Source organism: Camelus dromedarius, chromosome 13 (genome assembly GCF_036321535.1).
Source record: "Camelus dromedarius isolate mCamDro1 chromosome 13, mCamDro1.pat, whole genome shotgun sequence".
Taxonomy (NCBI): Eukaryota; Metazoa; Chordata; class Mammalia; order Artiodactyla; family Camelidae; genus Camelus; species Camelus dromedarius.
In genome coordinates this window covers 60,393,590-60,681,947 of record NC_087448.1, presented here as the reverse complement: position 1 = coordinate 60,681,947, position 288,358 = coordinate 60,393,590, and the positions used below count along the sequence as shown (strand labels likewise).

The 288,358-nt window shown below is 39.5% G+C and overlaps 6 protein-coding genes, 2 long non-coding RNA genes and 2 other non-coding genes across 28 annotated transcripts; 7 read left to right on the top strand and 3 right to left on the bottom strand.

Moving 5' to 3' along the window:
* Positions 1–29,435: 29,435 nt before the first annotated feature.
* On the top strand, positions 29,436–50,068 carry SERTM1 (serine rich and transmembrane domain containing 1). The gene is made up of 3 exons (XM_010993925.3): positions 29,436–29,761; positions 31,722–31,785; positions 49,116–50,068. Exon 3 carries the CDS (start codon positions 49,295–49,297, stop codon positions 49,616–49,618), a length of 324 nt encoding a protein of 107 aa, XP_010992227.1. The 5' UTR covers positions 29,436–29,761; positions 31,722–31,785; positions 49,116–49,294; the 3' UTR covers positions 49,619–50,068.
* Positions 50,069–109,668: 59,600 nt separating this feature from the next.
* Positions 109,669–118,656, top strand: RFXAP (regulatory factor X associated protein). Its single transcript, XM_010993906.3, has 4 exons — positions 109,669–109,740; positions 110,798–111,742; positions 115,211–115,318; positions 116,905–118,656. The coding sequence occupies exons 1-4, from the start codon at positions 109,669–109,671 to the stop codon at positions 117,013–117,015; spliced, it is 1,236 nt and encodes a 411-aa protein (XP_010992208.2). The 3' UTR covers positions 117,016–118,656.
* Positions 118,657–121,049: 2,393 nt separating this feature from the next.
* Positions 121,050–121,240, top strand: LOC116157286 (U2 spliceosomal RNA). The gene has a single exon (XR_004141320.1). It is a non-coding gene; the product is annotated as a U2 spliceosomal RNA (small nuclear RNA).
* Positions 121,241–121,498: 258 nt separating this feature from the next.
* Positions 121,499–174,081, bottom strand: SMAD9 (SMAD family member 9). Of its 3 annotated transcripts, none has more exons than XM_064493200.1 (6): positions 173,942–174,081; positions 139,966–140,602; positions 136,966–137,223; positions 133,926–134,147; positions 127,283–127,539; positions 121,499–125,024 (listed from the first exon to the last, which is right to left on the bottom strand). In XM_064493200.1, the coding sequence occupies exons 2-6, from the start codon at positions 140,375–140,377 to the stop codon at positions 124,881–124,883; spliced, it is 1,293 nt and encodes a 430-aa protein (XP_064349270.1). In that variant the 5' UTR covers positions 140,378–140,602; positions 173,942–174,081; the 3' UTR covers positions 121,499–124,880. The 3 variants fall into 3 exon arrangements, with proteins under 3 accessions (XP_064349270.1, XP_031321783.1, XP_064349271.1); XM_031465923.2 differs by lacking the exon at positions 173,942–174,081 and adding an exon at positions 173,837–173,882; XM_064493201.1 differs by lacking the exon at positions 173,942–174,081 and having other exon boundaries at positions 139,966–141,151.
* On the top strand, positions 138,209–138,314 carry LOC116157310 (U6 spliceosomal RNA). Its single transcript, XR_004141338.1, has one exon. It is a non-coding gene; the product is annotated as a U6 spliceosomal RNA (small nuclear RNA).
* Positions 174,082–174,268: 187 nt separating the features above from the next.
* On the top strand, positions 174,269–185,294 carry LOC105100788 (uncharacterized). Of its 2 annotated transcripts, none has more exons than XR_010383635.1 (5): positions 174,269–174,473; positions 174,562–174,647; positions 175,269–175,367; positions 180,870–180,986; positions 184,946–185,294. It is a non-coding gene; the product is annotated as an uncharacterized LOC105100788 (long non-coding RNA). The 2 variants fall into 2 exon arrangements; XR_838228.3 differs by lacking the exon at positions 184,946–185,294 and adding an exon at positions 183,080–183,219.
* Positions 181,765–217,949, bottom strand: ALG5 (ALG5 dolichyl-phosphate beta-glucosyltransferase). Its single transcript, XM_031465924.2, has 10 exons — positions 217,817–217,949; positions 214,268–214,439; positions 213,869–213,915; positions 212,651–212,719; positions 209,078–209,170; positions 206,445–206,558; positions 195,572–195,631; positions 190,773–190,924; positions 184,011–184,096; positions 181,765–181,981 (listed from the first exon to the last, which is right to left on the bottom strand). Exons 1-10 carry the CDS (start codon positions 217,880–217,882, stop codon positions 181,866–181,868), a joined length of 975 nt encoding a protein of 324 aa, XP_031321784.1. The 5' UTR covers positions 217,883–217,949; the 3' UTR covers positions 181,765–181,865.
* Positions 193,188–203,359, top strand: LOC135322783 (uncharacterized). Its single transcript, XR_010383636.1, has 3 exons — positions 193,188–193,546; positions 202,912–203,029; positions 203,128–203,359. It is a non-coding gene; the product is annotated as an uncharacterized LOC135322783 (long non-coding RNA).
* A 1,198-nt stretch (positions 217,950–219,147) lies between the features above and the next one.
* EXOSC8 (exosome component 8) lies at positions 219,148–225,754 on the top strand. Its single transcript, XM_010993882.3, has 11 exons — positions 219,148–219,226; positions 219,965–220,001; positions 220,223–220,286; positions 221,051–221,124; positions 222,333–222,378; positions 223,081–223,186; positions 223,271–223,316; positions 224,087–224,183; positions 224,468–224,588; positions 225,092–225,198; positions 225,538–225,754. Exons 1-11 carry the CDS (start codon positions 219,210–219,212, stop codon positions 225,651–225,653), a joined length of 831 nt encoding a protein of 276 aa, XP_010992184.1. The 5' UTR covers positions 219,148–219,209; the 3' UTR covers positions 225,654–225,754.
* SUPT20H (SPT20 homolog, SAGA complex component) lies at positions 225,666–258,991 on the bottom strand. Of its 16 annotated transcripts, none has more exons than XM_064493194.1 (26): positions 258,854–258,991; positions 256,572–256,667; positions 254,139–254,174; positions 253,446–253,504; positions 252,915–252,981; positions 250,273–250,402; positions 249,165–249,268; positions 246,608–246,724; positions 246,448–246,501; positions 244,108–244,247; positions 242,410–242,566; positions 242,254–242,310; positions 241,379–241,450; positions 240,488–240,645; positions 239,005–239,031; positions 238,402–238,434; positions 237,735–237,852; positions 237,102–237,204; positions 236,810–236,968; positions 234,799–235,105; positions 234,153–234,307; positions 232,160–232,215; positions 230,143–230,301; positions 228,430–228,535; positions 226,901–227,004; positions 225,666–226,161 (listed from the first exon to the last, which is right to left on the bottom strand). In XM_064493194.1, exons 2-26 carry the CDS (start codon positions 256,572–256,574, stop codon positions 226,024–226,026), a joined length of 2,619 nt encoding a protein of 872 aa, XP_064349264.1. In that variant the 5' UTR covers positions 256,575–256,667; positions 258,854–258,991; the 3' UTR covers positions 225,666–226,023. The 16 variants fall into 16 exon arrangements, with proteins under 16 accessions (XP_064349264.1, XP_031321768.2, XP_031321767.2 ...); XM_031465908.2 differs by lacking the exon at positions 258,854–258,991 and adding an exon at positions 258,626–258,746; XM_031465907.2 differs by lacking the exon at positions 258,854–258,991 and adding an exon at positions 258,573–258,740.
* Between the last annotated feature and the right edge of the window lie 29,367 nt (positions 258,992–288,358).

The window sequence follows — 288,358 nt, the reverse complement described above, 5'->3', positions numbered from 1 at the left end:
CTCCAAAGTATGGTGATGTTTTTTCTAGCAGTGTTTGATTTCCCCAAGGTAGGAAAGTAGAAGATTGTGGGAATGATGTGGGTGGTGTAACTCAGAAAAAAAAAGCAGTCAAGGATGTTGGTGAGGAGACGATTCAAGTCATCAATTACAACATCCGGTCTGAGTAGGAACATGAGTGGCCAGATGGGGCTGATAATCGGCTCCCACTGTCTATCAGGTGACCTTCCACAGGGAATTTAACCAAAAGCCAGGAGCAGTGCATTGATGATACTCAAATGTTACACCAATGATCACTCTCCCTAAATTGTTAAAGGCCAGCAGAAGTTCCCTCGAGATCAATCTTAATCGATCCTTGACTGTACATCAGAATTACACATGGAGCTTCTAAAAAGGACAATATGCAGATTCCAATGACAGAAATCTGGGATGAGGCCACGGTGAAGGTATTTTTAAAAACATCCGAATGATTTGAGTGTATAGCTAGAGTTTTGAGCCAATGATTTGGACAGCCAACCTCCAATTATCCATTTCAAGGGCAAGTTGGGAGAGAATTTCAGAGTCTAGAAAGAACACAGATAACTGATTTCTATAGACAACCTCAAATCTCATTTTCGCTAACAGCTTCAGCCTTCTTATTTTTTTTAAGTAGGTGGTAATTAGTACCAGAATTGACTCTTGATTTTCTTTCTTCATTTCTGTCACTTATGATAAGATAGAGGTGCTAACTGATAGTGAAATGGCCTGAAGGCAGCCAAAAGGCAAGAGAAAAAAGAGAAAGAAAAGTGTGTGGTCCCATAAATGGGATCTTTGTCCCTGTAATAGCAGGGTTAACATGCATATGGCACTTAACGATGAGCCAGGAGCCAGTCTTAGAATTCCAGAAAGAACTCACTTCTTCCACAATGACTCAATGAGTCACGTTCCTTTACTGTGCCCACTCTACAGCTGAGGAAACTGTCGCCCAAAGATGATATTGCAAAATCGTAAAACTTGCCAGTGGAGGGGATGACATTGTATCCGGTTATCTGATTCCACAGTCCTCTCTTAAGCATTACACATATGTATCCAGGAGGCTAATAAACTCATTATGAAAGAAAGGAGGGGGGAGGGTAGAGCTCAGTGGCAGAGTGTGTGTCTAGCATGCACGAGGTCCTGGGTTCAATCCCCAGTACCTCTAGTTAAATACATACATACATACATACATACATACATACATACCCAATGACCTCCCCCTCAACAATTTTTTTAAAGAAAGAAAAAGGAAAAAAGGAGACTATATTTAGGAGAGGGAAAGTGGAAGAACTCTGCAGTTCTTGCTCAGAAAGTCTAAGACAGATTCAAAACGGATCTTGAATGCTATTTTTTTTTTCTGGCCGTATGGCTGATTTATGATGAGGCAACAGTTCCTGAACTAATACTTTAAAGAAATTACTTTTTCAGATGCAAAGCTAGTTTTTTATCCAGTATTTTAGTACCTGAAAGGTAATACAATTTACCTGAAAACTAAATCCCTGGGTGAAGTGGTCGATAGATTATTGCCACCATCCTAAAAACATCTGCTTAAATGAATAAATTTTAAGTAAATTTTCCACTCTCTCCACTCGCAGTTTTCCTCAATAATGAGATTTCCATCTTGCCGACTTCATTTGTATGTATTGCGCCTATCAGGTAACAGAACCTTCATTCAATTAGGGTTTTATTAAACCTTCATCATGTAGTTAATTATACCTCTTTCAAAATGTGAGAGTCTACTGCCTCATGGCGGGCCGTGTATAGTCAGTTTATTAGTGACCTAGGTGTTCATGGTGTACTTTGCTTTCCATTGTGTTAATTAAATTACTTGTTGTATAAATTATTGCAGAATGTCCCAGATGATGGAGATCAGGCAAATGTCAGGGTGCTCATTAATATTTCCTTGACACTTGCAGGAGGGAAAGTATTGCTATTTGTCTCTGGTCCTCCCTCTCTCAAGTGGTTCTCAACCTCAGCTGCACAGCAGAATTGCCTGGAGATCTTTAAAAAATACGGATGCCGGGGTCCTAACCCCGGAGATCCTGATATCACTGATCTGGGGTTTGGCCTAGGCACAGGATTTTTAAGAGATTTCCAGGTGATTCTAGTGTGTAGCCTGGGTTAGGAATTCATTGCTCAGGAGCTAGGAAGACCGTGGGTAAAAGCAATAAATGAGAAAAGGTGTGATTCACAAGTCTCTGTGGCTATTACCCTCTCTCTGGTTTGTAGACATTTTTTTTTTTTGAAATAGGTAAGACCTTAGCATTTTATTTGAATTCAGTTTCTTTGGGGAATTGTACTGTGTGCTAATAAAATGTCTCAGCATTTCACTTGAGTCACTGAGACATCTTGTAAACCCATAATTCTTTAGGATCCACTTGTGTATGCTAGGAACACTGAAGCATTTTAATTGGGAGATTTTGCTTCCGGTCCAGTGGTTCAAAAGTCAGAAAAGCACATTTACAAGCAGGCAGGTAGCTGTCAGAGTTCCTGCGGTCCCTGAAGTTACATACCTGCATTTATTTAATAGCACATATCCATCTTACTTACTATAAAAATTGAATACCACTATCTACATTTATGTATCTACTCAAACCATCGGCAAAATAAAATTAGCTCTGCAGCTTAGAATATGACGTGGTGAAAAAAGTCACCTTAAAAAATTTTTTTTTTTTTACAACAACCCTGGAAGGTAGGCAGGGAAGATACTTTGAACTCTGTTTTTGTATGAAGAAACAGGGGCACAGTTCCACCCCTGAGTTACCCAAGGCCAGTCGTTACTTGGTGCCTGAGAAGCAGCAGTAGGGCTCAGGTCTCTTGATTTGCTGTCAAGACAGCCAGTGCTTCTACGAGTCTCCTCTGATAAATCCAGTTCCACAAACCACAATCCATGGTCTCCCTATCTTCTCCTTTTTACAGTTTTGAGTGTCCGCAAACTCCACATCTACATCTGTTATCTATCACATTGTTATTTTTTCAAATGAAAGCATCTCTCTAGCCATGACTGCATGATCAAAATAGTCATGAATGAACAGAACACAAGTTCATTACAATTAATTAGGATTTCGCGTTTACAGTTGAGAACTGGATGTAGAGAAATCTGACCCATCCTTGGAATACCGTGGAGGAAATCAATGAACAAAAATTCAGCAAACCAAAAGTAGTGTTAGAGCTCTGGGGCAAATTCTGAGAAAGAAGAAGGTGACTGTTGAAGACATTTAGTTGGCACTTTAAGGAGACGCGTTTTAAGTCGGGTCCCTCTCTAACAGGAACATCCTTTGGCTTTTGTTCCCTTCTGGGAAAACCTCCACCTCTATCAGCCTGCTCCAGGAAGTCTGTGGTATGTGAGAGCTGAATGCGAACCCTGGGGAAATCAACAGTTGGGGGAGATAAACATGGTCTGGGAAACTGACAAGGGTGAAGAAAATTCTGGGGTTAGGGCATAACAGGAAAACGATGTCCTCACTGCTTCCAAATGCTTCCCATACAATGCTGTTGTGGCATGCCAGCTTGTGCTGGCCATGTTCATACATAAAACAAACCACAGCAAACCATAAAATGCACTTCTGTGCCCAGAATTTTTATTGGCATTAAGTTCTCCATCTCCTAGATTTCTGCTAGTAACTTAGTGACTCACTGATTTACTTAAGGCGGAATAAGTTATCTATTTTTACAGCTTCAATATACTGTTAAGGTGGTGGTTTTCAACCTTCCCTGAACATTTGAATCCAGTGAGAAATTCAGACAATCCAATACCCAGGCTGCACCCCAGGCTAATTAAATCCAAGTTCTTGGGGTTTCGTTCTCCAGGCATTAGTAGTTTGTAAACTCCCTTGGTGATTCCAATGCACAGCCAGGGTCCAAAACCACTGCTCGAAAGTAGTATTTACTTTTCTTCCTCCCTCTCATGACAATTGCAAAAAAGAAACAAAAAAGGAATTTAATTTAGGAAGAAAGATTAGAAAAATTCACCCCATAAAGACTAAAACAGAACTGAGTAGTAATTACATTTCTTTCAGCCCTCACCAGACAAATGCCTGTGTTAAATCCTTTACCTCATTGTTTTATTTCCCTGAACCTGGCTAGAATTTAACGTAGAAAGAACAAAAGCAAAATTACAGAAATCTTTCTGTAAAATGAGTTTTCTAGCATAGAAGGAGGGGCACTGATTTTACACCTTTAGAAGAAAAGTAAGTGGACTTCAGTGTAGCTGGGAGGGTTTCCAACAGACACACACTCTCAGTTGGACTCAAAGTCTTTGTTCTAATCATCAGTCTTTAAAAAATTTTTTTTGTTTTGCCTTGTTTTTTTCAGTATGGTTGATTTACAACATTGTGTTAGTTTTAGGTGTACAGCATAGTGATTTAGTTATTGTTTTTTCTGATTATAATTCATTATAGGTTATTACAAGAGATTTATATATAATTCCCTGTGCTAGACAGTAAATCCTTGCTGTTTACCTATTGTATGTGTAGTAGTTTGTATCTGTTAATCTAATCTGTCTCCCCCCCAATTATTACCATTTGCAGCAACATGGATGGACCTAGAGAATATTATGCTTAGCAAAGTCAGATGAAGAAAGACAAATATTCTATATCACTTATATGTGGAATCTAAAAAAATACTAACCATCAGTCGTTTTTGACCATTCCTGAGAATACTGGTTTTTCCAGGTTAATCAGTGAGGGAGAAAGCGCATGACTAGTTTTACCATCTCTTCCACATCCTTCTGAAGAAAGACCAGCACTGTGTTTCAAAATCTAAGACAGATTATGCAGGATAAGCCTGGGGGATGGCGGGTGACACCACTGGCAGCAGGGAGATTTGAAGGAGACTCGAAGGAGACTCTGTGAGCTCCTTCTGCTCCCATGCTGGGAAAGGGAATTGGCTGTCGGATAGTGAGGGGTGGAGATTTAACAAGTCCCTCCACTCCCTGGTAGAGATGCTACCAGGGGGCAGGACTTCTAGTGGGTGGGTCAGGAATGCTGCGGATGGCACGCTGGCTGCTGAGGCCATGGAGATGTGGGTACAGACCCAGTGCACAACCTTGGCCCAGAGCAGCAGAGATGTCCACCCTCCAGGATGCTGTGGGCTTGGACACAGTCCAGTGAGGTGTGAGGGAGGCTCTTTCCTAGATGCTGAAACCCTCTGTCCACTCAGACATAAAGGAAAGAGTCTCCAAGACACCTGAGATGGAATTTTTCGGTACCCTGGTGGGATGTGGCCTTGAAGAAGCTTCATCTTGACTTAGGGTTTTAAAAGAATGTGAAATGTTTACACTCAAAGTCATAGAATAAAATTCACATGCCCTATCCTGGTATTTCACAGACTGACCTAGTCTCAGAGCTGAGGGCACGTGTAAATTCCAGCTCCAAGACTGAGTCACTCATGTAAACAGAATGGCCTTCCCTGTCTTTTGATTCAGCATGACGTAAACAGACAAGTTGGCCTTTATCTATGATGCATTTATTCATTATAGATTATCAATACTGTTATTTTTTTCAGAATTATACCTGATGCCATTACATTTTTTTTTTCATGTAAGTGAATAAAGACAAGGAAACAAAAAAAAAAAAGAGAGAAGAACCTTCTAAACAGCTAGTGCTGCCCACTTTCAGAGACATCGCCAGACTTTTTGGGATAGGCCTGAGACAAAGATTCATCACCAAAAGTCCAGGAGAACCATATGGGCTTGACAGACAGAGTTTCATTTTCACTTCTGGCAATTCTTTGGGAACTAGGATGCACAGCTAAACAGGGATTGTGGGCATAACTTGAGGTCTCCTCTCTGTAAGTGGCTTTCATTTATTCATCCAATAAACTCTTACTGAGTGTCTCCTGAAAGCCAGATGCTGGGGAATAAAACACTGAGGGCTACCCTGGCTAGAGCAATGGATGCATGCTCAGTGGAAAGGTCAAACATCAATCAGGATTCCAGGAACCAGTTCCTGGAGGAAGTGATACTGCACCGGGTTTTGAGGGATGAGTAGGAATTTGCCAGATTGAAAGGAGGCAAAGGCAATTTGAAGCAGAAATGTCAAGTGTGAAATCATGAAAACAGAGAAATAGCTGGGCATGTCTGGGGAGCTCTTCAAGGGTACGCACATGTGGAGGAACAGCAGGAGTTGCAACTATAGAGTGGCCAGCTCATTAAGACTGCATGGGTCAAGGTAAGGAATCTGCTCTGTATTCTGCTAGTCTTTAGAATCCATGGTTTCACAGAGCTCGGACAGTTTAGGAAAGGAAAATGAGAACAAATTCTCTCTCCCTGTTGGCTGTACAAGACACACATGAAGAGAAAGTTAAAAAAGGTACTCCCAGATATACGGGCAACAGAACCGATGACGGGCATAAGAAACCAAGGAAGAACACTATGGGGAGAAGATTGTGAGTCCCATTTTTGATCAAAACTGGCCGTGGTTAAGGGCAGGACCACAAAGAAAGCTTATCACTTTTATCACATCATGCAACGAACATGACTTTTACAGATCACAGCACAGAATCTCCTAACGAACTTTTCTCCCTTTCAGGGCAAGTGTCTGCCTGTGGCACGTGAACTCAGCCTTTCCATGATTAGAAAACAGAGTTAAACATATCAGTGTGTGCAGGGGGGTAATTGGGTCTGTTGCCTTTTGAAACAATTCTGGAGGTTTTCAGTAAAGAGAGCAGGTTGAGTGACTAAGACAGGTGGACATGATTTGGCCTTTGAGCCATCATCTGTTGGACACTTCTCTCTTAGGAAGTACAGGTAAAACTCACAGAAGTTTTAGGAAATTCTTCCCCTATCTCAGACAACTCTGTTCTTCTGTCTTTGCAGCAGCGGATTCAGCGACGCAAGTGAGAGGAGAAAATAAGAGAACTGAGAAGAAGAAGAAAAAGATCATAAGATCATCCATTATTTCTTGGCATCATCAGAGCAATCAGAAGCAAGCCACAAACACACAAGGAGTAGGATGGGTTGCTGTCACTAAGGCAGGACATGCAGCATCCTCTTCCCTGAAGTTAGACAGTGAATTACTTTCAAAGGGAAGCTAAAGAGGTACTTCAGGAACAAAAACGAGAAACCCTGTGTTCCAGACCTAGTTTAACGGGCATGTGGGATAACCCGGGGCACATGGTTCTTCCTTGCTCAGAAACCAGAGTTCTAAAATAAGGATTAATAATAATGCTGAGCCTGCTCATAGGGAGGTTGTTAGGATTAACTTAGAAATCATTATAAAATTACTTTGCAAATACTGTATTCGGTCAGAATACCTACCTCCAGGCAACACATCTTTGCAGTTGCAATAAAGTTTGAAATTTCTTAGACTGTTCATCCTTGCCATGAAAAGAGAACCGAATGCAAACAGACTAGCAAATATTAAAGCCACTAGGCCCCTACTGAGTTAATCTGTAACAAGGGGTTACACTGCTCAGGTAGCTTCACAAATCAACACAATTTCAGCTGAGTTATACGCCAAATCTAGACAATTTTTAGAAGACATTTGATGGTTTTCATCAAATAAATTAACAGCCAGTTTAGAAATTCAGGTATAAGAATATTGTACCAGTCCTAGCAGGAAATAGAATCTAAAGCAGGTGGTTCAAGGAACTTTGATAAAAATGTGGGCCAAGATAAGGAACTGACAGAAGATGCTGATGCCCCTAGAAATTAGCCACAGAAATGGTTACCACCCCTGGACCAAAAGTGACATGGGAAGTTAAGACATTTCAGGAACCCAGGGAGCTGAGGATCCAGATTTTGCCAGAACACTCTGACCAAAAGAGGGAGGGGACAGGGAAGACACAGCCCAACCCTCTCTCCCGCCCCTTGTCTTTTTCACACCTCATTCAATATTTTTATTTGATTATGAAACCTCTGCGGATTCAGATCGCTCAGTCCCAGTGTTGCTGCCTCTGCATGGCAGTCAGGAGATCACAGGCTTACAGAGCTGATGCAGAATTGGGCATCTGGGGAACTAAATCCAAGTGCAAGGTAACAGCATAATGGAGCTAATCTTGAGAAACAACTACTTTCGAATTAAACGTCAGTACTAAGTCCTAGCCGTTGGATTCAGGGACACAAAATAGCTACTCTAAAAAGGAAAATCCAGTTCTTGAGTTAGGAAATTACCTGTTACACCTCCCAACCTCCAGTCTCCCACTGGTGCTGACCACTGGTTGCACCCAAACAGAAGCCAAAGAGTCAGGAGCTGCAGTTCATAGCGTCAGCCTCCCCGGGCACTGAGTGGATCTAAGCGGCAGCAAATGGAGAGTAACCAGTAAGAATATAACCCCCAACACTTTTAACACATCCTACCAGCCCAGCTTTAAAAATAAGGCTTGTGTCTTCCTTTTAACTTATTCACGAGTCACTGAAATATCCTACTGAACATCATTTTTATGGTAATGCCAGTCAGCAACAAGTTCTATACAGGCCTGGGTTTTGATTAGGTATACACTTGACTGTATGTAGCAAAAAACCCCAGTGACTTAAAAAGTGGGATTCATTCATAAGAAGTTTGGAGGAAGTAGGCTGCTGGCATCGTCAGCACTCAGAGACATCAGAGCCAGAGTCAGCGTTCTGGGGGCTTTTACCTTGTGCATTTCACCTTAAGGTGGCAAGAAAGCTGCTGCTTCTCCAGACATCGTGCCTTCAAGGAAAGAGGAAGGCAGAAAGGAAAAGAGCAATGCCAGTCACATCTATTTCTATTGGGAGAGCAAACACTTACCTAGAAAGCTCTGCCAATCCCACCTTTGTTTCTTCGGCTACAACTGCAATACACTTCTAACTGCAAAAGAGGCTTTGTAAACACATATTTAAGCAATGTTCCTGTCCATAAAGAAATCTGGCTTCTGGCAGCAAACAAGAAGTGGGGAGATATTTAACAGGCAACTGAAAGTATCTGCCACAGTTAAATATCATTGATATAGTTTACAGTTTGTTACATGAGATGCTCAAAAGAAGCCCATTAATACTCATTGAACATTACATAAGAAAAAGCAATGTTCACGTACTCTTTCGCTTCTCTAGTGAATGAGCCAAAGAGGTAGTGAGCCTGTCATCTGAAAGGCATTATCCTGTCAACCACCATCAGCCCATTTCTTACAGCAGCAAGGAGAACTGATTTGAAAGAAATATCTCAACTCAAGAACATGACTCTTCTTCCGAGGATGATTACTTTGTGCTCCTGAATCCTAGTCATTACTAGGGCTTACATTTAGTACTAATACATTTGCTTCTCAAAATCAGAACAATTACGCTGTTAACAAATTTGTATCTAATTCCCCAATATACCTACTTCTGCATAGACTCTCTAAGACTGTGATCTACTGATTGCTACATGAAGAGAGCAGCACAAGGATTTAGAAATCAGAATCAGTCAAGGTTTTGCTATAATTAGGAATACTGAATAAGATGTCCCTGAATGTACCATTTTGATAAGTAACAAAAGAGAACACGCTGTAGACCAAGAGATATTACCCTCCAATTACTGCATTGTGTCCAGTGATCCTACTGCTTGTGTTAATGAGTAGCTGCCAAGTAATAGTCATTTAACAGAGAAGGGGAACACAGAAACCACATTTCAGATCTCGCTATGGCAGTAATCCATCCCACTTGTATATACCCAGGATGCTATGTGACCTTGAGCTGCTGTCATTTCAGTGGGTTTTTAATGTTTTAACCATGGTTTTAGTCTGCATTGCATTGCATCTATTATTCATGTGACTCCTAGAGCAAAGCTAATCTTCCTGCCACATCATCTTGTTTTTCTGTCATACAACTTTTCTGGCCACTTCTGCCCCAGAGCACTCTTGAGGGAAGCATTTGTTATACAACCAGCCCACAATGTAAACCTCACCCTGTAGGCTTACCTTGGCACTGGCTCACCAAGGGGAAGGAAAGTCATATTTTAGAGCGCAGAGTTTAAAATCTGAATAATTCAGGTACATCCAAAACACTGAGACAACGATGTTTCAAAGGCAGCCTGATACAAAACCCTAAATGGTATTTAATTTAGTCACACTGTTTTATGGTTTAGTTAATCAGTATTGTTGACACACAGCAGGAAAAGGTTACATGATCATAGTGAGCCCCAGTAGACTGTAGGCTATCACTCTTGTGATGCTTTAAAAATTAGAAGTTTGAAATGGGGTTAGATGATCATGAAAGTCAGTCCTTCCTATATTATGGTACCTCCTGAGATGCTTCCTTAAAAAACACTCACCATTTTCTCTTTTTTGTTTATCCCTTCCTCTATCCTGCTGCTGAGAACATAGCTGGAGCTCTTAGCACCACCTTGGATCATGAGGATGAAGGTCATACCTTAGGGATGGGGGGATAGTAAACCGGAAGGAGCCTGGGTCTCTGAGGACCACGAGGACCAACTCTGGGCTTTCTGCTCAGGGGTCTCTATGTGAAAGAGAAACAGGCTTCTCTCCTATTGTAGGTCTTTCCAACACCAGTGCTAACAGCTACAAGCTCAAGTAACAACAATAATGACAACTAACATCTATTGACCTCTGACTTTGTCAGACACTGTGCTAAGCACTTTATGTGCATTGTCATCATAACCTTCACAACAACCCTAGGAGGCAGGTGCTAGTATTTCACAGAGGAGAAAACTAACCAACCAAGGTGACGCAACCAGTAAGTGGTGGAAATGGGATTCAAGCCCAGGCCACCTGACTCCAATACCCACGCTTGGAACATAACCATGGCGGGAAGAAAATACCTTTGCAATTTTGATCCACTGTCCCGTCCTACAGTGCATCTATTTCATTTCAAGCCATATAGTCCCCTCATATTTTGGGCCTCCCCTACTTCCAAACATTCTCCCTGTTAAACAAATACTTACTTTAATAGTTACAATAGTCCGTGTTATCCAAGGTTAAGGAAGAGACATGAAATTTATTCTGATGGAGCAGAAACATAATTGGCTTGTGCTTTGCCGCCAAAGACATGATTTCATTTTCCTAACTGCTGTAAAATGGGGGAAAAAAGAAGTCAAAGATGTCTTCTTCAAGAGACAACCTCTTAAAGAATGATTCAGTAAGGAAAGACTGGTCAGAGAACAATCTGCAGTCAGTACAGTTCCAATGAAATCCTCTATAATGTCATATTTAAAGTACTTTATAGGCCAGCAGCTAGAGAAAGAAAGAAAAATAAGCTTAAAAATGCAGAAAGAACTTTGGTCAACTAATCTTTGACATAGGAGGCAAGAATATACAATGGAATAAAGACAGTCTCTTCAGCAAATGGTGTTGGGAAAACTGGACGGCAGCATATAAATCAATGAAGCTAGAACACTCCCTTACACCATACACAAAAATAAACTCAAAATGGATCAAAGACTTAAACATAAGACAAGATACAATAAACCTCCTAGAAGAAAATATAGGCAAAACATTATCTGACATACATCTCAAAAATGCTCTCCTAGGGCAGTCAACCCAAGCAATACAAATAAAAGCAAGAATAAACAAATGGGACCTAATGAAACTTACAAGCTTCTGCACAGCAAAGGAAACCATAAGTAAAACAAAAAGACAACCTATGGAATGGGAGAAAATTTTTGCAAATGAAACCAATAAAGGCTTGAGCTCCAGAATATATAAGCAGCTCATATGACTTAATAAGAAAAAAACAAACAACCCAATCCAAAAATGGGCAGAAGACCTAAACAAGCAACTCCCCAAGGAAGAAATGCAAATGATCAATAGGCACATGAAAAAATGCTCAATATCACTAATTATCAGAGAAATGCAAATCAAAACTACAATGAGGTGTCACCTGACACCAGTCAGAATGGCCATCATTCAAAACTCCAGAAATGACAAATGCTGGAGAGGCTGTGGAGAAAAGGGAACCCTCCTACACTGCTGGTGGGAATGCAGTTTGGTGCAGCCACTGTGGAAAACAGTATGGAGATTCCTCAAAAGACTAGGAATAGACTTACCATATGACCCAGGAATCCTGCTCCTGGGCATATATCCAGAAGGAACCCCACTTCAAAATGACACCTGCACTCCAATGTTCACAGCAGCATTATTTACAATAGCCAAGACATGGAAACAGTCTAAATGTCCACCAACAGATGACTGAATAAAGACAATATGGTAATTTATAATGGAATACTATTCAGCCTTAAAAACCGACAACATAATGCCATTTGCAGCAACATGGATGCTCCTGGAGAATGTCATTCTAAGTGAAGTAAGCCAGAAAGAGAAAGAAAAATACCATATGAGATCACTCATATGCGGAATCTAAAAACAACAACAACAACAACAAAAAAACCCATAAATACAAAACAGAAATAGACTCATAGACATAGAATACAAACTTATGGTTGCCAGGGGGATGGGGGTGGGAAGGGACAGACTGGGATTTCAAAATGCAGAATAGATAAACAAGATTGTACTGTGTAGCACAGGGAAATATATACAGGATCTTGTGGTGGCTCACAGTGAAAGAGAATGTGACAATGAATGTATGTACATTCATGTATAACTGAAAAATTGTGCTCTACACTGGAATTTGACACAACATTGTAAAATGAGTGTAACTCAATTAAAAAATGTTTTTAAAAAATGCAGAAAGAGGGGTGCCTTGCCAACGAAGTTAACCAGAATGAACTTTAGTGAACTAGACCAGGATACCATTATTTCTCCATTATAATTTATTCAAGGCAGTTTCTAGCTTGGGATAATTTTTTTTCAACCTCTTCCTGGATTTTTGACAGAAATCTAAAAGATTCATTTGCTTTCCACCAATGGTAAGTTTTTCCTTCATCCATTATTTTCAGTAAGTATTTATTGGGCCCCTATTTGGTGCCAGCCATTGTGTTAAGCTCAAAGATGGGTATGAAGATAAAGCAGACATTGTCCTTGCCCTACTATAATTGGGGAGACAGACAAGGAGAATGCAGTGTGGTTTGTGAGCCAAGAGAGGGGAGATGTGCAGAAAATGATGCAGGAGCAACCTGCAGAGGCTGGAACACGATGGGTTATTCTCACTGGCTGAGAGGTTGGGACATCATCCAATGGCATGAACAGACACCAAGAGATTTTAGGCAGAGGAGTAACATCAGCTTTGTTTTAGCCATTCAATTCCACCTGAAAGGAGCATGAAAGTCAGATTAAGTAAGATCAGAATGAAGGCAGATATTCTATTTAGGAAACTAAACTACAATAATCCAGGAGAAAGATGATGAAGGTCCAAACCAAGGCAGTAGACTAGGACAAAAGAGGGCCAAAGGCAGAGAGATCTCATAGAGAAAATCAACAGGCTTAATGTTTGAAGAGACAAGAGAGAGATTTGGAGAGGGAGAAGAAGGAACCTACAAAGATATTCAGAGTAACATCATACAGGGTTGGTTTTGCTATTTTCAAGGTAGCTGAGGTGGAAGAAAGAACACCAATAAGCTTAAGCTGTTAAGAAATGTTTTTTCTTGGCTCTACCTCTTAGCAGCAGTGGATAAGTCATGTTAATTTCTTAAAACCCAGTTTCTTCATCTATAATATGAAGATAATTTTTCTTAGGATTTTAAAATGAAAACTAAATAAGATAATGTAAGAAAGAGCAAACAAAATAGGACCTGAAACAAAATAGGACCCATGTCAGTCAAGGTTCCGTTCAGGAACAGAAACTGCACAAGGTATATCAAGCACAAGGTATTTAGTACAGGGAACTAGATGTCTGCAAAATAACGTAAAAGACCAGAGCAAGGATGTCAGGGCCACAGGCTTTTAGGTATACCTCTGCAACTATAATCAGGAAATCAGGAAGCTAGTGTTGCTGTGACCTAGAAGTCAGGAGATTTCAAGAAACAGCTGTCAATAAATATCACAGGTGCTGTGCAGCCCCGAAACTGGTGATTGGCAATGAAATGTGAAGCCCAGTCACCACAAAACTCATGTCTGCCAAGAGCCACATGTCGGCAACAACTGCTGCTGGGAAGAATGGCTCTCCTTCCCTTTTACCTCCTAAATGCATGCAAGTGCATTTCTTTGATAGAGTAGTGATTGCGTCCAGAGCTCTGTATGTAATTCCCAGGTTTCTGGCTCCTAAAATATAAGGCAAAGTATAGAAGACAGTGGAAATAAATGATTACCAATAAACAATACCTAGCTCAGGTCTTAATAAATATGACTTTAGATATAGAGCTCATCAAAATAGGAATAAAGATGGTTTGGAATTGGAAATGAGGAATTCAGCTTGGGACATTTTGACTTGGAAGTGCCTATGGGACTTCCAGGCAGCTGTATGTGGGAAGTTAATTTAGAAGGTAGGTCAGGGACATAGGCTAAGGTTTAGAATCATCATCTTAGTAGTGGTAGTTCAAATCATGGAGTGGCTCCCATTGATTCACACCTCCTCCCCCAGGGAGAGTCTACAATTGAGAAGAAGCAATACCAAGCATAGAGCCCTGGGCCTACCAACATTAAAGGGCCTGATGAAGGTGGAAGAGCTCACAGAGAAGACAGAGAATTTTGAGATGGAGGCTGTGGTCTGCAGGATGCTACCCAGAACTTTGTTGTTCAGCGATCAACTGTATATTGCAAAGCTCCAGTAATCAAAACAGTACGGTATTGGCAAAACAGTACAGTACAGACACATACACCAATGGAACATAAATGAGAGCCCAGAAATAACCCAAACATATGCATTCAATTAATATTTTTCAAGGGAGAAAAAAATACTCAACAGGGAAAGGATAGTCTCTTCAACAAACAGTGTTGAGGAAAATGGATATCCACATTCAAAATAAAGAAACTGTGTGGGAGAAATGGGTGATAGTGGTCACAAGATTAAAATTTCCAGTTATAAGATAAATTAGTTCTGAGGATATAATGTACAGGATGGTGACTATAGTTAACAATAATGTATTGTATATTTGAAAGTTGCTAAGAGAGTAAATCTTAAAAGTTCTCATCACAAGAAAAACAAAATTATAACTATGTGAGGGGATAGATGTTAACTAAAGTTACTGTGGTAATCATTTTGCAGTATATGCATGTATGAAATCGTAATATTTTATACCTTAAACTTACACAATGTTATATGTCAACTATAGCTCAGTAAAGCTGGGGGAAAAAAGCAATGTTAGCAAGAAGTCAAACAAAGCAAAGAACTAAAAAGTTTCCATTGGCTTTGTCAACCTGAATGTCATTGTTCACCTTGGCAGGTTCAGGTTCAATGACAGAGGCAAAGTGAAGTTTCAGTGTCACCAGGAGAGGAAGTCTTGGGTGTGGACTCCTTAAAGAAGCTTGGCCAAGGAGGGAAGAAATGAGACAGGGAGATAAAGCATGTTTAAAAAAACTTCATGAGAAGAACTACTAAAATGTTAATAAAATTCTCCTGCCTTACACAACTGCCTTTGGTAGCTGTATTTCTGTGTTATTATATATTCTAAAAATATATCCTTATGTCAGGGATGATCACCTAACATAATAATGGGTATTTTGGGTAGTATGATTTTTTCTTTTTTTCATAGCTTGAATTCTTTATAATGAGCTTAAATCCCTTTTTTTCCAAGCAATTGTCATTATCCCTAAAATGTAAAATACATTTACTCCATACTTGGGGTGGGTTGGTATTTAAGGTCATTTTATGCAAATGATGTTTTTGTTGATAAAATCTAGGACAAGATTTCTATGTAGTTACTTGACCCTTTTCTGGACTCAGAGTTTTTAAAGGTAATTGTAATATTGGAATATCCAAAGAGAAATCTAGGGTGAAGGAGATTGGAATTTAACCCTTAACCTTATTCCATACGGCTAGAACCTAACATCAAATGCTAGCTTCACAATTTAAGACTCAGAATTTTGAGACAGAAGAAAGTAAAGAGACCATAGTCAGGTGCCTTAAATCACAGAGGGAAACTGAGGCCCAGTAAGGAGCTGGCCAAGACTACACAGTAGGAAGAATGAGAAGTAGAAGTCAGAACCCGGAACCCCTAATTGAGGTTCCATCCACTAGGCCATGTGGCTCATGAGAGATCAGAGAGCTTGGAGCAAAAGGCTGAGGGCTGGAAGATAGGTGCAGAATGAAAGGTCAGAAGATTTGGGATTATTTCACTTGGAAAAGATGAGACTGAAGGGATGCTTTAATAATTTCCCAGTGCAAAAGAAAAATAATCTTTTTATTTCTCCTAATGAAATAGACAATAAAAGTTTTCTCCACACTTTGCCCACGCTGTTCTTTCCATTGAAAATGTTGCTTCCCTTTACTCCTCATCTACCCAAATCTAACTTCCTTTCAATTCATTAGACAATTCCCAGGTCTTTCTAGAACCTTCCCCCAATGAGTCCCCTCCACACTGAACTTTAATCTTCTCAGGTTTTCTCCTTTAGCGCTTACGGCTGGGACCACAAAGACTGACACATGCATTGTCATGATGACTAAGTGTTTCACCAGTGTGTGTCTTTTTCCTTTGGAGAAATCTATCTCAGTCCTTCAGTTTGCAATCCTCCTGTCATGTAATGCTCCATGTAACTTCTATCATGGTTAGGATTGACTTTAGGGTAGATAATAAATACTTGTAGAATGTAATTCCTGTTAAATATTAAAAACAGTCTTTCAATGATGAATGTCATTATTAGGTAGGATACAAAATATTTTGTAAACATCCTTAAAAACCCATATACTATTTACTTGGAAAATTTAAGGTCTAGAGGCACAAGGATGCATGGATGAACTACAATCCTTTTTCAAGTCTGACTGAGTCTTATGATTCTATCATTATCTACATTGAACTATAGATCTCAAATTTACTTCACTAGCTGAACAGAGAGGTTTCAGGTATCTCTAACACTGATTCAAATCATTGCAGAGTTAAACTGACAAATCACTCAGTTGATGAGATACTTGTAAGATTTTCCATGGCACATAGATAAAGAAACTGAATGGCTGATTCAATAATCTTATGATTAGAATGTTCTAGTTCTAGCCAAGTAAAGAGAATCATATGCCAAAAACCACATACATTGCTCTGATGTTACAAAAGGTGAGGAATTATAGGTGTGTTCACTCTTTATGAGTGGTTAACCTATCACCTCTAGTATTTATAAAATACACTTTTTCTGCAAATTTTTCTGTAGACCTTTTTTTTCAATTTTCTTACTTCTATTCATGCATTTACTGAAGTTAGTGATACACTGGAGAAGAGAGGATGTCACTAAATAACCTTGGCAGATGAAAAGAAGAAAATCACTTCTAAGATACCACCTTGCTGCATATTTTAAACACCATTCTTTCAGATTTCTACTACTGTTTTAACTAACATCACTCTAGCGTGCTTCCAAGGGTTTTATTTTCACCATGAAATATAGGCACTGGGACTTGCCCTTTTATTAGTATGTTAATCTATTAATATAATAAACATGATACTTGGGATAATAAACTGCCTGATCTCCAGTGGAGCTCATTAAAATGTTGCCTCTCAAATTGCCTTCCTCAGGGACAGACCTCTTTAAAAAATTAATAGGAGTCATGAATTGAGTTTGTGAAATTTGTAGCATCTCCTTTTAGCAAGAGCTAGAAGTTTCCTATAGATGAAGATGGTATTTGGCTCACTCTGGGAGGGTTCCTTATCTGATAATGTTAACTATAATACAACTTTAGAATAAGTAGGTCTTGTAAATGTCATTTTAAAATGACATTTTAAATGCTTAATGAAAGGCAAGCACACTTAAGTGTCTTTGTCACTTCAACATATTTCAGGCTTCTTGCTTTGCTCGATTTAGAGTCACCTGAAAAACAGCCATGCTTGACAGCAGGATTTGAAAGGTGGTGGTATCTGGAATAGACAGTTCTCCCTGTAACAAGATGGATCCACAGTGAAGTTAATGAAGCTGACCCTGCAGGGCCTGTCCCTGCACATAGCACAGAGCTATGAATGTCATAAGCTATGAGTGTCCTTGTGTCCAAGGAGGGGCCAGCAAGCCAGGGGTCATCAGGAAGCATTCCTGTGTATTCATTTCTGGCAAGTTGCCTAAAGAGGTCTCTGACTCTTCAGACCTCCCATAATTTGTTGTGACTTATTTTCTCATTTTAACTAAGATCCCTTTTATAACTTTGTATTTTTTTTTATGTTATGGGGATCCCCAAATCACATGAGTTTCTGGCCCTACAAAGCCTGGATCTGCCCCTGTCCAACAGCAAGAAGGATTTCATTGCAAAGGAAATGTGTTTCAAAGAATTTTGTTAATTGACATTTTCTAACTGAGTTTCATTAGCTTCACCAAGACCCCCAGTGTAATTTGTGTGCATGTAGCCAAACAGTCTGCATAAATCATCATTTGGACATCAGGTTTAGACAGTCTGCATAAATCATCATTTGGACACTGGGTTTAGCAACGTGAACACAAAGCCTCAGAGGCGAACGAGAGCCCTAATTTAGAGGTAGCACCATGGACTCTTATAACAATAGGTGGATCGGTACAACAAAATTGACCAAGCAGATGGTGACTCTCATCTTATTACCAGGTAGGAAATTCCTACAGGGTCTGCATGAGCTTCCGACACTTTGAGTGAAAGTCAAGAGGAAAGGCATAATCTACCCTGTGTCGAACGATAATCAGTATTAAGGCTGCAAAGAACAAAGAGTTTCATTAGCGGTCTTAAGAATTGCAATTTGGAAGACACAGATTTGGATAAAACTGTTAAGAGTGCTCCCAGAGAATGGAAGGAGTCAGGGGCTTATTCAGGCAAAAGCCACAAGGTTGTTCAAGAATCATGACTGACTCTTATGCAAGAAAGGAAATATTCATCCTTAAGGAACAGGCTGTCACAAGTTATTTTAGAGTAAGGGTCTGATAAGCATCTTGAGCTTCCGGGACATTGGGCAGATGTTTTGGATGCCTGCATTAAGACAAGAAGTGGTCCAATTCAGGTTTCATCTGTGCTGAGAGATGCTTAAGTCACACTTGCTTGATGGCTTCCCAGCTCCATTTCAGAGAGCTCTCCTAGCAACACCGACTCCATTCTGACTTTCCTTTTATACCTGAAACCTCTCAGTGAAAACTTAGTTCAGAGACACTGAGAAAATTCAGCAGCCAGTGTATTCCATGACAAATAACATAGCACAGAGATTCAAGCCAGCACAAGGGAAAAAAAAGATATCGAAGAATCACAGGGCCCTCTGAACACCATGTATCCTGCTGACTTTGTTTGGCTGAGCTAAGGCATCACAACTTGAACATAGATCCACTTCTGATTCACTGATACTTGTCAATTATCCGGCAAGTGGTGGGCAAAGAGCATAGAAGTGGTCAGCACCCAATTGGGGGAAAAACTTCTCTCACTTTAAATTTCATGACTTACTAACATGTCTTATACTGTAGAAAATTCACCAACATTAATAACAAAGATATGGCAGTCCTCCACTGAGGTTAAGATGGAGTAGGTTGTTTTTTTAAAATAAATTATCTTAAGGTGACTTCTATCATCTGAATGAGATAAATTTTCAATATTTAAAATAAGTCTTCTAAAATTCTCCACAAGATTAAAAAAGTCAGAAGATAGCCTCTCTCAAGAAAAATACAACTACTCAGCCTAATGGGTAAAGGCGTTGGTGGGGGAGGATGCAGGGGTATGAAGGGGAGGCAAAGGGTGGAGACAGGGAGATAAAAGATCAAGGTTAAAGCTTGTGAGTTTAATGACTTTCTCAGCTGCAGCTGGCTACTAGCCAACGCCGTAGGACAGCAGTTCTCCAAGTATGAGTGGTGGACCTCTGAGGGTCACTGAGCCACTTTAGAGTATTCAAAAACTCAAAACTATCTTCATAATAATACTAGGACATTATTTGCCTTTTTCATTGTGTCGTTTTGCATTGATGGTGCAAAAGCAATGATGGGTAAGACTTACCATATGATCCAGCAATCACACTTCTGGGTGTATATCCAGAGGAAACTCTAACTTGAAAAGACACATGCATCCCAATGTTCATAGCAGCACTATTTACAATAGCCAAGACATGGAAGCAATCTAAATGTCCATCGACAGATGACTGAGCAAAGAAGATGTGGTATATATACATATGTAATGGAATACTACTCAGCCATAAATAAAGAATGAAATAATGCCATTTGCAGCAATGTGGATGGACCTGGAGATTATCATACTATGTGAAGTAAGCCAGAAAGAGAAAAAAAATACCATAGATATAACTTATATGTGGAATCTAAAAAAATGTGACAATTGAATTTATTTACAAAACAGAAGCAAACTCATAGATATAGAAAACAAACTTTTGGTTACCCGGGGAAACTGGGGGGAGGGATATTGGGAGTTTGGGATTTTCAGATACAAACTACTATATATAAAATAGATAAACAACAAGGTCCTACTGTATAGCACAAGGAACTATATTCAAGATGTGGTAACCTAAATAAAAAAGAATATATGTATATGTATAATTGAATCACTATGCTATACAGCAGAGATTAACACAACATTGTACATCAACTATATTTCAATTAAAAAAATAGCAATGATAGGCAAAACCATTTGTGGCTGAGCACAAATCATGGCAGTGGCTCCAAACTGTACCAGTATAATGTACTAATTTAATGTTAAATCAATGTGCTACTATAATTTACATTGTACTTCACTGCCACTCACTGGCAGGAGGGAAAAAAAAGCCAGAGAAGAGTTTCAATTTAAAACATCTGTTATGAAGCAATACAAATTATTAATTTTATTGAATATCAGCCCTTAGTGTACATCATTTTTTATACTCTGATGAAATGGGAAGTATGCAAAAAGTACTTCTACTATATCCTGAAGTGTGATGGTTGTCTCAATAAAAGCACTTGTACAGTTGTTTGAGTTGTGAACTAAACTAGCCACTTTTTTCAGAGAATACCATTTTTACTTGAATCATTGAAGAACCATGTTTATTTAAACTTGGGTGTTTGGCAGACATTTTCTCAACAATGAACCAGTGAGACTAGACTATTGCTTCAAGGAAAACAACTGACAAGTTTATCATTGGCAACAGCCAATGACAAAATTCAAGCTTTGCAGTGAAAATTGGAATTTTAGAAAAATTGTATTTGCCAGCATAAGTTTGACAGGTTTCCAGTGTAAGACTTTTCTGATGATTAGTGATATTAACAAATATAATATTTTATATTGTATAATGAAATGTGCCAACAACTGAAAGAAATGCATAACTCAGTGAATCAATATTCCAAATAACCAACGCATCATGTTACAAAATATATGTATAATATATCCATTCAAAGTACAAGATAAACCAATAAATTTTAACGTAACAGGAATTTGAAAAGTTCCTGGATATGGTTTCAGATTCCACAATGCAGCTCACCTTTAAGAAACCACCATTTGGTGTCATATCTAAGAATAGCTACAAACTATCTGAGAAGGTAATTAAAATACTCCCTTTTCCAAATGTATAGCTGGGATTTCTTAGAACATATCAACCAAAGCAAGACATCACAACAGCTTCATAGTGGCTTTAAAATATGTCCACAGATTCTCTGACAATCCTCCCCTCAAAAGGTGTATTCTGAGGGTCAGACTTAATGACTCATTTCCAGTAAATAGAATGTGACAAAAGTGACAGTGTGTGACTGGCAACACTTCATAAAGGCATTGTGGTTTTCTCTTTGCTCTCTCTGAAAACCTGGGGTAAGCCAGCTGCTATGGTGTGAAGACACCAAAAGATTTGAGAACCTCAGCCTTCAGTGACAGGTCAAAGGATCAAGCCAATGGATCTTAATGTGAGGTGAGGATTTCCTTCAGGTAACTTCAAGATTCAACTATGGCCCAAAATAGCATCAGGCTTCCTGTGGGTCATGGATCATGTATTACATCAGAAATCAGCTAAATCCAGCCCACTATCTGATTTTATAAATAAAGATTTATTGGAATGCAGCCAGGCCTAAGAATGCTTAAGACCTAGTCTCAGCAAATTTCAAGTATACGTTATTATTAACAATAGTCACCATGCTGTACTTAGATCACCAGACTCTATTCATCTTCTAACTGAAAACTTACACACATTGACCAACATCTCCCAGTTTCCCCTATTCTCCAGTCCCTGGCAATCACCATCCTACCCTATGTTTCTATGAGTTTTCTTTTTTAGATTCCACATTAAGTGGAATTGTGTCTTTCTCTGTCTGACTTATTTCATGTACCACAACATCCTCCAGGTTCATCCATGTGGCTGCAAATGGCAAGATTTGTCTAATAGTAGGAGAGTTTAATACCCTGCTTTCAGCAATGGATAGATCATCCAGACAGAAAATCAGTAAGGAAACACTGGACTTGAACTGCATTTTTTTTTTATCGAAGTCTTCCTGTACCCCACAGGCACCTAGTTTGAAGACTACTGGAGTGAGGACCCAAGAAACCTCAGACAGGTAAGGAGTGAAGTGAGGACAAGAGAGGAAGGTCAACTGTGAAAAGCTGTTGGGCCACTGGTTCAGAGACTTTGATGAAGTTAGGTGGAAGGTCATGATGAAGTAGGAAAAGGAAAACCAACAGAACATGAACAAGAAAATGGAAAACAAAATTTATTTCAAGAAAAAAAGAGAGAAAATAAGAGAAAAACAATATGGGAGTGTTTGCACACTGTTGGGGTGGGAGTTGGGGGGTGGGAGAGCAACAGGACACAGCATATCCAGGAAGGTCTGTTTCCTCAGATGCCTTCATGATGACCAGTCTACTCCTGCTCAAGTCCATCTTGTTCACGACTGTGTACAAGTTCCTGGCACATGGGAAATGCTCAAAAAAGATGCATGACTAATAGAATGTACTTATGAAGTTTAGAATGCGAATGAAAAATATTGCCTGCCACATGAGTAAACAAAGGGTGCTGCGACCATCAAGTCATCAGCCACCAACACCACCCCACCACCCCACCACCCCCAACAATGAGAACTCAGGATGGAGACAAGCAGGCAGCCCAGCCTCTGCCAGCATCTCCAACAGTGCACCTGAGGGAACTCAGCCTGGGAAAGCACAGGACACTGGCCCTAGATAGCTAGGTGTATAGCAGAGGAATGATTTCAGTGAGCCCAGACTTTTGCACCTCCCCATATACAGAAAAGCACTAAGTTCCTTAGCCTGAGATATCTGGTTTTCTTTAATTAACAGTAATCTTTTGATATTCTAACTACCTGGTTTTTGTTGCAAAAATGCCTATATGTCCTGGCTCCTCCCCTGTCTCTTCGGAGCAGTCTCTCAGAGCCCTCTCAGAGGCTTTATCCCAGGCTTAAGTCCTCAGAAATGTCTACCAAATGAAACATAACTCTCAACTTTTAGATTGTGCATTTTGTTTTCAGTCCACAAGACTGCTAGGCACTATTCAGGGAAAACTTCCTCTGCCTATCTGCCTTGACTCTCAATGCCAGAAGTGAAAATACAATGACTGTATCTACAGTTTTTATAGTACCATTTCCTAATTTTCGTTACATCGACTTTGTATAGAAATATCTTGTTGAGGTTTTCTAAAAGACACTTTTAACGTATAAAAAATATACTCCACTCTGCAATAGTAGCTCTGTTGGCTCTGCTGCCCCTCCCTCCCCTTCCCCTGCAGGGTTTGTGGAAATCTCATGCTTTCCTACTCTGCACTCGTAATACTCTGCTCATATTTATTGTGCTGAAAGAATCAAGACCCAATTCTGTTCCCTTCTGGGCTTCAGGGCACATTTGCTCAAGAAGCATATTTTCCCAGGCTGCCGATTGTTGGTTCATCTTTACCTGGCTGGCTGGGGAGGTGGGGCCCCCACGCCAACTTTCCACTTGACAGTCAACGTCATTCACACACAACACTGCTGATGAGGATGTCTCCGTGTGAAGCCGCAAACTAAGGCAAAGAATATAGCGCTGTGTTTGGCTCAGAGCCATTTCAGTAACAGTGTTCTGTGTTTTTTTATAGATGATCAACTCCAGTATTGTTAAACTATTATACTTCTGGGGTTTTAACTGTTTTTCCACAAAAGCAAATACATTTTGGGCATCTGAAGGCTCATGCCTAAGTAGATTTTCCCAACAGTATTTGAGGGTTGAGCTGAGGAATAAAGAGCAAAGCTACGGCCAGACACTGGGAATTCCCAGGGCCAGACATTATGGGGTAGAATTCAGCCTAAATATTTCAAACCCCTTAGCTCCCTCCCCTCACTCTCTCTCCTAATCCTATCTCTTGCTAATTCTTTCAAAATTAGCTTTTCTCTCCTAACACCCCAAGTTGCCCTTTTGCTGTTATGAAATTGCAAATCACATCAAGGAAAACCTGTCTTTGAGAAGTACCTAAGAAGCACATGATGAACTGCAAAGCTCCCACGGAGCAATTTAAAATGATGAATATCCTTCTCAAACATCCTTTTCAAAATTGCACATGGACTTCAGCCAGTCACAAGTCGGAGATGTGGAGGATGCATTAAACTCCCCATCTGCTTTTCACATGGCTCATCACCGACTTCTAACCCACGGTAAGTCGCCTGGCCACACCAACAGAGCTGATGGCCACGGGCGGCTCCCAGCAGCCAAGGGGTGTAGCCGGAGGAAGGGAAGACGCGTCTGTGGCGTCGGTATGTTTCTCCTACCTGCACCCTGATGTGACTCACTGCTATTCCAGGAAGAGTTCTACTCACTGTTCTCAGAAGAAGAAACCCAACCCTGAGGTACATTTTAGAGTTTGAGAAAATAAATAAAGCTCTATAGGGATAACTTCAGACCTGCTTTCATTAAAGCAGCTTCAGTGCATCTCCTCTCCCTTTGATCACAGCAGCATGTGTAACTTGTTTCTCCCTGTGCTGGGTCTCAGTAACAGAACCACTTTTTTTTTTTTTTCCTAGATTGTGTATCATTCACTGATTAGATGAGACAAATAGATATTTCCTTTTTCACAGGCGATGAGAGGGCACTGTAGGTTGCAGGAGGTAAAATGAAGGCCACCGTAATGAATGCCAGTAACCCCAAGGCACAGTGAATGTAATTTCTGAGCAGGGTCTCAAAGTGGGCAGACAAGATGGCCACCTTCCTCTGCCATGCGAGCCCCGCCCCACCTCCACTAACTGCTGAAGGGTGATGGAAATTATGAAAGGTCATACTCGGAGCTGGCAGAAGACAGATTGTGAAGTAAGAATGTTTGGTGCCATTTTGGCCCCACTGCCCGCTGGGTCTCCTCACACTGGCTGCCCAGCAGGACTTGCCCTTTTGGGAATGTTCCAGAAGACAGTCCCTTGGAATGTCCCTGGGATCTCTCAGTGCCATTTTCTATTATCTATTCTCCACCCTCCCCTCTCTTATACCCATTTTTTTCTGCCCTGTGACCAGCTCATCCCCTAAGTATCAGACCTCTCAGAATTCAAATTTAAGAATGAACTCATATAATCTGCTCAGGTGCTAATGGCTAATGCAGAGTGAAACACTGTCTCCTCTTTCCCTCCAGGGAACAGAGCACATTTTAAACAGGGGCTTCTTATAAACTATTAATTTTTCAGCCCAGAGGAAGAGTTTCCCTGCTGGGAAATTTCAAGTAAGAAAGGAGAAGAAAAGACATCTTTGGAGAAGCATGTCAGTGATATAGATAGCATGTCAGTTCTGAGATATTCCACATGATAGTTGTTTCCTGGGTCCTGGTCATAACCTCACTGTAATCGTTGCGACCCTTTGGTCCTATAGAATAGTCTTATCCTGGTGACCTCGAATAAGAGGGGAGTTATTATAAGGATATACATTGAAATGAGAGCACCTGGAATATCAAGGGAACCCGTGAATAGCCATGGCTAATCAGTTTCATAGAAATGGAAATGTAGTTTGGAAAGTGGAAAATAATTCAGATTTAAGGAAAATCTACAGCTTGGAGAGCAGGGGTTCACCCACTCCCTCTCCATCATGGGGACTCAGTGCCTCTGGCTTCTGCATCCTCACAGCTGTCAGCCAACCACCTCTTCCTCGCCTCTGCGTGTGCTTTTATTTCTGCTAGCTCATAACTATTGCTTATTCATAACTTCTGCTTACTCACAACTTCAGCCTACACGTAGCCCCTGCTAGCTCATAGTCCCTGGCTATGTGCTTTTAGCTTCTGTTCTGGGTTCTAAATGACCCACTCAAATACTTCCAGTTTGAATGTCCTAGAAGAAGCTACCTGGATCAGTTGATTAGCATTCTTCTTGGTGAGGTAGAACCCCTGTGTACCAGACCTCAGCCAAACAGTTCTTAGTTGCTAAGAATCAACTTGGCTGGTTTAAGCAAAAAAAACAAACAAAAAAAACAAACAAAAAAAAACCCAAAAAATCAAAACAAAAAACAGAATTTATTGGAAGGATACTGGATCAGAGAGAGGCTCAGAATATTAACAAAGACAAAGGGACGCTGAGCAGCCAGAATCACAGCCAAATCCTATCTCCAAATTAGCCAGAAGCGGACACTACCCGCATCACTGAACAGGAGGAGCTGTAACTTGTAACTGACACGCGGGCACTGGAAACCAGATCATTACTGCTTGTCCCTCAGCCCCTGCTGGCCCTGGTAACAATGTCCACATTGTTGCAATTATTGCCAGAAAGAGCTCTCCTCATTTCAGTTCCCCTGTATGACCAAGTTCCAACTCCAGGTCTAAGGAAGGTATATTTGACTGGCCACATCTAGGTCACATGCTCTCACCCGAGCTGCATGGGAGTTGGGTGGAGATGGGGAGGGTGGGAAAGACGATATGGCCGTTCCAGCTTCCTCTATGGGAACTGGGCTCTGCCTCTCACCACGTCTCAAATGATGGAGAATTCCTCCAATATAGTAAGAGGGCTTGATGATGGGCAGCTAAGTAGAAACTGAGGGCATCCATTACACTTGAGGAAGAGCCAATGAGCTCTGCTCTCGGGAGCAGAACACTCACTCAGCAGCGGGCTATGGGCAGGGTGGGCATTTGACTGGCCAGTCCAAGGCAATCTCATAACCATTAAGGCAGAGGAAATTCTTTCATGGGCACTATTTGTTTGAAACCTCGCCAGGCACACTTATATTCAAAGTTAGTATTTATATGTCTGTCTGGGCGGCTGGACTGCAAGCATTTTAGGGCAGAAACGTCTTTATTTTTATCTCCCTAGTGCCCAGGGCACTGCCTGGCATATAGCAGATGCTCCAAAAATGTCTGTCAAATTTCACAGGACTCTGGCCCAGGAATTTTTCTATAGCATTAGATAACAAATTCTCTATGCTTTTGGGAAGACCATGATTTAAACAAGCAAATTAACAAAAAGGAATATTGACACATCCCAAAAGAGCAAAAGAAGTAAGAATTTCTGTGCCCTGCACTCTCCTCAGAGTTATTTCAGTTCCTTTACAGAGCCCAGATCTCTGAGACTGTGGCAGATGGAAGGTGAGAACTAGTGGAAAGAAGAGAGTTGGAGGCATGAGACAGTGGATGGGGTTTGAGAAGGAAACATCAAAAGGGGTCAGAGACGAAGGAATCAAGGACAGGGAGCAGAGGATGAGACCAGGGAGTATTAAAAACAGAATATAAGTTTCCTGATAACCTAGAAGGAAATTAGAGAATGGACAAAGGAATTCTGAATGCTGCTTAGGTGGAAGCAAGGAAGGAAAGATAGGGATAATATTTTTAAGCACTTATTACGTGCAGGATAATTGCTAGGAACTGTGTGTGTGTGTGTGTGTGTGTGTGTGTGTGTGTATTTAACCCTCACAACAACCTAATAAAGTGTTTCTGTTTTATAGATAAGAAAAATGAAACTCAGAGAGGTTAAGTGATTGGCTCAAGTCACACAAATAAGTGACAGCATCAGATGACTCTCCATGTGATTCCAAATTCCACAGTTTTTAAAACCAATCCATCTCTCTCTGAGTAAGATGCAAGAGGGCTGGGGGTAGGAGGGGAGGTGGGATGATGATGGTCACTAGAGACTGGAACTATGTCTCCAAACTGTGCCTGAAAACTTCCAGGCCCTTGAATGGTTCCTAACCTACTTTTGAAAACTTCTTATGGAAGCCAATTTGACACATTTTCTAGATCATTTGTATATGAAATTTTAAAAAATAAAGACAAGAGAAGCTTTGCCTCCCATATCAATTTTGAAACGGTTTGTGGTCATTTGTTATAGCAGCCCTAGGAAACCAAGTTCAGAAGATACCAAGGAAGCCCTTACAGATTATTTATTATTCACTTATTTTGCATTGAAATACAATTGGTATATAACAAACCAATGATCTCATGGATATTACTGCTATGATGAGGCTAAGTAAAAATCTAAGGTAAAATATTAAGTATCTAATAGAGCAAGTGGTAGATGGATGTAACAAAACTCATGAAAGTGGCATGTGAATGGGTAAAGTTTAAGATACAAATGCAAGTGTGCTGGGAGAGTGGCAGGTCTCTGAATCTGCCCTCTGGACAAGGCAGCTCATTCCAGCACCTTGCATTTTAGATCCTGTACAGAAAGATGCACATAGAAAAGATTAACATGAGGACAATTCCCCTGGAAAGGGAAGGGAAAGAATAGAGCCTTTGTTCACTTACCCGGGGGGCCTCCGAGTTAAGCCGGATGCCCTCATCCATCACTACCTGGAGAACCACTGAAAATGGGCACAACTACCACGATCCCAGGAGCTGGGCACTGGTAGGTGGCAGTATTTATGCAAATTTATATGGTCACTGAGACTCAAGCAGCATCTTTTATGTGGATTTGCATAATTTGCTTTCCTGGCCACAGGTGGATGGTGTTAGGGTGAATGCAGCAGGGCAGCGCGGAGCAGGGGCTGGAGGAAAATGTGGCTGTACCAACACTTCCCAGGGCCCAGCTCTTCGCAGGCCACAGAGGCCAGAGAGCCACCAGGACTGTTGAATGTCAGAGTGGAAGAGACCTCAGACATCAAATGAGCCAAATCTCTCATTTTCCAGTTGAAAACCAGGAATCCAGAGTCGCTGGGTGAAGGTCACGCGGCTGATTGGTAACCGAAGTTAGTCGTATCAGCAAAAGGCTCCCTTTTCTGAAATCTTTTACGATGTATGACTCTCTCTAAGCCAGTTACCCGATAGGGACTTTTATGATTGCCTGTCTCCTTGACAGTGATAGAAACTGCAATCCTATTCGACTCATCTGATGATTTGGCACAGGATTCAGAAAGGAAAGGAGAGAAATGCTAAAGGAGAGACGTCCGAGGCGAAGCTCGTCACAGGACGGGGCGATGCCCCCACGCGGCTCAGAGCTGGGCTTGCTTTGATGCATGGGGTCTCGTGGTTTGGAGTGGGGGCATCGCGGGACTCAAACGATGTAAGAGGGGAAGAAACTTGGAGGAAAGATGCTTTTGCCTGCAGGGAGAGGTCCCTGAGTCCCCAAAAGAAATTGGGTCCTCGAATCAACACAGACACAAAAGTTAAGGGCACCACAGCTGCCTTCCCCAGATGGGGCTCCCTGCGCAAACGCCTCCTCCTCCTCCAAGATTTTCCAACGCTGGCGAAGCTCCGCCCTCGCCAGAGCGGGGCTCTGGTCCTAGCCCTCAGCGCCCGCAGGAGCGGCGGCTGGGGGGCGGAGGGGAGTGGGCCCCGCCATTGGTTGTGCAGCCGGAGGGGCGGAGGGAAGGCTCCAGTTGAGCTCGCCGCTCGCCCGTGCGCCCGGCCGCGCGCCGCACCCGAGCGCCCCACATCCCCGCGGAAAGCTTCGCGGGCGCGGATCGCCAAGACCCGGGAGCCGGCGAGGAGCTCGGCGCAGCACCGTCCCACCCGAGCGCAGGAGCTGGCGGGGGAGATCCGCGCGTCCCGGCCCGCAGGTCAGTGAGGGGCTCCGGACGCCGCACGCAAGCGCAGGCAGGGGAGCGGGAAGCCGGGGACCCGCGGGGTGCCGAGCGCTGGAGGAGGGCTCGCCTTCTGCGAGGCGCGTCCTGACTCCTCGTCTGGGGCGGCTTCGGGTCCCGAGGCCCCGTTCTCAACTGACCCGCCTCGCAAACTCTCCCCGGCTCCCAGCGGTTTGGCTCCTTGCTCTGGACACCCCCGAATCTGGCTCCTTCATGCCAGTCACGTCCTTACGGCTGGCGAGTAGCCTGCGAAGCCTGGGTCTCCCTATTCCTGGGGTGGCTACATGGGGCTACAGTAGGACACAACGTCCTTGGTGCTGGGATGACCCGCTTCTGTCCCGAACACAGGGAGCCGCGGAGGTCTGCCCTCGTGTCTGCCGCTGCAAAGGCTGACCGATTCCTCAGTGCAAGTGCAGACAGGTCTACACTTTGCAGAGCGTGTTTCTAGGTGCATTATGGTTATTTCGCCTTTGTAGTGTGTGCGGTCATTCCTGTGTTTGGCGCCTACCTGGATTTCTAGGGTCATCCGTCCCTTCCCGGGGACTCGCCGCGCGCACACGGACTGCCCGCTTGGTACCTTACCTTGCTCGCATTGAGTCTTTCCCCCCGTCTTCGGCGGCTTCAAATCCAGGGAAGTTCTACCTGGCGCTGAATACGCTGGCGTTTCCCAGTGGTGGTTTCCCGAGTTCCCAGAAAACCTAGTAGGAAACCGCGCCAGCTACCTTTCCTTTTCTCTTTTCCCTGATCTGATGAGTCGCTGGAATCCTGTGTTTCCTTGCCGAGGTGCGTGGATCATGGGCAAATTGTTTGAGTTCTAACTGAGATGGGAAGTGTGATGTGCAGTCCTGCGGGGAGTCCTTCATTTACAGAAACATCTTGTTGAGTACCAGATCGGGTTAGCAGGCTGCACCTGCTCGCTTTCCACCGCCAGATGCCTGGGGCCCCGCTGGTCCTGGGTTTGTGTCAGACTCTAAAGACACGATCTGTTTCTTAATGTCCTTCATTTGCTCTGCCCGTTCAATTTCCTTCGGAAAATTTTCTGCTAAAATACTTGGGTGGTTCTTTGCGGGAGATAATGGTATCCGATGGCTCCAAGACGTCTCAAAGCCATCGCGTTTGGTTCAGTCCATACTACAGGTGCGAAGGGCGGGAAATGGGCAGCGATTACGTCCCGAGGGAACCACTCCCCAAGCTCTTTCTCCGCAGGTGCTTTTCACTTTAGATTTTCCATTGTCATACATTGCCTATCAATAGGAAAAGAGGCAAGATAAGCGACACTCTTAAGAGGTTTACTTCTTTTGAGGGTAGGGGGAGGTAATTAGGTTTATTTATTTACTTTAATGGAGGTACTGGGGATTGAACCTAGGACCTCCTGCATGCTAAGTATGCACTCTACCACTGAGCTATACCCTCCCCCAAGACCCCAAGAGGTTCACCTCTTAATGCAGTTTTGCACCTCTTAATGCAGTTTTGCAGCCCAATGCATCCTCAAAATAAAAAAAAAAATTAATTACCTTCTAGTCTGAGTGTTTTAGTTTCTTTGTGATCTAGCTCCTAGACATGCTTAAATTTATTTTGTGACTAAAATGCTTTATTTTGTTAAGTATAAAGGCATCTTGCCCCCACTCTCATCACCCTCCCCCCACATGTACACTCTTTATAATCAGGACGTAGTTGATCCCTAATATAAATGGCTTTTTGAAGTATGTGCGAGACTGGTAACTGAGTTGTACTGACACCACCCCCACAGGGCATGTCCCAGTCACCTTCAAATGCTGGGCATTGTGGCAATGGGGAACCATTTGCCAATCTCAGAAGTATTCTGGGAATAGTGAGTTCCAGAAAATGGGTGGGGCATTCCATTTTTGTGTTTTGGGTTTGAGGCTTATTATTTATTTGGCTTATTTATTTACTATTTTTGATTCCTCCACATAAGGCAAAGTGCTTTGAAGAGCTCACCACACACGTTCATGGTTCTCACTAAAGAAGCCTCTTGTAAGGTAAGATCTATTCTGTTCTCCCTGCTGTTGGTTAATTTAATTTAACAGATTTTACTGGATGTCTGTGATGTATAGAGAGAAGTAATGGTATGATGGTGTGTGGCAGCAAATCTATCAGAGGGTTTATTTACAGGTTTCCTGAGTTTTTCTTTTTCTTTTTTAATGAGGGTAGATGAAGGCTGGCAGAGCTGATTGATGAGAATGATTAATCATACTAATCATTAAGTAAACTTGGAGTCATACATTAGAATAAATGTATGAATGAAAGATTAACCCATCACAGGCAAAATTCTCTGATTTGGCCTCTATTCTAGATCAAGTCTCAGCCCGTTTGATAATATTCCTTCTTCCCTGGGCTTACTCTTCTCCCTGTGCTTGTATTTTAATATCCTTTTTGTTTTTTTTGTTTGTTTTCTGCTTTTTTAAAGAAAGTTTGTAGAATTTATATATTTCTATATTTAAACATATTTTTATATTTAATTAGTTATAAGAGAAAAGCAAAATTATGGCTGAATTTTTGTGTTTTACTCATTTGGGTTTTTTAAATAGTAATTTAAGAACCTGGAAAAAAAAGTCTTTGACATCAGGGGCCATTCAGTGAACTTCGTTAAATGAAACTAGAAGCCAAAAAGTAGTGAAACTAGAAGCCAAAAGGAGAATGCCATTTTCTTTAAATAGGTATGTATGGAGCACATTGCTTTTTTATATTACTACATTAACACAAAGCATCACAGACTTAACTTTTATAGACTATTTCATTACTGTTCAAAATGACAACTAAAAAATAATGCAGCCTTTAAGTTAGTTAAAGGAATTAGGGAACCCAACAGAAAGGAAGTTCAAATTAAGTGCCTGAGTGGCAGGATTCCTTTTCGCTAACAGATGTACCTAGAGAAATCCAACCAGGGGGTTAGATGCAGTAGTCCATGACACCACATGTGGACCTGCCTTTGATTCAGAACTGGGGACTCCATCTGTGCATCCACTGGCCTTTTCAGTTCCAGGGTAGCAGGCTACTGTGCCCCGTTCTGGGGCCTCACCACCTCTGACTCTGATTTGTGGCAGATATGTCCATGGGACAGAGTGTTCTGGGGTCTCAGTCTCACGACATACAACCCCTCCTGCAAGAGCTCCTTATGAACAGAATCCACACTCATGCTAACATTTGGAACCAAGAAATAGTCATTATTTAGCCTACACTAAGTTTTGATGATAACAACCACAAGAAAATGGAGATTCTGAGTAGTCAAGTAACCATATGCAATTTACCAGTATCTCTAAATGTGAAATGGCACAATCCAGCCAAAAGAGTGTCACTATTTCAAACCTCTGAATTTATATCAGGAACAGGATGGGCTGTCATTAATATTTCCTAAATTATCAACTATTAAGTTGTATTAGGATGGAAGATCAGTCAGTCCAGATCTACAATTTGTATTATCGGCTTGATCACTGTCGCTGATACTATTATAGACAATAGTGAACACGTCTGGAAATTGTAAGTCTATAATAGTTCTTTTTAAAAGGGTAGCTTAGGAAGGTAACAGGCCCAAATACAGTTTTTGATGGGAATCAAAAAGATAGGTGGCTGTTAAGAACCTGTTTCAAACTCAGAAAGACAGGAAGATGACTTAAACCATGGTTAAAACATGAGAGAAGTTCATCTGGGAAACTTTTAACCTATAGATTTGCTCCCCAGAGGTAGCCAAGACATTAGCTTTCCCGATTCATCTGCCACAGTAGTCCGGTACTGATCAGAAGTGCCTGGCAATCTATCAACTGTTGCCAATTAAGCTGGTTTAGTTCTTACTTGCTTTCAATTTTCTTGTGCCCAGGATTATAGCAGAGGGATTTACTCTTCTCATTTCTTAAATAGAACATTCAGAACGTGCTGTAAAATGCAACTGTAACAGAAAGCACAGTCAAGTCCTATTGGGCAGGTTGACTTATTGCCCTCAAGCCTGAGAGACTTAAACTTTGAAATGAAGGGTACATATGAACCATTTCAAAGGCTTGTGTTAAGTATATATGTTACAAAAAAAAAAAAAAAAAAAAAAAAGGAGGAGGAGGAGGAAGAGAAAGAGTTCTGGGCTTAAAAACCAGTTACATTTTCACTGCATAAGCTATAATTAAATTTTATTTCTATTTCTTAATGAAAATACCTGTATGTTTTTCTGATTAAAATTCAGTTCATGTTCTTTGAATCAAAACTCAGTACAGACATGCACAAAATAGAATATGAACATACCCAGAATATCACCCACTAACAAAAACATATGTTAACAGCATGGTGCATAACCTCCTATTTCCTTCAGTTTAGTGTAGTTTAATTTAGTTTGGCTTGGTTTGGTTTGGTTTTTGCATGCCTCTAAAATTGTGTATGCATGTGTAGTTTCAGTAGCCATACTAGTAGTTTTTATTTTTTTTTTTTTACAAAAATGGAATAATACTATGCACGGTTCTGCAGCTTACTTTTTGACTTTTCCATATATATCCAGCATCTTTCCATGTTAGAAAATATAACCCTCTTGATTACATCAGAATCCTCCATTTATTCAACCAATCCTTGACTCATGGACATCTTGGTAGCTCCAGTGTTTCACTACAGAGCATAACTTTGTGCATGTGCCTTTTACATTTGTCTTGATTTTTTTCCCCATAGGGTAAATTCTCAGAATTTCTTATTTATATTATTAGCCTATAATGCCAAACACTTTTGGATAAAAAAGGAAGCACTCAGTAATTTATCCAACAAGTAGTAAATATTCCCTACTGTGACCTGGGGTATCTTCTATATGCCTGACATATTTTTTGCACAAAAACCAATTTTTATTGTTCTTTAATATTCATAAAGTACACAAGTACATAATTTATGATTTGTGTGTTCAATTTGAACACACCTATGCAAATGGAACCCAGGTCAAAAAATAAAATATTTACCCAGTATCCTCCTTCGTGCCCCTCATATGCCTTGGCAACTAATTGATTAGTCCAAAGCTTCCTCATGAGAGAGTTCTTGGTGAGCTTGTTGACCTTGATTCTCATGAGTCAACTGCTAGATTATTGGCACTGTGCCTTTCAGACTGACAGTGGAATATTGATTGACGCTTCTCAGACCTTCAAAAAGACTCCTTGTCAACAAAGTTCACCTAGTTCAATGGAATTAATTTCCAAGATCTATCATTCTGTCCTGTTATCACTTTATCATCCCTATCAGTTTTGGCCTCAGATTTGTCCACTGGACCCTGCTTGGCACACACTTGGGTTCACATGATGAATTAATTTCTGGATAACAAAAGAAATCGGTTAACTTGTTTTTCATATGGTTTGCCCTTGTTGGCCACCCAGCTCAGCTGAGTAGAGAGTGGATTTAGAGCTGGAAAGGAGTTGTGGGCCCCCGGTTTGTGGTTTCTGTCACCAGCTGTCTCCTGCCAGCCCATCAAAATTTACTTAACTTTTGGAGACTGCAGTTTCTTGATTTTTGAGGACTTCCAGCTCCTTGATTCTATGAAAAACATTTTCCTTTAATGTCGCTGTTGTTGTTTGTTTGTTTGTTCGTTTTTATAGAGGAAAGTTAATACTGAGAGAGACCATACGGAAAGGAGGAATAAGATACATAAGTGTTTTAAGTCAGTTCCACAAAGAAAGAGAAGAAAAACATGTGCTTCTGCTGTGCTGCCGTGTTTTCATTCTTTTCATTATGCTTCTAAGAAGCTGAGGTCTGTATCCGTTTCTCAGCACAATACTGCTGAGGAGATCACTGTCCCATCACCGTGGCTATGATAGCAATGAAGTGCTACTCTCAAAGGCAGGTGCACGCACCAGTGCCAGCCCTTGAATTGTTAACTACTCATTCACCACGACAGATGGAACTTGAGCCAGAATATAAATCAAATAAGGCACTAAATACACGTTTTACTTTAGATGACTTTTTTTGCAGTAAGACTTTCTTGATGAAGGAAGCCATGTTTTGCAAGCTCCTCTTCTCACAAGGACTCATGACCCATGTAGTCATGAGGGAGCCAAGTGGCTACTTTGAGGAGCATAGATCTCTAACATGGGGCTTTGTAGTTAAACTGAGAAAGTTATAAAAATGTAAACATTTTCTGTGCTGATTTTCTATTGAAACTGGGTTTTTTTTTTTTTTTAATCCTTGAGACAGAGCACCATGGCATATGATGTTCTTGAGTGCAGTAAATGATCACACCCTTCCCTGCAATGATCCGAAAGTGGGTATTGTCCTTGACCCTTTTTATCTCCACAGACAAGCACAGGGACAAGCGCTGTGATTATAAGGGATTTGATAATTTTCAAAGGATGGGATTACCATAAAGTTTAACTTAATACTTTAAATTAAAACCATGCATCTTGTTTCCACATCCAGTCAGGTCCTCCCTGACTCACCAGGGTAAACTCTCTTTTGATTTTTATTGTGCTCTTCAGAATACATCTGTTACCACTGCTTGGCTATGTTCAGGGTGATGTATTTCAACATTAATGGCAGATTCCTCTGTCCTTTCCTCAACTATCCCAGTGGAAACACGACTAAATAAAACCTTTGTTGAATATTGTTGAGAGACACAATTGCTTGGTAAAAGTATGGTTGGAGTTTGCTCTGGAGCCTGAACCATTAACTTTATTGCCATAACGTTTTATATTGCCATAATATTTTATAAACATATTTATAAATTGAGAGAGTGCTCATTATTTTTCTTTCCTATTGAATAATTACCTTTTGACTAATCAGTATGATTCTTATACCAGATCATTGATTCATTCATTCAGTAAATATTATCAGGCATCTAAAAATAGAACAAGTAGGGACTACCTCTCCAAGAAGCTTCCAGTTTCTTCACTCCTTTATCCTTTCATTCCTGCAACCATCCAACAAATACTTCTTGAGTATCTTTATACCAGACATTGGGTTTATGGATAGAAAGATTAGTCCTCTATTCTAACAGTCCACAGTCCAGCAAAGCAGACTAACAGGTTAAAAAATATAATAAGTATAATAAAATGTGAGAAATTCTGGTGTAAAAAAGTATAGCAAGTACCCTGAGAATGCACTGGAAGGAGCCAGAAATTTGTATAGACAAACCAGGTGGGGATTTATATTATAAATGAATAACTCAATGAGACAGAGGAGGGAAGGTTTGAGTAGCATCTTGAAGAATGAACAAATTGGATTTAGGCTGGAGTTAGGGAGAAGACACGCAAATATAAGGATTAAACATAAGGATTTTTTTTTTAGACTCTGGGCAGTCTAAAACAGCTTGATATGCCTGGAACACCATTCTTAGAGACAATGAGAAAAACGAGATGGGAAAAGTAGCATGTGGCCATAGAGTAAGGGACATATAATATAAGACAGATAACATAAAAAAAGGTTCTTTTTAGATTTTTTTTCTCAAAATGGTCACTATAAAAATTACATGTGTATTTGACTCATGGACATAATATTTTCTCACCTTCCTGTACATTACTAGGTACAAGAATAGTTAACAAGTGGTTGTTGAGTGAATAATTGAATACATCAAAGAATACAATTTTTCTTAGCCAAAGGATATACCACTGTCCCATTAAGTGCATAATGAGTTGGTTTTGCCCACTGAGGATCCTGAGTTAGTCTTAATATCTTTATCATCTCTCCCCTGTTCTCTCTTGAAACCATTTGTGTGTGTTTAAGTGACAGCCGGTCAGGACTGTCCTTCTACAGTACCATCTCATCACGCTCCAGCTTGTCAGGGAATGTCTTCATGGCTATACCAGCAGCTAAGTCTCATCCCTTTAAACCTCACTCTTGTATGAAATTAAAGCGAACCAAAAACACTCTTTACAACCTCCTTTCTCACCAATGCCAAAAGAGAGTCTTAATGCCATACATAACAATTCATGCAGCTCTCAGTCATTGAGAATTTGACTCCTTCAAAGTCAGTTTCTTGAATACCCATCGTAACCTCTGCCATAATAGCATAGTGAGATCTTACTTCAGTCAGTAGAAGGTAGATTATGCTGCAATAAAAAATAAGGCAGTATTCTCAGTGGCTTAAAACAATAGAATTGATTTATTGTTCACACTAAGTGTTAATAGAGCCAGCAAGGGGTGAATGCGCTCACGGTGGTCACCCAGGAACCCAGACTAACGGAAGCTGGCCAGTACTCACAGTTATTGCAGAAGAAGGGAGGAGTGTAGTAAATCTCACACCGAATCTTACGTTTACTACCCCGAAGTGGCATATGTCACTTTTCTCAAATTTATTAGCTGAAACAAGTCACATGGCCACCCTAATTTCAGAGTGGGTGGAAACACGCAATCCTACCACGTGCCTGGACAGAGGGAAGAATGGCAGAAGCACATGAACATCACTAAGGACCACAGGTCTCAAATTTATTCCTCTTTTACCTTCATCCTCCCTGGAGAGAAGAAATGTAATGAACGTAACATTTGGAGACATAGGGATACAGATTTCAATTCCAGTCCTGCCTCTAAGTGGCTGGGTGACCTTAGGCAAGCTTTTAAATTCTCTGGTCCTTAATTTTCTCGTATGTTAAAGAAAGGTGGGGGAATAATATTAACTACAGTAAAGAGCTGTGGAGATTAAAGAAAACACACATGCACCGTGCACATGCGCCCACACACACAGCTAGTACATCCTTCTATTTAATAAATACTGGCTGCTATCGTTCATCTTGTTGTTGTTGTTTTCCAAACTAGTTTGCCTGGACATTGCTTCTCCTACACAAGCATCCCGGGTCTACCTTCCCCTGCCTAACACGTGCTGAAGACCTGTTCCCATTCCACGATGACTTGAGGATACTCCCACCATCCCCTCCCCTCACCCCCACCAGCTCTTCTGGCATGATGCTCCCTACATCCCAGTGCACACCGCTGAAATAAAAGAGAACTAAGACTAGATGTAAGAGCAGTGAGTGATGTATGAATGTGTGTCTCTGACCAAGGCTATTCCTACAACTAAACAAAAACACAGAACATACGGCCTTAAAGGGCAAGATGAAGAGCTCAGCCTCAATACAGGACAAAGCCAAAGTCAGTTCAATCTTGTATAAAAGATACTTATGATTTCCTTGCGTAAAACCATATTTATTTACATTTTTTAAAAGAATGTATGACTTTTTTATATAGATCATCAGTGCAGTTGTCTGTTTACTACAAATAATTCCCAATTACTTTTCAGATTTACCTCCTTGCATTTTAAAGTTGAAATACATTCTGGGCGAATTGAAGCCTACACTTGTTTATTGCTTCCATATTGTCTTTGACAGATTCTGGTCCTAAGTTGTTATTGCAAATGACAACAAGCTGCTGAGGATGTGATTTCCTCCCACATTGACAGCCCACCATATCATTTGTTCCATGTTACAAGGAACATGTAGACATTCTCTTTGTTAGACCAGACCTTTGAGTTCATTGTGCTGCCAGACACAGAGAGACGGTATAATGAATGAGAGAATATTAAGGCAAGCTCTGCTGCTCAATCCACACAAAGGATTAGCAGGACCACGAGAAGTCCCACATAGGGACAGGCTTTCCTGATGAAGATCACAGTGTCCTCTTTTCTGTCTCCTGCCCTCCCTGGTCAACCTGGAAATCCTGGTAGAAGAGTAATTTCAGAGCCGTGAAGGAGAACTTTGTCTCCTTGTTGGGCTGATGTTTTATGTAACCTCTGCCTAAAATCTGACTAGTCTGGTACTCATCAACTTAGGGTACCTACCCAGAGCCTCAGTCATGTGACTGGCGAAAAGCATTGTTAATATCAGTGCTCCCTATTTTTTTCATTTGCAGCTGCATTTTGCAATGACTGGATTCATTTTTAAATTGTTTATTGGCTCCTATTCCAAAAGATACTGACTCCAGACTGAAGAAGAGTTCATGTGGTTGGGTTTAGCCTCTTGCCACACTAGAGGACTCACCCAACCCAGGGTGATCAGGGAGGTGGTTGCTAGTTTAAGAGTTGTAAGGAGTATGAGTTCTTTGATCTGCTGAACATGGTGTTTGAAGACTGCTTGACGCCTGCTGCCTAAATCACTTGTGCTGAGTTTATCTGCTGCTTCTGTTTCCTGCAGTCCCTCTACGGAGCCTGGACCTCACTGGCTATTGGGGAGTTTCAGTGAGTGTTCCAAGAGTCCACCTACTCATTAGTCCTCATTAGAAAACTACTCTGTCTCGGACCTTGAGAGTGTTATGCTAAGTGAAATAAGTCAGACAAGAAAGACAAATACCACATGGTCTCACTCGTATGTGGAATCTAAAAACAAAAACAAAAACAAAAATCAAGCTCATAGATAGACTGGTGGAGGAGTGGGGGGTGGGAATGGGTGAAGTGGGTAAAAGTAGTCAAAAGGTACAACTTTCCAGTTATAAAATAAGTAAGTCATGGGGATATAATGTATAGTATGGTGACTAGAGTTATTAATACTGCACTGTATATTTGAAGTTGCTAAGAGAGTAGATCTTAAAAGTTCTCATCCTAAGGAAAAAAAACTGTCACTATGGATGGTAGCAGACGTTGACTCATTGTGGTGATCATTTTGCAATATACAAATATCAAATCACTACGTTGTACACCCCAAACTAATACACCATTAGATGTCCGTTATATCTCTACTTGTAAAAAAAAAAAAAAAAAAAAAAAGACAAAACTATTCTCTCTTGGCTCAAGATGCCTCCAAAGCCCCTCCCTTTGACTGGGTATTTAACCTGCAGGAAAGATACCCTTGGCTGCCTCTGAAGATGACTGATGATATATGATGAACAAAACTGGATTCCATGATCCTGGAGGCCCAGACTGAGACTGAGTGAATGGTTGGCAGAGTGAAGTCATGAATAAGGCTGGCTGGCCAGTCACCTTTCCCGGTCTTCAGGCAGCATCTCCCACCACCATGGATCCAATTCCCTTGGGCAAATTCAGCTTCCTCTAACTCATTCTCTGATGCTTCACCTCCAGTACCTGTGCATTTGTGGGCATCATGAGCTGCTGGTAACAGCAAATATTTGAACCTCTCCAATGCCCACTGAAGAATCAGCTTAATCATTGTATTTCTTGAGAAGCTTCTAACATTTTTGACTTACTGCATATTACGCCAAGCATATTTTCTTAATATCCTTGGGGATAAATCATTTTTCCCCAACTTGTATGTTGAAAAACTCTAATCCTACTGAAAAGTTGTAAGAATAATAACAGTGGACCCCTATATATCCTTTAACTAGACTAATCAGTTAACTAACACATTTGCTGTATCATTTTTTCTTTCCATATGTGTATATGCACTTACTATTTTTTTAATTTTAGCTGAACCATTTGAGGGTTAGTTGCTGATATTGTGACACTTTATATAGAGCTACATATTTGAACATGCATTTCCTGATAACAAGAACATTCTCCTTTATTACACTTAGGAAATTTAATATTGACATACTGTGATTATCCAACATACAGTCTATGTCCAAATTTCCCCAGTTGTCCTCATCATGTCCTTTATAACAAAGATGTTTTTCCTTTTAATTGGTCCAAGGATCTTGCACTGAATTAGAGGATAAATCTTGAAATCTGCATCCTACTTTTTCTTCTGTGAGTGTTCAGCTGACTACTAAATAATGTAATATAGCTAAAACTGGATGTATCCAAAACTTAGCCTGCCTAAGCTGCCAATTGCTAAGCATTATTCTTTTTAAATACCCATTTCACTGTGGAAAGCATCATCATACTGTCAGCCATAGAGGACTGGAAGAATGAGAGAACTTATTTAGCAAAATTCATGTGTACGTATTATGTGAAGCACTGGGCTAATATCCCAAAGGGATGGGCAATTTACACACTATGTAATCAACTAAAGTACTATTTGTGGTTGTATTATGAGGGACGATGGTTCATTAACTCAAGTAAATGCTGTGCCTTGGGTAAAAATGTCATCGTGTAGAAGACTCCATGAGCTTGAGTCCCTGTTGGGAAATGCAAGACTTAAAACACTTATACATATTTGTCATATTCCAATCCATTTTTAAGGAGTAGGCTATAAAGCATCTTAGTTTAAACAAATATAAGTACATGTCAATAGAGAGAGAGATATAGCAGCCTGTTTAACTGATTTGCTAATACGAAAGTTCTTTCAAACAACCTTTGTCATCACTTGTTTTTTTCCAAGTTGTTCCTGTACATGTGATTTTATAGACAGAGAATGGTTTTTAGTTTTTGGTCTATTCTTAAGTTCAAAATTAGAGAAGTGGATACATTAAATAATTTATGTTCCTCTCTTCCATATGCCTCGATTATCAAGATATTTTAAGTGGAAATTAAGTTTGGGGTTTAAGGTATAGAGTAAATGAAATATTTACTATATTTCCATTCCTGTAAGTTGAAAGTTTACAAGACAAATGAAAATTTACAAGATAATGTACACAAAACAACAATAGAACATTAACAGAAAGATACACAAACAAAATGGTTTTCACTGAGCACATGAGCCTGGATGCCTATGGAAGATGGAGGGAAATGGAGTGAAGACTGGAGAGAAGAAGGAATCAGTGATGACAATAAGCCACAAACAGAGGAATATATATATTTAAAAAGGGAGATGATAGTAGAAACAAGAAAAGAAAGAGTGGCATTGGTTGGGAGTGGTACAATCTCACATTTCCCTCTTATTATACCACTTGACAATTGTGGCCTTTGGCCGCCCACTTCTGAGGAATCTGCTTAAATTAAGGGTGGACTTCATCAAATGCTTACAGAAAACCCTAATTTCCAAGCTCTTCTCCGTTTCCTTAGAGCACTTTTAGAGACGCCCAAAGGCCCCTGGAGCCTGAGAGGATAGACTGGGGATACCTTGTGGTCTACCTGCAAAGGTTTAAACAAAACAAAACAAAAAAGATTTACGACAATCACAAAATTAAGTTTACAAGAATAATCTTTCCAAATATCATGATCTATAAGGAGACTGTTATGAGCGTTTCCTGATTGGACAAAAATATATTTGATACACATTATTTTAACTGTACGGAAAGACTGAGAGACAATGGAAAGGAGGAAACACCACTCTCTGACTGGAGCATGGCTGACTGAGAATTTTCAAAAACTTATCTAGTCTTATTAAAAATAAGCAAGTTTTTGGTATAAAAATGCTAAATTTAACCAATTCTAGCTGCTCCAAGAATTAAAAAATGTTTTTCTTAATACTCTTTAAAATATTGGAAATGATCAGAGCTGAGTGGAGGGAGAAGATTGAACCTGAAAGTCCTCATTAAAAAAGCTGTAACATCTTCAAAGGCCAATTTTGCTTCTTACCATCTTTCTTTGCACTGATTCATTTCAACGTTGCCTGTGATCTTCAAGTCATTTGTTCTCTGGCTGTTTGCTTTTTCTTTACATCAAGTGTTTTGCCAATGACCTCTTTTCCTGCTGCCTACAAGTCAAGTGACTTTCATTGTTCTGCTACTTCTTAACCAGTCCATGTGTCCTTCAACCTTTAAGTTGCCAATTTTCTCACTCTGATTTAATTGTGTTAACCAAGATGGGTCCAGTCTTCCCAAAGTGCAGGAAAGAGCCCACCTTGGTCTTTTCTAAACATCATAAAAGAATCATGAAAATGCTATGCCTAGAACTGGCTTTATATTTGATCTTTTGATCCAGGAAAGTATTCACTTAAACTCTCTTTTTCTAAGGGAGTGTCATTTTAAAATAATTATCCTTATTAAGGCAGTGATTTGGACATAAGGTCTTATCAAGAAATACAAATATAGCAAAAATTTATTAAGAATAATAGTTCAATTTCCCCAGGAAAACAGTGCTATATAAATGGAAGGGAACTCATATCTATAATTACTTTTGAGGCTACACAAGATAGAGGGTCAAAACAGTTATGTTCACATCCCATCTTGAAATACTTTATTTTTTTTAAGTTCACTCAGTCTACACTGTTTTGTATATAAAGAAAGGTATACTCTGAATTTTCTGTGAATTATACCTTATGTGCATAACTAATTTTTACAGAATTAGGACAAAATAATTAGTCTAACATAAAAGTCTTCTGAATATAATTTAATTATTTTGCTGAGGAGATATTTTTCTGAGCCTGAGGCTAATCCAGAGAGATAGAAGTCATCACCAAGGTAAAGAGAGATTAAGAGATTGGACTGAATCCAAAGCCACCTAATGACCTACCCTAGAAATTGATTTTTAAAATAAATCATAGTTTCCAAGCTGTTACTTTGACATATCTTTAATTTTCACCAAAGTACTATGAAAAAGTCTGATTATATTTTCTGATCATTCTTTTGAACCAAAAATAAAGAGGACTGTACGTTTTAATTTTTTTTTTTTTTTTTTGGCTTACATTATCCAGTCCAGACCATGAATTTCAGTGCATTATTCAGAATCTTTATCTCTCAACATTTCTTTTCATAAGCTGGTCCTCTGACTCCAGGAGTTGATAGCAGATAGACTGAAGTTTTTTTCCCTTCTTGGTTTTTTTGTGGGGGAGGGTGGGGGGCTGGATACAGGGAATCCTAATGCGATTCTACTCATTTTCACTCAAAATTCTTCTCCCAAAATGCTGTATTAAGTAGGAGCAGTTCTCAAATAGGCAAATATATGGAAGGGCTTGATCAGCTTTGAATATGATTAGTAGTACGATAATAAACTTTATTTGCATTATTGCAAGCCCAGGGGTCAGTGTTTGCCCTTGACTGCAAGTGAAGATTTACATTTAGAGAAGAGTATAGTGTTGGCACCGACCTTCTCTCACTTAGCATGACCTAAAAGGCCATTCAGCAAAGAGAAAGCATTAGGAGAAAAGATCATCATGCAAATTGAAAAGGAATGGCTCAAGGTCTTGTATAAAGCATGCTGTTTTCTAAGTAGAACTGAAAACAGCCTTGCTCAGCGGTGATAAGTTCCCTTCCAGATTCTGGAAGCGGTCTGTGTGTTCTGCAGAGAAAGTGATCCAGTGTCTCATCTAAAACTGTTCATTACATTATAATATCACATTTTACATCTGTAGACTGGAAAAAGCCTTTTGTCATGTCATGTTCATACTTTATCGAATCATTGCTAGTGCTTTGGGAGGACCACCCCTGGAGAATGACACAGCAGCCCTTGATAACGTGAGATGTTGGTAGAGCCAGGGCCACTCTTTAAAAGCCAGGGCCACTCTTTAAATACTGTCTGCACGGGAACAAAGCAGCCTGTCCCAGTTTCCCACAACAACAACAAAAAACCTTTCAAAGTTGTTATTCACATAGAAATGTATTTAAGTAAAGGTCAGAAACTTAGAGATTGCTGTGCCAGATTTGAAGCTGACTCAGGTTTGTACATCACTGTATCCTGGATGTCAAGGCCAGGACAGAGGCTCCGCCCACAGGCTGGCCGCTGGGGGTCTAACAAGGCTTCTGTGAAAGAACTGAGAGAGGAGAGCCTTGAGTCAGCTCTTCTTCCTTTTACCAAGTATGGAGGTTCACGCCAGAGAGTATGCTTTGTTCTTCCAGAACTTTACAGTCCTCATCATCCCACGGGAAGGAAGGCTTCCATCCTTTCAGAGGAGTCACAGAGGCAGGCGGTGACTGCCTTTTGTAGATTTCTTCCCCGCACGGTTCTTTATTCCCAGAGTAACGTGGAAGCAGAGAACTGCTCCTCCTGCCACCCCCGGCCCAGGTCTGCCTGGTCTGTGCTGTCCCTCCAGCTGCCCACCCCCCAGGGCTCACGGTGAGATGACACGTCCTCCCTTCCTCATGTCAGGAGGTGACTGCCTTTTGTAGATTTCTTCCCCGCATGGTTCTTTATTCCCAGAGACAAAGGGAAAGCTGGAGGACGATGAACCAAAACATTTTGATAGATTTTCATTTTTAATATTGGGATCTCACTGTCTCATTTTCCTTTCTCAAAAATCACTTTCTGAGAATAGCTCAGGAAAAAAAAAAAAAGCATCACGTGGCTTTGGTTGACCCCTGAAATGAGAGTCTGCTGTCACTGCCCCAAGATGGGTCAAGGCTATGCATTTAAGATGAAGTCGCTTCCTTCTCTTCTTGAGACCTAATCTGTCCGGGAGAAACAGCCTGAGAAGCAGTATCTTGAAACACACTTGTTCGATTTGGTTTCCACAGCGCCACCCTTGACCTCATTCACACCATCAGGGTGCCTAAACACACACAGTTTGGGGCATCCTCAGCATTATACATAGACTGTCAAAACATTCCCCAGAGAGAAAGAAGGTTTACCAATTTTTAAAACTCCAGTAAGAAAATGAGGATTAATGTCAGCACATTAAAATCATTTCTAACAGTGCATACACTCTATTGTTTCAAAGCAGAACAGTGAAATGAAATTTGTGTATCTGTTGTTTTAAATTAAGAAGTATTCTGGAAATAATATTAAATCTTAAATATTGTGGGGAGAATGTTTAAAGAAGATATTTCATTGTGAAATGTCAAATAATGATATAAGGTCTCATTTGTTCATTTCTACCATCTTCCAAGGCCACTTGGAAGATCAGATGCTTTCCCCAAATCTTCTTAGCCTCATTTGCCATTAACTGTTCTATAGACATTTGAGGCTCACAGTGAGCTTTTGTCGGAAAGAAGGTGACCTTCTGGATGTGAAACATACTCTTGGAATATTTACACTGTAAAGAGATGCCTTTGTTCTAGCAAAGGGTATGGTGGCCGATTATGCGCTCTGCCACTGAATTGCTGATACTCCAGTGACACTGCCTGTGCCTTCAGCACCGCCCCTCCCAGAAAATGATACAGATCTGGATAGCAAGAGTAGTTTTAGAAAAAATCAGCCAATTCCAACTGAGTCTATGACCACCTGCACATGTCAGAACTATTGGACTAGCAGAGGCATGGAAGTTCCTCTGGTCTTTCTAGGCATCGAGAAAGAACTATCAACTGATCCTTTCATTGGATGGCCTTTTATCATTTTCTAAGTATGATTTTGGAAGTGGTATCACATCCTAACTCAGGACCTCATGGAGAGGTAGGAAAGGTGAATATCACTGGAAAAAGGCAAAAACTGAAGAATCAAGACTGAACTGTGGGCCTGTCCGATGTAAGCAGCAGGCAGGAACTAATTACCCACATCTCGTCACTTTTCTCTTCCTACCACAGTTGAGGAAACTAAGAACACCACGCAGGCATGGGTTCTAGTCCATTCTCTGTCTCTGATTAGCTGCGAACCCTGAGTCAATCACAGCGTCTTTGCAGCTCAGTTTCCTCATCTGCAAAATGGGAAGAATACTTCCTGCTCTGCCTCCCCTACAAATTAATTTGTGTGAGAAACACACAAATGCACAGAACCTACCTTCTTGCCCATGTCAGAAAAAGAAGAGGTGAAATCCTCACTACCAAACGACAGGAAAGCCGAGACCAGATGGCATAAAGGGTAAGGCTGGGCAGAGCCTAAAGTCCTGGCTTACCTTCTAATTAGACACATTCCTTCTGTCAAATCAATCAGCTTCTTTGTTCTGTTTCCGCACCTCGATTGAGGAAGTCCTACCGCAACATCTTGAACATTTTCTTCAGTTCAGTCCATGAGATTCTTTCCTAGTTTTCTTTCCTGTAGATCATGCTGCCTCTGAGATGCTGCAATTTTCCCTACAGATGAACGGCTAGGACAGTTCCAAGCTCCAAAAGGCCAGGTGTTGCCAAATCAGTGTAACACACTTGCGGTCCCACTGTGATTCTTGCTCTCTTTTTGTTCAGGCTCGTTGGGAGCCTGTAGCAGCCTCATGTAATTAAAGTCACCAGGCAAGACATAATGAGGAGGAGGAGTCAAATTATTTTAGGAAGCACTGAGACACTTGCCTGTGGCTTCCTCTGAGGAGCCACTAAGATCATTAACCTGCTTGAATGCCGACCGGGGCAGCCCTCTCAGGAGTGTCCCCTCCTTCCCAGGGATCATTAGTGCCACTCAGCCCCAGCTGCAGCGGCCAGTGTCAGCCCCTCAAGGACTCAGCCGCTTAATGAGATTTGGAGAATGGAAGGGAAAGGCAAGTTTTCAAGGTAAAGCGAGGGGCAGAGGTTAGGGAAAAGGGAAGCCAGGGCAGAGTGGATGTTTTCGCATCAGCATTTCACTAATATCTGACACCAGGAAATTTGGAAATTTACCACAAAATGATCTAATGCTGTAAAGAGCTAGGAAAAACATCTTTTCTGTAATTCAGAAAAGAGAGTCATTCATTGGGAGGGATCATTCTCCCTCAGGCTGCTTCCCTTGCCCCTGCACACGCTAGGCAGAAACCGGCTGTGACTTCTCCAGTCAGGGATGAGAGGGTGTCTGAGACACACAGCGCCCATGCTTGGAGCCTGGAGAATCAAGCTCTGTCCCAGGGCTACCTGCCTATCTCAGTCCACTTTGTTTCTGGTCCTCCTCGCAGGGACCACATCAGGAGGGAGACCATGGCCAAGAGCGTCTGCACCCATTCATACACACACACACACACACACACACACACACACACTCCACACTAATTATGGCCCAATCTTTACAATTCACAATTGATCCCTATATAACACAGTGAGGGGATGGGGCAGGTGCTGTGCCATTTTCCAGATGAGAAAAATGAACCTCAGAAAATGTAGGCAATTTGCCCAACTTCCCAAAGATACAGAATTCAGGCCTCAAACTTAAGTCTCTTGACAGCAAACCGAGTACTCTTTCTGCCACTCAGAGGAAATCCAACCTTTATTCTTCTAAATTAATCTAAAGGTTTTTTTTTTTTAAATACAGTGCCTAAAATATGCAGAACAAAGTACATAGGTGGATCTAAAGGAAAAGAAATCTGTAGAAATGCCTCCTGATCTCAAGGAGATATATTTTTACAAACAAATCAGCAAATTACGAAAAGCAAACTTCCATGGGCAGTATTTCTCCAAAGTGTGCTAGAAGGAAACACTGGTCTGGAATTGTGCTAGTGGGCTGGAGAGTGCGTGCAATTCATTTTCCGGAGGAGGAAGGTTTGGAGCTAAATTTCTGGGTCCTATTCTCAGAGCATCCACTTGAAGCATCTGTTGAAATCTCAGCAGATGGAACACATCAGAAATGTATTTTCCTTTTTATTTTATCTTTGGTATCTTGGAGAAACCTGACACCTAGGCTACAGTGGAGATCAAATAAAAGTTCATTTTTATATCATCACTTGTAATATAAAGACAGAAATGTTACTTGTTCCTGGGGAAGTTATTTCCTTCTTTTCCCTCCTTGGTGAGTTTTACACTTAAGCCTTCCTGAAATGAAAACTAGAAATGAGAGTTAAATGTGATTTTTTTCTGAATAATGCACTCAGTTGCTGTGGCTTTTTGGTTTCTGTTTTTGCAGTGTCATTGGACAACTGATACCCTGCTACCTTTGTTTGAAAACTGAGAGTTTTTCTTGTGCTGATTTAACTGCCTGCAATTTTTGCTGATGCTCTTGTGACAAAAGGAATGCTGATTCTGTCCTTTTTAACCCCTGTGTGAAACTGACCTAATAGACTGTGCATTCTCTGACCTCTAAAGATGTCTGAACCGGACTCTTCATCTGCATTCTCGGGAAATGTGGAGAATGGAACTTTCCTTGAGCTTTTTCCCACATCCCTGTCCACATCGGTGGACCCGTCCTCAGGCCATCTGTCAAATGTCTACATCTATGTGTCCATATTCCTCAGCCTTTTAGCCTTCCTGCTTCTGCTTTTAATCATTGCCCTCCAGAGGCTCAAAAATATCATCTCCTCCAGTTCCTCCTACCCAGAGTATCCAAGCGATGCGGGAAGCTCTTTCACCAACTTGGAAGTCTGCAGCATTTCCTCGCAAAGGTCCACTTTTTCAAACCTTTCGTCCTGAAGAAAATGGAGAAGTCCTTCAGTCCTGGAGCTACTTAAGTCTTCCCTGGGGGGAGTGTTGCACGAAGCAGGTGCCTCATGAGAGAAATGCCCGTTTTGTCCTTTTCCATCAATCAGACCTGTTTCTCCCTCTCCTTCACCCCTGGTATCTTTTTCTGCTCACGATGCTTTTTATTTGGGAATGTAGGAGTCGATGCTGACAGAAATGCATGCAAGGTGCAGAATTTCACATAATCCACTGGGCGAAACTCGAGCTGGCTTCCTCTGGGTGGATCAGGCCAGCCTAGTGGACACCTGAGGCAGAACTCACCTGGGGCGACCGTGCAGTGGATGCTGGATCTGGACTCTGCACGTTGTTTCTCTTCCGAAACTGTGAAATCCACTGAGCCAGCAGAAACTGGCAAAATTAAGACTGAGCTATGTAGAAGATATTTTCAGTATTTAAAGGATAAAGTAGAAACACCAAACTTTAAAAAAAAAGAGTCCATTTAGATTTCATGTATAATATCTCTAAAACTGGTTAGCCAAAGTATGCTGTTTTATTTCATTTCACTGTAACAAGTGAAAATCACATTTATTGATGAATTAAGTCATATTTGGAAAAGTTCTAGAAGACTTTAACTTTTAATGGCAAGATGAATATGTGTTACAATGCAGTCTGTCATGTATTTCTGCCTCTTGAGGGTTTTTTTCCTATTTATGTTATAATCATAACACCCCTACATTTGTGGAATTCTTTGTGATAATTGCTGTTGCTATTACTAAGAAAGGCACCAGAAGAGAGACCAGGAAGTTTATTTTATATCTATAATTTCCATCAGCAGGAATCACACATATGGAAAATAATCATTTAGTCATATTTTATACAGAGTAATAATGCCTAGCAGTCGTGTAAGTATGCTCCTTTTCTCAGTTTCCTAGTCTGTATCAGTTTGGTGCAGAATTGTATTAAGCTTTCAAAATGTCAGGTGTTTGTTCAGTCACATTAGGTTGCAAAACTTAGAAGACTCAATTGCTAATATCCGTGTTACTATATACTCCATGGACGTTATGTGTCTCTGATAACGTGTCTCACTGTTATGTGTTAACACAATATACTACATTAGGATTCCAGGATGTGGATTTGTGTTTAAAAACTGTAGACACTAAAGTTGGGTAGCTGCTGGGAGCTGAGTGATCCTGGACACTACCAGACTGTGGTCAGCCAAGCACATCTGAACTTGGGGGCTTTGTCCAGAAAATGAGGCATACACGTGAGCACAGACGTGGAATAAGGGGCGGGGGATCAAGCCATCCCTAAAAAACAAACAGGGCAAACAAACTACAGCTTCTTAAGAGTAAGAATTTCAATTTGATCTTTAAAATAAATGGTCCACAGCATAAACACTGAACATATTCAGCCCACAAAGCCCACTGTCTCATGCTCCTGTCTTCCCATGACAACCGGATCCTTCATGTCCAAAACATTTACTCATCTTAAGTGGTGGGGCTTCAACCCACCTTTGGTTTGGTGGCGTGGCATCTCCATCCAGTAACTGAAAGGGATAAAGAATCTACCACTTTAACAGGTCATTCTTTTCCTTCTAAAATACTGGTAGAGATGCGTTTGGGCAGTGAGGATCAGAAGGTTTCTTTCTTTTTTTTTTTATCCATAAGCCTCACTTAAATCAGACCACATTGAAAGATTTATATATCAAAATTCTCCCCAGACACCCAAAGACCTGCAACAGGGCTGATGCCCTAAAATGTATAATTAGTGAAAATTTTGCTTCTGCTGTCATTTTAAAACACAGCAGTGTGTTAGAGTGTTATTATGTAGTATAAATGCTGGACTAGAAAAATGCTGCTATTTTAGACCATTATCAGCACTCTGTGTGTGTGTGTGTGTGTGTGTGTGTGTGTATACACAACACATTCTCAGAATATATAGTATATATATTCACACATCCCAGTTGTGTGAAGGCTGCACAGGAGTACAGAGGCATCTATATTATCACTTTTGCTCTTTGATTAATCTTGTGCTATTTTGGTTACCAAGGAAGAAAGGATATGGATGAAGTGATTTTTAAAAATAAAGGAGCAAATGTACCACACAACAGGCTAATCTGAGTATGATCTGTTCTAAGGGGTAACTTTATACTCTTTCCCCCTGGAAGAGATCTAAAGACTTCTGAAAGTTAAACTGTTTTGTGTTTCTTTTTAATCTGTCGGCACATGCCCTCCCCTTCCCTGCTCCCCCATCACAGTGGGTCCCGCTCCCCAGGTTAAGTAGAGTGGTTGGGAGCAACATTCAAAGACGTAAAATAGGATTTGTCATTACCAGCTTGTCAAGATAACAGATTGGACAACTTGAATCTGTGTTAAGAAGTTCAGAAAGGTGGGAAGACTGGTTTATAAATAAAGGAATCAAGCCCACTGAAAGCCTGGCTCTTCTCTTATTGTTCTCAGTGAGGTGGTCCACAAGCTTCTCTCCTAGAAACGCTTTTTCATCACTTCCTCTCTGAAGCAGAGTAACTCATGAGCCAGCGTCCCAAATGTCTGCCTCTCCCCACCCTGAAGGGTCCCCTCCCTCTGGGGCAGTGAGTCCCATGCTTCCCTGACCAGAAGAATCACCTGGATGCTTAGAAAACATTCAGGTTCCCAAGGAGTAGAGCCTTTAGCAAGGACCTTGGGTGATGCTCGTGGCCAGTGGGACACACTGTGGCAGAGGAAGGGTCCCATTTATTGCTCGAGCAAATTTATGGAGGATGGGGCTGTGGGGAGTGGTCTTACCTCTGGACCACTGCCTCCGTAACTGCTGTTTCTGCAAGCTACCTGTCCCCTCTGCACACACACAGCTCACAGCCTTGCCCACCAGAACCCCTCACTTTCTCTGGGCTTTGAACCCCAGGCCACCCTCACACTGGGTTCTGTGAAGGGGACGTGAGGAAAGTCTCCTCCCTTCCTTCTTCCCCATCACCCCTCTTTCACACACTGGGTTGGAAGATTAGGGGGTCACCAATGAGATTTATAAAATGAGAGAAAACATTTTACATGGTATCCTAACTAGGTGATTCCCACAATCCAAAGGAAAACATTAGCCCACGAATGATCATTGAGTGAAAGTGAAACAGTCACAAAGAAAAATGCAAGTTTCTAGACTTTCTGCCTGAAATTTGCCTTTCCCCACTGAAGAGGCTCCCACTTCAAACCAATGCCTGGTCCCGTGTTCCTTAGGAAGTCCTCTGGGATCCGATCCATCCTACTTGGTACAACACACAGAACCCAAGTTTCAGGAGTGCATTTCGTAGAGCCCGAGTCACTCAGGACAGAACGGGGTGCACGTGGAGGGCGTGGAGGGGGGGTTCTGCGGTGGGGAGGGGGCGAGGCTGAAGCAGAAAGGCCAAGGGAAGCTCTGGCGCCCCAGGCCCGCCCCTCTCAGTGTCTCCCCCTGTGAGAGGTCACTGTGCCGCTCTTTCTTCCTGGTCACCAGAGGGCAGCTCCCACTGGTGTGTGAGTGCACACACACACACACACACACACACTCACAAGCATACACTCTCCTTCACACACACGAATCTCCCAAGAGCAAACAACAGTTCTCTGTGTTCAAAGTCCACACGTCCGCTTCCACGGCCCACTGACCGCAGTGTAAGCCTGCCCTGGAGGGGAGCACAGCACACACATTTTCCCTTGCTCATTCTTCAACTTCAAACCCTAAACACCTAAAACACCTATATTCCATCAGAGACAATTCCTAGTCATACTCTTAATACAACAGAGCTCACTGACCCCTGTAGTCACTTCACATCTGACTATTCAGAGACTTCATCAAACCATTGCAAGTCCTGGCTGCTTTTCTTTGTCTTCGATCTGATCTACTCCAGGGAGGGTGTGTGCCACCCTGAACGCCATAGGGAGACACTGTTATCATTGGGCATTTATTAAATAAACAAGTAAGTCCACTGTCACCAGGCACAGCAAACAGATCAGTTTCTGCCTAATCTAGTGAAGATACAAAAACAAATAAACAAACAATATGTATAATTACACTCCCAATTAGCACTACAAATGAAAGAGTGAAGTGATAGGCAAGAAGGGAAACTACTTAAGATATGGTGGCCAGGGAGGGCCTTTTTGATGAGGCCATATGTAAGAATTGGGAAGAATAGTTTCTCAAAGTCAGTAGCATGTACAAAGGCCCTGTGGCAGGAAATGTCTCAGCTCGAATGAGCAGAAAAGTCAGAGTGCTACAGCGCAGAGCGTGAAGCTGGAGTGGCAGTGGGCAGGGGCAGACTGTACAGGGCCTGGTAGGTTATAGAAAGGATTTGAATTTTATTCGGAGCACAGGGGGGATCCATTGAAGAATTCTAAACAGAGAAGTTAAATAACTGAATTTATGCTTAAGAAAGATTACTCTAGCTTCTTTGTGGAACACAGACCAGAGATGGCCAAAAAGTTCTATTCAGATCCACCCTGGGTGGGATATGGGAGTGGGTGGAGACTTGTTCTCCCGGCTACAAATATCTGTTCATCTTCTAGCCATGGAAACGGTCTTAGCTCAGAATGAGTGTTACCACACACCTCCCCTCCTCCTCCACTGCTTTCACCACACACTCACCTCTCTCCCTCCCTCTCCCCAACACACACACACACACACACACACCCTTTCTCAGATTCCCCTCCCCACTTCTCTTCTCTTGTCCCCATTTAGCCCTTGTATAAAGTCTTTCAATCATTTTCAGTCCACGTAACTCTTTCTCCAGTATTTTTAACGTGAAGTGTGACTAATGTTCCAATAAAACTCTAATACTGCAGTAAAGTTGACACGCTTAAAATGCTGCTCCTTTTAAAATTCTATTCCTGAAAAAGCTGTCCTTCTTTATCTGCTATCTGGTTTATTCCTTATGATGCCAGCCTCTTGTGAATAGTTGACATTTTTGGACAGTTTATCCTCACCTTTCTGCCTGTCCCTTTAACTCACTCTACGTGCCACAGAACACAGTGTGTAGATTCAGACAGAGGCTGGTCCAAATCCTAAAGCCCTAAATATTACCTCTGTGTACTTGGCCACCTCTCTGAGCCTCCAAGATCTTAACAACATAAAAAGAATAGTCACTTCCATAGGGGTTGTAAAAATTAAGTAGAACTGGTATGTAAACCATCTAACACTGCACTGCCTGATGATGCGTGGTGAGTAATATTGTCTCTGCAAATATCAAACAAACATGTAGAACTTTTGGCTCCTGAAGGTTCAAATGTTCCCACTTTTTCCTGCCTATCTACTCTTCCTACCTTCATGAATTTAATTCCTCTTCCATTCTTCTTTCTTCCACACCCCAAACTTAACCTCTCATTTCTTTGCCCTTCCTGTCCCACTGTCTTCTTGCTTTCCTTGCTCCCTCTCTAAGCTCCCACAGCCTCAACAAAGACACACAAGGGGGAGGACTTGTACAGCTGTTCCCCTCAACAGCCCTTCTTCCAGCCTAGCTCCTCCCCAAGGTCTGCTGGGATCGCTGAGTTTCTGAACTGAGAAGGAGTCTGCTGAGGCAGGGCGTACCATATGCCATGAAAATGCTTGCGAGGACCTGAGGAAAGTAGCAATCAGCCAAAGAACCCAATAAATTGCTGAACAGGAAAAAGGATCTTGTGCGGTTCAGCAAACCTGGTGTCTCTGAGACTTTCAACCTCTCTTCCTGCCTGTGATAGTGCAGCTCTCAATCGGCTGTTCCATATAAATATCAGAGTGTTTCAAGCTTATTTGTACTCTCTGCTTCAGTGACCCTGCAGGTGACTTATCCTGCACTGTTGACAAGGCTGAATGAAATCCACAGTTCTGCCTGAATTCCTTTTCCCCTTTAGAGACTTTACCGCCTCCTGGTTTGGGTTCCCTCCAACTTGGGAAAGTGGTGTGTTCCGCTCCATCCTGCCTCCCCTTCCTTCTGATGCCGTCCTTCCTTTACCCAAAGGCTCCTCTTCTCCAGCGATTCCATTGGCTTCTTCAGCTTTTCCCAGGAATGAGCAGCCTGTCACTCGGGGATGGGTCTGCCCTGCGCTCAGAGTCGGCAGCCCCGGTGGGCAGGTTCTTCTGCACCCTTGGCGACTTCAGACTGAACTGACTTGTGGTCCCAGCAAAGCTGAGAGGACCTAGAGACGTTTACACTCCAGTCTATAAAAGTTTCCCCACAGGATCTGATTTCCAATTACACTGCTATGAGCATGTACTGAAGGAGTTAACTGATTTATGAAATCAATATGCATGGTCCAATCATTTGTGACAGAACTCACTCACTATGTGACATACACTTTACCAAAAAAAAAAAAATAGAAAAGAAAAGAAGAGAAACATTATTTAGAATGATCAGATTTGGTGGTGGAATGGCTTTTTCTTACTCTTGGTGCTACATCTGTTCCAAAATATAACTAATATATGTAGAAACATTTCCCTCTAGTCTTGATGCCACTCTTTCCTCCTACATTAACGCCACATTCAGTATCTCAAATTTGACACAACGATTTAGCCAAGAAACGTCGTCATGTATGAAGAGTAGCATTTTTAAAGCTGTTCCTCTCGATATAACACACACTCTTATTCTCTGGATGGGCTTTCCTGGTCCTAACTTACTTTGGGAGGGAGAGAGCAAACAGGAAGGATGCCAAGACCCTGGGAACATGGCTCAGAAAGTGGGGGACACCAGGGTTGCTAGGAACAGGCAGAGCAGTTACGGAGGGAAATGATCTAACTTACAAAGACAGGTCCTTAGGGGGCCACCTGAGTGAGCCAATGCGAACTGTCCAGAGCTGCAAGGGGACCTCAGCTTTCACTGTCCCCAGATCATCTAGACTTTGTGGAAGAGTTGCTACCACTTCCTTTGCTTCCATTCACTCATCAACCTGCTGCAGGCTGGTTTCTGCAAACACACACACACACACACACACACACACACACACACACACACACACGACTAAAATCGCTATGTTCTTTGATGGTCACTAACAACTTTTTTGTCATTAAATTCAATAGACACATCTCTATCCTTCCCCAGTCTGAGCTCCCTGCAGCTGTTGAACATCCCCTCCTCAAAACTCTTTCTTCCCTTTGCTTTAAGACCCCACACTCCCCTGGCATTCCTCCGGCCACTGCTCCAATCTCTTTCTCCACATCTTTTTTTTTCTGCATCTCTTTTCTTCTTTTAAATGTTAGTGTTCCTAAATATCTGTCATTGTCTTCTTTCCTTTTCATTCTACACAATCACATCCACTCCTGAGGAGTCATTTCTGTCTACATGCTTATGACTCTCTGTTAACCTGCAATCCAACTACCTCCTACCCCAAACTCAGCACATCCAACACTAATGGCCCCATCTTCCCACTCTATGCCTGTCGACTTGCTCCCTCACTGGTATCTACCATGCCTGATTTCCTGCTACTGCCTCACCTACATTCAAACAGTCTCAAAGGTCTGACCATCAGACTTCCAAAGATCTCAGTTTGACCACTTCCCCTCAACACCATTGATCTATTTCAGGACACATAGCTCCAGTCCTTAACTGGTCTTCCAACCACCATAGTTATTCTCTTCCTGTCTATTCTCCAATCTGCAGCCAAAGTAATCTTAAGAAAATTCAAATTTGTTTTACTATGTACCATTCTTCAGTGGCTTTCCACTGAACTCAGAATAAAGATAATTTCTCCAGTGGTTGGCTGTAAGGCCTTTAGGCAACACCCCTCAGTTCCTTATCTCTGCTGGCTCTCCCAGCCTTCTCTCCTTGTTCCCCCAGTTAGTCCTGCCCACACGCTCCACCCACCCCAATATGGAAGGAAGGGCTTGCAATACTGCTCCCTCCTCTACCCCAAGATCTCTGCACACGCAGCTTCTTTTGTCTGGGAACACTAATACCTCTCCCCATCTCTAAAGGCTAGATCATGCACAGCCTTTAGCTTTTCACTTAGACGTCAGCTCCTCCATGGGTCTTGTGTGACCCTCCCAGGCCAGGTCAGGTATCTCATATGGGATTCATGCCGCCCCTGCTGGTGGAATACTCAGCACACATCGCTGCACTGATTACTCTGTCTCCCCTCACACGTGGTACTCTGAGCCTGCAAGTCATCCTCACAGCCTAAGGCCCAGGACACGAGGTACCCTCCATAAAGAATCCATAAACGAACATGTGTCATCTAAGAAAAAAGAGGTAAATGTCCTTTGTGCTCATCAGAATTTTCATACAGAATTTATTTAGAGAAACTAACCAAGTAAAATTCATTTTCAAATGTTTGCTTATAAACGGCACAATATCTCATAAAGCAAGAGAAAGCAGGAGAAAGTGCTTAGTTTAAATGGTTTTTTCCAAGTCATTTAACTGCATAAAGCTCAGGGTAGCCTCTTCCAGCATCTGCACTTCCCAATCTGCAGGCTTTGGACCTGTTTCAGTTTCCTTTGAGGCTGAGAAGTATTACGCACTCCATTCCGTGCCCTCACTAGGGACCGTGTGCCCCAGCTACGCTGATTCTCTTTCGGGTCCCCTTTCTCTTTGCCAAAGGAAGCTCTGTGACTCAGCAGCTTATAACCTGCCTTCTTAAATGATAGACCTTTTGGCTCAAAGCAAACAAACACAATTTACCATTACACACCACACAACAATCAAGTTAGAAAAACACTGAACAGATCCCCGTATAATCAGAAAATATCTGCTTATAAACTGCATGTATCTAGAATCATATTTTTTTCAGGGTGAGATGGCCATTCAGCAGCACTTGGCCATGTTGTCATGGTGAATGCTGAAGCACAACAAAGACGTCCTCGTGAAGGAAGCATGCTGTTAGTACTCTGGGCTCTGATTTTTTCCTCGCAGGATAAAGATGGTATTTTACCAGAAATAATCTATACCCTGGCATCTGATGTAACACGAATCTGATGAAAAATATAAGACTCCATTAAAAGTAAGGACATGAAATCCTCTGGTTCACACAATGTGCGGATTAAGAACGCTGGTGGATTTTAGAAATGTGGGGTGCAGGCTGTGTTCTGAATGCACTAATATAGATTTTTATTGGTGGTCTGTTCCTAATACCTGTGAAAACATACTTTACGTAAAACCTGAATGAACGCAGATGGAGGTTATCCTATATTTGTACTTTGTTGTACTTCCTGACACTAGGGCTATAGAAAGCTGAAAAACTGGTAGCCTCAAAGATTTTAAATGCAGATGGAGACATTCTGCATATTTTAGGTCCCTGTTATATAGATTATGTGATGCACTAAACAATTACTCCTCATCGAAAATAAAGAAGATGCAGACCCTGTCCTCAAGTGGCTCACAGTCTGGTGCGGATGAGGAAAAAGAAAAAGGAGGAAAAAGGAAACAAACACACTAGGCACTATGTAAGATGTTTATATAATTTCACTTCATCTTCATGATAACACCATGTGGTTGGGATTATTAGCTCTGTCTGTCAGAGAAAGAAAGAGAGGCTCAGAGATCCGTTCCCTAAGATTATCTTGGTAGTAACTTGCTGCAAAGCAAGGTGACAGGAGCTGTAGGAGCCAGAGAAGGAGGCGGGGCCGCATTACTGAGTGGTGATGACATCATCAACCGAGATAACCAATAGGAAAGTGGGAAGAAAGTTTGTGAGGTTAGACATAATGAATTTGGAGATCTCAATTCTGATGTCTCTGTACCTTATTCCTGAGAAGAGTCTCCACTCCATGAGACTCCTCCTCAGCCTGTAACACAGCAAGCTCTTCCATCCTGAAAGTCAAAGTCGATGCGGCCGTCCTTGGACACCTGCTTCTGCTCTGCAGGCTTTATTCCATGACACCATGTCCTCCTGCTCCTTGCATCTCACACAACTTCTGCTTCATCTTTTTTGGTGGATTCCTCTCCTTTGACGTGCCTTTTAAACATTGGGTTTTGTTTTTCACCCCAAAGTTCAGTCCTGGCCTCTTCTCTTCTGGATTTGTACATAACCCCTGGGGATCTCACCCATGCTGTAAGCCTGGCATCCCCCTCAACTCCAGACCCCAATTTCCAGCTGTCTGTCACTTTGCTCCCTGCCTGGGCTTCCACTGACAGGAATGCAAAGCCAGCCATTTTCAAATGGTGTGACTGTCCTTACTGGCTACAGAACAGTGGAGAATCGTGACATCTTCCCCAATTCTACAATGAATAAACTTGTTGAGCTATTTTCCCAGATTCCTAATCAAACACCAATTTTCTCTAACCTCCACCCCCACCCAATATTTCCTCAAGGAGTGATAATTTGGAATAATACGATGATTTAAAAATCTCCTTTCCTTTCATTTCATTGTCCCCACATGGCCAACCAGAATTGAATAACTACAAAAACTTAGAACACTGCTACAATTCCCAAAATGTGTCCTCCCGTGTCTGATCCAGTGCCACTACACTGCCAGATAAATCTTCCAAACACATACATTATGTACCATTTTGAGTCCCTGCTCAAGACCCTATAATGGCTCCCACTGCCTTCTACATTAAGTATTAATTCCTTTGTGCAGCTTTTTAAGACCCTCTAAATTTGGCTCTAGTGCTACTTATATATACTCTTGTCCTCCAAGGCCGCCTTTTCATGGATAGAACCATCTCCTCTCTATACAGGGCCCTGACACCTAGTGGGTTCTGTCTCCACTCCCTTACCAGCTGGAGTGCCTTCCTGCCCTCTCCAACTCCCTCCCACTCCTCCTCCATCCTTTCAGGGCCAAGGTAAGTTCTCCCCTTTCCACAGAGTTGTCCAACTTTTCCAGCCCCTGTGGGGCACTCTTCCTGCCCAGGACAGACAAAGTCAAAATGAGGTAACGTTTGGGAGGGAGTGGGTTCTCAATTGTTCTTTGTCTGCTGGGGCTCCTTTGGAAATGCATCTTCAGTTTCTTTCTCTGCTCCCTACACAACTAGGGAAGGGCAAAGCAAGCAGCAGATGTGAACACCGACTGAGTGCTCGATGGTAGAGTGTGCACCTTGTCCTTTAGCTCTGAGGCCAGCACTTTATCTCTAGTTGAATGTCAGCAGCTGGGGAACCAGTGACTAACATTCTTACTACAAACCCAGTTGTTTTAGTGAATGCAAATCTCTAACCGGCTGAGTCAGAGAGAAGCCTCCATAACTTCATTCAACATTAACCAAGACGTAATGTTTTCCTCTGGCAGGTTTCAGATATGTGCAGTTGGCTTGGAATCTGTGCCCTATTTCAAAGGTGATAAAAAGCTAATGAGAAGAAATGATGGGGGAGTTTACGGCTATGGAAATTTTAAGCTTCAATAATCCACACCTCCTTTATGTCACCTGCTACCCAGGCTCAGTTCACGTGCTCATGTCACCTGAAAGTCTTTCCAAGATTTAATACGTCACCATTTCAGGGCTACTTACGTGTAGTGCCTGTTTACTGCTTTTGATTCATTTAGGAGAGACACGACTAATGTGGAAAGGAAAAGAACTTGAGCCTTTTGGTTTAACTCTTAAAATCCTCTTCTTCAGATGCTTATAGAAGATCCAGGCCCTTCCCAGACTCTTTGCAGTCTGTTTCTTCAATCATTTCAAATATTAGAATTAGCTTCCCCTGAATGTTTATTCTAAACGTTAATTATATATTAACAGAAGAACCAAAAATAAATAGCATTTATATTTTTGGTTTCCAGTAGTTATTTATGTCTGTCTTCAGAATGAAGTCACTTCCTTACTGCCTAATCAGAAGCCTGAATTTAGGTAATAGAGGATAGCCATGGACCTAATATTTCAAAACAGAAAAATAATTTCATAGCTGACGATGCTTGTTTCCATGGCCATTACCCGGTGGTCTTCACTGAATGCTGTCCCCGGGCTCCCTGGAAACCACATATTCACCCTCCAAGACCCAGTTCTAATGTCTTTCTCTCCATGAGGTCTCCTCTAACTCCCCCGGCAGAGCTGGGCCTCTCTTCTTCGTATTCCTATAGCACTTAAAATTTTTTTTTATTGAAGTATAGTCAGTTTACAATGCTGTGTCAATTTCTGGTGTTCAGCATAATGTTCTAGTCATACATATACACACATACATTCCTTCAGTCTTGCCCTTCACCAGTTGAGGCAACTCTTAGTGACGTCTCTAAAATGTGCCTACAAGTTATCACTCCTTTGATGGGTGAATCCTATGATCTGAGGGATCAGGTGCAGATTCCTTTGCGAGAACAAGGCCCTTTATGACCTGGTCCACATCCGTCCGCACCTTCTACTCGGCTTCTGCCCTCCTTCACCTGTGCTCTGCACTCTTACCATTTCCAAACGACAGCACGTCTCTGGCACTTCTCTTTCATGTTTCTGTGCCTCTGTTCTCTTAGCTGGGAACAGCCCTCATCTACTTTGTGGACTTGAGGAACTGTTATTTATCTTACAAAATTTAGCTTAAATGTCACTTCCTCTTTGACCCCAGGTAAAATGTGTTGCTCCATCCCACGCCTCTCAAAGTCCTCACCCCCCTGTACAGTGGCGTCATTTGTTTATCTGTCTGTCTCCCTCCCAGGACTGGGTCTTATACACCTTTGTATACTCAGAGCTCAGCTCCACGGGTGGCCTCCAGTAAGGGGATAATAAATATTTTTATTACAAAGACTTACACACAAAGCTAAACGGATCAAAGTCCTGCTTTGTGGAAATTAGTCAATGTCCGAGTCTTTACGAAGCCCATCTGGCATACTTCAAATTCTAACGACAATTACAGATTCTTAGCTGAACCTTCCTCTATGTGGGTTTCATGGCAAAGGTCCATGCTTTTTAAGAACTTTCCTGGGTTAACTCTTATGTTTTTATACAGAGAAGCCCTTTTTGGAAGCAGACCTTTCCACCCATACTTTTCCCCTTCTGTACTACGCATGGTTTACGCAACTTGTAGAAAGCCAGGCTGCTTTATAGGTTCAAAACCACAACAACGTTCCTCATTTTGTACCTGATTCATTATACACAGTAATGTTAATGCTCTGGCAATTCTCCTGAGTTGTCATTGGGACTGGCTCACTGCTATCCTGGAGGGAAAGGTGAGAATTTAAGCGTGGGCTTTTTCTTATAAGCAGGTAGGCTTAGGGATTTTTAAAAGTCCCTCAGCCCATCCTCAAAAGCTGATATTAACATGAAGAGTTGTTTCCCCCATCCCACTTAGTTTATAACATAAATTATACTTTTGGAAGCCCCTGCAACTATTATTTCCTCCTCTTCCTGCTTAAAAAGCAAAATTGAAAATAAAACAATGAAAAATACAATTAGTTTAAAGATAATTGACCAAAAGAGAATTGATAATATTAAGCAAACAAGGTAGAATTAGATAGAATTTCATCCCAAGAGTTATCTGTGAGTGCAGAGTCATGGAAAAAGACAAAATTATATTCAGGAGGGAAACAAGATTGGACTGAAGGAGGGACAGGATAGGGCACTGGAGTAACAGGGCAAGACAAGGGCACTCATGGGCAGTGAAGATGGTGGCTTGAAGCATCAAGAAAACAGAGGACAGAGTAGGGTAAGTGAGACTTGACTATTTAGGAAAATAAGTCAGGAATACTCCACATTGCAAGTTCCTACCTGGGCACATTCCTTAAAGGCACCGCACTGAATTCATCACCATGTGTACTCGGGGTAGCATGGTGGTCAGAGACACATCACATGTCATGTCTTATCCTCAACTAAGGACACAACTTCAGTGATTTCATAGCAAGTCCAAAACATCTGATGTTGAAATATAGTCGATATCATCCCTGAATTATATCTTTGAAATACAGTCACATTAAAAAAAAAAAAGATTTCAGAGAGACTTTAAAAACTTCCAAAGTACAACCATTCTGTTATGGATCTTAAAAAGTTGGCTGTGTAGAGAAAATGAAAATGATCTTCAACTTGAGGTGCTTAGAAAAGTAATGTTCCGTGGGTTAAGGACCACTTGAGCAGAAATGAGAACGACTGGCTAAAGAAGTTTCAGTGCTGTCTGAATAGAAAACGTGAATTTCGACTAAGCTCTTTCACTAGGGAGGCACTCGACCTCATCTGCGATGGAAATTCTCTGCGATGGGCACTGCCTTCCCAGGTCTGAGCACGAGAGGCCACCATCTGGGGAAAAGCTGCATTGGAAGACGGTGACTCTAATTTACTTATGAGGCAATTTGCCTGGAAATTTCTGTTCCAAATGGTCTCCCAGCTTCCCTTCCAGAAGAATTAAAAGTAGCCAATTCACCATTCCTGTACTTGACTGGAATACCAGAAACAATGGGCATGCTGTGAGTTTACTTTCAAGGAAGAAGAGCCAAATTCCAGAAATGTGAATATTTTGGGGGCACCATAGCAGATATTGAACGATGCTTTCTTTGCCTGGGAAACGTGTGACTTTCTATAAAAACAGTCCAGACCCAACCCTTCCATTTTCTCACACAAGGGCACCTGGCCTTTTGAGAGGTTGTGTCACTCTTGTGACAGGAGAATCTGTAGCATAAGAAACCCTGTACTCTCTGGGGAGCTTTTCATTCTGAGAATGCACGCAGGACAGTCTGGTTCTCTCCCCTCACAAATACTCTAAAACTGTGCCGTCAAATGGGGTGATCATATGTGACTACTGAGCCCCTGAAAGGGGCTGGTCTAAACTGAGATATGCTGGAAATGTAAAATACACACCAGATTTCTAACACTTAGTACCTCCCCCAAATGTAAAACAACTCATTAATAATTTTACAACAATTAATGTTGTAATAAGATGTTAGTAAGATAGTATCCTATCATATGATGATACAGTGGATCAAATGAAACACATTGCTAAAATTGGTTTTACCTGTTTCTTTTTTTAATGTGGCTACTAGAAAATTAAAATTCTATACGTGTCCTGTATTAGCTTCCCACTAGACAGTGTTCCTTTAAAATTGTGAAAACCCAACCTTTTCCTAAGTACTAGAATTGGACAGAACCCAGCAGGAATGCCAGCTTTGAAAGCCTGAGCTGGAACTTTAGATCCTAGATGCTGAGATGAAGGGTCGCACAATGAGCAGTAGAAGGATTTACCCTGGGAAGCAAGGTGATGGGCGAAGACAAATAAGCCATGAGGACCAGGTTTCCATGAGTGATTCAGGAGGGGAGCTGTGGTCCTCAGATGTGGTCCTCTGACCATTAGCATCAGCATCACCTCGGAACCCGTTAGACATGCAAATGCTCAGGTCCCATCCTTGACCCACTGAATTAGAAACCTGGAGGGTGGGACCCAGTAATCTCTGTATTAACAAGCCCACCCAGGTGATTCTCGTCCACTCTCATTTTAGAAATACTTTTATGTCTCATTTAACACCCACCTGCTCTGTGGGTTGGAATTAGTTTTCAGCCCATTTAACAAGTGAAGAAACTATGTGATAAAGAAATTAAGAAACTCACCCCAATCACATAACCTTAAGTGGTAAAACATCAGGCTTTCAACTCCTGTGTTTCTAATCCCAGGGTTGATACTCGTAATCAGATGTCAAATCAATAACAAAAACCAAAAGAAGAGAAATAGGGGATCTAGGTCAGCAGCTGTTAAGTTTTTTGGAGTCATCAACCTGAGAATCTGAGAAAACTCTGGTCCCTCTTCCACAAAAATGCACTTTTACACAACGCTGATAATTTCAGGAGGTCATTGACCCCTTGAGGATCCTGCCTGCGTTCAATTCTACAATCCCTCATCCAGAGCCCCAGACTGGATGATGAGTCATTATTGTAATAAACTAGTCCCCCTTTATAGGAATAGGGTTCCGTACGTAAAATGCTTCCTACTAAAGATACACCAAAGGAAAAATTCGTTCTTAAATGTTTGACAGATAAGAATTTATTTCTTCTACTGGCTTAACCAGGAACAAAATGCTCATTAGTGGCTTATAACCTCAACTGCCTTTTAGCAGAGAGAGCAGCAGGCATCGAACAGGTCTTGAAATCTGAAACGGGTTGCATCTTGGGGATGGAGGGCCATGGACCTTGGTCACATTTGGTTGTAACGTCTGAGCCTTGCTATGAAATGAGTAAAGGACCTTGCTTATAGCGTCTGTCTTTCTCATTTGAAGATAATGTTAATGACAGGAATTTCTTCCTGCGATAGTTTTGGGAGCAAATTGAGCTGAAAAAATTAATGTACAATGAAAGTGCCTTTGTGCTGGCAGCACAGAGGCTATTTGCAGAGCCTGAAGCCACTTGATAAGCCCAGCGCCGCTCATTTTGAACCTGACCTGGAACTTTTATCATTTATTTCCAGACAATGGTGATCAAGTGCTTGGGGATGGTGGGGAAGGAGGGGAGACTGGTTTCTTTTTAATCCACCTGCAAAAATAAAGCTGAACATTTATTTTTCATAAAAGAGAAAATAGGTTGTCTTGAACTGTATTGGTAAATCCTTATTGTTCCCTTTAATAAGTAGTTCTACATTTCAGAAGACAGGGAAATACTACGGGTGAATACATACCTCTCTTCACTTGGCATTTATTAAAAGCCTTGAAATAACAGGCAATCACTGATATAAATGGATTGAGTTCTGAAAGTTTGTACTTGGGAAATTTTTCCATAAAAATTATAAATAAAATAATATTTATCATACATACATTGGCTTTGTTTTCTTCTTTCCTAACAACATGAAAGATTATTTAACGTACATCTTTGGAATCATCCTGCAAAACCCAACCATTATTTATGGCACTATTTCCACGGGGTAATGCAATTAATGTTAGAAATCTATTTTAACCTATCACTAGCAAAAAGAGAGTCTTTTACTACCTTCAGCAAATCTCAAAAACAGATCAGGGATTTTTCTTTTGACGGGCTCTGGTGGAACTTTCTCCTTCCCTCTGGCAGCTAGTTTTACAAGTGGGAGAAAATCCGCCCCCTGGTGGTGATCACATATAAACATGAAATATTAATAAATCAGGTGTTCATTGTAAACTGCTTATGCATTTCTTCCCTCCCTCACCATGAGGTTTTAAAACACATCTTTATATACCCCAAAACATCTAGGGCATTATGTTGCATCTGAGAGACAATCAGCAAGTTTGATGGATAATTACTAAGAACATTGAATCTTTACTGACAATTGGACAAGGGTGAAAGACATTCTTGCTAGCTCCTGGCATAGAATCAAAAGCAAAAGGGTTTTTCTTCCAATATGAGTGCACCAACATAGGATTTACTTTAAAGTGGCTCCCAATAGTACCAATACATTTCTAACAAACTAGTCCCCAAATTGAAATTTCTGTGCCCAGCTTTTTCAAACACCACATCCTCCACACACACACACACACACACACACACACACACACACACACACACACATATCCTTCCTATCACATTTAATGTTCCAGTTAAACTGGTGTTCTTGTCATTTCCCCAGACACAATTTTCACTGCTCCCCTTTGCCTTTATTTATGGTTCTCCTTTGGCCTTACTGCCTAGAAGGGATTCCCTTTTTCTTTCTATATTGCCTTAAGTCTCATGGTCCAACACTGCTACCCTCTAGCAATATGAAGAATAGTTACTCTATCTTTCTTTCCTGAGTTATATTGAGAACCTGGACTATACAATGCTTGGGACTGTGATCTCTCTTGTATTAAAAAATTAAAAAGAACAAGTCAAAACCAATTTTTTGTCTTCACAGACATAGAAAACAAACTTATTGTCATTAAAGGGGAAAGGGAGGGGAACGGATACATTAGGAGTTTGGGATTAGCAGATACAAACTACTACATATAAAATAGATAAACAACAAGGCCCTACAGTATAGCATAGGGAAGTATTCAATATCTTGTAATAAACTATAATAGTAAAGAATATGAAAAAGAATATATATCTGAGTCACATTGCTGTATACCAGAAACTAACATGACGCTGTAAATCAACTATATTTCAATTAAAAACAAATGGATTTTTGTCTGAATTACCCTGCCTAAATAACGAACACTTCCTTATATCTTATCTTACCTCTAATTTTCCATTCCACACAGTTCAAAACTTGATTATATAACATCTTGTTCAGAAGTTTCTAAATTAGGTTATAAGCTCCTAGGCCAAAAACTTTTTGTACACTTTTATACGTATTTACTTCAGGGATCGTTTACCACATTTATTCATTCATTTACTTAATCCACTCATTCAATGAGCATCTATGAAATGTGAATGAGACATTGTTGGTGATATACATTGTGCTTACCTCTAACCATTCATCCAACCCAGTATTCTATCCTTCAGCCATACTGGCCTACTTGCTGCATTTTATCAATTCTGTTTCAGTGAATACTGTTTTCTTTTCTTGAATGTTCTTTCTATGATCCTTGTCCACCTGACCAATGACAGATAATCTTGAGGTTACTGATGTAACAGAGTGTCAAGGAAGGAAGTCAGAAGGGGCTGTGGAGAAAGGCCTTGGCAATGAAGAGTTAGCAGTACATTATTACTCACTGATAAGCCAATCACTGATGATTGTTGGTTGTGAAATAGCTAGACATACGATGTTCCCCAAGAGGCAAGACCCAAATGTTGCCTCTTCTTCTTTGCTTTCCCTAGGCCCATTCCTCACCTCTCAATAAAACAGAGAATTATTTCTCTAGAAATTAATTCTGCTAGAATTATTTCCTCTTCTACTTTAATGAGAAAACCAAGCCATCACTTACGAGTTCCTTCATTCCCAAAGTTCTAACAAAGAAATGAAATTTCTTCATTTCTAAGGTTCTCTTTTCTGAGGTTGACTTAGGATTCTATTCCCTCCAGCCTCTTTTCTGAGACATTCTTGCAATATTATATTCGTCTTTCCCTCTTGATTGGGGTCTTGCAGTCTATCCACAAATATGCACAGATGCCCCTACCCTGAATCCTTTCCCCCTTCTAGCTAACATCATTATTTCTAACCTTTCTCACCCAATAATTCCAGTGGGCACTACACTCACTGGTATACCCTCCATTTCGCTATTAAGGCATTTCTCCACAGCCCCTTTCAGCTTTCTTCTTCATCTTTTTCACTGTTACCCCAGTTCCCTTGAGGTCATCTAACAACAACAACAACAAAACTGAGCTACCAAATGCAACAGCCTTATTTTCATTTCTATTTGACATAGGTGATCTATCCCAGATCTTGAAATGCTCTCCTGCCAGTCTTTCTGGACATCACAACACCCTTGTTTTCTTCTACCTTTCCAAGTACACCCTTCAGACTTCCACTTGAATTCCTCCTTCCTTCTCCTCCTTCAGCCTAGATATGTCCTTGATTCTTATCTCTTCAATAGATATTTTACTTTCACAATTTTAACCATCATTCTTATATAGACTAGTCCCATATGTAAGTCTTGGCCTCTCTATCAAGCTCTGGTTCTGACTTCTGTCTGCCTATGGGATGCTTTCACTTACAGATACCACCAACACTTGCCACCACATCACTATAACTAACTTTCATTATCTCTTTTCCAAAGACACCTTTGTGTCTATGTCTTACATTTCCTTCCAGAAGAACCACATTAAAACCATGACCAAGAGATAAAGATCTCTGTTACTTTTAAAGACTTGCAAAAATGATAATTTCTTAAGCTTCTTAGGCAAACAAAATTTTTAAGCCAGGCTACAGAGAACTGAAGGGAAAATGATGATTCTTTTACATCTTAAGATAGATACAGTTCTGTGTTTTAAGACTCTAGATCAAAAAAGGATCATTTTACAAAGAAAATCCCTTCTATGGAGGCACATAAAGAGACTTAGGTAGATTCTTTAAAGACGAGATAGGCTTAAGAGTACTTACCTTAGAGGGATCATTGATTTCAGATATAAGGCAAAAAGAGATCTTGGAAAAATAAGATGCTATATGAATGCAGAGATTGCTTCTATCTAATTATGTTAATTTAATTCCTTTACTCCATGGAGATCATGCCCTAAAGATTTCAGAAGATTTAGTCATCTTCTTCTGTTATAAATTTACTTTAAATCTTTCTTTCTTTGGCTGTCTACCTTTTGGTCTAGAAGGTTTTGGTACAAAATATTTCCATTAGAAGAAATATTTCACTAACCCTTTAAAGTATGAACAAAATAACATCTATTCTGGATTGCTAGCTGCTCCTTGAATAATAAGTCTTCCTACAGTTAAAAATGGATAATTAAAGTCTCTTTTAGAGACTTGATTTCAGAGAAAGGAAGCTCAGTAATTAAAATGAAAATGAAAAAAAAAGAAAATGAAAACTGATCAGAAGTGAATAACAATTTTCCATTTCCATTTAAAGGAATCTCTCAGGCACAAGTTTTATTCACATTATCCAGGAGGCTACTCAGAGTATTTATGTACTTTCCAAATAGTCTCAGATTTTGAGTAAAGCAAAGGCAAGCTATGTTATTTTGGTTCTATAAGATAAATAGGAATAAATAGCAATTCAAAAGTTCATGTTGTATCACAGGCTGAGAAAGGGGGGAAAAAGAACCAGCATGTGTTGATCAGGAGTAACTGGCCAAGGCCCTCTGCCCCCCGCCCCCAACAATGGCCTCTTCCTGGGCGAATCTCAGCTGAGCAAGGTCACTATGGCAGTTCTAAGGTTGCTGTGCCTTCAGAGCCCATCTGCCTCTCAACACCCGAAAGGTGACAAGGAACTGCTCATCATTAATGGGCTGCTGTAGGTCTCCAGGTTGGAATGTTCTACCAGAGGCCAAAGATGCAACTAACCTCAAACAGGGATGCTCTTTATCCATTCCCATGATGTGGCAGTCAAATGTGTTCAACATATTCATGGCTTTTAGATCCGCCCTAACAACAGGAGAGAAGCACTGACCTCCACAGGTCTGTGAAAGAACCCCAGAACACCTGAAACATTCTCTGCAAGAAAATCTCAAAATCCCATGGAAATCAACAAGAAAGGACCACGAGAGGAAAACAAAGCTCACTTCTTTTTTCTAAACTAATATTGTTGACATTTCCCATCCACAGCATTCACACCAAGTTAGAGTGATTAATTATCTCACTTGTCACCTTCATGAAAGTTTAAGTTCTACTAGAGATGATTGGAGAACAGCTTAGCAAAAATCAAACAAACTAAAACCAAAGCCACTAATTGCTCATTATCAGTTGAAGGAGTTTCATTTTTAATATAACGTCTATTCCCCAAACTCTGTTTAATGAAGAAAGTAAAGTATTAAAGACATCAGTCATCACAGGCAAGGCTTTAGACCTTACAAAAGGTCTAAAGAGAATCAAAACAGCCTATTATTCAAGGTTCTATGTGGGAAAGTTGGGGGGTCTGACATTGCTGTAATCTAGGTGGGCTCCAAATAGCATTTGGTTACATGTCTGTAAATGTGTTCATTTTGTTAGCTAATTTTGGACACTATGTTAATTGCTGTACTTATATTAACCTATATTTTTAAACAGGTGGCTCTGAGTGGTATACAACGGCATGGCTATCTTCAAAATAATTTTGGTATAATATAATAGACTGTGCCCAAGGCATTGGATAGTTTGTTTTTGTTCCACTACTTTTCACCATACATGCACAAACTTAATGGGATTCAACACACTTGAAACTTCTCAAAATAAGAACTTCATTCTATTTTAATGTCTGAATATGACATTTTACTGAATAGGTGAGTGTGACAAGTAGGAAGCACAATTCCTGATGTCACAGAGGGCAGGTAGGTAAGCCCAGAGTTTCCGTGGGTCAGCTCCAGCTGGGACCCCAGCAGGGTGACAAGTGGTTCTGGATGGCAGCTGCCCTACTCCAGGCAACTGGGGGCTGCAGGTCCTGACAGATGCCTTGATCATCATGGAAGCAGAAGCCTCACTGGAAGTAGGTGCAGACCTGGGGCACCTCCCTGTTGTGAGCAAAGTGGCAGCTTGGACCCCCAGTTACAGGCCCCTTGTGTGAAGTTCGCCACTGGGAGTGGGGACAGCTCTCCCCACCAGGGCCGCTGCCACCCAGCCCCACAGGGTCCATCCCAGTTGCTGCCCCTATTAAGAATCCTGAATTATTTTTTAATCCAATTTGACATTCTCTCTTAGCTGGCAAGTTTGGTCCATATACATCTATTTTTATTGCAATGTATTTGAAAATATTTCTATTGTCCTATTTTCTGTTTCCTCTTTGTCCTGCTATTTTAATGCGTTTTCTTTCCTTTCCTTTTTGCCTTTTGATCTAGCCCATTTTTAAAATTCATCTAGTTGCCTTCTGAAATATTGAAAGTTATTCACTATGTTTTTATTTTATTTAACCCTTAATAACTTCATGTTTACATATAACTTAAAATCAAAGTTAGCATCTCCACCTTCCTCTAACAAATAAAAGATCTTAGAAAGCTTTAACTAACCCCACTTGCTCACCAGATACCCTCACCCCATTTCTATCTTAATTTTTTTACTGGCAAAATTAAATATTTTTGTCATAGACTCAACATTTTAGATTTACTCATATATTAACCTTTGTTCATCATTTCTTATTGTACCTCAGACACACCTTTAGTTTCCTTTTTCTTCTGCCTAAAGTAAGTCCTTTAGAAGCTTTAATGAGGGTCTGTTGGCAACAAACTCTCCAAATCTTTTTGTTGAAAATGTCTTTACTTTGCCCTCATTCTCCAATGCAATTTTAACTAGGTATATATTACCAGATAGACAATTCTTTTCTTTCAGCATTTTGAAAATACTGTTCTCCCTATTAGGGCCTCCGTTGTTGATGCTAACAAGTCGGCTCTCTCACTAAGAAATAGTGCCACCCAAAGGGTGGTCTACAGAGCTTGCCAGAACTGTAGATCTCAGACCCTACCCCACTCCACCAACTGAATCAAAGTCTTGAAGTGGTAGGGCCCAGGAATCTATGTCTTTGTTTACTAGCATTCCAGGTGCTTCTAGGCTCATCAGAAGTTGAGAACTTAAGAGTAATTCATGTAGGCAACTTGCTTTCATCTCTTCCTATTTTTAAGATCTTCAATACAATAATGATACGTCTAGATGTAGGTTTATTTTATTTATTGTGCTTAGAAATTTTTATTTTCTTACATCTGAAGGTTAATGCCTTTCAATAATTCAGGGAAATCATCAGCCATTATTTCATCAAATATCATATTTCCTACATTTTCTCCTTCTGTAATTCCAATAACATGTGTTTTAAACATTTTCATTTCTTTCTTCCTAGAGTTTTTAATGTAGATCCCTTACACATTAATATCCTTAATGTTGTTTTCATAGGAAGAAAAAGTTCTGAATAGGAATATCTATACATGATTACATCTGCAGAAATTTAATTCAATTCAACAACTTATCCAGCAGATACTCAGTGACCCACACATACTTCTAGTCCCAGAACTGGGAAATAACTTTGCACTAAAATTATATAGTATTTTACTGTCATTGCAATACCTTACAGCTTACCAAAAGAGCATCACCAAAGAATGACTGAGACCCTCCAGTGTATATTTAAATGAAATCTCTTAGAAAATGGTCAAGTTTATATTACTTCGATTTTGATACTGCAATGTGTTTTTTTTTTCACAAAAAGATCCCCATGTTGATGCAATAATTTATTTTTAAACGCTTCTCAGTGAAGAAACGGCCAAGCTGAAAAAAAACTCCAAGATCTTTTCCTTTGACTTTAAAGCTTATTTCATTAATAGTTATATTCCTAGACTCCACAGAAAATCTGTTTTCTTGGTATTTCAAGGAAATTTCACCAAATCCGGTGAGTCAGTTATCTTCACAGAAAAGCATGTCAGCAGTTTAAGAATGCTGGAATAATGGCTTCGTCTGAGCCCCTCTGTGCTTCCCCTCCACTGGAAAACACAAGAGGGACAAAGGGCTTGAGCGGAAATGAAATCAGACATGGAACCTAATGGAGGGAGAGGCATATTTTTCCTTAAAATGCTGATGGATGAATGGGAAACTTAAAGCTTGAGTGTCTTAAAAAGCTTTTAAGACTAATTTATCTATAATGACAATATATCTATGTACTGTGTAAATAAGAACCTGGAATGAGACACTTCTGCCACATTTCATTGTGACAGAAGGAAGATTTGATGAAAGCTTTCCCTACACTGAGTTTTTGGATAAACTCTTCCTCTGATTATTAAATGTCCAATTGTTTGAGACGCTTGTACTGAGAATTGGATAGCCATAGGGTCAGATTATTGCAGGAAATTTTTATGGGTGAGTTACACAGATTCAACCTGACTAGTTCGTGAAAGCTCAGCCGAGCTGTGAAAACTCCATCTGTCCGCCATCACCACTATCTGCACAGGGATACAGGGACAGCGGGCTGAGGACCAGTGCCTGCCATCAACGTAGTGCTCTATCTACATCCAGAAACTCCTTCCAAAGAAATTCTCTTCTCTCTCTTCATCCAGAAACCCCACAAAACAAGCAGAAACTATTGTCATCTGAGCCTTCCCTTGCCTCACTCCCCTCTCTCCTGTGATGTCCACCTCTCCCTTTCTGCTGGCTGTGTCCCATTAGCCTAGATACATGCACAAGTCTCCCATCTCAAAAAAGGAATGAACAGAAAGCAAAGCAAGTCCTCTTTGATTTCTGCCTAACTATTTGGCAACAAGTTTCTCACTCCCTTCACTTTCAACTCACTGAAAGGGTAGTGCATTTCCACGTCCTCACTTTCAAATTTCCCTTTCATTCTCAAACGCATTATATAGTTTGGCTTCTGCCTGGATTCCCACCAACCCCCTTGCCTTAAGTGTTTCTGGAAATCACAACTAGTCGCCATCTTGAAGGAGGCTCTGTGACTGACTGACTTGGGGAAGCAGTGAGGGCTACTGTTCTCACAGCATTGGAGGCCCTATACTGTATGGAGGAGCCTCGCATAATGGAATGTCACAAGCAGATCTGAGGAGCACAAGAGGTCATCTGTCTCGGGCACATCCTATGCTCCCAGTTCTCTCAGCCTCACCTGTCATCTGGCTCTTGGCCATTTGTCCTGCCTCAATTACTGCCACAATGACCAGTTCCACGTGGGCTCGTGCAGTCCTGCTGCGGAGCAGACAGCTGGGGTCTCTGGCCCCTCTTCCTGATGCGAGACTCAGATGGCGCCCTGCACCACAAGGCGTGGGAGCTGCTCTCCACCAGGTGCCCGGTGATGCAGTCCGGAAGTACGGGGAGCTAACAGCCAGTCGGTGAACTGTGTTCACTGGGAGACAAGAGAAGGGAGAGTGCTAGCAGACAAAGTCCCTCTCCACACAGCCTCGGACAGATGGCTCTCGGGCATGGATTTTCTGTACAGCCTGTCTGCAGGTGTTTCATGTGGCTGAGAAACTGGCTGATTCTTCATGAAGCAACGGCCAGCTCCGTAACGTCAGACCTTGTGTTACTACCCAGCCCTCCCTGACTCACTTCACTTTCCCTGTCTCACTGCCCTGAGATTACCCTTCCCAGGAAAGCGTTAGCATTTAATTCCTGCCTCAGGTTCTGTTTGGTAAAGAATCTGGGCTCAGTCTCATTTCATTGCTTACTCTACCTAGAGAAAACCTCAGATCTGGCTCCTGCTGCTCTTTCCAATCTCATCACCTGATGGTCCCCCGCTCTCATCTTTGGGTAAACCAAGCAGGCTAAGTGACAGGTTTCTGAGCTGCCCTCTTTTCCACAGCATCATATGTCTGCATCTACTCTTCCTTCTCCCTGGAGAACCTCCCCTGGCCAGTCCCTCTGTGAAGCCCCAACCACGCCATGATCAAGCTCGGACAACAGTCAATCCAGTACTTCACAAAACATCATTAAAATGAATGAGAATATTTAGAAGCCTCCTCTGAGTCTCTTTGCTTAGTACTGAAAGATTAAAAAGACAAAAAGCCACACGCGATTGGATAAACACTTCTTCCTATTATGGTGAAAATATTTGAAATACAAGGAGATAAATATGGAGACCATCCAAAGTGCCTTCATTTATCAGCAAATGAAATTGAAAGATTCTCAGCTAACATTGCTGAAAATGTAAAGAAATAAATATTAAATGATACAACACAGGAGGTTTTCTGTATAGATAGAAATGAGTAAAGACATTCTTCATAAATCAGTGTATGAAATTATGAGTCTGGTTCAAAAAAGAAATACAAAAATAACTCTTTTCCTCATGAACAATGAAAGGAAAACATGTACCAAAGAAGATACATCCTCAACAGTAACTTCTTTAATAAAAATAATGATTTATGAAAAAATTATGCTTAATGGAATAGCTACTCTAAGTGGAATGAAAAATATTCTGGGATAAAGTCACAGAGACATTTCAACAGAGGAAACCCTGCTCTGTATTGTTTACAGGCAAAATGTTACAGCCAAGAAGTTGAAGCCAAAAGTGTGTCAAGTGATAGAGATATCAAAAATGTAGTTACTTTCCATGAAGATAAGGCCTTTAAAATACAGTAGACTCTTTCACAATACTTTCTAAGGATTTGGGGAATAACAATAATCTTTTGAATGACATAGAGGGATTTTCTTCTTTTTTTTAGCAAAATACATAAAAGATTTGTTGAATATAAAGGTATTCTACGTGCTTATTATACAAAACACCATGTTCAAAATTTGCTATCTTTTTCTGGGATGATAAGTGGCTGTCAAGACACACTTTTTTTTTGAAAGATTTTCAAAGACGTAAACACCCTTAATCACTTTCTTCAAGGTAAAGCTGCCATTTTGATAAATTTGATTTTGATAACGAGTGAGAGAATAACTGCTTCTTGAAAGAAACACACTCTGAGGACACTATTTTGAAAAATGGATGTTAGAAATTATTTCCATCATTATATGATCATACAACGGAAAGCTAAGTGCCTTCCATAACAACTCTTTTATGTGCTCACTTTTTAAAAGGTGAAAATAAATATTTCAAACCTACTTTTAATTCATCCACAAATGGGGTTTAAGTGAATCTACATCTGTTTATAAAAATACATAAAATTCAGGGCCTTTTGATGACTTTGGAAAACAACTGCAAGATGGACATCTGGTGGGTGAGTTTTCAACTAAAATCTTCGCAAAATTGATGAATGGAATTGAAAAACCAGCATCATGATCTAGCAGGCACAACCAACAATGAACATGTTCAATTTGGATATATGTAATTTTGTAAGATATCTTTTCCATGATGACCACCATTAGAACCAACAATGGAAAGAAACTAAAATTGAGAACCAGAACTTAAAACCAAGTTAAAAAAAATAATGTAGCATATTCAATCACAGTAATATGCACTGATAATTTTTTAATGTAATTGCTTATTTTACCTTTGTTTCCTTCTTTTAAAATTTTAGTTTTTTCTGTTTGGTACATAATTCATCTATATAATAAATGAATATACATCAATTAAGAGCATATGACTATTTGGCAATGATTTCCTGGATCTGACACCAAAAGCATAGGCAACAAAAGAAAAACGAGGTAGATTGGGCTTCACCAAAGTCAGAAATTTTTGTTCATCAAAATACACTACGAAAAGAGTAAAAAGGCAACATATAGAATGGGAAAAATATTTGCAAGTCATATATCTGATAAGGGATTAGTAGCCAGAATATATTTTTAAAACTCCTGCAAGTCAACAACAACAAAAAACAAACCAACCAATTTGAAAATGGGCAAAGGACTTGGATAAACATTCCTCCAAAGATACACAAATGGTCAATAAGCACATGAAAAGATGCTCAACATCACTAGTCATTAGGGAAATGCAAATCAAAACCAGAATGAGATACCACTTCATATCCATTAAGATGACTATTATTAAAAACACACACACACAGAAAATAACAGGTGTTGGTGAGAATGTGGAGAGACTGGAACCCTCATACATTGCTGGTGAGAATGTAAAATGGTGCAACCACTGTGGAAAGTACTATGGCAGTTCCTCAAAATTCAAATATAGAATTACTATATGATCCAACACTCCCACTTCTAGGTATATACCCAAAGAAACTGAAAGCAGAGACTTGAACAATACTTGTACGCCAATGTTCATAGCAGCATTATTCTCAATAGCCAAAAGGTAGAAATAACCCAAATGTCCATTGACAAATGAATGAATAAACAAATGTGACGTATACATACAATGGAATATTATTCAGGCTAAAAATGCAAAGATATTCTGAGACATGTTACAATATGAATGAACCCTGAAGACATTATGTGAAGTGAAAAAACCAGACACAGAAGGACAAATATTGTAAGATTCCATTGAGTACCTGGGGCAGTCAAACTCATAGAGACAGAAAGTAGAATGGTGGTTACCAGGAGCTGGAGGTAGGGGAGAATGGGAAGTTATTGTTTAATGAGTACAGTGTTTCAGTTTGGGAAGATGAAAAAGTTCTGGACATGGCTGCACAACAATATGTATGTTCTTAAATCCTCTGAGCTGTACACTTAAAATAACTTTTATGTTATGTGTATTTTACCACAATGAGAAAATAATAAAAAAGAGCCCATGACCAAAATGTATGGACATCTATCTGAATGAGAGACAGGCAGCAAGGGTAGACCTTGGGGAACAAAGAAAGGAAGCGGGGAAAGGAGATCTGTCTTGAAATTAAGACATGGAAGCATACTTCCTGTGTATCCCTTTGAAGGGTATATCTATTGGGCACCCCTGGGAGATAACAGATTCTCCTAGTACGTGAAGACTTTTCTCCACATCTATCCTGCCCTTCTCCATCTTCCCAGATTCTGTCCCCACAGTGTTTTCAACTTCACAGCAGCTGTGAAATCTGCCAAAGTTAAGTGGGACTTGTGATAACCAATAGGCATGCTGCAGTAAAGGTGGTAGGAGAAATCTGGGCCATCTTTCCCAAGCATGCAGAAGGAGCTCCATTCAGGCAAAAGTCTCCTAAGGAACTTATATGTAGAAGAAACGGAAAGTCTACCCATGTGCCTAACTCCATGCAGAAACAACCTTCAGGCTCAAAGAAATAAATGTCTTCGAGTTTGCTGAAACAGAGCCTAGTTATGAGGAATTACCATAAACTTTGTCTGCTCAGTCTTCTTCCTCTAAAGTCTATGTTTAGGACCTCACTTTCATTGAAATCTTTGGAATTAAACTTTATTAACCATGTCACATATCATATGGGGTAATTCTTCTAAAAGATAATGAAATTTAAAACCGTCTAATGCTTTTGGCTCAAATACTATTCTATGCCTAGAGCAAGCATCAAAGATATGAATTTCTTTTTATTAAAGATCACCTGGAAGAGACATAATATTTAATATGTGTGATGATAAATCTACAAAGAAAAAGAAACATCAGAAGGCTACTGTTAGGCCTAAATGTCCATCAACAGATGACTGGATAAAGAAGATGTGGCATATTTATACAATGGAAAACTATTCAGCAATAAAAAAGACAACATAATGCCATTTGCAGTAACATGGATGTTCCTGGAGAATGTCATTCTAAGTGAAGTAAGCCAGAAAGAGAAAGAAAAATACCGTATGAGATTGCTCATATGTGGAATCTGAAAAAAAAAAAAAAAAGAACATAAATACAAAACAGAAGCAGACTCATAGACATAGAATACAAACTTGTGGTTGCCAAGAGGGAGGGAGGAGGGAAGAGATAGACTGTGAGTTCAAAATTTGTAGATACTGACAGGGATATGTAGAATAGATAAACAAGATTATACTGTATAGCACAGGGAGATATATACAAGATCTTGTGATAGCTCACAGCAAAAAAGAATGTAACAGTGAATATATGTATGTTCATGTATAATTGAAAAATTGTGCTCTACACTGGAAATTGACACAACATTATAAACTGACTATAACTCAGTAAAAGAAAGTTATTTTAAAAAAAAAAAAGAAGGCTGCTTTTAGAAGCTGTGGTATCCCAGTGTTTAAACACTGGAAAACCAATAAAATGTCATTTTATATTTAAAGTGAGTATACTAATAATCTCCAGATATAGAAGTTAGTAGTTTTTTCTTAAAAAAAAAGGATGTTCTGACAGTTATTCTTATATAAATATTAATGTATCTTCTTTTACAAAAAAAAAAAAAATGATGTCAGCAGCTCCGCTTGCTAGGATACAAAATGTAAAAGCACAGGGAGGAAATAAAATGTCATGGGAATATAGAATGGAAGAATCCTTGTTTTACCATTATTTTAAAGTTTCCTCATTAGAAAGGAACTCCATGGGGGTAGGGACCATATCATTTTCGCTCATTTCTATATCCCCAGACCCTTTCAACAATGTCTGGTACACGGTAGCTATTTCACAAATATTTGTTAAATGGATAAGTAAAAGAACAAAGCCAGGCATCCATTATCTGTATTTCAAAGGAAAATTACCAAAATGGGCCACAAAGTGGTTTTGTTACAGAACTGAGACTGTCTCACTGGAGTGACGTGCTCGGCTCATGACTAGTTAGTGGTGGAGTTTAATAGATTAGTCTCTTCACTCCTCTCCCCTGAATTCTGTGCGAACATCCTTAAGCTTCCGAGAGCAGAGAGAAGGCTGACCCTTTATGCTGCTGTATCAAGTTCTTCTCTAGCTGTTCCTCAACGGTGGAGAAAGGAAACAGGAAAGTGGAGGGTGGATGCCCCAGACTCCTCCGCTCGCTAGGAAGAATGGAAGAGGGCAAACTTCAACAGAAGTGGGAGCAGATGCACAAAGAGCAGGGAAGAGGCGGAGAGGGATGTAGGGAGACTCATCCTTACCTGATCTGAGGATTCACCATCGTTTTCACAACTCGCTTCCTTCGCTCTGCATTAATCTCTGGGGTCCTTTTCAGGACCAATTTTCAGTACCAGAGAACTGAATGCGGTCCTAAACACTTTTTTCTACACCAAATGTATGTCATATTATGGAGTCTTAATGAGATGCACTGTTATACACCAAGCCAAAAATAATGTTTGGTATAATTAGGATTTTTTTTCCAGCTACAGTTTTGGGGGTAATATGTAGTTACATCCCAAGACTTACTAAAAAGACTAAACAATTTTTACTTTCCTGAAAAAAACATTAAATAAAAACTTCCATGTTTACTTAAAAACACGTAAGAGGGAAGGAAAACGAATTGTAAAGCACAAATAATATTTAGATCGTAAGAAAACAGGAACACTGTAGCTGTTTTGAAATAAGTTATAAAAAGTGATGATCTAGTTAGAAAGCACCCATCGGTGTACATGGTAGAAAAGCAACCCTTCTGCTACCTTTGCAGTTTTAGTGGAGCCAGTGTTGAGATTTGTCATGGAAAATAAGCATAGAGTTCAGGTATCAGGGGAGAATACAATGGTATTTTCCTCTTCTTTTATATTGCAATTATTTAGTTTTCATAGTAATCTTTATGGGGGTGAGGAGGGTTGTAGGTGGAAATGAGGGTCGTTTCCAAGGAAATAAGTGCCTTGCAGCGTATTCAATACAAGACAGAAGCCCTTCTCCCAACATGTACTCAACAAACCCACGTGGATACGTTCCTCACCTGGGGCACTTGGTTCTGGTTCTCCTTCTACACAGCAGAGACTGTTATACTGGCCAATCCTGTCCAAAGTCTATCCCTTGAGAATTACAAAGAATGTTCATAGATGCTACAAGCAGAACGAAATCTATCATTAAAAAGCACGAAAGCCCCTGACTGAAAGAGAACGGTTGGTTTGCTACCAGTTTTGCAGAGTCCTTTTATATGCTGGTGTGAATGGAGCCACTCTGAGAAAGGGATCTAATAAGAGTGTTTTCCAAATTCGGGGGCATCTTTTTTCCTCAAAGCACCTTGAGGGGTGGGGGGATGTGCTTCCCTCTCCACCTGTGTCAGAAAAAGGCAACTCAAGCCCTTCTTAGCTCTAAGTCCTCAATGGAAATCAGTTCTCACATTACTCCCCTACTTAAATTCTACCAACAGTTTAAAATAGGGTATTTTAAGGCTCTAACACAAAATCCTGATCTGGACCTGTAAACCTGGCTCCTGCCTAAATACGCAGATCCTTCCCTTAATTCCCTCCGATTAAGCCCCTCGAAGGCGCCCAGCCCTGTCTGGGTCATGCCTCCACTGCAGAGCCACCTGCTAGCCCAGGAAAGGCCCCTCAGGGTGCCCTGGCCTGGCTGACGTCACTCTGCCCACCCGTGGGGTCTGGGTTTCTGGTGCCGGTGTTTTGATGCCACAGTAAACGCAAGAGTTCACTTCTGCTTCCAGGTACTGCATAGGTGTTTGTTGAAGAAATGGATGGATGGATGAAGAGTTTGCACTTAACAAGTGACGGGGATGGGGAAGTTGAATGTCAACAGAATGCTAAAGAACACTCTGCTATTCAACTCCTGTTTTTTCCATGTAATCTATATGCAGCCTACTTGAATCACCAAGGAACTGGCCAAAACCCTACCCATTTATGGTAAAGAGAAAATTTCACTTTTATTTTTATTTTTAACTATATTAGACATATAAACACCCTACAGCATAAAATCTACACACATGTACTTTTCCACCCACCTGTGAGTCACTCTTCCATGATTCTCCTTTTCTGTTACTACTAGATTCCCTTTACTGACATTTGAGGACTCTAATTAGCAAGAGGCTAATTTTTTTCCAGCATTTTTTTGCTTAGGGGAAGGGAAAAGAATGATCCCAAACAAATATCAGACTGTTGTAGAGTGGTGCATTTGCCTTATGAAGCCAGGCATACAGTTCTGAATGGGTATTCAGGGTTCAGGACTTAAGAACTGGGATATTGCTCTATGCAAATGAACTAATGTCACCAACGATCCGTGACTCCAGAACTGAACGCCAGCTTCATCACTGCACTCACTGCGGCCTCAACTGAGCTGCCAACACCACTCCTGAAGTGTTAATGGATTTTCCTGCTTTTCTGCACAAGTACAACGGCAAGGCTGTGTGCTGATACTTCCAATTAGTAAGAGGGAAGAAAAAAATGTGATAATTTTCTGAAATCATAAACTAGGATGTTTACTCTTCACTTCCTCATCCTATTTTGTTTCCTTCTTCAGTTCAGTAGAGTCTCAAAGTCAAATTTAAGACATGTCTTAACTTACTATTTACATGGATTACAGTAATCAGAATCAGGGCTGCATTTAGGCACACGGAAAGTCATCATTTCTTTGGTGTGAATCACCTATATGGTGTGCTTCCCTTCTCAAAAGTAGTACCACTCCCACTTGTTCTGAAAGCCTGAAAAATTAGAAGCTGGAGCTTAAGACAAGGCCTGTCTTCTTGGAGAAGTCTGTCAGGTGTGGCCTTATGTACTATAATGCTTTAAATTAAAATTACATTTGACCCATATCTACACACACACAGAGTCACACAAGTAGGAAGGCACGAGATTAAAGGGTCAAATTGTTTTTGAAAAAATAAAACTGTGCCCCTAAAGACTACTTTACAGTTTTGTTTAGTGATAGAAGTGGTTTGATTTTTATATCTATGTAAACAATACATATACATATGCATATGTAATTCATTTTTGTCTGACAATTTAATCTATCATTGTACTGAACATTCCATAAATATTTAGTGAATTGAATAAATCAATATTTTGACACCAACAAGAATTTAAATTTTTTTTAAAACGGAAGCAAAGTCAGAACATTTTTCTGCAAAAGATAGAATCAAATGTGTCAGAAATTTTGATTCACTGTGGCTTAGAAAGATAAGCTCCAGAGTAATGAGATGAGTGTGTCCTGACCCTGGGATAATGCAGGCAAATTGCACTGATCGAAGCAGGTTTGGTTTGACTCTGCTCTGAACATGTAGGCAGTGCCTAGGCTGGTTTATCTGACACCATCTCTTTATACTAGCTATCAAACAGAGCATTGAGTTAGGTATGATCTTTGCTTTGTGTACACTGATTTTACATTAGTTCTCTCTTTCTATAGGACCAATCCTGAGGCAAACCAAAATATTTCTAGTTGAAAACGTCACTCACAGCCTTAAGGATACTTACTCAAAGATGTTACGGTAGATGGAAAAAAATGGCTTCCTAAAAGATATCCATGTCCTAATCCCTGGAACCTGTGAATGTTACCTTATTTGGAAAAAACGCCTTTGCAGATGTGATTAAATTAAGGATCTTGAGATGGAAAGCACTACAACTGCTGGTGAGATCAGTGCCAGTGGACTGACGTGAAAAGGCCAGTCACAGGGAGCGGAGGTGTGAATGGGAGGAGAGGAGAAGGAGACAGAAAGAATAAACTGCTCTTCCAAGATGCTGATGGTAATGAGAGAAAGACAGTGGAAGGTGAGGGGACCAAGGATCAAAAGACCCTCTTGAGCTGTCATATGTGAATGTATTTATACCTTAAAGGTAAATAGCCAGCCCAGGGCAGAGTTTAAATATGTAGGTGCTTGTAACTGTAGAGGAAGGTATACACTTGCCAGAGGAAAATTCCTGAAGGAGCTGGAGGGGATGAGATGGAGCCCAGGGAAAGGGGTTGATCTTGGGCAGATGAACACAGGCTCAGATAAACACGGGCTCAAGAGAAGGCAAGCAAGAATGGGGCAAATAGCCAATCAGAAAGGAGGAAGTTGGAGTGGCTCCGCCTGGAATATCTCTTCTCTCTGTTTCCCAGGGATGTAGACTAGTGGTATATTAGAAATAAAGAAGGTCACTGGGTTTAGCAATTGGAAGGTCATTTGTGACCTATGCAAGAAAAGTTTAAGTGCTTCATTGAGCCAGTAGATATCTATCATCTTGGTGAATGGAGCACTAGACAAGAAGTCCTGACACAGGAGTCCTGGACTCTAGATTTAGCTCTTCACCAAATTAGCTTTTCATAAGTGAAGGCACATTTTTGGGGACCTATTTCCCCAAAATGAAAGCATTGGATGAAACAATGACTACACGGTTGTGTCCAACACTCACAATATTTATCTACTATATACAAGGCACAGGGCTGGCCATATTACAAAATATAAAGATGAAATAAGAGGCAGAGATTGAGCCCTTAAAGGCATCATCGCCTCCAAAAACAAATTATTACTAGTACAAAGTCATCTTAGAGTGTTCCTTCCAGGGTCAAGGTTAGCTGACAGGGGAAAAGCACTGAAATTTGTATTTGAAGGGAAACTATGTGCCTGATTTCTGATATGATTCTTTAAACTCTTCAGTGTCAAACTTGGACTGAAAATTTCAAGACCTTTGACCACCTAACAAAGTTATTTCTCAATATGAAAAATCTGAGGAAAGAACGAGCCACAGATTTAGCGGTCATACTAAGTGAAAATATTAGTCATTGATTTGAATACGATGGCTGTATTCTGAGTCTGTCCTGTGGGATGTTTAGCACAATACACTAGATGGAAAGTTGTGATTGCACTTGTTATATTTTTTAAGACAAAATAGATCTGCCAACTCCTGAGCTAAAAGAACAGAAAATATAAGCACACATAATGTAGACTGTAGGAATTTGATATAAAAAATGTATTATGTGGTCTGATACATCTTCCCATCAACATGTTCATTATAATGCGTTCTTTTGTTTTATTCAGAATTCCTAGCTGTCTGTTTGTACATTGGTTTTACACCTCCCACCACAAAGCTTCGTAACATTGACAGGCATCTTCCCCTACTCTAAAATGATGCAGTACGAGGAGGAGGACGTTTCTATTGCTTTTATCTTTATAGAAATGCTCCCATGGTTAATTTGTTCAGCTCCAAGTCTTTGGTATCTTGCCACTCTTTTTGAATATACTGATGTCTAGACTGAGCTCCCTCTCCCAAAAGGGATCCTTAATATAGCTCTGAATAGATTGCAAGTGCTACCAATTAAGCTTTTTGTAGGAGTATAGATTATTAATCCAGAGGTGTGTCTCTACCATTCCAGTACACCGTCAAGACCAAATCACCCACCATCAGCAACTAATTCTCCATTGCGGTAAATTAGTTTGTGGTCACCTACCTCCTCCCCTCCCCAAAGCCCCTGCTTCTATGTCTAATGTCCCCGAGCTCCTCCCTAAGGGGATGGAGTTGCTTTCTTCTTTCACTTCCAGCACATGATTGTGTTGCAGGAGAGGCAGCTGGGTAACCAGCTGACTGCAGAAGTTAGACTTCAGAAGACCTGACTGCAAGCCCTTCCCCTGCCACTTATCAGGCTGTGTTTAGCAAGGACTTAATTAGAAGCTCAATTTCTTCCTCTGTAAAAGAAAGATTAATAAAAACCCTCCTCCTGGTCTACATCATGGGGTTGCTGGGAAGAAGAAAAGGAAATAGCTGACACGAGAGCATCGTAGAATCCACTCTATGACTTGACTAGCTATGCGGAGAAGGTAAAGACAAGTCATCTGAGCGCTGCCCTCCCAAACAAGGCCAGACCTTTCCTTCTGCTCCCTGATCTACCTGGTACTACAGGGAGCCCTCACAGCTGCTGCTCTGCCTGGAATGCACACCCACTGTGAGCAAGACCACGAATGAAAACCCTCAGGAGATGAATGGAGGCAGGTATCAGGCACTAGCCCTGCTTCCTACAATGCTGTCCTTACCTCTAGGGGTCTCAAGGCAGGGCACTTCGGCTAAGTGGAGTTGTTGGGTTTGTTTGTTTGTTTGTTTGTTTTAGTAGTATTTTCAAATCTCTATTCTGGAGCCTTAGTTTTCAGAATTCAAAAGTCAGAACAATAGTCATTTTATAGAGATGTTTATCTTCAAATTAACAAAATAGACACTGTTCAACAAGGAATCATTGGTGTTCAAATCAAACAAAAATACGACATTTAAATATCTCCCAAAATGATCAAAGGGCTCCTGTTTTGTCAAATGTGTTTATTAAGTCAGTGCACAGCTCCATCCCATTTGGGGATCAGATAGGAAGCCAAACCCCGTCCAAGAGTAGTAGAGCAGGACAGAGTACATTCCGGAACTGTTTTTCTCCCAAAAGGTCACTGTTCTTACTTCTACAGAACCTGAAGAGCTTCAGTTAAAAATCCTGAAGTAAATTTTAAAATATCCTGGACCCACATAGTTATCTATCCCCATAGTCAAATTGGGATTCCAAGGATAGACATCAGTCTCCTGTATTAGTCAAGGTTGGTTCAGATTGTGTATCTACTGCTGGAGTAAAAGACTCTGACCATCAGAACTTGAGAAAATAGCACCCAGTATCACCAACGGGAATTGCTTTGCTATGAATAAGTCTCACTTCCAAAGGAAGACTCTCACCTCAGAAATCAATGATTGTTTAAAAAAATTATTCTATATTAATCTTTTCTTATAAGTAATGTATTTTATGATACCACATTACAATAGCCAATTATTTCTTTTAAAAAGTATTTTTACTTCCTCAACTTCATTTTCACCATATAATTAAAAATAAATGGTATTCAGTTGTGAGCAATATTGTCCACATATTATCTCATTTGATTCTCAGATTACTGTCCTGTCTTGCAGATGAGGAATCAGGCTCATAGAACAATGCTGGTGCATAACAGGCATCTACTGAATGAATGAATGAATGAATGAATGAATCAATCAATCAATCAATTGATTTTAAGTGATTTGTCCAAGCTTGAACAGTTAGAAAGATCACACTTGTGCCTATAACTTTGCGTCACTGTTCTTTCCGCTGCATCACACCCCCTCTGCTGTTGCTAATGCAAGAAAGGTTTAAGCTAACTGTTACATCAAAGATAGACTTAGAAGTACCTTATTACACTTCCTTTCAAGAACATGTGAATGTTGATTCCAAAGCCCAAGGAAATATACTAAAATGGTGTTCATGATGATTAAGAACTGGAAATTCTCGTCCTTTCTCTCTTCCTTGGATATGCTCCAAAGAAGGTTTAAATTTTACGTTTTGAAACAGATTGTTCCCTTGTTCCATTCCTCAAACTTTCCCCGTTGTTGAGAATCCAAATAAATCACGTGTAGTTACGCCGTTGTGGGCTTGGGAGGAGTAGGGGGAATGTAATTTGGCAAAAGTTGCTTTAGAAATCAGCCAAATATCTTACATAGATTGTGCATCCCCCTTTCAGTACAATCTCGTGTAGGAAGGAAAACAGAATAATCACAGAATAAAGAGACTTCATCCTCCTCACCACAGAGCAAAGTTTCTTCAAAACTCCATAGGCCTCTTGCGAGGACTCCTTTATCGGACAGAGACAGAATGGAGTATAAGGCAGGACGAAAAATAGACTTGCCATGACAGGGGCCGGAAGTCCAGATGTAAGCTCTTTCCACAATATTTTAAGTATAATCACCAAGCAAGCTCGGGGTAAACATCAAAGTGGAAAAGTGTACACCTTAGTCCCCATCACATATCTTTCACAAAATAATGACCCATTTCCTCCCGTGCTAAGGACAGGAGAAGCCAGACAGCAGTGCATTACCTGATGAGATCACACCAGAAGAACATACCCGATTTATTGACTGGTGTTAAAAGGCATGTATGATTTTACCCTTTGAAAGGAGAGACATTCAACAACCTGTGTGTGCTATATCCGTTTTTAAACCAATAGGGTGCTGAGATCAGTCTCAAGTTTTTATGACTAACATTTATAGACTCAGGAAGGATAAGGACCCACAGCCAATTCCTGAAACATTTACTGGTACCACTTGAGAATGAAGGAATCATCATGGCAGTGAGGGACATGAAACATAATGGATCAAATGGGATATTAACAAGCCCTAACTATGACCTTGGTTTTCCTTAACCAGTCACCAAACAAGCTGGAGCCATCACAGTGCCATGGACCATGTGTGTTGTGCCATTTTTGTCCTTATGGACGTTATTAAAGACATTCAAGAGTGGAAATGTATGATGCCCTAATTCTGTCAAAGAATTTATTTAAAAATGTATCCTCCATCCCACCTATCCTTCCCCAGTAAAACACAGAGAAGCACGGCATACCTCTGTTGCTCTCTTCCACGTGAAGCTGCCCTGAGGACCACAGAGACTTGGGCTGTGCACACACTTTCCCGTAAGGGGGCGATGTGCTGGGAAAATGCAGGAGAATCACAGGCTTATGCAGTCTCCAGCTGCGGTTCTCTTTGGCAGCCTCCCAGATTGGGTGTGTGCAGCCCTTCAGTAAATGAATGAAAGCAAAGAGTCAAGTCTTGAACTGATCTTCACTGCCAAATGGAGTCTTATCCCCACGCCCCCCCCAAAAGGAATGGCATCATGCTTAAAACTGATTCATCCTTTATTTTTAAAATATTAATGCTGCTTCTCAAAATTGTGAACATTTATTTTTAGAGGTCCAAATCAGAGATTAACTCAAATAGCTTCCAACATAAACAAAGGTAAAGTATGCTACGACCTAACAGAGAAAAATTTTTAAAGAAACTACTTGGGCAATGGATTGCCTTGGTTATTGTTATTTTCTGACTAATTGAAAATTTAGCAGAAAGGCTTCTGTCTAAATGCTTGTTGTTTTATTTACTTCTACACTGTATTAGACGTTTTCCTACCTTACCAAGTATGACATATTAAAACTGCTCCTATAAGTTTACAAAGTTCACAGGAAGAGCAAGGAGATGGTACCCATGGTATTATACACGGTGTTAGGGGAGGGTAGACTGGAAGTAAAGGATGCCCATCAAACTCAAAGAGGGTGAGAGTGTGGGGAGAAGAAGAGAGAGAGGGTCTCCATGCTTCTAAGACAGGGTTCTTAACCTTTTTATGGCCACAAACTCCTTAAATTATCTGATAAAATACTAATCCTTTCCCTGCCAAGTTGTATACACAGACAAAATTTTGCATACAATTCCGCCTGCAGCTACCCATGGAACCTGGGTCATTTATTCTTTTTGTTGCTGTTGTTTTAGGCAGGAGTAGGTAATTAGGTTTATTTATTTAAAAAAAAAATTAATGGAGGTACTGGGGATTGAACCCAGGACCTCGTGCTCGCTAAGCACACACTCTACCACTGAGCTATACCCTCCCTCAAGTGTCATGTATTCTTAACTCTTGAAGTTCCTTTACTTGCCAAATGTATAAAAACTAATTTATTTCTCTACTTTCCTATTTCTCCAAGGGGAGACATACAGGAAAAAAAATTCTTATCCAAACTTCTAATTGATAAGGAATTACTTTTAGCCTTATATTTATCTACTTATTTTTCTTAACAAAGTATTTATTCAAATTTGCTTTTTAAATTCCTCCAATACCCTAAGAAGCAGGTGGGGAATGTGGTGTTATTTATATATATATATAAAAATAACTCTTTTTCAGTATAGGTCATTAAAAGATATTGAATATAGTTCCCTGTACTATAGGATCTTGTTTTAAATATACCTTAATGTGTTTATTTTTTTCTTTATGCCATATAATATTTATTATTTACTTTAAAATATATAAGTATTATAATGTGAAAATGTATGTAAATATTTGGGTAAAATATTAAACCTATGACATTAAAAACTATATAAAGTTTCATGATTAAAAAACCCAGACCAGAAGAAGTTAGATCCCTTGCTTCACATGATTCCTGAACTTTATAGGAATGAACAAGATGAGGTGAATCAAATCCAAGGAGTCAGGACTGGTCCTGGTCTCTGGGGACAGTGGGTGCTGAAGTAATGGGCTAGACCATGAGCAAGAGCACAGCTCTCTTTCCTGCACACAGGAGACCAAAAAGATAGAAGGCAGCATTGGACCGAAAACTGCACAATGGGTTAAGGAAAAGAGGGAAAGTTCAGGGAACACTTGGGCTGGAGGTGGGGGAATAGAGGTGTAGGAAAGACAGTGTAGAAAATTGATGAAGAGGAGGAGAACTGAAGAAAAAAAAGAGAAATGTTATGAAGCAGTAATACAGTATGGCTTTAGGATTTGTTTATGGGAGCGAGAAGAAAGGAAAAGGGAACAGACTGATGATTTCCAGGTTTTTAATTCCATGGAATAGGTATATGCCAACAACTCTGAAAGGAGATACAGAGTAGAGGTGCGTTTGTAGGGGAGGAGGAAGAATTTAGTTTGGGATATGCTTGAGTGGCCATGGGACACCCATGGAGGGACAAAGATCTGAGAGGAGAGTGTAGGAGTCCAATACCTGAAGGAAAGGGGAGCTGAAGATACTTGGGAGTCACCAGCATCCACATGTACATTAGAGCTATGAGAGCAGAAGAGCAACCAGAGAGTATGGACACAAGAGAGAAAGGTTGTGGGTGGAAGTCTGGGGAATACCATAGAAAGGCCCACAACAGAAATGGTAAAGGAGGCCAAGACATTAGAAAAACCAACGAAGTGGCCTAAGGGGAAACAGAATTTCAGGAAAAAGAAATTCACATTCCATAGACAGGACTGGTAAGCAAAGGATTGGAAAGAATCCTTTGAATTTAGCAATTAAGAAATCATTGGGAAACCAAATGAGGGCAGATGGACAGTGTCTGGAAAGTTGGAGTTTAAGATATTTGAAATGGAAAATTCCAATGATGACAAAATCCAGCAGGGAGAGGGGTAATGCCTAAAGAAGGCGCTGAAATGGAAAGAAAGTAAAGATCACAGGACAGAAAACTAGATGTGTGGCTGCAGTTTCCCATGATGGCTGTTTGTGTAGCTGGGAATCACTGAGTGAAGCACCCAAGTCCCCAGGGGATGGTGTAGATGACTGGCCACCTGTTAAAAGAGTGAGGAGGGAGGAATGGAGGGTCTTGTGGTCACATTGTTCAAGCATTAAAAGAGGACAGGTCTTGACATGTGGAGGGGCATAAAATAATGGGAATCAGCAAAGGGGAGCTTGGCTGATGCTGAACAACCCCACTCTCCACCACCAGCAGCAGGCCTGAAATATCAGGTGTGGGAGAACGGGTCCTCCCCATTGGAAAGGGCTGGAGAAGATATGGTGTCTTGTAGGAAGGGAGAGTGAAAGGAACGTCCTTTGAAGGTGTTAAAGAAAAAGAGGGGGTTCCTTAAAATAGAACATGATTCCCAAGTACCCAGGTGGAAGGACCGAGGGCCAAGGAAGTGTGAGAGGCAGAGGGACAGGGCGCTGAGCTGAAGAGTGGAGGGCATGTACAGAAGAGACGGCAGGTGATGGGGATGAGATGTGCAGGAACTGGACAGGAAGCAGGGAGGGAACTGACGGACCTTAGGCACAGGCTGTGTGGGTGTCTGAATGGACCTGGCATCCCACATGGAATGGACTTGGATGGCGGGGGAGGGATCGGTTGTGCCTCCTAGTTTCCTGGCTGAGTTTCTTTGCTTCCTCGGAGGAAATGATTAGAAGGAGAAGTGAGATTTAGCAATTGAGAGTTTTGTCCTTAGGATACGACAGCTAAAAAATGTTGCTCTTCATCCTGCTCTACAGGGATTGAGTCGTTAGCCACTATAGCCGATGACCTTTAACACACCTGGAAAGGAGTTCAGGGTGCAGATCAGGAATGAGGCACTTTGTATTCTGGGAAAACTGGCAGAACAGGCCTTCAGATAGTTTGATATTATCAGGAGAAATTTTTTATGAACCTGGATTTTTGCATCTTCTCACACTCAAAAAAGCGTTAGAACAATTAACCAGGATCACTGTTCTTCAGTGACTACCAGCAATTCTACCAAGATGCGCACTTGGCTGTATGTACCCACTTCTCCAAAATCACACACACACTGACCTCCCCCCTTACCTCTTTGGAACAGTTCCTCAGGGCTCTCTGAGAGGCTGTCTCCTGGGCTACCATCCTCAGTAAGACACTGAGTAAATGCCACTCACAGCTTTTATGTTGTGCATTTTTTTAAGTCAACAGACGGTTAAGTGAAGAATGGTATAAACAGAGACCAGGATTCCGTCTCAGCATTTGCTACATCCTTTCTGTCCCCTCAGGGTTATTTTTTCCCGTTGAATCACTATCATATTACCTTTTCCTAATATTAGCTTTCCTTTGCCAACTTGGTTTCTTTGAAGGCAGTGGAAGATAGATCAAATATCCCATCTTGATGCCCAGAAGCCAAGGAACAGTAATTGACAGGGGTGGAGAGGGAGAGGGGGAGGTCAGTGAGAGTGCCTAAGTAAGAGGCTCAGATGGGGAGATGTCCTCATTAGAGGAGGTGCTTGCTTTCTTCCTTCAGTGCAAATTTTTCCCACTTGGAACAAAGCAACAAGGGTCAAGAAAAAGTTCTTACTACTCTTAGCATCCCATTTGCTCTTTTTCATCTAGCCCCCTCCTTCTAGAGCCCTCAACAGTCTCCTCCATTGTCTCCCTCTCTTCACACATCCCTTCATATTCTTTGAGCATATTTGCCTGGGCAAAGCCCCGAGCTTGGTGCTGAAAGGGGCATAGCAAAATGTCCCTAGTGTGAAGGGGCAATGACAGCTGAGAGGCAGTTTTGGGGAGAGAGCCCTGGAGATGGAGTCAGAAGGCCTGGGTCTGAACTAGCTATTCTAGCTATTCCGTTTAGTAATTGTGTGCTTTTGGACAAGATACCTAACCTGATTACCCAGTAGAGATAATAATACTTAGTACAGAACATTTTTATGACAATTAAATGGTATATGTCAAAGTGCTTTTGAGATGATAAAACCCCATATTATGGACTATGGCAAGTCAAGTGAGAAAGGTCCAAATAGAGTGGTTTGGACATTCATAGGCGAGAGCACAGCCCCACCTCAAGTTACAGCTGATACTGTGCATATGCTTTTACTATTTATAACAGATATAAATCACAGCTCCACATAAACACTCCCAGGATTTCTTCTCAGGTAAAGTAGGCCAACAGTCTGCTCGATGGTATTTTGAAAGCTAAAATTGTAAGTCACAAATACTTATTCTTTATTCCTAGTAAAGGGCTTAAATCAGGCAAGATTCAAGTGGATAATTTTATGGATTGAATCACAGGATAGATGGACAGAAAACTTCCCACAGAGACAGAAAATTCTTGTATATCTTTAGCTTCCAAGAACTTTTGGTGGTGACCGTATACAAGTCATTGTGAGTGAGAGTTGAACTTTTTTTCATGTACTGCTATCTTAAAACCCCTTATACTGGTTCTAAAGTTCCTTCCAACCCCCCAAATCTGAATACATGAATAATTTTTGAATTGCAGCAAGTTTTCACACTTGTGAGTAAAAGCCAACCCCATTACTATTTTATAATCTGAACAAAATTGCAAAGGAATGCTGATTCCAGTCCAAGAAAGGCATTTTATCTGAATTGCTTGGAACACTCCTTATTCATCCTTGTGAATCATGGGTGCAAAAACACAGACACAAAATCTGTCAGAAAATGTGAATATCTTTAGAAACACCTTTATGTGAGAAATCATTAACATAAGATGGTGAGGTATGAAGTAAAATGAACTGCATAGCTAACTGCATAAGCAGACATTACTCTCAAAGCAACCTATGAAGGATTTGCATTTATTTAAATGAAAGCAACAACTGCTAACATGTACTGAATTTTCACTTTGTAGTAAGTATAGTTATTGCCATTAGACCATATCAGTTCACTTAATCCTCACAACAACCCTGTGGGTTTGAGAAATCAAGCTGTCTTCCGCAGCAACTATGCCATTTCTTAAAAACTTCCTTTTAACGTATTTAATTTGAAATTTTTAAATAATGCAAAAGTATTTTGATATTATAATACTAACATAGCGCTTGATTAAAGACCTGCAAATCTTTGTAGTAACACAGTAAGTTAAAAAATTACCTCAGAAGGTAGGTACGAAATCATCAAATTCATAGAAACAAGAGAGTAGCATGGTGGTTGCCAGAGGCTGGGAGGAAAGGGGAGGTACTGTGAGGTACTAGTCAAAGGGCACAAAGTTCCAGTTACGCGAGATGAGTAAGTCCTAGAGATCAACTGCAGAGCCTGGTGTCTATGGATGTCTATGGCTAATCATAGTGTATCTTATACTTAAAAATGTGCTGAGAGGGTAAATCTTTTTCTTTTTCTACTTCAATTCCTTTAAATTTATTGAATTTAGATCTTGGAGATGTCTACATACAGGCAGTTAGATTCAGGGGCTCAAATAACATAGTCAGGATTCTGTATCCTTCTTCTCTTTGCTCTATTTATTTCTGTTTGGCTTCTCTCCCTGTGGTAGTACAATGGCCAGGAACAGCCCCAGGAATCTCCTAGCTTATACCTCCAGCAGGAAACGACTTCTTTTCTCTAATATCCATGTATCATAATCCCAGAATACATTAGTTTGCTCTACTTGAGTCAAATGGTCACTCCTGAGCTGTGATGAGAGGGTAAATCTTACATCAAGTATTTCTATCATATACATTAAAATACTAAGGGTAATAAACAAATGGGTTGGGGGTGAGCTTTTGGAGGGGATGGGTATGTTTATTGCATAGATTGTGGTGATGGTTTCATGGGTGTGGACTTATCTCCAAAGTCATCAAGCTGCAAATATTAAATATGTACAGCTTTTTGTATGTCCATCATACCTCATTAAAGTAGCTTTTTTAAAACTAAAAAAGCAATTTGTGGGATAATATTTTGAGACTCTTAATATCTTGTTTTCCAACAACTTTATTCTCAATAGTTTTAGACCCAGTGATGATTCTTGCCTTAATCAATTACTCACTAGTGATTAGGCTATGGTGATTTTCTAGTTCTATCATTACTAATATGTTTTATTTTTTAATATTCTGCTATATATATCTATATATCTATATATCTATCTCAAAGTCTGCTTGGTGTTCTCAGCATACAACCACTCTGAAGATGGAGCAGGGAGCCCTGGGGAAAGATCAGAAGACTGGAGTAAGGCCTTCTGATTAGATCCACTTTAAGGATAATATAGTTTGGCATTTACACTGCAGAAAATTGAATAAGTTACGCAACCTTATCCAAGGATTCTGATTCCTCAGAATACAGAGGGAAAGGACGAGATAAATCCCTAGTAACTCCATTTAAAAAACAATAAAGGAGATGATACTTTATGATTATAAAAAAAATGATAAGAGAAGGTTGCAGACACGGGCAAGGTGAGAGAGAATAGAGATGAAACTTACAACTGGTAGATATTGACAAACGTCAGACATGATCAAACAAAACAATAATCAAACATATACAACAGAAATCTCTATTTCCAGCAACATGGTGGACTAGATTTCCTTTTCAAAAATTTAAATACAAAACATCTAGATATGCTAGATGAAATAAAACTACTCTTCTAAATGCCTAACTGACCTTCCTAGAAAGTAAGAGAAACCCTCAAAGATCTCCCCCCTCTCTCCAAAAACAAAGCAGAAGCTATAGATCCTTTGAGGTCTTACCAGTTTAAGTAGCAAAAAAGTTCAGGTTTTTCAATGCACGGGGCAGAAGATAAGACTTCAAGCCCACCCACTGTGGAACGTGGGAGGTAGAATTGAGATTTCATGGAAGTTTCAGAGATATCAGAAGTCATATCCTCAGGAAAAGGAGGGGAAAGACTGCCCATCAGCAATGGAAGATGATCTGGAAATCTGCATATCTGAGTCTAGGCTCTGAAAGGGTAGAATTGTGTTTCTTCTGAAGTCATAGCCTACCCTCATGGAGATTTAGGGTTAAAACATCTACTGTGTGATCTAGGACCTGATGTATAGCACCTGACAATACCTGAACAAAGCAAGTTTAAGTCCTCTTGAAAGACTTATCCAAGATTTCCAAACATAAAGCTCGGTTCTTATGAATTCATAATCCAAAGATATAAGAAATTAGAATTTCTGAGTGATGTTCAGACATAACCAACCACTAACAATGGAATAGAGCCCTAAGAACTTCAGCCAAAGGAATTATGAATTTTAGAATAGATGCTTAAGGAAATGAAAGATAAAATTGAAAACATGAGGAAGAAACAACACATTCCCCCCAAAAAAGTAATAAATCAAGAAAAATTTCAAAGAATTATATAGAATATCTGGAAATCAAAAATATAAACTTTCAAAAGCTTAATGAATTGGCGAGAATACCAAAGTATGTGGAACTGAAGAGGGAATGAGTAAACTAGAAGACAAAATTCAATCAATTGTTCAGAAAGCAGCACAGAGAGACAAAGACATGGATAACAAGAAAAGCTGGTTTACATATGGAATATAGGATGTGAAGGTTTCACTTACACATAGTTGAAATTAGGAAAGAATAGAGAGAGAGGAGCTCTTTTATGCCTCACTTTGTGAAGTTAACTTATGATGGAAAATGCTGCTGTTAAATGCAAAGTTATTAAATGAAAATATTTTATTACCATTCATGGGAAACATTATGATGCAGTCCACCCCAAACCAAGACATCTAAATCTGCTTTCACATAGTAACTAATATCAGTGGACCAGTAAAAACCAGTTTATATACATGATAAACTGTAATTTAAAAGGAAACAAAAACAGTTTGCACATAAACTTTCCTGTAATGAAATTTATTTTATTTATTAATGGAAGAAAACTTTGAAGGAGATGGTATTTGATGAAAGGGGGGTGCAAGAAAGGCACACTTTGGATGGTACGTTATTCCTTCCCTATCACTTTCTTCACCTTTAGGAGAGTTTGTGATGCCCTTGCACTGAGTATAGAACAGAAAAATATATTTAGTGCAAAATTATGAATAAACTTAGTAGTGCTTCAAAATGTGAAACTGGTGCACTTGTAAAGCAAGATCCTACCACTTCAGTTCTCTAACAGAGAACAGTTTCACCTGAAGCATGCAGTTCATACTTGTCCTCCTGATATTCTCTGACTAGGAACTGTTGTGTTAAGTCATTTGATGAGTGTTTTCACCTGAAACAGAATTTTAAAATATGACTTCCGTAATGTATTTATTTAGTGTGTTGTTGGGTAAGAAAAACATTATGCTAGAAGCAAAGGGAGTAATTGTCTGAAAAGTGGTAGAATTTTTCAGGACTTTTTAAGGGGAAGAGTTACTGAGCAGACATTATATGAGGTAAGCATGTATTTGAAGGATTATGATGGAGACTTTTGCAGAGTCGATCAAAGATAGAAATCCTTGGGTTCTGGAAGCAAAATGATCCTCAACAAGACAAATCAAGGAAATCTACACCCAAACCTTTCACAGGGGGATCTGTAGAACACCAAAGGCAAGGAGAAAGCTTTAAAAGCAGCTGGAGAGAGAAGACAAATTACTCACAAAATAGGTTGACAACTGACTTCTTAATAGCAGTAAAAGAATCCAGAAAACAGTGGAATAATATGTTCAAAGTTCTCTGAAAATAATTGCTAATCTCAAACATTTACCCAGCTAAACAACATTTCAAGAATGAGGACGAAACAAAGACTTTTCAGACAGACAACTGAGAAAATTTCCAAATACTGTGAATTTTGTGGGCCATGCAGTCTCTGTTGCAACTACTCAAGGCTGCTACTGTTAAGGAGCAATGGTAGCCACGGAGACTACAGGAACAAATGGCTCCAACAAAACTTTATGTGCAAAAACAGGCAGCAGGATGGTTGGCATGGGGAGTCAGTTTACCCACCCCTGATCTAAACATTTAACTGTAGCAGGGACATCTGTCCCCATAATGGCTCACTCGGCAATCTGGTGCTGGCTATTGGCAGGAGACAGTAGTCCCTCATCTTTTCTGCTTAAGAGTCCCCACAACACTGTGGCCGGCCTCCCCCAGGGAGAACAGGCAGAAGCAGCAATGTCCTTATGGCTTCAAAAGTCACGCATCATCACTTCAACTATGTCCTGTTGGTCACTCTGACCAAGATTAACAGCAGAAGCCCACCGACTCTGGTTGAGGTAAACAGAAAAGTTTATGGGAAGGATGTCAGGATTTCATAGAAGCAGTGAAAGGTCAGGAGTGCGAGATTCAGAAAGAGAAACAGGCGACCCTGGAGGCTGGGCACCCAGGTCAACCCCACGCCCACACCAGAGCAAGGCCACGGTGTAGGTTTCCCACGTCGGTTGACACTTGTGTCCTTCCGCCCTAGACTTGCGGTCCCTGAGGAGAGAGCCTGGCTGAAGCTGCCTGCTGCTGGCTGGAGGAAGGCGGGACTTACTTTGATTGCCCTACAGAGACCACTCACCATCTAGAGAGGTTCAAGAAACTGAAGACCCAACAGGAGGAGGCTGTGTGTCAGCGGTTCCAAAACAGTCACTGTTCCCTCCCGCGGGGATGATGAGACCTGGTTAAACGCGGTCATAAGGGTGAGGCCCCAATCCAGAAGTGCTGGTGTCCATATGAGAAGAAGAAGAGATACCTGGGATCTGACTCTCCCCATGTGCACAGAGGAAAGGCCATGCGAAGAGACGGGAGAAGTTAGCCATTTATGAGCAAGGAGAGAGGCCTCAGAAGCAACCAAACCTGCCAACGACTTGATCTTGAACTTGTCAGGCTTCAGAATTGAGAAAATAAATGTCTTACTGTTTAAGCCACCCAGTCTACGTTTTTTGTTATGGCAGCCTGTTATGGACTGAATGGGTCCCTCTAAAATACATATACATAAAATAGGCTGAAACCTTGATGGGGCCCCTAAGGGAGTAATTAAGGTTAAATGGGGTCACAGGGTGGGTAGGGACTTGATCCAGTAGGATTAGTGTCCTTATTAAGAAGAGACACCAGAGAGTAGAGAGCTTGTGCTCTCGCTCTCGCTCTCTCTCTCTCTCTCTCTCCACGAGCACAAAGGGGAGGTCATGTGCACACACAGTGAGGTGGCAGCCACCTATAAGCCAAGAGAAAGGGCCTCAGAAGAAATCTTGATCTTGGACTTTTCAGCATCCAAAACTGTGATAAATAAATTTCTGTTGTTCAGGCTACCCAGGCTGTGATATTTTGCTCTGATGACAGAAGACGACTAACATAAAATCTGAGAGGGAGAAAAGTACACTGAAATGATACTCTCAAGAGGGCTAGGATCCAGGAAACTATTGAAAGGTAGACTCTTAAAATTGCTATTACAGAGTCTGTCATAAAAGCAATTGATTGTCTTGCCTCCCTTCCTACATTCCTCTAATCCATTAATTTTTAACTAGCAAATCTGATAGCGTCAGTCCCTTACATACACAAAAAAGTCCCTACATGATAAAAAGCCCAAACTCCTTAACGTGGAAGATAAGCCTCTCCAATACTTGGTTTCTAGCTACTTTCCTGAATTGTTTCTTCATAAATCTCACCTCTGCATCCTGGGTGCCGACTGTACCAAACTATTTGTAGGCCTCTGAGCGTTACAAACTTTATCGTATGTTCCTTCTGTCTATCATGCCCTTTTATCCTTGTCCACGTGGATCTTGCAAGGCTCAACTTAAGTATCACTTCTTTTCTGAAGTGATTCTTAAGTCATCCAGATAGAATTCCCCATGCATTCATAGCACCTACAACATTTTATTTTTCTTACTATTTTCGTCAGTGCTTATTAAATTCTAAGTGAATAGTTCTCAAAAGATGTGATATAGGCCCCTAGGATGCATTTTACAAACGCAAGGAGCACTTTTGGTTGTCACGAGATTGGAGCTTGGGGGAACTCTACAAACATTGTGTATAGGGCCAGGGATGCTAGCCGCCTGCAGTATGTAGACAGGCCTGTACCAAAACTGAACTGTAGGCTCTGTGTAAGTAAGTGAAAAACTTACTTACAATTGTCTGAGCTGAGATTCAAACTCTGGTTTATAAAACCAAAAGTATGAGTCCATGGTGTTAATATATATTGGACTCGCAGGAATGCGACTACCATATAAACTGAGGAAAGAATGTACTTGGTTTTTGTTCAGAACTCTACCAAGTGTTGTTCCCATTGCAAAAGTCAGGTCACCAAGGGTAACAGCATAGGCAGTATTTGAGTCACCAAAACAGCACAACTGCACCGGTCTGCATTTGTAGCTTGTAGAATCATGGTGATTCTAAGTAAATGTACAAATTTCCTCATTTAGCTTTTCTTTTAAAATGTCAATGAATTTTAAATGTGAGCAAATATTCAGCTAAATATTTGAAACTGGGTTTTACAGCTTTTTGTACAAATGAACAGTCACCAATGTACCTATTCTGCCAATGCACTTTTTCTAATTAAACCAACAAATATCTCAAGATTAAGTGAACATTTTACAAAGGAACATTTTGATCAAATTGGAAAAGATACACACATATTTCTCATATTTAAAGAATACTAAGAACTGCAAGACTGTCACTGGAATGTTTGACATTGTTCTATGCAGGAGATGGGCCTCATTGTTTCTTATTGAACGTGGATGATTACAGAATACAGCATGCCACACAATAATCAAGAAAAGTTAATCTCAGCTGTATAAAACATTACTACAAAAAAGGATGAAAAATCATATTAAACCATTTTCTCTATTCCATGGTAATGTTGCTTCCAGAAGGTGACAAAGGACATTGAAATCTACTGCATAATGTAAATAAATCTTTACTACAAGAAGATGAAAACAACCTTTATGATAGAGAAGCTTCACCATTCGCTCATGTAAAGATTTCATGGCCAGAAAATATTTTAGAAAAAAATGTTGTTTTCAAAATGACTGACAATGTGGTAGCCAAGGCATGGAACCAACTTAAATGTCCACTGACAGAAGAATGGATAAAGAAGATGTGGCATATATATATATATAATGGAATGTTACCCAGCCAAAACAAGAATGAAATAATGCCATTTGCAGCAACATGGATGGGCCTAGAGATGATCATATTAATTGAAGTAAGCCAGACAAAGACAAATATCATACAGTATCACATATATATGGAATCTAAAAAAAAAATGATACAAATGATCTTATTTACAAAACAGAAGTAGACTCAGACATAGAAAACAAACTTATGGTTACCAAAGGGGAAGGGAGAGAGGGAAAAAATTAGGAGTTTGGGATTAACATATAAACACTACTATATATAAAATAGATAAACAACAAGGATCTACTGTATAGCACAGGGAACTATATTCAATATAGTGTAATAACCTACAATGAAAATAATCTGAAAAAGAATATACATGTGTGTGTATATATATATATATATATATATATATATATACACATACATATACATATAAAACGGAATCACTTAGCCGTACACCTGAGACTAGCACAACATTGTAAATCAACTATACTTCAATCTTTAAAAAGCTGTAGGATAACAACAACAACAACAACAACAACAACCATGGTGACATAACAGAGTGATTTAAATGCCAGAAAATGTAAGCCTTGTAAGAACAAAAATGCTCTTTTGTCGGCTACTCCATTCCCACTGACTAGAACAAGGAATATTTTTCAAATAAATTTAAAGAATTGATTATAACAATAAAATCATATATATTATAACCCTTAGGCATCACAAGACCATACATCATCACAGAAAGTTTTCTTTAAAATCAGTGTTCTACCAACCAAGGGTGAGAACAAAGACTTCCCACAGTGGTTGGAGGCCTTGATGTGTTATATCTTCTCATTTTCCGCACTGAATCAGAAAGTATTCTGAATTCTAAAAATTGGCCATAAAAATTAATAGATTCTGATTAACTGAAAAAAGAGATCACCAGTGAATACAAAAGAATTGTCAATATTTAGAACGCTCAAAATTACTTGAAAGAAAAAAAAAAACTTTTCCCAACATCATTGCTTATTTAACAGATGGAGCATGAGTAACATTAGTTCAGAGCCAATTTAAAATGTTTATAAAAAGTCATTTCATTATTCATCAGCAGTATTTAATTACCGAGACTCTTAGAGAAGGAGACCATGGATCTAAGAATGTTTAAAAGTAATTCCCTCACTGATATATTACCCATAATTTGTCAAATGTCAAAGAAGAAACTGAATGTCCTGTCCAAATAAAATGGTTCCCCAAGAAATTGTTTTAAAAGATTTGGCTCACGTTATGGACTTCTGCGAAATTTTGATGTAATCAATGAAAAAAGAAATATCAAATGTGAAATATTGCAAAACAATGAGGTATATCTTTCAAGACATGCTTGTGAAGGTGTTTCTCTTTACTCAGTTTATAAGTATTTTAATTTATACTTTGTATATTAATAGCATATTTTTAAGTATACCCAAAAATTGAAAGACTAGGACAATAAACACCCTTATCCTCACTACCTAGATGCAACAATTTTAAGTATTTTTCCATAATTGTTTACTATAGGTATTTAAACATTTCAAAATAAAATGTACATATCACATCATTTCACACCTATTAATCTCAAGCATAAATCTCCAGAATATAAGGATATTCTCTTATATAACCACAATGTCATTAGCACATCTAAAAAATTCTGAAATAGTTATCTAATGTCACTTGATACTCAGTCCATTTTCAAATGTTTCCAACTATCCTCTCAAAACTTGTATTATTGTTTAATGTTGTTGCTTTTAATGGGGATCTAATCAAGTTTCACACACTGCATTTGTTAGATGTTCTCCAGTCTCTTTTAATCCAAAAAATGTGTCGACCCTATCTTTAGAAAAAAATTTTTTAATATTGAATTTTTTCCACCAGGCAGTCATCTTTTAGAATTTTCACATTCTAGATGTTTCTGAGTTGTCTCCTCAGTGTGAGGTTTGACTTACTCTTCCCCTCTCCCCTACAAACAGAAAATTTGTTCTATAGGCTTCATTTGATTCAAGTTAAACAGTTTTGGCCAGAATACATCCTATGTGGTGCTGATGCTTCCTATCTGCTCACACAGAAGGCCTGGCCTTCCGCGGTTACTAAAGCAATCATGTGGGGAAGGAGGGACAGTGACATCTCTCCAAGGATCAACCTGCATCTACAGTGTAAATGAGGTTCCCTCAGACTCTAAAGAAAGGAGATTGATCTCATTACGCTGAAGGGAATCATCTAGGATTTTTCAACAAATCAGGTATTTTAAAATAACCTCACTCACTGAGGATTTTTATAGTTTCCAGCTTTGGAGCATAATCTATCTAATACGGGGGCAGATGAAAGGATACAGACTCAGAAACACATTGCTCTCATGTGGATGATTAGATTTAAAGATCAGTTAACATTTTACTACACCAGACTGGGTGGCTTTAAGCACATGTGGAACATGTTAGGCAGCATTTTCAAGAAAAATTGAGCTTCAAAAGGACTCTGAGGACAAAGTATGATTTAATCACTCTAATTTAAAAGGTTTGGGATCCAGCTAAGACTTTCACACCCAGTTGATTGAAAAAGAAGCTAAGTTATGGCAGCATTTCCTACTACCTACTTTTTCTATTTAATTCTGATACTCAGAGTCCCCAGAGGTCCCCCACAATCTCTCCAGAGACTTTTGGATGACTGTTTCTTTTTCCAGTCACTTCTTTATTCATTGTTGCTTACTAGAGAACGGTCTTTCAGATGTCTTTAAGTTCTAGAGGCTAGATGCAGCACTCAATAAATTGTAGGACTTTTAGATAGAAGAAATGTTATCTGAGATACTCTTATCAGTATCCCATATGATAATACAGAAAACTATTTCACCCTTTGTTTATAAATAATGCCCAACTCAGTCTTCACCATTTTCTCCCTTTGACAGCCCATAATTTGTTTTCGAGTGTTTTCCCTACTTCAATTGTTTCCCCTCTTTCTTTTTTCTTTTTCTTTGGTTTCTTTTTTTTTTTAATTGAAGTATAGTCAGTTACAGTGTGTCCATTTCTGGTATACAGCATAATGTCCTAGTCAAACATATATATACATATATTCATTTTCATATTCGTTTTCATTGGCCCCCTCTTTCATATCATATCCAAGTGATCTGGTTTGTTTTAATTTATCCTAGATTATTTCCATTCTGGTGTCCTCCCATGCCTCTGCTCTTTCCTTGTCCTGTACCCCTTGTAGGAAAAGATTTCTAACTTTCTTACTCATTTTAGTAAAGACATCTGACTACATCATTATATTTTCCAGCCTAACTGTGCCTGAAAATTAGCCTATTGGATACACACATTGTTTTATTACAAATTACTTTCTTTTTCTGCCTCCTTTATATTACATTTATGGCAATGATTTTTTTAATTGTGGTAAAATACACATAACATAAACCTTCCATCTTAACCTTTTAAAAATACACAGTTTAGTAGTGTTAAGTATAGTTAAATATATGCACATTGTTGTACAACCAACTTCCAGAACATTTCCAGCTTGCAAAACTGAAACTCTTTACTGTTTACTCATGCCTCTTTGCCCCCAGCCCCTGAGGACAATCTTGATTTTTAAATTATGTGCATTAAGTACATTATATTGAATGGGAATTTCGTTTTGGGATAAGGAGTTTTATAAAAATATTTGATAAAACAAGAGGAACTTTAGGATTTTAACGCGAGATGGTTAATTTTATGTATCAAATTGACTGGGCTACAAAATATATGTAGTCGAGTATACATCTTGGTAGAAATTACTGCTTGTCACAAAGAACAAATATCTCAAGTTAATAATTTTAGTGCTTTTCTATGTATGGGAAGATTCAAGAATCTGGGGTCATTGAAATTCTCCCTGAAATATGCATCTAAGTATCTAGGGGCCCCTTTATCCAAAGCACAGAGGACCTCATCCTGTCTTTCATCCTGAATGCCGAGTGGGTTGTGACTTATCCCTTGTAGAACTGGGGAACGAGTGGCTCTTTGTTCTTTTTGTTCACACTGTATATATCCTATTAGTTCTATTTCTCCGGAGAACCCTGACTTCTACACAGGATGAAGGACCACTACTCAGCTACTGGAAGGAAGAGTGTTTCATTTACCTTGGTATTTCCAGGGCCTATAGCATGTGAAATAATAGAAGCTCAAGAAATGTTTATTGACTGACTGACTGACTGATAAGTTAAGTGGAAAAAAGAATCAGAAAAGACCACATATTGTATGATACTATTTAACAAAATGTCTGAATATACAAATCAATAGAGACAAAAGTAGAATAGTGGTTGCCAAGGGCTGGGGGAGGGAAATGGGAAGACAGAATGGGGGATGGCTGCTAATAAGTGTAAGGTTTCTTTTTGAGTTGAATATGTTCGAAAATTATATAATGGTGATGGTTGCACAACTCCATAAATATACTTAAAAACTGAATTGTACATTTTAAGTGGGTAAATTTTATGATATGCAAATTATGTCTTGACAAAGGTTTTTTTAAAAAATGATTGACTGAACTAAATCTTAAAACTTGTAGTCCCCATCCCTGACAAATCGTCGAGGACTTTATTAAATATTCAGTCAATTATGATTTTGCACTTTCATTTGAAATGCTAGGTGTTCTCAGAATATCAGGTATACAAACATATTTTATATCCAAAGCAAAATATAAATGACTACTTTATTTAACCATCAGAACAAACTGCATTCAGTATACCAACTCAGCAGCACAGTGTAAATTCAAGAGAAGGGAGATATGGACTTGCCTCTTCCTGTACCAGTAACTTAACATTAAGCTCAATTAAACAAGCAAATGTTACCTAAGAGGAAAGGGATAACTTGTCCAAGGTGGAGCCCTAATTCCTTACTTTGCCAGGGGAGAGGCTGATGCTTTCCTAGGCTTTGCAGTTCAAAGCCCCAAAGCCCAAGGGCCTCAGTTGGCGCCATCTCCCAGAGTCTGACACCTGGCCCTGCCAGAGCTTGTGAGCTGCCTCAGAAGGCAGTGGGCAAGAGGGGGTGGACACACCTACTACTGCCCCCAGGCCCAGCTTAACACTGCTCCACAAGGCTTGCTGTCTTCCCAGCTTGGGCTTTTGCCATACTGACATACCATTACTATACCCTTGTTCATCCCAAAAATATTTCCAAAAAGACTACTGTAATGGAAAAAATGTTAAACGCTATTCAATTTTTTCAAATTTGCTTTGTTAAAGAAAAGAAAAATCAAAAATAGCGTTTGATCATATTGAGAAAATATAGATGTACAAATGCATAGAGTGTAAAACATTAAATATCAACTTGGAGTTACTGCCCAGCTGGAAACTACCTGACAATTACTTCTTTTTTTTTCTTTTGGAAAAATGAAGTACTTCTAACATCAATACTTGGTTAACAAACCTGGCACTATGACTTAATTCTTCTGCTGAATTTCAGTAGCACTTAAAGATACATTTTCAACTCAAAAGTATTTTTATTATTCTTCCAAAGGATACAGCCCTGAAGTTAGTTCATTCTTTTTCTTCTTGTCTGTCAATGTGGCACAACAGTGCTTAAGAAGCAGTGGTGAGTGTACATAATATAGATGCTGTGAAACCTGGGCTCGTTGTGGTGGTGGTGTTGTTGATCTTATTTGAAAAAGCACTTCTAACAATAATCCTCCTTGTTTTTTAACTTTATCTGCATGACTTCTTGATTGATTGATTGATTCAACATGTTTTTAAGAAAGTCCTGTTCCTAGGGGCTGCATTACAGTGGGTCTAGGTGGTTCCAAGAGACAGAGCTGAAGTTAACCCCACGGAGGTGCAAACAGTCCTATGGAATAAGTAGAGTTTCACTGACCCTGGTCAACATGAAATCTTCCCTAAGTCAGTCAGGCTCAAACTAGCAAACCTTAAATAACCTCATGTAGAGAATCAGGTCAAACCTTTTTGGCTAGACACAAAGGTACTCTATGATTTAAAAAAAATGCAGCATTCAGAAGCTATATGCTAAAGTTTTAGAAATGAATTATGTATACCGATCTGTAAAGTGTCCATAAAGCACTGGAGATTTTGCTCTAGAAGAAAGAGAGAGACTACTGGTCTCTGTTTATTGTATTCTGAGCACTTTAAAGGACAAAGTCAGCCAAAAAGATGAGCTGAGGCTCATGTAAGGAGTCATGGACATCAAAAGCCTCTCACAGCTTGTCAAGGCTCTTGGGATGACCCAGATTCTGGCCATATGATTGACCACATCCACACCCTAGAGCCATTCCCACACAAAATAAGTGGCTCATGGACTAGCTGCACACATCACTGCAGTGAGACTCAGGGGTGCCAGAATACACTTCAAGAGGATGGACACCAAAGGCTGCAGGGGACAGCCACCAGTCATTGGCTTGGTCCTCAAACCGCACAACTAATGAGGATGACCGCTGTTTTGCTCGGAGACTAGCATAAAAAGAGGCAAAGGGTAAGGACGTAAAACAAGCAACATCTTGACTGTCCTCTCAGACGACTAGGATCATCAGCAATTGTTAGCAAATATTAAAATGTAGTTTCCCAAATTTAGGCATTTACCAACCCTTCATTATCCAAAAACATGCTGTTGACTGTTTGTCATCCCTGCCTTACTCCCCAACCAGGAGGCTGTGACATTTGCTCAGCTTGAAGACTAAACCCTACCTGAATTTTCAAAGGAATGCAGGTTTGGTTTCCAATACCCTACTTTTCACAATACCATATTCTTGAAGGCAGACTCATCGATCCACAGGATCAAGGGGTTTCTATACCTCACAGGACCATGCAAGTTGTATCTAGACTGGAACCAGGTCCATGGATGGCACAGTCAGTGTACATCCTTTTGGCTTAGGTGCTGTAGGACCGATTCCTTTTCCATGCTGGATGGATTCCAGAAAACTCTTCTCTAAGTTCACTCTCCCCAAAGGCATTTCTTTCAATGGCTCGATTTAGCACTGCTCTTTCATCCAAAGTAATGACTGTGACCTGTCATACTCTCTCTAATCATCATTTGTTTGTTCCCATCCCGACATATTTCTTTAATTGCTCTTCAATCACTTTAGTCTATGCAATATCATCCTCTAATGCACAGATCTCCTGGGAGCCTTCTGAATATTGCTCTTCAGACTTTCCTTTGGGCAGGTCTATCTCCACATGTAGTCCATTATTTTCAGGCAGAAGGTCCCTCTTCCCGTTTAATTTGTTCTAGCTGTGTCTCCAATCTAGCTTCATATGCTTAGCTTTCCTCTTAGAATCCTCGTATTCACTGTGCTCTGCTTATCTGTCATAGCAGATCTTCCCAAAGGGTAGTGACTCCCCCGCCCCCCACCAGAGCTTGAGTCCCCTTTAACAGACAACCAAAAAGCCCATATAAACCATGCACCGCAAAAAGAAGACAAGCACATCTTCATCTCACTGTTTCTCATTTAAACGGACTCTTGATAACAAATAAACATTGCTTTCAAACACACAGAAGAAAGAATGTGCATAGTTATAGGGAAATAGTAAAGAGATAAACAGAAGAAATGAAAAAGCCCACCCAGAATTTACACAATGCCTTGTCTCTAGTAATAAGTCTTCAAAGAATATTTAAATGGATAGAATCTACATGAAATAATGACCACAGAAATAGTGCTAAAATTTGATTTGACAATAATCTGAGTTTTTAGCATTTAAAAAAATACTATATATGTAAAATCTTTATTGAATGGTGACAAATACACTATGTTACTGAATCCCAGAGCTAGGACATCTGTTTATATATGTAAGTCTACTAGATTATGTTTTAGTTATAACAGATAAGTCAATGGTTCTCAGTGCTGATTACGTATTAGAATTACCTAGAGACCTTTTTTAAAATATGCATGCCCAGCCCCATGTCAGACCAACAGAATCAGAATCCCAAGGAGTGGCCAAAGCACAGTGAAAGATAAATAGATTCTATTCTATTCTAATCTTAGAAAAGAGTTTACAGATCATTTAGACCAGCTTGATCATTTTATAGCTGAGAAACAAAAGCCCAGCGACTCCTGGTTCCCCACCTGGTCAGTCACACTGACACTTAGGGAGAGGCAGGCCTAGAACCAAAAAATCTCGTGTCCATCCAGGCTACTTTTTTCACCCTGACTCATTCATTTGTTAATATATCCATTCAGGAAATATTTTGAGAGCCCATTATGTGCTAAGCACTAGATAATAACACCTGTTGTCATTATGGAACATTGCTAGAAAGAATCCAAATGCCTATCAACTGGTGAACAGATAAACAACACAATGAAATAATATTCAGTAATAAAAAGAAACAAACTACTGATACAATCAACAAAGTAGATGAATCTTAAAAACATTATGCTAAATGAATGAAGCCAGATGCGAAAGGCCACATATTATATGCTTACATTTCTATGAAGTGCCCATGAAAGGCAAATCTGTAGTGACAGAAAGTGGATTCGTGGCTTCCTGGGGCTGGGAATAGGATGGAGACTGGATAGGAAGGATCTTAGGTAGGGTGATGGAAATGTTCTAAAACTGCGTTGTGGTGGTGGTGGTTGCACAACTCTATACATTTACTAAAAATCATTAAGTTGTACAAGTGAGTAGTTTTTATGTCACGTAAATTATACCCCAATAAAACTTAAAAAGAAAAAAAACCCAACCAACCCGCTGTCATTTATTGAATACTATTACAGGAATTTGTACTAGGATTTAAGTAGCACTGCCCTCCATGATATGCTACCAGCATGACACCCCTGAATGCAGAGTTGGGAAGAGATACGCAGTATTGCACCACTGAGTCGTATTTCCACGTACAGGTACAATAGACAGAATCTTATCATCATAACTAAGAGTAAAACAATTAGAAAAAGATGGGTTTTGAGTTTTTTGGCCTTTGTTTTCATCATAATTTAATTATAAATTTATGTAACTTTATTTTTAATTAAATTTGTGAAATTTTAACAGTAGGTTCTCATGAACTGACACACACCCACGGACTACCCGTTTTACCAATGGGAAAACTGAAGCTCAGAGAGGCTGTCAGTCACTAGCCCTGGTCACACTGGACAGGGCCGCCCAGGTCGGTCTAATTCCAAACCTGCTCTCTTCCACCCTGTCTCTCTTTAAAATGTAGCTGGTGACCCACTCACACATCAAAACGCAAATATCTTAACGGGAATGGATTTACCATTTATTGGATAACCACTGCTTTCCTTTCCAATAGGTGGAATGTGAAACCTGACTAGGGGAGGGGGAAGAAGTAAGAGGAAAGTGCACATCTACCTGACAGTTTTATTCAGGACATGACAGGATCCAATCCCTCCCAAGATTTGGCTAAGTCCACATTCAGCAACCAGCAATTGTGAGACAACTGGTAGAAGTGATAGATTATTCATTGACTTTTTTTTTTTAACGTTTGTCATTCAACCTTCTTTTTCACACACTTTCACCGTGTTTAATGAAAACGTTATTTAAAACTTACCTCAGAGGTCATAGGAAATGCCAAGGTATAAAAATAAAGAAGTTTCCACGAGAGCAAAATGTATCAAGCGTTAAGTCATGGAGTTCTCAACACAAATACGACGTGGCCCCCGGTCCGGTCCACTCCTTCTCCACTGTACCATTTTCAAACGGGCCGCCTCTGCCTTCTTTGCTAACTAGTGGTGCCCAGTGGTGACACTGCCACCTCCCAGCTTCACATCTCCCATTTCAGGCAGTTTAGGGCGAAATACCATTATAACGAGCGCCACAAGTCATAAGAACGCTTTTGAACAATCTGAATTTACATTCTGGAGTTCCAGTACCAAAGTGCTTTGAACGTTTTAGACAAAGTAGATTCCAGTCAAAAACCACCGTCCTGTTCTGCGCGGCAAGACCTCAACTTCACACAGCCGCCGGCAGCGGCGGCGCCCGCGCAGCGTAGCATCTCCCGCCAGGGCCCATCGCACATGCGCAGTCAGCCGCCCCGGGGGACGCTCAGCCCCGCCCCTCAGAGACGCCGGGTTCCCTGAAAGGTACAAAGCGTCGAGACGCACACGCGCGGGCCACAGCCGCGCAGGCGCAGTGGGGGTGCCATCGTGGAGCCCGTCCCCCTTCCTCTCAGCGGGCCGGGGTCGTTGGTTTGCTAAGTGCAGTTGGGCCCGGCAGGTGCTGAAAGGCAGGGGTCGTGGACCCCCGCCGGGTCTCGGCAGCACGGAGGTGCAGGGTGTCGCCGAGGGTGCGGGGCCGGGCGCCGCCGGCGGCGCGCTCCGCGCCGGGGCCCCCGCCTCTACTCTCGGCCAGGCCCTGGCTCCAGCCCCCGTCCCGGCCCCGGCCTCGCAGTTCACCCTGCTGGTGATGCACCCGTGTGGAGGGCAGGACGAGGCTGCGGCCGAGGGCGTCCTGAGTCAGGCTTCGGCCCTAGGGGGCAGCGCCGGGGCGGGCAAGCCGATTCAGTACCTGTGTGAAGTGGCAGGGGATGGTGAGGAGGAGGCAGGCGAGGACGAAGCCGACCTGCTGGACACATCGGACCCCCCGGGGGGAGGCGAGAGCACGGCTAGTTTGGAGGATCTGGAAGACGAGGAAATTCACTCGGGGGGCGAAGGCGGCAGCGGGGGAGCCCGGAGATGGGGCAGCGGCGGGGGCAGCATGAGCAAGACCTGCACCTATGAGGGCTGCAACGAGACCACGAGCCAGGTGGCCAAGCAGCGCAAGCCGTGGATGTGCAAAAAACACCGCAACAAGATGTACAAGGACAAGTACAAGAAGAAGAAAAGTGATCAGGCCCTGAACTGTGGTGGGGCCGCCTCGGCTGGCAGCTCAGGAAACGTCAAACTGGAGGTATCATCTGGGGTCTGGGGAAGTGGGAGGTGGAAGAGGAAACCCCACTCTTAAGCAGACTGCATTCCCGGAGCCTGCCCACCAGCTCCTAAACGGGTCAGGTGGCAGTGGCTGGACTTGTGGCTCAGAGTTAGTGAGTGCTTGCCCTAAATTGAAGTTTATACACATGTGTGAAAAGTCTTAAGAGTTCTGCTGCATCCTTGTGATAGATGAATACATTTCAGTGAAAATGATTGACATGTGAGCAAAGCTGTCATTTCAAAGATCTGGGATATGGGCTGGAAGGACAGATACTAAATGACTGATCTGATTCATCAGTGGAGGAGCAGGCAGAGAGAATTAGGAACCTAGATGAAATTGGTACTTTGGAGAAGGTAATCTCTTCCTGTTTTCACTACCCTATTCTTAGTATCCTTTTTTCAGTCTACCTAGTGTTAGTACCCTGTTCTCAGTACCCCTATTAGGAGTAACTTTTAGTGTTCTTAATGTTAAATTCTCTGTTAACCCTGTTCTCAATACTCTATTCTTAGTACCCTATGCTTAGTTTTCTGTTCTCAGTTAATTTTACTCTTAGTGCCCCAATTCTCAGTAAATAAGCATCTTGCTTATTACAGAATGAAAGTAAGGGTAGTCATTTGCCTCTCTGTTTGTTCCAAAGGTACTCATTCACCCCAGAATTCTTTCCAGAGAGAGGAGATAATATACTTCTTTTCAAGAAAAAAGTATTTTACCTGTAGCTCCATTCTTTTTTTTGATTGTCTAGCACTTACATCTACAATTTGAGGAAAATGTATAAAAGGAAACAGACATTGAGTTAGTCTCCTCCTCCACCTCCCCCAACAAAAAGAATCTTAGTTTTCCTACTCTAAAGTAGTTTGCATGATTTTTTAGGGAAGAGAATTCATTGCTATAAGCAGCAGATACTAGCCATTTGTATTATGGGACACTTCACCAGCTCTGAGGAATCAACAACTGCAAGTATTTATCTTTGTTGAACTGAGTGTAAAGAAAATAACTAATGGGGACAGTCAGGTTACAGTAAGGGCCAACTTTACAGCGCGGCTTTAGTAGTGGCGATATTGTAGGCTGAGATATTCTTTGCAGAGAAAATACAACTCAGTATAAGCCAGAAAGGGTGCTGAAAGTTTACACTTAATCTGGTAAGTTTCTTACGTGCCAGGCACTGTGCTGTGCCGTGAGTGGAGTCTCAGACCCTTCAGCGATGAGACAGGTACTTCAGTTCCCATACGTAAAATACGAGGCACAGAGAGGTTGAGTAACTTGGTCTAGGTCATCCAGCCAGCAAGTACTCAAACCCTAGCTATCTGATTCTAGAGCCTTCGCTCTCATCCCCATGCTATACTGCTTCCCTAGAATTTTTGTGGTAAAAAGAGAAGCACGTCTTCATAAAGGAAGGGGAGTGGGAATACAGAAGACACTTGTGGGCAGACAGCAAGGGGACTGTTCTAGCTTAAGTGGAATATTTATGTGGAAAGTTCACGAAAGACAAATTTGGAAAGAGTTTGAAGCCAGTTTGAGGATAGTATTGAATGCCAGGCTATGGGATTTGAATTTGAAGTCTTCAAATGAAAGTTTCTAATTAGAGAGTGACAGGGGCTCCTACTCTGATGGGGTGAATTAAAGTGAAGGGTCTGTAAATTTAAAGACTTGTTAGGAGATGATTACAGGAGGACTGACAGGTGGTGACGGGGTCTCCTGCCGTAGTGTGAGCAGCAAACTTGGAGATTAAGGTATTTAAAGATCAGTATTTCTTACACAAATCAAGGTTAAATGAGGAACAAATGTATATAATATTTAGTTGATGTGTCTAGAAATTGTGCTGTGTAAGAGACATATTAAGGAACCAGGGATAAAAGAACTGGCCTGTGGGATTGAGCAGTATCATTAGATATCTAAAAGGCGATTATTTGGAAGAAGCAGATTTATTTTGCATAGTTCTGAAGTAACTAGGACTTTTAGGTGACGATCACAAGGGATATGTATTTCAGCTGAACCTAAGTAAATGCTCCCTAAATGTCAGTTATTCAAAACCAAAAGTTGGTAACTCCTTAGGACAAAAACTGTTGAAAATTTTTGAAAAGGAAATTCCAGCACTTGTAGAAGTTTGGACTGGATGACTCAAGGTTATTTTCATTACACGCTTCTATGATTTTTGTGTTATTAACATTCTGAATCTACATATGCTTTGTGTGAGGTTGTAAGAATACATCGATTTCAGCATTCCATTTCTTGTGCACATAAGTGAAACAGTCCCACTGAAACAGTCCCATAAGTAGTTAATCCTATGGGGAGAGAGGAAGGAAAAAATTATTTTTGTTCTCTCTGGGTAGTAGAATACTCTCTTTACAGTTTTTTACATTGTGAGACCTAAGATGTTTAGGGATTGAATGTTTTTTAGCATCAGATTGATAAACTTATAGTGAAAGAGAGAGAAGCAATATTCTAAAAGGAAACTCGGAGGCCAGTAGAGAGACGGTCAGGAGAGAAAACTAGCTTCAATAATAACCTAAATAAAGAGCACAGAGATAAGAATAAATTCATACAAGGCACGGCTTATGTGAATTTATGTATGTATGAAACATTTATAGTTTTCTATTTATATTATGTCTAGTCAGAATTTTTGGAAGTGCTCAGTATTGTATCATGGTTTTATAAGAGCCTAAATGTTTCTGTAAACTAGAACAATATTTTGTTAGCCTGGAAATTCATAAATATTGACGATTCTATCAGGTAACTGGGGATGCACATTGGGGAGGGAGCTCTGCTGATCCTGCTTGAGTCAGGATGGAGCAGAGTATCATGTCATCTTGGCAGGAGGCTACTTATACCAGTGCGTGCAGTCTTTTCAGAGCCAGTTTATCATTTTTCTCCTGGTGACTTCCAAATTTTGAAAGCTTTGTCTATCAGTTGCTTCTTTAAGTAATATTTTACTGGCCCTGCCATGTTTTTGTTGTTAATTTGTTTGTTACTGTTTTGTTGGGCAAAAAGCTATAAAGACTGTCTCATTAGCACTATATAAATTGCCTTTGTGTTCATATATGCCATCCAAAGGCAGGCAATCTTTGTTCTGGCCTGGATAGCTTTATCTGAAGAGAATGCACAGTTTCCATTTGTCTTTTTTTTTTTTTTTTGTAGTATCGAAAATCACTCACAAATGATAAAATAGGTCCCCTATCCCTACCCCTACCCCACTATTGATTTTGGGACCTTCTAGAGACTGAAGATCCCAGCTTGGAAATCCTGGAGGGAGAGGGAGTGAGGAGTGTTATATAAAATTAACTGCCAACACTTTGCCTGTGCCTTAAAAAGGGACTTTCGCAATGTGCCACAGGGACTGGACAAGAAGGAAGATAGGCAAAGACCTGTCCATTACATCAGTGAAATGCTTCTAATCATGGATTATTCTATCAGCATTTAATCCTATTTGCATTTTATCTTTTATCTCAGGAAAGTGCAGATAACTTACTCTCCATTGTTAAACAAAGAACAGGATCTTTCGGGGATCGACCTGCAAGACCTACTCTTTTAGAACAAGTGTTAAATCAGAAAAGACTGGTAAATATCTGTTTGTTATAAATGGAACTATTTAGATTTTGAGATTTTAAAACCTGTTGAACTGGTCATCAGAATAGAATACACGCTGGAATCTGATAAAGACAAAATTATAAAGAAAATACGAACTCGACTACCTAAAAATGAAGACTGTAGTCAAAAATGGCAGTAAAATTATGCAAACTTCATAATAACATATAGGAAAAATATTTGCGAGAGATATAAAAGACTGGTTAATGTGGCTGATATTTTTGTTATACAAAATATTCATACAAGTGGATGAGGAAAAAATTTTGGCTTTAACACATTGCAAAAAATATAAATAGGAAAAAAAGAAGAAATGCTTCCATTAAATGAAATGGAAAGGTATTTAATATCAGTAAAAATCATGCAATAAACAGTACAATGAGTGCAAATTATTTAAGTGGTAACACACAGTGATGTTGAGGTTTCCATGAGGTGCGCACTCTTATTCTGCTGACGCCACCACATGCTGGTACAACACTTCAGAAAGCAGCTGGGCGGTACGTGTCAGGAGTCCTTAAAGTGGTCATCCCTTCACTCAGAAATCATACTTACCGTGAAGACACTCGCAGGAAATGAATCCTAAATATGGACAAACTTAAGCATAAGGATGTTGCCAGAAATGTATTTACCACAAATAGTAAAATAATAGTTCAAACAACCTCCTTTTTCAACAGTCTCATAACAGCTAAGTAGACTATTGTACATTCACTTATTTAATAGAAGGTTGGGCAGTCTTTACAAATAAATTTTAAACAAAACTATTTAATAAATAGAAAATGTACTATGCTAGAATATTAAATTCTAAAAATCAGAATTTAATGATAGTATTTGCACTGTGTTTTGTTTCTCTTGTTCAGTTTATTGGGTCCAAAGTTTTTTTTTCATTAATTTATATAAGCATTTTATTACAATAAAGACATATTAGCCATAGTCTGTTGTATTTGTTATATGATTATAACTATATTTAAAGGTGGTAAGTGTGCAGAACAATATTGGTTGTTTTAGAGCAGTTGTATTTTCTGAAATTTTGGTAATGTGCTAATATTACTTTTATTAATACATATATACCTATACACACATCCATAATTTTTAATTTCTTCAGAAATCTTTGTAAGCTAGTGAGAGGAACTTGAGTTCCAGTACTAGTCTTACATGTATGTATTTTTAAACTGATATTTAACTGCCGTGTTCACATGGGCACCTTTTCGTTTCCTTTTTTTTCTTGCTGTAATCGTGGGCCAGTGCTGTTCTTGGCTCTTCGCTCTGATGTTCATAAAGAGTATACATGCTGGCATGTCATAAAAGCATTTTCTTTGTAAGTAAAGTCACCAGTAAGATCGGGTTTCACCCATTATTTTTAGGTCTTAGTATTTTGGTGTAGGACATCAAATTTTATTATTAGTTTGCAGTTTAATTACAGTGCATCAGATGCAAAGACTTGTTTTGTAAGCATATTATATCTTGTGTGATGATATGTCAGAGTAATTTTATAGTGTGAATACAATCTAATCCCATAAGAATAGTGCTGTTAATAAATATATTTTTTCTTTTTCCTTTTTAAGTCATTACTGAGAAGTCCAGAAGTGGTGCAATTTTTACAGAAACAGCAACAACTATTAAATCAGCAAGTTTTGGAGCAAAGACAACAACAGTTTCCAGGAACATCGGTGTGAGGGAATTTATCCAGCTTGACATGTTTTTTTATCTTCTTTTAGTGGATGGACATATTTTTATACTAAAGATAAGTGGGGTGAGATATGCCAATAGAACATAAACAGTCATTTTCACGTAAATGTACGTGTGCGTTTGAGGACAAATGAGTATTGCACATTGTGCACATGATCCTTTCAGATTACCATGGATTTGAATCAGCTTATCTTTCCAAAATAATATTTAATCACATTTTTTTTTAAACAAAGTGTTTCTCTTCAGTCATTGTTACTGAAGGTATTGAAGCAGTTGCTTTCTGTGGAAGTCACGAAGTCAATAGATACTGATCTTGGATCATCTAGCTCAGTGGTTCTTATCAAGGGGCAGTTGGAAATGTGTGGGGATGTGTTTTTGCTTGTCACAGTGACCTTGAACTGATGGGTTTTAGTGACTGGGCCAGGAATGCTAAGTGTCCAGAGTGGTTCCCCACAGTTAAGAATTATCTTGCACACAATGCCAATAATACTCCTCTTAAGAAACACTGAGAGCTACTTGTGATGATAAAATGTATTTGCAGCACCTGGAATCAGGTTCTCGTAATAACCTCTTCTTTGCAGTTAAGACTGGAGCTGTCAAAGAGGTAAGCGTATTTTATACCTTTGAGGACAGTGATCTTGTTAAATCTCTGTGAAATTAGGATGTGCCTGTCTTTTCAGAGATGTGCTGGTAAAACCTGAGATGGGTTATCTAAGTACTCTGGAATGAGTGCATCTCCTCAAGTTGGCTTCTCCACTTCATGTTCCCTATTAGTGTCGAGCTCTTTTGAAGCAGACACTCTTGTGTGTTGAATTTGTGAACAGTATGAATGTATCTCATCCCACCAATGTCAGGATAGAAATAATTTTTTACACTCATTTTTTTTTTCAAAAAGAGATCCTGAAAATAAGAATAACACTCCAGCATTTTGTCTGTTTTTCAACATTGAGCTATTTTAAGATCATGTTGTTCCTAAGTAATGTTCAGAGAGTGATGGGTAATCTGGATAGATACTTTTTTCTTATATTTTCCCCTAGGAAAACTTAAAAGGCAAAAGTTACCATCAGGAGTATCAAATCAAATCTCAAGAAAGTATTTCCAGTGTTAAGACAGTAAATGCATGTGCCTCAAGTTAAACTATGCAAAAATTTGCTAGTCTCTTGGGCTTTAAGCTCTGAAATACATATCAGGTTAAACTTCAGTCATAGCTTTTCTAAGAAGTACTTAAGAAGAGAAGGAATCTTTTGTTCATTTTTTAATATGTGTTTTATACTTGCATATCTGTGCAAAAATGCTTTTACAAGAACTATTCATTAAAGTCCAGTTGTTGACCTTTAAGTTGTCTTACTCTTACTCACTTATTCTATTCTTTAGTTGCTTCCCACCAGATGCAAAGGAATTCACTTACATTTGTGATTAACTGTTAGTTTTTTTTCTTACTTATGGTGTTGGGAGCTTTATTGAATCCCTACAGTGTAAGTTAACTTTTGTAGTAAAAAAGAAAAAACCAGTTTATCTTTCTTCCAGTGGAGTATGAGGATTAGGAAAGTAGGGAAAGTAACAGGCCAGTGAGAGCTGAACTGAAAGGAAAGGGATTGAATTAATTAATTTATATATATTTTATATATATATATATATATATATATATACACACACACACACACACACACACACACATATATATATAAAATATATATAAATAAAAACAGTGATATGATTTTTACTTATTTGGGGTAGATTTCTTGCAATGTGTCCCCAAATTTTTATCCCTCCATGTATTTATAAGTCTTGCAGTATGATTTTGCTGTTCCATCCACTGAGAGACTGAGTTTATTTATCCCTTAAATCTGGAAGACTGGCCTTGTGACTTATTTTGGCCAATAGAATATAGAGGAAATAATAATATGCCAGTTCTGAGTAGACTTCCAAAGGTTTTGAACACTTCCACTTGTTCTTTTAGAATCCTACCCAGCTGCCATGGTAACAAACCCAGACCAGCCTATCCTGCAGGATAATGAGACACATGGCCCAGGCACCTCTGTTGTACCAGCAAGTAGCCAATAAACAGCCAGACATGTGAGTGAGGCTGTGCTAGAGTGGCTGTCCCCCAGCTAACCTGCCCACCAACTTCAGGTACATTGGATCTGGCCCAAATTGGCAAAACCACCCTGCCGACCTGTAGACTTGTGAACAATAATAAATGCTTATGATTGTAAGCCACAGAGTTGTGGGGTGGTTTGTTATGCCGCATTCTTAAGACAGTAGGTAACTGATACACCTAGCTGTGTAGTTATTGCTGTATAACAAATCACCCGAAAGTTTAGTGGCTTCAAACAACAATTTATTATTATCTCACAGTTCCATATATGATTACTGTGGTTTTAAATAGCTGTGCAAATGCTTTCAGGGTAGGCATGGTAGACTGCTCTGATGGCCACAACAAAAGCTCCCACATGTGGCCTTACGTGATGTGGCCTATTAAGAACCAGATTTTATTTTTCTACCCCTTTGAATCCAGACAGGCCCTGTGACAGAATATGGCAGAATGATGCTGTGCTAGTTTGAGGCTAGAGGAGATAGAGGATGTATAGATGCAGCATATTTGCAGTAATAACATAAAGTCATTGACAGCTTCCATTTTCCAGCAAAGCCATCTTCTATTCTGGAGTCAAGAAGAGCAGAGGAGTTGATAAGAGGCTTTAGGAAAAGGGGAAAAATTAGAAAGATACATTGAAGTCAGTAAGAGACGGCGAGTAGCTAGTAGCCCGCTAAGTCTCCTGATAACCTCTTCCCCTTCTTTCTTCATAATAGAATTTTTGGTTGGGAGTGTAGTCACCCAGTAAGACAGCTGATTCTCCCATAATGTCGTGAAAGAATCCAGACAGAAATAACGTGTGGATGACTCCACTTGTTAATTCCTTTCCCCACGGCAGGCTGTATCACTTCACGTGTCCACCAGCAACAAGGGAGAATTTATTTTCCTCACATCTTTGCCAGCAGTAGGAGTGACTGTTCTTTTTTAACTTTTGCCATTCTGACAGCTACGTACCACTCACTGTTAAACTTACTAGCATTTCCCTGAATACCGGAAAATTCGAGCACCCTTTTCTACGTTAAGCTACTTAGATTTGCTTTTCTGTGAATTGCTAAGACACATCCTTTGTCTATTTTGATTAGGCTCCTTTTTTCTACTCAATGGCAGAAGTCTGGTGACTATTATAAAAATTAACCCTGTGTCATTTTTATCCACTTCTGAAATTGGCCTATTTATGTATGTCTTTATAGTATCTTTTGCTGTATAAGCTTTCAGTTTCTGAGTATTTCAGCATATCTGACACTTCTTTTATGGCTTGTGGGTTTCCAGTCTTGGCTTAAAAGGCCTCAATTTGGGATCTTTCAAATGGTTGTTGATTTATAATTTCCCATTTTTTTCTAGAATTAGAAAATAGAAATAATACAGATTGTCAAATAGTCCTGATTTCTTTTGTGTAACTAATTGACATAGGAATTTTAGTATTCTTACCATTAACACTCCCTCAGTTTCTGACTTTAGCTATTATCCACCTATCCACCATAACCTCCACCTACATCTGAGCCAGAGTAGCTTGTCTTTCACATGTTTATATTTTGGAATTCCACAAATTATTTCTTTTGAATAAAGGGCTCCATTTCTTTTTTAAAAATTTAAAAGGAAAACTTTGATCAAGTTGATAAAAGGCTAAGTTTTCTCAAAGTATTTGCATATTTTTCCCCCTCCACTTATAGACTGGCAGAAAATTTAAATTGAGGGAAGACAGAATTTACATTTTTAGGTATGTTCATATTCCTCCTGGATTTCATCTTAGTTCTTTCGCAGTAGCCTTCTTTAACACCTTTCTAATGGGTACTGTCTAGTAACGTACAGATGTTTACCATAATCAAATTGTTCATTCTCTCCTATATACTGTAATATCATTTAATATTTGCTAATATCCAGGGGAAAAAAGCTCTGTACATATCCTTCCTAAAATTACTGCAAGGATTGGCTTCTCGGCCTTTTGGCTAAGATCAACTGTAGTATCTGTTCTTATCAGTTTAATATCTGATACATTCTCTATCCGAGGACAGTGTATTAAATGGATTTTTGGAGCAAGGAATTGGAATAGGAGCTTGCTCCGTCCACTGCACGCACTGACCTGGTATTGCAGTACCTCCAGGAACAGTGCACCCCTCCAGGGGAACAGTGCTATTATACAGAGTAGGAAATGTGCTTAATAAATATATGAAATAAAATTACTGCAAGGTATCATCAAGATTCTGTATTTAACATCAGTTATCCCAAGATGTTTGATTCGAAACTGTTACCTAATTTCTCTGTAGGGCGTTGGATTTCAAAAACATCCCATTTTCAAAATAGGATTAAGAGCATCTTAAGGATCCAAATGCAATGAATCCTTCTGAGGTTTGCAGGGAAAAAAATGAGCCAAAAGATGTATAGGTATAGCATTCTTTATTATAAACAATCAGATAACAGTGTAAGTGTGCATTTGAAGGATAACTGAAGCCTAGCTATAGTAAACAAAAACATTACTTATATAGAAAGTTTCTTTTTTGTTTGTTTTACATTAATTTGAACTTAACATATGCCAGGATCGCCTAATCTTGTCATACAGCTCAGCTGTTAAATCCATAACAGGAAAAGACAAAATCTGGAATGTGTGTTATATTTTGCTTTATTTGTTGACTATATACACCGAATATTTGGGACATAGAGTTAAGCCGGTGCTTAAAGTCTAGCAAGTGGTATTTATAAAATGCTTTTGTTGCTGTGATGGGGTATTCAGTTCCTTAGAAAACAAAGAAAAGGAGATTCTAAATGCTAGTTTGTTGTCCAACTTTTTCTGACTTATACTGTTAAAAAACAAAAAAACAAACAAACAAACATAAAGGAAATGTATTGGAAAGTGACATCTTTACAGTTCCAAAGCACTGGCAGGTATTAAAATATCATCTAATGACTAAAACAAACTTTTCACATCTCAGTTTTTTAACAGGAAAAATAACAACAAAAAAAAACAGGCTTGAACAACACAATGTTCTGGGTCTTGTGAGCAGGCCAGGTTATTATTCTCTATTGCATGACCCTTGTCCGTGGCAACCTGAAACATGTTTGGCACTGCTGATGCAGTTAACAGCTTAGCGCATCCACGTTGCCAGTTATCCTACAGAAGAAATGCTATGACATTTTTTTAGATTGTTTTCCTCAGGGAGTGAATGCTAAATGAGCACATACAGAAGCCTGAACTCAAATACTGCATTACAATTTTTGACAATCCTTGCCAGTAAAAAATTCCAACGTCTGGTTAAAACGTGAAAACGTTACAATGACTGAAGGGTTAACTTCTCATCAATTCTAAATTCTCTGAATTTCATGTCCCCTAATAAAGGCTTCTGCTGAGACTGGGCTAGTGATGGCGCACATGTACCACTTTAACCATTTATTTTTCGAGAAACAATTCAGGTTCACTGGGATGTTCTGTCCTAGTTTCTCAAAGCTGCATGAAAAATCCAAAGTGTTTTTTTTTTAATGTAGTTTATAAGCAACCATTACCGATTAATTCTGTAAAGGTATAAGATTACCAAAGGATGAGTTTGACCACTTATGGAGAGATTGAAAAAGCCCTGTTTGATCTCTGGAGCAAAAAATCAGTGTATCTAATGCGCTTTCATGCAACAGTACTCATATGAGGAAGACTTCACCATATTAACGCCTTTTCCAAGAAGAGGGGAGATGGGGAATTACTGGTAAACAAAGAAGCAAAAGGAGACAAAAAGCAAAAAAAAAAACCCAGCCTTGAGACACAGAAGAAAAGCAGCATTTTTCCAAGGAAGTCTTCATCCATTACCTGACTGCTCAGAAGAGAAGGGAAATCTGTTTCGAAATAGAGCTGATTAAGAAATCAATTCCATTTTTTTCAAGCAAAAGAAAAATCGCCTGTTTTGTTTTGTTTTAAAAGTTCAAAAACATGAAGTTGGTTCTACAGATTTACTACTAGACTCTCAGCTCCAGAGGGCTGGGACGGTCTCGTTTGCGTTTGATTCCACAGTACCGAACACTGTGCCCGGTACATACAAGTGCACAACACATAGTTGATAAACCAGTACACCATGGGGGGTTTCTAAATGCTAAATGGACCACCTAGCTTTAGTGTAAAATGTAATATTTTCTATTGTATATAGAAAGCTTCTATTAGATAACACTAGTCATTACAGGATGTGACAGTACCAGCTCACTCACACATCTTTTTCACACGATCATTCCTACCTTGAATACAATTTAACGAGAAACGACTACTATGTGCACTAATGCTAGAAAGAGATGAGACAGAATTGTATAAATGAAGAAACCTCTTGGATCACTGAAGTACCGTCTGTTACAAGCATAATTACCTTCTTAAATTATACATTTTTAAGAGGATGTGAAATATTTTTCCAAGCAATGCAGTTTTTGGTGGGTGGAAAGTACCTAGAAATTTGGGGAATTCTCTCTTTATCATCCAAGGGTAAATAAGAACAGGTTTTGGATTTTGTGTACATATTCACTCAAAGTCCTGTTACTCAGTACCACTGTTCCCCAGAAATGATAAGGATTATGAAATTATTATTTTATTTGGGAAGTTATTTCCAGGTTTGAGGCTGTAGCTTTACAACAGGCTACCAGATGTGGTCAGCAGGTGATTTAATCAATAGAGACATTACATTGGATAACTCATAAATTTGATGCTAGCAGTGTGTCTAGATTTTCTCAAAGGCTTCATCACATGATTTTGGTAATCTGTAAATAATATTTGCCAATATGTGAGGAAAGTGTGGCAAAAAGAGTGCCCTCACCTAGATACTTAACGTGGGACTGTGGGGTGGTATCAGTAAACATCTGGTGCTTCTGTCCAGTGCTCGTACTTCACCTGCTCCTCCTGCACACGAGACTCACACACACGGCTGCAGACTCCGAAGGCTGCAGAGCTGCCTGACATGAACCACCAGGGACACAGGAACCTGATCTCCCACGTGGAAAGCAGGCACCTCCGTGGGTGATTTGTGGACTACGTTCTGCTCTTATTTTGCAATTTGGGAACATGGCTCATTTCATGCTATTTTCATATTTATCTTCCCATATTAGACTTTTTTTTTTGCAGTGGTAGATGACAAGGCAGCACGATCCTCAGCTTCACAGTTTCTCTTTTCCAATCACAGTTGAAATCTGTTCAGAATGTACCATTCACATCAGCACGAGAGTCCAGTTACAGGTGTTTCAACTTCAGAAATGAAAGTTCATGTGACTTACATAACTGATTTTACAAGCTTGATTTTTTTTTTTTTTTTTTTTTGCCAGTAGCACTAAAAGTGAGGTTATTTAAATTATATGGGTCTCAGGGCTTTGTTTTGTTTTCAAGTGTTATTTGCTCTAGTGCTGCTAAGTTCCTGATTTCTGCAACATGAACAATTTTACTGTTTTTTTTCTGGACTAGCCACACAACATGCCTTATATGAAACGGCTGCTGAAAGCTGCCTTTATTCTGCTAACACCCTTCAAATACTATCCACGCAGTTGCCTCTCATTTGTTTTCTCCCAGAAAAGAAGCTGCTTCTTACTAGAACATAGGCGGGACAAACCTGCTTTTGAAATCGCATCGGACTGGCACCAAGTTAACCAGAAAGCACGAAACACATGGTGATACAAAATAGGAGTAGTACATATTATATGTATTTACACCTGTAATCAGAAACTTCAGTTAGTTGCAAATCTGAAATGATATAAGCCACTGCCTGCAACAGCATCTGTTCTATAGAAATGTGGATTAAGACAGGACCGTTAAGACACTGAAGAAATCGGGTTGTGGGGAGAGCCCATTTGAGTCAGAACTTTGTCCAACCACTGCAGTGGTCCATGAAGGTGGATCTCAATCCAGCAGGGGGTGCTCGTGACATCCTGGCGATGGTACTCGGCTCCCCAACCCTGAAAAGCAAGAACGGAGCCAAGAGTGATTGAGCCCCATCTTACGGGCAGCCTCCTTGCTCCTACAAATGTCCAGGCATGCTGCCCCAGGGCTCACCCTTCCTTCCGAGTCTACTGCTCCTTCCCCAAACATCCTTATAAATGACTCTGCTGTCTCCTTCAAGTCTTCGCTGATGTGTCTCCTTTTTGATGAGGTCTACCTGGACCACCTTTCTGAAAAGATGTAACCCACCCCTTCCCCAGCACTCCAGTCCCCTTCCCCTGTTCTACCCTTCTCTTTCCACTCAGCTCCTGTGTTACAGCTGTTGTTTATCGTCTGTCTCTCCCTACCAGAGTGCTGATTCCACGAGGGCAGAGACCTCTGAGTAATCACTGCTGTATCCCAACACCTAGAATGGCGCCTGGTTCGGCACAAGGTAGGTGCTCAGTAAATACTTGTCGACTGACTGAATTCATCCTAGAATCAGTAAAATCAGAGTTGAAGGAGACTTTGAAGATGGTCTAGTCTAGTCCATCACTTCCCAGTGGTAGCCACCGGTGTTTAGTTATCTATAATTTCTTTTATTCTTTATTTTATTTAAATTCTAATTATGCATTTTATTCAACCCAGTAAAACCAAAATATGATCCTATCATTATGAAATTACCAATAAGATATTTTACATTCTTTTTAAGTCTTCCTTTTTCCACTTTTATTCAGATGTAATTGATATACAACACTGTATTAGTTTTAGGTGCACAACATAATGGTCTGATATATGCATAAGTTGTGAAATGATTACCGTAAGTTTCATCAACATAATCACCTCACATGATTGCAATTTTTTTTTCTTGTGATGGGAACTCTTAGATTTATTTTAAACTTATTATTTGTAGTTATATTTGCTAAGAATTTATTTTTTTAAAGTCCCTGCAATATGAGTAACAGTTTCTTTCCTGTGAACTGTGTAGCTTTATGAATTTAAATGTTGTAATCTGAGAAATACATCTAGTTGATCTTAGAAAAATCAGATTTTTATGCAAGCTTATCTTAGTGAAATAATTACCTCTGAGATATTGGCATTTCATCCTAATTTTAAAAATTCAAATGACTGTTCATTACTAGCAATTTAATGCCCTCTGCTGGCTATAAAGCATCAAAACATTTGAAAAGATTTTCAGGTATTTGTTAATTGCCTTACAGTGTAAAAGTGCTTTTAAAGCTTAACAGTAAATCTGAAAAAAAAAGTGCTTTGTCACCATGAAAGAAATGGGTTCAAGGAGACTTTTTAAATTGGAAATTATTTTCGATTCTTATTTTTAAGTAATTACTAAAATTATAAATATAATAGATATAAGAAAAACAGCACACTTATTTTTCATGGTAATTTTAAAAGCTTAATAAATAGATTTCACTTTAAAAAAAATTTGGAACAAGCCACACTGATTCCTTAGATGGATATGTGACAATTTGAAAACTGATAGTTTGATAAACAAGTTCAGATTTTGAAATATTAGCATTATTTGCAAGTGCTTTGCAAGAGATGAAACAGCAGACAATGAAACTGAGGTCTTTAGTGTCAATGTGCAAATCCAGTTTGGTTTTCCTTCCCACTAAGTACCTTCCTCTGTTCTCCAACCTTCACATCAACTTTAAAAAGATCTAATTTGAGAAATTCAACAAATACAAACAGAACATCTACTACTATTGTCTCAGAATTAATCATACCTTCCATAATGTTTCTATCCCAACTTGTTTAAACCTTTATAAACAGCACTTAAATCACACTATCTTATCTTAGAGTCAGTTCTGTCTGCTTTGTAGCTTATTTGTAAATATCATCTCCTCCGTTCGCCTATATGCTTTGTAAGAGTAAGGAGAGTGTCTTATTTGATTCAGAAGTTGACCAACATTTAGTGAGTGACAGTAGTGCTTAGCAATTTAAGGGACGGAAAAATCTCTGTAGCATTAAGTCCTATACAGTTATCATTGTTACTTTATCTTCTGCATTAAAAAAAAATCAGATAACTATCTTAACTTGGTTTTCCTCCAAAAGTAATATGCTTAAGAATTTTCTTAAAACTGCTAAGCAAGAGATTTCAAACTCACAGAGGAGCTCTTCTGAAAAACAATTAAATAGAGCTGCTCCCCCCCCCCCCGCCCCCCAAATGCTGTCTACTTGCACGGGCTGTCTGACTGCCACGTCAACTGAAGGGCGCTTTCGGTTTTGTTTTATTTTTCATTTTCTGCCTTACAGTCAGGAAGCAGGTATTCCTCACCTTGACAAAACTCATCCGGATAGTGCACATCTTAGTCAGCTCGTAGACGACTTCAAATCCGTGGTGGACAGACTGAGCGAGCAGCTGAGCAAACAGCTGGTTGTTGAAGATCTTGAGGCTGCAGCCGCTGGGGATCTTGCAGACAGTGGCCGGGTGGAAGCCGTGCTGGTAGTTGCAGTTCCGGCTCTGCACAAAGATGCTGCTGTCACTCACGCACTCGGCATAGACCTCGCCCCCGACGTAGTATAAATGCACGCCTACGAGGCAGAAACAGTCCTCAAACGCGAGCCCCGCATTTAGCTTAGATGCATCACCATGTCCTTCTCACCCAGCTCTGTAACCTCAAGAGATGTGACTGTCACCCGTGAGGTTAATTTTAATATCACTGATCATAGACTAGTAAAATGCGTGCACCAAAGGCTGACTTGCTTTCATTATAATCTGTGTTATTTTTTCCCACGAGCCCATTTTAAAGCGAACAGCAACCCTGGTTTACAATCACCGCTGAGAACAATGCAGGCTCCCCTGGGCTACTCTGGTCACTCTCCATCTCATGCTTGTTCATTCTAAAAGGGAGATCTCATATTAGATGCAAAATAAATGCATAACGTGGAAAACATCAGCGAGTCCTTCAGGTACATACACAAATTTAGAAAACAAGAACTGGATGCAGATGATACCATGGAAATGTTACTTAGGTGCATACACTAAGTCCACTTCAGAGGGAGCAAGAAGTTTAAATTGTATTTTACCAACAACTATAAGTCCATTTTTCTTAATACATACCTCAAAGAGAACTATTCCCTTTTAAAGCTTATGGCATTCAATTGCAGACCATAGAAACAATGCCTTTTTTTTTTTTTTACCTACATGGACAGTGACATTCATGCCACCATTTCAGATAGCATATAAAGACTCACAATCCAAATGCAGTCCATGCTCCTTTGTCTCATGTTCTTGGAGCTAAACGGCAAAGAGCATCCTGAGGACGCTGCAGCTCCCTGTAAACTTTAGTTGATGCTTTCCCTCCAAATGTCTGGGTTTAAAATTCAACATAAATTGACAGCAGGGCCTGGGGTTAGAGACAAGGAAGATGTTCTGGTCTAGTGAGGACTAAACACCGGAACGATCACTGTCCAGCCTTTTACCAGAAACAGACTTCTCCAGCACTAAGCTAGCGTCAACGTGATTGTAAATATAATCACCGTGCAGTGACAAGGGGTTCGCAGAAATGGTCCTGAATAGACTGAGAGTGACAGATTATGGCTCTTTTAAAAATAAAAATACAAAATTTTAAGACAGTAGAGCTTGCAGACCTCCAGGGGTTCCTGGAGCCCAAGCTGCAGGGCTCTGCTTTCAGGAAACGGTGCTGAGAGAGCCGCTCAGCCTGTCAGGGTCTGAGCATCAGTGGAGGCAATTCTGCGTCACAGGTGGCTACTGCCCGCCAGCTTCATGGCTTCATTTTCCCATCTCCTTTCCCTTAATACAATCTTGGGAAAGAATGGTTTTCAGTATCACGTATCCTAACCACAGACGCCAATACTGTCTGAAGAAACTGACCCAGAGTCACAAAGAGGAAGCACAGCTTTTGATTTTCAGGCCAAGTTTCCTCTCTCACTGCCTAGACAGCCTAGGGTTTGACACCGTGGCCCTGGAGTGAGGAGTCAGCAGAAGGATGGTCCTAATTGGCTGCGACCTAGTTCTTAGGCTGGACCCACAGGTAGGGGCTGAGGTGGGGCAAATCCAAGCTGACTTCCTTTAAGGACGCCCAGGGAAAGCCTGCCTCTGGGGCGGCTGTGGTTTTTTCAGAGAGAGCAGGTGGAGAAAGTCAGAGCATGGGGCTGCTAAGTGTGCAGGATGTCTTTGAACTGAATGACCTTCAAATGTATAATCCTTCCAGAACCTATTAAGGAGAACAGATAAGATTTTTGTTATCTGACTCCAGTCTTTATTCAGGGGATGATTTTCAATCCTGTTAAAATTTTACCTGCAACCACAGACAAGTTGGCAGAGCACAGAAAGCAGAGAAGAGGCTGGCCAATGGGCAGCAGTTTAGCATCCTGAGCAAGAAGAGGGAGCAGAGCCCACGGGATGTGCCTGGAGAAGCTGGAGCCTGCCCTGAGCACCAGGACAAGGTGTGAACGGGGGCTGGGTTTTGGCTAGAGACAGCAGCACCTAGAGTCAAGTAGGCAAGTTATTTTACTTGCATCCATTTGACAGGCCAGAAGAGTGGCTTTAAACCACATGTGTGAGGTGCTCCCTGCTCGCCACAGAGGACAGAGAGCAGTAATGGTAAATGTCCAACGATGGTGCCATAGGAGACAAGTCAGGCAATGTGGTCCTCAGGCAAGTTCTGCCCGCACCTCGGACCACATCTCTTCCTGGGCTGCATCTTTCTTAATCTGAGCTTTCCATCTGTGTGTGCCTGCACCCACCTTTTAGGAAGCTAGGGAGTCTGGAGCCCTGGGCTGTGGTTAATAGGACTCTCTGGGTTTGATTTGGGCCTTCTGAGTCAGACTGAAAGTTGTTCCTTCTGGTGGTCATCTGCAGCCTTGAATGAGAGCAATGACGGAGGGGAGGCTGGGAGGAGGGCGGGTTGGTTAGGCTGGTGAGCGGGTCCCGATGCTGTGGAATCTACTAAAAGTCAGAGGGAAGTCAGCATCCCAAAGTGGAAGGAGCATGCATGGATCCCTTCCTGAGTGGGAGGGAGGGAAAAATAACCCCATGGAAAGTACAGCTCATTACCCCACTGGCCTGATCAGAGACCCCTGATGCCTCTCCACTCTGCGTAGAAAAAACCCTGAACTTACGAGCACAAACTCAACACCTTCCCTGGAGTTAGTAACTGATCTTCCCCTTGCCTCTCTTCTGCACAACTATTTTAAAATCTGGCTGATTGTAAAGATCATCTGGAACTTTAAGAAAGCACATATTTCTGAGGATGATGATACTTTTAGAAATTCCTTATGTAGTTAGACAATATACTTAAATATACAGGAGAAAGAATATGAGGTCTGAGATTTGCTTTAAAATAGTCTCATAAAAATATTGTGGAGGGACAGAGGAAAAGAATAGAATGGAACTCGTTAGTGAAGCTGGAGTCGGTAATATGAAGATTTACTATGTGACTATTTTTGCATATCTTTGAAATTTTCCAAAATAAAAACGATTTTAATGCACAATCAAAATAATAATATAAATATAAGATTTCCAGATTACACCAGGGCTTTGTTCCAGAGGATGGAGGTGGTCCCATCCCAGGACTGTGCCTGCAGTTGTGCACTGCACAACCCCAGGGTGTGTCCCAGTCTAAGATTTGTACAATTATTACAAGACTTCTCCAGCAGATGGCAGTAACTTCTCTTGAGCAAGAGGATCCTTCCAATTCACACAAAGCTGCCTCTCCACTGGGAACAAAGCCAGTCCCCTAAATTTGTTCTTGAAGACTTTAAGTCTCTCTGGACAATGTGGTGACCAAGCAGAACTCAATGAATGCCCCACGCTGCCACTCATACCCTCACGTCTCTTCTGGGCCGGGCTGCAGTGTGGTTTCCTCTTCCTTTCCAGTACTGATGCAGTGATCTGAGCAGGCCTGTACATGCCAGGGCCCACCCCATCCTCACAAGAGCAAGAAAGCCCGCTAGAGAAAATCTGGACAATACAGAGATGCAAAGAATAAAAACCAGCCACAAACCCACAGCCCACAAATAAAGCTAACGTTTGTTATATACCTTCCAACCTTTTATGTGCATTTTTAAACAAAATTGGGATCATACTCTACAGGATCTCTTACAACTTTTTTTATGTATTAAAATGCTGTAAAGATTTTCTCATGGCATTAAGTGTTCTGCAGTATCATATGTAATGACTGCAATAGTAAGACATTCTGTGTTAAAATGTTTTAGGATTTACTTTTTCAAGGATAAGAAACCTTGTACATATTCAAAGGCAGAATGGGAAGGACATTTTGAAAGACGGAAACTAAGTCCACTGGGAGAGGAAGCAATCCCCAAATCACCTGTAGGTCAGACCTAAGGAACTGACAGACCAAACCCTTGCCTCCGGATAATTCCTTTCATAAAACAGGGAAGCGCAGTACACTAGAACTCCACAGAAAACTTCAGATGTGTGAGAAAATACAGATTCATAAAAAGATGAAAAACTTCTTCCAAAAGCAATTCAATGATTCAGAATCTATGATAATTATGTTCAGAAAAGTCTTGGCTTGCCCCATGAGGTCAGTACCTGGGGCTAATGCCTCGGGTATTAATTATTATAATGACCCCCTCTCTCTTCCACTAGGGGAAGAACAGCTTCGATACAGGACCAGTGCTGCATGTCTATAGCTGCAAAGAAACGTGCCTGTCCCCCTCCACGTGTCAATTTCACACCAAGAACCTGGCAGAGGCTCATTGTGAGGGTTAATGCCACTGACTTCAGTTACAGCACAAATCACGGTGCTCAGAAATGACAGTAGTATTGGTGATGATTATATTAAGTCGTGCACATCTAAGAAATATAATCCAACCTCAATTACCTTAAGAGCACACGCCACGCACATGCCATCAATTCAAAACTGCGGTTTTTTCCTTATTATTCGGAAATCAGGGCCATCCTAAAAGCCACTCTAAAAAAAGCAGTCATGTTTTATACTCCACTGGTCCAAACTGGCTATTACATCATTCATCATTCCCAAACCATCAGGAAATAACCTTCGCTTTACTTTGTGCAGCCACAAGAGAGGTATGATATGTCACAGTTCCTCTCCTTTTTTCTATAAAGATCGTTATGAGCCTCCCACAGGGCTCTGTGTAACTCAGTGTGGTCTCCTTGTCTAGAAGTCATGTAAGGAAAATGTAAAATCTTCTCCGATTTACATTTTCAAATGAATCACTGTAAAACGTCATCACTTTAGTACTATCTGGGTTTAATTTCAACACCTCAGAGCTGCTTATGACATGTCGCAGCTGTGGCTTATGGTAAGTATTTTCATTCCATGTGGAAAGATTCGATTCCTCGACCAGTGAGCTAAGAGGGACAGAAAAGCAGGCGGGTCCCTCCCCTCCAGCAGGAGGGAGCAACTGGGCCTAAGTGACAGAGCCACAGTGCGGGTCCCGACATCACTCGTGGGGCCGTGGGTAAGCCACTGAGCTCTCTGAGCTTCTGTTCTCTCATCTGTAACTAGGGACTAAGAAATCCTAACTTGTAGGCTGACTATAAAAGTTTAATACGTGTAAGTGTCAGCCAGGGTCCCTCACACAGGTTAGCGAATCCGTGGGGGCAGTTATCAGTCATTTGAAAGAGTTCAAGTGGTGTACCTGGTTTTCAAGGAGGAATGTGGACAGACTTCATGTTAGAACGCAGTGGTCCAGCTTCTTCTGGGTTCTGCCTCTGCTTATTCCAGTGCTAACTCGCTAATGGCTATTTAAAGCACTTTGTTATTAGTGAGGTCAAAGTCAAAGATTTGATTCCCCCTGCACCAGTGAACTGTTGCAAGGCTACAGATTTTCCCCTTTGGGGATAAAAATTACATTACACGTAAGTTTCCCTTTTCTGACCTCCCTGTCAGGAAGGCCAGAGGCAAATCTTAATCACAATCACAATCACAATGCCATACCGGTATTCTTCTCCTCCACTCATTTACCCCCAGCTTCTCATTTTCTATTTTGCATTTATCATTTAACCACAAATATTTCCTGTAAGCCACCTCAAAGCCACTGTGGAAAGATACAGGATAAAACAGTCACCATTAAGACTCAACATCGCTGAACAAATTCAACGTGTTTCTAATCAAGGGTCTTCAGGTTTACACGAGGAGGCACCTAGGAGGTACGTTAGGAAGAACACAGGAAGCATCACAAGGGAAATAATGGATCTCCCCAGAAATCCGAAAGAAAAGGCTCGCGGCTACCTCCCAAGGTGGTCTCACTGCTGGTTGGGGACAGAAAAGATCAGCTGACTCTGAAGGCTCCTTAACACCTGGGATTCCAGAGCATAACAGCGGACAAGCAGGCATCATTCGGACACTGCCAACCATTCAAACAGAAAAGAAAGAGCCTCAACCAGGCCTCATGCTCAGCTGGGACTGATCACGCCCATGAGACAGACTCTGAAAGCATCACAGCCAGACCCCAAGTGAGCCCTGCGTTTATTCAGCTGTTGTAACCACACCTGGACACAGGAGAACCCAATCACCTACCAAAGGTTTCCGAACAGAAATAAGTTGTGGTTTTTTAACCACCGAGCTTCTTGGTCTCTAAAGGTAACTTCACCTGATATAAATAATCATCCAACCAGACCTCCTCTTCTTCAGAAGCTATCCTATGTGCATTTGAGGCAATTCAAAAGTAATTCACAATACTTTAACTCTGCAGTTTCAGCCTGCTTTCACAGTCCTCATCTTGGCTGTCCTCCTAATACCCATCCCACGCCGCCCCCCAGAGATGCTGCGCTGACTTCAGAGGTGGAGAGACTAAGCCCTGAAAGTGCCCACGCCGTTGCCAACAATAACCCAGAACAACAGTCTCCCAGCTCCCAGCCCTGCGGTCACCCCACCGGGTCACGCAGCCAATCCAAGGCTTGTTTCTATTCCCACGTGTTAGCCCCGAGGAATATTCGGAAGGAATTACATAATTACTCTTACCCTTTCCTATGTGTCTCCTGGTGTTTTCTATCGTTGAGTTTCTGTTCACATTAGAAAGAAGTCCAAGACAGAATCTGTTCCTGTTGTTTGAAGGGTCTGTGAATCCGTCGATAAGCACGCTTCGGGAGGAGGCCTGGAACGTCTCCCCCACACGGTTGTTCAGTTCATAGTAGGCGACGGAGCACCAGTGCTGCGGCTCCTCGTAGCAAACTGGCCGGAAATCTGAGAGAAAACGAACCAGACAGCACATCAGTACTGTCGTGCACAGGCCTCCTAGCTCACAACTCCACGGGAAGCTGAGGACGCTGCTGATCACCAGAAAGCTAGCTGCAAGACCAGGCAGGCTGCCGTGCGATCTTTTCCAATCTGTCTCTTTCACAGAAGCTGTTTGCAGTTAGCTCGTCTGGTCCTCGTACCTGTGGCACAGGGGCAACGTCCTCGTGACTCCCATGCTTGGAGCATTTGTAAACATGCTCACAAGTATCGAGGGGGCCAGGCAACAATGATATGAACAGATCCATGTCAACCTCACCCCGCTAAAGGAAACACAACTTCCCCCAAAGGAAGGCTGGCAAGTAACCTCATCTTTACAGATGGGAGACGTGTTACCATTACTGCGCCAAACTGAATCCCTGTGGCAAAGAGCATCCTTTTCTAACAACCTAAAGATGAGAAAATAATTGTTTGGATATGAGAAAAACCAAGCCAAAAATACTGCATAGGACTTTAAATTATTTAAGAATGAAAAAAAAGGTTCCACGTAGACTCACATTCTCCTTTGTGTACATACAGGATGCTTCGTTATTTTATGGCATTAAAAATACGTTAAAGAGAGAAATCTGTTTCATCAGGAAATCCAAGAATGTTTTGGTCTTACCTCAAATTTTTCGAAGTTAAGTTGCCAGTAACAAAAATTCAGAGTTTTTTCTTTCTTTCCTTTTTTCTTTCTTTTTTTCTTTCTTTGCCACCCATGCTCTTTCTCTGCTTTTCTATTGTTTATAGTATCTTTCTTTTCTTTGAATATCCTAGTAATTCTTATATCTAGAGTGTGTCCCTATATGCACTAAAATACAAATTTACAAAAGAGATAAATTAGGGAGTCGTCATGTAATTTACAAACAGGCCTTCACGTATTCATTCTAGGATAAGCTAAATAGTAAACTCCTCTAGACCCTCCCCACTCGGTGTGGTTCCTGGGACTGCAGCTCCTGCATCACCCGGGGGATTGTTAGGAATGCAGATTCTTGGAGCCCACCCCAGACCTAGGGAATCAAAACCTGCATGTATACAAGATCATCAGATGGTCTGTATGAACATTAAAGTTGAGCAACATTTATCTAGCCTATCATAAGACACAAAAAATTATGTAAAAATCCTATGTATATATATTTCAAAGAGCACCCCCTCTAAGCCAAATAAAAGACACCACCATAAACCTGTTATATATAGTAAAGACACAGATGGGACCAAATCACTAACTCGTTAAATACCTAATTTCACAGTAAAACATCAAGAACTACAAACCTGTAAATGTTCGGTTAAAATTTACTTATTCTACCAACCAAGATGACACACAAAACATTCACTCTATGCTACTGAGGTGCCACAGTTAAAATGCAAAACCATGCCATCCGCCCCTTAAAGCAAGCACATGTGAACTAGCTGGCCAGCACATTTTGTTTTCTTTTTCTTTTTCAATTTGTTTTGGGGAAAGGGGGGTGGTAATAGGAAATACTAGGAAAACAGCTATGATTATCAGCTGTGGCATCTACAGGTCGGTCATTCTGGGTCCCTGGGGCTTTGGTGGCCTGATAGGGCAGGGGTGGTGTGTCAACTAAAAGAAAGCAGTGAAACAAAGGAACGTCCAACTGACAGACTGACTGCACAGAGACAGCCTGGTCCAACCTCTCTGCTGTTAAACTCCTGGGTTTGGTTTGGTGGGTAGTATTATTGCTGCAGAGAGACCAGTAATGTAAGGAGGCCATTCTTTTTTTTTTTTAAAGAGATTTGGTGGAGGGGTAATAAGGTTTATTTATTTATTTTTAGAGGAGGTACTGGGGATTGAACCCAGGACCACATGCATGCTAAGCATTCACCCTACCACTTGAGCTATACCCTGCCCCCTACTAAAGAGGCCATTCTGTCGTGACGTCAGGACAATCCTCCAGGAGATGATTGTCCTGAGCTCCTCACTAAAGGGTTGATTCCTTTTCCTTCCTACTTACGAGTTATGGAGTTCAAATGACTTCATGATGAGATTTTCAAATCTTGGAGCTAGTCTAGCTTTTCTCAAATGCAGAATAGTCTGTTATCTGGCTTTCAAAACAGAGACAGCTAAACCTTCTCTGTAGTGAGCTTAGTGACCAGCTCTATCTCTTGATGCTGCGTGCGCTGGCTTCCGGTAGCTAAAAGGGAGAATGTGCCAGCTGGAGCTGGGCCCCCCTCTCTGCCCTACTGAAACTCCATGTCCACCTTCTGCAGGAAGGGACTCCCCTGGATTGCTGAAAGAAGCAGCGAAAGAAAAAGCCTGTGCTGATCCCCCACACTGCTTGCTCTCAGGCCGTCTTCCTACTTCTGTTAGAGAAGTATTTTATAATCTTATTTTTAATTCCTTAAAAAAAAATCCCTGGAAATTCCCAGGGATGCTGTTCAAATCCATTTCGTTTCTGAGAACTTCCAGGGGATCAGAACCAGAACATGCACCCAAAGGCAATGCTGGCAGATAATGAGAGTTCAATAAATTCCTGTTAAATACATGAGCGTAGGAATTAACGAATAAGGAGATCGCACCAACCAACCCCAAAGCACTTCTGCACGCCCCGGAGGAACTTGTTAGCTCAGGATATTCCATATTTTATTAAAAGAAACTGAAGACTGCTCCAAAAAGGGTACAGTCCTGATCATTTTAGACGGGGGGCAGGGTCCGACCAACCACGGGAGAGGGCTGTGTGAACTGTACACTCCGTACGAATGTGAGAGACAGAGATGACTATGCCGAGGGCCCCCCCTTCTGTCCCCCGCGGACGGCAGCCTCACTGACCTGAGTGCTGGTAGGGGCTCTCGGGCTCGGAAGGGCTCCCCGGGGAGTGGGGGTAGCCGGCGGTGCAGGGGGACTGCGAGAAGGCGGGCCCGGGCGAGGGCGGGAAGGCGGCACACGGAGGCTGCTGGAAAGACTCGGGGTAGGTGGCGTTGTGCGGCATGGGCGGCTCGCTGTGCAGGGACGCGCTGCGGAACTTGGCCAGCAGGCTCAGCTGGGGGTTGTACTCGCTGTGTCTTGGCACCAGGACAGGAGGCAGCACTGGGAGGAGAAAGGAACCAGTGCGTTAGAGCTGAACGCTGGCTCATCCGCCCCCAATAGAGGGGACGCTGGCTGTTTTTGGCTCTGTTTTTTGACTATAAAATTGTTTTTCCTTTGGGAACTGCCTGTCCATCATTCTTTGTGCTTATCGTGACCTTGTCAATGAAGGTCTCATCTCTTCCCAAAAAGGGAGTTTGTGAAATCAAGCTAAAGCAATGGTTTCGCTCCTAGCAGCCTGAATCTTAGGCTGGGTGCCACAATGAACGAAAAGTTCATAGGGGAATCGTTCTGACGTCAACATTCTAAAAAGAAACTGCCGATTCATTCCTACCCCAGAAGTTGCCAGGCCGCTCTATTACCTGGCCTTCTGGAGATGGAATCATGCACGTCTTCCTTTGACTCAGCCAATAAAGCTTTTTTTTTTTTTTTTTAATGGCAAAATTGGTTTCTACTGCTTGCAATGAAACTCCAAGTAATGTCCAGAACAGTTTTACTTCAGAAACCACGTTGAATTATTTAGATGACCAGGCTACATTTTTAGGCTCAGAAGGGCTGGTTAAGTAAAAACATTCTGCTTGTCTTTACCAGAACGATCTAAAGGTAAAGAAAAGTTATAAAGGAAAAGATAAACGGTGAACAATAATACAAGTGAATAAGTAAAAGAGAAGCATCAATAGAGAACTTACAAATAAAATCTGTTCATTTTAGTATGTTTCCTTCTGGGCTTCGCACTTTAAGAAGAACGTGAGTGTCCTTGGTCCTGATTCTATACAAAAACAGGAACAGATGCAATTCTCAAGGGAAAGCAAAATCTAGGCATTCCTGGCTCCTACTGACTTCTCAAGTGTCACCAGGCTTGGCAGCAAGAACTGACTCCATGAGTACTGTTGAGGGGTCACCTCTGACCAACATAAGTTTCAGAAAGAGAAGCAGAGAAAGGGAGGGAGTGATCAAAGAAACAACAGAAGAAAATGTGTCAGAGCTGGTGCTCGCTCTGGCAGCACACGTACTAAAACCAGAACCACACAGAGACGGTCGGCAAGGCCCTGCACAAGGATGATACACACATTTGTGAAGCATTCCATATTTTTTATATGTTTATGTATAACTGAATCACTCTGCTGTGCACCAGAAACTCACGTAACAGTATAAATCAACTATACTTCAACAAAAAAAAAATGAAATTGTCTCAGAGCGAAAGAAGATCTATGTCATTAGAGTGAAAAGAGCCACAGAGTAGACAGCCTGATTAATGGGAAAAGATCCAGACCTGGTCACACCATCTTGAATTTCAAACATCTAAGGACAAACTGAGTATTCTAAAAGCTTCCAGAGGCTCGCCTCAAAGTCACCTACAAGGACATGAGAAACTGACTCATGACTTCCTATCACTGATGCTAGACAGCAGAAGGCAATGGACCAACATGCTTCAAAGGGAAAACAATTCTTACCCCTAAATCGCACAGTGGAAACTAACAGAACTGCCCCAAAATAATATGAACTATAAACTAAAATACAGATTGAGACGAGGAAGAAAGGATGAAGGCAATATAAATTAGCTAAATCCTCAGACATCAATGACTTTTTTTTTTTTTTAAAGCCGGCAAATAAAGCCCAGAGAGAAACAGGAAGGAAGGGAAGAAAGCAAAGACCTATATGACCTGGGGAAGATACATCAGGTTCACCAAGAACGTGAGCCTTTTTCACCACAGTCTCATCCTGTATCCCGGATGATGTGACTTTTAGAAGCATCCGCACTCAGGAAGGTGATTTCCTTGACAACAGTTTTACAACATGATGGCAAGACTTGGGACCCTGAAAGGTCACCAGCTAAGACTGCTACAGGCTGGGTACGACTTACCCAGGACTGCTGTAAGGCTACTTGAACCCGGGAGCCAGGCAGCAGGCTGGACGCCCACCACTGCCTGCCTACCTTCCTAGACAGAACCTCCTCTTAATGGACACGGGCCACTTCCCAGATCTCGTGTGCCAGCCCTTTGGTCTCCTGGAACGGGGCAGACGGCCAATCAGGGAGAGGAAGCTCCCAGAAAAACTGCATCCCTGTAGCCACAGGAACACTCAATCCAAAGGGAAATGCAGCCAAATTGTTATAGCCAGTGCGAAGGAACACAGATGAACACCAGACTTCTCCAAAAGGGGGTGTGTGAGTATGAAATATATGTATACACACACAGAGGTGTGTGATGAGTTTTAGGAACAATACTTTCCTATATTTAAAGCCATATTGAAGAACAGCTGCCCATCTTCCTTACCCACCGCTGTTTCCAGTCTTGGAAAGATTTCCAGCAACTCTTCCAAGGGCTGTTTTCAGACCCAGAGATGAGCTGCCTCCACTTACCTGAGCCTGGGGAGAGTGGCAGCGGTTTCATTCAGTACAGGTGAGTTCAGGGAGAGGGGATGGGAACATGGATGTTTATTTTTTTATAGTTGATCATGTCAAGGCCACAGTAAGACTTTCCAAGAACTGGATGATGACTCCAAAATACATCAAAACAAAACTGCGCTTTTCAAAATCACACAAAGCTCACACATATCCTGAAATGAAATAGCTTCTGTCTAGATTTTTCTGACCACAACATTTTGCATTAGTTCCTCCAAACTGAACCTCCCTCTCTTCCAGGGAGGTGGGTCCTTATCCCAGTGGCGCTCCATCACGCTCCATCAGCGGGGACACGCCCCCTTAACTTTTATAACAAGCATGACCTCATGAAGAAAACCCACCTGGCGTCTCCACCCGGCGGTAGTGGTAGGGGTTAATGCACACCTCCTTCTGCTTGGAGCCAAAAGGGAACTCACAGCACTCCAGCGGCTTCAGCTCGTGGTGAGACTGGAGGTCGGGCCAACGCCACACCCGGCAGTAAATTACGTGGGGCAAACCCTTGCGGTGGGACACCTGCAGCCGCCCGTCCAGGGAGCGGGGAATGGTCACGCACTTGCTGGGCTGCCCCGGGCAGCTGAGGGCCCTCTCCAGCTCATCCATGGCTCCTTTCTTCTTCTTTAACTTCTTCACTAGAGAGTCCACCGCCTTCTCCGCCCACTTTTCCTCTTCATCTCCTTGCTTCCAGCCAAGCAGTCTCTTCACTGCTGGGCTGGTGAAGGAGAAGAGGGAGCTGATGGGGGTGCTGGAGTGCATACGAGGAGGACCACAGGCGTCCAGCGCACGGGGGAACTGGACCCACTGCCCTTCACTGCCTGCGGGGCCCCCAGGAAGTGAGCAAGGACGCCTCCTGGGACGTCATAGGTACCAACTCTCCAGGGGCATCATAGGTCTTCCCTTCCTTCTGGAATTAACTGGGATCGATTCCGGCGGGGAAGTGTGTTGACTTTCTCCTAAAGCCCTGGAATGGGCTGGCTAACTCTGAAACAAACAAACAAACAAATATATATATGACTTCAGTTAATTAGGATAATTTTCAGAATAGGTTAAAGGTTGGATGTAAGAGAGAAAACATTCTTCAGATGTTTTGGACTTGAAAACCCTTAGTTATCTCTGATTCTTTCCTCTCCTTTATTCCATATATCTAAGTCCTGGTAATTCTGCCTTTGAAATGGCTTTCAGGTTTTGAAACTTCCTTTCCTTTTCTGCCAATATCTGAGCCCCACCCCACCTCACCTCTCCCCTTAATTACTGCGTCACCTCTGAAGCAGCTCCTCTCTGCCAATTCTAATCCACTTACTCCCCAATAGAAGGTTTAACAAGCCATTTTCCTGTAAGAGAAATCACAGTGGCTCCCTGGTTTCCCAAGTATAAACGTTTCTGCCTGGGTTTCCTGGGCCTTTGTGATCTTTCCTCAACAGACTTATGCTTCTTCTTTCTCAGTTACAGTCTGCACAAGTGATCCATCCTCATTGTACAAAATGTACAGAAATGAAAAAGAGAAAAATCAGGATCGCTAATAAGCTCACCACTCATAAATTCTTCCAACTTTACAGGACGGTGGTTCTCCAAGTGTGGGAGTCCCCGAGCCCCTTCCTGGGGGCTGTGGGGCCCTCTCTTTTCCAGATACACACCTGTGTGTGCAAGATTCTCCTCATGTACTTCAACCCAAACAACACATCACAACAGACTGTGCAAGAGCAGACATGGGAATCCAAGCGTCAGTCAGCTATTAAACCAGGCACGAAAGAGACGTGCAAAATTATAAAACGGTAACACCCTTTTCCGTATTTGGGGGAAAGATCTAGTTTTTTTAAATAAAAATGCTTATGTTACTATATAATGGGTTTATTATCATCTTTTAATGAATCAGTAAACATTTTTAAGTTTCTCAGTTTTAATTCCTAAAATGGTTGGAAAAATATATATATATATAAGCCACATTGGCAAAGGTTCTTTGGAGCTCTCAATAATTCCTAAAAGTACAAAGGAGTCATAAGACCAAAAATTTCTAGAACTTACACAAAGTCACAGACAAACAAGTCCACAAAAGAGCACTGCTGTCACGTTCGTCCTCCCTGAAAATCACTTGCATTCTTCGTTGCCCTCTCCCCCAAAGGACACATTCTTTCCCAGTTATTCAACAGGCCCATTTACACGTCCTGAGCTAGAGATGCCCTTCCTCTGCGGTGAAACAGCTGGCTTAAACAAAACCCTCCGCTTCTTCCAGATCTTAGAAACCAGCTACCTAATTAATGTTTAAAGTGGCTGTTGGTAACGTTTTGAAGCAAGCTGACTCATCTCAGTATCTTGGAATCAATCTAGCGCCATCGTCTTCAACAAGAGCTTGTTTAATATGCATTAAATCTCATTTTCTCCTCTGCTTCCCTAGAGGGACGGCTGCACCTTTCTGAATTCAATTCCATACCCGGCTTTGAACAAAGGCGCTCTATCAACGGCCCCCTCCTTAAGTCGTGATCACCAGCAGGCAGCTCTGTGAGGAGGATGACAGCCCAGTTCCCCCCAAATCAGTGACCTTCAGTAAACACAAAGCAACACGTATCACTGTATTCCTCCAACAGACTTCAGTTAGCATCGTATGGAGAGAGGGAAACCAGGGCGAAAAGGAGAGTTAAGGGCCCGATAGCTGTTCTTTTTCTCCTGGCAGTTTGACTTACGCTCAGTTTTATTTGGAAAGGTTGATTTTGTGGCTCAACAATCATGAATTTATAAAGTATAGTTAAGTCACTGTGTTCGAGCTCTGTTTACTTAGTCGAGACAGGCTGCCTGGAAGCAAAGGCTGGAGAGGGTCGGGAGCTCCGACGGGGAGAAGTAACAGGACACAGGGGCAGCCGAACCCCCAAAGAGCTCTGCATCCTGCTTAGTTTTGCAGGAGATTTGTTATTAGTAAATTGTGGCATAAATCTTTAAGCTTAGGTCAGCAGTAGAGAAAAAGCTATTTATAAAGATGTTCAGCAGAGTTAAACTAAATAGACCCTTTGAAAACCTTTTGCTCCATGAAACAAGCACAGTGCTCCAAACCGGGGGTGGCTGATGTTGTTCTAACTCTGGGTTCCTATCTATTAATGGCCTATGAAATCAATTTATTGGAACAAAACAGCTTTTGTAAAAACAACAAAATGGACTGTATAGCAGTGCAGCTAACAAAGGAAGAATAGGTACTATCTCACCAAAATCTTTCATTCAGAGGTAGGTGTTCCGTGTGTGTATGTGTGTGAGCAGGTATCTGAGTCTGTGTGTGTGTGTGTGTGTGTGTGTACATGTGTGCGTGTCAAGGGTCATCATGCAAAATGTCTTCGGTATTGCAGGTTACAATCACAAAACGTTTGAAAGCATTACCCCTAAACCATACATTTCCTCCAGCGGTGTCTGTTTGAGGTTCACCTTGATGAGTGACTTTCAGGGGCCCCGTCCCTCCTCGTGCCTTGGGGAAATCCCAGCTAGTCAGGAACCTGGGATCTGGGAACCCTGGCTCTGCAGTCTGATCTTGCTGCCACATTTCAAATCTTTATGAGTCTCACAGTGGCTCCAAAACTATGATTTTACTGCTACAAGACACAGCTCCTGCCCCATTACGCAGAGGCCCTCGCATGGGAGGAGGCCCCAAAGAGTCAAATTTAGAACCTCTGAGTAATAAACGCCAAATTCGTAAGTGACCTCTGGGTAGGAAAGGAAAAAGACGAAATATCAAAAAGTTAAAGTTTAATGAAGCTTCGTAGTGAGTCCACAGATGTTCAAGTATGATTCTCTACACTTGTTTGATATATTTTCTAATAGGAAAATGAAATGTTAAAAAAAATGAATCAAACTTGAAATCTCACTGACATTTAGGCTTCAGGTTCTTGTGTATTTTACTAGTTCCTATTTGTCTAGGGGTGGGGTTTAGAGTTCATAAAGTTTATTCCATTCTCATTCCTATAATGTTTTAGCCACTAGTAGACAAAGGGTCCTAGTTTATCTCCAGGTGGTCATCACACTGACAACAGTGCAGGCCCTCCACCCCACCCAAGCTTGTTCAGTAGTGTCAGTCTGATTCAGAACAGTTTCCCACCGTCAGACAATTTAGGTTCCCATAGACTATATGCTCTAACTTAGCACGACATCCTGGAAACACCACTGGCCAGACTCACCATAATAATTAACAAAGAGCACCCTACTCAGCCATAGAAAAAGAATGAAATAATGCCATTTGCAGCAACATAGATGGACCTAGAGGTCATCGTACTAAGTGAAGTAAGTCAGAAAGAGAAAGGCAGATATCATATGACATCACTCATATATGGGATCTAAGAAAATGATACAAATTCTATTTACAAACCAAAAACAGACTCACAGATGTAGAAAACAAACTATGGTTACCAAAGGGGAAAGGGTGGGGAGGGATAAATTAGGGGTTGAGGATTAATAGACACACGTTCCTATATATAAAACAGATAAACAACAAGGACCTACTGTATAGCACACGGAACTATATTCAATTTCATGTAATAACATATAATGGAAAAGAATCTGAAAAAAAAATGTATAACTGAATCACTTTGTCATACTCCTAAAACTAACACTAAATCAACTACACTTCAATAAAAAAAATTTTTTTTAAACTATCACAAATATGGGGGGGGTGTGACTGTTGCTTACAGTTATTCTGTTCCTATAAACTACAAAAAAGAATGAAACAAAATAAACCATAAAGATGAATGTACAAGGAGGATTTATAAACAAAAACATGACCAGATAATTTGTACAAAATATAACCAGAGCTACAGGAAGAGAGAGGCAGGAGATGATGGAGGAGGAAGAGGCCTTGGCCCAACCCAGGGGCGGGGGGCGTGGGGGCTCTGGGAGGATTCCGAAGATGATCTTAGAAGGATTCTAAGCTGCATTTAGAAGCATTTAAGTCACAGCTAAAAGATAAGCTAAACTAGTAGATTAGGATACTTTCCTAATACTTTTTCTATGGTTAAATTCTCACTTTTGTAAGAAAATCGTGTCCTAATCAGCCACCTGAGCCTGATCTTCAGCAAGTCCTGTAGTCCCTCCGGGGCCCCTCGTTTCCTCGTCTGCCGATCCAGATGGGGCTCAGCCTCGCTGGAAGGGTCTGTCTGGGTGATGGGCCCCTGACTCCAGGGCTGCTGGCTGCCTGTGCCACGCGGATCGTGTGACTCCCACAGCAGGGGATGCGAGGCCGCTGCCCCTGGGTGCTCTGGGGGCCAGCCTGCAGCCATGAAGCCAGACTGCACAGAGCTGGGCAAAACAACGTCTTCCCACGGTTGTCAAACTGACTCTTTTTATGACAAATGCCATCTACTGACAAAACACAGTGCCCACTTTTCTCTCCAGCTTTTTTTGGTTTCTTTCTGGCATTATTATTATTATTATTTTTATCACAGCTAAGAAATAAGACCGAAAATGTACACATGGCATTACTGTGTTTGCCACCTTTTATAGCAACATCATCAAGGCCGTCATAACGCCAAACATCCACCAATGTCAACGCCAGACATTCACCCATGTCAACGCCAGACATCCACCAATGCCACCTGTTGACCATCAGAGCTTTCCTTGTCTGGGCGGAAGGGAAAAAGCACCATGACCAGGCCTTCCCCAGTTCATGCACTCACAGCACAAAAACAATACTGCACTTTATTTCTCTGGCATCCGAGTTTTACAATAAACCCCGACCGAGTGAGCAAAACAACTTCTCATTTTCAAGTTGTTTAAATAAACAGGACCACTTAAAAGAAAGCAGCACTGACTACAAGCACATAGCATGATTTAACTGTACACAATTCCACACGAAAATCCAATCTGCCAGGCTGCATGAAAGTTTGGGAGATCTGATTCTTTTATTCTTAAGTTGTCAGTTTAAATTCAACTCCTGTTAGCAGTTACTCAAGATTATTTCCACTTACTTGGCTTCACTGGAAGAGTCAATTGGTGAATTCAACCCTAAATAAAATAAAATTAAAAAATACTGTTTAAGATGGATATCTTGGTTGTCTGCTCTGGACATGGAACCGTTGAACGATCCTTCGTGGGCACTGCTTCTCGGTCAATGTGGCCAAGGAAAGTCTGCATCACCTATCAGGCTGTACACCCTGTTCAGCGCGAGGATCAGGTAGCATTTGTCAATTCTGCAAGGGCCCACTCCAGAAACATTCATAACAGAACACTGGTATTTCATTATTTGTTTTGTTTTTAAATTTTTCAACCTTATCAGTGTTGACCCTCTAATTCATGGCCATCGTTAAGTATATCCTGGTATCCCCTCCATAAAACAGATCATTACCAAAATTTAGAATCTGAACACACTTGCTAAAGGAACATTTAACCCCCTTAAAGGGACTGACTGCTTCTTACTTTTACCTTACTTTTTGTATACCAGTAATTAATACGGCAATAAATGCTTTATAGTGTAAAACAGACCTAAAGGACTGTCCGTTTACAAAATGACTGTCATCACGACTGGCATATATGTATATATATCACATCTTATTACTATAAACACTTGAAGAGAAACCAGGCTTCAAACACACACACAGACCCACACAGAGAAATACACAGATGTATATTTAATTAACTCAAATCTGTCCTCACTTCACCTGGCCTGTCAGTGTCAAGGAAAGATGACAGACATGCATCTTTATAACAGGGGCTCCCATGGTGGGGTTTCAGGGCACTATGGATCTCTGAATTGTCTGCTCATGTCGGGTGATTCTGCAGACATGGATTTTTCCAGGCAGACAGTCCATAGGTGTTTTTCTTCAAATTCCTAAAAGAACCTGGGATTATCAAAAGGTAAAAAAAACAAACGAACAAATGAAAAACAAACCACTGAATTAGAAGACAGAGGAAAAGGAGACAGTCAGAGAGAGAAGGGCACAAGCTGAAGAGACTGAGGAGAACGGTGGGCTGTTCTGACTAAACTGGGTGCTGGGCAGGGCCTTTCAGAGGATTAGAGGAAACAAATCCTAAGAAGATGGCAGAGTATGAAGCACCAGAAATCTGCCTTCCCTTCTAGACAACTACTACACTAGCAGAATCGGTCTAATGTGATTACTGTGGAACTCTGGAGTCAAACGGAGGCTAGGAACTTCAGGGGAAGGCTTGGATGGTAAATTGTGACTAATTTGGGTCAATTTCAGGTCTTGGCACAAGGAGCCGTTGCCTAGTCCACACCCCTTGGCAGCAGCACAGCTTCCACAGGGAGCCAAGGCAGGCAAAAAGGACCCTGTCCTCCAGACTTTGCGGATCTGGGCTCTGGTCCTGATTGCTGATTCTGATCACAGAACTGCAAACTGGGCGGCAGCTACTGATTTGCACCCCCCTAAACTGTTGCAAGCCCTCCCCCTCCAGCTGAAGTGGGGCATTTAAAAGGTTGACACCCTTTCTCCACCTCATCCTCCTTTTTATTTTTCTCTTTTTCTCCTTTTGAGAGTCAGACATTAATGATTAGGACATAAAAAGCAACTGCATATACGGGGAAAATTACAAAGTGACTTGCGTGCCTAGGCAAAGGTGCAGGCTCAGAAGAGACCAGAGAAGACCTATAGTTAACACCCCAGGCTGATCCTTGGCACAGACATAGCCTACAATAATCAAAAAACCAAAAACAGCAAAAGAAAGATAATAACAAAACCCAGCAAACTCTGGCAAAGGGAAATTTCCAGAGTTAACCACATTACTAGATTCAAAAGTTCAGGTTTCAATAACAGCAATCATAGCCATACAAGCAACACAAGAAAGTATGGCTATCCCAAATGAAATCAACAGGAACCGTGCCTGAAAAAAACCTAACGGCAGTGCTACTAGACAAAGATGTCAAAACAACCATCTTAAAGATGCTCAAAGAACTAAAGGAAGATGTAGGGAAATTCAAGGAGATTGTGTAGGAAGGAAATGGAAATATCAATAAGAAGACAAAATCTAAAAGGAAACAAAAACGTTCTGAGGCTGAAAAGTACAGTAAATGAAATAAGGCAGAGTTGAGCTGGCAGAAGTATCAGTGAACTTGAATATAGGACAGTGGAAATTACCAAGCAGAGGAACAGAAAGAAAAAAAGATCAAAGGAAAGAGAACAGAGACTAATATATGTGTTGTGGAAATCCCAGAAAAAGAAGAGAGAGAGAAAGGGAAGGAGAATATTTGATGAAATAATGCTTGATAATTCCCCAAATGTGATGTAATACATGAGTATAAACAGCTAAGAAGTTCAACAAACTCCAAGAAAGAGAACTCAAAGAGACCCACACAAAGACACATTACAATCAAACTTTCAAAAGCCAAAGATAAAGAGAGAATCCTGAAGGTAGCAAGAGAAAAGAAATGCATCACACGTAAGGGATCCTCAATAAGATTATCAGACTTCTCATCAGAAAAGTTTCCAAGGCCATTAGAAAGTTGGCCTAACTCAAAGTGCTCGAAATAAGAAAAAAAAAAGGCAACCAAGAATCCTTTATCTGGCAAAACTGTCCAAAGAGTATGGGAGAAAGCAACACTTTCTCAGATAAGCAAAAGCTGAGGGAGTTCATTACCACTAGACCTGCCCTGGAAGAAACGCTCAAGGGAGTCCTGCAGGGTGAAATGAAAGGACACAAGACAGTAACCGGAAGCCATCTGAAGAAATAAAGATCTCAGTAAGGGGTAAATACAGGGGCAATCATGAAAGCTAATATTACTGTAACACAGGTTTGCAACTCCACTTTTGGTTTTCTATGTGATTTAAGAGAATAATGTGTTTTAATTATTAGCCTAAAAGCTAATACTATTGTAATTTTGGTTTGTAACTCCATGCATTTAAAATAATTATTAATTGATGTTTTGAGGTCCACAATGTATAAAGATGTACTTTTGGGGCATCATCAACCCAAAGGGATGGAAACAAAGCTATAAAGGAGCAGGGTTTTGTATGTTATTGAAGTTAAACTGGTATAAATTCAAATTAGAATGTTATAACTTCAAAATGTTAAATGTAATCCCCATGGTAACCACAAAGAAAATAGCTAAAAAATATACACAAAACGAAATGAGAAAGAAATTTAAATATTTCACTTAACACAAAAGAAGGTAGTAATTCAGGAAATGAGGGACAAAAAAGCTACCAGGCATATATAAAACAAATAGCCAACTAGAAGAAGCCCCTCCTTATCATTAATCACCTTATGTAATTGATGGATTAAACCCTCAAAGATTGACAAATAGATAAAAGCATTAGATTCAACTATATTTTGTTGACAAGAGACTGACTTTAGATTCAAAGACACGGTAGATTGAAAATGAAAGAGTGGAAAAATATATCCAGTGCAAATCAAAAGAGAGCAGGAGGTGACTATACTAATATCAAACAAAACAAACTTTAAATTAAAAAATATTGCAACAGATAAAGAAGGACATTACATACTAATGAAGGCTTAATACAGCAAAAAATAACAATTATAAACAGCAGTACACTAAAAGAATTATATACCATGATCAAGTCATATTTATTCCTGGAATGCAAGGATGATTGAACATACAAAAATCAATCAGTGTAACACACCCCATTAACAGAATGAAGGGGAAAAAACACATAATCATCTCAACTGAAGCAGAAAAGGCATTTGAAAACATTCAACATCTTTTCATGAAAAATCACTGAGTAAACTAGGAATAGAAGTAAATTATCTCAACATCATAAAAAGCCATGATATGAAAAACCCACAGCAAACACCATACTCAATGCTGAAAGACTGAAAGCTTTTCCTCTAAGATGAGAGACAAGGCAAGGATGCCCACTTTCGTCACTTCTTTTCAACATAATACCGGAAATCCTATCTTAAACAATGAGGCAAGAAAGAGAATAAAAGGCATCCAAATTGGAAAGGAAGAAGTAAAATTATCTCTGTTCACAAATGATACAATCTTGTATATAGAAAACCCTAATGATTCCACACACACAAAACCTGTTAGAACTAACAACTAAATTCAGCCAAGAAGAAGGATACAAAATCAACACGCAAAAATCGGTTGCATTTCTATACACTAAAAATGAACAACCTGAAAAAGAAATTACAAAACAACCCCATTTACAGTAGCATCAAAAAGAATAAAATACTTAGAAATCAACCAAGGAGGTGAAAGACTTGTACAATGAAAACTATACAACATTGGCGAAAAAAATGAAAGAAGACATAAATAAATGGAAACACATCCCATGTTCATGGGCAGGAAAGCTTAATATTATTAAGATGGTCAGTACTACCCAAAGTGATCCCAATAAAGCTTTTTTGCAGAAATAGAAAAACTCATTTTAAAACTCATATGGAATCTTAAGGGACCCTGAATAGCCAAAACAATCTTGAAAGAGAAGAACAAAGCCAGAAGACTCACATTTCCTGATTTCAAATTTACTACAAAGCTACTGGAATCAAAACTGTGGTAATGTCAGAAAGACAGACATACAGACCAGTGGAATAGGACAGACAGTCCAGAAATAAACCCTTGCATACACAGTCCAGTGACTTTTGACAAGGGTGTCAAAGCCATTCAATGGGGAAAGGACAATCTTTTCAACAAATGATGCTGGGAAAATTGGATATCCATGTGCAAAAGAATGAAGTTGAACTCTTACTAACACCATATAAAAAATGAACCCAAAATGGATCAAAGATTTAAATAGACCTACAATTATAAAAATTTAGAAGAAAACATTGGGGAAAAGCTTCATGGCAATGCATTTGGCAATGATTTCTTAGACATGACGCCGAAGGTACAGGCAACAAAAGAAAAAATACACAGACTGGACTTCATGAACATTTTTTAAATTTATGCATCAAAAGACACTATCAACAGAGTAAAAAGGCAGCCCACAGAATGGAAGAAAATATTTGCAAATCACATGTCTGATGAGGAATTAATATCCAGAATATATAGAGCACTGTTAAAATTCAACCATAAAAATTCAAATAACTTGAATAAAAAATGTCTGAAGGACCTTAACAGAAGGTATACAAATGGCCAATAAGCACATGAAAAGATGCTCAACATCACCGATCATTAGGGAAATGCAAATCATAACTACAATGAGATACGCCCACAACCATCAGAATGGCTACTACTATCAAAAAAACCCCAAAAAACCCAAAAAACCCCAAAGCTCAGAAGATAATAGATGTTAGCAAACAAATTGGAAGCCTTGTGTACCATTGGTGGGAATGTAAACTGATATAGCTGCTGGAGCCAACAATATGATGGTTTCTCAAAAAATTAAATGTAGAATTACCATATGATCCAGCAATTCCAATTCCGGGTATATAGTCAAAAAATCTAAAAGCAGAGACTCGGACAGATACTTCTACACCCATATTCATAGTAGCATTATTTACAATAGCCAAAAAGTAGAAACAAGCCAAATACATACTGACAGATGAACAGATAAACAAAAGTGATGCATACATACAACGGGGTATTACTCAGACTTAAAATGGAAGGAAATTCTGAGACATGCTACAATACGAATAAACCTTGAAGACATTATGCAAAGTAAGCCAGACATAAAAGGATAGATACTGTGTGATTCCACTTATTTGAGGTACGTGGAGCAGTTAAATCCTTAGAGACAGAAACTAGAATGCTTGTTGCCAAGGGTTGGCAGGGGAGGGATGGCAGGTTGTTTAGTGTGTATAAAATTTTAGTTTTGTAAGATGAAAAGAGTTCTGCAGAAGGATGGTGGTTATGGCTGTATTTAATACCACCAAACTGCACACTTGAAAATGGATGAGACAGTAAATTTTACGTATTTGTATTTCACTACAATAAAATTTTTTTAAAGACTAAAGTTAGTGGAGATAATGAAAACAAAGTAGAGGTAAGAAAGGATAATGTTAACATGTCCTAAATATTGTCATGGCAAGTGTTTCACATGCACTTACTCTCTGAATCACAGCTCAGCTGTGGGTGGTTATTAACCCTACTTTATCTACGAGAAAACTGAGGCACATTGAAATGAAGTAATTTGTCCAAGATCACACAACTAGTAAGGAGCAGTGCTAGCATGCAGACCCCACAATCCAGCTCCAGACCCACACCCTTAGCAACTGTACCATAATCTGGCTCCCAAAGGAGATGGGAGGAAAGCTACAATGGGTGTCTCCCCCACCACACTCAGCCTGGGAGCAACAGAGCACTGGGACCCAAGGCCGGGTCTGAGCTGGGTCTGAGCTGGCTGATTGGGGAAGGGGCGTGCATGGGAGGAAGGCAAGCTAGAAGCCCTCTGAGTCCTCTTCAGTCTCCAAGGTGTGATTCTAAAGTGGCATGGAGTACAACCAGAGCGCTGGCTTCTGTCCCAAAGGAACAGGCTCTGTATCTAAAGGAGAAACCAGAGCCAAGCCTCATTTGTTCACCAGTATTCATATTTCATACATTTCAATAACTACACCTACTGTGAATGTTCACCTGTGCCAGGCACTGCCTAGTGCTGAGCAAAGCAGACGTGGTCCTTGCCCCTACCTCTTGTTTGGATATTAAACAAGTAAATATTAACAAACCGGGAAGTACAAGGAAGTACAGGAAACAAGTGTGGTGTTGCAATGGATAAAAGCAGGGGCCAGGGATGTCCTTGGACCTCCCAGGGAAGACCTCATCGAGGAGGTAACAATTAAACTTGGAACAGAGCAGGACCCTGTAAGGCCTTCCAGGGGATGGACCACCCCCCCCCCACCCTGCCCCCATGTCCCCCACCTATTGTTTTTAGAAAAGCTTTAGCTTCCTAGGCCTTCCCCAAGTTGCAAAGAAGGAAAATTTAATCAGAGAAGTGAGAAAAGGCAGAAACACAGGACAGCAGTCAAGCAAGACAAAATCATAACAGTTTAGCCATAAAACAAAGTCAAGGACTTTTAGTCCCTCCTCAACGGCTATGGATAAAATCTGAGCCATGTCCTTGCATTGTTTTGCAGACACTAAAACCCCCATCAGGTGGAAGAAGTTAACTGCATGCTGACCACTAGCATGGAGACCCCAGACCGGCTGAAACCAGAAGGTTGATGACTGAGATTCCCAAAATACCACCCTGCTACCTCACCATCCACCAATCAGAGAATTGTTCATGAGCTGATCATGTTCCCCACAACCCTCTCCCTCACTTTGCCTTTAAAAACCCTTTCCATTAAAGCAATCAGGGAGTTCGGGTCTTTTGAGATTGCGCTGCCGCCATTCTCTTTGCTTGGCCATGCAATAAATACTGTGCTTTCCTTCACCACAACCTGGTGTTCGTAGATTGGCTTTGATGAGCATTGGGTGAGAAGACCCAGGTTTAGTTCGATCATAAACAGAGAAGAAGAGAAAGTGCCAGCTTCTTCAGAAGCTGTGGAATAAGAATTTCAGGCAGAAATTCTGAAAGGGTGGCATAGGGGTGGGAGAATTTGGTGTGTCTGGATCACTGACAGAAAGCCTGTGTGGCCAAGGAGGTGAGCCGTGAAGGTGGGGCTGGAGGCAGCTTGTGCTGGACTTTGAAGGCAATGTATGGAAAGCGAATTTTATTTTAAGTGCAAAGGGGGAGCCTCTGAGGGTTTTTAAAAACCAGAGAAGTTAAATGGTCTGATGTATCTTCAAATGGTCACACTGGCTGCTTATGTGGAGAATGAATTGGATGGGAGAGGAAGCAGGGAGCCCAGCGGGAAGACACCACCATGCAGATGAGAGACCATAGCAGATCTAAGGGGGGCGGTAGCTGTTGGGGAAGGTGGAAATCAGCAAAGTGTTCTGTGTTTTTCAGATGGGTCTGCTAGAGAGCATCTTACAGAATGAGAAGAATTAACTAGTTTAAAAAGAGAGAGATTCACGTTGCAAAAGACAGAGAAAGTGGGTCCACGGAAGGGGAGAGGGGAGCATGGGGCAGATTCGGGTAGGTTTGCCCATCAGGTCACTGGACGCAAGGGAGCATTCCCTCGGAAAGGTCAACGTCTGGATGAAGCCCCAGTAAGACTGGGAGGAGGGATGAGAGACCTGGAGTGAGAAAAAGGTGGGAAGTGGGGAGAGAATGGGAAGAGAGGGTGTGTTCTGAAATGTGGATAGAACACCACAGACAAGCTCCTACAGGGGCCGGTCTGCCAGGTGGCAGACAAGAAAGCCACTGCAGGGTCCCACTTCGAGGGCTTCAGAAAAAATAGATCTATTCTTAGAAAAGAAGCATTGCTCATTGCTCAGACTGAAACCTGGGCCCTTTAGCACTGAGCTCTTTTGCCCTTCATGATACAAGAGGGTGACCGGAGCTGGATAAAGAAGCCGGACAGCCAAGCAGGTTCTTGGGCACTTATCTGTAGGTCTTGCAAAAATATCACGACACACTCTCAAAATATAAGTTGGTCACATTCCTGCTAATGTAGGCAATGCCTTCGAGTGGGAAAAAAAATAATGCTTCTAAATTTGTGTGTGTGTTTGTGATGATCATGCCACTCAGCACTTGGAAATCAGGAAGTCAAAGGGCAATCTGGAGTGCTAATACACAGAATTCGTGTTCCTTAAAGAAAGGAGTGATTAACTTGATTGCTTTCTGAACCCTTTAATATAATAGTTTAGAGGAAGAAACTGGAGATAAGTACTTTCAGTACTCAAAGGATCCACAAGAAACTGACAACATTAGATGCTTCTGGAAAGAACACGGTGGCTGGAGAGAAGAAGGGTGGAAGACACGTTACTTCTGTACTTTCTGACTTTTGTATCAACTGAAAAACACCTCCAGTATCTGAAATATCCCAATAGAAAACTGAGAAAAGAACTGCAAGAAACTGGGAAATATTTTGCCCATTGTTTTTCCAAGCATTGATTCAGCTTTATACCTGAATTTCTCTCTGTATGAACCTTTTATTAATGTAGGTTGTTTTCCCCCCACATTTCCTCCACATATTTTGAAGCAGTACCATGTGATTACTCTCTCTGTGTTACCTACAGATCTTGATTCAGCTCTTGTTAAAACTACAAGAAGACTGGAGTTCCAGCATCTGTTCGGAAGGTGGTCTGCTATTTACCGTAAAATGTGGTACCATGTTTTTTTTTACTCCCAGGTTAAGTCTTGCACTCCCAGATGGACAACAGGAAGGGAACATCTTACAAAGAGACAAACTTCATCAGGATCTCTTAACTTGTCTTAAAACTTGAATTACAGCACCAGAACCCAGCAGAGAAACAAGGTAACAGGAAGGAAATAGGTCTTTAACTCACAGTAGGACCCAAATCGAGCTGCAACAAAATAGACTATGTGTTACTTACAGCCTATTCTTAATTTAGACCCAGTTCTTTATTTGTATTAGAATGCTTTGATTCAAATTTCATGTATGCAAAATTGTATATCATCAATTACCAACAGTGCAATTCTTTCTTTCCTCCCTCTTATATATTTGTGACTTTTAATGTGTTTATACAACATCCCACATTCTTAAGGAAAATAGAATCAAGGTCAACTATTTCAGCATGAGTGATTTATCAATTACAAATTGAAGGTCCTCAGAAATTTATTTTTACTGGATTGTTTATAAACTGGTGAATAACTGTTGCCCTTTAAAAGAAAAAACAAACTTTCTGTATCTTAGCAACCTCAAAGAGAATAAACCAGATCTTACAGGACTGAAAGCATCTTAAAGGTGCCCTTACTCTCAGCAATTCTGACCTATGAAAATCTGGGTTTACCAAAAATATAAATTTGGGAGAGATTATTTATCTTACAAAATGAATCATAATGAATGTAAAAGTATGATTCAAATGACAAAAATCTGATTTACGTACAGCTTTTTCAGGAATAAATACCCTTTCATTCAGGAAACATTTACCAAGTTCTCTATGTTGAGGCTTCTAGAATGAAATGTTAAACTTCACAAATTTTACTTTTAAAGTATATCTAATAGTCAGAAACAATCTAGATTCCTTAGTAGAATTAAGAGATCTCACCTTACATTGCTACTTCTAAAATAGAACTCCAAAAATGCATTCTGGCCATCTTATCTAAACATTTCCGTTGGGCACAAAAGAACAGCATTGTTAGCAAACTGCAGAACAAATCAAATTAGTTTGGGGGATGCTTTATCTTTTAAACACTTTGCCCATCAAAACACCAAATATCCTTAAAACTTTAAGAATTTTACAACTGTGCCAGCATTTTTGTAAGCAATAAACCACTTTTTAAAAATGTTCCCGGTGTGTCCTTCAGAAAACTGTATTATTCTAAATATCAGATGACATCCATGTAGAATAACTTAGCTCAAATTCAGAAAAGGGATATTTCCCTTTTTTAAATAGATGTTTTGAAATTGGTTTTACAGGAAAGGAGGTATATTTCTACCTTTTCACTGTTAGAAAGTCACCCCAGGACACCTTGGACTGGATGTCATTTTTAAATCTGATGAGTGTTTAGGAACTAAACACATTCAGCTTCCTCACCTCCTGCCCTCAATAAATGTGTGTGTTTCTCAGTAAACACAGTTCAGCCCAAATCTGGGGAATGTGATTGGGTGGCAGAGTAGGAACAATGTATCACAGCCAGGCCACAGAGAGGACAGAAACCTGTTTTTTCAAAACTTTCCCTATTTTTCATTCAGAACCTCTCATACGTCAACACACAAATAATGTACAGGGGGCTTACTCAAAAAAAAAAAAAAAAAGGTTTTTAAAAATTTATTTCCATAACTCCAGCCTGTAATTGTGGAAAACACAAGTGACCTTCCACTCTTCCTCCTTCCTACTTTGTTCCCCTGAAAAACGCAAATCTGTAGAAGAATGAATGTCCATTTGCCTGGTACCACCAAAGACATCTCACTATTGTCCCCTGTGTTTAGGTGCACTACTAGGAGTGAGGATGATTTGTAAAAATCCCTCTCAAATGTCCATCTTAAAATAATCCTCAACATCTTCTTTCTTTTTTATTGAAGTATATTTGACTTACAACATCATATTAGTTTCAGGTGTATACCATACTGATTCGATATTTCCACAGATTACACATCATACAAAGTTACTATGACTGACTCTATTCCCTGTGCTGTACATTACAGCCCTGGGCCATACATTACATCCCTGTGACTTGTTTATTTTATGACTGGTAGCTTGCACATTTTCATTCATTCTTTGATTCAGTCAACAAATATTTACTGAGTCTCTACAATGCACTGGGTGCTACATTGTGTGCTAAAATTACACAATAGCTTCCCAGATTCAAAGTCCTAATTACCCAAGGAATTAAAAGAATCTCAGTCAGGACACAATGCCATTAAACTATGTCAAAATATTTAGAGTCTTAAAAATGCAACAAGAGATAAATGGGGGGCTATTTTTGGCTTTACCAAGTGGTTGATGGGGGAATTTTGCTTTGTTTTATTCCATTTTAAATATAGGTGGCAACAGAGTGATTTCACCGCAGAGAGTGTAAAACTCTGGTCTGGCCCAAAAGCAATCTATTTTCTTCGTTGTACCAGGCCCAGCAAGACCCACAATCTGTAACTGGCACCTCCAGGACAGTTTTCCTGTCCCCTAGACCTGTGGATGGACCATGAGACATGAACTTGAGCTGCTCCAACTTGCTACACTTTTCTCCGCGTGCTCTCTCTGAACACATAGACACCGTGTAACTGAGGAAATGACACTGCCTTGACTCCCAATCTTTCTGCGCTGAAAATTCACCTCCTCCTTCCACTACATTTGGTATCTGTTAAGTGCTACTTTCCCATTGTGCAAGCAAGTGCTCCTTTAGATCTAAGATTTGGATTTTCACTGTTGAGAAAGAATTCCAGAAACTAAAAACAAAACAAAACAAAATGAAAAACTGTATCTGGGCTGGAGTAAAAGTGAGCTCATCTGTTGTAATGAGTTCTGTATGTTCTCAAGCCAGAAGAACACACGCCCAGGAGCATGACAGGCTGCAGGACCACACTGGAAACATTTTTGTCAAAGATGATGATAATATCATTGCAGTATATACAACATGGCATTACCAGGTGACTAGGCTTGATTGTATCACTGGCTTGAAAGATTAAACTCTGGAGGGAAGTTACCTCCTGTTGGAGTCACCCAGGTCAGACAGACATAAGGAAAATGCCTTACAGGGTTATGGCTGATTGCGCATTAACCAAGAGGATAGCCAGGAATAATGAAGTCAATCATGGCGCAGAGCAAAAATTCTTCCTTTGTAGATCTAGTCACGGAATCTAGACTAACAAGTAGATTTCTTACATGCTAAGGAGTCATAAACACGGCAAGAGCCAAGAGGAGGTGCCCCTTCACAAAGAGGCACTCCCTTAGCAAGTATAAAGAAAACAGCACGAAAGACATCCTCCAACTTAAAAATGATGACCAGAGCCACAAGCTAGCTTAGTTCTCTCTGTGAAGCCTCAGATGGCGGGCTGGGTCTACAAAAAAGTGCATTTTGACAAAATCAACCAAAACGTTCCATCAAACAGCCTGCTCATGCTTAACTGATCCTTTGAGCTTTAAAAACTAACATCACCACCGTCCATAAAAATTTCAGTCTTTTTAGAGTGAAATGTGTTCCATGCATCAGGGACAACATAGCTGTTTTCTCAGTCGGTTTAATTGTTACGTGGCAGATAATATTTCAGTGATGCTTAAAGTTAAAATAATCCAGCATGAAGCCACAACTGAGGTAGATCACGACTTGCATACTTGAGCAGCAAAACAAACAGCAACTACAGCAAGATGTACTTTTAAGCAAAGAGAATGTGAAGACACTGCCAAGCAAGAACTCAAGCAGAATACAGAAAAACTCAGTGTTCCCCAGTCTTCCAGAAATCCTGGCACTTTATTTGGCTAGAAATTTTTAGTCGTAAGATTAGAACGTGAGCAAAAATCATTAACCTGTCCTCACTTGGTTTGTTAAGTTAATAGACTTCTTGTTGAAAACCTAACTCTGTCTGAAGTACCAAGTGTTGATAAGAATGTAATTAACAAAAGTTGATTTGAATAGATGGATCAGCATTTGGGAAGCAATCTGCTATCAGCTCTTGAAGCTGAAATTTGCGTATCATTAGACTGAGCAATTCCACAACCTGGTGTGGGTCCTAGTTTTCAATCCTCAAGTACAAATGATTAAGACAATCAATTTATTAGGTTCTAACAGCATTTAAAAAAAAAAGACTGGATTTTTATCAGTCATTGCTCAGAGGAGGGAAAAGTAGGGTATCCTGAAGTTTTTGAGGTGATAGATTCATAGATACAGAAAGAGAGAGCGATTGTGTCTCTCTCCTTTTGGGTTATAGAACCCCATCAACTAGAGAACGAATAGATAAAAGATGGAATAATCTCACAGTGAAACATTAGAGAGTAATAAAAATACATTCACTGTCCTGACAAACAAGGGTTATTCTTAGAGATAAAAAGTTAAATGACAAAGTAGAGCCTAGAAGACTACACAGAATATAAAATCATTTTGTGTTCATGAAAGAAAAAAAAAAACCCTAGAAAAACATGGGAACATTTCTTAAAAAGAAGGCTTAAATAACCACTGTTCATTCACACAGAAATGCTAATCATTGTTAATTTTTATGAATTTTCAAGTCTTTCCTCTAAATAAACATTTAAAAATAGGATTAGTTCACAGATGTCTTATATTCTGACCTTTTCAATGAATGAAATACTGTAAGCATTTTCATGTTATTAAATATTGTTTCCAATGTTTGTGGTAGTCAGAATGATATTCAACTTTCAATTTTAATTCTAAGTAGCATTTTTATTTCACTTATAATACTTTCTTGTGCCATAACTTGAAAAAAATAGATTTTGATCACTTCCTGTACAGATTTTACAAGTTGGTTTTCAACAGTTTCAGAGTAACTGCTAAAACAAAATGTTGCTATGGACATTTGTGAATATTGGTTGGAGTTCCTGTTTTCAGGTCTGTTGGGTATACACCTAGGAGTGGAACTGCTGAGTCCTATGATAATTTTATGTTTTCCACAGCAACTGAAAAACTACATTCCCAGCAGAAATGTATGCATTCCAATTTCTCCACATCCTCACCAACACTTGTTATTCTCCAGGTCTCTGTCCATTACAATCCCCCTAGTAGATGTGAAGTGTTATCTCGCTGTGCTTTGATTTGCATTTCCCTAATGACTAATGGTGGTGAGCTTTTCATATGCTTGTTGGCCACTTGCAAGTCTTCTCTGGAGAAATGTCTGTTCAAGTCTTTTGCCCGTTTTAAAATTGCATTGATAGTCTTTTTGTGTTGCACTGTAATATATAAAGAGTTCTTTGTATATTCTGGATAGACACTGAGATATATGATTTGCAAATATTTCCCCTTCTGTATGTTGTCTTTTTACCTTCATGATAATGCCCTTTGATGTACAGAAGTTTTTAATTTTGATGAAGTCCAAATTATTTACTTTTTCTTCTATTACTTGTGCTTTTGGTGTCCTGTCTGGGAATTCACTGCCAAATTCAAAGTCATGAATATTTTACCCCTGTGCCTTTTTCTAAGAGTTTTATGGTTTTAGCTCTTTTAGTTAGGTCTTGGATCATTTTCAGGCAATTATTGTGTACAGTGTGAAACAGGAGTCCAACTCCACTCTTTTGCATGTGGATACCCAGTTGTCCCAGCACCATTTGTTGAAGAGATTATTCTTTCTCCAGAGTGGTCTTCACACCTTTGTCAAAAATCAATCAGCCATAGGTCCACAGATGGTTGGTTTTGTTTCCGAACTTTCAATTCTATGACATTGATCTCTCTAACTACCACACTATTTTGATTTCTGCAGCTTTGTAGTTTGCAACTGGGAAGCATGAGCCTTATTCTCTCCTTTTTCAAGACTGTGTTGTATTTTATTTATTTTTACTATTTATTGTCTCTTCTCTCCCACTACAACAGGGGCTCTACTTGGACGTGGGTTTTTGTCCGTTTTGTTCACTGCTGTAGCCCAGCTCCTAGAATCGGGTTTATCACATAATAGATGCTTAGTATTCACTAAATGAATGAATGGGATCCTGAGGAGACAGAATCATCCACAGCTCAGAGAAAACTGTGGCGGTGAGAGGAGGAAAGGAGAGAGGAGGGAGGAAGACAAGACCACAGTTGATCAAATCCTGTGAGAGGAGAGCTGCAATAGTAGGAAGGTGGGGTCACTGAGGCTTGGGCTCCAGTGACAAGGGACCCTTTCAAAACTTTATTGTCAGGAGGCAGGAGCAGCAGCAGACATTCTGCTGTGTGAGTCAGTCTTCAGTAATTCAAACGTACTAAGGCTAAAAGTCACTTCGTTGCTATCACATTGAACATTTTATATTTTTCAAAAACACGACATCAGGTAAGACGATGCAGAATAACAATGAACCATTTTCTCTGAACTGAGAGGGAAAAGAGGTCTGCATCCTACCGTCAGTCTCCAGAGCTTTCAGTATATGTAAATAACTATTCCTGATAATTAGTGTAATTTTATAATCCTATTGGGAAACATACCCTGCAATGCAAAAGTCCCATACTGACCTTTTAAACAAATTCTGAACAAAATCTTAAATAAACACATTTATCACATTTAGTCAAATTACAGAAGTGGGCAGTGACATCAGCAAGTCTGAACACTACTGTTACTAATGGGACAGAAGCCAGCGGAAAAAAAGCAGAGCTAGGATACACGCAGTGCAGTTTAAGAGAAATGCATTAGGGATTTTCTTTGACGCTCATTACTTTCTTTTTCTCTATAAAGAAATTTAAATGTAGATAATTAAGGCAGCATGAAGAACTCCACTCTATTTTGTACACTGCCACTGAATAATTGCATTTTGTCCTGCATAATACCAGATACTGCTGCTATGAGATTAAGGAATATACTGCCACTTCACAAATCAAGCCACATGGCCCCATCTGTTTCTAGGTTCCATTACAGCACACCTACTGGTTAATAAAGAAACTGTTCACCAGAGGATTCAAAAATGCCTCTTATTTGACTTTCTCAAAATCAACAAGGTGGTGCTGATATAATTTGGCATAAAGTCTGATTTGTTATGGGAATTAGACACATACCTCCTCATCTGATCATGATTTAAGACAATATGTGAAGAACAGAAACCATCACTAAAATGGCTCAGCTCTGGGATTTGCCAGGTGCTAAATGCTCTACTCAAAGCCTCAGGGAAAATGCACAATTGCTCCAGGCCATCACCCCAGGTTTAATTATGATCTGGGAGTTTTATTCCCTGGGCAGAGGGGACAGTCTGGAGAGAGCTTTGCCTCAACTTGGTCTTTAACTAAGCGACTCAAAGACCATATGCAATTCACCGCCTCATCTGCAAAACCGTCTCCAGGAGGCAAAACTGTTACGCATCCCTCAAACCCAGCCCAGTACCAGTGCCTCTGTGATGTCCCCAGACAGAACTGTCCTCTCAGTCTGTAGCTTGTACGCAGCACTGTTTTCATTTTGGATCGTAATTTATTTGTTCATATGTCTCTCTTCTATTAAACATCAAAGTCTTTAAGGACAGAGACCGTCTTACTTATCTCTGTCATGCCCATCCCTCGAATAAAATCAGCATTTAAGAAATACTTATTACTATCAACCCCTCGCATAAAATCAGCATTTAATAAACGTTTATTATTATTTATGCTAAATGACTATGTCTCCTAGTGCTGGTGCCTGGGAAATAGAAACTGCTTCATAAAATTAATTACCAGAAACTTGTTTTACTCAAAATTTCACTTGTTATCCTCTTTTTATCATCATTCTGCTGTTAGAACTCAGTTCAGGCTCTTATTACCCCAGACTAGGAAGATGAGGCATTTTCGCCCCCGCTCTCCACCACAATGGGTCATGTGACAAATCTGGAGGCGTTTTTGCCACAACTGGGCTGGAGGGACAAGGTGCCCCTGGCATCTAGTGGGTAGAGGCCAGGGATGTTGCTAAACATCCTACAACAGAGAGAGGACGGCACCCCTCAATGAAGAATCATCCGACCCCAAAGGCCAGTGGAGCTAGGGCTCAGAAAAGCTGAACTAGACTTTGTTTTTCCCTTTTAAGGGGAAGGTAATTAATTAATTATTTTAATGGAGGAACTGGGGATTGAACCCAGAACCTCGTGCCTGCTGAGCACGCACTCTACCACTGAGCTCTACCCTCCCCACAAGACCTTCATGTCTTCAAATTGACCCCCGGTCATTCTACTCTATTTGTTCTCTTCCTCTCCTCTAGTCTATTCTTCCTAACAATCTTATTTTCCTAACTGAAGTATAGTTGACATACATCTTTACATTAGTTTCAGGTGTGCAAGATAATGATTTGACATTTGCATATATTGCAAAATAATCACCACAGTAAGTCTAGTTACCATCTGTCACCACACATAGTTATACACATTTTTTCCATGTGATGAGAACTTTTAAGATTTACTCTCTTAGCAACTTTCTAATATGCAATACAAGACAGTATTATCATATGCCACCATGCTGTATAGCACATCCTTATAACTTATTTTATAACTGACAGCTTATACGTTTTGACCCTCTTCACCTATTGTGCCCCTACCCCCCCACCTCTGCAGTGATCACCAATCTTTTCTCTGTATCTATGACCTTGGTTTTTTGTTTTTCATTTCTGCTTTTTTTTTTTTTTTTAGATTCCACATATAAGTGAGACTAAAAATATTTATTGTCCTTATCCTGTTCAAAGGTCTTACACTTTTTTTTTTAGTATCTTTGTTTTTAGTTAAGAGTTGCTGCTGGATTTTTAGTAGCACTATCAATGGATCAATATGTCAAAAGCAGAACTAGAAGAAAGTTTTAAAAATTCCTATTTCTAATCTAGTTGATTTACAATGTTCTTAAACAAAATCTCTGAAATGAGGAGGATCTGAGGAGGAAAAAACAGACTCCAGGGGAAGGCAGCTAATTTTTCTTCAGCGATCCAAATGTCTAGAGCTACAAGGCTAAATGGACCTTCTAATCTCATTTGCAGAAAAAATGCTGTGTCACTGAATGTTGTATCACACACTGGACTGTTACCTCTCATGCTGGCTAGATATCCTCTAATCTAACCGTGATTTGTTTAAAATTAATGTGACCTAAGATTAGTGGGTCTTAGAAACAATTTAAAAAAGAATTTGACTCCTTTTATTTATATGACTATTATGTTATGAAATTCCACAGAATTCTTAAATGTGAAAAGTCATATACACAAATAGGTGGAAAATACTTATAGTAGTTTTTTTGACACTTTCCATAAAAACCACATTCCAAAGAAATCACACAACCGATAAGGGATTCACATCCAGAATATATAAATAATTCAACAACAAAAAACCAAACAACTCAATTTAAATTGGGCAAAGCACTTGAGATCTCTCTCCAAAGAAGATATACAAATGGCCAATAAGCCCATGATAAGGTGCTCAACATCATTAATCATTAGGGAAATGCAAATCAAAACCATAATAAGATACCACTTCATGCCTTTTAGGATGGCTGTTATCAACAAAACAGAAACCAACAAGTGCTGGCAAGGACGTGGAAAAATCAGAGCCTTTGTGCACTGTTGGTAGGAATGTAAAATGGCTCAGCAGTTTGACAGGTCCTTAAAAATTAACTGCCAAATTACCATATGACCCAGTAATTGCACTCCTAGGTATGAACACAAAGGAACTGAGAAGAGGTGCTCAGACACTTGTAGACCAATGCTCACAGCATCATGATTCACTGTAGCCAAAAGGCAGAAACAACCTGAGTGTCCATCAGCAGATGATTGGATAAACAAAGTGTGGTCTATCCATATAATGGAATATTACTCAGTCTTAAAAAGGAAGGGAATTCTGACACCTGCTACAACCTGGATGAAACTTGAAGACATTAGGCTACTGAAATGAGCTAGAGACAAAAAGCAAACTTTGTATACTCTACTTTCATGGGGTAAACAAAGTAGGCAAACTCAGACACAGAAAGCAGAATAGAGATTACCAGGACTGGGAGGAAGGGGAGTGGGGAATTTCTGTTTAATGGGTGCAGAGTTACAGTTTGGGAAGATGAAAAAGTCCTGGAGATGGAGAGGTATGGCAGCACAGCAATGTGAATGCACTTAATTGTGCATTTGATTTGCAACTCGCTGAACTGTATACTTAGAAATGGTTAAAATGGTAAACTTTATGTGTGTTTTATCACAAGAAAAGTCTTCTTCCGAATGTTTTAATAATTTGCTCCCTCACCACCTTTAAGGGATTTTACAAATTTAAAGCCTCCCTCCGCCAAAATTAGAAGGTTTTCTTAAAACTCTAAATTTGCATTGGGAAATGTGCCACTGGTACACAGAAGCCTTGAAAGAAACTGGAATCCCTGACAGATGAAACGCTGGGCAGTCTGCACACACACCCAGGCCCCGTCAGGTAGGTTAGTCTCCCGGAAGCAGCCCACACTCACTGCAGGCCGTCACGGTTCTGTGACATCCCAGCTTCCTGCCTGCCTCTCAGATCCTTTCTTCCACTTAATGCCGATTCATAGAAACATATCAATTTTCTCTGATGGTGGTAGTTTGGGGCGGAAGAGGGAAGTACGGTTTTAAAAATAATGTTTGCTTCTAACACTCAGAAAAAGGGGAAAATATGTAGTATTTTGAATATTCAGAGCAAGATTAAACATTTTAAGAGTAAGCAACTCATAACACTTAGAGACTATCAACACCACCTCAGGAAGATAATGGCGTAAGTTTCTAGCATTCCAACCTCTACCCTTCCCACTGACAGCCTATGCTTGGAAACACTGTGCGCCACCCCTCAAGTGTGATATTTTATTATCCAACTTTGGAAAGGTCCTTAATTTAGTGACTCCATGAGCAAGAGGCTACATGATGTAATGAATTAAAAACAGGAACTGAAGGATGAAGACCTGAGTCAAGCTCCATCCCTAACTAACTGGGACCTTTAAGTAACTAACCACTTCCATCTTGTTCCCTCCTCTGTAAAACCAAAACAATAATTGTTACCTTTCATACTGAGAGGATGTGTACAAAAGCAATTTGAAAACTGCAAACTATGTAAGGATACTCTTTTTTATTATCAACAAGTAGTTATATCTCTCCTTATTCTTTCTGCATTCCTCATTGTAGAAATAAAAGGTGTCCCAAAAAAGAAGGAAAAAAGAGAAAGAAAAAAAAATCTCAGATACAAATCAGAGGCGAAGAAGGGGAAAAAAGGTGAGGTGAAGATAAACGTTCACATCAAAAATACAGTATCTCAACCATCTCAACATATCAGCATTTCATCAGGAATTAAAATTACGCCATCATTTTCTTTCCAATCAGCTGCCATTAATCAGCCAGCAGAGCTGGTGGATAGAAATTCTGAGCCCATACAGTGAATTATCTTCTTGAGTTTTCTTGCAGACTGTTGAGTAACTTCATGGGAGATGTTCTGAATTTTGTATAATTTAGATTACAATATTCTATAACTTCAAAAAAAAAGAAATTCTGAACCCACAATATATACTTTCTATATAATTCCAGGACCAGACAGAAAGAGGGAGAAGGAGAGAAGACAGACGGACCCTGACAGAGATGAAGTGAAAACTGAACTCAGTTCGACTGTCCAGCAACTGCGTCTGTACAAAACATAACAGAGAACAAGCAACAAGCAAAAAAGAGTTCTGTCTGCCAAAATAGATGTGTTACCAGTTCGGTGTACAAAAACGATCGCGCAGGGCCTTATTTGCAACTATTTTCAACTCAGTTTAAACAGCAAGCATGTTTTTCTGGTTCCCAAGCTTGGAGTGAATCAGCAGTGTCACTGGGACTGCAGAGCTGACCCTGTTCTGCTCCCGAGTCACACCTGGCTGAGTCTGCAGCCGAACGGACAGTGACGACTTCCAGGGGCTGGGATTAAAAGTGCTTTGTGTGTGCTTTAAAATATTGTCATCCAAGTTGTTACTCTGAGTATGCATTTATATATCTTATATGAAAAACAACAGTAAATACTGTTGCGGGGCAAGGGCTGATTCGATGCTTCTAGTGTCTAATTTCAAACCAGACTCTTCACACGCTGGCCTCCCCACTACATGCCCAACCTCATCAATTCTCCCTTGGCCCGGACTCCCTCCCATCTGCCCAGGAGGCCTGTGTGCAGCGACATCCTGCTCTTCCTTCAGGATGGAGCTGGAAGCCCACTTCCCCGTGGCCCCCAGGCTGCATTGTGAACCAGCTCCGCACACCTCCTCTGGGCTCTCCAAGCACCCAGCACCCAGCACCGACCTCCACAAAAGCACCATCACACCTGACTCCTTATGTCTTCTTGTTTTCCCCAGAGATGCCAAGCTCCTTCTAAAGGCCACAGGCCACGCCACGTACAGCCTACCACCAGGTCTGGTGCACAATAAATGATGCCTGAATGAAGGTAAAATCCAGTTTCATCGATACCATTCTATTATTAAACCCTATGCAATAGTTAACTGCTGACCTAAAGCCCATTGCTTTGCTGATGTGATACAATAAATTCTTCTGAAAGGCAGAATTACATAATGCATCTCCTCCCTGTGGGTTTCATAGTCCATCTACTTGAGGTGATGTTATGGAGAACACCGAGCTGTACTTGAAGAGCTCCAAAGTGTTAAATGGCTATGAATAACAATTCAAATGTCCTTAAAAATGATGTGTGGGCAACTTAAAAAGTTTTATTGATTGTGTATTGTGGGAGGTTGAGTTTCCTGGCCAAAGGCTGCCTGAAGGGTGAGATTATAAACTGATGGAGAAGAACCACTAATGAGCTGTGTTACGGAAGGCCGTTCGAGGAAGCTCACATTTTTAGCTGCCAAAGGTGTTCATGGTGTGTCAACCACCGTCTCACCAGCTTCGCTAGGTGGTAACATGGGCTTTCAGACACACCATGCCACTTCAAATGGTCTTCGCTGGCCTTCAAACACCCCTTTGATTACGTGATTCTCCTGTTCAAACGCTTTAGTATTTCTCTTTTGACCACAGGTTAACACTGAATAGTTCTCTTGTGCCTACAGATTAAAATCCAAATGCCTCCCCCGCATTTCAAGAGAAAACATAGCCCCTGCCCTCTATGATGAATAGTCTACAGGGGGAGACAGAAATCTAAACACATTATTGGTGACAGGTACATTATAGTAACTGTTAGTAAAAGGCCCGGGGGAGGTTTTCTGTAGAAGGGGCTGTGCAGACTCCCTCCTCAACCAGCAGAGGGGGAGGGGGAGGTCGGAGAAGCAATGGCTCGCTCTCCTGGAGGACACAGGGGTGTGATTCCAGGCCTAGGGACAGCGTCAGCATCCTTCAGTTGTCACAAGGACTTACTGCCAGAATCCCTATTTCCACACTGCCTTCTATTTTACCTCTAGTTAGAGTCCCAAATCCCAAATGGTACCATTCTGATTACCCTTGTCAAGACTGACTCAAAATTCACACACAGTAAAAATGGAATTCTAACCAGGAAAAATTGGAGAAATCCTAATAGATCACAATTTTTTTGCATTAAAAAAAAATCTTACTCTGGGGTGAACATTTTGATATTTGCTTTCCTGATCTGTCCCTCTCTAATTAAGCTAAGAAAGCCTGGAGACTAGGATTTTATTTTTTTATGTTACTTTATGTGGTTACCTTTCTAGGTGGTCCCAAAGGCCTGGTTCAGGGCCTATCACAGGCGGTTTAGGTACAGCAGGCACAGAGTAAATGACGTTGAGTGAATAACCAAATATATAAACTTTCTAAAGCAACTATGACATCCACAAAAATCACATTTTAAAACCCCAAGACATAATCAATACAGTATTAAAAAATTTTCTTTTAAACTCATATTTGCAATAAACTGTATCAATGACCATAGAAAGGAGGTGCCACTTCTTGGAAGCAAGAACCAGGCACCAACCTGCCATTGTTTGCACAGCAACACCTAATGACTGCTCCACATAAACACATAATAACCAATAAATCCTAAGTGAAGCATTTATGTGCACAAAGGTTTGTCTTTGACAAACATCTCATCCAACTTCTGCTCCTAAAATGAAATTCTACTACCACCAGAAAACAGGGCACGAATAATAAAATGCATCAACAAGTGAAGGAAACCCACTCAGGACCTGAAATTTTTTTAGCTTAACACAGTTTTCTCACATGCATTGGCTTCTAAGAATCTCTCATCATTGGTAATCATCTTTCATGTCATTAACCCCTGGCGGCCCCACTTTCTGAACAAGTGGTGTTCATTTCTGTCTAGTCATTTGGAAATTGGAATTCATTTTCTTATAGAAACGATGTTCTCAATGCTGATAAATTCCGTGGCCAGCCCGCTAAGACCCTCTCAACCTCTAGTACAGGTGGCTTTTAATACCAAATTAGCCCAAATAGGTGATTGCCACCTTTGGCATCTGCCAACCTACTTTCTGCAGCAGCCCTTGCCCACGCTTAGGTGTCCCCAATCCTCAACTGTTCTCACGCACAAACCTTTCAATTACCTACTCTTTCTCCTTCCTCCTCCAAACTCCAGTTTTTTCACATGAGATTCTTAGCAAAGAAAAAAGCATGATCCCAGTGTTTGTAAATCAGAGACAGCTTTTCACTGTTGCAGTGCTAAACCCATCTCATGACTGAAGAATACACATCTCCTATTTATGGTCCCTCAAAGTTAAATCTGAAAAAGGGGGCAAGGAAGTGATCCCACATGAAGTATTAAATTTCCCCAAGGGAAAAATTCATATATAAAAATAACCCACCAGTGATATCAGCTAATCAGGATAGAGAGAGAAAGAGAGATTTTTTGATATTTAGTATTTCCATCCAAAAAAGAAATTCAGTGTCTTTTTGGGAAAATCAGAACTTTGTAGGGCTAACTTTACATTGATTTCATAGGTTAAATTTCTGTCTTTGAATTAAATATGGGTTAGGGAATGAGGGGGAGAGCCAGGATCTCTTCAGTGTTCAGGACTTCTGAAGTGATATGGCTCCATACGCATACATTTATAATTTTTTAATATTTACGTGTTTTCATTTTAAGTTTTGCATTTAAATTTTATGTCAGTCTCTTTGATTCTCAGAAAACGTTTTTTTAGTTGATTAGACTTCCCAATTAAAACTGTATAATTATCTATATTGTACAGGCATGACATTTATACACAGATTGTATTTTTACATTATATTAACTCTATTAATTCTGAATTACTTAACAGAATATGATGCCTGTTAAGATGTGATTTAGTTCTGTTAGGTAATACAATGAGCAAGGCACGACAGTGAGGTTCAGCTCTCTGACAAGGCTGATAACAAGCCCCCCTATACATCCAACCTGACCACAACAGAAGCTCATCTCAGCACCAATCTGGTTTTTCTTTTGTGAGTGTAGTTTGAAACATACACATTAAAACCAGTATCAATTCTTCTGTGGCTACTGGTTGGGGGGGAAGGGGGTCAGCATATCGCATTAGCAATTTTCTGCGGAATTGAATTAGAGTTTCATTGTGGTAGCTGTATCACGTTAAAAATCTGCCTTTTTTTTTTTTTTTTTGCTAAATGGTTTCCATTGTGTATTTAGTGAATCTGATACAGAAAATGGCTAATGCAATAAGAGTATCATAGAAGCTTTCCTGACTGTAATGCTCAGCCGCAATATTCAGGAGAAAGAGGCTTAACTGGGCTGGGCTGGACTGGGCAGGGCTGGGCTGGGCTGGGGGCGCCCTCTCCACAGCCTCTTAACAAGCCCTCAGCTCAAGCTCAACACAGGATTCTCCAAAGATGGACTGTTAAGACCTACTGAATGGGGGAAACTCCTCTCTAGGTTTTATTTCAGAAGAGATCAGGGCTTCAGTGAAAGATGTGTCATTTAATTCGTATTTATTGACTGAGCCCTGGGCAGGGCTCTGTGTGGTTGGCATGAAGGCAATGAAAAAAGAGAGAGAAAACAGGTCCCTTACTTCTCAGATCTGGAAAGGATCTTCGGAGAAGAAAGAAGTTAGCGTATGAATAATTTAGTACCAGACAAGATGTGGCAAGAGCGCAAACTGCCAAGAGCCATGGGTCCTCGGAGCAGGACACATGTGCCCTGGGGGGCAGCAGCGCTGGACAGGGCCCTAAAAGCTAAGCGAGAGGCTAACAGGTCTGTGGATTGCGTCGGGGTGGGGAAGCAGGGGAGGCACTTTAGGCCTTGGTGGGAGGAAAGGTGCAGAGTGAGAGGCGAGCCAGGGTATGCACGGGAAATCACAATTCTTTAATTGCAGCATAAAACATGGAAGGAGTGGGAGGATAAGCCTGGAAAAGTGGTCTGGGGTCAAGGCTGACAGCAGACACGAGCAGTGAGTGGTGTTCAGGATGGTTTGGGGTGGGACTTGACAGGACATGGTCCGTGATCCACTGGCAAGAGTAACACCCAGAGTCCACCGGCCTGACGGCGTCTAACACTAACAAACATCTTGAAATCTTAAAAACGTTAGTTAGCACATGTTTCTTAAGAGACAAAATTTATAAGGATATTTAATTTAAAAGGTTATTTATGGCCGAGGGATACTTGTTTATTTTTTGTTATGCCCTTACTCATAACATGAACATTTACTAAGTTAACAGAAAAAAGAGCTTATACTGTTACAACTACTCATGAATTTACTGTTTGTTTTTTTGTTTTTTCCTTTAGAATAACTTTTCAGTGGCAACAGTAACCAAGGAAATATAAATCCAACAGCCTAGAATTACAACTACTTGAAGAGATTCATGACTTCAATGTACTGCTACATTTACTGTTTTATTCTGGACACTTCCCTGTTTCTGAATTCCTCCATAAATGTCAGAAGTGAAAAGCAGAAAGCCTGCACTAAGCTTGGTGAGACCTTTAAAATTCAATACAGCATGTTTTGCAAATTAAAAAAAAAACTTCTTTCTCTTTATACTCTTTACCCTCCCTTATATCAGGGTATATTTTGTGGATATTATTTCCAACATATTAAAGCAAACATGATGAAACTGCTTTTATTTACTGCAGAGAGAATGGCAGGTATAAACTAGTTAGTTGCCTAAGTGCTATAGTGACCACTTATTAAACACCAGCTCTCCGAATACGGCAAAGGAAATTGCACTCTTATTAAAAAGAATTAAACTATTTGTAAAACTGAAATTGAATATTTTAATCCTTACGAAATAATTTCTCGACAGATTTTTTTTCCCTCCTCCAACTGACCACACGATTGGAACGGATAAACAGATTTGCCAGTTGTTTATTGCTTCTAGACTCCGTAGCAATATTTCACTAAAAACAACAACAGAAACATCTCCTCCTTCTCATTCCATGGTCTTTGGCAATCAGAGACACAGTAGTTGACATCTGTGAACATTTTCTGATTACTCATTAACTGGGGGTATATAAGTAAAAGAGTTTTAAAAAAGGGAGAAAAGTCAAATAGCTCTTGCTGACTTTAAAAGAGCAATGACAAAGATGTGAAAATTGCAAAGTACTTAGAGGTTTAACCTAAGATTTGTTTATATCTTTGATTTTTAGCAAACATCGTCCTGATAAAAATGAGTTTGCACAGATCAGGAACATGTTGGCATTCTCTTAAACATAGCTTGAAACCACAGAGCTCAAGCATAAAACAGCTCTGACAAAGATAGCCAGTCAAGCATAAAAATGGGAGTTGGTTGTGTCAGAATAGATTAACAGGCTGAAGGCTGTCTGCTAAACACAGTTGTCTTATACCATCAGTGAAGGCGATCATTACCACTAAAAGTTATTTTCCTGATATATTACTTGAAACTTCCATCATAATAAATTTTAAATGTTCCTTATTTCTGAATGATTACATCATTTTCTTATCTGCAGTGTCCTTCTTGGATAACCACAAACTTGAAAGCGGTCCAAAATCTTGCTCATGGCTTCCTACAAACATAGGGAAACTTACTTATCAAACTGTCTATTTGGAGTTAGAAGAATGTGTTTGGGCTTTACTTTTACTTCCTTTATTAAATATAGATCACCATCTCTAAAATGTAAACATCCAGCGGCATTCCCTCGTACTGACAGGAATCCCGAGGCAGAAGACAGGCCTGAGGATTAACATGTCACTCACTCAGAAGGATGCCCCAGATGCTTGGCTCAGCTATGGCCAAGGAAGTAGCATTATCAAATGCCTCATGACTTTACAGTTATACTCTATTATTCCTGCTCAACAATGCTTCCAAAAGATCATCCGAGAAATCTGGCAAGCCACTGAAATGGCACTTGTAAACTGAATCAATTAAAAGCAATCCACAGTGTCCGGGTGGGTATGTATCTGACCGTGAAATACTGGGTAAAGAATTTACGTGCAATTTTATTCCAAACTAGATTTACATCATTTGCAGGTTATTTCTCAGAAGTACCAGATACAGCCCAGAAACAAGACAACAGAGTATTTCTAAACTATCATTTCAAATTTCCACCGTCAAGGGTGGGAGGAGGAAGGAATAGTAACGGGAAGACTTGTCAGCGATTAGCCATCCATAAAAATGCTCCCCCCACCCCGCCCCGCGCTCCTCCTTCCGATCACAATGCTGGCGTCAGTTAGTCTCCTGTATCTGTTCCCCACCTCGCTCCCCTCCCCTCTGCGGAGAGCTGGCACCGAATGGCAGACGAAGGAAAAGACAAACACCCCAGCTCCCAACACAATCCAAGCGCTAGCCCAGAAACACTGGGACAATATTCCTAACTTTTTTTTCTCACTTCGCGTGCCTCAAAGGTAAGCAAAGTAAAAAAGCCAATGAAATAGAAGGCCAGGGAGGCCAGCTGAGTCACAATTAATACCCCCAGCCCGATTACTCCACTGTCCTCCCCACCACCTCCGGCCACAGCAAACGGTTACTCAGCTGCAAGTCTGGGTCTCCACGTCGCCCGTCCTCCGTGCTCGGCCCCCGCGCGCTGCGCAGCCCGGGGACGGACAGAGAGCGCGCAACGCTGCCCACGCCCCGAGGCCACAGCCCCGCACCGCCCGCACCCCCGCCGCGGGACAAGCATCCTCCGACAGATCCCAGGTGCGGGCTGCCCGGGCCACTGCAGCCACGAGGAAGGCGCTTTGCCACCTCCCCAGAGCGGTCCCCTGCGGCCCCTCGCCCACCCTGCCCCACCCCAAACAGGCTCCACCAAGAAGTACTGAGGTGGAGAGTACAAAGAGCCAAGCCACACACCGAAGAGCCTCCAAGACGTCCCTTGTGGAAGAAAAACTTAGCCGCACACGCATCCACACACGCTCGCGCCCAGCACGCGCCGGGGAGGGCATCTCTTACCTGTCCCCGCGATGCCACTCATCCCTGCCCCCGCCCCAGGTCTGGCCGCCCCCCCGCCCCCGCCGAGGGTCCCCCGGCCGCCCGCTCCGAGCGCCGCGCACTCACTGCCTGGCTGCGCGCGCCCAGCGCCTGCAGGGCCCCGCGGCGGCGGCGGCGGCGGCGGCGGCGGCGGCGGGGACCGAGACAGCGGCTGCAGCGGCAGCGGCAGCGGCGGCGGCGGCGGCCCCAGCCGGCGTCAGTCAGACTGGAGCCGCGAAGCCTCATCGCCCGTATTAGTGCGCCGACCTGGAAAGCCGCCAGGAGCCCTGCTCGCGGGCCCGCCCCCGCCCGCCCGCCGCTGCCGCGCGCCCTGGCCGCTCCCAGAGCCGCCGAGGAGAGCGCGCGCCGCCCGCCCCGCGGCCACGTGCACCGGGAGGCCCGCGCGGCGGGGGCGCCCAGCCCCGGCTGCGTCCGCGTGCTCCTGAGAGACCCCGGGCTCTCCTCCGTCCGCGATCGAGCCCCCTCGGTGCGGAGGTTCCTCCCAGCGCGGGGCGCCTCGCGGGGCTCCCCCGCCTCCCTGAGCCTTCCCGCCTCCACCTGGAGCCGGAGGCCCGAGGAAGGCTGCTACCAGAACCACAGACACAGGACCAACAAATCGGTTTGGAACCCTCCCCCTCCCCCGCCGCGGCTTTCTGGGCCCTGAGGGTTGCTGTTTACTTGCTGTTTGTTTCTTACTTGCTTTGCAGAGTAAAGGAGATCTTTACACCCACCGACAGCGCCGGAGTAACTGGTGTGCAGGGGCACAGGCAGAAGAGAATCTCCTCACTGAGTGGTGAGTGGTGGTTAAAACTAGTCACATAATTTCGTGGATTGTCATTTCCTTACCCCTATTTATTTGCTCAACAGCCTAGCATATAATATATACTGTTATCTAATCTAATAAAGAAACAAATTTACGGGCACTGAGCAACGTTAATGGCCAACCTTCCTTGCTCACGGCCTTTTGAGATTAATGTGGACTCCTTTAACCCACTCAGAAATCGCGTGGGCCTTCCATCAACATACTGATGGCCTTTGAGTCCACAGCAGGCAGCATTTCTTCATAGAAAAGGCATTTACTGCAGAGATGAAAATAGAATAAAGCCACACGGGAGAGTATTCACTTTGGTCCTGTATGTAGAGGAATCAGTCCTGCAAAAGGCCTAGATACCGCTGAAATGCAAGGCCATGAATTTAAGTGCTTTTTCGTCCTCAGAGCCCTGCACTTTCTTCCTGTGGTTGATGCCACGTTCGTATTATCATACTGTTGCTGAGCAGTGAATGACCATGTTTAAAACAGTATTTGTGAAAAACAAAACAAAACAAAACAAAACAACCCCCAGCATTTGTGGTAGAACTTTAAACTCAAATTTAAATCACCTTTCTACACCTGGCCCATTTTCCTCTGCTCCAGGCTAGGTGTTAAGTTTGGGATTGCTCTGGGTGTGAAACTCCAGGAAACCTTCGGACTGCTAAGAACTACAGATTGTGCTGGCTGTGCATTTTATTGCAGGTAAACTAATTCGGTTCTCAAAATTGATACCATGTGGTTTACTTTTTTTTTTTTTTAATGTTATTAAGAAAAGGAATGACCCAGCCGCTGCTTCCTTTGCTTACGTGCATTACACAATGCAGAGGACACAACAGAGTAAGAAATTATAACTTCTCAGTGCTGGCTTGGGCTTCTGACACAGACTTTTTTCAAGTTCACAGAATTCTCTGGGCTTCTGGCAGGACTTGGATTTGCAGATTCATTAAGTGTATGCAGTCTGCTTTATCTGTACACCCCCATCTACATACCAAGAAATTCTGGCATTTAGAAGTCAGCCTGTCATTTATACAATACCTCACTTATCCCTCAAAGGTAGTGTAGAAGGTTAATCCTTTATACCCAAGAACAATAAGATCTGGTGAGTCTGAAGATGGAGAAAATGCCTGCTCTGGGAAGGAAGGCTCAGTGTTGACACTCCATTTTTCAGAAGCTGAAAATCCTTGCAATAGGAAATCCACACTCTGCTTTATTTTTCCCCTCTTGATTTCTTGATTGGCTGCAATTTTATTCTTGTTTGAACTGCCACCAAAAAACTACATAATGGGAATCACATGAGAGGTGAGACAGTCACAGGGTGTGATTTGGTGGAAACGCCAGTAAAATTTTGGTTCAAGACCTGAAAACCACAGCAAAACAAGGTCCATCTTTTCTGAATTATAAGAACTTGGCAGAATGTGAGCTTCTGCAGTCCATGAAGCAGTGGTAGGAAAGGCATCCTCTTTACCCATGAGAGGGTCAATTCTTTTCACTTGTCACATGCTCAACATAAGGACACGGTTGTGACAAAATCTGTAGTAATCCACAGATGGGAAGATTCTTCTTTGTGCAACTGTTCTACCTTATTTTTGATCCAGCGTGATAATGGTTCCACTCAGAGCCACTGGAATTGCTGCCTACACACCTCTCCCACTTCTGGTCTCCTTTCTACCTTTCATCTGTAATTCTGTCTCAGCTCTGCACTTTTTCTGTCCCCTCCCCAACCCCAAACTTTCCTTCAAGAGCCATCGTTCATTCCATAACCAGTATTGAATGCTTTCCTAAGTAGCAGGTGTCTGGACCAACTGTATCAACACAGAGCCCTCAGTCACCTGGGTGTCACTAGGAGAGACACACAGACCATTGGTTCTCATACAACTTCATGTGTCACTAGGGCTGGGGGCACAGAAGGTGTCAGGGAGGTCTCCATGGAGGTGTAATTCAGCTACAGTTCGAGACGTGAGTATGAATGGCTACCACCCAGATAGCCAAAGGAACTGCCCGCCTCCGCCAACTGTCCACCACCTCGGTGGGTGTAGCTCTGTGGGTGCTGACCCTGAGGCTCCGTTTCATCCAGCCCCCTTGGCCAGACGTGCGGATGCAGGCACAGTCTGCATGATCATAAAGAGCCCAGAATGCCAACTATGTGCAGAATTCCTTGAGGTTTTGAGTATGAAAAATCTCAGTTTTTCTAGAGAACTGTCAAACTACTTGGATAAATAAGAAAAATAATGTTAGAAGGACGGACGTCACCGAATGCATGCCCTGGGTTTGTGACAAGGGAGTGCTAGAGCCTCTTGGTTTAGTGGCAGAGTGACAGCTCTGTCTCTTGTGGTGAGAGTCCTGCTGCCAGGACTAGGCCCTGCTTGACGCACGGCATCTTGTTTCACACTCACGACATTTTGGGATGAGAATTCCTATCTGCGCTTCAGTTAGGGAACATGGGAGGCATAACAAAATGTCCCCAGGTGTCCAGCTCAGAATTCAAACTCCAGTCGTCCTGACTCCAAAGCCCAGGCGTTTAACCATTACACCTCACTGCCTTCCTGGAACTTGAAGTTGAATTGCAAAGTGTTTGAGCAGAGTGTGACATGGGTAGTGACACTGAAGAAGAAAAATCTACAGCCTGTAAAGTGGAAGTGGGTGGTGGAGAAAAGTTTTAAGAGACAAGAGGTAGGGGACCAATTAGGAAGCCCCTGCAACCATCTAGGCATGAGGTGAACATTGTCTGGAGAGGACAGTGTGTGATTATAGAAAAGGTGGGAGGTGATGCATTTTATAAACACTGTGAAGGGAAAAAGATCAATAGAATTTGGTTAAAAAAAAACAACTGGAGGAATCAAGAATCAAAGAAGGGAGAAAAACAATGGGGTTGCGAACAGTGCTGGCGACCATGCTGGGACTGTCAGTCACCAGGAGAGATAGAATGATGAAGTTTGGGGACTGGAGAGCAATGTCCCTTCTAAAGGGATCTTCTGGTATGCAGCTCCAGAAGTTGTTGCCATGTGAGAATGGGGCTGGAGTTTCAAGGGATAAAAAATATCCAGATTTTTATGGAAAAATCTTAGAATTAAAGATTTTTGCTAAGAATTTTTTTTTTTAAAGCCAAGCCAAAGAAAACATTTGTGAGTGAAATTTGACTAGCAGTTTGCATCCTCTTGAGTTTTGCCCTCTCTCCAGTCCATTTGAGTCTCTTTTTTTCTATAAGAGAGAAACAGTAACTCAGATCATTACTTAAATCAAGTCAGAGCTTACTTATCTCAGGGAAGCAAAACTCTTCCCCAAATCCATGTAATATTTGTCCTTTCTCCCGCTGTCAAACTTCTCAGTGCGTGGTTTTTATCTCACTTCTCTTCCTTGTAACCCACAGCTTCTTAATTTCCCCCAATCTGGCTTTTGCCTTCCATCGTCACTGTTAGATTTCAGTGCTGTTCTAACATTCTCAGAGGTCACTGTGACCTTTCAATTAATAATTCAGTGACTTTTTTTGATCCTCATTTTTTAAAAAGTTTTGAAATACGTCTTTATTATTTTAGTTAACTTTAGGTTACTTTTGGAATTAATTAAATCCATCCATTCATTCAAACTGTTGCTTGGTAGCATGCTATTTAGCGATTAGATGAGACTGACTTTTTTTAAATCATCTTAAGTCATTTTTAAATGTACAGTTCAGACGTGGTAAATATATTCACATTGTTGTACAACATATCTCTAGAACTTTTTCATTTTGGAAAACTGAAACTCCGTAACCACTAAACAGTAATTACCCCTCCACTTTCCCCCTCAGCTCTTGGCAACCACTTTTCCACTTTCTATTTCTATGATTCTGACTGTTTTAGATACTTTACATGAGTGATGTCATTCTGTATATGTCTTTCTGTGACTGCCTCATTTCATTTAGCGTAACGTCCTCTCGGTTCATCTATGTTGTACCATGTGGCAAGGTTTCCTTCCTTATGAATGCTCCGTAGTATTCCATTGTATGTATGGACCACATTTTCTTTATCCATCCATCATTCAGTGGACATTTGGGTTGCTTCCACCTCTTGGTTATTGGGAATAGTGCTGCAGTGAACATGAGTGTGCAAATATCTCTTTGAGATCCTGCTTTGAATTCCTTTGGATGTGTACCCAGGAGTAGGACTGCTGGGTCACACAGTAGTTCTGTTTCCCGGTCTTTAAGGAACGTCAATATTGTTTTCCCTACGGCTGCACCATTTTCTGTTCCCACCGGAATGTGAAGTGCACAAGGGTTTCAGTTTTTCTGCGTCCTGGCCAACACTTGTTATTTTCTGTTCTTTTGATAGTGGCCATCCATTCAGTGGGTGTGAGTTGATATCTCACTGTGGTTTGGGTTTGCACTGCTCTTACTGTTAGTGATGTTGAACATCTTTTCATATGCTTGTTGGCTTTTTGTGTATCTTCTTTGGAGAACTGTTTATTCATATCCTTTGCCCAGTTTTTAATCTGGTTATTTGCTTTTCTTGTTGAGTTGTAGGAGTTCCTTGTAGATTATAGAGAATAACCCCTTATTAGGTATGTGATTTGCAAGTATTTTCTCCCATTCCGCAGGTTGCCCTTGTACGCTGTTGTTTCCTTTGATGCATAGAAGTTTTTAAGTTTGATGCTGTCCCATTTGCCTGTTTTTGTCTTTGTTGCCCATATTTTTGGTGACATATTTGATCCTCATTCTTTGATGCCTCTGCTGCTTTTAAGAAACCCACAGGTTTTGAACAAATTAACTAAATAAGTGAACAAATGCAACATATAAAAAGAAGAGAACAGGTAACGTCTAATTCAAATTTCACCTGAGCTCCACCATATTAGGCTTTTCCTTCACTTCCTTGTCTCATTGACACCTACTTTTCCTACAGATCTCAGCTCAAGTGTCACATCCTAGAGAAGCCTTCTTGGTCCTCTCTGACTTGGTTAGAGCCTGTCTCTCATTCATAACCAACACTGTTCCAAACTGACTTATATTTAATTACTTGATTAATGTCTGTCTCCTTGAATTAACTGAAATCTGTAAGAGAATGAGAGGTGTGCCTGATGTTGTCCTTGTTTACTCCTAACACCTAAAACAGTGCCTGGTGTACAGCAGACGCTCATCAAATACTTGTTAAATGTATGAAGATGACTTAGGAGAAGAGAATAGAGGAACAGATCCTGACCTAGGATCAGTAGCAGGCTTTTGGTATCCCCAGGGCTTAGCATTTCGAAGCTAGGCATTCAGTATGTACTTACTGAGAGAATGATGGAATGAATGAATGATCTGTAAGATATATTTTCTTCTTTAATTTTTTGGAGGTGCTGGGGGTTGAACCCAGGACCTCCTTGCATGGCTTTACCACTTGAACTATAACTTCCCCACCAGGGACTGTCTACTTTTGATGCAGCACTGAAAGCAGGTTTCCCCGACTCCCACGCTGCCACTGATTATTGCTGGAGCCTTTTCCCTACTCTGTCGGATCCTCCCTGGTGGGGAGGAAGTTGCCTACAGCCTCCACGGAGGCTGCAGGGAAGTTTAAGCTCACTGCTGATTTGTGTGAGTTTTCACTGGGATTCCTAGAGGCCACAGGGAAAAGTATTTCCCTGGTGAAAAGTTTCCACTTGGAACATGAAAAACAATTTCTCCGCAGAAATGGTGCTGCAAAGCGTGGTTAGGTGTTACTGCAGGCTGGTACAGAGTAGCTCATGTGTTACAGGGACACTTTGCAGGCTGCTTTTCCTGATACTATTTTCATGGGAAAAAGCCTTTGGGTTCCAAACAACTGGTTTATAAACTGGCTTGGATGAAACCCACTAGTAAGCTGAAGATGGGCTGCGCACTTCCAGGCGTGTATGGCCACGTGGTTCTACAGGTGAGACTTACAGGTATCAGGCCCTTAAAATGTGGAGTTCTCAGAGGGCAGGGATCTGTTTTGCTTGCACATGTAGAACACTCTGTCACTATATCAAGTGATCTTGGGACGAGTGTCAAATAAAGAAAATATAGCAAAATACAGCATACAGAGAGAGAACCCTGGGAATAATTTGAGTAAGAAACGGTTTCTGTTTTCAAGGAGCTTACTGTCCAATGCAGATGTGATAGTATCACTGTTGAAACTCCTGGAGAGGAGTCATTTTTAGCATATTTACTTTTCTACATCTTGTCTCTAAAATGTTGTATTTAATGTACTTGTGACACTTTCTATTTACATATCCCAGTTATCAGACCTTGAAAAACTGAAGTATCGCAGTCACTGAAGAGTGTAGGCCCTGGATCTGGACCAGGTGGGCTAGAATCTCAACTCCACCGTTTCCGAGCTGTGTGACCTTGGGCAGGTAACCCCTTTGTGCCTCGGTCTCCTCTTCTGCTGTAAGTTAGGAGAGGCATTAGAATAGTGGTAGGCACATGGGTAACACTCAATAAATGTTAATGTTATCATTTCTACTTTCTCTAAAACATCAGAAACAATCTAATTCTGATTTTTAGGGGTTCACTGTTTTATAATTGCTACTTGATTAGTCTTTAGTTTCTCAAAAACACAGGCTTCTGATGTTATTAAGTAAATACATTTATTCGTATTATAAACTTTCTCTTTTCAATAAAGAATTTGCAATTTTTATTAACATAAACTCAAGAGGGAAGGGTTGCCAGCAGAGAAGAGTATACATAAAATTAGGAGGGAGATAAATAAGACTACAAGAAAGTGGATACCTTTGTGAACAAGCCTGTATCCTTCCTTTAATATATAATTTCCTAGAATTTTACAGAATGTCAAATGGGTTTAATATTGATAAATTTGTGTATATTTAAATATTTGCTAACTTTATTTTTAAATCCCTGAACATTGTTACATGATTGTGGTTTATATTTCAGTTTGCAAGAATTATATAGGCACTTGAGAGTAAGAATAATTGCTTCTGTCTTCTCTTTAAAAAGTATATTTCTCAGAATCATAATGATAATTAATCTAAATACACAAAATGGCTAAAGCAAAAAAAAAATCTGACTTTTGTTACAAAAACACCTTAAAATTTTTTTTGTCCAAAAAGAGGTATAAAAGTTTTTACTTCTGGCAGTAAATTCTTTAAAATTATCAAAAGGCAGACAATGGCATTGATTTATTCCAGCTTTATTTAAAATTTTAATTTAAAATGAAATAACGTGAAATAATGTGACACTGATGCGTAAGAATACAATCAAAGATGGCAAATAACCTAATTCACTTTCCTGGTTTGTTCAAGCCTCCAGGCACCAGTCAAATATCGAAGTCGTATAAAAAGTAGGTCCTTGCCCATCTGTAGCCAGCTCCAGAATGGAACTAATTTAGAACCTGTGATTTAAAAATAATTAAAAATAAATATGTTTTCAGGAGAAAACGTAACGGTTTAAAACTGTATTGTAGACATCGGTTTACATGACCTTTGTGAGCTTCTAGTCACCTTAATTTATGTTATTTATCTTATGTATGTGTGTCTGTTAAACATTTAATTCCATGTGCACATTTAAAAATGATTTTGGGGGGAGCAAATCTTCATGTTTCACGTACTGCCTTTCAGTCTTACGTACTATGATCAGGTACACCCCTGTATATAATACAAGTAAAATACAAGCAGAATAGATTAATAATCTGAAACAAGAAGGCCAAGACAAAAACCAGCTTTTATTCTAATTCTACCAAAGACTCTCAATCAGAGAAAATAAATACATTTAGCTAGGCCATCTTCTTGTCCAGTGGTTGTCAAATGGCAACATGCCAAGCAAGCCCAGTGGACGACGCAACATCTACCTCCCTGAACATGTTTTAAGATCTTATCTTCTTTGATTTTACCCCTGGAAATTGTTTTTTTCAGTCAGTCGGGAGTGGAGCCTCCCTAACCACTGGTCAGGTAACTGGGGTGCTGGCTGGTAAAGTGACATGGTCAAGGCCACAGGACTAATCACTGGCAGTTTCCAGATTTCAGCCCAAATGCTCTAGCTTCTTTCTCTTTTTCTTTCTCTTCCCCCCAGCTTTACTGAGGTATAAGTCACAAATAAAACTGAAATATCTTTAAAGTGTACGATGTAATGACTTGATAAATGTATACACTGTGAAATGATTACCACAATCAAGTTAACACATCCACCTTACTTTTATTTAAATCATGGACAAAAGAATTAAACATCTTCAAAGCCAAAGTGAGTGGTTTCTCTAAAAACAAAAAAACAAAACACCCTGAAGTGAAATGAAACTTGGGAAGATCTACATTGTGAGTTTTGGATAGCCCCACTCTCGGGAGGTACACGGCTGAGGGGGCTGGGGTGATGGACACAAACTGCTCTCTGAGTGCCAGCTAAGGAAATGTAATACTCAACAATCTGAGAGATGCAAATGAGAAAATGATAGAAAATGAAACATATTTTGACTTTTCCCCACTTCAACTTCCCATAGAGTCTCCGCTGGGCAGAGATCAACACAGACAGATCAATGGAGTGATCATGATGTGTCTGAGCAATCCTTTCACCCACCTCCCAGGCCCCTTTGATCGAGGCTACTACTGTGGAGATTAAATTTCTGTAAACTTAATATGATTCAGCAAGACTCCAAGAGCCTGAATTTGTTCTGGACTATGTAGTCTCATTCTTAACCTTTTTCTGTCCGTAAACATTTGAGGTTGCTTACTGCAGGAAAAGAAGTGACTTTGAAAAAGCCTCCAGCGAACCACTGCCACGCTGTGAATTAATTTAGGAGCATTCTAAGGCAAGCAACAGAGAAAACCAGAATATATTTTAAATTCTACACAGCGAGAGCTATCTAAGCTTTTCTGAATGGACATTAGATAATTTCACATTGCTAGAGATCTTAGACAGCTTTACATTTTTGGATATATGTACAGATGCCAGTTAAAAACTGGCTGTGAATGGACTGTGGACATTTGGAGTAAAAACTATAGTTTCTTATTTAGTTTTGCATAGTGGTTTGTAGGTACTCAATTAATATTCATGGAGTAATGAAATAATACTAAAAAAAAATGCTACTGCAAACAGTAAAGTTTATCTCAAGACTATCAACCTTGCTTGTAACCTGCAATCACCACGATCTTGTCTACTGTACAAGTTTTACTGAATTCCCCGTGCAAGCTAGGAGGCCTGCTGAAGACCCTAAGAAGAGACTAAAGCCATACAGAAGGCAGCCAGCCAGGTGGAGGGTGGCGGGGCTTAGAGGCAGTACTCTCTACAGACTGCTTCTCGGAGTCAGGATAACTGAGCAGGCCCTGATGGGGGCAGGGGAAACATTAAAGGCAGCCGACTTTATTGGACAACTGTATTGTGTGACGTCCTCCCCCACTTGAGATCAGCCGTAACATGAACAATAGACCCACCTTCAATTTCCGTCCAGTTGACAGCAATTTCTGCTATTGGAATTTTAAAGAACTGTGCTATGTAAAGCAGTTCTACATCAAATGCCCTGGAATAGAAAATATATTGATACCTATTTTTAAAAAGACAAATAGAGTGTAATTAAATCTCTCCCTTGGCATGTTCTACAGAAGCTTACATGGCAGATATAAAAGCTTGTATTGTAAAAGTGAAGGTCAGATAAACATCAGGTCAAATAAAAGCTAAGTAGTTCAGTAGCTTCAAGGCAAGTAAGATAATTTAGCATGCCACTGCATAACATTTCAATGAGAAATACGGTGTTTCAATCACAACTCAGAAACTCTGAGAGGTAAAAATGGCCACTTGGGCTCCAAGAGAAAATTTAATCCTGGAAATTTTCAAGATTGATGGTTTTCAAATCCCAGCCTTAACTAGCCCCAGATAAAGAACTGACAGCATTTTCAGCTGATTCAGAGAGCTCATAAAACAGAACTCTGAGAAGCTCTAGGAAAGACGGTCTCAATCCCTTTAGAGTTCCTTGATTACGTTCTCCTACCATGAAAGTGTCAAGGTTTCCTTTTTCAATACAGGGCCCCTGTGGCCTGTCTTCCCCTCTTCCCTTCCCAGTGCTGTACTGGATGGCACAGTGCCAGCAGCTGCGGAAGTGGGAAGCCAGTCCAGACTAGTCTGAAATGCCCTTTGGGTATAACTGAACACATACATAGGAATTAGATGTATTGTCTCACTCTGACGTACACTGTTGAAATCATCTCTAGTCTGAATTCCAGTTCAGCCTTCCTTCCACCTGTGAAAGGTTCCTTCTTAAAGCTCCTCTTCAGTCAGCCCCTGGGTTTAGGTCGAAACTGCTTTCCTTAACACTTTTGAATCCTGTCTCCGAGAGCACTGAAGGCTTCCACTGCTTTGCTTTCATCCTTAGGTCATTAACCCCCAACTTTCCGGACTGCATGGAACACACTTCAAACTTCCAGGGATTGGTTTCCAAATAATAGCACGGACAAGGAGATGCCTAAGATCTACTTCTATGTAATTACCTGATCCCAGATAATCTGAATTGGGGAGTTTTGTTTTCTTGGCCACAATATTACCACCATCCATTATGCAACTAGTTCAAATCCCAAGTGTTTGGATAATTCAGTATGAAAACTATTTTTTAAAACACTTAATGCTGTTTCTTATCCTAATAAAATATTTACTTAAGATGATAAAACCATCTACAAAAGTGTTCTTTGTGTTTCTAAAAGGACTATGTAAAACTTCCGTTAAGCAGAATTGTGACACTCATGAAAGGAAATAATTCAAATATTAAGCCTGGTACTTAACCCTTAAAACTCTCCTTTAACACAAAAACAAAAAATTACTTAATGGGCTGCTGAGTTAGTTCTAATGATGTTTAATACTCTGACCTAGATTAAGTATTTTTCTGAGGAAATTGGTACAGACTTATCAAAAACACCAAATGTAAGAATGATGAATGAAAAGGAGTGGGAGAAAAAAACATTGATTAACTGAAATTAGTTTATATTAAAAAAAAAAACTGAATGGGCTATTCATTCCTAAACTATTGTTTTTATTGTATCTTCTCCTTAAACATGTTAGAAGACATGGGATGTTTATCAAAACAAAACACAGCAGTTCACAGCACCATATTATAAATAAGAAACCAATCCATTACCGAAGCAAACTTTATAATTAAAATACCAGGTACTTCTGTATGGAACCTCATGCTAATAAAGAGGAGCAGCATAAGGGTTATTCTCCAACTAAGTTGACTCTTTGGGTTTCTGCAAAAGTGGGAGGGCAGAGCCACCGTGTTTTCTTTACTCACTTCCTGATACAGCTGTTGCCTCGCAAACAGATACATTTCTGAAGAACGAAGGGTGTGCTGAGACTGTGAAACACGGCAGACACACGCATGCTGTACTGCTCCCTCCTGATGTCCCACTAACATTAAAGCGATGGGATAAACATACAAGACCAGAAAGAAGAGGGACGATAGTAATAAAAAAAACTTGAAAGCTGGAAGGCAGCTGGACAGGTGGTGACTAGGGAAAGTGGACAGTGACAGTAGGAGATGCCCGAGCAGGCTAATGGGCACCACGGGGTCCCCCAGAGGCTCAGGCATCAGGGCCCTCAAGTGACTCTGTAAGCAGGGGTGCAGGTGGGCTGCAAACCAGAGGACCCACTGCAAATCTGTCTGAGATTCTCCTTTCTTCCAGTTAGCTCTGTGAATGCTGGCAAGGCTCATGTCTGCTGGGCAGGAGACTGAAGGATCCCTCTTTAGTGAGAATGACCAGCCCAAAACATAATGACAGCTGGGAGTTACCCACACAAAACAGCCCCGCCAGTTTAATCTGCAGTGAAGTCCACCAGTGGGTCAGAGTTCTCTGACCCTGATGAGCTTTTTGGTGCCATGGTAAAAGATACTGGAGGATAAACTTTAATGATAAAAACAAACATAAAGAAAAAAATTGGAGCAACAGAAACAATACAAGGAAAGAAGAAATGTCAAAGTTTTAAACAAGACATTAAGAGAAGTAGTGGAAGATCCTGTAGGCATGAAACAAGAACAGATTTAGGAAAATGAATACTGGAATACGAGAGTTGTCAGAAGTTGAAATTTGGATAGCAGAAATAAAAATTCAAAAGGAGGGTTGGATGATAAAGTTGAGGAAATCTCAAAAGAAGAAAAACAGGGATGATGAAGTCATGGCATCAGCAGGGAGGTTCTACATCTGTTTTGTAAGAGAAGAGAGAGAGTAGATGTCACAGAAATGACTAAAGGACATTTCTCAGAGCTCCAGGCCATGTTAGGTGTCCAGAGTTAGGGGGCCTACCGAGTACTCAACAGACGCATGAAAAACAGCTACATTAAGTCTTTGAATCATGATCTTTCAAAACCTTCTGGAGAAAAAAGCTTCCAAAGCTGGGTGGAAACAACATGCCACAGACAAAGAACCAAGATTAGATTATCTACAGAACTGGACTTTTCCACAGAAACGCTGAGCGCCAAAGACAACAGAGCAGTGCTTTCCAAATCCGGAGGAGCTAGATCTCCAGCCTGTAATTCTTTCTGCAGCTGACTGTTAAATAGGCCTGAGGGCAGAAGGCAAACACGTCTTCACATGCAGGGTCTCGCAGTTCCTCACAGTCTTAGGGAGTTCAAGAAAGAATGTGCTCCACTAAAATGGGGTGTGAACCAAGGAGAACCAGACCCAGCACGGGGGCTGTGCAGGCCAGAAACCACTAGGAAGGTCAGAGGCGATGAGACATCCCCAAGGAGAAGATGGAACTGATGCCCCTGAGGGAGAGTGAGCCAGAGTGAGTCAGATCCGGCTAAGTAATGCCAGCAGAAAATTCCAGATAGTTATTATCTTTAAGAAAACAGAAAGTCCAACGAGAACGGTCCTGTAATCCTCTGGCATGCCACGGCTCAGATTTGAGCTCTCCTCACCCAGCAAGAACAATCAGCACTGATCTAAGCAAACCTTATCTTAAAACTCTATTAGGAGCTCAAGAGAACGACATACTTATCCACTGATTTCCTATTTTGGAAAGTAATATCTAAAACTGAAAAACTGAGAAAGCCATGCGGACCCACTCTTCTGAATATGAAAGCAAACGCCACAGACACACAGTAAAGAAACGAAAGTGACTATGGTGAGGAAGTAGGAACGGGGGGTGTGTGTGGAAGGAGATGGGGCAAAAGACAACATTTTCTTGTTGCCTGGTGGAATGACTTTAAATTATAAACATAACACACGGACTTTAAAAAGTTCATTGGAAAAAATATATATTTCAAAAAAACCCACCCACTTTAAAAATTACTCATAAATTAGGTCAAATTATACCTTAACATTAAATGGAAAAAATTTAGGTGAAGTACAATGTGGAAGATGGAGATTATATATATATATTTAACATTTAACATTACCCATGTTCAAGGGCTGTAATTCTGAATCAAAGGGATGCCTGTAATTTCAGCAATACTCCTGGATGTTTTCTAACACCTAATAACCCTAATTGCCTTGGATTTCCTGAAAGTTGTGGGAAAAATTTCAATGAATCTTTCAAGTAAGTCCTTTGGAAAAAAAAAACCTAAGGTGACACTTACATGGAAATGAGCAGATGCACAAATTGGTTTCTAAAACTTACGTTGCATAAGAAAAAATAAATCTGCTCTTTAGTCTTTTTTTTATTTAAGTGCAGGAACAGAGATGTTTAAATAAAAACAACAGAAGAAACATTTCCATGGTGAAGGGTACCTACTGTTAGTCAGGCTGATGATACATGCGTACGGGGTGTGTCTCCTTTATGGGCACAAGATAAATGTCAGTGGATCCCAAAGAGAGACATGAGAGGCTAAAATTTTAAGTCACGCTAATGCTGTGTCAATCAAATAGCACATAAATAACTAAAAAGCATGCACATGAACGTAAAATTTAAAGAAGAAAAAAATAAAAGCATGCTCTTTAACTTAAAAAAAAAACCCGTAAAACCCTAGAACTGTGCTGACAATACCATAGCTACTGGGCACTTGAAATGTGGCTAGTCTGAACTGAGATGTACTGTACTTTGAAGCCATAGTACAAAGAAAAGGATATAAAATAGCTCAGTATTTTTTCATACCGAGTGCATGCTGAAATGACTATGTTTATATTGCGTTAAATACAGTATTAAAATAAATTTCATCTTTCTTTTTACTTTTTAAATTGTGGCTACGAGAAAATTTACAATTACATATATGGCTTGCATTTTTGTCTCGTATTACATTTATATTGGACAATGCTGCCTTAGAACAACCCTGACAAGGAAACTTCATGCTTTTTAAGTTACTAACCCTAATTTTCAGCTATCAACGCTAACCCTAATGTTCGCCATTTCTAAATCCTTCCTTTCAAACTACAAAAACCTAGTTCGTTGACTCTAGATCTGTTCATAATAGCTGATTAAAAAATATCTCATGCAGAGGGAGGGCTTTACTTCTAGAGTGGCCTCTTAAATTAGATTCTCTGATTTTGGAGTCCATTAACTATCAGTATATTATATTCTTCAACATAATAGAAACATGTATCTAAATCTGAAGACCAAATATACCTTACTTAAAAATTTTTAGTCTAGGAAAAAATATTTAAAAACATGTCTGATAATTTTAATTCTGAAAGTGTAGTTTCTTTAAAGTTATTTGGGAGGATTATATGACATCTGTTTCTAGAGAGAGAACTGATCTTTGCAAATAGATGCATAAAAGTCACAGATTATAAAAACATCTCCTGAAACTGTTATGCAGACTCCCACCACGAAGAGAATTCACACAGAACCAGGACCAATGCTAAGTATGTATTAATTCTTTCAGTAATATATACCGAGGACCCGCGACGTGCCAGGCACTCTCTTAGACAGCGGGATGTACTAGTAAGCAAAATCAGACAGGATTCTTGCTCTTGTGGAGAAACATTACAGATAAAGCACTACGGAGGTGGCAGGTGCTATGAGGAAAGGCTATGGTGCGACACAGCGTGTAACCGGGGGCGTGATCTCGTCTGGAGAGTGAGGCAGGTTGACGGAGGGACGGGCTGGGGAGAAGGGAAGAGTCCACACGTGGAGACTCAGGTGGGTGAGAGCATACAATGGATACTACACTGCCCATCTGTATCCCTTCAGGGCCCTGGGAAAGCACGGAAAGGCAATGGGAAGCCACTGAAAGAGTCAAAGAACAGGTGCTCTTGACTGATCACTTTTAGTCTCTGAAAAGACCCCTTGGGCTGCAGCAAAGGACATGGTGTCCCGGATGGTGGTGAAGACGAAGAGAAATGAAGGGACATAAAAGCTCAGGTCAACAGGCCTCGTTGCGGGTTGGCTATGTGGAGGGGCCGTGGGGAAGGTCGGAACGACCCCACGGTTTCAGGCTTCCATGTGACGGTGTTACTCACCGTACAGGGTGACAGCGGAGGTGAGGTCTGGGACGAAGAGAGACCGAGGGAACAGGGTGTTCCGAGAGAGAGAGCTCAGAAGTACTGAAGGCTGTGGATGGGTTAAGACAGTGAGTGGTCATATTACACATGACCAAGGGATTCACTGACTTAAGGTTAACTAGAGGCTCAGACGGGAGGAGGGGTGGGCTGTGAGTGGGCAGGGAGCAGGTGGAAACAGTGCCTGCAGACCCCTCTTCCCACAACAGGCTGACTGTGGAAGGAAAGAGGGCTGGAGCTGGAGGGTGCTGGGGTGGGGGTGTCAACGGAGAGGGGTATTTTTAATGGCAAGAGAAATTTACACTTGTTTTAAAACCTGATGGGAAAGATGTGGTTGAGGGAAAAGGCTGAATTCACAAGAGAGAAAGTACAGGACTGGGTTCTTAGGAGGTGGAAGGGGATGCAGAGGTCGAAGGGCTGGTCTTAGGTGGGAGAGGGAACGTACTCCTGGAAAGGAAAGGAAAGAAGAAAAAATGGGTTCCTTCTTTTGCTTTGATATTTCTGAGCTTTTCTTTTTATCTTCAAAGGAAAAAAAGGAAACTTAAGGAAACAGGATGTTTTCATGCCTCTCAATTTATACTGTCTACAATTACAGTGAATACATAACTTTATACCCTATGTTTGGTTTTAGATTTTCAAAATAACAGATTAAGTTTACATATGTAAGTGTCAATTTTGTTTATACCTGGATGTTCATTATGAGAACATGGGGCTGCCTCTCGTTACCTGGAAAAATGCTGTATAAGAAGATACACATTCTGGTTAGGAACCTACCATCGTTCGATGTGTAGAGATGAAAACGTCCGTGAAGCTGCTTCTCGAGTTAATAATTTGAACCCACACTGTGTGTCCCTGATTCCTCTGACACAAAGGAACCACACCAGAAAGTGGAACCCATACATGAGAAGAGTACGGAAGTAAGAACGCTGAAACAAAGACAAAATAGAAATGACTTTTCCATTTATCTGTAAAGGAGACATTGAAAACACTTGGCTGCAGACAACTGCATCTTAATACTGAATTCCCTGGGTAGATCCTACATATGAATGCCACTGTTCCATTAGTTGCGCTGGCAAAGTCTGTTCTAGAAGCTGAGGATGCCTACTGCTCAGAGCTGGGCTGTGGGGCCAGGACGTAGTTACTCGCTTCCTGGAGGCTGAGTCAGACAAGAGGAATCACATTACCTGTGAGACTCAGGGATGCTCTCTGCCAAAAGCATAACAAAGCAGGTCTGGGGTTGCTCTGAGCAAGGAGAATGTTTCATTCCCCTTCTATTTTGTGCCTCCTTGCCCAAATATATTTCAGTTTCAAAAAAGGTGAATTACCAGGGTACCTTGGAAAAACAAAACACTAAGATTTGAACCTGAAGTTCGATACCTGGCTAATGAGAATACTGACAGAAGAGAGACAGCAGAGGTCACAAAAGCCACGGACTAGATAGGAGCCTGAAACAAAAACCCAGTCTCTCCAAGTCTGACAGATATCTGATTAAATACATTTTAACAATTAAGTTCTTTAATACTTTGGATATTTAACTTAAGTAGTCTTTAATCCTACCTGAGTATTCACTACTGTTAACAGTGATTAATCTTGTTATTAGCAGTAATGTGACATAGTGCCATTATTCACTACCATTGCAAACTTTAAAACATAAGAATAATAGATCATTAGTCATCACTGTACTCAAGACTTCCCTATATAGAATTAAAAAAATAGCTTAAAATCTTCCATAATTATGGTAATACACACATGGAATGACAGATGACCTATGCAAATGAGCCTCCCAGTAAGACTCTATGTAGAATATTTACTATCTCATACTAGTAAATAAAGGTCCCTTCCTCCTTTTGGCTTTTGTTTTTCATAATTATAATCTTTAGCATCACTCTTCATTCGCATGGCTTTTTCTACCCCCATGGCACAGAAAGAACCATGACTCAACAGTGGTAAGATGACACAGGAGAAAAAGCCCTGAACTGAGCAGACCTGTATTTGAGTCCTGGCTCCGTTAATAATGAGCAGGCGGACCTTGAGCAAGTTACTTCCACTCTCTAAATCTCACTTTCCTCATCTAGAATGAAAATGCCTGCCTCACAAAGTTACTGTAAGGATTAAATGAGATAATATTAAAGCCTTTAGCCAAGTGTTTGGTAACAGAAACTCAATGAATGCATTTAATAAGGGAGAAAGACCTGAAAACTCACTTCCACTTCCTGACCACAATTTCACTTGTGTATTGCACAAGGCAAGAAGGGAAGGAAGAATAAAACACTTATCTACAGGGTATTAAAACACACTTTTTGAAAAGATCTAGCACTCCTCATTTATCACCTGGAATCATTCGTTATGTTTTGATGTAAATATGTCTTACCTCTAAGTAGGTAGGGCAGAAACCTCATCTTAAAAATACTGTGGGAATCTCACAGCTTGCTCAGTGCCTTCCATTTAAAATATTTCCAATAAATATTGGTTGGCTGATTAAACCTCCAAAAGAGCATTTATGCTTAGGAAAGGAACAAACAATTGAAAGATAGAAAAATAAAAATGAAAAGGTAGAAAAATAATACCTATAAACTATTCTCCTTGATGATTTTCAGTGTGATTTAGATGAGCTTACTAGTTACCAAATAAAAATATTCATGACTGCTTTGGCTTGGACGTTAATAGAAGGTTTTTTGTTTGTTTTAGGATGATGGCTACTTTTTAAAAAGTAAATGTGGAGCTCATATGAAGACCTTAATTTATTTGATTTCTAACATATTTAAAAGCATAAAAATATAATCTACAGAGGAATCTTTCTTTAATTTTTAAAACTTGGCAAAATATCTTAAAATTAGAAGACATCTAAAAACATATTATGGGCTGGACATAGTTACATGAAACTAACAGTCATACAGAACAGATATTTAAAAACAAGAAGAAAAAGACATTTGCTACTTCAATATTAACAATAATCCTTAATGTTTATGAAATGTAAACAAGGAATTCAGGTGAAATTTAACACTGACTGATAATTTTATTATCTTAAAATAAGAAGTTAATAAGAAGTCCCAAGGCTTAAGCAGAGACTCTTCGAAGAAAATCTAAAGACATCAAACAGTAATGGATTATATTTTGAGTCCTTTAAAAGTGAGAAACTTGAGAACACTGAGAGAATGTAAACATCACTCTTGGAACTGTTATGTGGGCGTATGAACACTTTTAAGGATGCCTGAAAGACTCCATTGGTGCTGTATTGTCACACACGTTTGTCTTCCAAGAGAGCAACAGGGCGGACAGCAGGATGAACGGAGAATGTGTGTAAAGGTATTTAGGAAAGATAAGTCTGAAAACCATACAGTTAAGCTACTGAAGTTGCTGTTTACTATCTTGATTAATAGTGTTACAATTTACACATTGTCCACAGACTGAGCACCACAAAGGTTTATATTACTGACAGCACATTAAGAGAAAACCCAAGCAGCTGGGAAACGGAAGGCCATGCTGCAGTTTCTTGGACACGTGGCAGGTGGACGTGTACCTCTTGGAGAGGACCTTCTGTAAGGCAGGTACGGCTCCATGAGAATCGCCTAGACTACAGGTCTGCTCAGCAGGAGTTTACACAGCGGCTGAGAGGACGACTGCCGATCCCTAGTCAGTGGACCATTTATCCTTTTTCTACAGAGTAGCAGCCAATTCTGTAGGGCCCAAAAGCACCATACCAATCACTGACTTTCAGAGATGGAGGCAGGGATGGATGGATGACAAGATAAATTATAAACATGTAGATCCTGGGATAGATCCCTTGATTACTGGCTAAAAGCAGTGGGGAAAAGAAGATTTAGACCATCGCACAGTCTCATCTAAATACTATCCTGGAAAAAATTCAGAGCTTTCAATTAATGGATGTTCTAAGTGAAAAGAATTTAAACCATTAAAAACAAAACCCCAAAACACAGTTTGTTTCTACTGTTGCCAGCAGTACAGATCCCAACTATTTTTTTGCCTAGATCACTCCAAATGTTTCCTAATTGCTACTTTCTTTTTCTCCAATCATTTTTTCCTTTCCAAGTAGATTACCCCTTTTTTCCCTATTTATGTATTTTTTTAAAAGGAAAAAAAATTTATTCACGAAACCCTTAAATTAATGTCTAATTTCATTAAGTGTTTTGTTTGAATACGTATTTTTCATACAATTACATTGTATTTACAATATCATTCTATTTTCATATAACTTAATATTTTAGTATTTCCCCATGTTATTGTACAGTCTCCATTATCATCTATTTTATTGGCTGCCTGACATTTCATCCAGGGGAGGTACCTATGCTGTCTAGTGTTGGGGTTTAGTATTTTATAATTTCCAGTACTTTACAGTTATAAATTGTGTGCTGAACATCATGCACATACACTTTTTCTTTCCTTACCTCTTGTGCATCAGTAGAGTGATGACGGTGACTATTTAATCTCAAACTCTCAGTTTTAAATTTCTAGGAGTTTGATATTTCTATGTTTAATAGATTAACCTTTTCTAAATACCAGTAAGAGTCCATAGGGTTATAGAGTTACATCTAGATGCTGAACATGTTAAATAACTTATTTCTTATAAAAAAGGAGAGTTCAGGTTCTCACATTTGAGCAAAATCCTTAAGAGGTTTTATGACTCTGCCATTAGTATATCTTGGGGAAAAAAATTGGAATTTTTTTTATGTCTTACTTCAGAATCATTGAGGGAAAGGTTCAATCTTTTATTCCTTTGGTTCTCAAACTCTGGTATGCATCAAGTGACCTGGGAAAATATTAAAAATGCAGACTCCTGGTCCCAGGGCTAGAGTCTGATTTAGTGTGTCTGGGATTTGCCTAGGAATATGCATTAAAAAAGAAAAAAAAGCTCCTCAGGTAATTCTGACCTTATGCTGAAAAGTCTGGCTTCATTCTCAATCTACCTGATCACTCTAATAGATGAACCATTGAGACTACGATACACAGTTACTATGCTTGATACATTAGATCTACATTTTAAGTGAAACAATGATTAAAATAAAAAACATTGCATAGAATAATTCCTGTTTATATTTTTCCCTCCAAGTTACTCCAGCTTCTTTAGCCTAATCTATAAATTACAACCTGAAGGTTAATGTCATCAGTGATTTTTTTTTTTTTGAATATACTGAAAGGGCAGTACAATGTTACAAATATGAAGGTATAATGCTTTTCTAAGAGAAATAGTTAAAAAGATTTAAACTTTGAATAAAACTTAAAATATAGTACTTAAGTATGCTGACATGGGAAAAACTAAAGGCAAGTTGATAGGTTCAGAAACGCATCATTTGGAGAAACTTGCCTTATAACTGAATGGGGACTCTCTTTGTGTCTTTAAAAATAAAAAATCAAAGAGCTCCTTGTATACTAAATTGAAGTGAAGTCTACATCCTTGTATAATCATGGAAAAAAAAATCAATTCCTAAATGTGCCAATCTTTTCTTTCGAAAGGACCCTCATTTTTATAAGATTAAGTATGAAAGCTTATTTGATGCTAATATTTATGTAAAAAAAGGAAAAAGACGCTGATCTATGGTTGATGAAAGCCTCACCTGAGCAATTGATTCTTTTTCCAAATGAGCTCGAGATCCACATGCAATAGCCATTTGATCCTGAGGAAAAAAGCAATGAAATAATTTTTCCATATTTAAGTATCATTCATAGAAATATTTATTTTCAACATGAATATCTTTTTAGAAACTGATTTTTTTTTTAAAGTAACATTAGTTGCGGAGGGTACAACTCAGTGGTAGCAAACATGCCTAGCATGCACAAGGTCCTGGGTTCAATCCCCAGTACCTCCATTAAAAAAATTAATAAATAAAAAAACCTAATTACCCCCAATAAATAAAATTAAATATTTATATATTAAAAAAATAAAAGATAAAGATCTATACTAATAAAATATAATTAAAACAATAAAGTAACATTAAATATTTTTAAAGGTTTATTGAGGAGTTCAGAATATGTACACCTTAAAGAAGTATAACTGTATTTACTAAGATGACACTATTCAGGGCTAAATATATGGGGCATGTATTATTTCAAAATTCACATATTTAAATAATTTTTCTAATTAAAATATTGTATCAAAATAATTATAAGAAAAATTAGTAATATTAGAAAAGGATTATCTGTAGACAGTATGATTTTACATATAATTATTACATTCTGGAAAATCCAAGAATATCAACTGAAAGACTACTACAAACAATAAGAGAATGTAAAAAGATGAGAGGGCACAAGATGAATAGATATATAATATTTCAGCCTTCATATGTACAAGTAATAATCAGAAGATATCTTTTATATATTTCTGTATTTATAACATCAATAAAAAAGAGAAATCTATAAATAAACTTTACAAGATATATGGTAAGATCTAAGTAAAGGGAACATGTAAATGTAACCAAGGGAAACAAAAGAATCAGGGCATACTGTGACCACGGACAAGAGGATGCAACGGCATGACTGAAAAGTCAGTGCTCCCCAGCTAATCTTCAAAGTTAAGGCCATACCAACGGACATATCAAGATAACTTTTCATTGATTTAGATAAGCTGATCTGGAATATTGGGGGGAAAAAAGAACCAAGAAGAGCCAAGCAAATTCTAAAAGTGAGGAAGGACTAGCTCCAGAGGATTTAAAAATATATTATAAAGCTGTAACAATTAAAACTAAGGTACTAGAATGTAAATAGATAAATCTATGGATCAGAATGGAAAGGCCGGGGGGAGGGTATAGTTCAAGTGGTAGAGCGCATGCTTAGCATACACAAGGTTCTGGGTTCAATCCCCTGTACCTCCTCTAAAATAAATAAATAAATAACACATCCCTCCCACCCCAAAAAGAATGGAAAGGCCAGAAACACACACACACAAAACATATGGGTACTTAAGAGTATGATAAAGATGACATTTTAAATCAGTGGAAAAAAGATGCTGTGGTCTATTTGGTAGCCATTTGGAAATCATATTAAATGGACCTGAGGCAAATGCTAACTAGGACATACTCCAGATATATCAGATTTAAGTGTAAAATATCAGAAGTAAGTCTTAAGTGATCCCAAAGACAGCACAAATACACAAAACCCAGAATACATGAATTTGACAATAAAATTTTAAAAAATTGTGTGGCACAGCAAAAATCCAACCATATTAAAAATTAAAAAACAAATAAATTAGGGACAAATAATGGTAATTTATACTACAGACAAAAGGCCAATTTTCAAAATGCAGAAAGTGCTCCTACAAATTACTAAGAAAAGTACTACCCAACTCAGTCGGAAAAGAGTGGTAAAGTCTTTTAACAGAGTTCACAAAAGGAGGAAGTGAAAATAGCTCTTTAACAACTGAAAAAATCCTTACCTCAGTAACGCTTAGCAATGCAAATCAAACCTATCAGTTTTTCCCATATACGCACTCTATATGCACAGCAATTTGAAAACTGTTACAATTACAAATACACATACAATTTGGCCCAGCAATTCCACAACTAGGAATTCTTCCCATAATAAACCTGCATGTGTGTAAAAAACATTCATGGACAGTTGATCACTTGACTACTGTCTGAAGCAGCAAAAGGGACTAGCTATGAAGCTGTGCGTGAGGAAGCACTCTGATGTACACATAAGGCTCAATCTCCCAGATAAATTGTTAAATGGAAACAACAGAACAGTGGACAGTGTGTTACAATTTGCATTTTTCAAATAAAGAGTATATATATATACATATATATATATCTTCTAGATGGAGATACAAGAAATGGATAACACTGTTCCTTCTGGGAGTAATTAGGCAAATACTAACTAGGACATACTCCAGATACATCAGATTTAAGTGTAGAATGGGACTGAGAAATGAGGGGCAGAACTAGGTTCATTGTATCCGTTCTTAGACCAACCATCTGAATTTTGAACCATTCATCAAAATAAAATTAAAATGTGTTAATTGTAAAGAAATTGGCAAGCATATAAATTTACATACATAATACAACTATTATAGAGAGGAAAGTCATGTAAATCTCACTGCCTAAAAGCAGCCACTGTTAACATTTTGTATATCGTGTTCTTTTTGCCTCTGCATTTAAAAAAATCATAACTGAAATTTATCCATGTATATCATGCTCTTTTTCATTTAAAGTAATCTGAAAATTTATTATATTCAGGTTTGTTGTTTTTGAGCTTTTGGTTGTGGGTATTTTCAAACATACACAAGAGTAGAGAATGTAAGAACATGAAGTCCACGTACCCACCATCTGGCCTCAACACATGGCCAACTGCCAACCTCGCTTCCTCCAAAGCCTTTTACTACCACCCTACCCATCTGGGGATTATTCTGAAACAAATTCTAGGCAATACCAGTATCACACCTAAAACATTAAAAACAAATCCTTAACACCATCAGATATACAGTCAGTTTTCAAATTTGCCCAATTATCTCATAAACATTTTCAGTTTGCTTAAATCAAGTGCCAAATAAAATTTCTCCAATTTGATTGGTATTTCTTTTATCCCTGGGTTCCTCTTATTCCTTTTAAATTTTTTTCCTGTAATTTATTTGTTGAGGAAACCATGTAATTTGTCCTGTAGAGTTTGTTAGATTTTGGATTTTGCTGATTGCACCCCCCAGTGACATTTAACATATTCCTCTGTACTCTGTATTTCCTGTAAACTGGCTGTTTGAGTTAGAGGCTTGATAAAATTCAGGTTTATTTTTCAAGAACTTGTCATAGAAGTTGCATGTCTTTCTTTTCTGTGTGTCAATTGTAAGGGCAGTATAATATTTCACCATATAGGTTAACAATACTTTCACCATTTACCTACGTGTTGACTGTTTCTAATTTCATTTTATTATAAAGATGTGTAACAGAACATCTTTGAATGTAAAACTCTAACTGTATTTTGGATTTCTTCCTTTGAGAAAGTCATACAACTGGAATACTAAAAGTATAAATGTTTTTAATGTATATGGGCCAAATTATTATTTAAATTAATTCCCACTGAGTATGATATTTTACTATTTCATCTATTGTTCTTGCCAGTTCTGATTATTTTCATTTAAATTTGTGAATTTGATAAGGGGAAAATATAACCACATATGATCTAATGTTTTTAAATAAAAAGGTAAACTTTTGGGGAGTTTTTATTAGCTATCGACATTTTCTTTTGGAAATTACCTGTTATATACTTCGCTTACTATTTAATTTGGTAAGAATACTTTCTTCCCTTCTTTTTCTGGCAGAGGTATTTTGCTCAGGAAGGGAGAGAACAGTTTTCTTAAAGAAGAATCACATAAAAAGTTCAATTGTAAAATGCAAATAAGCTTTAACTTTGAATCCAAAAAGAGCAGAAACATTACTGAGCAAAAGGGCAAAAAAAATCCTTCTACCTTTCAGACACTGAGTAGAGTTAAAATGTCATTTAACTAAACTAAAAACAAATTAAAAAAACGCAGATGCTTTCCTTTTAAAATCTCCTTTTCTTTCAGCATGAGTCTCTAAAAGCTTTTAAGAGAGTTTTGTGTATCTGTCATTCTGATACAAGATAATAATCTCATTATCAGATGGACTTCATCTAAACAGCTCTTAAAGTAGTCAGTTATTCTTCAGGAATAAAGGATATTCTTGTTTTAAAAACTGCCCATATTAGAAAATGTATGTAGACATGGAGTCTCTTTCTTCTAAGCTCTTCCAGACAATAGCTGAATTTCTTACGGCTTTTTTAAAAAGAGTATTTTAGTTACTATGACAGCTGGCTTATAAAAGCAGTAAAAAGTGGTACTGTAATATATTCTAGAAAGAAATGCTTCAGCAGAATCTCTCTCTCTCCTAGTACTGCTTCAGTTTTCTCACAACTCACTGGAGAGAAGAAATAGACTAGAAAAATTACAGAAATCCAATTTATATTAACAATTATAAAAAAGTAACATCAGAATTAGTTCTGAAAATCAAGCACAAAGACTAATGTTAATAATCATAAGCTATTGAGTGCCAAACACACGCTAACACTGGACAGACATTTCAACGATTTTAATCATTACCTCAGGATTATGAACTTGGGCTCAGTGTCCTTATGTCATAGACGAGGAAAATGAGCTGGATGGATTAACTTGCCCAAGTTCACATGGGATTTGAATCTAGATCTATTTGAACTTCACATCCAAAGTTAAGAAATATACTGAAATGGAAATGGAACTCCAACAGACAAAACTGACTCCACATGAGGTAGATACAGGAAAAAAAGTTGAAACAGTATAGAAATTAGTTAAACGAAAGTCAGATAGTAAAATTAGTCATATTCACCCAGTATGAGCAGAAATGAAAAACTTGATATATGAAGCAAACTAGTGAGTTAAGGAAAAGTTTTATTTATTAAAAAAAAAATGTTTTGATTAAAAAAATTCTTTCCCTCCCCTCTTTTTGTGCAAAAGCAATATGAGTTCATTGTTAAAAATAAATGAGAAAATTAATCTAAAAATACAAATTTGAAAAGAGATCCATAGTTCCACCATCCAGAGACAACTGATGTTAACATTTTACTTTATAGATAAATATATCTGGATACTGGAGATTGAACCCAGGGTCTTGTGCAGATGTTTAAAATTTGCTTTTTTCACTTAATAATGTATAATGAAGAACCATCCTATATAATGACTTTAACCAGTGTAACTTAGTACTGCAAATTTTAGATTGTTTCTAGCTTTTTCCTCTCATTAAAAAACACCACTATATAAAAAAACAAATAAGCAAAAATCTTTGAAAATTTATTTTTATATACATTCTTAATTTTCTTAAGAAAAATTTTCTCAAATCTGGGCCAATGGATATGTATTGCTGGGTCAATGGATGTAAATTATTTAAGGCTTTTGATTCATATTTCTAACTTGTTCTAAAAAAAAATACTATATCAATCTGCTCAGACTCAACAGATAAATTTGGCAACACTCATTCTTTTTCTCTTTTATTTGATGAAAGGTGCTTTGTTACTTCCCTGCCTTTTAAATTAAAAGTATTTTCTCCTGACAATCATGAGGATATTAAATTTACAAAAATTTCTGTGGTTAGGAAGAATTGTGGTTGTTAAGACCAAGGTTTGAATCTTCTAGAAAAGGGGTAATAAATACGGCCTGTGGGCCAAAGTCAGTCTGCTGCCTGTTTTTGAATGGCTAGTGAGCCAAAAGTGGTTTTTAAAAGATTGTTAAAAAAAGAAGAATGCTGCAACGAAACCATATATGGTCCACAGAACCTAAAATATTTACAGCCAGACCTCAGAGATATCACGGGTTCGGTTCAGACCACAATAAAGCAAGAATTGCAATGAAGTGAGTCACACAAATGTTTTTGGTTTCCCAGTGGATATAAAAGTTATGTTTACACTGTGGACTACTATGACACTGTAGTCTGTTAAGTGTGCAGTAGAATTATGTCTATGTTTTATTTATTTATTAAAAAAATTTTGGGGGGGAGGAGGTAATTAGGTTTATTTATTTATTTTTAGAGGAGATACTGGAGATTGAACCCAGGACCTTGTGCATGCTAAGCATATGCTCTAAAGCTTGAGCTATACCCTCCCCCCAATAGCATTATGTCTAAAAATATAATGTGCATACCTTAATTAAAAAATAATGCTGTTATGCTGTACACCAGAAACTGATACATCGTAAACTGATTATACTTCAATAAAAAAAAATATATATATATAAAAATAATGCTGTTGGCAAATGGTACTGATAAGACGTGCTCAAGGCAGGGTTGCCACAAACATTCAGTTTGTAAAAAATGCAGTATCTGAGTAGCGCAGCAAGGCAAAATGCCCTAAAATGAGGAATGCCTGTATTCTCTGGCCCTTTACGGAAAGAGTCTGCTGTTCCCTGTCTAAGAGAGATGCACTTTCCAACTAGGTTTGCTGGCACTAAACAAACACTTGCTCTGATAGGCAGCCCTTGCCCTTCGAAGGTCTGGGAAACACACTTTGTGATCTGCTGAGACAGACTCTTATGGAAATTTTATTATATACAATCTACCTCTTTTTATGTTTTTTAAGACTGTCTTTTAAATTTTCGCATTCTCCTTTGTTAGATTTTCACAAAGATCTCGGCAAAACGCTTGTGTAACTCCCTGGTCTATAAAATAAACAATCTGGGAAGTGAAGGGATCCCTTTTGGAAGCTTGGTTATCCACCTACGTACTGCAGGGGTGAAACAAATATGCCAGGTTCTTAGACCTGCCCACATGGTCCACAGAAAAGGCAAGCAGTAAGTGGCATGTTCTTCTGTTCTAGGAACAAGCAAGCCACGCATACACATAGGAAATGTTGGTGTACCAAAACTTCACTTGGCCAAGGAGTCAAAGGAACATCTTGGGTCATTAGTTAGCAATCACTGCAGATTGAATTGTGTGTGTGGTTAATATCTGTTTCCTATAGTTTTTCTTAATGTAATTTTACTCGACATCTCTTTCATATCCATTACATTTAATTATCTGTGACCTTAAAAGCCTAAAAGCCAAGCTTGTTGAAAGTATGTCTAAATGAGAATTTAAGGTACAAGTCATGCCTGAGGAATTACTCTCTGATTATGGAGCATAGACATCTTGTCACCTGTTTCCCTGTTTAGGGACTTCTTTTATTCTATGTCAAGTAGTTAAGCCACTGAACAAGTGATCATCACATATTTTGTTTGATTACATAGAATCAAGCATATTTTTTTAACAAGAGGTAGAATAACTACTGGTTAGGAAATCGAAAAGCTGGGAGAAAATCTCTGCACATTAAAATAATACAAATAAAATATTTGGAATCAGATGTAAATCCCTATTGCATTTGTTTGTCATACAAAGCTCTAATTAAATTATACACATTTAGTTCAGAACCTTAAAAGAATAATTATTTTCAGAAATGTCAAGCAACTTTATTAAGTTCATCCAGCAAGAATAATCAGACGAGAACATGTGACCTGGTGACTCTAAGAAGAGATGGCAAGTGAGAAGCACAGTGACCCTTGAGCAACACAGGTTTGAACTGGGCTGGTGCAGGGAGGTGTGGGGTAGGCGCCCCTAACCCCCTCCTTGTTCAAGGGGCAGCTGTGATAAAGGATTTCTTATTGTTGCAGTTAAAAATAAAATCAGCTGTGAAGAAAGAAAACAACAGAAGCCACTGAAGAACACGCTGGAGAGCCTGGCAAACCAATGCTGTTTGTAAAGGACATTTAAGGCAGCTACCGCCATCTAGTGAGTCAGCCATGTAGTCATTACAGGACTTGACTACTCTGAAACCCATGTTCCTGTTTCATTATTTTCAGAACTATTCAAGTCACTTTTCATTAGGGCTGAAGGGAATATATGTCAGGCATGCTTATCCAATTTGTGGCTTAAATGAATTGAGAAGAGAAGAGCAACTGCATTAAAGGCAGAAGAAGAATCTACATCTTGAGAAGCGGAAACAGAACATGCTGATGTGTAACAGGGATGAATTAAGAGCACACTTCCATTCCTAAACAGGACAAAGCAAAGGAAACACAGGAACAGAAATAACAGCTGGACCAGTATAAGGATGGGAGACAAGGCTCAGTGGCAATACTCAGAGGGAACAAAGTGATGTTGTAACCAGATCCTCACCAGCTTCAGTGGAAAACGACCAGGATGATAAGAAATGTGCTGTTTTAAAACTGAAATAACTACTGACAGCCCAAAGTAGAGAAGACTCATGGAAAACAGCTTTCACTCTGAAGGGTTGTCACAAAGAAGTAGAAATAGACTGTTTTGTGCAGATACAAAAAATAGAACCAACCAAAGGGGCTGATTAAAAGGAGACAGATTTGCATTTACTGTAAAGAGGGGCTTTATAACTGAGTTGGGAAGGATGAGAAGATTCCTTTTAATGTCTCTCTGCAAGTTAGGGGCAGAGGGTAAGTTTTCTGAGCACAACACCGAGTGTGCATAAGCTTTGTCAGAATTGGGAGTCCTAATTCAAAAATAATTCTCACTGGGTTGACTCAGAGACTACGGATTTTGGAACTTTAACTACTTATCAATTATCTTTCTTTTTCCACCTCTTCCGAATAGTGCTATATCATGCATATTGATAAAAAAATTTTTAATAAATTGAGTTCAAGTTAATTCAAGTAAGTTGTGATACCCTTAAATAATCAGGCATGTCGTGAGGTACCCAGAACAGGCTGTGAATTAACAGCTTAGTCATGATCATATACTTGAGTTCTTCAAATCTCAACATTTCTAGTAACAGTGCAGTACACTGGATTATGATAAGGAACAAAAAGATGACATCAGAACTCCTGTCCTCTTTGGAGTAGTACACCGGCTACCAGATTCACTAGAGGAAGGTGCAGAGTTTTTTTCCTGTTTATAGTTTGTCTGACCCTCTAACTTTGCCCCCACTGTAGAATTACATAAAGTCAGCTGCTAGCAACCTCACATCTTCCAGTCTCTCTCCCACTCTTAGGTCCCCATGCTAGAGAAATAATGCAAGAGAAACACTAAGCAAGTCTCTGTGGGTCCTCTGGGGACAGAACCAGGAAATCAAAGCCAAGAACTTCACCAGCGGCATTTTTCTTTTAGCTTACCATGACTTACTAAGAGGTGGAAGAAAAACTTTTTTAGTAAGAGTGAACACATCACATATCCAATAATAATGTCATATATGACATAAGGAAGCCCTGTCCAACAGAACTTTCTAGGATTTTGGAAATGTTCTACATCTGTCTTAGCCAATAAGGTAGCTACCAGTCACAAGTTTTTGCAATGTGACCAGTGAGACCAAAACTTTTACTTAGTTTTAATTAGTTTGAATAACCACATGTGGCTAGTAGCTACTCCTTGAATAGTGCAGGTGAAAGGGGTATTTCCAGAACTAATTCTTTGAAGAATTACATTAGTTAATTTATTTAGTATCTTTAAAAGAAAGGAGTGGGTGATAGCAGGGGGAAAACAGTATTTCGCAAACTATGAAGTTAAATAGATATTTTTTTCTAGAAAGAGGAATATGAGGTGAATTTTGAAAATTACTAAATTTTCTGTGTTTTTGGAGGTTTTGCTTTAATGGGTTTTACATGTGTTTTTGAATGAATAGGGATTATTTTAACAAATTTATAATAATAATGATCAGATCTAAAACAGGAGTACTTCATTCATGGATAGTCCTATTTATTGATCTTATTTTGGCCCTCAGTTTGTTTCCTTAGTTCTGTCATTTCTCTTGTTATCACTCTGCTGTTTTTCATCTCACGTTCAAATGCTTTTGTTGCCAAACTCTTATTTTCATTAAATGTTATTTCTTTAGCAAAAATACTTTTGTGTAATTTTAACCTTTTCCTTGGATTACATTGGCGGCTGGGGGTGGTGGGGCAGGGGGAGTACCCGAGAGCTCTGTGCAGCTTTGCGGGGTTACTTTGGTTCCTTGCTGTTGTGGGGTTTTGTTGTGTCCCATACAAGGGCAGGTACGCTCCTCAGAGGAATGGATCTAATCACATGGACCTGTGACCAAGTCAAACCCAGCTGGAAGCCCTGACAATGGTGAGTCCTAGCAATTTCTGCTTCTGCTGAAATTCTGGGATATTCTAGGTGATGGTAGGTAGGTGTATTGTTTGCTGTTGTCCATGGCTGTTAACTCATTCTCTCAGTCTGATTCTTTCCAGATTGGGAGTATTTGGTAAAAAGCTCAGAATTTGGTAAACTCATCTTCTTTCTATAAATGGCTTTTAAAAAGTGGGAATGGCACCAGGATTTTCTTTCTTTCCTAACTTCCACTTTTTTTTTTAAATGTTGATACTGGCTTTATTCATAATTGCCAAATGGTAGAAAACAGTCCAAATGTCTTTCAACAGTTGAATGGATAAAGAAGCTGTGGTACACCCATACAAGGGAATACTACTTAGCAAGTAAGAGGGACAAATTAGTCATATACACAGCAACATGGATGAATCTCAAATGCATTATGCTGAGTGAAAGTAACCTCCAGTTTCTGAAGCTACGGCATGAACTTGCACATAATCTTTTTTGAATGGTTGCTGCTTGTATTTTGTTTTTCTTTGTTTCATCAAAAACAAGGTCCTGTGATCCAGTTTCATTTCACATCTTAACCTGGAAGTCTCTGTCTAGGCTTTTAAATAAAAGCCTTAGCTGAATATGCTTGATAAATATTAAAACTCTGGTACAAGTAAAGCAATTTAAAGTTGAAAGAGATGGACAGAGAGAATATTAAATAAGTAATTGTCAAGTGACTCTCAGAAAATGAGTGAATGTTTATAATGAAATGATTAGTTCTTCTGTGGGACTGTGTACAGGAATTTCACAGCAAAAAAAAAAAAAAATCCCCCAATATTTTACCTTATAGATAAACACCATTTAAATTTTACTTCAAACCCCCTCTACTCCTGATTAAGTATCATTCACACTGTATTCTTATACTCACAGGCCAGGGCTGTAGATCATTCAGTCCCTTTTCTAATTTCTCAACATCTGGAAACTTTGTGGCCCCATCAGCATCTGCCATAAGGATCTTTTCTCCCCGAGAACTGAATATACCCTGTATTTAAAAATTTCAATGAAAAGAAAGTTGCTTAAAATTAAAGTTAAATTCGGTGGCATTTCAATTTATTCTGCTTTATTTAAAATATCTAAGAATGAAATATGAGATGTGAAATGGCAAAAGGAGGCCACAGATCACTGGAAACAAATTACATTGACAGGATCTTTCCAAATGTATCTAATGTCTATTTCGTGATTTTAAAAACTCTGTGAGGTGATACAATTAACACCTTGGAAAATACCAAGATAAGAAAATAGATTTTTGACAAATTAAAGATATTCTGCATCAGTAAGAATAAAAATGTAAAATACCTATCATAAATGTTGTATCTGTATTGTACACGTATCATGGTGCTTCAAAGGAATCAGGAGCTACTTGGAGCAGCAATATGAAGAACATATTGATGGAGAGATTGAACAAATACAGTATATGCAGCTTTGCTGTGAAATGCATTATAACATGATAGGTTTTTAGTATTCTTTATTATGGAATCGAAAATATTTTAAATTAATTGTTAAATAAAGAAATGCAGAATGTCACTAAGATTCCGGAAGTATGGATAAGATATATTCAACATACTATTTTGTTATTTGAGGCATCTGACATTTAGAAAAATTATGCCACTCAATTTGAATTGATCGGTCTTTTGGGCAAAATGTGAGTGTCAGTAGTAAAAGTCTAAAAGACTCCACCTGATGTCCATGATCTGAACCCACCTAACCCTCTGGCTCATCTCTCCAGTCAAGCTCTATGGACCATTAGCAGCTCCTTTGCTGTGCCTTTGTTCATTTCCTTCTCCACAAGCTCCCTGTGCTGACTTTCACCTGGACAATCCCTAATCCTACTTGAAGACTCCATTCAGAACTTAGCTCCTGTAGGAGGTCTTTGCTGCTCCTCCCAGATGGAGGTGGTGCCCCACATTCTGCACATGCTTCTCCTGGAGCATTTCCAACACTAGTGAGCTGTGATATCCTGAGGGCAGGACAGGTATCTTCCATTTCAGTGTGTCTAACGAAGTCCCTGGCATGCAGTGTGCATTCACATGTTAGCTGAGTAAATGAACGAAAGGATGGATTTAAAGCCCACGATGAATACTGCATCAATCCTATTTTCTTCCTCTCCTTTCTGCATATCCTGTGACCCAGTCAGAGCAAACTCACTGTTTCTAGTACATATCCTGAGAGTTCCTACTTCTGTCTTTTCCTGCTTCGCTGACTGGCATGCTTTTCTTTCAAATCTTTCTCCCTACAGGATCTGAGCAGTGAAGAGCATGGATTTCAGGGTTAAATTAACCCAGTCCAAACCTTGACTTAATCTCTGTGTGACCAGGAGTAAGTCACTTATCTAAGCCTCAATTCCCTCATTTATATGATCAAAATAATAGGACCTCACTCACTGAGATGATGTGAGGAGGTTTCAATGTGATAATTATGTTCAAGTAGTACACTTATGGCCCAGCTCAAAATATTCAGCCAGCGCTCACCATCGTTGGAAGCCTGGCTTCAGCAACATTTCCTCATGTGTCCGAGGCTGCCAGTTACCCACCAATACCCATTCTTTCCTTCTTCCTTACTAATGGAATCCTGATTTGGTTGTGAATGAAAATGTTAGAAAAAACATTTCTCAGCCTTCCTTGGAAACAGGGGAGGCCCCGTGATGCTCTTCTGGCCAATGAGATTTAAGTCAATCATTGGGCGGAGCTTCAGGGAAGGCTCCTTTAAAGGAGCAAACCAGGGAGCACACATCTACCTTCTGCCCTTACCCCTCCTGTCCGGAGGGTGGAGGCACCGTGCGTGCAGGGCGGGCAGGAGCCAGAGGGAGTGAGGTAGGAGCCTGGATTCCTGATGACACAGAGGGGCTGCTGAACTGCCTGCATCTAGACTTGTTAAGGGGGGCAAAATAAATCAGTTAATCCCTAAGTCATCCAAGGCACTAGTGTTTGCATTTTCTTTCACACGTCTTGACTTCTGATCTTTCTTTCAGCGTATTTGATTCCTACCTGATGTGCCTTAGCTGAAAGTAACCTCTTCTTTCCTGGAATTTCCACTGCACATCATCGGTGCCTCTCTCTCAAGTACAATCACTGGTAGTATTAGACTGTAAATTGCATCAGGACAGACCTGTGTCAGATTTAGCTTAATACATGCTACGATGCTTTGCACAGTGCCCTCATGCAGGTAAAACTCAGTACACAAAAGCATTTTATGAACAAAAAATCATATAATCTTATTATTTGGTGACTATGTCAAAGACACAAGACAGATGGCAACATTTTAAGCTTTAAGATATACGTATTTTCCTGAATCACCCAGTACATTAAGATACAGCATGATATTTTTGATTTTATCACATACATACATATATGCATGAAGTTATTTTTAAAAGCAATTTGTCACTAACTTGGAAGGCTGGTATTCGACTAGCCAGGTGTAGAATTCACGTGTACTATAATCTGCAAAAGAGGTTATTCAAAATATCTTTATATTTTAGATAAAAATGCTGAAACCATGCCTTACCATCCTAATAGCACCGCCTTTCCCCCGATTCTTCACCAGCGTTATCACTCGTACTTTGTCACTTCCATGTTTCTGACAATATTTAAAAGCCACCTGTCAAATTAGATGAAAGCAGAATAAAATTAATTCGAATTCCAAGATGGTAATACAAACTGGGTTTCTGATTTTGGCTTAAACACCACCACTCTAGTTCTCTCTCCTCGGGACTAGATGACACACAGCGCACATGCTGGTGGCCCAGAGGAGTTGAATTCCTGGTGGCAAGCTCTGTCACTGACCTACTAAGTTGAGTCACAATTCACTTTGCTGCAGGGGGAACACTGGAACAGGCAGCAGCCATCTCTTACTCTCGACTCCTCTGCCTAAGCCAGTGAGCTGCTAGGAAAAATTAAAATAAAACCCATGCACTGACTGACTGGTACAGATTTGTGACTATGTGCCCAGTGATATTTAATGACTTGTTTTACTTGTCAGCAATCGACCTTCTTCCCCAGAGAAGCTGTCTGTAACCATTTCCCCCAAATCTCTCTCAAATTCCTCGCTCTCAGCAGAGAACCACGCCATGACTTGTCCTCTTCTGAACCTTCCATCTCTTCCTCTCTGCTGGCTCCTCAGCCTCAAACGTGCTCAAAACTCCAGCATCCTAGAATTTTTCCTTTCACTTCACTATTATCTTAAGCGACTGCTATTACTCTTTGATTTATTGTCAAGTCATGAAACGGTGATCTATACTTGCTGTCTACATCTTCATCACTCATCTGGTCTTCAAGCCCCTGGAGTGTGGCTCCTGCCCTTTGCTTTTCCACATGTCCTTCTATAAAACCTCTTCATCCACAGCACCCTCGCCTTCTGACGCTTTCCACAGGCGGCTGTCAAGTTATTCTCATCTGGTGTTTGCACTCCTGTCAGGCCGGCTTGAGATTCAACTTAAACACGGTTTCTTCTTCTTAGCTTCCATGCTCATCCTGACCTTCTCCCATGAAAAAGGAGAGTGTAATTCTAATAATTATGTGTTCCTAAGGCACTTTCCTATTCAACTGTGACTTCACTCATCTGTACACCTTCCCTGCGGGAGCTCAAGACTCCAGCACACTGAAAACTTTCCTTTGATGTCACTATTATCTTAAAATGTCATCATTTCTCTTTGATTTATAATCAAAGTCATGAAACAGTGATCTATATTTGCCTAGTTACAACTTTTCATCACTCATTTAGTAATGAACTACAGACCCTCCCCACTAGGCTGTGAATTACTTAAAGGCAAAGATTAATATTTCTAGTGCTTGACACACAGCCTGGGGTTGATTAATCTCAGTGAAGAAAGGCAGGTGTTGTCCTTTGTACTTGCTCCTGCTACAGGACTGTGGTGGGCATCATTAGCTGTCTATCCAGCAAACAATACCTCCTTCCTTGCTCTTTTGGCCCCAGTCTGCATAGTGACAGTGAGTGCAGTCCCAGGAGATGAATCATGATTGGTCCAAATCCTCTCTGCCAAGTACTTTCCCAGCCCCTCTTGCAGGCATGGGTGGCCACGTCAGCAAGTTCTGGCTCATGGACTCTATGGGAGGTCTGCTGGAGGGTGGGAGCTTCTGGCAAAGATTTTTATTCCTGGTCAAAAAAGGAGAGAGGCACACAAAGATAATTCTTAATGCCCTGGCTGTCTCTGACTGCTCCGGAATCAGCGGTATTTGGGGTGGTGGCCCATTCTGTGATGAAGGAGTGCATTGGAACTGAAAAGTGGATGAAGCCACCTGACGCTGTCCAAATGCTGAAACGCTGACGTCCAGACCTCCTGGTACAGAGACAATTAGACGCCTTTTATTACCTAAGCTCCCCTCATGAGACACTTCCTAAATGACAAAAGTACTGAACACATCCGTACTCGATGATGTATCTGGTGTCTCCAGTATTAGATGTGAACTCCTTGAAGGCAGAGACCGGTCTCCATCTTTGTATTTCAGCACGAGCCCTAGCCCTTGACTCATACTGATGGTTCAAGAAATGTCTGTTCAGACAACATTCACTTGAGTTGCAGATGTTCGTCCTGGGTGGCAGAAAGCTTCACAGTCATCACAAGACTCCAAAGCCAGGAAGATAAAGTCACTGGGTGAGCAGCTGAGTGAGCCAAAAGATACCTGACCAGACGAGGATGAAGGCTTCTTCTAAAAGGGATGGAAGAAAGCAATCACTGTGGAAGCCCCCTGCTCGGGGACATGGCACTGACGCTTCAGTGTGCCCCGCAGAACACGGCAGCAGCTGTCACCTGCTCACCATGTGTGAACTCAGTTCACACGCAGTGCTTACCTTTCTGGTGTCTTATATTATCTGAGGATACAATAAACAATACTCCCTTAGACTGCACTCTGGCACACGTTTTGTCTCCTTAGTTTAAAGCTCCTTAGGGACAAGTACTGTAAGGTTTTTGTCATATCCCTTGGAGACAGGAAGACAATAAACACTCAGCTTAGAGGAGACGCGTTTCTTTTTTCTTCTTAAAACAGATCCCACCAAAACTTTCTGGCCTCTATACCTTTGTTTACACTATTTTTTTTCCAATCTGAATATACTATCTTCCATGTTCCTAGTCATAATCACCCTTAAAGGGTTAGTTCAAAAGTGAATTCTCTTTCTCTCACATTTTTATTAGCATTTTATCTTTGGCTCTATTTTTATCTGCATTACAGAAACTGGAGCCAAGCTGCCTGACTGTCCTGGAAGCCCCTTACACAATGGGGCAGGCTCGTGTACTTGCAGGGGCCAGCCAGTGTCTAGCACGTCCTGCACAACTGGTATTAACAAAAATCATTACTGATGAATAAGCAAGTGAACAGATGTTTCTCTGTACATTTATTTTAAGGTCTATTATGTTACCATTTAACAAAAATATTAACAGCACCATAAAGGAATCTTTTATTATAGAAACATGAATGTCAAAGAAAATGTGAAACAATCTTACTAATAAAAACACTTAGAGGTTCAGAGAATGATTTATCAGGACCAAAAACACTTAGAAGTTCAGAGAATGACTTATCAGGGCCATTGAGAAGATTTAATACATAATCAAGTATCAGTGCACCTGGACCTGGCAGTTACGGGCCTGAGAATGCAGGAAGGACAGGGGGGTAATACCTTAAGACACTGTCACCTCCCGTGGGTCAATCTAGATGGCAGTGTGGAGGACACCAAAAGACATACCCAACACCCAGGGCCCAACAGGAAGACATCTTCCTATTTCCATGACTGCTTTAGAGACTGTAAGTTAAGATGGAGTCTAAAGAAAAGAATTATGCTTAGGAAAAAAGGAACCATAAATTGGTAGGCAAAGAGGGTTCCCCAGAGGCCAAGGTGAGCTGTCCTCACGTATATCCTCTCACTGCCTGGTCTCAGGGAGCAGGGAATGGCAGCTGCCTTTCCCAGCTTTCCATATGTGAAATCTCTCTGCTTTTTCTACTACCCACGTATATAAATGGAGAGTATCTGGCGCTGCTTTGGGGTGCTCTGACAAGCGGAAATATGATTTCCCATTTGCTAAATCATTCTATCTGTTGGCAATTCTAAAAGCAAGTTACGTACCTTTGAAGTCTGGTCTTTGCTGCCATCGTCAACTACTATCACTTCGTAAGTGAATGCAGGATCTTGTTTCTGCAGGAAGCAAAAATAAAACACCACAATTTGGCATGACTGGTATCAGGAATTCTAAGAGTTGTAAGGAATTCAAAAAACAACTATTTCAGTGTTGCTGTGTATAAACATGAATATAAACACTAATATAAAGTAAAAAGGCTGGGGACAGAAAGGAGAAGAGACTGGGCAGGAGTGGAGGGTGAACGTGGAATAAATCTCAGGGGGCCCCCACTCCTCCCCGGCCGCCCTGCCCCACGTGGTGGGAGGAGCCAGGTGCTGAGGGGCTGAGCAGCTCCGAGAGGGGCCACGTGGCGCACGTGGTGAACCAGGAAAAAGCGCACAGGGTATGAAATCAGAGCGTGCAGATTCCAACCTGGCTGCACCGCTTAACTTTATGACCAGACCAAACCTAGTCCCACGGCTGGTGTGCAGATTACATGTAATAGAAGAGGCAGAAGCGTCATGTATAACAAGGGCTCAGTTCTCTTCCTCTTTTCTGTAAACTTAAGTTTTGAGGAAGGCCCCCTCTCTTTCAGTGACTCTTCTCTCTTCCTTTTACACAAAAAAAACCCTAAAACCAAAGTAAATCAAAACAAGAAATTTTCTAAAAAAAAGAACCAGCTACAAAGCTCACTTATTTCCTTAAACTCTCCAAGGAGCTTCCAGTGGCAACGGCTACTACAAGACAGGCACGTGTTACTTTTCTTCTCTTCACCCGGGGAAAGGAAAGGAAAAGAAATGAGGGGGCAGTCTTCAGAATAATAAAGACATACAAAATGATTTCACCCTACCTATAAGTCTTTTTCAAATAAACGTCTTTCTTAAAAAGCCACAAAAACACAATACAAAGTCTGCAGACACACTATCACTCAATTTTAAATGTAGCATTGGGAAAGGGAGGATAAAAAGTGGGAGGGAGGGTACGTAAGAGAAGTCTCAGGTTTCCCGTTTGCTCTGGGGGCGCGGTGCTGGCTGTCCGGCTTTGCCTGCTAACAGCGGGATGGCTGGTAACAAGCAGAGCACAGGGGACCAGGACCAGGACCAGGACCAGGATGGCCGTGCGCAGCCAGCACTGCCTCTCACACTGGGTCCAGCCTGGGACCCGCAGCTGAGTGATCTGGTCTCGTTTTAGGTAGCGAAGTCACACCGAAAGACAAAACACGCTACCTGTCTCTCTTCTAGATAGCCCAGAGCTTCATCCATCATTACAGGCACTTAAAGAAAAAAAAAAAAGCATTAAAAATTGCTTTTAAAAATGACTTACCCGGCCCCAGCACATGCAGTTTATGCATGGAGAAAGCCTGAGAAACCTAACAAGCCCCCAGACTGTCCCCCAGTGGCCATTTCTATCTAGGAGTCTTGCTCACAGCCTCGCTGGAACGCTTCAACCCTAGCCTTGATGCTGCGGCCAGTACCCATTCCTCCTCTTCTGAACTGCTGCAGCCACCAACTCTGTGCTCCCCACTGCCCGCAGGTGTTAATGTTCTGGCAAAGAGGTCAAGCCCATGCTTTAAATTTCCTTTTCTTCCCAAATTACCTCTTACCAAAACATCAAATAGGGCTTACACCGTTTTTCTTCATTGTATGAAGGCACGACAACAGAGAGCTGTTTGGTAGGCGCGTCCCATATGCTGGGTAAAGGTTCCTTCTGGCCTCTGGCATTTAAGAAGAACTTCTCTTCTTTGTGTTGATGAAGGTGCGGCACTTTCGAAGCAGTTATAAATGCAACAAAGGAAATCTAAAAGCAGGTATGTTACCAAAAAATTGTTATATTGACCTTCTTAAACATGTTATGTTAGAATACATCATTTACATGATTTTTTTTTTGGTGGAATATTTAGTTTTTAGTCCATTAACAATGGTCTGGAAGTGACTCCAAAATTCAAACCTGTCAGTCCCCTACGTATAAACTGACTTCTGTCCTTTTTTCCATCACTAGGAGGCTCTTTGTCTCCTCTGGCCTGTCATTCCCCAGGCCTCCGTCATCCCAGGTGGAAGAGGGAACAGTCACTACAGAAGTGCCATCTACTCTGAGGCGCCCAGAACGCCCGATCCCTCACACATAAACAGTAAGGCTCCATCCCCACTTGGAGCCCATGTGACAGAAGACATATTGCAGGTAGAACCTGGGGGGTGAGGGCAGACCTCCCATCCAGACCAGACCGACCCAGGGTAGGAAAGGAAGAATTCTCCGCTTCCCACAGAAGGGACCAGTAATGCTTAAGAATATATACTTGATACCTTCCCAGACTTGAATTCAGAATACAGTCATTTTTGGAATCAAGTATTAAACTTGTAGGCTGTAGGCACCGTGCAATGCTAACATTATACAGTCTTCCATATTCACTTGGGAGCTAGCTTTGGAAACATTCTTTGTAACATTATTTTGAAAGCAGAAACTATACCAGTAGAAACAATTAATCTGCCAACTTTTGGAATGCTACTCATTTGTAATTTGACAACCATTTATAATACTCCATTAGGTACACAGTGACATACTGAAACTGAATATGCTTCTGATTAGGACGAATATATGGAGATAAGTATCCAGACTAGTGGTTAAGAATTCCTGCTGGGCACCCCTAGTGTCCAGATTGTGGTTTCTAAATTCAACTTTCTAGTAAAAGTAACTGGTGCTCCTAGAGGAATGGCTGATTCAGGTCTGGGGCAGGAAACGTGTAATGGTGGAACAGCAGTCAGACCAGAAAGCAAGAAAGCTGTCAATGATCATGAGGGCCACGCCGACAGGACAAAGTCGCTAACTTGAGGGGTTCCCACTGGCCTACAATGGGAGGATTTTAGCCTCAAAAAGAATAATTACCACAATACATTAAAACACATGAAAAATTTTACATCACAGATTCATAATGATACTAAAAGTAAAAAATTGTCACCTTTGTAAGAAACCAGGCAACCACCTCATCATTTGAAAACTTGCCTTTTATCTTAGCTTTTATATATGAAAGGTCTTTCAGGGTAATTGAATAGCTGAGGATGAAATTTTTTTTCACTGTAAAATTCCAGGTAATACATAAAGAAGGAATGATACAATTAGAACACTCCACTTTGCAATCCCCAGGGAAGTAGTGGATTTAGGTAAAGATCATCAATGACTATGAAAACCATTAGGTTAATGACAGACTTTTTTACTGGTGGATCAGGCTAACAACTCCTGAACCCATGAATCCATCTTAACACCAGAGAAACTCAGACATTACACACCTCCTGATATGATACAGGAAGAAGTAATCAGTACCACTCACACACTCTTCTTGATTAAAAATTCAAACATGCATTTTATCAAATCTCTAGATGTAACTATCAGTTTTACAAGGAATTCAGGGGACAGAGTAAGATGTTACAAGTTACCTAAGGGATACAATCAGTAAAATCCAGATTGTGAGGAATATTACAGGACAAATGACCACTTATTAAAGACCTAGGTGGGAAAAGGGAGGAGAAATTGTTACAGATTAAGGGACTTGAGACATATCAATTGAATGCTAAGTGTATGTGAACACTGAATGGAACAAACTAATTATACTATAAATGAGGCATCTGAACTGATGGGGTATTTGAAATCACTGAACAATGGTTAAACTTAAAAAAAAAACAGTGATAACCTGATTGTGGTTATATTTTTAAAAAGGAGTCCTATCTTTAGAGATAAATGCTGAGGATTTACAGGTAAGATGTTATGTCTTGGATTTGTTTCAAAATTCATTTACAAAGTAAGTGAAGTGAGGAGACAGTAAGCATATGTGTGTGTATGTATGTATGTATGTGTATATATATATATATGACAAGATTAGTGGGTTTTGTAATGATTTCCTGCCCTGGCATTAAAAAAAAATGAAGTTACGCTAGTCGAGTGATATTTGCATACATGAACTCATCTCTCCAAGTTTCCTCACGGTCAAATGAAGCTAATGATGATAACATTTCTGTCAATGTTCTAAAGATCAAATCAGACAATCCCTGCTAAATACTGAATACAATATCCAACATATCATAAGTATTCAATAAATGGTAGCTCTTATAACCACTTCAACCTAATGGGATCAAATATTTCCAGTACAATCTCATAATGTACAAATTTAAATCTGTGCAACAGAGTCAACATAAGGCAGATTCAATGTAGGATTCTGTCAAGCTCTGCTCCACCCAATACCTGAAAAAACCCCAAATCTCCATATACTATTAAGGGAAAGAGAGGACTCCTCTGTCACCCAAACACAAACACTAAAGAAATCAGAATGCGTTTCCTTTTCTCTATCTAAACTACTAAGCTGTAAATTCTGGCAAGATGGCAAAGTGGCCTTCCTGATAATGCTATCTCGGCTGCTAACGTCAATGTCAAGGAAGCGGAAACCTCTCCGTTTACTGACTAGATGGCAGGCTCATTCCAAATTATCTGGGACAAAGTTCACTAGGCAAATTTTCTATGACTTACGTATCAGCAAGCGTTACGATGTTTCTGTTTCCTCAGTAATGACAAAGACAATCGGAGTCTGAATTTTACTGCACTATCACATTTAGAGTCAGCGATTTTAGGGTGTTGAATTCTGGGACATAACGACCCCCAGGCAGAGGGTAACAATAGGCCTTGTCTATCTTGGTTTTTCCAGTGTCCCTAGTGGGTCTCCTGGTCTGTTGATTTATCCTATCTGTAACAGATGGCTCTAGTCGGCGCTATCACCACTTTCTATTTGCTTAACCACACCAAGGAAAGGAGTGTCTAGAGAGCACACACCTTCTGGGGGCCCCAGACCTCCCCAGGTGGGGCCAGACTGCAGAGACTGCAGACCCAGGAGGACATCCTGGATAGGTGGGGGCTGACAGGGAGGGTGGGTCCGGAGATGAGTGGGGGGGAGAGCAGACAGGGTGGTCAGGTTCCAGTGAACACAAGTACTAGGCTCTGGGCACACACAGAGAGAAAGCTCCAAAATAAAAATATAGAACGTAAGAAAGGGGGTGTGAAATTCTAGCAGAGGAAATTCTGGGGTCCAGGCTTGGGAGAAGCATGCTGCAGGGGACACGTCGAAGAGCAGGCAGTGCGGAGGAGAGGATGCCTGGGAGCCCAGGCCCGCGTCGGTCCCCAACCCCTCTCCTCACCAGAATCAGGGCTGCAGCCGCCAGCGCCGCGCCGAGCACCGCCAGCTGCAGCAGAAGTGGAGCCATCCTCCATGCCGGGGCGCCGCCGCCGGCCCTATCCCGCGTCTACACACACGCGGAAGCGCAGCCGCGCAACCCCGCCCCCACGCCGGCAGAGAGGCCGTGCCGGCCAGGAGCGTGCCGGCCGGGCGCCCGCCGCCCACAGCGCCGCCGCGCGGCCAGGCTCCGCCACGACGCGGGGACTCGCCAAGACGCGGGGACTCGCCACGACCCGGGGCCCCGCAGCCACCACCGCCCACTGCGTCTCCGCTCGGTGAGGCGAAGTGTGTAGCTGCGTGCTAGGCGCTCAGTCCGTGGACGGGAAGGCGCTCTGTTCCATCTTAGTAGAGGTGCCAGAATTAGCAAGTAAAAATATAGTATTCCACTTAATTTGAACTTGAGAGAGGCAACGAATCATTTTTTAACAGCATTATTAAAATATAACACATACTATACAACCCACCCATTTAAGTTTTTGGTATGTTACTTTAGTTTTTTTAATGTGACATAATAAAACATAAAAATTTGCCATTTTATGTATACAGTGGCATTAATTGCATTCACAATTTCCTGCAACCATCATCACCATTTTTAAAACTTTCCCAGTTCTCCCCCAGCCTCTGGTAACAACTAATTAACATGAACTATTTTGGGCGTACTCGTAGTTAAAAAACAAAAGAAAAGAAAAAACCAAAATGACACTCTTTTGTTTATCTGACATACAGATTGAACTGGATGTATCTTATCTGGCAACCCTATTAGCAGGAGGTGGAGGTCTTGGGCCACGACACAGCCCACAACGAAGCTGCTCCTTTGGAGCCCGCTCCGGGTAGCTGCAAAGTGTAATCAGCTGCGGATAACGAGCTCACAGAAAATTTACATAACTCTTCGGCGCTGGAGCAGGAAGCCCTTTACCTAGGAGAAGGCAAGCCCAGGGCCTAGCCTAAGAAGGAGGCGGGAGAAGAACGCTGAGATACTGGAATAATACTGCACACTCAACGCTTGATTCTTTGTTACAAGGTCGATTTTCCCTTAAACGCTTGCGCTAGAGGACTGTTTGTAAACAGACACTCGTCACTTCTCTAACAGCCGATTCGTCAAAACAAGTCAAAGGCAAGGAAACCTGGAGAGGCGTCTGCCTAGGGGCAGGTGAAGCGAAGGCGTGCAGGAAACCATCCCTGCCCTGGTCTGTCCCACTCCACTCAACCCAGCCTCACCTTCTAGATATCAGGCGGCCAAAGCAAGGCGCAGGCATCAGTGTTGAAAGTGCTGAGACGGAATAGGAGAGCAGGCCGGAGGTGCTGTGATACCCGGGCACGGGCGCGGGCGCAGGCGCAGAGACGCGGGCGGGAAGATGGCGGCTGGGTTCAAGTGAGTGTGGGCGGCCAGCGGGCTCGAGCTGGGACCCTAGCGGATGACGGCTACCTTTACCCTTAGCTGGGATTTTCTCATCGCGTGGCCACCTCACTGGGTTCCCACTTCTTTCCACCACGGAAGCAGGCGGGCTGGACGACTGCAGGTGGCCGTAGTGAAAGGAATGGGTCCGTCTTCCCCCAGTGAGGCAGGTGATGCAAGGGACAGTGTGTAGAGTTCTGTACCTGCTGCGAATGCAGTGGATGCGGTGCCTCAGGAGACACAGTTACAATCTTTTAAAGAAGTGTTCCGTCAGAACCACATGCCACCCTATTCTCCACCTTCTGTAGTTTATTTCTAAAAGCATTGTGCCTTGTTTGGAAGGTTTTACTGAAGCGTTTTGGGGGCCACTCTGCGGAAGCCTGTACATTTCCCTTCTGAGAATCTAGTTTTAGATGGATGAAATGAATAGGATTCCAAAGGAAACCAGCTATATTGAAACACTTCTCTCTGTATATAAACTCCCAGTTTACGATAAAGTGAGATACATAATGTTTTAGAATTTACTTTCTTAAGCAAGATCTAATGGGGAGTTCAGTAACTCCCCTGGAATTTCGAATAACAACGAGTCTTACACGTGCCTTCTGTAACTATAAAGTAACAACGAAAACGTTTAATCTCTGGCTGCTGAAGTCGTAGGTACAGCTAATATAAGGGTTTATTGCTAACTTATCTCGTATTTTAAACATGTTTCAGAACTGTGGAACCTCTGGAGTATTACAGGAGATTTTTGGTAAGTGAAGATTATATACATGTTATGCCTTTTATGATGATATAATATGTTTTTTTCATAAACACAGATATTACATTGCACACCTAAACCAATGTTACATGCTCAGTTTTTAAATTACTGTTTTCAATTAATTCAAATTAATTTAACGAGGTTTAATGTGTTTTCCCTGGTGTGTGTAAAATATCCGTGTAGATGTAATCTACTTTCATATGTTTATTTAGAAGGAGAACTGCCGTCCTGATGGAAGAGAACTTGGTGAATTCAGAACCACAACTGTCAACATAGGTAAGGATATTTTGAGTTCTAAAATAGAATGCTGAAGTTACTTCATTTCTGAAAATAGAATTTTTCGTGTTTATAATAGGTTTTTATTTGTAAAGTTTTTTAAGCTCACTTTTCTCTCAATTGATGTGTTCACTTTAAATTTTAAAGTAACTGTTTTCCACCCTTCCTTCCTTCAAAATTTCCAAGACATGGTTTTCTTATATACCTTACACTTAATTAAACCTTCTGTTGTAAACATGGAATTTTCCAATTTTACCTGTATGAGATTCTCAGGTTTTAGACTCTGAGCTATTTAAACAGTATTTCAGACAAATTCTACCATGTATAAGGGATTACAGTAATTTTGTGGGAAGAGATTTAATCTGTATAAGTCCTGTTATTGAATGATAAATGGATTAACTCAAATTCAAGGATAGTGAATACTTAAAACAGTATGGTTGACCCTTGAACAATGAGAGGCTTAGGGGTCCTGACCCTCGCACAAAAATCCAAGTAATTCAGAATTGGTACTTCCTATCTGTGGTTCTGCATCTTCAGATTCAACCAACTGTGGATTGTGTAGTACTAGAGTAGTTAGTATTTAATGAAAATAATCCTTCTCTAAGTGGACTGGTACAGTTCAAACCTGTGCTGTTCAAGGGTCAACTATAATTTTAAAAAGACTCAAGCAGGGAATAAACTTTCATAAACAACTGAGATAATGTAGCATGATAAAATGTAGGAGATGAAAATGCTTTTTCATTTTGCTTAAATACTTTTTTCAGGTTCAATTGGTACCGCAGATGGGTCTTCTTTAGTGAGGCTGGGAAATACTACAGTAATTTGTGGAATAAAAGCGGTAGGTTTAATGTATGTATTATTAAGATTTGAGTTACCAAAATAGCTTCGTATACTTATTAGATTGTAATATACGCCTGTAGTTCCACTGTTGGTTAGGTAGTGACGTGTCAGTGTTTTAGTATTTGTTTTCATTTCCCAAGTTTTCACTTTTGAGTATTAGATACTACAACCCAAGTTTAATGACTCAAATTTGTGAACATTCGCAAATGTGCTGAATTGAAACAATTAAAAGTCCTCACCACCTTAAATTTTTAAAGAATTTGGCTGTAATTTGAGAAATTAAGAGATTTTTGGTGACCTGTTTATCCAGTGATGGCGTTTAATCTGTGCAACTGTTTAGAAAGTTGAGACGTTCAAAAGAAAAGCTCGAGGAAATAAGTTACCACTGACTACTTGCATGTTCCAGGCACCTTATATTAGGTGCTTTACAGGATTATCTAGCTTAATCCTCAAGACAGTCATTGAAGTATTTCTCTTTTTATCTCTTGTTTTACATGGGGTTCAATAACTTATCCAGGAACATAGGCTCATAAATAGAACTTAGACATAAGTGACTCGAAAGCCTCTACTTAACTGAATCACTTAACCTGAGTTCAGATTCTTCCTCAGTCAAGGTGGGGTGATACTTAACAAGACTTGATCTCTTACTCCTTGCCAGGATTTTTGCTAAGGACTTAAAAGTGTTTCATCTGACTCTTACTAATAGTCCCTGAAAGTACGCCCTATTAATTTCCCATTTACAAATGAGGAAGTTGAATGGTAAGAGGTTAAATAACTTGCTCAAAGTCTTTCAAGCCAGAAAGTGTTGGTCTGACATTTGAACCAGGTCAGTGATTCCAGGGATTTTGCTCTTGGTCAGTATACCATCAATTCCTAAATCTGTTGGTGTCAGTATCACCTGGACTTTAAATTCATATTCTTGGCTACTGATACGTGGAAGAGAGGGTCGGGTAGAAATTCAGTTGGAGCTCCAGGTAATTTTGCTGAGTGCACTGCAGTCAGCCATGATGTACTGCCTTCTTGCCTTGCAGAGCTAGTGAGGAGTGGCGCCGTGGCCTTAGAGCCCCTGCATACCTTCCCAAGCAGAGTAGGTGCTCGTGGTGGAGTTAACTCATACGGTCTTTGGTAGAGCCTTCCATGACTAACTGCTGTCTTCACAATTTTTTAGCAGCTTCTTTCATAGGAAACATTTGTTTACTTCTGTAGGAATTTGGAGCACCACCAGCAGATGCCCCTGATAAGGGATATGTTGGTAAGTTAAATGGTTTTGGAATTTTAACACAAATACTTTAACATGGTTAATACTGTTATTATAGCTAAATCTTAGTACAGTGGAAAAAATTTATTCAGAAGCCTCATAGATTCCTGTATATAAGTTTTCTGTATGTATCTTAGAAGATACCGTAACAGCAAGATACAGAATTTTGTAAATATATTTATCAAACTTGTTTCATCAGTTTTTGTTTATACAGATGTCATCAACCAAGAAAATAGAATCTCTTAGGCAAAGTGCTGTAACTGAAAATTTTTCTGTTTCCATAAAGATTTTTGTTTATACTATACCACTGTGATTTTTTTCTTTGGCCATCTTTTCTTTATGGTAGGAATCAACATTTTAAAAATGCAGAACAGTTGGTTTGACTAGAGGGGCTATCTTCTGTTACAGATTGGGGTATTTTGAAAGAAATCTAAGGACTTTTTGTGAATAATTTAGGATTGAGGCCTTAAATAGATTTTTTTTTTTTTGTATTTGTGTAGAAAAAAAGTTGGCAAATACAAATTTTATCTAAGCCTGATTCTCACAAAGATGAAAAAGAATGTAATTGCAGTGTTACAGTGCTTCCTACTTGGAAAGCCCATCCATGGCCACAGTTGCCTTTGCAGTCGATTTATTAATACCTTTAACATTAAACCAGAGGTGAAGTTTGGTTCATAGCAGCAGTGTTTCTTTCAGTTCCGAATGTGGATCTGTCACCTCTGTGTTCATCGAGATTTCGGTCTGGACCTCCTGGAGAAGAGGCCCAAGTGGCCAGCCAGTTCATTGCAGATGTCATTGAAAAGTAAGATCATCATGATAAAATCTGACATTCATTTTAGAGAGTTTTTGACCTTTTATTTACTGAGCTCTTTGTCTTTAAATCAAGTTCACAGATAATTCAGAAAGAGGACTTATGCATTTCTCCAGGAAAGGTAACAGGAATAAAGCCATGAGCTTTTATTAATTCTGAAGTGTTTTTTTTTTGTGGGGGAAGTTAAAAAAACCACAGTAGCCTTAAATATGGATGTCTTGTTTCTAAATGGAATTCAGTTAAAAAAAAATCAGTCTTACTCTATCTGGATGAACTATATAGTTCACAAAAAACCAATTTTGATTACTTCATTGCCAGGCTGGGAGCTACCTTTTAAGCTGATGTGATCTTTTCCCCCCATAACTTTTATAGCGAATACAGTCATTTTGAAATTCCTTCTAGCATATCAATATCTAACCAGCTAACGTGTTTAAGGTGAATCCACACTGTAAATTCCAAGTCTGTTTGGAAACTTTAAACCAAGTTGACTAGTACATAGAGGCTTTTCCTTTTTGATTATACTGATTTATTAAGCATTGTAAAACCTAAAAATTTCATGTATTAAGGTTTCTGTGTTAAAGTACATTTTGAGTTTCATTTGGGATTTTCAAAAGCAATACTCTCATCCCAATAAGGATGGGAATTCCTTCTCAGTATATAGCTCCCTTGGGGGAAATGGATATGTCAGCTTTTGGTGGTCAAGTCAGCTTTTACCAAACCTGTCCACTGTTTTTATTTTATAAATGTGAAGCTTTTTTAAATTTTCAAGTTTTTGAGCCTTGAAGGTTATTTTGCTTGTCTAATCAAGGGTGTGGTTTCTAAGTAGAAGCAAATACCATGTTATACCAATCAGAAAGCTTTAATTTCCACTGTGTGTAAACTCTGTTTTAGCTTGCTTGGGTTCTATACTGTGATCTCATTTGCCTCAACCACGATGGAAACATTCTGGATGCCTGCACATTTGCTTTGTTAGCAGCTTTAAAAAATGGTAAGCAACCTTAGGGTATATTCCTACTTATGTCAGAATGTTCTGTTTTGTTAAAATTTCTCAATAAATTTTTAAAGGTTCTTAAGAGTTACCTATCATTCATGTGTTTCTAAATTAAAGGAAAACAATGTTTGTATCCACTATACTTACCTTAATTGTTCTTTTTTTAAAAGTAATACTTCTGACAAATTAAATTGAGGGAATAGTGAATTAACAAAGCACAGAATGCCTTTTTGTTCTTTTCACTAGTGTGAGACTGACTTTACCTGTTTGTCTTTTTCTAGTACGGTTGCCTGAAGTTACTATAAATGAAGAAACTGCTTTAGCAGAGGTTAATTTTAAAAAGAAAAGTCATTTGAATATTAGAACTCATCCAGTTGCAACTTCCTTTGCCGTGTTTGACGAGTAAGTTAATCAAATGTATAAAAGTTGTATATTCAAGGTAATGGATTGTTTTTCAGCTTTCTAACTTTTCAGGAAATACCTAAGGTGACTGACTATACATCCTAGTTTGCCTGGACACCTGACCTTATACCTGTTGTCCCTGCACAATTATTATTAGCTAATCCTTACAGTTAAAAACATCCTGATTCGGATTAATTGTTTCTTATCTTGTAGCTTGGTTTGCTTTTTCCTGTGTAATGTTAATTTTCAATTATTTCACAAAAGATTCACCTTGTGCTGTCTTCAGTGTTTGCCAAGGACTTTAATATACTCATAAATTGAAGGGCAAAGATTCTTATTACAAGTAGTAGAATTTTAGGTTGCTATTAATTTTTCTGGTTTCTACCAGTTCTGTCTAGGTCCATGTCTAAGGTAGAATGCAGGTGGTGAGTTTAATTAGTATTTTTCTAAAATAAAATTCGTCCCATGGATTGATAATGTACACTTTTAAATTTTTTAAATAGCACTCTGCTTATAGTTGACCCTACTGAAGAGGAGGAACATCTGGCAACTGGAACCTTAACAGTAGTAATGGATGAAGAAGGCAAACTATGTTGTCTTCACAAACCAGGCATGTACTTCCCCCTCCATTTCAGTACCAAACAGAGATGAACTCAGTGTGAGCTTCTTTGTATTAGGGAGGGCCAGATGGAATGTGGATCTTTTATTGTTTTGCCTAACATTAAGTCTACTGTAGTTTCTCTGTTACCTCAGATTCCTTGCGTTTTTATATTGGATGTTCTTAAACTTCAGGATCACTTGGGCGGTCTTGTTAAAACATAACTTGCAAATCTTGAGACCATACTACTGGTTTATAATTTTGATTTTTTTTGTTAGTTTTTTAATTTGACATGATGTTGATCATGTAAAAATAGCAGGTATTAATAGTGTTGGCACAATAATTTTTCAGGTGGAAGTGGACTGACTGGAGCTAAACTTCAGGACTGTATGAGCCGAGCAGTTACAAGACACAAAGAAGTAAAAAAACTGATGGATGAAGTATTTAAAAGTATGAAACCCAAATAAACAATCACGACATTTTCAAAACAGATTTGTAAAAACTGTATTTGTTACACTGTGCACAAACCTTTTATACTAAATAAATATCAAACTACATTCTTCTGAAAGATGTTTCTAGTATTTCTTAGGTCACTTCTGCATTATGTACAGTGAAACCATTTTTAAAAAGCAATGACTTAGGCAAACCAACCCTAATGGTTCGTTAAATCATTTCCCTGTTTTTATTTAAAAATCATAGGGTTGTGCTTCTGTATAAAGTTTGTGTATCTAGCAATGTAAAATACTGGTATTTAAAAAAAACAAAAACAAAGTAGAAACTCAGAACCCTTTTGATTCAATGCTCTTAATGTTTTTAAAAGGAAAAAAAATGCACGACTCAGAATTTTGGAGTGGTCGGCGCGCCTCTCTTCACTTTACTTTTTGACTGGCTGCCTGTGTGCCGGTGCCGGGGGAGCTGCGCTGTTTGTGCCGCTGCCGCTGCCATAGCCATTTGATGCTGCAAGAATCGCAACTGCTGCAAAAGAAGGAGAAAATCAAGTTAGGTCCAATGTAGGCAGGAATGGCAAGGTGCTTTTCCTCAGAGTGATGGAAACAACAAAACTGAAAGGGAGAAAGCACCAAGATAACAAAAAGGGACTACACCACACTGAGACAACACACAGTCAAACAGCACCAGTGGCACAGAAGCCTGCCGAGGGCTTTAAACGGTTCTCGGTCGACTTCAGGGGTATTTCTGTGACCTTGCCTGGCCAGTCTATTTAGCAGTAACTCAGCAACTTCAGCTACCATTTTGCTGTATGACAGCTCACAGCAACATAAAACCTCCCTGCAAAGACAGTCCACTGTAGTACGCTGCCTTCCCGGAATAATGGAGTAACATTTTTCTAAAACAAGTATGACATTTACTAACAGGAACACTGGTATACTTGCCTTTTTCTGCAGTACATTATTAAAAAGTTAACCATTGGCACTTACAACTGACTACTTCAAAATACATTGGAAACTATAATAATGTGCCACCAGCACTTCAGGAAAGATTTTAACTTAGGAAAAGGGTATGACTTAAATGTACAAAATATATACTGAGTGCTCCAAGTTGGCTAAAATTGTCAGACTTTTAAATAAAATTTGCTAAGTTATTTACCAATTACTGTATAGTCTTAAAAGACAGTAAAATAAAACTAAGGTATTTTGAAGTACTGTTGGAGCAGAGTATCTTTAAAAATGTAACCAGAGTGAAGTTGCTGGATTACTTGGATCTGTTGCTGCTGCTGTTGAAAGGCAGAGGAGAGCTGGAATCTCTGCTGAGGAAGGCTTTGCTCAGGTCTGTTCTCGGCAGAGCCAAGCTGAGACAACACTACAGAGAGGAGAAGGGGAAAGCAGGCCAGTCAAAAAGTTTGAAGGCTACCAGGGTTAGAAAAGGACAACAAAGAAAATGAAATAGAAAAGTATCAGTATGATTAATCTTAAGTATCAAATCACAGACATTTCAGAATAAATTTAGTACAGTCTCCTGTTAGTTGAGGGTACCACTGATTACAGAACTTCCCGGACATGGAGGAGAAGGGAGAGCATGTGGGCCAAAGCACTGTGCCCCTCTCTCTTCTTGCATCTCAATGAAACTTGATACTAGTGCTATTTTGTTGAGAAGGCTTTCTTGCAAAATGGTGAGTACAGCATGTTATTTTAAAATATAACCACTCAAGTAGGAAAAGGAGTGGGAGAAATCCAAACTTCGGTAAGGATAAAACTGGTAGACAAATGCTGAGATGTTACAATGAGTATCAAACCACACTATTAGCAACAGAGGTGGTGAACCACTTAAAGCCGGGTGGGATCAGCGATAAATCTGACTCACTGTACAGATGAAATTTCTAGCCTGGATGGTTTGAGAACTCAAAGATAATTAATAGCAACTCTGGAGCTAGGAACGTTCTCACTTGTCAGCCTAGAGTTCTTTCCATTAAGTTACAATACAGCTATTTTAGGAAATTTATAATATGTGGTAAAGGTTTATGATAAATTTCCATTTGGAAATTCACTAGCTCTAAGTCAGAGCTTTATGTAACATGTGCTTACATAAATTCCAAATTCAGACACTGGGAGTTGCACAGGATCCTAAAGGCACCATAGTAAGCCTGGTGATAATTTAAAATGTTGGTAACATGTTCACTCAGGCATCCTCAAACGCTATCTCAGCTTTTTACACATGCAGCTTACTGATTTTAATTAATGTAAAGTTGTAACTGCTATCTTCAGTTTATGAAATAATCTTCATTAAAGGTAAATCTTTGGTTCACCATTTACTACTAGAAGTAGTGAGCAATCATTCAGTATAATCTTGTTTTTTTTACAAGTGGCTTCATAAGTTATACTACTTCACCATTAAGTCTTAATTCACGCAACTACAAGCTATGAGAATGAGACAAGATTATGCAATCTAGAAAAATGCGCTCTCAATAACCCAGGAAAACTGAAGAGTTAACAGTTTTGGAAGCTTCCCAATGGGTTGGATAATTGTGTAAAATTTTGCCAATATTTAACATGAGGAAAATAGAACTGCTCTTAATACATGTAGGTCAAAGCACTTTTAATTGTCAATAGTGAAAAAAATCTGAGGGCCATCAATTAATCGACTTAATAGTTCACTCAATAATTACAACTGAACTTTTTCCTTGTTACTGCTTGCAAAAGAAGGAAAAGCAATAGTTGAAATGGTGAGATCCCAAATAGGTTAGACACTTTTAGTAAATTCAACATATTTAGTTATGAAGATACCAACCAGCTGCCTGTGACTGCATAAAACTCCCTACTCCAGCAAGGTTAATGACGGCAGTGTGCTGAGCAGGTAAGGCCTGTTCTTGACTAGATGAACTTTGTTCAACAGCCTGAATAAAAAAATAACACATGACTTGTACAAAAAGAAAAACAACTTTGGATTGGCAGAAAGAATTAGTACTTTTTCCTGTATGAAAAAAAATTCAACATCGATTGTCTTGTAAAAATAACATAAGGATAAGACTTCAAAGGTATTCAGGATTATTAACAAGAAAAAACTTACAGTACATTGAAAGAAAGAAAATAAAACCGAGTTTTTAGAATGGATTCTGTACTGGTTTATTATTTGATGCTGTATAAAGCTTCATCAGAATTATTTTTTTTAATTGAAGTATACAGTTGATTTACAATGTTGTGTTAGTTTCAGGTGTACAGCAAAGTAATTCAGTCATATGTATTTTTTCAGATTCTTTTCAATTATAGGTTATTACAAGATACTGAATATAGTGCCCTGTGCTATACAGTAAATCCTTGTTGCGTATCTATTTTATGTATAATAGTTTGTTAATCTCATACTCCTAATTTATCCCTCTCCCCCACTTTGGTAACCATACATTTGTTTTCTATGTCTATTTCTGTTTTGTATATAGATTCATTTGTATTATTTTTTAGATCCACATATAAGTGATATTATCTGTCTGACTTCACTTTGTTTGATGTTCTCTAGGTCCATCCATGTTGCTGTAAATGGCAGTATTTCATTCTTTTTATGACTGCGTAACATTCCATTGTGTGTGTGCGTGTAGACCACATCTTCTTAAGCCCATCATCCATTGATGGGCACTTGGGGTGTTTCCATTCCTTGGTTACTGTAAACAGTCCAGCTATGAACACTGGGGTGCATGTATCTTTTTGATTGAGAGTTTTCATCTTTTCTGGGTAACACCAAGGAGTGGGACTGTTGGATAATATGGTAGCTCTGTTTTTAGTTTTTAAAGGAATCTCCATACTGTTTTCCATAGTGGCTGTACCAAACTGCATTCCCACCAGCAGTAGGAGGGTTCCCTTTTCTCCACAGCCTCTCCAGCATTTGTCATTTGTGGATTTTTTAATGATGGGCATTCTGACCCGTGTGAGGTGATACCTCACCGTGGCTTTGATTTGCATGGCTCTGATAATTTGTGATATTGAGCATTCCAAAGTGCAGCGAAAGTTTAGAAAACCTGAAGTTCCTTCTACTACTTTAAGTTACTGCAGTTCTTATTCAATTTCATTTTGTTTGGCAACAGACAAAGTATTTGTTTTTTGTCTCTCTTCCCTCTGATCTAATAAGCTTCAATATAATAAGAACATCTCTATTCGAACAAAATACTATAGACAGAAGGATGATTGATGGTGGCATAGAAAACACATGGCCTATAGGAGCAGGGAGACCTGGGTTTGACTCCTTGCTCTGCCACTCACTGTATGGTTGTAAGCAGGTCAGTCACCGAGTCTAGTTCATATTATGCAAGACAGAAGTGATATCATCCATTCAGTATGGCTGTTATGAGAATCAGAAATAGGTACCTAATAACTCATAGCTATTACTGTTAATTAAAAAAACAAACAGCATGTGAAAAGTTTGAATAATCTAAACAATACTTGAAATATGCTTGGAATACAAAAAAAGGTTCTAATTCTATAATAAAGCATTTTGAAGGTAGAAAGGACATACCTGCTCCCCGGGCTGCTGAGGACTAGAAGCTGTGGGTTGCTGAGGCTGCTGTGGTGTAAACTGAGGGAGCTGCTGCTGCTGCTGCTGCTGCTGCTGCTGCTGCTGCTGCTGCTGCTGCTGCTGCTGCAGAGTGTTAAAAATGAGCGAACCTCCTGGAAGCTATCAAGAATTTAAGCAAGATTAATTAGCCAATCTCAGAAGATTTAAATTTCTGTATTCTACAAATATCTTGGGGGCATTCACTATGTGTCAGGCATTCTTCCAAGGACTGAAGAAACAGAGGTAAACAAAAATCAAAAACAAGATCCCTGCCCTTAAAGAAGAAATGATCTATTTAAACACAATTTTTAAGTGCTGTTAACTTTGGCTCTCAAACAAATCTTTCTGCCTCAAGTTAATAGTTACCTATCCCAATATACATACTGCTTTTATTTAACTTTTTATAAAGCAACACAAAACAGCATTAAATGGATTTAGTAGAACTATACATTTGCAAGAAGCTAGGGCTAATCAGAGACATATATTAAGAAAACTCATCTCCCTAACTCTGGTCTAGCTTTGCCCAAAGTCAGAAATGCCTGGCTTTTTACATAACCTAGCCAGAAATTTCAAAGCTTAAAAGAAAACACATGAGATGTCCATATTTAGTTTGAACATTACTTATTCAGTCATTCTGAATCTAGATTAACTAAAGAAAAAAAAAAACCCCAAACTTTCTTAAAATAAGCATTCAGAAAACACCATATTAAAAACTAAAACTATGCACTCCAAATGCACCAGGAAACAAAGGGTTTTCCCATTTTATTCTATAGGGGTTTAAGTTAAAAGCACTTTGAAGTTCTGGGGGAAAGTCCAAGCAAATACTAGATACAGAACTCTGAGGTCTGTACGGTCAAAAACAGGCATCAGGGCAAAAGCCCACGCCCAGCACAGCTCGCGGCCAGGTAGCCCGGACACAGACAAGGCAAACAGTCCCTCCTCAATGACTGAGATCATAAAATGCGGCAAAATCTAATCTGTAAGGTGGTTTTGCCCTTAATCCTTATTATCAGGACCATTAAGGAATACCACTCCTAATACTGAGACCATGTCTGTAGAAATTCCTACAGCAACATGCAGGCAAGTGGCTGAATAAACTGAACCAATGTGTCCATATTACAAGTACACTGTTCTGCAATTAGCCTGTAAATATGGACTCTATTTGCATCTTATACAGAAAATAAGTTTTAAGTTTTAGTTCTAAATGTATTTCCTGATTTATTACTTCTGAATATCAAGTTGGGTTGATCTGTTTGTTAGTTATTTCCTAATAATACACAGCTCTCCCATTTTGTCTCCAAATCCTTATATTCATGTCTACCATTTCTACAAATTCTCTGTAGTAGTCCTATTTATTTTCTAACCTACTAGCTTATACTGGACTTTAAACTAAAGGACCAAGCTTAACACCCAGAATATTGTAAACTTACAATATGTACTAAATTCTCCACCTACAGTCTCTTATTATATGTTAACACGTGTTAATAATGTATAAAAAAAGTCTCATCATTAGATGCAAACTGTAATCTAACAAACATTTCTTGAATGACTACCAGGTGCCTGGCACTGTGTTAGAAGTCATATTCTCAGGAAAAGAACACATACCTAATTTTTAAAATGTCTATTCATGCACAAAACCTACTATAAGCAAACACCAATACATATATGTACATCAAAAGTCTGTTAAGAGAGGAATTATCTTCTATCTGCTGCTACTATTGTAGGCAAGTTATTCTCCTTGGCAGTTATCAATTCTCCCCTCCGAACAACTAGCTCTTGACTGGGCAGGGATGCTAAAGCCAATAAAAGTGCAGTACACAGGATACCAATTCTTTCTCCTTCTCCACTTGCCCATGCAAAGGTAACCACACCCTTAGAAGATTCTGAACAACCTCAAATTTCAAATGCTGCTACGTACAGACATATGTGGTTAAAAAAAGCTAAAAAATTTTAATTAAAAGCAGTGTTTCAGGTTTACCTGGAGTAGATTTAAGGGCCTGAGACTTGAAGTATTTTTTAAACCAAATGGAACACCTATTAAATAAAATTCATGGTTATAACAGGGAATTAAAACTTTATTATACTTGAAAGTATTTTATACTTTAGTATACACAAATACAGTATTTTAAGCACTTTATGCATATACATGCTTATTTTCTATACTTTTAAAATTTCTTGAAAACAGAAAAATCCATTTTCATCAATATTTATCAATACTGAGATCTTATTCAAAGATGTGAAGCATCAAATGTACAATATGTTCTGTATTTCAGAAACACAGACTTCTTTATCATTATTTTTGACTGCTGGCTGGAAAAGTAATCTAGCAGCATGCAAACACCTTAAGTATAACCAAACTATCACTGTTATGCAAATACATTTCAGGTACTGACATCTACTTCCATTCCTCAGTGCTAAACAGTATATGATAATAATGCTATCTCCGAGAACCGGTGTGCTCTGTGCTATCTTTTAAAGTACAAATGCTAATGTTAATAATGCTAAAGAACGTTGAATTTTATGTGTATAGATCAAGCTTCGAGTCAGGAAACAGTGCTCTGTTAATTCTGAACTTATTTAAGCATGTATATATTTTCCTCACTCAATTTACCAATTCAAACACTAATTAAAAATGCATCTAGTTCTCTAAGCAGCTAACTATATTAAAAAGATAAAGGGCAGGTAATATACAGATCACAGCATGAAAGCCTTGTATAAGAAACAGAAAAAGCATAATCAGATAAAAATATGACAATATTGATATCCCCTCCAGGAATTCTCATTTTAAAAAAAGACGTAACTCCATTTAAAGGTGAGTGACATCTGTATAATGCTTTTATAGCTTACCAAAGGCACTTTCATATCACTCCACTTATTTCTCATAAGTACCAATTGAAATTAGATGTTTTTACTTCCATCTTAGAATAGATGAAACTAAGGCTAAGCAGGAAAAATAAAGTGACTTCTTTCAGGCCCCCCCGTCAGCATTTGGAGCTACAAGTAACTGGTGGAATTACACATAAATATAAACATCTTAAATTCAACACTGATTCCATTTCCAGGGCTCATGCCACTAGAACACATTTATTCACATTAAAATAAGAATGTCAGCTAGAACTGGGAAATCACAGCAATATATTAACATGTTTGAATTATATTCTGTGGCTTCTCTTTTCCTAACTCATAGAAACTTGTTGATAAGTTTTTCTTTCTAAGTCAAGAATGTTTTTCCTTTTAATTTTTTTCTCAATAGTAAGGAACTGGATTGTTCTGAGATAGTATAATACATTCTCTTAAAAAGCATTAAAAATAGCACAAGTTGTTAACACTTTTTTCCAGTACATGTAATTAGAATTACTACCACTACTACTACAATAGAGCTACTACTACTGATAATAATGACAGTAAGTATTTTTGAACGTTTATCACATCTCAGGCATATTAAGTATTTTATTTGTATTTATTCATTTAATCCTCACAACTATGAGATAAAATTTATTATACTCCTCATTTATTTATAAGCAAAGTGAGGCACAATGGTAACTTGGCCATGACTACACGGTTACATCCTTGCAGAAGCAGGATTCAAACACAGGCAGTCTGGCTCCAGAACCGAGGCTTTTAAGTACCACGCTATGTTGCCTTTCTTGCACACGTTTTCAAAATACATCTCTTTTACTGGGAATAGGACTACACTGACAACTATCAAAGTTAATTTTACTATACTGTTTGGAAGGCAAAGACAACATTTCCAGAGACTAACAGGCTTACCAAGTTTCTCCACAAAAGCTGACAACTAGAAGGCTTTCAATTTAAACATCAGAACGTTAAAAGCTTTTGAAAGGAAGTATTTCTGACAAGACTTCATAAAATAAGGATGTTAAATGTTTAAATATTAACCTTAAAAATGACATTTTTACATTAGCATGGACTTTAATTTTGTTAGAGGCTATTATTTCCAATATTCTGACCTGCTTGAGAAGCTGCCTGCATTGCACCGGGCAATGCACTTGGTAACAGACCTCCTGAGGGTAGAAGGCCACTCAGGTTTATTCCTGCAGGAGTTATGGCACCAGTGTTACAGCCCAGCATAGGGTTGGAACCACTCATCAAAGCTTGAGCTCCACTGCAGGAGAATAAGACAAAGCATTAAACTAGCACTTATAAAAGGGAAAATCAGCCACATAATTTCTTGGATTAAAAAACGAAACTGCTAAACAAACACATACTTCTGTCTTAAATGTCAGCTTGGAGGCTTGGTTTGATTTTTATGCTAGAAAGTGACAGCAATGTTGGCTAAAATTAAGTATTGTACATTTATCAAGGTTTAAAATATAATTTGGAAAAGTAATGTACTACTCAATGGGTTAAAAGATGTTAACAGGAGAAACAGGAAAACCTAAGCTACTGTCAAGGTGAAGTAATAAACAGATGTAATGCAATAGATGGACTACCTAAAATTAAAACATACTCATTGAGATAGCTTCTATCCACACAGAAACTATTTTCTTCCAGTTTCACTAATATGCAATTTGTTATTAATTTCATAAACAAGAATTTTAGAATCGTGAGAATATCTTGAAAAAAAAACATACCAGAGTGTCAATGCAAACTTACCAAACAGAGCCCACTACATTGATGAAGTTAAGTCCAGCAGAGTTTGCCATGACCTGGGTGGCCGTGCTTCCTGTAGTTATAGATGTTACCATGGTGGAAAGAGGAATGGTCGTTACAGGCATTGCCTGGCTCAGAGACTTTTGCTGCTGAGCAAACTGAGTTAACAAAGTGGGCTGAGGGGTGAAGCCTGAATCTTGGGGAGTAGGGGCAGTTGAAGGGGTAATAGGAGTTGAGCTCTGAGCATCAGGAGGGTGTGGGGTCGATGAAGGGGTTGGTGTAGGAGTAGATGGCTTAGGAGTTCCAGATCCTGCTCATTGAGAAAAATAAAAATTGCTAGTTTGTTATAAATGGCCAGTCCTTTTTAAAATAAGGTTAATGGAATCTTATTTAGCACTGACAATTTGTTCCATTTTTTTAAGCAGTTAACTGCAAGTGTTAATTCTACACATGATACATGAGTGTTGCTACACTCAATTACAATTAAGGATGCAGTATATCACCTACAAATCCCATCAGAGATGCTATTACAGTAACAGTAAAAGTATACATTTGTATTCTACCACAACACCCATTTAAAAGTTAGTTTCCTACATGCTACCTTTGGACTAAAAAGTTTAAAAGAAATTCAAATTAATTTTTGTTATTTACGATTTCACTAACTTAGGACTTCATTTAGAAATATTGCTTACTTTCTGTAACAGTCTGAGATAAACTCTGAACATATTTAATAAATTACATATGGTTAACAATCATATTTGGCACCTAAATATACATACTTAATTCCTAACACATCAAGTTTATCCTGACAAACAAATTTTACAAAACACAGTAATAAAGCAAGTATTTGATAGATAATACTGCATCTTTAACAGTAACTGTGTACTTCTGTTTAAATGTAGAATGTATAGAAAATCTGTTGTGAATGAAGTATGCACAGTTTATCAACTTTAAAAAAAAACAAAAACAAAAAACAAAAACCAAAAAAATAAAACCAAAAGCTCTTGAGGTGTTTTCTTTTTTAGCTTTCATGTCCTGCAGAAAGAAAGGAAAGAAATGTGAATGTCCAGAAGCTGTCACTCAACCCTTACTTAAAGTAACAACTGTGTGCAGTAGATTAACATAATCCAGACCCACAACATAAGAAGTGTGAATAAGACTTTCAGGAAATTTATAAATTTTTCTTTGTGCAAAACAAGAAGGCAGAAAAATTACACCTTTTGAGCTATCAAGATGAAGATGTTTACATCTAATGCGAAGACCACCCTGTCACTGTGCAGTGTACTAAAACTTTCAGCACACGCTAGTTATCCATAAAAAAAAAAATCTAAAAAACTGGAATACTTTTTTCTAAGTTGGTACCTAAATAGCTCAGATAATTACTAATTTGAAATTCTCCCAAACTAAAGCTAGAATTCTTGAATAACTTTTCTTGATGTAAAAAAAAAAAATTCAGTAGTAAAAGTTACATTTTTGTATCTTCAGAATAATGCTTTATGATAATCCCACATTTTAGTAACTGACAACAATTTGTAAAAGTGCAGGGGTATTACTGAAGAGTCAGTTTTCAATTTATTGTATCACCACCTTGGAACTAGTTGGCTTCTGGTATCTATAAAGATAGAACTGCAGCAACAACTCTTAACGGCATTTTTTTCCACATCAGCTGCATAGTTTACATAAAATGTAAAATGGTCCTAAGGCACACTGGAGTAAAAAGTAATTTGGAGTCTTACTGCCACATTTAACTACCAGGTTATATTTTTTAGGAGATGTGTAGGTTGCAAGTCTATAAGAAAGGTATACACAAGGTGCATACATACAGAAAAACAAATACAATTACAATAAACACATAATACATACAGTCAACAAGAGATCTGCCTGAAGGTTTTCAAAACCTTTACATTTTGGGTAGACAGTACATTCATATTTCACTGGTCAAAAACAGTCGTCTTAAGGAACACTAATGCGAAAGTTTATGAAGAGTTAATGAAGAATTTAAGTTATGACTCACTTTGTGATGAACTGGCAGGTGACAGGGCAGCTGGAGAGAGCATGCTCACTTGACTGAGGTCCACAGATGACTTCCGAGAAAGACTTGGTGGCTTAGAAGTAGGAGGAGGAGTTGGAGATTTAAGAAAGCTGCTGGCCTGCTGTGGTGTGAAATAGTTACCTAGAAGAGGAATACAAATGATATTTCCTAGATTTACAATTCAAAATTCTGAGTAAATCAAAATATGCGTAAACAGATTACGTTCATGTGTTGTTTCTTACTCTAGACTACAGAAAACTCTGGACTGTAATACCTGAGGAACTACTTCCTGAGCCCGAGGGAAGTTTGATGGGTGGAGGTCTATGCTTCACTCCCTTCCCCAGTACTGAAGACTGAACTGACACGGTCTCAGGCTGCTAAGAGATAGTGACATTCAGTATACTCATTAAAGTTAAGGTCAAATTAATAGCATTACAACTCCTACATGACAACAGAGTTTAAAACTGCAAAGTACTCTTAATGGTTATAAATTGGTTATTACAGATGTTTCAAAAGAATGTAATTTTTCATAAGAAGATCCATAAAATACACAAAGGACGAAGGAAAAACTTCTGAGTAATAAAGTGGAGAGAAAGAGTTTGAGGAAGAGCAGAGGAATAAGAGTACAGCAAAGCTTCACTCTTATATCTTCTCTAGAAAAACTAACTGTTGAAGCCAGGTGGGTGATCAGTATACACAGGTGTTCATTACACTTTTTGCTCTACCTCTCTGTACTTTGAAAATTTCCATTATAAAAAGTTAAATAATAAAAAGAAAATCAAAGTTAAAAGTAAAAACAAAACAATGCCTCTATCCCTCAAAAAATAGTACTTAACATTTCTCAGATTCCTTGAGAAACAATTAGGCAGAAAAAAGTAACAGCAGAAAAAAAGTTAACCAAACACACTTCTGCTTCTTTCCCTGGAGAAGGCTGACTCAAGCTGGCGGAGCCACTGGAGCTATGTGACATCTTCACTGGACATTTGGCTTCATTCTGGACCAATTCCTGGTACTGACTGACTACTCTGGAATATGAGGGGGAATACAGGTATGGATTAGCTAACTGTTTTAAGCACAAATTTATTACACAGGAAATGTATAACTGTTAATGAAAAAAGTTCTATCAAAACTAACAGAAAGATTTAGACAATTTATCTTTGTTAAAAGCACATTTTTCTAATCTTTTTAAATAACAAGCTAGTGCTGAAAACGTTTTGCTAACTAACAACCTAAAGATATACTTCCAGTATCTTGTCTCTAAAGCAGAAATTACAGTGATTATTTCACCAATAAACAGCCAAAAGAATTATCCCAACTTTCACTTATATTCTGATCAAAGTACAACCTAGAAATCATTTTCTTTAGCTACCGTAAATACATCTAAGTTTTCTTATTTAAAATAAAGCTTTACTTTAAACATTCTTTTAATTGTTATTTTCCTATTTCTAGTAAAAGATCCTAGTAAAGCATAATTAAAATCAAAGCTTTGACTCCTAATGGAATACTCTCTACCCTGTAAGAGTGAAGTTGATCATATCCATCCAGATCAAAAATAAAGATACAACTATTTTTACCTCTCAGCATCAGTCTTTGATCCAATAATGAACCTACATAAAAAAAAAAAGAGGAAAGTATTAGATATCCAGACTTGCTTTAAAAGGCCCTGAGATTACTTTTGAAGGCTTCCATATTTTAATGACAGTAATTTTAGAGACTGAATTAAAATCTACCAAGATACCATGAAAAAAAGAAAAAAAAAATCTTGTTAAATACATTAAAAAATATGAAGCAGTGACCAAGTTTTGCATGCATTATAAAACAATTCTGTGAATAATTTGGCTGATTTAATTTAAGGGATATTTATTTTGGCACAAAACCTATGTATCAAAACAAAATCTGGGCTGAAAGTTAACAAGAGCTATACATCCTTGCAAGTATCTGTCCTACAACAAAATTCACTGAATTGTGTGCAAGGCCTTTGGCCTTCTTCTCACTTTCATCTTTGATTTTGGAAGTTGTTATTAATGTCTACATGGCAGGATCTTAGAATATATTTCAGACAAGGAAGATCACCGCCAATTCAAATAAAGTGTCTTCACCAAGTCTTTTAAAAGAGTTTGACATTTATATGATTTCTTAACAGATTAAAATAGTGAGTTTGTTTATTTTTTAATTACCAATTTGAATGATCATCTGTGGAGAAGCTGAAATATAAAATGTAAAAAAAAGAAAAAAACTTGGTTAATGCAGCTCAAACTTTCACTTCATAGCGATTTAATCAAGTAATTTATGAATATGGAAGAATGACTGGAAGGTAATTAAATCATGCAGCATTTTTGCAGCAATGTCCTGATGTAAAAAGCAAAAAATTCAATTATGTTCTTGTTAAACAAATCTAATCAGTTGGCTTTTTGAACCTTTTTTTTTTTGAACCATTTTTTTTAAATGAGAGAATGTATGTTACTCCCTTGTGTTTGAGAAAAGTTAATAACTAAAATAACCAATGTGTCTCTTTAAGAAGACTCAAAAAATAGTTAAAATATTTGATCTTTCTACAAAAACAGAAACTACTAATGTGAAAAAATTAGCTGAGGATTTCCTGATTGCTATTGTTCCCTCCCATCAACTTTTACTTAGGTATTGGTGAGGTTATTCTTTAAAATCCATCTTTCTTTTGTAGTTTCAACCAGCATTTTGTAATGATTTAATGCAGAGGTGGACCCTGCTTTTTTCTCCTGAGTTCCTCTTTATTTTTTCCTCTTTATAGAACAGCACCAACTTGATTAAAAAACAGAAGTAATAATAAAACTAACACCTAACTAAAACTAAATACTGGGTATCTTGTAGTAAATACATGCAGTCTGTAAGTTTAGGAAGATCAACTAGTTGGCTCTCCGTATCTGTGGGTTCCACATCCCCAGATTCAACCATCATGGACTGAAAATATTCAGGGGAAAAAATTCCAGAAAGCTCAAAAATGCAAAACTTGAATTTGCCATGGGGGGCAACTATTTATGTAACATTTAAATTGCACTTACTGCTATTTGCATAGCATTTAGATTGTATTAGGTATTACAAGTAATCTAGATAAAATATGTGGGAGGATGTGTGTAGGTTGCAAATACAACACCATTTTTATATTGAGACTTGAGCATCCAGGGGTCCTTGAACCAAACTCCTGTGGATACTTAGGGACAACTGTATACGTATCTCCAGAGCCAGTAACTACATTAAGTACTGAATCTGTGTCCTTACAGGCAGTGCTGAAATATCAAGCATTTTTAATAGCTTTTACATTTATATTTAGAGTAAACTTGCTTCCCATTTGAAACTATCGCCCAGAAGCACTTCATGCTCACAGAGAGGTTAAAGTGGCAACACATAAATATATCAAGAGGGATATCACAGGCATATCTTCAAAGCAAAAATAAAAATAATTACAGAATAGGTTTTTAAAAAGGAAACAATTATTTTAAAGAACTCCTGGACAATATGGTAACTACAACTTAAGTTTACTTAAAGGTTTGCTGCCAAATCTAACTGGACTATCTAACTAACAAATGAAACCCCGAAGGGAAATTGTGAGTCATTAATAGTTCACCATTAGTTGCTAAATAAATTCTGATGGCTTATTTTGTGAATTACATGCATCTAACTCACTGAGATGGAGACATCTGGCTGTCACTTTCTTCATCTTCTTTACACGGCTGTATTTTACCATAGTAAAGTGGATCACCAAGTGACTGCAAAATGGTCAGCTTTGTTTTCTGATACTGATTACCAGCTTCACATTCAAACACATAATCATCTTTTATATCCTGAAAAAGAACATTCCAAATAAATACCTTCTCCAGTAAATACATAACCAGAAATAAATGACAAAGTAACATATCTGACAATTAGAAGACTAATGGAACATAGTCTATAGGCCTATTTAAGAGTGCCTAAGACAATGAAGCCCAGGATTATTTTTTTACACAGTACTTTGCGAATGAGAGCTCCAAAGGGGTATCTAGTTAACAGAGCCTGAGTAAAACGTCAGAATTGCATATAATGGAGATATGAATGCAAATACGAAATATTAAGAGGCTAAAACTTTCAAAAACAAACCTGTTTCTACTTATCATCATTCTTCTTGCTATTGCAAATACAAAAACATCTGTCATCATTGCACTTCTAGATTCATCTAATCAAGTATTCCTATTTCTCCCTTTAAGAAATTATAATTGCTATTAGGGAAACGTACACAAAACATTTGATATCTTTACAGTAACTTACTAATTACTAACTTGAAACAGAAAACAAGTCAGAACTACCAATATGTGACCAAAACAAGAGTAAAAATGCAGTTATGCATTAAAAATGCCCTTTAGAATAGAAACCATACTTCTTGAAAAAAAATTAAAGTTTGTCCCTTTTTTAATTCAGTGAACTCCCAGAAAGTTCTTTAAAAAAAAATCCCAAAGTAAAGGCTACTATACTTTAAATTTAATAAATTCAGATCCCAGATTAGAAACAGCATTAGAAACGGAGACCGCAATGGTTACTTACATGGGCTGGCCAGACTGTTGGTTGTGAGTCATCAGATTTGATAGACTTTTCCACTTTGGCGTATTTTTCCACCTAAGCAATCAAGAGACAGCAGATATAATGGAATCAGTATTATAACTAAAGAGAAAAACCTAAGTAACTTAGTAACTAACCAATTCTAAAGAGTTGAGTGTATAACAGAAACAGGAGAAAGAAATAGGAAAATAAAAGAAATACGGGACCTCCCATTAAAAGACCTTTTTCCTGTCTTTGCTCATTTATTGCTGATGTGTATCATGGATCAGCAAAGAATACGATTCAAGGTTCCTCATCTTGGCCAATGCTCCAATATTACTAATTTTTAAATTTAACCAGTGAGGAAAGAAGCATTATCAGGAAATTATGATGAAATATTATGGAAAAAAATCAGACGCATTTTATGCATATTATGTAATATGTACCATCTTTTTCAATTTTTTGAAATTCTTTAGTTATTATTCCTGCTCTAAACACAGACCTATAATGAGTTATATTTTTAGACAAATTAATGTGAAAGAAGAATGTAGCTTCTGAAAATAAGCAGTTGATTTATCTTTGCACAGATACAGAGAACAAACTAGTAGTTACCAGGGGAGGGGAAAAGGGGAGGAGCAGTATAGAGGTGAACGGAACACAAAAGGGTTATTACAGGATTATATGAAATCACGTGTGTGCAACTTTTCAAAATTATAAAGCACTATAGAATTTAAAGAATCTTTTAGTCAATAAAACAATGAATAAGTAAATAAATAAAAATTTTGAAACGTAAGAGTCTTTGTTTTCCCAAAGTATAAGCTACTATTAGTGAAACTTAGAAATCTTATATGAAACTAAGTGCAATTCAAGAACTGACTTACGTCCACTTCAGAAGGTATGGCCAAATTACAGGGACTCCGTTTCCACATATCTACACACTAAAAAATTAAAAACAATATAAATAAATATACTGAAAATTCAAAATAACACAAAGCATTTGGCATAATAATAAGGTTCACTTAAAAATATATACTTACATTTCCTGCTTTAGAAATTTTGAGGTCATAATGCTGACCTGCTTTTCTTTCCTTCCTTTTTTGTAAGAAATCAAGTAATTTTAGCTGAGGAGGAGGTGGACAATTAGACAGATCCTGCTGCCGATTCAGAGAGGATCTGGAATACCTCTTGAAACACCTGAAATATTAAGAGACCAGAACTAAATAAAGCTAATAAGGGGAAACTGAATAAATATGGGTTTTAAATAGTAAGTGTTAAATATGAAGTTAAACCACAAAGATTTGTAGAACACTGTCACTTGCCAACCAATATCCTAGGCACTGCTGAAATAAAAATGAGTAAGAAAAACAAAATTCCTGCTACCATGGAGCTGACAGTCCAGAACAGAAGACAGACATTCACCAGTAAACAGGTCAGATCATTCCAGATAACAAGGAGCACTAGGAGAAAAGAACAAAGTACTGTGGTGGACAAGTGATAGAAAGGGCAATGTTAGGGAAGGGAGAGGAAGGGAAGAACTCCGAAGAAATGATTTGTGAGCAGAGACATGACAAGAGGAAATGAGTTATGGAAAGATCAGAGAGTGAGTATTTGATGCAGAGAGAAGAATTTAAAAAGGTACAGAAGCAGCAATGAAGTTGGTTTGTTTTTAAAACAGAAAATGTAGGTGTGACTAGAGCACCAGGGTCCATCCAGTGGGAGGTGAGGTCAGAGGGTGAGGCAAGGGCCTTGCAGATGAATGATATGTTTGGACTGAATGTGAAGTACAATAGTGCTTTAGAGGAATTTAAGCAAGTGGTGGCATGATCTGCTTTGAGGTTTTTAAAACATTACTCTGGTTTGCTTACATGCCAAACAGGCCAGAAGGGAGTAAAGGTGAAGTAGGAAGACCAGTTAGGAAGGAGTTTATTACAGATGTCAAGATGAAGATGACAGTGGCTTGGCTGAAGGTACTGGTGGTGAGCATGGAGAGTTGTGGACAGGAACACAGGAGACTTTATAGGACTGCTAATGGATCCTATATGGACTTATTTTACTATCTCCAAAACTGTACCTTTTCCTCAGCATTTATTAGTTCAATAGTGAATCAGGGAATTTAGAAAATGGATAGGTTATTTGAGCCGCTTCAAACTTGAGAAAAATCCAAAGTGGGCAACTCAAACAATTACGCAAAGAGAACTTAATGATGAGCCAACCACAACTGCAGTCCAAATTAATATGCATTCTTTTACTTCATTCAGTAAAAAAGATAGCTAATACACTCAAAGACAAGTTACCATGTTATAAAAAGGCATTTAATTATAAACTGACTTCACAAACTGTATCATTTTTTCCTAAATCTCAAAAATAAATTATGAATTATTTCTTTAAAGGTAGTATTAATCAAAATTAAGGTGGCTACTGGGTACTAGGAAGTGATAAATTATTCTTTCTGCTCATACCTGTCTCATCTCAGAATTTCTTTCTGGTGAACAGACTTTGAACTTGTTTTTCCAAAGAATGTAGAGTGTGCATCATTTCAATATAAAGCAGAGTATAAAAAAAAATTCGAATTCTGATACAAAAAAGTATTAAAAGGCAACTTAAAAAAATCCAAGTTTAAAAAAAAAAATCAGAGCGCTTTTCTACTTGAGAGGGAAAAGATCCCATAAACTGCAAAATTCAGAGCTAGCACTCTAGGAGCACCTCTTGGCTTATCCTTCCACAAAGGCAGTTACCGTTTCATGGGGCGCGTGTTCATCTTCTGCTTGTTATAGAGCAGCCTGTTTGCAGTGCAGGTTACAGCTATAGAAGGATCAAGACACAGTGGTTCTGCCGTAGCCAGAATCAGTTGGCTCTCAAGCAAAAGTTTGTCTTCCTGAAATGTATAAAAGCATGTTTCAAAATGAGATATAAGATTTTCAAATCACATATATCACTTAATCTAGAACTATTCCTTGGAATATTTCTATTAAGGAGCACAGTAAAATAGCAACAGTATTTCAAGTTCTAACTTAAGTGTGTAAACTTTAGAAACTTGACAGCATAATGAGACTACTAATGGAAATTCAGTAATTTGTATAGTATACAAAGTGGTCAAATTGTAAGAATGCCTATCCATTAACTCAATAAGTATTTACTAAGCCCTTAGTGTGTTAGGCACTGTCCTAGATGTCAAGGATAAATCAGTGAACAAGACAGATAAAATCCTCTGCTCCCACAAAGCTTGCAGGATCAAGATGGATGACAGCACTTTCGGTAACAGAGATAACAGTCCCATTCTATACTCAGCTTAACTTTATTACAAGAACAAAAATGACTCCACTAATACTGTGTAAACTCTATACACCCAATTCCAAAGTTTATACAGGCTTTTTAATGGTATTATATAACTCATTCTACTGAATCCTACTTTTTTTTAGCCTAAACACTGAAATATTTTAATGGCTAGAAATAAATTTTTTACAAGTCAAATGAGTCGATTAATATACTGCTGAGTAGAATTTTTGCAAAAAAAAAAAAAGCAGAAGAAACGCTGCTTCTTTCAATAGGTTTCTTCAACTTTTATTATGGAAATTTTCAAAAATACACAAAACAGAAATGTAATGACACCCATGTACCAATATCCAATTTCATTTAACAACCACTCCTCTAACTTCTTGTTTTTGTTTTCCTAGAGTAATTTTAAATACATCTCTGATGTACTATTTCATCTGAAAATCCTTCATCATGCACCACTGATAAGGACCTCTAATATCCAGTCTGATTTTCAATTCCTATTATCTCTATTTTTAATTGGTTTGTTTGAATTTGAACTCAAACTAAGGCCTACACATTGTATTTGGTTTTTACCCCATCTAAACACCTTAAAATTTTTTTTTGAAATGATCACCTCCTCCCCCATCTTTTTTCTTTTCTAATGCACTTGATTTGTTGATATTTGACCAACTATTTTCCCTTGGTATCGTTTAACTGGATCTGGCTGGTTGCTGCCTCATCCATATCATTTAATAGTTTCTCTTATTCATTGAATTACCTTTAAACTGTTAGTTACACAGAGGCTTGATTTAAATTAAAGTTCTATTTTATTAGACAAGAGTTCTTTCCCATCCATCACACCAAAAGGCACACAATGACCAAATGCTCCACTTTTATACCAGAGGGTTTAGTCAGATTATTGGTCTTCCACATCTAAGAAATATTACCACCAAGATTAAGATTTCCAAGCTGATGACATTATAGAAAGTCTATCATTCATTTTACACCTATTAGCTGAAATTTTTCTAAAGAATTTTCCTTTAGTTACTATTTGGCTACCTAAAGTACAGTTCACACAGAAAAGGCAGAATAAAGGTTACAGTCTCTTCTCTTATTTACCAATCTTCAGAGTAAGAAACTGATGCCTTAGGAACCTCCAACGGTGATCAATGAGTTTGTTTTTTAATATCCTTTTAATAGCATTTAATATTCTGGTAAACGAAAAGACTACAGCCCAAACTACAACACAACACTTGATAGCTACTGATGAACTGAATCTTACTTTATAATCCTATTTCAGAGATAGAATAATTCTCATTATTGACATTTTCTTTAGTTTAGTAACTATTCCTCTCTATAGTAACAGGGAAGTGAACACTCTTGCGAGTGGGCACCGCATATATACTGAGCCAGCACTGGAGGATTAATTGGCTCTTGCCAGGATAAGAGAGGTCTGCTGGTGCTACAACCAGCATGGCCGGCAGAAAGACAGGCCAGGCCCACTTCAGAATCCTAGACGACAGAAAATCACTATCTATTTTTATCCATGGTGTGAAGAAAACATTCTGTTTGAGAGGGGATAAAAATCTAAGTTTCACATTGGGCAGATCAGGTCCTAAAGCAACTGGGACTGAACTGTTTCACTTTCTTGAAGGATTACTGCATCTTTGTAGAGACCCTTAACTTCTAAAGCTCATGACAGAATCCCAAACTTTACTCATAAATAAAATTATGAGCAGAAAATACATTCTGCTTAACTTAGTAAGTATTGTTTCATCCTGTATATTACCTGTTTCGGATTAAAAAACAGAACAACTAACCTGGGTCCATTTATGGTTATCACTTGTTATTGAATGTACATCACAGATTAAAGTCTAGAAGAAAAAAAAAAATAAAAACATATTAATGTATAGGCATGCAAGCATATGAAGACATTTAATAAATAAAACCTGAAATAATACCTAATTAAACATTCCTTACCTGCATGGTTGGACGTAAGAGAATGTGCCTACTTTGGTAACCAGGAGATTTCATATTACTGGACTGCCTGTAGTCACGTATTTCTGCTATGACGCATCCACAATGAAAAATATTAACCTGTTTTGGGTGAAAATATTTAAGTAAATGTCATTTTTCAGAAGTCTCAACAAGTGGGTTTATACTGAACGCTCAGGTTTTTTATCTCACACTGACCACTCACATGTTCTTAAACGGAATTCCTTGGTGGATTTACCACCACATAAACCCTTTTGAAGGAACTGTTTTATGTTTATCACTATGATTCAAGAAGCAGCGTAATGCTGTTTCCTAGTTACAGACTGACATTTGGCATTTATATACTATGAATGTTACAGGTCACTGGAATTGCTCTTCTTTCTGACGCTCAGTGGCTCACTGTTGTACTCTGCTAACTTTGTCACTGTTATAAATTGTCAATAACCATGCCAGAGTTTCAGCTTATGGACACATCTGCTTTATTGATTTGCTAAAATTCCCAGAAGACAACTTTTACTAATAAGAGGAAGAAAAATAACAAGGAAGAAAACTAACATTAATTCAAATAGTCTTCTGTTAAAGGTACTGTTTTTTAGTCCTAAGAATCTTTTATCACTCAAGTCTTGCTAATTATCACTTGCCACAGTTGCTTATGGTCCTGGTGTTTTTCACCCATTCAGAACTTCAAGTGGCTACCATGACCTCCAACTTATCAGTTGTTACTATGCTCATGCTTTTTAACCAGTTTTTACTGAGCCACTGCAACGTGAACTGTGTGCCACACACTATCCAAGAAGCTCCACAGATAAAGTGGTGAGGTACTTGCTCTCAGAGTGGGAAGACAGGCAATAAACATGCAACAAATAAACAAGATAATGTGAGATAATGAATGCTATAAAGGAAATAAAATAGGGAGGGGCCAATTTAGACTGTGTGCTCAGATAATAACTCTCTGAGGGAGTGACTTTCAGCTGAAATCTGAATCACAACAAAGGGCCAGACATCTGGACAGATGACTCCAGATAGAAAGAACAGCAGATGAGTAAGACAGGAATAAGCTTGGTGTGTTTTAGTATGGAAAGAAGGCATGGATAGCTGGAGTGCACTGAGTGCGGATGAGAGCCAGGAGGTGAAGACAAAGAGAAAGGCAGGGGTTCTGTACAGCAAGAGGACACTGGAGAACTTTAAGCAGGGGACTTCTTGGTTTTTGGTTTTTTTGTTTTTGTTTTGTAAGCTTAATCTGGTTGTTTGTGGAAAATTGATTTCTGGGGTTCTAGAATGAAAACAGGAAGTTCAGCAAGGTAACTATAGAAGGTCAAGACCATATATTCTGAAGGTACAGTTGACAGTTGCTGATGGACTGAATGTGGAAGGTGAGAGCAGAGTCATCCATTAGACTGGAAAGATTGGTAATGGAACTGGCTTGCGGGGTAAAAATAAAAAGTTCTGTTCTGTTATGGTAACTTTGAAGAACCTATTATATATCATAGTAAACATTCCAGGGCTTAGTTAAAATTAAAAAAAAAAAAAAAAGTCTGGAGCTTGGTGGAATGGTCATTGAGTGAGATACAAGCAAGGAACAAGGAACTAAACGTCATTTTTTTAAACTCATGAAGCTGTTTGAGACCATCTAGGGAGAGGTGTTACTAGAGTGCCTAGGACTGAACCCTGAACATATTTACAGGGGAACAGAGATGACAGCAAAAAAGACTGAAAGAATAAGAGAAAAACCAGGAAGGTGATACTAAGAAGCTGAAAGAAGAGTGTTTCAAAGAGGAAGTAGTCATTTATACTGAACTTTGCTAAGAGACCAATTAAGATGACAACAGAAAAGGATTTTTTAAAAAAGTTGAGATGGTACAGTACACTTCTATTTTTTATCTCACAGAGAGAGGAAAATAAATAGAAGAGAGAAGGATTAAAGTTGTAAATCCTTGATGAGGAGGAGAAGGATCCAGAATTCAAGTGGAGAGGATGCCTTAGGAACATCCATTTTGACAAGAAGGCAGGCAAAAAGTGTGGACAGAGATGTGGGGATGCTAGGGGAAGTTCCCACCTGATGGCTTCTTTTTCCTCAGTAAAGGACCACAGTATGGCTGGGGTGAACCCAAGGGTGTAAGCAGTTTCTTCCGTAATTTCTATTTTTCTTAAAAAATTTTTTTATTGGGGGGGAGGTAATTAGGTTTATTTACATATTTTAATGGAGATACTGGGGACTGAACCCAGGACCTCATGCATGCTAAGAATGTGCTCTACCACTGAGCTATACCCTCTCTCACCATAATTTCTTGATTGTAGCTATAGGGATATTTCCAGTGGATGAGCTAATTGTTACAGCAATTTTAGAAAAATCAACTAAATCTATATATACATTTCAGTACAGTTTAAAGGATAAATATCCCACAATAAACTAATTTTCATATAACTATGTGTAATATCTCATTTCATGTTCCAACCACTGTTGAGGACATAACTAAATATTCTTTATCATAAAACATACAGGTGGAAAATTAAGGACATTTTAGAGAGACAAATTTTGTACCTGAGATTTTTCCAGGAGGTCAACCAAAATAGGAGGTAATTCCTCTGCATCCAAGTATTCAAGCAATTCCCCTTCTTCATAAGGCAGTCGAATGGTCTCAGAATCTTAATTTCAAAACATAAAGTTTCTGAAAATGATAAAGCTCACCAAAAAGCTAGGTAATAATTTAAGTAACTTTTCATAAAAGGTAAAGAGAATAAAGCCAAAAGCTCTCCTGAAGTCCTTTATTTAAGTCTTATAAATAAATCACCTTATATACTGCTGAAAAGCTTGATAAACTATATACAATTTTAGACCAGAAAGAAGAAAAACACCTAACATATTATGGAAAAACATGTGGCACAACAATCACAATATAAATCACAGCCAGTTGCACAATAAACAGAAAATGATAAAATTCTAACATCTGTTAACCAAAAGTTCCCTGAAGACTGCTTAATAAAATCTGGAAATTGGAATAGTAATTTGGCATTGCCTCTGTAAAATAATCACTTATAGAATATAATTCTCTCACTGTTACATTTTACAATTAATAACCAATATAAGAAAAATTTCTTAACTAGGTTAAGTTCCTTGTAGAACCCATAATATCATCACTATCAAAACTTAAACTCCTCTTTAGTGAAATCTAAGAGTACGTAAATTTTAGAACTATTTTTATACTCACATTATTAGGAATAAAATGTTAATATATGAAAACTACTCAAAAGACAGTGAATCTGCTTAACTTTGAAAGCTTCAGACTCAAAATATATTCAAAATGCAGAAGAAAAACATACCTTAAAACACCTTATGCTATCTTAATATATAAACACCAATAGAACAAAAGAAAATTTTGACAATTACTTTAAAATTATATCTTTTATAATTTAACTTCAAAGACCTATTTCAATCATAAGACTTCTTAAATTCAGGAAATCTAATAACTTCTAATGTTCCAATAAAATATCAAGAGGAGGAAAATTTGGAATCAAAATCTTCTTTTATCAAGTCACAACTGATCTGAAGGACAGCTCATTTAGCAGGGTAAGAACCTGCTTTTCTAAAAGACAGCACTTTCTGCCAAGCAGAGAGATTTTCATGGCTGCTGCCCTCTGGAGGTTCTTACCTGATCCATTTTTCCCCCTGAGCATCAGAGAATATCCCTCATTTCCTGGGTATAGGTTGACCACTAAACATGACAATGTCTCTTGCATAACAAGCTTCTCTAACAAGTTCACATTTCTTCTTAATTTCTGCTTTAAAAAGAGGTAGAGCTCATGAAAATAATCCAGCATAACTTTAATAAATAATGCAATCATTTAACAAAACCAGATCTGAATTAATCTCTTGGTGCTCCTTCCATATCTATGTAAAGTTAATTCTGATCTATTACTATGTTTTATGCAGATGAATTATTATCAGAAAGAAAAACCAGTGACCTATAAAACAATAAAAATACTTAAATATAAAGTATGTACCTCTGAGCACACAAGTAGCAAATATTAGAAATATTTTAAAAGAAAAACTGTTAAATGTAAATTTTTTTTAAAACATGCTATTATGTATAATTAGTTTCTATTAAGAATAAATCTATACAAATAAATAATTTGGGGCATTCTCTTAAGTTGTACTGCTACAAAGCACATTATTTAAATAGTTTATGGCCTAAATTAGATCCCAACAAGTTCAATAGCTCTAAGTATCTGAAATGTTAAATCCCAAAATATCTAACTGGTAAGGGGACATGAACAATTTAAGTAATTTTATGTAAATTCAATTTAACAGCTCCTTAGGAACCACTTTGCTAAAACAAAACAAAAATAAAAACACCCCAAAACAAAAAACTATCAGGAAACATAATACACATACATGAAAATCCATTATTTTAGAAATGTGTGATTTGAAATGAAGCTCGCTTACAATTCCTTTCATCAAATCTTATTTGAGTACAAAAATAAAAAAAACTTATTTGTTAAAGATGTCAGTCAATAGAACATTTATTTTCACTGGATCCCAAAAAACAAATCTGTTTTGAGTATTTTATATTAAACATGTATATACACACAGTAATAAGCGGAAAGAAATGGCAAGTTCTTGATCTATTGTCAACATAAGATTAAAAAATTGCATTTTGAAAATTCAAAAAAAAAAAGGCAAAGCAACTTTTAACTACTTTGATGGAAAGTCAGAAAATGTCTTTCTTAAAGGACCAGACAGTATTTTAGGCTAGTATATGGTCTGTGTTGCAAGTACTCAACTCTGCTACTTAATCTCAAAATTGGCCATGGACAAGACAAACTAAGGGGTGTGGCTGGACTCTAATAAAATTTCATTTACAAAAACATGTGGGCCTAATATGGCTGTTGGACAATGGTTGTCAACCCCAATTTAGAATCTTCACTTAGGTATCTCTCCTACCTTAGCTACGTCTCTGAGGTAATTAATGGACATCTTCATTATACTGACTGTACTGCCAGTTTATGGTTGTATACTGTGAAAGTTAATAAAAGGAAACCTCAACTAAATTAAAGTGGAAAAGGCCTGTAGAGGGAGTTCTCATGTCCCACCACTCATCATGAATTACCCCAAACGGGAAGACATCAGTTGCTGATCCCAACAAGAAGAGAATTACCCTGCACACTCAAAGAGGAAATGCAACTACTTTACCTCCCCAACTGGGGAAAGGAAGACTTTCTTCTTATCCAGCAAGAGTGAATGGAAAAGGGATGCAGCCCTAGCGATGGAAAACACCTGCAGCTCAGCCACTGAAAAGCTGTCATCTCCTGAACTTTTACTTTCCTCCAATGAACTCTCATTTTTTTCCTTGCTGTTGACTTTCTTTCCCTGTCCTGCCCGCCTTATACTAAAAGCCTTCCATGTTATATATAACTCCTCAGAGTATCTCTGCCAGATGAGATGCTGCCTGATTCATGAGTCGTTTAACAAAGTCAATTAGATCTTCAAATTTACTCAGTTAAATTGTTTTTTTAACAATAAGTCAAAACTTATAAAATATATACTTCAAACATGTGCAATTTATTGTATGTCAATTATACCTCAATAAAACTTACGGAAAACATACCATAAGACTTATTCAGTTTCACAATCATTTTTCTCCTTAAGATTTTAAAGGTTAGATACTACTGGAATTCCACTAATTTTCTGTCTAAGAGTTATTCATTTTAAAATTAAAGACAGACAATAGAAGCTAATTTGAGCCCTTTAAGGCCTTTACAACTGAGAGTCTAAAAGATATCAAGAAACCAATACATTGCTACTGCCCATACTTTCATGCTAAAAAAAAAATGAACTAGCCTGGCCATGAACAAATTTTCGTGACCAAATTCACCTTTTATTATCATTTTTCATTTCCTATATGTCCTTATAATAGTTGTTTAACTTTCCAGTGGATATCACCATGAGGAAATAGGTTACTTTTCTCCTGTCAGTCTACAGATAACTTCGCAGGAGGAAAAAGTAACAGAAGAAAATGTATATGGTGGCTTTGCTTCTTCTGACTTCCCAATGAGACAATCTGTTACTCAGTAAACACAGTTCCTCTCTCCCCCCTAAGAAGGTGATCTCTGCCAGGTGACAGACTAGCCAGAGCTCTGGTTTAGCTGCAGAACTGGCTGGAGTCTGGTTAGAAAAAAATAATAGTTAACATACAAAAATATAAATCTTTATCTGCTTCAAATCTAATTTCTTCAAATTTCCCTCTCCCACTACATTTCAAAAGCCGTAATAACATAAAAAATTTATACTTACCTTAACTTCAGGCTCTTTTTCGCATTCTTCGATATACAAGTCATAGAGTTTTTGAAATATAGATTTTCTAAAATTTAATAACAGAGACAACATACAACATAATGTGACTGTAACAATGATAAAATAAAATTATTTTGAATTTTCCTGTAATTTTTTCCCCAATTTCCCAAAAACGGGGTGAAGTGGGGCTGGATATGGTAGCTAACATCAACTGAGAAATTTCTAATACAGTTGAACCTTGTACAACTTTGGGGTTAACCCTCATATAACTTAGCTCTCTGTATCTACGGTTCCTCTGCATCCACAGTCAATCAACCACTGCCCACGTAGTACTGTTGCGCTTACTACTGAAAAGCATTTGTGAATAATTGAACCCACACAGTTCAAACCCACGTTGTTCACGGGTCAGCTGTACATGCAAAGTACCCGTAATATAAAATTTCTAGCTCAGTGTCTAGTAAGAATGAAATAAATGGTGGCTATCATATTTCAATGAATCAAAGATTTCAACAATTAATTAAGTATTCATACCTTCCACTAGATAGATATTTCCTTTTAGGAGGTCTCTGTCGGGCACTTTCAATGACATACTGAAAAAAAGAAAAGTTTAAGAAAACAGCTTGTCTCTTGTTTAGCACACGGACAACTGTTTTAAGTATATTTAAATCATGTGCAAGGCTAAAAAGGCTATTCAGTCACTCAAGTCTTTGATTTATATCAAATTATGCCTTGTAGGGAAACCTACTTAACTTCTAAATAAAATTTAGCACAATATTTACACGCTATAAGTAAAATCATACAGTTTTGCAATTGTGATTTTCATAGGTTAGAAATATTTGCAATGTTTTACGGCTGTTCAGAATATGCACAGCATATCCAGTTACAAGGACTCTATATATCTGAGCTATTTTCCCCTTTAATTGAGCAATTAGAAAATCTGTTAAAACAGAAACTATAATTTTAGAAATTCTATGTCCTTGTTCAAACATTTATTTCACAGTATTATTCAATTTTTGTTCCACAGCATTATCATCTGAGCATTCCAAGTTAACAGATGATCCAAACATCACCTGTTATTTATATACATTTACAGCAAAATTTCCATGCTCATCCTAAAATAACATTACTGTTCTCCTTTGACAGTCACAAACAAAAATCTCTTAAAACTGAGCTTTGTCGATTAAAGACAACACTATTTTAATATGTAACTTAGTCACACCTCACCTCCGCACGATCCAAAGCTAGTTCTAAAGCTTGCTGCTGTAAAAAGCAAATAGTGTATTTGGTAATATTAGTTATTTTCACATAAAAAATGATGTAATACATAAAACATTCTAATTAAGTGTTTAAATGTGTTTTATTTTCTAAAACAGGTCTAACATTTTTCTTTATTTCTCTCCTCCACCCACTCCATCATATGCTCAACATATATTACAAAGAAAAAATACAGCAGTCTCAGGCATTTGATTATGATGACAAATTAGATAAGAAATGCTACAATGATCTTCCCTGGCCATGCTTGTGCCACTGATACTGGGCCAAGGGTTGGAATTATGATAACTACTACCATTTTATAACTTCAACATTTAAGAGCATCATTCAGGAAAACACACTGGCCATCAGGAATACAATTAAAGTGAAGCAAAGACTAAACTCCCTTAATCTGCTATGAATCCTGAAAATCTGACAGGGGAGTGTCTGGCTGGCTGCTATGCTGGTACCTAATATCAACTTAGAAATTCCTATTATAATATAAAGAAAGTATAATACCATCTTTCTAGGTAAGGGCCTAGTAGAAATCAATAAATGATGGCTATCCTTACCATCTTTCAATGAATTTAAGATACCGTCAATTATATGCCTGAATTATTATTTTTGTTAACATTAAGAAAGAAAAATATGCTGCCAATTATAATTGTAAGATGTCACTGATTGCAGACACACTATCAATTCAGTAATTAAAATGTGAAAGCAAATGCATCTTAGAACTGATAAAAAACACAGTAGTATTATTATATGTACAATTTGAGATCTACTAGTAGGTCCCCATTTTTCACTCATTCATTTCTTAGAGACCCTTATTATAAGGCAAGAGAGAGAAGTAAGATTAACTCTATCTTCCTCATTTGGATAGCATTCTTTTGTAATGATACCTAAGAATAAAAAATACTAGCTATTTTAAAAAATTAAGCAAATATACCACCAATAATTTCTCTTTCTAGTTTTGTGGTTTGGGTATCACACAGAGTTATAATATTTTTCATTTATAATGACAGTCATTTGTAATTTCATTGAGAGGCACGGAACTTTCATTTTTTATTTACAAGAACCTACATGTTTCTGTTTTAATTTGCAGACTCTAATAATTCAATCTACCAAGTTGCATGGAGTAAAATTCCTGACACCCACCAAAATCCCAGGAGGGCAGGGGGAAGAGTATCAAACATCTAAATGCAGTAAGTAAAAAAAAAAGTCTGAAATATGCCATTATTTAAAAGGTTGTTAAAATAAATTTGTACCAATTTAATTTATTAAAAAATCTTATGGGCAGATTCCCAATGAAACTAGTTCCCAGGATTCAAGATGAGATTCTTGAGTATAAACTATTCTCCAGCATAAAAACATAACTTTGCATATATACTCTTGACAAATACACAAGGGTTTTAATTATTTTGCCCATAAAGCCTTAAAGTAAGTTTTATCAAAAAATTGTAAAAAATAAATGTAATAAATGATATACATCTATGCAATCAAATGTATACACTAGGACAATTCCAAACAGCCAGCCTTCTCAAGTAAATATTTCATCTTCTGAAATCAAAATTTTAAAAGGTCTAGTGAGATGTACTCTCATACATAAAACACTAGCATCATTTATTCACCGTTGCGTTCAAATACTCGAGAGGGAAGTGCTTAGCCAATTTATAAAGGCAAAATATAAGGCAGAGGTCAGAACCCAACTGTGACAACTCCACTGTTCTCTAATAGGGCAAGGGTAGACAGGCAAGATCCCAAGAAAAGATTTCTGAGGTTTAGTCAACATGGTGGTTGGTATTTGTTTATTCTCTCATTGTCAAATACTGTTGAATCTTTAGAATATCAGAAAGTGATTTTTTTTCCTCCTTTGTCTTTAATTCTTAAATGGCAAAAGTTAACTGCACAGCCCTAAGTATGCTTAGTGACTGTATGTGGTGAGCAGACATGTGCCATTAGAAGGCTAATATTAATGCTGCTTAAATGCTTAAATATTATTTGCAGTAAGCAGGTTACATTTGTTTAAAAATTTTTTAAAAATCTAAATTAAGAGAACTTTAAAATACCTGTGAGAAACCTGTGGCCCCCAAAACTGTATTTATACCCATCCTTCTTGCCAATGTTTTGGACTATGGTAAAGTAGGCATTAGTAATTATTTTTTAATACTTCATAAAAATAAGGACAGATAGATTATCTGTGTAACCTGGATATAATGTAGCACTGAATTAAGAGATGAGCGCTCTATTTTGTAAAGATATTGTATGTGATTGCTAAGTAATTTCCCAGTTAGGGTAACTTGGGGAGCTTACAAGAATATTTCTGTATCATACAGATATTTTCATCTAAATGAAGGAAAAGAACAGTCTTAACAACAGATACTAACATACTTTGCTGCAGCTTACCATTGTGGTATGAAATAGGGGTCCAAAAAGGAGAAAACTTATGGGTGTTGATGAAGTGGGGTGAAAATCCTATCTTTAGAAATCAATCTTAGAGTACTGTAAAAGCAAAAACAACAAAACCTCTATTTTAACATAAATCTATTAAGAGAGATGAAATTATTTAGTAACTGACAAGGAAAACTATTTTAGACACATTTCTAACACCATTTTTAAAATAACAATAAAATTTACATATTACAATTTATTCACTTATTAAAAAGTACAGTTTTAACTAGGTATGACAAAATACAGTTTGCAAGTTAAAATCATTATTCAGTTTCTTAAAAATATTTAACATTCAGGAGAGAAAATAATGTTTTTTATTTCTTCTGTTATCACAGTTGTTGCTCTCATTGTTACTCTGGATTATTTCAACAGCCTGTCCCGTGGTCTTGGTTACTATACAGGTCACTTTACAAATCATTCATTTCATCATACCTGCTGATAAAAGTCCTCTAATGATAGTCCTCCAAATGCCCCAGGCTACATTTTCCAAGGCAGCTTCAGTCTTTCCAACCTTTCCCCTCCTCAAGCAAACAAGAAACACTCCTTTAACACACAAGTTCTCATCCAAGCTGCACCATAGAGTAGCCTTGGGAACCTTTAAAAAGTGGGATCCACCCTCCAGAGATTCTGATTAACTGGTCTGGAGTAGGGCCCAGGGATCAGCATTTTTGGAGATCCCTAGATGATTCTAAGGTGCTGCCAGGTTGAAGTCCACTGCTATATCCTCTCTGCCTCCCACAGAGGTGGTATATGTTTGCTGAGAGTAACGCTAAATAAAACTTATTTTTAATCAAATTCTTTACCTAACTCCTTGTAACCACCCCTGTGTGTCTATACACAGCTGAGCACATCTTTAAGTGACAGAAAACAGTATTTTCCGTGTGAAATTGTTTTGGTTTATTTTCGGCGAGCCCAAAGCTTCAATTTTGCCAGTTCAGGTTTGAAAAAAAAAGGGGGGGGGGGTGGAGAAAACAGGGGAAAAAACCCACAAACCACCAAAAATGACGAATGATCATTTTAAAAATGAATAGGACATTCATCCTACTCTAGAAAAGTTCGTGGGAGATTTGAAGTGAATTTAAGTAGAGGTGAAATTTTTCTGACCACTATTAAAGATGAGGGAGGATACACTAGGTACTGACAAAATGTAATCACTTTAAAATTAGATCTCTTGTCACTAAATTGCAGGGGAGGGGGAGAGGAAGGCTTAGTGACTTTAAGTACTACAAAACCCAACGTATACCACTTACAAACCAAACATTCTGAATGTATACAGAATTTATTAGAATCCTGTGAGAAAACCTTTGTAATTATCGTCTCCATTTTACAGAATGATGCTCTCTTAACAAGTGACTTTCCCAAGATCACACTAGACCAGAATTCAGACCTCTCAATTTTTCACCTTAAGATTCTACTAAATCTTACGACCTTCAGACTACTCAATTCAGCACCCGTTTTTAGAATCTCAAAAGCAAAGCATTTAAAATAAGGACCCGATTCTGCTCAGACTAATAAAGTTTTTTCTTAATTTTGATCTGATTTTACATCATGGTTATCACGCATCGTACACCGTACTCAGCCTGCCTCCGAAAATCACGCTAATAATGTTTTCTATTTTGAGTCTGCCAGGGACTTGCATGTACTGTACTCAGAAAACGCAGCCCCGCCCCTGCGGTGGACATCAGAGACGGCTTCCAGGGGCAGCTATTCGCCAAGTTCATTTCTGAAATCCTAGGAACCACGGCGAGTTCCAGTAACCAATCCGATTTTAAACGTCGCCATCAATCGCACTGATTTCCCTGACAGACTGAGTTCCAACTGCTGGAGCTTTCGTTAAGAACTTCGGCTTTACCTGAAAAAACGCCCAACCGCACGGCGGAGCGACCAGCCTTTATTCAATATGGACACCAAGAAACCCGCCCCACCAGAAGCGCTACGCGAAATTTTGCGAGTTACCGGAAATACCTGTAACTGGAACCCCAAAGTCAAAGCTAAAATGAGAAGCCTGCCTTGGCAGCACAGCGAGACGCAACGGAGGCGACCGCAGGGAGGGAGCTGGCTCGGCCCAGCCCGCCGCCGCGTCTCTGGAGACGCCGTCTTCCTCCCACGGGCTCCGGGCCCCGGAAAGGCCCGAAAAGCCACTTGGGAAGCCTCTCGCTCACCTCTGACCCCGCCCCGAATCTCGCGCGCCTTCCCCGCCCTCCGCGTGCGCGCCACTCCCACCCGCCACCACCCACCTGTGCGGGCCCTCGGCCGCCCCATGATTGCGCCGCTGACTCGGCTGGAATGCGACGAGCCGAGCTCGGCTCGGCGCCGCAGACTGCGTACCCGCCCGCCGCTCGCTCCGCAAGCCCTCTCGCCCGCTTTGCGCCGCAGCCCCGCCGACCGCCTGTTCCGGCTCCCGCACTTCCGACTGGCGCGCTGGGCGGGGCGGGCGGCCGGGCGGCCGCGGGCGGAAGTGGTGGATCTGGGAAGGCGGGGCCGCGTCCAGGAGGTTCGATGCCTGGACCCTCCCGCCTGGGGCTGGTCCCCGCGAGGCCCGTCTGGAGTCAGGCCCGGTGGCGGGGCGAGGCCCACGAGCGCCTTCGCTGGCCCGAGGTCCAGGTCCGTAAAATGCGAGGTAGCGTGTGGCTGTTATTTCGGGGGTAGGGAGCGCTGTTGAATTCCTACAGTGAAAGAAACTTGGAAGGAGCTTTCCTTGTTGCCCAGCCCCTCCTCATGGAAGGAAGGGAACACCGTTCCCACATTTACTAGTCCAAGTCTCGCAGCCTTTGCTAGTGTGTCAGTCAAGTGCCAATGAATTTAATGTTAACAAAACAAAACACCTCAGTGAAGAATTCTAAAAATTTAGAAACGGAGTAACCAGCGCACTTTGCAATGTCTGAGTGTGATTCTGCACCTTTAAGCAACTTTGGTCGTGGGGTTATAAACTTTTAAAAAATTATTGTTGAGGTGAAACTCACAGAACGTAAAATGAGACATTTTAAAGTGAACAATTAAGTAATGTTAAGTACGTTTACAGTGTTGTGAAACCCACCCATGCTATCTAGCTCCAAAACATCTTCATCATCTCTGTTAAGCTATTACACTCTGTTCTTCCCTTTCCTAGACCCTAGCCAACACCAATTGCATTCAGACGCTATGGATTTACCTAATCTGGATATTCCATGTAAATGGAATATGTGACCTTTTTGTGTCTGTCTGCTTTCACTTAACATAATGTTTTCCAGGTTCATCCACCTTACAGCACGTATCAGTACTTCATTATTTTTTATGGCTAATATTCTGTCTTATTGTATGTATATACCACAATTTTATCCATCTGTCCATCGATGAACATTTGGGTTGTTTACACCTTTGGGTTACCGTGAATAGTACTGGTATGAATATTTGTGTGGAGCTATTTGTTTGAGTCGGTGTTTTCAATTCTTCTGGGTGTATACTGTTAAAGAAAACCAGACTCTGACAGTAATTAAAGGAGTAAAAACAGATTTTATTCAGGAAGTGTTGCAATAGGGAAAAGAGACCTCAGTATAGAACCGGGTTCCGTTACAAAACAGCATAAGCAAGAGGAGATTTATAGCAAAGGAGCCGGGTGAAGGGCAGGGGGAAGTGGGGAGGATTGAATGGAAATTGCCTAAAAGGAAATACCAGGTGTAAGGGCTAAATTCTGGCCAAACCAACTTGACAGGATTCTTAACTGAAGGCAGACCAGGGTGATCAGATATTAAAGATGGGGGTTGAAGAATTTCTTCAGATATCCAGATAGGGTTTCTCTCTAATCTGACCTAGCTGGATTCTTGCTACAACTGGTTGATGCCACAAGACGAATGCTAAAGTAGATGCTGAGAGGGCTTAGAGGAGCCTGACTAAAGTTAAGTCAAGGAGACAGTCTTTGTCAGTATCCATGAGTGGAATTGCTGGGTCAAATGGTACTTTTCTGCTTACATATTTGTGGAATCAAACTGTTTTCCACAGTGGCTGAGACATTTTACATACTGACAGTAACATATGCCAGTTCCGATTTCTCCATATCCTCACCAACACATTTGTTTGTTTTTGATTGTAACCATCCTAACAGGTATGAAGTGCTATCTTATTGGGGTTTTGATTTGCATTTCCCTGATGGCTACTGATATTGATTGGCCATTTGTAGATATTCTTTGGAGAAATGTCGATTCAAGTGGTTTGCCTGTTTTTAAATTGGGTTGTTTGTCTTTTTGTTGTTTAAGTAATAAATTCTTCATATATTCTGGATACTAGACCCTTATCACATACATGATTTACAAATATTTTCTCCCATTCTGTGGGTTGTCTTCACTTTCTTGCTTGGGTCAGGGTAGTTGTGTCAGGGGAACAAGGAAGTCCGAAGGTGGCATAAACAGACTTGGTCTTTGGGGATTGACTGGTGTCTTCAGCTGATTTCTGAGAAGAGCTGCAAATTCCTGCAACTTACATTAGGTAAGGCTAAGTTTTGTTTTTCTTTATTGCACGTGTGTTGTCCAACTCCATTTTGTCCCCAATACAAGTGACTCCATTTTCGTTTTGGTTCTACAGAATTTACCCGTTTTCTTCTAAGAGTTTTACGATTTTAGCGCTTATATTTAAGTCATTGAGTTAATTTTTGTATACATTGTGTGGTAGGCATTCCATTTCATTCTTTTGCATGTTGTCCCAGCACCATTTGTTGAAAAGAATAATCTTATCCCCAGTGAATGGACTTGACATCCTTGTCAAAACTCAATTTGCCGTAGATGTATGGGTTTTTTGGGGGACTGCTAATTCTATTCCACTGGTCTATATGTCTGTCCTGTGCCAGTGCCACGCTGTAGCTTTGTACTCATGTTGAAATTGGGAAGTGTTAAGTCCTACAGTTTTTGTTCTTCTTTTCCAATATTGTTTTGGCTATTTAAGCTCCCTTGCAATTTTGTATGAGTTTGAGGATCAGCTTTTTCCATTTTTGCAAAAAAGGCGCCTGGGATTTTAATAGGGATTGTGTTGAATTGATAGATCACTTTGAGAAGTATTGTTGTCTTAAAATATTAAGTCCTCCAATCCATGAACATGCTGTCTTTCCATTTATTTAGTTCTTCTTTAATTTCTTTTAGCAATCTTCCGTAGTTTTCAGTATACAAGTCTTTTGTCTCCTTAGTTAATTTATTCCTATGTATTTTTTTTTTTGAATGCCATCTTAGTTTGCTCGGGGCTGCTGTAACAAAATGCCACAGACTGGGTGCCTTAAACAACAGAAATTTCTTTCTCACAGTCCTGGAACCTGGAAATTCCAAGATCAAGGTGCTGACAGATTTGGTTTCTGGTAAGAGTTCTCTTCCTGGCTTGTTGACAGCTGCATTCTCTCGGTGTCCACATAGTGGTGAAAGAGAGAAGGATTTCTGGTGTCTCTTCTTATTAGAATACTAGGCCTTCTCTCCAAAAACAAGCATGTTGGAGGATAGGGCTCCAACATATGAATTTTGGGGGAACATAATTTGGTCCAGAGCAAATGCTATTGTAAATGAAATTGCTACTTAATTTCCTTTTCCAGTTATTCATTGTTGGTGTATCAAAAAGCAACTGATTTTTGAGTATTGATTTGTACTTTGAAAACTTGCCAGATTTGTTTTTAGTGCTAACAGGTGTGTGTGTGTGTGTGTGCCCGTGTGTGCATGCGTGTTTTATGTAGGTTTCTGTATATAGGATCATGTCATCTGTTAATTGAGATAGTTTTACTAATTCCTTTCAATTTGGTTGCCTTTTATTGCCTTTCCTTGCCTAATTGCTCTGGCTAGAGTCATTCCTTCATTTTAAGGAACTGGTTCACGCAGTTGTAGAGGCTGACAAGTGTGAAATCCGTAGGGCAGGCTGGTAGGATGAAAACATCCTAGCTTCTCTTCCAGTTCCCTTGTCCTGTTCCTCCCTCCCTCAATTGATAACCAGTATAGTTTAGCCTTTTTTTTTTTTTTGCTTTATTCTGCTATTTTAACATAGTATACAATATAATATGGATATAGATAAATATTTGTGTCTCCTATTACTAATACTAATGAAAACTGGTAAAGAGATGGAATTAAGCATTTATCCTGTTTTTGTAATTCACAGTGCCTCAAGGGATTCAATTAATAAATGAGTGGAAATTTCTTTTTAGAGAAGAATAAAAGCTAATAAATGCAGAAAGATTGATAGATTTTTTTTTCACCATTTTGAAACTCCAAATGATTTAAGGCATCTACGTATTGATTGACTCACATCACTTAAAGAGAAACGACAAGACACTACATTCCTCCTGACAGCTGTACATAGAACTACCTAGGAAGGAGTCTTGAAAAAAGTTCAGTCATGCCTCTTTGTATCTAACTAGTTATTTACCCCCCACCAAAAAAAGACAAAGGAACATGTTAAATGACATTACAGTCAGCAAGATCCAGAGTATAGGAAATTCTACAGTATATATAATAGTGTTTCCTCACAAATGTATCAAATGGAAAAGAGAGAGGGATGGGAGAACCTACAGATTAAAGAAATTGTTGAAAAAAACTACAAAAATCGAGACAATATAGAAATTTGAACACTGATTACATATTCAAAAACATTAAGGAATTATTGCTATTTTTTAGTTGTGATAATGGTACTGTTGCTTTTTTTTTAAAGGAATCTTCATTCTTTAAAGATATAGCCTGCAGGGATAAATACGGAAATGTTTATAGATGAATAGTTATGTTTCAGATGTGCTTCCAAATAATTCTTAGGGATAAGAGTGGGGAAATGGGTGTGGGTTTAGGTAAATCAGCATTAGCCATGAATTGATCATTGTTGAGGCTGGTGGGTGGGAGGCCATTGCATCCTTTTTTTCTACTTTTGTGCATCTTTGAAAATTTTCAGAGTATTTATTATGGGCCCACCTTAGATACCTTATTTCTCTCCCTATAGTCAACCACTGTTAACAGTATGTTTATTTAACTTTCCACTACTTCTCTGTGTGTATACAAGTTTTTATGTATGTGTAGGCATAATCATGGATATATATCTTTTTGATTTTCATATGAATGGAAAAAGAGCATACCTGTCTATACGGTTTTCCTTCTTGACAATTGGAAATCTTTCCATATCCACACACACAGATGTACCACATCCGTCTTGCATGTGCAGTCATTCTGTTGGATGATTATACCATAGTTTGTTTAAGCAAGGCTTCTATTGTGGACATGTACATAGTTCCTATTACATAGTTTTGCTATTACAAAGAGTAGTATACTGAATATCTTTATACATAACTTCTTCCTCCCATGTGAGACTCTATCTGTAGAATACATTGTTAGTAGAAGTAGTAGAATTCCTGCATCCAAGGGTTTAGCACTTAAAATTTTGCTACATCATACTGTTGCAGAGTATTTCTTTAAGAATTTATATCAACACTTCCAAGAGTATCTCTTTCTTCTGTCACTGAAACTGTGTATTATTAAACTCCTTGATCCTGCCAGGCCATGTGAAAGTATGATTTTGTTCAATTTCACATTTCTTTAATTGTGAGTGAAGATGAACATCTTTTCATGCATTTATAACCTCCCTCCCACCTCCCCACCTTATGTTGCCTTACGTGTTTCTGCTTAAGTGTCATAGTGGAAAAGAATCACTAACCTTTCTTCCCTACTATCCTGCTATGCCTGGGATCAGTGCTCCAGCTCTGGACTCCTTGACTTCCTGTGTCTCCTTCTGTCAGCACTTACACTGGAAAGTAACCATCTTTCTCCTTTGCTGGATCTTGAGCACCCTAAGGTTAAGACCATATTTCTTAAGTCCGCTTCGAGCATCTGGCAGGGTGTTTGGTACTGAGAAGTGCCTGATAAAAAGAATCAACTAGTAAAAGGTTGATAAACTGCCTTATACCATTAACCTTCAAATTATCACAATAGCAGCAAAAACTCATTTATTGTTTACACTAATTAATTGATTTAATCCTCATAGGAACCATACAAGGTTTTTTTAATCCCCATTCTATAGATAGAAAACTGAGGCTGATACTTAGCAGAACTGGGCTTTGAGTCCAGGCTGTTGACTTTGGAGATAATGATCTTAATTACAAAAGTTATACCTCTACCCATAGAATAATGTTTATTGAGCACAATTCTCAATGCTTGATATGTATCCTTTCCTATAATTCTCACAGCCTTGTGAGTTATTAAATAGTGCCTAACAGTGACAGACTCTCTCCTTGACCAAACGTTAGTCAGACTCCTCTGAGCCCTCCTCTCCACTAAGCCTTGACCTTGCTCTCTCCTGTCACCCCCTTCCACTTGCTGTCCTTGCATTTCACAGTTTTAGCAAGAATCTTGCTAAGTCATTTTAGAGAGAATCCTTGACCCTTGACTTTCGATGACTCTGGTCTACCTTCAGCAAGAATCTTGTTAAGTTGGTTTAGCAAGAATTCTCTTATTTTTGATGTCTCCTCTTAGTAATTTTCCATTCTATGACCACCCCCTCTCACAGTCTGCTCCTTGGTGATAAATCCCCACTTTTTCTTATTGTGTTTGGGGTTGAGCCCCGTCTCTGTCCCCTGTTGTGAGTCTTGACACCTACACCTATTAGAGTAATCCTGAATGAAGTCTGCCTTACAGTTTTAACAAGTGTCTGAATGACTTTTTCTTTAATGACAGTTATTGAGCAAGTATCATGCCTTGTTCTAAGGGCTTTACATTTAACATTCACAACAGCTATAGGGGGAAAGTACCTTTATTATTCCCACCTTGCAGACGAAGATGAGACTTGAAAGAGTTTAAGTAAATTGTCCAGGTCACACAGCTAAGAGAATCCCAGGGCTGTGAGTGAGTCTCTGCATCGTGCTTTCTACAAATGCTCTTTCCCTTCCACCAGTGACCAGCAGTGGTGGTGCTGGAGGTGTGTCCAAATCTGGCTATTTGGTACTTGTGATGTAGGTTCCTCATCAGGAGCTTCACAATTCTTCCCTGGTTGCTGTCAGGGCTGCTCCCCATCCCCCCGCCCCATTAGTGTGTCCCAGATTTTAGAATTGAAGACTTGACTCTGGCTGTGTTCTGAGTGGGAATTATTTTCTTGAGTGTCACTTTCTCCCTCTTTTCCAAGTGCTTGGCTCCTATCACAGCTGCTTTTCTGGCCCAGGCTGCTCCTCACAGGATTCAGGGAGAGGGGAGGATGAGTGCAGGGAGAAGGTGGCTGCAGCAGTATTGGAGGAGGACACACCTGCAGGCTTAAGGACTGCTGTCCTGCCAGTGTGCTGGCTGTGACAGTGGCAGCAGGGATGCCCAACAGGCAGCGCCTTCTCTCCTGCCTGTCTCCCCCTTGCTTAGCTACTTTCCACACTTTCAAAACACAGATCATGCCCTATCCCTGCTGTTAAATTTTTCCAGTGAACCCCCAGTGTCCACAAAATAATGTCTGCATCCTTACCATGATAGTAAGGCCCTCCACAGTCTGATTCCACCGATGTGTCCAGGCTGAGTCTTTCACAATAACTCCTTTTACACACTGGTGTCTTACTAGCTGTACCCTCCTATCTCATTACAAAATACCATTTCTCTCTCTCTGTCTCTGTCTCGCAATTGTATTTTACTTGGCATTTTCATCTTCGGTAATTTTTCTGCTAATCTTACATTGCCTTATAGGCCACATAATGTTACCACCTCTAACGCTTTCTGGGATTCCCCTAGTTGGAATTAGTTTTTCTTTTTTTTCCCCTTTATTTTAATGCACGTATAGTTGATTGTATCAGTTTCCAGTGTTGGAATTAGTTTTTCTCATCTCTGACATCCAAGTGCTTTATTTTGAACAAAACAGCCAGCTTTACAGTTCCTCTCAGCTTGACTAAGCTTTAGACAGGCTTTTTCTGGACTCTAGGCTCATGACTTCCCTTTTCTTAGAGCATTTACTTTGGAAAACTTGTAAATTCTTTCTTTGCCCCTTTGAGATGTAATTTAAAAAAAAGTTCTTAACCTCCCTCGGTCCTCCAGCTACCCCTTTGAAATGTAATCGTCAAGGAAATACGCGCCTATCTCCCATTGTCTGCTGGGAGACTAGGAGCCTCACTTCCGTGGGTGCCTAGCACCAGGTTGTAAAAGTACCCCCTGTCATGAAGATAAGAGAAAGTTTGCTTTTCCTTTGGTTAAGGCCAGTTGACACAGGTGGTCTACAACCCTCCGTCACCCCAGCTCTTAAATCCTTTCCTGCTATAAACTTCTTTTCTTCAAAGGACACAGTCAGCAGAGTGAAAAGGCAACCCATGGACTGGGAGAAAATGTTTGCAACTCATTTATCTAATAAAGTGTTAATATCTAGAATATATTTAGAACTCCTACAACTTAACAACAATAAAGCCAAGCAACTTGGTTGAAAAGTGGGCAAAGAAGGAGTTTCTGGGTTGGCGAAAGCATCCACATGCCCAGAGGGCACTCCTGTTCCATGAGGACAGAAGTTCCTGCACCTGGGTACCTTCATCCTTCATCCTGTGTGCCTCTTCATCTGGCTGTTTGTCTGTGTCCTTTACAATAAACTGGTAAACGATTTTCTGGTGATTCCTACAAGCTTATTCTTCTGGATGATCATTTGTGTCATTTTGTCAAGAAAGATATTATTTCAAGGGACAGTTAATAAGCTATGTAAGGGAATTTTTTTTTTTAAACACAAGAGAATGCTGTTTGGAGAGAATGAGAAAATAAGGTGAAGGTGATGGCAGGACCAGTGCCTCAGGTGAGTATGCAATAATTTCTCAAAATGTCTGGAAAGATACCTACACTTTATTTCTGCTTTTATAAAAATTGGAAGTCAAATGAAGAATATGCAGTATGTGATAGACTGATATTTTTCATTGCTTGAGAACATGGACTATTTTCTCTCCTATATATTTAGCTGTTTTGGCTTTGAACCTTTGTACTTCAATCAGTGTAATATTGAAGGAAGACTGTCTAAAGTTTTATTGAAGACTCAGCCATGTTTTCTTTTTTATTGACTGCGACAGAACTAAATATATCTTGGCAGAGAAAATATACCGCTTGCCTTTATTTGAAGTCCCCCTGCCATGGGCATAATTGACCGTCAACTCTATAGAGGTCTGTAAATTTATTTGAAAGGCCTGTAAATAAGATTCATCCACTAATAAATTCTAAGAAAGAAGCTGGAGAAAACACTGAAAAGAAATATACTTGTATTATCACCTATCTCAGTGTTCACTGTGACTAGCTCTATGAGAGAAAGCGAAGGAACTCTTTATGACAGGCAGCAACATTTCTGACTGATTTTTAGCTACACCCTTAAGAGAGAATAGATGTGTGTGATATGTAATTATTCAATTATTACTGTGTATGTATGTGTAATACTGAGTAGCTCATATCCTAATATACTACATTTTACAGTTTTAAGTAATGTCATCAAGACTCTATGTGGTTACTACTCAGCCATAAAAAAGAATCAAATGATGCCATTTGCAGCAACACGGATGGATCTGGAGATCGTCATTCTAAGTGAGCCAGAATGAGAAAAAAAAAATACCATATGATACCCCTTATATGTGGAATCTAAAGAAAAAAAAAAGGACACAAATGAACTTACTTAGAAAAAAGTGACAGACTCACAGAGATATATAAAACATGATTATGGGGGGAAAGCAGATAAAAAAGGGATAAATTGGGATTTTGGGATTTGTAGATACTAACTACTACACATAAGCTAGATAAACAACAATGTCCTACCCTATAGCACAGAGAACTATATTCAATACCTTGTAATGGCCTATAATGAAAAGGAATATGTGTATGTATATATATATAAATGAATCACTATACTGTACACCAGAAATTAACACAACATTGTAAATCAACTATATGTCAGTAAAAAAAAGACTATGGTGCACACGTACAGAGATGGATAATCTTCCTGATACAGACAAGTACTTTCCTCCCAAAAGGGAGAAGTTTTACAGCCTCTGCCTCACAGGGTCAGAAACGTACTTTTGTTCTTTAGTGTTGATAGCTTCTTTCAAGTGGTGAGAGAACTAATCTTATGCAAATATTAATCCAGTGAAATAATGTGATATTGATATTCAAAGCAATTAGGTTACCACTTCAGTTTCTGTTCTGTAACTCAAATTGCAATAAGAAACTTTAAAAAAATGGGCAAAGGACTTGAAAAGACATTTCTCCAAAGATGTATAATAAGCATATGAAAAGATACTCAACATCACTAATCATTAGGGAAATGCAAATAAAAACCACAGTAAGATACCACCTCACGTCCATTGGGATGGCTATTATCAAAAAAACAAAATAACAAGTGTTGACAAGGATGTGGAGAAATCAGAACCTTTGGACATTGCTGATGGCTATGTAAAATGGTATAGATGCTATGGAAAACAGTATAGTGGTTCCTCAAAAAGCTCAACATAGAATTATCACGTGATCCAGCAATTCCAGTTCTAGGTATAGTCCCAAAAGAATGGAAAGAAGAGACTTAAACAGATATTTGTACATCAGTGTTCATAGTAGCAATATTCACAACCGTCAAAAGGTGCAAACAACCCAATGTCCATCAACAGATAAATTCATAAACTGTGGTATATACATACAGCAGTATTTTTCAGCCTTAAAAAGGAATAAAATTCTGATACATGCTTGAAAACATTATGCTAAGTGAAATAAGTCAAACACAGAAGGACAATTATATGATTCCACCTAATGAGATACCTACAATGGTCAAAATCATAGAGACAGAAAGTAGAACAGTTTATCAGGGACTGTGGGGTGGGAAGAATGGGAAACTATTGATTAATGGGTGTTGTTTCCATTTTGGAAGATGAAGTTCTGGAAATAGATAATGCTGATGGCTGCACAACGATTATGAATGTACTTAATGCCTCTGAACTGTACGTTTAAAATAGGTTGCAACAGTAAATTTTATGTATATTTTACCATAATAGAAATATTTTAAAAGCCACCATAACAACTCTCCCATCCTTTGTTCCCACAGAGTTAAGTTCAGATTATGTTCTGACCTCTCTTACCTGTTTGGACAGCCTTGAGTAGTCTTCCTTACCTTAACTTTGTTGGGGGCAGTTTTTGGTTTGACAATTCGTAGTTCCGGCATTGCATTGTATGTACCATGCATTATATACAGTTATTTGAGCACACATCTGTTGCTCTGTGGTATTTTAAACCCCCTGAGTTTGGGAACCATATTGTGTTCATACTTTCATCATTCAGAATGCATATCCTAGTGTCCTTACAAATTAGAGCCTCAAAAAAATTTTGTTGGAAATAATTTACCTTGTTTCTATTATACATGGAGAGTTTTCTTGTATATAAGTGACATCTTGTGGAACCAAATGGAATAGCTAGTACTCTGTTAGTATTTGATTTGAACAAATTGTGCTCTTTTAAAAGACCTAGATCCTATATATTTTCTTTAAAGTTTACCCAAAATAAGCATTGTTGCAATCAGAGAGTAACAGGGCAATGGTATTGCTAAACAATGCTTTTGTCCCCTGGGGTGGTGCCTACCTGGGACAATTCCTGGCTGGATCACCACAGCGCCCACCAGGTTGGGAAAGTCACCACACTTTTAAGGGATTCCCTAAATCATGATTAATTTATTAATAATTGGCCTAAAGATGATAGTTGAAACCAAGAAAAAGAAGAAATATGTTTGTTGGCTGTAGAAAGCAAAAACGCTTTGCAAAGAACCCTAAGAAATGTCAGTAGTATTGCTGATCGTCTTGAGGGAAGATTTTTGTGCTTGAAAAAAATGATTTATAATTGCCAGTGTTTTAATGAATATTCAATTTATTAAAATTGTAGACTTGTAAATTTAGATATTTTAAGCCTTTAACCTCAGTGTACTTGTTTTATTATAAACGTAGTAAATTCGGTTTTGATTAAAAACTATCTGTTTTTCTAACTCCTCAAGGGATTCTTATGAATTTTGAGAACCTGACTTTCTAAATTACAATGAGTGAAACTAGTTCTTGACCTGTTGTCTCAGGCCATAAAGAATAAGTTTTATAGGCTTGGCATGAAGATTCCATAGCATGTTCAGTTCTCACTGGTGCAGGTCAAACTCAGATTTCCTTTAGCCAGCACTGCTTTCAGAAGTGTGTCTGACTTTCTCCCGAGGATGACCCTGATAAAGGAAGCAAAGGAAGAGGCAAGAAAATAAAGCAGGGATGGAAAGCAGAGTTGCACAGCAGTCTCCAGCACAGAATTTGACTTTCTGTCTCTGTCCCTTTCTTCCTTTCCTCAGGCAAACTTATTGAACCAGTATTGGTGAAATTGGGCTACTGCTCTGAACGTCTCAAGGACTTACTCTGGTTCATGTTCTCATCACTAATGCCTACTGAAATCTGAGTGCCTGCTGTTCATTCATTCATTCAAGAACTATTTACTGAGAGCCTATAATATACCAGTCATGATTCTAACTGCTGGGGATGTTAGCAGTGACCAAATAGATCAAAATCATGCCCTCATAGAGATACATCCTAGTGGGAGAAGACAGACAATAAGAAAATAAATAACATACACTATGCTAGATGTATCAGTATCAGTACCTGTATTTGTACCAGGCAAAAATCACAAGAAACACGCCTGTAGTTGAACAACTTGGGTTTGTTACTTGTTAGAGTGCGGGAGAACCGTCATCACAGGGAACTGTTGGGGGGAGCTTGATAAGAGAAAGAACCTATTGTAGGACTTAGGCTTTGGCTGAGTGATTTTGGGGAGGGTCTAATAAGTGGTGATTTTCTTTGGATTGCCGGTTGTCAGAAAGCAGGGACAATTTTATAGTTAAGTGTCCTTGTCTGTTATTGACATTCTGTGAGATTATCCCCAACAGGAAACCACCATGGCCTAGCTGTGAACATCAGGCCAACTTCCAGATTTAAGAAATTTTTACTTTCTGAGATGATATGTGCCATGAAAAAAAAAAATCAGGGAGAGGTGATAGGGAGTTCTGGATGGAGCTAGGTAGGAGTGGTTTTGATTGACAAAAGGATAGTCAACAAAGGACTCCATGAGTAATTAACTTGTGTGCAAAGATCTGAAGGAGGTGAGGGAGTGAACCTGCAACAAGTGAAAGGTGGGGGAATGAATAGAGGGGAAAGGGGAAATCCTTGGCGCATTCTAGGTAGGAACAGTAAGGAAACCATAGGGCTAAACTGTTAGTTAACAAAGATGAGAGAAATGACCCAGAGTGAGATATTGCAGCTAAGTCTAGAGCGCCTAGCCCTGTTATCAAGCACTGAGTGGAGTTCAGACCAACTTTAGCAGGCCTGGGGGCAAGACTGGACTTGTTTTTGGTATAGTAATTAGGGGTACTGATCCAGGATTGAATTAGTCTAGACTAGATTATTTTAAAAAGTAGATTTAGGCAGACTTCATCTCTCCAGCCTTGTCTCAGAGCAGTTTCCCAAACAGGTGATGAGCTTCGTGCTGACACAGAACATTCGACCATTTGCTAAGTGCTTTCACCCAGTCATGGAATCTCCCTAAGCTGATTCCACAAGGAGAACCAGAAATCATCTTAAAATGTGTGTGTTGCATGAGAATGAATTCTGAGTTATGAAAATGCCTCTTCCAGTTTGTAACTAGGCAAATTCTTTCATAGCAATCCTTTAAACATTTTGTATAGATTTTCACACGTGTTAATCTCATAGAACAATTTGCCTTGTGAAATAGGGTAGGAATCTTCCCATTTATGTTTGGTTGCATCATATGAAATTGCTATATTTTATCATTTTGACCTACACAAGTGACAATTACTTGTGACCCTACCTAGAAGGTGAGGAAATTGGAGAAGTTAAGATAGGCCAAGGAGAGTTAGTGGTAGAGTTTAACAACTTTTGTACTTTCGTCTCCAGCCTAGATTACTCCCAGGACTCCAGGCTCATCAACATGTCCTCTTGAACATCCAGTAAGCATTTCAAATTTAACATGGTAAAAACTGCGTCACTAGTAATAGCTTCTTAAATGGTTGCCCCGTGATCACCATTGCCTGTCAACATTCTGCTTTCCATACAGAATGACCTTGTATACACATCTAAATCTGGTGACAGCACTTCTCTGCTCTGATGACTTCACATAGCCAGAGTCATTAAAAATTCTGCAAAATGATTGATTTCCCACACCTCCATGACCTTTTATATCTCATCTTCTTAAACACATTTCTGCCTCAAGGGCTTTGCATTTGTAGTTTCTTCTATTTGTAATTCTCTTCTTTAAAATTAAATTCCGACTGTAAGTACTTCACTGTGTATTTCTAAGAGATCATTTTAAAAGTAATCACAATATCAATATCATACTGTAAAAACAAACTATAATTTGATAATATCATCTGATACACAGTCAGGGTTTATATTTTCTTAGTTTTCACAATTAAAAAATTTTTTTTATTCAAATCAGGATCCAAACAAGTCCACAATTGCATTTGCTTAATATGTCTCTTAAGATACTTTTAATCTGTGAAGTTGTGTCTCCCACCACTTTTTTCATGCCCTTTGTTTGTTTAAAACAAAAAAAAAGAAAAGACTGGGTCTTTGGTGAGGTAGAATTTCTGACATTCTAGATTGATATTGTTTAATATGTTTATCTTTTTATTTCCCCTAACCTGGTTATTAGATTAGACCTCGAGGCTAGATCGGATTTAAGTTCGATTTTTTCCACAAATATTTCATAGATGTGTTTGTATGTTGCCTATTTTATTATATTAGGGAGGTTATAATGTCTGGCTGTCTCTTTTCGTGGTGTTAAGTTTGTTCAGTAATTTAGGTATTGAATTAATTCAGTTTAGCCACTAGAGGTCAGGACTTTATTTTAAAAATGAGCACTTCATGAAGGATCTAGACTTAAGTTTTGTAAAAGAGTGAAAAACGTGTATTAATGAAGTGTCATTTTTAGGAATTTCTGTATAAAAATTTTTAGACTCTTAAATATAATTGTTTATTGCTTTAAAATGTTAAGTATAGTTTTGCCATGTAATTTTGCCATTTTAACCATTATCACTATGCTAAAATTATGTTTCCTAGATTCAATTGCTTCTGTACCCTAGAAGTTCAAGTCAGTTTATATGCCACCTTAACTGTACATATTACTCTGATTAAAATAGAAAAACAGGAAAGATAGGAGGAAAGGAAGAATACTGGTAAAACCAATCATGGGAAAAAGGCACTGAGCAACAAAGGAGAGGAGGAAGTAGGGTATATTTGCCTATCTGTGGCTGAAGTGGGGCCCCTGAAACTGTGCTTTGTCTCTGGGACTGTTCTCAGGCCTGTTTCCCAGAGCTCTCTGCAGAACATTGAATGAAACATGCCTTACTTTTGGCTGAGTAGCCTTGTGAGTCCGAAGAGGTTCTTCAGTTTAATCATATTAAGAATTTTTATTGGAGATGCTGATATGTGTTGTTTGTGTTCTTCACAAGTGGGAGAAATTTAATTCAGTAACGTAACTATTATGGTAAATTACTGGCCCAAAACCTCACACCAATACAATAGATGAGTATCATAATAACAGTAACATATTCATTTCTATATACATTCTACAGGAGTGGAAAAACATGGGCTAAACCCAGAGAATCCAGGATTTAGATTCTGGCACTGCTTTACTATGGCATCTTGTAACATGATCACATTGAGCTTCTATTTACCTGTATATAAAGTGGGACCAGTGAGACCTAGAGCTGCCAGGGTGGTTGCAAGGTTTGGGTTTTCTTATCTCATTGGTTGCTTCTATTTAGTGTCCCTTATTGGATCCTTGCACAGTCCCAGCCTCATTTCTTTTTATTGCTGAATATTCTGTTGTATGGATCTGTCACATTTTATTCATCAATTCAGGGTCATTTGGTTTGTTTCCACTTTTTGCCTATCTTGATTAATGCTGTTATAAACATTCATGTACAAGTTTTAGTGTGCACATATTTTTTTTTTTTTCTCCTGGGTATTTACCCAGGAAGGGGATTATTAAGTCATATGACAATTCTGTATTTAAACTTTTTAGGAAGTGCCAGACTGTTTTCTAAAGTGGCTGTACAATTTTACATTCCTACCAGCAGTGTATGAGGGGACTCCAATTTCTTCAGATCCTTACCAACATTTGTTATTGTCTGTCTTTTTGATTACAGCCATCCTAGTGGATGGGAAGTGGTACCTCATTGTGGTTGATTTGTACATCCCTAATGGCTGATAATGTTGAGCATCTTGTTGTATGCTTATTGGTCATTTGTATGTCTTTTTTGGAGAAATATTTATCCAGATCTTTTGCTCATCTTTTAATTGGGTTATTTTTCTTTTTATTGTTGAGTTGTAAGAGTAGTTTATATATTCTGGATACTACTTCTTTATCATCTATGATATGTAAATGTTTTCATCCCTTTTGTGGGTTGTCTTTTTACTTTCTTGGTAGAGTAATGTGAAGCACCAGTTTTAGTTTTGATGATGTTCAAGTCATCGATTTTTTTCTTTTATTCCTTGAGTGCTTGGTGTCAGAACTAAGAAACCGTCACCTAATGTAAGGTCACAGAATTTTTTGCCTATTTTTTTTTTTTTTCTTAAGAGCTTCATATTTGGAGCTTCTACTTTCTCTAATTTTTTCGTTGGAAACTATTGATAGAGCTTCATATTTAAAGGAATTATCCCCCCAGTGGTGTTTAACATCTGGCTTTCTGAAAAAAAGAGCATGCGTATCTTTGTGTACATAGATTATTATAAATTTTACTGTTTAAAAAGAAGTGTAGTATGCAGTTTACAAGTAATAATAATAAAATATACAATACTTTGTACTGAAATTTCACATACCAATCAATTATCACAGAATGCTTTTATTGATTTTTGCTGAGTTATATCCATGACAAATCTGTAATTGCAGTTCAACCCTGATTTGAGAAATTGAATTGATCTCAATTTGTTAACTCTTTACCAATAAATTTATTATTATTAAATGTGATATGTGACTTACTGTTAAATGATTACTCACCTGAAGAAATTCTGTTTATTAAACTGAAATATTTTTCAACTTTAGCGCCAAATCAGTTCCTGATTTGTAGTGCTTGCCAATTTCCATTGTGTAAATACTCTCACTGTGATTGATTTCAAGCTATTAACATGACATCATTTAACAGAGTTGGGAAGAGAAGCACAGTAGCAGATAATTATACAGTATTTATACTGTATAGATACAATAGAAATAAATAATCTCAGAAGCAAAAATAATAGCAAAACACGTAATAATATATTTAGGAACTGATGAGTTTTAAATTTTATTACCTTCATTTTAAACTTAATTTAGTGAATTGTAAGTTCATATAATTTAATTTTTAATAGTGGCTATGTTTAACATCCAGCTTGTAAAATTTCTGAAAATTTAGCCGTAAGCGCCTCAAAAACCTGTAAAAATCAATTCCAAAACACTGCTGACCCCTCTTGTACCCATTGCCCCAAGTATATTAGGCATATCTTTTGATCATAGTGATGCAGGATAGGTTTTTAGAACTGATATTATGTGTTTTGGTGCCACATTGTCTATGTTTCGGAGCCCTAGTGTGGATGCCTCTGGCTGCTGATTCTTAAAGAGTATAAAGAAAGCCTAAACCTTACAAATGATCTCTGTTCCTACCTTCAATATTTATTGACTATTCATTGGCTATGCCAGATTTCCTGTACTTTAATATGCCTACAAATCATCCAAGGAATTCACTAAATTGCAGATTCCAGGGCTCAACTCCAAGCTTCTGATTCTATAGACATAGAGTGGGGGTAAGAAATTTATAAGCATCTCAGGAAATGCTGACACAGGTATTCTTAATGCTTTGAAAATCACTTTTTTCATAGTACTAGACAGTTGAAGTCACTAAAATGAATTCTTCTAAGTAGGTTACTGTCAGTGCTGCTCTCAATAAGCCTGCATAACATAAGCTTTTATGTTAAGTATAATTCAATAAGGAAATCTTAACTTTGTTCAGGAAGAGATACTTTCACGTCTGTCTACTTAATTTATGCTTAAACATCAATCCATAAATTTAGAAACAGTACAGATTTGTTCACACGTAATGTCACCAGATCATGACTTCAAAAGAGTAGATTGAAATCTATCTCTGCATCTCTATCATGTCTACCTCTGTCACTTCTATCTCTACCTCTGTCTCCATCTCCATCTCCAGTTCTATTTCTATCTCTACCTCTACCTCTATTTCTGTCTCTTTTAAAAATATGTATTTCATCAGTTTACGTGATATTATGCATTATAAAATGTAAGATACTTAAAACTTCCACTGGTGAACAAAGGAAATGGAGTCTGAGGTGGGAAGAGTGGAATATTATAACAAATTTTCTGGGAAGTAATTTTCTCCTAAATAAGTAAATATTTTACTTGTGTTTTACTTCATTTTAGTTGAGAACTAGTTGGTTTCTTATCTTGGCCGGGAACAAGAAGAGTTGAGAAACCACAACATCTGGAACTAAAGGAAATCAGATTCAGAATTAATTATGTTGACATCTAAATTCCAAACATTTCAGCATCTTGGTATAAATTCATCCATATATTTTAGATAAGAATGATAACCAATATAATCTTGGGATTTACTGTGAGAAAGGATCCTTTGAATAGATGTACAGCTGCCTCTTACTATTATCTACAAGTGGGTCTGGCCTGAATAATGCTGAACTATTGTAATTCCAGTTAATATGTCCTTAGGAATTTCTTAAGTAATTGGCTAATGTGAAATTTTCACTTATTTAAAAATAGAAGTTTAAAAATTCTCTATTATTCTCTTTTTCAAATAAAATTTTTTTTTTGTTTAGAAATATGTCTTCATTTCAGTCTATATAGTATTAAAACTTTAGGTTTAATTTTAACCACTTAGAAGAAAATTCTGTATGAGAACATGTTTGGAAACATTTAATAGTTTTGTTTGTTGTTATTGTTGCATAGGGAAGGGATTAGTGACGAAAGGAGGAAAATGAAACAGTATATATTTTTAAGTCTTATGATTTACCAAAGAAACTGAAAACAACATCAAATTATTATGATATTTCATTGTTCTATAAGTAAAAATAAAATCAACTACAGAGTTAACAGACTAGATGGGTAACTCATTTCATTCCATCCATGAATTTAGTCATTAATTGTATTAAAGAGAAACCGTATTACATTTAGAGAAGTATGGTCTTTGGAGTAATGGAGTCATATTGATTTGAATTAAATCTTTGCTTATAAAGGTTAAAGTCAGTTTGTTATCTGTCTGTCTGTCTGTCTATCTACCTACCTACCTACCTAATCTCTCTCTCTATCTCTCTTTCCACCTATCCATTCATCCATCCATGCTGAATGGATCAGATTGAAATAAAACTTGGTTTATGCTTTCAGGAAGCTTCCAGTCTAGTGAAGAAGCAGATAATAAATCAGAGGTCACAGTTCATATGATTATAGTGCATATAGATGCTACCTCAGTACAATGGAGGAGATCTAAATCAGACAGGGTTTGGAGGATAATGGAGAGCTTCAGAGAGGTGATGCTTGATTTCATTTCTCAAGAACATGTGGAGTCAACCAAATAAGAAAGAGATGAAGGCCATTTTAAGGAGAAGAAATTAATATATGAGTGTCAGGAGATTTGAAATGCTTACCAGACATACAATGGAAGAAGTCAATTTGTGCTAAACACTCAAATAAAAACAAAAAGAAACTGATTTAATTATACTTGCATCCAAGGACAATGGAAGCCGTACTGATTCACCTTTTCTTAACTGGAAGAGTCATCCAAAGTGACACTGGCAGGTAAACCAGGTTTCCCTCCTTCTCTAACTCTGTCTAATTTCTGCAAGAAATTTATGGTAGAACTTAATTTCAAGTTGATTTTTAATTTAAATTTTGAATAAATTGTTGAAACTCTTTATCGATCCATTTAATCCTTTGCCAGATTATTCAAAACTCTGTATTCTCTTAGTAAAACAGTGACTTATGCCTATGATCATTGAACGCTCACTTGCAACTGGTAGGGTACTCTTTAGTAATCTACTGCAAGTTGACTCTCACCAATTGAGCAAGGCTCTGGGCTGAATTGTGTCCCCTCCAAATTCATATGTTGAAACTCTAACCCTCACCGTGGCTGTATTTGGAGTTAAAAAAAAAAAGGAAGTAATTAAGGTTAAATGAGGTTATCAGTGTGGAGCCCTGATCTGATAGGATTAATGTCCTGGTAAAAGGGGTCACCAGGGAGCTCCCTCTGCTTCTCCTCTCACCTGTGAGGGCACAGGGAGGAGTCATCCATCTGCAAGTAAGAAGAGAGCTATAATCAGGAACTGAATTGGCTGGACCTTGATCTTGGACTTCTTAGCATCCACAACTGTGAGAAAATAAATTTCTTTTGTTTAAGCCACCCAATCTGGTATTTTTTATGGCAGCCCAAGGTAACTAAGACAAGTGATGTTCTTACCATGAATCAGCCTTGTTTGTCCTTGTATTTGTGATCGAAATTATATAATTTAGTTAAATGTTATATAATGCATGAAATCATGAGTAGGGAAAGTTATTTTTATGAAACTAAGTTGATCTTTGGAAAGGCATGATGAAGGCACATCTTTAAAGAAAAAGATGTTGAGTTAGATGTTTGTGAAGGTGCTTCATTAATAGTAAAGCTCTCAGGAAAATACATTGTTGGCTCTGAAAGGAATCCACCATACTAATAGTTCTCTTTTGTAACCTAAACTTACATTCTACTCCCAGATAGAGGAGTCTCAGTCACCACAAGGTCTATGGTTCCACAAGATTGGGACTTGGGGAGTGGCAATAACTAATCATTGGCAGTAATCGGGGAGGCAGACATCTGGAACCAAAGTCACTCAGGGTACCTAACCCCTAGAAAAATAATGAAATCAGCCTGATTCATGAACTAGAGTCAGTGTGAGTTGTAAAGGCTGGGAAGAAAATAGCATTTCTAGAGTTGACTTCTAGAGATAGGATGTATTATGCAGGGCAGAAAGCTGCCCTGAATCTCATTTAAATATTCTGATTTTTGGAGCTGGAGAAATCCAGTTTGCTAGATCTCTTAACTTTGGAAAGCAGCTCAGCCCCAGAATATCTTCTCTGTACTCTTTGATATATTTTAATTACTGACAGATGAGCTAATAGTTATAAATTTGTCGAAAAGTTATTTTGTTTTAAAATAAAAACAGCTTCTGAAATACTGAAGGTAGGGAGATACCAAGTCACTCAATGTGCACAAATTTGGTAATTTTTTTCCTCCATTTCTGCTGGGTTCCTAGTTCCCAAAAAGTAAAACTAAATTGGTATTTTTCTCTTTCAAGTAACTTTTTCACAAAAAAGCTTAAAATTCTAAAGATAGTTTATCTTGTTAATGACTATATGAAATTTATAAAATACTGAGTTTTTAATTTCAATATTTGTATCATTGGTTTTAAAAAGTATTGCATATCACAATATAATCCATTAATTTTCTTTCCATAATTCATTCAGCCAACAACTATTTAGAAGGCAGTATTATGTACCAAAAGTTATATTATAGATAAAAGGATGGAAAGGGGAGCTTCTGTTTTGAAGGATCAGCTATGATACAATTCTATATTTGGTAGGATAGATCTGTTCATATGGTAATGTGAACAAAAAAGAAGGCATTTTCTTTGGAAAGTATGGGAAAAATTTTTCTGAGAACATGAATACCAGGAATGTGATTACCATGAAAATATTGGAGGCTCATGGGTCATGCATTAAAAAAATACACCAAATCTATTAAGAAGGTTGCAGGAGATTGCTCTTAAACAGTAAGATTATCTTAAAATTTAAAGGGATTTGTGCATGTTTATATTCAGCCAATGGCAAGAGAGAGATTCCATATACCAGAAAGAGAAAAATCTTTGTTATTTTTTAATAGGGTGCCTGAGTATGTTGAAGAGAAGGGATTACAAAGAGTAAACTAAAGTGGGAAGTAAAACAGCCCATGATCAGTACTTGGAATGACTGATGGATAAACACTCTGGTGTTGTTTATATTTGCATTGGGGAATATTTTAAGCACCTGGATTTTAGTTAATCCTGCTTTCCAAAGCAGTAATCATTCTCCATTTTTGTATAGCAGCCCAAGGAAGCCAAATAAAGATAGATTGCCAGCACTGAGGTAAAATCAGGTATTCTTTTGTATCCGAGTTACAGAGTTAAAGTTGTCTATATTGGGATTTAAGCAACATATCTTTCCCCTTTAATTTTCCCATACAGGAAAGGTTAATTTGAATGTGAGAAACTTAAACTAGAAGTTATAAAATACTCCATGTTGAGTTTTATAAGAAGAGAGGCGTCAACATGGTGAGTAAAAAGAACTTTATAAGAGAGAACTTTGTAAGGCTGTTGAATGCTAGAAAGGATTATCAAACGAGGTTGTAGAATTTTCATGCTATAAGAGCTTTAAACTTACAATATAGATCCATTTAAGATAATAATGTTTAAGAACAACCTCTGGCTTTGTGCATATGGTTATCCTAATGTAGTTTCTATGACCCAGCTGAATCACTGCTTTCACCAAGAAGACTTTCCTTAGCCATCCACAATGACTTGATGATTTCTTCCTTTGTATCCTCATGTCATACTATCACAACATCTATAAAATTTAGGACAATTTTTAATGTAGATTTTACTAGATTATAGTTCTTCTAGAGCACATATTCTTTTATTTATCAGTTGTATTTGAAATTTTCAGTTGAGTGCTGACAAAAAATAACCAGTATTAAGTAAATCCCTTACCAATTCCATTTAACCTAAATTGGTCATTTCATTGTTCTAGGAACTGGCCCTGCACATTCCAATTTCTTATGTTTATGTCATTTCCCTTGTTTTGGAATGTACTTTTCCTCTTCTCCATTTGCTTAATTCTTATGTATCCTTCCAGGTCCAGCATGCATCTCACTTTTTTTCGTTGAGCCCCCAGGAGATTAAAGGCTTCAGTGACCATTCTTTCTTTGGAAATTCTAAAGAATTTATTTACAGGTTTGATGGATTTTTAAAAAATGCCTGACTGATGACTCCTCAGCTAGTGTGTGAGCATCAGGGATCATGTCTTTTCCCTCTTCATTAGCCCACTGTCTGCCCAGCACAGTGCTCTATTCAGAGTAGCTGGTCAATAATAAATAATACCTGGTAATGAGGGAGATGAGAAAATGGCTTATCTGATCACTTAAGGAACTTTTTGTTGCAAATGCTAATGTTAAATCTAGTTTCCAAAATCTGCACACAATGGAGAACTAGGATCAATGTTTTCAGTAGTACAAAGGGACAGGTCCCCATCCCTCTTCTAGAACCCTTGGGGCCAAATTTTTTTGGAATTTAAAATTTTTTCCTCTTCACTGGGGTAGTGTTCCCGTGCATATTTCACAATAACTGGGGAGATAAAGACAGCAAGGACTGTAAGTATCTTCATGTTAGTTCACAGCAGGTTTGCGTTAATAAAATGAAGCTTAATAATCGGGACTGCATATACTGTAAAGTCAGATTATTTGCTTGATGACTAACCTGCAGGTCATATTGTTGACCACATGAATTGGTCACAGTCTGAAATGTAGCCTTTGCAGTTTACTTAGTATTCTTTTTAGTTTCAGTGGGGAGATACTGTTTTAATATAAATGTCCTAAGAAGACAATAAATTAGGATCTCAGTATTCAGCAAATAACCATTCTTAGAGTTTGTCTGACTCATATATATAGGGTGATTTATGTATCTTAGCTATTTTTTGGTGAGAATTCTGGCAAGAGTTTTTGAGGCTTCCTGTTCAAAACAACAGCCTGTTCAGGCAGTCTGAGTTTGAAAGACAATAAACTTCTAGATGTAGGAAAAAAACCTTTTAGCTGATTGATTCAGGAACACACTCCTGTTTTTCTATTTTTTAAAAATGTTTAAAGAGGATTTAGAAATAATAAACTGCTTTCTGTTTGACCTGAACTGTATATAGTATTGTATATTCTCAGTGTCTACTCTTCTTGGCTAGAGTTTAAGTATATTTTCTAATGTGACATTCATGGATTTAGTTGAGCAATCTCTCTTGGCGTGTATTTAGGTGAGTTTATTTGTTCATAGAAATGAGATCATTGTCATATGGAAGCACTTAGTGAATTATTTAACTAATGAAACCATGAAACCTAGAAAGCATTTTTATCAAGTTAAAATATCAAACCACACAGTTTTTTCCCTTTTCTGTCTTATCATAAAATTGCTCCTAGGAATTGTGCTGTTGTACAGAATCTGTTTTTTACAAACATGATTTTCTTTCTAATAATTAAAGAACAGACATTAACAGCGTGGGCCCTACATGGGATAGTGACTTAAATGGACTTTTACAAAACAACTTAAAAGAGGATCAAAAGAGAGAATGGAGGACAGAGATTGGAAGTGGTAGGTGAGAGGAGGAGGAGGAAGTACCCAGTGGTGAGGAGCCTGGGTTGAATACAGTGGCAATGGATTTGGGAACACATTTTAACACATTACCAGGGGCCACGCGCTGAAAAGTGACTGAGGAATGCTTTTAACCAGACCCTAAAAAGGGTATGACTATGAAAGTAGACCCACAGTGTCAGACCAAAGAGGCCTTGTGAAAAAAAAGCAACAGACCACAATACTGGGTTAAAAGTAGTTGGCAAAGAAGGGGAAACTTTGATAGAAATAGGGAAATTGGGAAGGGATAATCATTAGTTGAAATTGGTGATATGTTAAGTTTTCCTGTAAGTTTCGGGCCACTGACAGTAATACACGGGTTTTGTGTGTATGCCATGGCCTAAGCATGAAAGAATAAGAATGGCCGTGTTGACAAATAAAAGGTGGCCTTACTTCTGTTTGGGACCAGATCAGTCACTGTGCACACCTGTGTGGTCATACCTCCCCACAGATACTTGAAGGCAGTGTAGTGTTTAAAAATACAGTAGGCCAATTAAATGCTGACTAATTGGGAACCTTGTCACAGTCATTTAGCTGGTTGAGCTTAAAGAAAAAATGTAATTTCTGTGCCATGGTAAAGTATATAATGGTGGTGAAATATTTTCGCTTCCCTAAACGTGACTATGGAGTTGCTGTGTGGGAATGGAGTTAAATTGGTCAGGTTCTTTTTCTTACAAGTAACAGAAATCTAACTTGAGCCATCTTAGGCAAAAAAAGATAATTTATTGATTCACATAACTGAAGAGTTCAGGGATTCACTGCTTCAGACATGACAGTCCTCAGTTACTTAAATGATGTTGTCAGGCACTCTTTCCTTTTTTCCATCTCTTGGCTCTGTTTTCTTTTCTGTTGGCTTCATTTCTACATCAAGTTCTCTTTCAAATGATGGGAAAAATGGTCCTAAGTATATTTGGATCAGAATAGCCCTCATAACTCTACTCTAGTGTACTCTACTCTTTTTGATTTCATATTAGTCCCTCAAAAAAAGAAAAAGAAGAAGACTCCAAGTGCTTCCTTCACTGAGGTGCTTATTTGAACCATTCAACCAACGATTGCGTCCTGGGGAACAGGAGACTCTGAATGGCAAATATGGGTCTTGTGCCTATTCCTGGCCTGAGAGAGGTGAAATCTGATGATTGGCAGCTCCCACTGGAATCACATGGCATGGAGGAAATAGGACTCCTGAAAGGAAAGGCTGTGAGGTTGAAATCAACCTCCAGAGGGCTTAAAGTTATTGGTAGTATAAAAACATTCAGAGCAAAAATAAAAATATATTGGGAGATGGGGAAGGAGAGAAAGTAATCAATGCTCACTAATTACAGGGTGATTTAGGAAAAACTCAGAATGATTAAGGACTGAGCCAAAGCTTAAGGAAAGCAAAAGCCTAGTTAGATAATTTCTCTGAACAGTGCCCAGGTGTCTTTGGATAGATTAACTCTTCAGAATGACTGTGAAGTTATTGATAGTTTTGATCTGTGGCTAAAAGACTTAGGCTTGACTTTAAAAAACAAACATAAGTCTAACAGAGACAAATGTAAGTTCTAGAGGGAGAGAAAAGGACTTGCAGAATTACATAGGTACTGTGGGCTTGGGAAGTCAGAGAAAGAATGGGGCTAAAGAAATTATGGGTGAATCCTGACACTAAGGTAGAGGCAGTTTGCTTCCTGCCTTGCTGTAGGTTCCCTACTGCCAGAGTTTCTCCACTTGGTCAGCAGTTAAACAAATTCTAGGCTCCTTCCCAAATCCACTTACTAAGTTGAGGTTTCTGGTCAGAAGCATAGTAATCTGAATATTTTACAAGTGCCAGACAAGCCTAAGTTTCTCCAAGGCCAATGGCCACAGGGAAGATGAGGACATTCAGTTCACACTGACTCTTAGGAGATATATGGGCTGAATGGCCTAAGTCTGACTAGAAAATGGAAAAGTTTCACAAAGATACTGTATGCTCTTCTATTACAGTATCTTCCCCAGGCTCCTTCCAATATTGTCCCCTCTGTCACATGACAATACCCATTTCGTTAAATACCAAGGCAGGAGGGAAAACTGTGGAATTTACTTTCTGACTGACATCCCCAAATTCCCAACACCTTTCAAGACTCTCTAACATCAAATTTAAAAGAGTGCTTTTGAAGATTCCTACTTTTTAATTTTATAGATCAGAAGACTGGACATTTACCATAAAGCTATAGACCCAAAGGTGTGTGGACTTGGGAATGCAAAAGGAAAAATACTCTTAAGTCATTTTGGGACTCACAGTAGAAGAGGAAAACCATTACAGAAAATTTGGGCAAATTCAAGGCTATTTTTCTTCCTTAAGGAGATAATGGTAGATCTGGGCTTTCAACACAGGAATAGTTGAAAGTTTCCTATTGTGATGGCTAATTTTATATGTCAACTTGGCTGGACCACATGTTTGTTGAAACATTATTCTGGATGCTTTTGTGAAGGTGTTTTTTGGATGAGATTGAAATTTTAAATAGTTAGACTTTGAGTAAAGTAGATTGCTCTCCATAATGTGGGTGGGCCTTATCCAATCAGTTGAAGGCCCAAAGAGAACGAAGACTGGTCTTCCCTGAGCAAGAAAGAATTCTTCTAGAAGACTTCCTTTAGACCCAAACAGCTAGTGTTCCCTGGGTCTCCAGCTTTCTGGTCTACCCTGCAGATTTTGAACTTGCCAAACCTCTGTAATCATGTGAACCAGTTTCTTAAAATCAATCAATCAATCAATCTCTCCCTCTCCCTCTCTCTCTCTCTCTCTCTCTCGCTTGCTCTCTCTACACACACACACACACACACACACACACACACACACACACACACCGTATTGGTTTTGTTTCTCTGGAAACCCTGACTAGTACACCTGTCATTGTACTTAATTCTTTCCAATTCTGGTATAGGCTTTGTAGAATTAAGACTAATAACTGCATGTTCCTAATTCTCTATCCTCTCCTTGCAGTACGGAAACTCCAGCTGAGGGCCATCCCTAATGACCTAATGTAGTTGGTGTGCTAAGGCACGTGGTGCATATTTTTCCCAATGTGCCCTGGTGTCCTCATGGGCTGTGAATGAGATACAGATGTGTCCCCAGATAGTAAACCCCATAATCCTCAGTGTGCCAGGTGAGGCCTGCTCTGCCAGAACCTTTAGTGGTCAGAACAGCAGTGAACAGCTCCTGGCCAGAGCTCTCCCAGGACCCACCTGAGCCAAATACAGCCTGGCAGCCTATTAGATGATCCCTGCAGGTACCTAGTGGGATGAGTGGTATCCTGACATTTACTGCTTCATCGAGGCATTTTACCTCTTGGCTATTACCTCAGCAGCCAGTTGCAAAATGCACCGCTTCTCTGTCAAAGATAGGGAGCAAATAAAGCTGCTGGAGGAGTGCTTAAATGGTTGTTCTTCTAAGTCTGCAAGTGGCAGGAGTCAGAAATTCAGAACGTGTGGAGGTGGGCAAGTGAGACAGCCCAGCCATTCTGGCTATGGTGGGCAGCTTCTGAAATGGCTCACAATGATCCCCGCCTCCTGTTCTTCATGCCCGTGTATAATTCCCTTCCCTTGAGAGTGGGCTGGTCCTAGTGGTGTGCTTCTAATGAACAGAATACTGCTAAAGTGACGGGATGTCACTTCTGAGATTAGGTTATAAAACCTGATTTCCACCTTGCTGTCATGCATACTGTTGCCCTCTTTGATGAAGCCAGCTGTCATGTTGTAAGCTGTCCCAATGAGAGGCTCACATGGCAAGGGACTGAAGCAAGCCTCTGGATGGCAGCTCATGGGGAACTGAATACTATCAACAGTCACATGACTGAGATTAGGTGCTTCCTCAGTTGAGCCTGAGATGACTGCAGCCCCAACTGATACCTTTGCAGCCTTTTGAGAGACCTGAATCCAGAGAAGTCAGCCCAGAGTCCTGATCCACAGAAACTGTGAAATAAAAAGCTGCCCTCTATGCAGCAATAGATATCTAGTGCTCTGGGCAAGCAGCACACCAGTCCCAAGCAGCAGGACCCTTAAGAACCTCAGTGGAGTCGATAGGCCATGCCATGAGAGGAGCAGCTCGAGAAGGAGCAAGCAGTTGAGAGTCTAGTGATGGTCTCGAGAGACCCCAAGGAGGTGCATAAGGTATATGTGATATAATTGCCAAATTCCGCATTCTCAGAAGCTACACAGCGTGGTGGAAATGTAATAGACCGTATGGTCAGAAAGAAGTTCAAAGTCCAACTTTGTGATTAAGTTGTCTTAACCTTAGTTTTCTTCTCTGTAAAGTGGAGATACCTCTTATTTAGAGGGTTGACTGAGCTGCACCCGCAGCACTGCGCCTGACACACAGGGTCTCTTAACACGTGGTCTTTATTGGCAGCTTGAACGATTCTCCTTGTTGAAGCTTTTTCCAGTCAGTATTTATCTGACTTATGTTTCCGAGACACCACTGCATTTCTTGTTTTATCTTTCTGGCTACCCCTCACATATGCTGGCTTCTGTTTCCCCTCCTGCTTCGTTATTGTTTGTTTTCTCCAAGATTCCATCATTGGTCTCCTCTTCTCATTCTCCATTCTTCCTGAGCAATATTATCTCTAAGGAAACTGTTCCTTCCTTTTCCCAAGTTCCTTCTGATCATAAATAGGAACTTCCACCAACACTTTCACATGTTTAGAAGCACTTGTTTGGGAGCAAACTTTCATCTTCTCTGCCTCTAACCTACTGTTCTGCCCAGGAATGGGAGTGACTTAATTTTTTGGTGAATTTGGGAAAAAGGGCTTCATGTATAACCCTAGCTTCTGGTTTGCTAGAGTCCTCCCTACCCCCCTGCCATCCTACTCCTTTCTCTCATTCTTCACCTTCTGAGCCCAGATCTTCTGTGTTTTCTGTTCTTGAATGTAAGCATATCAACCAAGCCTGGAATTGTCTGAATTGAATGGGTGAGTTCAATCTTGTTTAACATTAAATAAATATAGAGTCAGAATAAATATTGTTGACATAAATGCTTTAAGAATTCAAAAGTGTAAGATTATGGTATTTATCATTTCATCTAGAATAGAAGGATTAAGCAAAGACAGAGTTTTATTCTTAATCTCTTTATGTTATAACCTGTAATATTAAGACTATATTAACCTCAAGACTTGTTTAAGTGTTTGCTATAGGAAATTGTGTTTGGCTCACTGAAGTTTTAAGCCGTATTTGTCCTAGGAAATTGAATTTGTTCATCAACTTTGTGATAATTAACCCACTGACCATGACCTCATTGATCTCACTAAAATTGACCTTATAAGTATTTAAACTTTGTAAATTCTCTTTAGATAGGAAACTATTTGAG

Coding starts and splice junctions, on each gene's coding strand:
- RFXAP (XM_010993906.3), top strand. CDS start 109,669: ATGACACCCCTGAATGCAGAGTTGGGAAGAGATACGCAGTATTGCACC. Junction 109,741..110,797: donor AGTCGTATTTCCACGTACAG/GTACAATAGACA, acceptor CTGCGCGGCAAG/ACCTCAACTTCACACAGCCG. Junction 115,319..116,904: donor TGTTAAATCAGAAAAGACTG/GTAAATATCTGT, acceptor TTCCTTTTTAAG/TCATTACTGAGAAGTCCAGA.
- ALG5 (XM_031465924.2), bottom strand. CDS start 217,882: ATGGCTCCACTTCTGCTGCAGCTGGCGGTGCTCGGCGCGGCGCTGGCG. Junction 212,720..213,868: donor GCTATCTAGAAGAGAGACAG/GTAGCGTGTTTT, acceptor TGCTTCCTGCAG/AAACAAGATCCTGCATTCAC. Junction 195,632..206,444: donor ATGATCTACAGCCCTGGCCT/GTGAGTATAAGA, acceptor TTTTTTCCTCAG/GATCAAATGGCTATTGCATG.
- SUPT20H (XM_064493194.1), bottom strand. Junction 237,853..238,401: donor TCAAAGACTGATGCTGAGAG/GTAAAAATAGTT, acceptor CTCATATTCCAG/AGTAGTCAGTCAGTACCAGG. Junction 237,205..237,734: donor CTCCAGGGAAAGAAGCAGAA/GTGTGTTTGGTT, acceptor ACTATCTCTTAG/CAGCCTGAGACCGTGTCAGT.
- SMAD9 (XM_064493200.1), bottom strand. CDS start 140,377: ATGCACTCCAGCACCCCCATCAGCTCCCTCTTCTCCTTCACCAGCCCA. Junction 137,224..139,965: donor CCGCCGGGTGGAGACGCCAG/GTGGGTTTTCTT, acceptor TTCTCCTCCCAG/TGCTGCCTCCTGTCCTGGTG. Junction 125,025..127,282: donor TCCGGATGAGTTTTGTCAAG/GTGAGGAATACC, acceptor CTTGCTTTTCAG/GGTTGGGGAGCCGAGTACCA.
- EXOSC8 (XM_010993882.3), top strand. Junction 221,125..222,332: donor TAATTTGTGGAATAAAAGCG/GTAGGTTTAATG, acceptor TTACTTCTGTAG/GAATTTGGAGCACCACCAGC. Junction 224,589..225,091: donor TCCTTTGCCGTGTTTGACGA/GTAAGTTAATCA, acceptor TTTTTTAAATAG/CACTCTGCTTATAGTTGACC.
- SERTM1 (XM_010993925.3), top strand. CDS start 49,295: ATGTCTGAACCGGACTCTTCATCTGCATTCTCGGGAAATGTGGAGAAT.